Source organism: Enhydra lutris, unplaced genomic scaffold (assembly GCF_002288905.1).
Source record: "Enhydra lutris kenyoni isolate GAN:26980312 unplaced genomic scaffold, ASM228890v2 scaffoldscaffold59, whole genome shotgun sequence".
In the NCBI taxonomy this organism is placed as follows: Eukaryota; Metazoa; Chordata; class Mammalia; order Carnivora; family Mustelidae; genus Enhydra; species Enhydra lutris.
Window position 1 is genome coordinate 343,373 of NW_019154143.1, and position 232,617 is coordinate 575,989.

At 48.8% G+C, this 232,617-nt stretch overlaps 16 protein-coding genes across 39 annotated transcripts in view; 7 read left to right on the forward strand and 9 right to left on the reverse strand.

Annotated features, from left to right (window-relative positions):
• Positions 1–18,482: 18,482 nt before the first annotated feature.
• On the reverse strand, positions 18,483–29,845 carry LOC111158357 (solute carrier family 5 member 6). Of its 6 annotated transcripts, none has more exons than XM_022520351.1 (17): positions 29,580–29,772; positions 29,328–29,394; positions 25,445–25,989; positions 25,041–25,106; positions 24,659–24,710; positions 24,211–24,278; positions 23,796–23,950; positions 23,250–23,390; positions 22,938–23,067; positions 22,288–22,376; positions 21,763–21,875; positions 21,351–21,418; positions 20,840–20,926; positions 20,513–20,694; positions 20,223–20,326; positions 19,887–20,005; positions 18,483–19,474 (listed from the first exon to the last, which is right to left on the reverse strand). In XM_022520351.1, the coding sequence occupies exons 3-17, from the start codon at positions 25,835–25,837 to the stop codon at positions 19,322–19,324; spliced, it is 1,920 nt and encodes a 639-aa protein (XP_022376059.1). In that variant the 5' UTR covers positions 25,838–25,989; positions 29,328–29,394; positions 29,580–29,772; the 3' UTR covers positions 18,483–19,321. The 6 variants fall into 6 exon arrangements, with proteins under 6 accessions (XP_022376059.1, XP_022376060.1, XP_022376058.1 ...); XM_022520352.1 differs by having other exon boundaries at positions 19,890–20,005; positions 29,580–29,771; XM_022520350.1 differs by lacking the exon at positions 29,580–29,772 and adding an exon at positions 29,782–29,845 and having other exon boundaries at positions 19,410–20,005.
• Positions 28,990–35,480, forward strand: LOC111158358 (all-trans retinoic acid induced differentiation factor). 2 transcript variants are annotated; one of them, XM_022520356.1, is made up of 7 exons: positions 28,990–29,140; positions 30,975–31,096; positions 33,495–33,566; positions 33,774–33,845; positions 33,946–34,067; positions 34,801–34,898; positions 35,139–35,480. In XM_022520356.1, the coding sequence occupies exons 2-7, from the start codon at positions 30,981–30,983 to the stop codon at positions 35,241–35,243; spliced, it is 585 nt and encodes a 194-aa protein (XP_022376064.1). In that variant the 5' UTR covers positions 28,990–29,140; positions 30,975–30,980; the 3' UTR covers positions 35,244–35,480. The 2 variants fall into 2 exon arrangements, with proteins under 2 accessions (XP_022376064.1, XP_022376062.1); XM_022520354.1 differs by lacking the exon at positions 28,990–29,140 and adding an exon at positions 29,958–30,279.
• Positions 35,481–35,756: 276 nt separating this feature from the next.
• On the forward strand, positions 35,757–58,740 carry LOC111158365 (carbamoyl-phosphate synthetase 2, aspartate transcarbamylase, and dihydroorotase). Of its 4 annotated transcripts, XM_022520369.1 has the most exons (44): positions 35,757–35,982; positions 36,258–36,397; positions 38,811–38,940; positions 39,831–39,973; positions 40,140–40,281; positions 40,464–40,635; positions 40,848–41,033; positions 41,233–41,345; positions 41,675–41,820; positions 42,091–42,222; positions 42,364–42,597; positions 42,730–42,951; positions 43,145–43,333; positions 43,593–43,717; positions 43,889–44,019; positions 46,560–46,672; positions 47,137–47,381; positions 47,580–47,826; positions 48,444–48,542; positions 48,730–48,954; positions 49,032–49,214; positions 49,466–49,684; positions 49,957–50,124; positions 50,882–51,064; positions 51,194–51,298; positions 51,711–51,950; positions 52,192–52,273; positions 52,540–52,706; positions 52,866–53,030; positions 53,205–53,336; positions 53,521–53,722; positions 54,080–54,270; positions 54,357–54,497; positions 54,702–54,803; positions 55,246–55,342; positions 55,914–55,958; positions 56,063–56,232; positions 56,344–56,418; positions 56,964–57,176; positions 57,352–57,477; positions 57,675–57,830; positions 57,917–58,018; positions 58,196–58,290; positions 58,388–58,740. In XM_022520369.1, the coding sequence occupies exons 1-44, from the start codon at positions 35,901–35,903 to the stop codon at positions 58,488–58,490; spliced, it is 6,678 nt and encodes a 2,225-aa protein (XP_022376077.1). In that variant the 5' UTR covers positions 35,757–35,900; the 3' UTR covers positions 58,491–58,740. The 4 variants fall into 4 exon arrangements, with proteins under 4 accessions (XP_022376077.1, XP_022376078.1, XP_022376080.1 ...); XM_022520370.1 differs by lacking the exon at positions 43,145–43,333; XM_022520372.1 differs by lacking the exons at positions 56,063–56,232; positions 56,344–56,418; positions 56,964–57,176; ... (3 more) ...; positions 58,196–58,290; positions 58,388–58,740 and having other exon boundaries at positions 55,883–55,938.
• An 8,473-nt stretch (positions 58,741–67,213) lies between these two features.
• LOC111158470 (solute carrier family 30 member 3) lies at positions 67,214–75,406 on the reverse strand. Its single transcript, XM_022520506.1, has 8 exons — positions 75,154–75,406; positions 71,345–71,526; positions 70,723–70,869; positions 70,474–70,627; positions 69,708–69,906; positions 69,359–69,464; positions 68,968–69,102; positions 67,214–68,042 (listed from the first exon to the last, which is right to left on the reverse strand). Exons 1-8 carry the CDS (start codon positions 75,246–75,248, stop codon positions 67,894–67,896), a joined length of 1,167 nt encoding a protein of 388 aa, XP_022376214.1. The 5' UTR covers positions 75,249–75,406; the 3' UTR covers positions 67,214–67,893.
• A 12,179-nt stretch (positions 75,407–87,585) lies between these two features.
• LOC111158512 (DnaJ heat shock protein family (Hsp40) member C5 gamma) lies at positions 87,586–89,468 on the forward strand. Its single transcript, XM_022520584.1, has 4 exons — positions 87,586–87,698; positions 87,945–88,206; positions 88,588–88,729; positions 89,416–89,468. Exons 1-4 carry the CDS (start codon positions 87,586–87,588, stop codon positions 89,466–89,468), a joined length of 570 nt encoding a protein of 189 aa, XP_022376292.1.
• A 2,196-nt stretch (positions 89,469–91,664) lies between these two features.
• LOC111158377 (tripartite motif containing 54) lies at positions 91,665–113,241 on the forward strand. Its single transcript, XM_022520385.1, has 9 exons — positions 91,665–92,169; positions 108,670–108,842; positions 109,057–109,228; positions 111,013–111,108; positions 111,720–111,953; positions 112,210–112,232; positions 112,344–112,468; positions 112,600–112,692; positions 113,099–113,241. Exons 1-9 carry the CDS (start codon positions 92,002–92,004, stop codon positions 113,239–113,241), a joined length of 1,227 nt encoding a protein of 408 aa, XP_022376093.1. The 5' UTR covers positions 91,665–92,001.
• A 399-nt stretch (positions 113,242–113,640) lies between these two features.
• LOC111158440 (urocortin) lies at positions 113,641–115,172 on the reverse strand. The gene is made up of 2 exons (XM_022520459.1): positions 114,313–115,172; positions 113,641–114,063 (listed from the first exon to the last, which is right to left on the reverse strand). Exon 2 carries the CDS (start codon positions 114,048–114,050, stop codon positions 113,670–113,672), a length of 381 nt encoding a protein of 126 aa, XP_022376167.1. The 5' UTR covers positions 114,051–114,063; positions 114,313–115,172; the 3' UTR covers positions 113,641–113,669.
• A 65-nt stretch (positions 115,173–115,237) lies between these two features.
• LOC111158439 (MPV17, mitochondrial inner membrane protein) lies at positions 115,238–125,598 on the reverse strand. Of its 2 annotated transcripts, XM_022520457.1 has the most exons (8): positions 125,573–125,598; positions 124,992–125,066; positions 118,214–118,329; positions 117,914–118,006; positions 117,721–117,816; positions 117,453–117,485; positions 117,159–117,211; positions 115,238–116,175 (listed from the first exon to the last, which is right to left on the reverse strand). In XM_022520457.1, the coding sequence occupies exons 2-8, from the start codon at positions 125,059–125,061 to the stop codon at positions 116,106–116,108; spliced, it is 531 nt and encodes a 176-aa protein (XP_022376165.1). In that variant the 5' UTR covers positions 125,062–125,066; positions 125,573–125,598; the 3' UTR covers positions 115,238–116,105. The 2 variants fall into 2 exon arrangements, with proteins under 2 accessions (XP_022376165.1, XP_022376166.1); XM_022520458.1 differs by lacking the exons at positions 124,992–125,066; positions 125,573–125,598 and adding an exon at positions 118,892–122,735.
• A 2,479-nt stretch (positions 125,599–128,077) lies between these two features.
• LOC111158348 (general transcription factor IIIC subunit 2) lies at positions 128,078–152,403 on the reverse strand. Of its 3 annotated transcripts, none has more exons than XM_022520322.1 (19): positions 151,779–152,403; positions 142,003–142,273; positions 141,518–141,839; positions 140,661–140,946; positions 138,113–138,207; positions 137,635–137,712; positions 137,416–137,514; positions 136,089–136,316; positions 135,767–135,878; positions 135,462–135,570; positions 134,333–134,358; positions 134,030–134,159; positions 131,373–131,517; positions 131,106–131,267; positions 130,823–130,910; positions 130,278–130,406; positions 129,679–129,831; positions 129,434–129,541; positions 128,078–129,135 (listed from the first exon to the last, which is right to left on the reverse strand). In XM_022520322.1, the coding sequence occupies exons 2-19, from the start codon at positions 142,247–142,249 to the stop codon at positions 128,917–128,919; spliced, it is 2,736 nt and encodes a 911-aa protein (XP_022376030.1). In that variant the 5' UTR covers positions 142,250–142,273; positions 151,779–152,403; the 3' UTR covers positions 128,078–128,916. The 3 variants fall into 3 exon arrangements, with proteins under 3 accessions (XP_022376030.1, XP_022376031.1, XP_022376032.1); XM_022520323.1 differs by lacking the exon at positions 151,779–152,403 and adding an exon at positions 148,838–148,934; XM_022520324.1 differs by lacking the exon at positions 151,779–152,403 and having other exon boundaries at positions 142,003–142,537.
• A 3,234-nt stretch (positions 152,404–155,637) lies between these two features.
• Positions 155,638–160,447, reverse strand: LOC111158349 (eukaryotic translation initiation factor 2B subunit delta). 4 transcript variants are annotated; one of them, XM_022520327.1, is made up of 14 exons: positions 160,389–160,447; positions 159,964–160,007; positions 159,504–159,639; positions 159,420–159,422; positions 158,910–159,113; positions 158,550–158,632; positions 158,294–158,385; positions 157,944–158,058; positions 157,664–157,740; positions 157,390–157,492; positions 157,001–157,128; positions 156,697–156,874; positions 156,119–156,299; positions 155,639–155,997 (listed from the first exon to the last, which is right to left on the reverse strand). In XM_022520327.1, the coding sequence occupies exons 1-14, from the start codon at positions 160,417–160,419 to the stop codon at positions 155,798–155,800; spliced, it is 1,575 nt and encodes a 524-aa protein (XP_022376035.1). In that variant the 5' UTR covers positions 160,420–160,447; the 3' UTR covers positions 155,639–155,797. The 4 variants fall into 4 exon arrangements, with proteins under 4 accessions (XP_022376033.1, XP_022376035.1, XP_022376034.1 ...); XM_022520325.1 differs by lacking the exon at positions 160,389–160,447 and having other exon boundaries at positions 155,638–155,997; positions 159,964–160,247; XM_022520328.1 differs by lacking the exon at positions 159,420–159,422 and having other exon boundaries at positions 155,640–155,997; positions 160,389–160,445.
• Positions 160,448–160,679: 232 nt separating this feature from the next.
• Positions 160,680–166,791, forward strand: LOC111158353 (sorting nexin 17). 4 transcript variants are annotated; one of them, XM_022520333.1, is made up of 15 exons: positions 160,680–160,873; positions 161,343–161,417; positions 162,833–162,950; positions 163,474–163,538; positions 163,809–163,919; positions 164,032–164,122; positions 164,285–164,372; positions 164,609–164,678; positions 164,967–165,059; positions 165,152–165,355; positions 165,484–165,609; positions 165,772–165,849; positions 165,987–166,061; positions 166,154–166,195; positions 166,288–166,791. In XM_022520333.1, the coding sequence occupies exons 1-15, from the start codon at positions 160,811–160,813 to the stop codon at positions 166,399–166,401; spliced, it is 1,413 nt and encodes a 470-aa protein (XP_022376041.1). In that variant the 5' UTR covers positions 160,680–160,810; the 3' UTR covers positions 166,402–166,791. The 4 variants fall into 4 exon arrangements, with proteins under 4 accessions (XP_022376041.1, XP_022376043.1, XP_022376042.1 ...); XM_022520335.1 differs by having other exon boundaries at positions 161,343–161,381; XM_022520334.1 differs by having other exon boundaries at positions 166,154–166,199; positions 166,288–166,412.
• A 99-nt stretch (positions 166,792–166,890) lies between these two features.
• On the reverse strand, positions 166,891–170,552 carry LOC111158352 (zinc finger protein 513). Of its 2 annotated transcripts, none has more exons than XM_022520332.1 (4): positions 170,431–170,552; positions 169,727–169,888; positions 168,153–168,740; positions 166,891–168,061 (listed from the first exon to the last, which is right to left on the reverse strand). In XM_022520332.1, exons 2-4 carry the CDS (start codon positions 169,749–169,751, stop codon positions 167,235–167,237), a joined length of 1,440 nt encoding a protein of 479 aa, XP_022376040.1. In that variant the 5' UTR covers positions 169,752–169,888; positions 170,431–170,552; the 3' UTR covers positions 166,891–167,234. The 2 variants fall into 2 exon arrangements, with proteins under 2 accessions (XP_022376040.1, XP_022376038.1); XM_022520330.1 differs by lacking the exon at positions 170,431–170,552 and adding an exon at positions 170,139–170,303.
• Positions 170,553–170,964: 412 nt separating this feature from the next.
• LOC111158351 (protein phosphatase, Mg2+/Mn2+ dependent 1G) lies at positions 170,965–191,042 on the reverse strand. The gene is made up of 10 exons (XM_022520329.1): positions 190,721–191,042; positions 176,355–176,424; positions 175,777–175,862; positions 175,321–175,453; positions 174,230–174,645; positions 173,387–173,521; positions 172,812–173,046; positions 172,296–172,425; positions 171,891–171,993; positions 170,965–171,573 (listed from the first exon to the last, which is right to left on the reverse strand). Exons 1-10 carry the CDS (start codon positions 190,838–190,840, stop codon positions 171,367–171,369), a joined length of 1,635 nt encoding a protein of 544 aa, XP_022376037.1. The 5' UTR covers positions 190,841–191,042; the 3' UTR covers positions 170,965–171,366.
• A 17,349-nt stretch (positions 191,043–208,391) lies between these two features.
• On the forward strand, positions 208,392–219,502 carry LOC111158461 (nuclear receptor binding protein 1). Of its 4 annotated transcripts, XM_022520484.1 has the most exons (19): positions 208,396–208,488; positions 211,513–211,742; positions 211,931–212,053; positions 212,496–212,597; positions 213,236–213,325; positions 213,478–213,518; positions 213,886–213,980; positions 214,469–214,492; positions 215,492–215,575; positions 215,755–215,813; positions 215,966–216,064; positions 217,270–217,402; positions 217,573–217,678; positions 217,828–217,878; positions 217,976–218,111; positions 218,343–218,396; positions 218,500–218,563; positions 218,819–218,874; positions 218,951–219,502. In XM_022520484.1, the coding sequence occupies exons 2-19, from the start codon at positions 211,533–211,535 to the stop codon at positions 219,053–219,055; spliced, it is 1,632 nt and encodes a 543-aa protein (XP_022376192.1). In that variant the 5' UTR covers positions 208,396–208,488; positions 211,513–211,532; the 3' UTR covers positions 219,056–219,502. The 4 variants fall into 4 exon arrangements, with proteins under 4 accessions (XP_022376195.1, XP_022376192.1, XP_022376193.1 ...); XM_022520487.1 differs by lacking the exon at positions 214,469–214,492 and having other exon boundaries at positions 208,392–208,488; XM_022520485.1 differs by lacking the exons at positions 208,396–208,488; positions 214,469–214,492 and adding an exon at positions 208,894–209,267.
• A 134-nt stretch (positions 219,503–219,636) lies between these two features.
• Positions 219,637–221,317, forward strand: LOC111158408 (keratinocyte associated protein 3). Of its 2 annotated transcripts, XM_022520404.1 has the most exons (7): positions 219,637–219,702; positions 219,833–220,017; positions 220,111–220,170; positions 220,338–220,544; positions 220,669–220,803; positions 220,914–221,026; positions 221,152–221,317. In XM_022520404.1, exons 1-7 carry the CDS (start codon positions 219,675–219,677, stop codon positions 221,156–221,158), a joined length of 735 nt encoding a protein of 244 aa, XP_022376112.1. In that variant the 5' UTR covers positions 219,637–219,674; the 3' UTR covers positions 221,159–221,317. The 2 variants fall into 2 exon arrangements, with proteins under 2 accessions (XP_022376112.1, XP_022376113.1); XM_022520405.1 differs by having other exon boundaries at positions 219,637–220,017; positions 220,468–220,544.
• The window catches only part of LOC111158378 (intraflagellar transport 172), a 36,282-nt gene continuing 24,975 nt past the window's right edge, over positions 221,311–232,617 (reverse strand). The window contains 23 exon segments of the mRNA XM_022520386.1: positions 221,311–221,465; positions 221,674–221,765; positions 221,905–222,058; positions 222,384–222,482; positions 222,569–222,628; positions 222,845–222,940; positions 223,444–223,563; positions 223,738–223,848; positions 224,427–224,543; positions 224,839–224,925; positions 225,040–225,103; positions 225,229–225,338; positions 225,506–225,604; positions 228,559–228,688; positions 228,801–228,910; positions 229,157–229,337; positions 229,519–229,583; positions 229,696–229,789; positions 230,664–230,806; positions 231,130–231,246; positions 231,316–231,466; positions 231,594–231,691; positions 232,279–232,368. Of these exon segments, the coding sequence (XP_022376094.1) occupies positions 221,376–221,465; positions 221,674–221,765; positions 221,905–222,058; positions 222,384–222,482; positions 222,569–222,628; positions 222,845–222,940; positions 223,444–223,563; positions 223,738–223,848; positions 224,427–224,543; positions 224,839–224,925; positions 225,040–225,103; positions 225,229–225,338; positions 225,506–225,604; positions 228,559–228,688; positions 228,801–228,910; positions 229,157–229,337; positions 229,519–229,583; positions 229,696–229,789; positions 230,664–230,806; positions 231,130–231,246; positions 231,316–231,466; positions 231,594–231,691; positions 232,279–232,368 (2,478 nt within the window). The 3' untranslated portion in view covers positions 221,311–221,375.

Consider the following 232,617-nt stretch of genomic DNA (forward strand, 5'->3'; position numbering starts at 1 on the left):
AAAAAAAAAAAATAACAGAAAGATACCTGAGTAATTCCCAAATAATTGGATATTAAACAACATCTTCTAAGTAACCCATGGATCAAGGAAGAAGTCTTCAGTGAAATTAGAGAAAATACTTGAGCTAAGCTAAAATGAAAATAAAGCATATTAAAACTTGTGAAATGTGGATAAAGCAGTGCTCAGACGGAAACTTACAGCATGAAAAGTCTTTATTAAAAAAAAACTACCTAAAATCAATAATCTAAGCTCCCACCGTAAGAAATTTTTTTTAGGGGCACCTGGGTGGCTCACTCAGTTAAGTGTTTGCCTTCAGCTCAGGTCGTGATCCCAGGGTCCTGGGGATTGAGGCCCGTATCAGGCTCCCGGCTCAGCCAGAGGCCTGCTTCTCCCTCTGCCTCCTGCTCTGCCGGCTGCTCTGCCTGCTTGGGCTCATTCTCTCTCTCTCTGTCAAATAAACAAATAAAATCTTTTTAAAAAAATGTTTAATTAAAAAATAAGAACAAATTAAACTGAAAGCATGCAAAAGGAAATAAAGTAACAGCAGACAATAATACAATTGAAAACAAGAAAACAACAGAGAAAAATCAATAAAACAAAAAGCTAATTCTTTGGGAAGAATAATAAAACTGATAAACCTCAGGGCGCCTGGGTGGCTCAGTGGGTTAAGCCTCTGCCTTCAGCTCAGGTCATGATCTCAGGGTCCTGGGATCGAGACCCGCATCGGGCTCTCTGCTCAGCAGGGAGTCTACTTCCCCCTCTCTCTCTGCCTGCCTCTCTGCCTACTTGTGATCTCTGTCAAATAAATAAATAAGATCTTTAAAAAAAAAAAAAAAAGATACAAATTACCAAAACCCATTCAAGAAGAAATAGATAAGCTGAACAGTCCCATACCTATCAAAGAAATTGAATTCATTGTGAAAAGTCTTTCAACAAAAAAAAAAACTCCAGGCTCAGATGGTTTAAACAGCACATTCTACTAAATAGTGAAGTAAGAACTAATACCAAGTTGACATAATCTCCTCCAGAAAATAAAAGACAAAGAAACACATCCCAAGTCATTTATGAGACCAACATTTCTGTCTTAGGTCAGGCTGCTATCATGAAGCAGCAATAAACTATGTGGCTTATAAACAAGAGAAATTTATTTCTCACAGTTACTGAGGCTGGAAGTCCAAGATTAGGGTACCAGCATGGTTAGAATCCTGGTGAAGGCCCTCTTCTGGGTTACAGACTACTGTCTTCTCGTTGTATCCTCATATGGTAGACAGTGCAAGAGAGCTCTTTGGGATCCCTTTCATAAGGGCCCTAATATCAATCACCTTCATGATTAGTTACCTTGAAAAGAACCTACTTCCTAGTACCACCACATTGGGGGTTAATATTTCAACATATGAATTTGGAGGGAAACAAACTCCAAGTGCAACAAACAAAAGCCAAGTGCAGTTATCTTAATATCGAAACCAGAACCAGTGTGACATTAGGTTAAAGATAGGCACAGATGGAACAGAACACAGAGTCCAAAAATAGACCCACACAATTGATTTTTTTTTTTTTTAAGTAGGCTTCATGCCCAGTGTGGAGCTTAACAAGGGGCTTGAACTCAAGAACCCTGAGATCAAGACCTGAGCTGACATCAAGAGTCAGATGCTTAATGGACCAAGCCACCCAGGCACCCCTACACAATTGATTTTTCACAAAAGTGCAATGGCAATTCAATGGAAAAGTGATTGTCTTTTGAACAAATGGTGGTAGATAACTTGAAATCCCTCTGCAAAGCAAAATGAGCCACAACCCAATACTTCACATTGTATACAAATTTAACTTAAAATGGATCATGAATTTAAATATAAAGTCTAAAAGTATAAAAACTTTAAGAAGAAAGCACAGGACGGAATCTTTGTAACTTGGAGTTAGGCAGAGATTCTAAGAAATGACACCAAAAGTACGACCCATAAAAGAAAAACTTGGGGTGCCTGGGTGGCTCAGTTGTTAAGTGTCTGCCTTCAGCTCAGATCATGATCCCAGGGTCCTGGGATCGAGCCCCGAACTGGGTTCCCTGCTCTGCAGGAAGCCTGCTTTTCCCTCTCCTACTCCCTCTGCTTATGCTCCTTCTCTCGCCGTCTCTCTGTCAAATAAATAAATAAATTATTCTTAAAAAAAGAAATAAAAACTTGACAAATGGGATTTCATCAAGACTTAAAACTGACTCTGAAGAATATTTTTTCTTTTTTTTTTAAAGATTTTATTTATTTATCTGACAGACAGAGATCACAACTAGGCAGAGAGGCAGGCAGAGGGATGGGGAAGCAGGCTCCCCACTGAGCAGAGAGCCTGATGCGGGACTCAATCCCAGGACTCTGGGATCATGACTTGAGCCGAAGGCAGAGGCTTAACCCACTGAGCCACCCAGGCGCCCCTGAAGAATACTCTTAAGAGAATCAAAAGACATTCATAGATGGGAAGAAAATATTTACAAATCACGTATCAGACAAAGGACTTGTGTTCAAGATACACGAAGAACTCTTAGAATGAAATGAAAGGAAACCAATTTTTTTAAATGCACAAAGATTTGTGCATCTAAAAATGCTAGAAGAGAGCATGGTCAGTAAATTCTCTGACATTGGCTGTAACCACATTTTTCTAGATATGTCTCCCGAGACAAGGGAAACAAAAGCAAAAATAAACTACTGGAACTACATCAAGATAAAAAGCTTCTGCAGAGCAAAGGAAACCATCAACAAAACTAAAAGACAACCTACCGAATAGGAAAATACATTTGCAAATGACATATCCAATAAAGGGTTAGTATCCAAAATACAGAAAGAACTTACACAACTCAACATGAAAAAAAAAAAAAAACCCCAAAACCCAAATAATCCAATTAAAAATGGGCAGAACCTGGGTGACTCAGCAGTCAGATAAACATCTGACTCTTGGGGCGCCTGGGTGGCTCAGTGGGTTGAAGCCTATGCCTTCGGCTCAGGTCATGATCTCAGGGTCCTGGGATCGAGCCCCACATCGGGCTCTCTGCTCAGCAGGGAGCCTGCTTCCACCTCTCTCTCTATCTGCCTGCCTCTCTGCCTACTTGTGATCTCTGCCTGTCAAATAAATAAATAAAATCTTAAAAAAAAAAATCTGACTCTTGGTCTCAGCTCAGGACTTGATTTCAGGGTTGTGAGTTCAAGCCCTGCATTGGACTCCACACTGACTCTGGAGCCTACTTTAAAAAAAAAAAAAAAAAGTGTAAACCTGGCGATTCACAGATCTGTACCCCTGGGGATAAAAATATATTATATGTTTATAAAAATAAAATTTAAAAAAAAAAGAAAAATAAATGAAAAAAAAAAAGGCAGAAGTCATAGATAGACATTTCTCCAAAGAAGACATACTAATGGGGGTGCCTGGGTGGCTCGGTTGTTAAGCATCTGCCTTCAGCTCAGGTCATGATCCCAGGGTCCTGGGATAGAGTTGTGTATCGGGCTCCCTGCTCTGCTGGGAAGCCTGCTTCTTCCTCTCCCACTCCCTCTCCTTGTGCTCCCTCTCTCGCTGTCTCTCTCCCTCTAACAAATAAATAAATAAAATCTCAAAAAAAAAAAAAAAAAGACATGCAGATAGCCAATAGACATATAAAAAGATGCTCAACATAACTTATCATCAGGGAAATGCAAATCAAAACCACAATGATATCACCTCACACTGATCAGAATGACTAACATAAAAACCACAGGAAACAAGCGTTGGTGAAGATGTGGAGAAAAAGGAACCCTTGTGCACTGTTGGTGGGAATGAGAATTGGTGCAGCCACTGCCGAAAACAGTATGGAGGTTCCTCAAAAAATTAAAAATAGAATTATATATGATCCAGTAATTCTACTACTGAGTATTTACCTGTAGAATACAAAAACATTAATTTGAAAGAACACATGCACCCCTATGTTTACTGCATTATTTATAACAGCCATATTATGGAAGCAGCCCAAGTGTCCTTCCGTAGATGAATGGATTAAGAAGATGTGGTCCAGGGACGCCTGGGTGGCCCAGTCAGTTAAGCATCTGCCTTCAGCTCAGGTCAGGATCCTGGGGTCCTGGGACTGAGTCCCATGACAGGCTTCCTGCTCAGTGGGGAGCCTGCTTCTCCCTCTGCCTGTCCTTCCTCCTGCTTATGATCTCTCTCACTGACAAATAAATCAATAAAATCTTTTAAAAAATAAAATAAACAACAGAAATTTATTTTTCACACTTCTGGAGGTTGAGGAGTCTGAGGTCAAGGTGCTGGCAAAATAGGTTTTATTTTAAGGCTTTTCTCTTGGCATGTGCTCACATGACCTTTTCTTGGTGTGTGTGTGCGCGCGTGTGTGCAGAGAGAGAGATCTCTCCTCCTCTTCTTTTTTTTTTTTTTAAGATTTTATTTATTTATTTCACAGAGATCACAAGTAGGCAGAGAGAGGAGGGGAAGCAGGCTCCCCGCTGAGCAGAGTGCCTGATGCGGGGCTGGATCCCAGGACCCTGAGATCATGACCTGAGCTGAAGGCAGAGGCTTTAACCCACTGAGCCACCCAGGCACCCCTCCTTCTCTTCTAATAAGTGCACTAAACCCATCACTAATCCCCCACTCTCATCACGTCATCTATCTCAAATTACCTCCCAAAGACCCCATCTCCAAATACCTTCAAATTGGGGGGTAGGACTTCAACATGAATTTGGGGGGGGCAATTCAGTGCAAGTGGAGACTGATGGAAATGTTCTGGAATGATATAGTGGTCGTGGTTGTACAACTTTGTGAATATACAGAAAACCACTGAATTAGGGGCACCTGGGTGGCTTAGTCAGTTAAGCGTCTACCTTCAGCTCAGGTCATGATCCCAGGGTCCCGGGATCGAGGCCCAAGATGGGCTCCCAGCTCAGCAGGGAGCCTGCTTCTCCTTCTCCTTCTGCCTGCAGCTCTGCTACTTGTGGTCTCTCTTTCTCTCTGTCAAATAAGCAGTATTTAAAAAAAAAAAAAACCACCACTGAATTGTATACCTAAAAAACACACACACACATACAGCAAGACACCACCACACATCTGTTAGAATGGCTAAAAAAAAAAAAACACACACACACACACAGAAATGCCCTGTGAAGTTCTGCCAGGAATGTGGAGTAACCAGAAGTCTCGTGTGTTGCAGTTGAGGGCGCAACACAGAGCAGCCACTCTGGAAAACAGTTTGGACAAACTTAAACATACACATACTGCACCAGCCAGGAATCTCACCCCATGTCATTTGCCCAAGTGCAACAAACACCTGTTTACAGAATAACCGAGACACCACTACACAAATGTTTACATTAGCGTTGTTTGTAATCACCAAAACCTGGAAACAATCCAAAAAACTGTTGCACACCTATAAAACCGATGGCTAGTTGGCCATTTAAAGGGAAAAAAAAAAAAAAGTATTACTACTACAAAGGCACGGATGACTCAAACGCATTACGCCAAATGAAAGAAGCCAGAATGTAAAGACTTACAGACCCAGAATTGCATTTATGTAACATCCCGGAAAGGCAAAAGTGCGGGGACAAAGAACCAATCAGTGGTTGCCAGAGCTACACCGCGCCTTCTGCTCCCAACCCTTTGCTGTGTTCTGCTGGGTCGATCAACTTTCTCTTTATTGGCATGCCCTCCACTCCCCACCTCTACCTGCCGCACCCCTACCGCAAGCGCCCTTAGGCTTAAGCTTCTCCATTCTGCTGATTCAGTTTTATTACTCCTCCCACTGCTGTCATTTTCCAGAATTGTGTTGACCTTTTTTTTTTTTTTTAAGATTCTGTTTATTTATTTGACAGAGGGAGAGAAAGAGAGATCACAAGCAGGAGGAGTGGCAGCCAGAGAGAGAGGGAGAAGCTGACTCAACCCCGGGATCATGACCTGAGCAGAAGCAGACGCTTAACCAACTGAGCCACCCAGGTGCCCTGTGTTGACATTTCTTAACTCCTGTCATCTTCTCTCTTCTCTTTAACCCTATGGGTTTATCATCTTTTTTATTTATTTATTTATTTATTTTTTTTTTACTGTTATTATAGTGGGGATTTGGGAGGGAAGAGATAAACATCTGTTCAATCTTTCACGTAAACTGACACAGCTCTTCTTTAATCAAGTCTACCACATTAATATAGTTTAGGAAATGGATACTATTTTCTCATGAATATATATAAAGTTTATCGCTGGCCAGCCTTGGAAAATATAGGTGTTTGTCCAACATGATCCCAGTAAGTATAGCCCCACAAGCCTTCTGATTTTTGTCTCCCAGAGGGGACACACTTAAAAGAGTTGCCTAGTCTGAGAGCGAGAATTTCCAGCAGCTGCCTAGGCTATGGGCCAGAGTTCATGAGAGTCTGACAATCCGACAGTTTTCCTTGGGGCTGGGAACTGGGGTGGCCCCCTAACAGTGGTAAGCGGGTGACTCAGCAAAGGATTGGTAGGTCTGTGTATGTCTATGAGTAACACCCCGGCCGTCCCACTTATAATCAGGACCCAGATGCCTCCTCATCACTTACGTCATAATTGTCTCCTTACATAAATGCATAAAAATAGTGTTGAAATAGCACTGACTCCCATAGGAAGCATTCCTGTTCTCTCTCATCATTTATATGGCACTGTGATCTTCAATCCCAAGTGATCTTTGAACAGGCAGGATTACTCAAAATCTTCCACATCAGGAAAAATCCGAGGTCTCAGGAAGCAGCTGGGCGGTTGTTTCCCTCTTGTTCAGAGGCCGCACAGCAAAGCTAAAGAACACTAGGTAGTGGCTTTAAAAACATTGGCTCACACAAATAAAAATTGCAGGTTGTAACATGCTCTATACATAACTTACTTTTTTTTTAAAGATTTTATTTATTTATTTGACAGAGAGACAGCGAAGAGGAACACAAGCAGGGGGAGTGGGAGAGGGAGAAGCAGGCTCCCCGACGAGCAGGAAGCTGGATGTAGGGCTCAATCCCAGGACCCTGAGATCATGACCTCTGAGGAAGGCAGATGCTTAACAACTGAACCACCCAGGCGCCCCTGACAAATTTATTTTCATCACAGGAAACGAGCTTGACAAAGTGGTCATGGAAGCCAGAGTCAGCCCTAGCATCAAAGGTGGGAGAGTATGTGTCTCTGTTAATGCTTCAGGAGACAACCTGGTCCCCAGCATAGCCCCGGATGCTCCTGAGGGGGCCCTGTGATGCCCACTTCACCACCTTCTTGATGTTGTCCTTTTGGCAGCTTTCTCTAAATGGCAGGTCAAGTCCATGACCAACACATTGTGGGTGAGGACATGGAAGGCCATGCCAGTGAGCTTCCCATCTGAGCTCAGGGATGACTTGCCCACGAACTTGACCATACTGGTAGAAGCAGGGACAATGTTCTGGACAGATCCTCAGCCATCACGACTTACCTTCTCAGAAGGGCCTTTTACAGTTCTCTGGGAGGCAGTGATGGAATGTGTACTGTGGTCATGAGTCCCTCTATGATGCCAAAATTGTTATGGACAACTTTGGCCAGGGGGCCAAGCAGTTGGTGGTCCAAAATTCATTGCTGACAATCTTGAGAAAGTTGTCATACTTCTTTTTCATGGTTCATACCCATCACAAGCAGAAGAGGCAAAGAGGATGACCCTTCTGGCTCTACCCTTCAAGCAAGCACCAACCTTCTTCAGGATAGTGAAGATACCAGTGGATTTCACAATAAATTCAGCACCAACCTCACCCCAGTTGATGTTAGTGAGATCTCCCTCCAGAAAGTTAGAGATGAGCTTTCCATTAATGACAAACTTCCCATTCTCTACCTGGACTGTGCCCTTGAACTTGTCATGGCTGGAATCATACTGGGCCATGTAGACCGTATATTGAAGTCAGTGAAGGTGTTATTGATGGAGACAGTATTCACTTTGCCAGAGTTAAAAGTAGCCTTGGTGACCAGGCAGGTACCCAGCGTAGCCAAAGCCATTTCGTTGTGCCTTCACCATCATGTCTCAGGGATACAGCTGTTGTCAAATAGGGAGTGGGTAGAGAGCCAAAGGGAGCCAGGATTTTCTTGAACAGAAGTTGAAGGAAATCTTGTAAAGCAAAGAGGCAGACGGTTGATTGCTACTTTTAGGCACTCCTGTCTTATTCTTGCCAATGCAACACTGATTTTGTTAAGTACGGTCTGGCAACAGACTCAGGAAAGACAAGGGTGTCACCCAGCAGCGTTGCCACAGTCTCAAATAAAAATATAGGACATCCAGTGAAAACTGAATTTCAGACAAACAAGTTCCTCCCCATCCCCACCCCGACCCTCCTCCAGGGATGAACTGTGATTGCTCAAGACAAGCGTGGCCATCTCATTACCGCTTGCTAAAGACTGGTTCAAAGGTGGGCCTATCACATACTTCCAACCAACTGGGAGGGGTGGAGAAATCTTCTAGAAGCTTCTGGGCAAGATTTTCCTCTCTGATTAAAAACTCGAGCAAGTGAGAGAAAGCACAAGAGCAAGCGGTGTGGAAATCCTTATCTCTTATGAAGATGTGTGGTGGGAACAGCAACAGTCATTTTGCCACCATGAAGGAAAAGTCATAAGGAAGTCAAGAGAGACTGAGCCAGAACCCTGCCATTGTTGAACTCCTGAATGAAGCAGCTCTAGAATTCTCTTCACCAGACTTCTTGTTATGTGAAATAATGAATATCCTCACTGTTGGAGCCTTTTAGTTGGGTGCTCTGTTTATGCTGCTGGAAGCACCTTCAGTGATTCAGCTGAAAGTATTTTGAGTCTCAGTCAGTGGGTGTGAAGTGGCTGTGGTTCATAGACCCAACCTCCTACCCAGATAAACAAAACTATTTTGTTAGAACGTCTCCTGGCCTCGTCCCACAGACTTTGGGGTGGGCGGGAGACCATTTCTTGCTTCTTAGGGTGGAATAATTATTAACAGCTCTCTGTGTCCTCCATGTCATGGACAGTTTGGGACATCTGAACTGGGTGCTTGGGGAGTGCTAGCCAGGCAGGGTAATTTCGTGGGACAGGTGGATGCTGTTGCACAATTCTGGGTTTCAGATGGGCAACCTTTAGCTCAGAGGTAGTTGAGGTTGTTGATCTGAGATACCATTAGCATCAGCGGCATCCGTGCTGTCACTTTTTTTTTTTTTAACATTTTATTTATTTGACAGACAGAGATCACAAGTAGGCAGAGAGGCAGGCAGAGAGAGGGGGGAAGCAGGCTCCCCGCTGAGCAGAGAGCCTGATGAGGGGCTCAATCCCAGGACCCTGAGATCATGACCGGAGCCGAAGGCAGAGGCTTTAACCCACTGTGTGCTGTCACTTTTAATCCCAGCATAGATAATACCCAATACCCATTGGTTTTATTTCCAAACATTCTGAAATGAATTAAATTTATCAGATGTTTCCTGGCTACAATTTGTATATGTGGCAAACATTTTTACTTCTTACAATTTTAACAGATTATGCATGCATATGACATATATAGAATTCAGCCCAGTGGGTCCCCCTAACCTTTTTCCCTTCTCTAGAAGGAGCCATTGTTACCAGTGTCTTGTGTATCCTTCCAGACTTTTGTATATATGGACAAATATACAAATATGTAGCTCTTTTTAAGATACAAATGATAGAATATGATACACATTAACTATATCTTGGAGAGTCTCCCACATCCTTATTTTTTAAATACCTTACTGTGTTCAAGAGCTGTATTGTAGGGGCGCCTGGGTGGCTCAGTGGGTTAAGCCTCTGCCTTTGGCTCAGGTCGTGGTCTCGGGGTCCTGGAATTGAGCCACCGCATCGGGCTCTCTGCTCGGCAGGGAGCCTGCTTCCTCCTCTCTCTCTGCCTGCCTCTCTGCCTCCTTGTGATCTCTGTCAAATAAATAAATAAAATATTTTTTAAAAAAAGCCATATTGTATTCTAATGCATGGTTGTGCCATAATGTATTAGCTATCTCCAATTAACAGACACTTCAATGGACATTTGTCATGTTTCTGACTGGCCAACTCCTTTGGAACATTTTTCATGTTCGTGGAAATATTCGCTCCCCTGTCCCCTTTGAGACTCCACCAACCAGCTGCACCCGTGCCAATCTCCAAATCGGAGGTGGACCTCAGGAGGAAATGGGCTTTGAGTAGGACACTGATCATATCCTGGCAAGAGTGCCCCAGAGCCTTATGGCCTTGGAGGCAGCATGGATTGCAAAGCAAGTTCCTGATGCAGAGGAGATATTCGTGACGCTGGTGTGAGAGACAGTTGCAACTGCCATCAGGTTCTTGGTGGCCATACAAATTCAACATCTGGTTTCTGGTGGCAGAATTCTTCTGGATCTTTTACACATCAGGCTATTTATGTATGTGGTTTGTGGCTTTAATTCTTGAGGATTATCATCAAGCCCATTCTGTAGTCCTCCCAACACTGTTCTTTATAACAAACGACTTTCTGCGCATCAGCCAGTCACTTCTGCTGCTTGCAACCAAGAGCCCAGTCTGAGACAAACGTTTTGCTTCCCTCTAATTTGTAATTTTATCACCTAATTTGTTATTTATATTATCCTTGCATATACATCTTTGTACCTGTATGCAAGTGAATCTGTGGCATAAAGTCCTAAAAATGGAAATGCTCCGAAAGGACATTTGCAAGACACATGTGATAAAGGAGTAGCATCCAAAATATACAAAGAACTCTTAAAACCCAACAGCAAGGGGCGTCTGGGTGGCTCAGCGGGTTAGGCCTCTGCTCTCGGCTCCGGTCATGGTCTCAGGGTCCTGGGATCGAGCCCCACATCGAGCTCTCTGCTCAGCAGGGAGCCTGCTTCCCCTTCTCTTTCTGCCTGCCTCTCTGCCTCCTTGTGATCTCTCTCTCTCTGTCAAATAAATAAATAAAATCTTAAAAAAAAAACAAAAAAACTGATTTGTTCTCAAAATTCAAGACTTCTGTTAAAAGAAATACTATAACAGATGTTCTAAGAAAAGGGAAAGTGAAAAAAAAAAGAAAATGGAAAGCATGGGGGCAAATTATTGCATGGAATTAATATCTAGAATATACAGAATTCTGAAAACAATTATTTAAATCAACAGGTGACAGGATCAGGAAACAGAAAAATCCAAACCAAAAAAGAAGGAGGTAGAGGAGGAAAAAAAGGAGGTGGAGAAGAGGGGGACCTAGGGGAGGAGGAGAAGGAGGAAGAGAAAAAAAGAAAGAGAAAAAGAAAAGGTGCTCAAATTCAATAGTAATCAAGAAAAGTAAATTAAATGAGATACATTTTTTTTTTTGCCCATCAGATTGTTCGACATTTAAAAGATTGCTTGTCTAATTGCTCTGTAATGCTCTAGTAGCAATATAATTCTGAAATAATTTATAATTTCCAGGTGTGTGTTTTTTTAAGATTTTATTTATTTATATGACAGAGAAAAACACAGTGATAGAGGGAACACAAGCAGGGGGAGTGGGAGAGGGAGAAGCAGGCTTCTGGCGGAGCAGGGAGCCCAGTGCGGGGCTTGATCCCAGGACCCTGAGACCATGACCCGAGCCAAAGGCAGAGGCTTAACCCACTGAGCCACCCAGGAGTTCCTATAATTTCCAGTTTTAATGGTTTAAAATTTCCAGTTTTATCTTTGATACAGGTTTACTTAGAAGTATTTTGTAAACTTCCAGATTATAGAGCTTTAAAAGTATTTTAGTACCGGCGATACATGAATTGTTCAACATCAAAAATGTTTGAGTGTGCAGCAGCTGGGTGGCTCAGCCCTCTGCCTTTGGCTCAGGTCATGATCCCAGGGTTCTGGGATCCATTCGCATCGGGCTCCCTGCTCAGTGGGGAGCCTGCTTCCCTCTCTCCGGTTCCCCCTGCTTGTGTTTCCTCTCTCACTAGCGCTCTCTGTCAAATAAATAAATAAAATCTTTTTAAAAAATTGTATAAGTGTAGAGAGATGAGAGCCAAGGTGTTCCTCTGTCACCTCTGTCTTCCTGTCATCCCATCCCGTTTCACAGGCTGGGAGACTCCCCTCTTCATCATTGTAAGTCTCTTCTGTATCCTTCTAGAGACGCTTTGCACAGGTACAAACAAATATTCATGTGGCCTTTTCATTTTTACTGCAGTGACATATGTTACTCTTAATAATGTTAGGAGAGACAGCTATGTAAGTGAATGATATTAGTAGATTAAATTTTTCTACTGAAAAATGTACATGTAGCCTGTAAGACGTCCTTGCAGTATTTAAAGTGAACCTTTATGTTATTCCCATTCAGTGAAGAACTAGAATATTGCGGGCGCCTGTGAAACCCCTTCCTGGTCACATTACCCACCCTCTTCACTTGAGGTCACCACTCTCCTGGCTTTAGGTTCATCAATCCCTCGCTTAAAAAAAAAAAAAAAGGTTTTACCACCTTTGTATGGTCCATAAACAATAAAGCATAGTTTTTTTGTGTTTTGAACTTGAACAAATGGAATCACAGTGTTTTCTTTCATGACTTGGTTTCTTTTGATCAACTTTCCTTGTTGATGTGTGTGGTTGAGGTTTTTTTGGTCACTGCTACATAGCATTCCTGTAAGAATGTAACACTTATTTTTATGGACTTGGGGTTGTCTCCAGTTTGGTGGCTATTATGTTGCTAAGAAAGTTCTTGTACATCTCCTTGCTTAGGGTAACAATTCCTAGTGTGGTCCATGAACCCCTAGGGATCTCTGGGACCTTACCAAGGAGTCACTGGCGTTAAAACTATTTTCTTTCTTTCTTTCTTTTTTTTAAAAGATTTTATTTATTCATTTGACAGACAGAGATCACAAGTAGGCAGAGAGGCAGGCAGAGTGAGGAAGGGAAGCAAGCTCCCTGCTGAGCAGAGAGCCTGATGCGGGGCTCGATCTCAGGACCCCGAGATCATGACCTGAGCCGAAGGCAGAGGCTTTAACCCACTGAGCCACCCAGGCACCCCAAAACTATTTTCTTTCATGCTAATACTAAGATGTAATTTGCCTTTTTCACTCTGTAAACATTTGTACTAATTGAAGTCAGTTAATTAGCACAAATCAAGTTGATTTGGAGTCATTTTTTGCCTGTGTGGTTAAGTACGTAATTGCACATTATTTTGGCTTTAATTATCATATTCCTGGTTACTAAGAATTCTTTTCATCATATTCATGGATCATTTGGATTCTGCATTGGTAAAATGTCCATTCAAATCTTTTCACCATTTTTCAGTTGTCTTTTTCATGTTGATTCTTAGTTCTTTATGTCACGTGTTCTTTAAGTCAGAGATATATATGTTGCAACTTTATTTTCCCTTTTTCTATGTTGAGGTTTTCACTTTTAATGATGCTTTTCACTGAAAAGAAGTTTTTCACATGTCAAATTCATCACTTTTCCTTTGTTTTGAGCTTTTGTGTGACTGCTCACTAGAATATCAAGTATAAAGGTGAAATGAAATCATAATAGCAAGCATCTTTATCTTGTTCCTGATTTTTTTTTTAAAGATTTTATTTGTTTATTTATTTGTCAGAAGGAGAGAGCATGCACAAGCAGGCAGAGTGGCAGGCAGAGGTGGAGAGAGAAGCAGGCTCCCTGCTGAGCGAGGAGCCCGATGTGGGACTCGATCCCAGGACCCTGGGATCATGACCTGAGTCGAAGGCAGTGCTTAACCGACTGAGCCACCCAGGTGTCCCAAAGATTTTTATTTATTTATTTGAGAGAGCGAGATCACAAGTAGGCAGAGAGGCAGGCAGGGAGAGAGGAAGGGAAGCAGGCTCCCTGCTGAGCAGAGAGCCCGATGCAGGGCTTGATCCCAGAACCCTGGGATCATGGCCTAAGCCTGAGGCAGAGGCTTAACCCACTGAGCCACCCAGGTGACCCATTGTTCCTGATTTTTAAGAGAAAACTCTCAACACCTCACCATTAACCCCCCCCACCCCACCCCCCGAAACGACCGTTTCCCTTTCTAAGAACAACTTTGATTAGAATTAAAAGAATGAAATTTTTTTACCTTTAATTTTGGCTATAGTTTTAAAAGCTTTGTTGTAGATTGTTTTCACAAATACCCTTAATCAGGTTAGGGAAGTCCTTCTAGTGGTAGCTTTTCTCCTAAATGAATGTTGAACTTCATGAAACTGTTTCTGTATCTTATTGAGATGATGGTGAGATTTTTGCTCTAATCTGTTAATGTTAAGAATCATATTATTTGAGTTTCTATTGTTAAAACAACTTCTCATTTCTGAAATAAACTCGATGATGATATCTTTTTTATATATATTGCTGAATCCAGTTCACTAATATTTTGTGATTTTGCAGCTATGTTCATAATATTGACCTGTACTTTTCCTTTCTTCTAATGCTGTCTCTGTCTGGTTTTGGTACTGGATTGATGCTACGATAAGACATTTAGGGACACCTGGGTAGCTCAGTGGGGTAAGCCTCTGCCTTTAGCTCAGGTCATGGTCTCAGGGTTCTGGGATCGACCCCCATATCGGGCTCTTTCTGCTCAGCAGGGAGCCTGCTTCCCTCTCTCTCTCTGCCTGCCTCTCTGCCTACTTGTGATCTCTCTCTCTTTGTCAAATAAATAAATAAAATCTTAAAAAATAAGACCTTAAAAATTTCATGCTTTAAGTGTTGCTGGAAAATGGAAAAAACATTCAGGAAGGTTCCCTTTTGGGGTGCCTGCGTGGCTCAGTTGGGTAAGCATCTGCCTTCGGTTTGGGTCCTCAAGCCCCACATTGGGTTGCCTGCTTGGCAGGGAGTCTGCTTCTCTCCCTCTCCTTTCGCCCCTCCCCCATTTGTTCTCTCTCTCTCTCTCTCTCTCTCTCAAATAAATAAATCTTTTCTTTTTTAAAAGGAAGTTTCCCTCTTCACTTATACTCTAGAATCATTTACGTAAATTTAGAATTATTTATTCCTTCAAAGATTAGAACTCAACAGTGAAGCCATGTGGGCCTGGGGTTTTCTTCATGATTAGATGGTTTTATTTAATACTGTTTCTACATCTTTAACGGGAATAAGACTATTCAGATATCCTATTGTTTCTGGAGTCTGTTTTAGTGATATTTTTCTAGTAATTTCTTCAGTTTTATCTAAAGTTTCAAATTTTTTGGCCTAAAGTAGTTCATAATCTGATTATCTGTTAATATCTAGATATCTGTAATTAGATACCCTTGTTATTTCTGGAATTATTTGTGTCTTCTCTATTCTCTTGATAATTTTTGCCCGTTGGTTTTATTATTCTTTCAAAGTCCCCCATTGTGACTTGTTGAGCAATGTGAAATTGGACTGCAAATCCACAGGGGAGCTGATTGGTGATTTTCCAGAGATTTATTCACTGCTCTGCTTGGCTCTAATCCAACTCTCCTTGCACTGGGCTGGTCCCTATGCGGGTGTTCATCACCCTGCTTAGGCTGACACCATACCTCAGACTGCCTCACCCTACGTGGGCTCTCATCTGATCACAGGTCTTTCTTCCATACAGGCGCCCTCAGGTTCCAACAGCCCAGGCTGGGCTGCTCCCACATGCGAATGCCCTGTTCATTGCTTGAGTTCTGATCCTCCCGGTGGGACATGTACGGACACACACACATACACACTGGCTCTGACAACCCCCATCAGGCCACCTTCCATGTGGTGGCCCCCCTCCCCGTGCTCAGGCTATGACGTCCGAGCTGGGCTACTCCCATGTATGGTCTCCCCCATTTCATTTGAGCTCTGATATGTGCCCCAGACAGCCCCCAGCACCAATGCTACCTTACCCTGCTCCGACTAGTGGCTTTAGGACTGAATTATGCAGGAAGAGAAGAGCTCGGAAAATATTAACTATCCCAGAGGTATTTTTTCATGAAATATTTTAGTAACATGATGCAATATATGAGTGTACTGGATCATAAGATGAACATATTCTTTTTATTTTTTTTTAATTTCTTTTCAGTGTTCCACAATTCCTTGTTTATGAACCACACCAGTGTTCCATGCAATATGTGCCCTCCATAATGCCCACCACCAGGCTCACCCAACCTCCCACCCTCTTTTTTTTTTTTTTTTTAAGATTTTATTTATTCGTTTGAGACAGAGAGAGAGCAAGCGAGCATGAGCGGGGGAGAGGCTGAGGGAGAGGGAGAAGCAGGCTCCCTGCTGAGCTGGGAGCCCTACAAAGAGCCCCATCCCAGGACCTAGAGATCATGACCTGAGCAGGAGGCAGACGGCCAACCATCTGAGCCACCCAGGCGCCCCAACATGATCATATTCTTAACTGTGGGTCTGCCAGAGGTTTGAAAGCCACTGACCTAGAAAGGTTTTGGAGTGATGGTATAGTAGTACCCCATTTGGTACGTTCTAGTTTTCTGGACTACTGTCTCAAGATTCCCTGCCGCCAGTGAGACACCCCATCCAAACTGACTCTCTCCCCTGGCAACTTTGGTAGGCTACTGGACGTCACAGACCTGGGCTCTAGTTCTGCCCCTCAACTTCTCACTAGCCAAGCAACCTAGTTATCTTATACATTAAAAATGCAGATATGTGACATACCTCCCTCCCAAGGCATAAAATCAAGTAGTACATGAAAAGTGCTTTGAAAACTACGTAAATATGATCACAATAACTGACATTTAATGAATGTTTAAGTCCTTTACATGCGATGTAACTGAATCTTTGAAGAACTCTGTGAAATTCACATTTAACAGATGAGGAAACTAAAGCTTAAGGAGATAGCGGGTCTGTGCATACAACTTCACCCTCCTAATCATTTTTTTTTTTTTTTTTTTGAGAGAGAGAGAGAGAGAGAGAAAGAGAGAGAACACGGAGTGAGCACACAAGTGGGGCGGGGGGGGCAGCAAGCAAAAGCAGCAGGATCCGCACTACGTGGGGCTTGATCCCAGGTAACCTGAGCCAAAGTGATTGATACTTTTAAAGATTTTATTTTTAAGTAATCTCTACACCCAACGTGGGCTCAAACTCACAACCCCAAGATCAAGTCGCCTGCTCTTCTGACTGAGCCAGCCAGGCGCCCATTAAGTGGTTCTTTCATCATACGTAAGCTTACTTTGTTACAACCAGAGCGTCTTTGTTGTTTAGTTTTTATATAGAAATGGAAAAACGAATATATTTACCATTTTCCCTTAAACACCAGAATTCTTGAAATCTTTGAAGCCTGTGGACTTTCACCTTTTCTAAGATTTTATTTGAAAGAGAGATCACAAGTAGGCACAGAGAGGGGGGGAAGCAGGTTCCCTGCTGAGTAGAGAGGCCGAATCGGGGCTCGATCTCAAGACCCTAAGATCATGTCCTGAGCCGAAGGCAGTCTTTTTTTTTTTTTTTTTCTTTGAAAGAATAGCAACATCCAATTTACCCTGTTGAGTCCAATCAATGGTCCAATGTTTGGCCACGAGGGACGGGCACTCCTGTGGATGCCGTCTCACCACTGCTGACGTGGCCCCAGGGTCTCTGCCATTCTTTTTTGACTTTTTTTTTTTTTTTAAGATTTTTATTTATTTATTCGACAGACAGAGATCACAAGCAGGCAGAGAGAGAGAGGAGGAAGCAGGCTCCCGCAGAGCAGAGAGCCCGATGTGGGGCTCGATCCCAGGACCCTGGGATCATGACCTGAGCCGAAGACAGAGGCCTCAACCCACTGAGCCACCCAGGTGCCCCCGAAGGCAGTCTTTAACCCACTGAGCCACCCAGGCGCCCTACTTCCACCTTTTCTATGCAAATATAGGTAACAGGCAGGGATGTGAGACTAAATGAGGCCATTCTGGAATGATGGTGGTACTCGTACAGGGTCCTAGGGAGGCAGTCATTTCCTTAGATGCAAAATGGTGGCCAAGTTTAAGGCCCTTACGTGTAGGTGGATAAATCTGTCGAAGAATGAACAAATGGGAGCCTGGTTAGTTCTGGAACTCTGGCAGCATGGTAGGGTGGGACAGTTAGCCAAGAGCAATGCCCCTCAGCCCCCAGGTTGAAGGGCTGTCAAGAGGGCAGACCTCAAGGCAGAGTCCACTTGGCATTTTCTGAAACTCCACAGATCTGCCTGGGATCAAGCCTCTGCTGAGGGGCCCAGAGAGCCTGCGTAGAGCTCCTTCTGAGCAGCTGGAGGAGGCCAGGGCAGGGCGGGGCCCAGGGCTGGGTGGGTTTGAGCACAGTGCTCTTCACCATCACCAGAGTCCCACTCAAATGTTCTATTTTTAAAGCCAAGTAACAGCATTCTTGCTCCAGCCCCCAAAGTGAAAACTGGAGCAGCAATGATTGCTCTGGTCAAGGACAAGGTGGAGGTGGGACAGGAGATAGAATGAGCCACCGGGGATGAAAAGCAGCAGAGGGAGATGAGCACAGTGCCGCCCCCTGAAGACATGCCAGCCAGTCCCCAAACCTCCACCAGCCAGTGCTGGTTCCCCTCCCCCTCTCCTCAGCAGAGGATGACGTGTGCAGGGGAGGAGGGAGCGCTTTACTCCTGCCACGGATGGGACGGGGGGGTGGACCAGACAGTTGTGAACAGTACAGGAGCCCAGATGCTAGGTCCAAAAACAGTTTTTATTCCTTTGGAAGAAAGATCTGTGGGAAAGAAACTCCAAAAAGGAAACATGAACATGAACAACAAAATGACACTAGGGTGCCGTGCCAGGTGGATGGCACGCTCCACAGTGGACCTGGTCTTGCCCTGGTTTCTCGGATCAACATGTGCCCCGTCCCCAAGTGCCCATGACATAGGTGGAGGGTGGGGGCAGTGAGGAGGAAAGCTTCGCTACTCTATGCAAGGGAGACGAATGTACCGGTCTCTTCTGAGGTCTTTCAGGGACACTAAACCCTCCCCCTCAAGAACGGAGGTAGGCAGGTAAGAATGAGAGGGGCCTGGGCGTCACAGATAATTAGAAAGTAGTCACGGACCCTTTGTGGCTAACAGAAATTTATGTTTAAAACAGTTCCACAAGAGAAGCAACAGCTGGCTAAGACAGCTTTGTGTTCCATGGTAAACATGGCCAACCTCGTCAAGTTGGGCCTCAGAGCAGTGATAACTAGCACTACTGTTTCTGTTCACTTCAAAGGAGCCTGATGGTGGTTAATCAGGAGCCATTTTCCGTTTCCCAGAGGATTTGCTTTGATCCCCTTTTCTAGCAAAATCCTTTCCCCTGCAAGCCTGGTCCTCTAGAGAACAGACTGTCAAGGGACAGGTAAAACCCCTGTCCTACCCTCACACTTCTCATGACACAACAGCTTCTATTGCAGCCCAAACACCTAGAAACAAGGTCCTTTGGTGGGCTAGATAATCCAGTCTTCGATTGTCCCTGTTGGGTATCACCTAACTGATTGCTATACTAGAAGATGGCCTCTGGCACTGGGACCTAAGCCCAGATCACAGTGAGGTCTCCTGGAGGATGAAGGTGGGGCTGTTCCCTTGGTGGGCTGAGCCTTCCTCAGGCACTGCCATGGCCTCCTTGTCTCTGCCGTTCTTCAGCATCCCATTACTCATCTTTTCTGGAAATGTAGCAATGTCCACGGAAAGGTCCTGGAGAACACAGAGCAAAGAGATAGACAGGACGAGACAAAGGAGTGAAGGAACTCAGGCAGAAAAGCTGGAAGACACTGCTTTGATCCCTGCTGGAAGGGAGATCAGCAAAGGGCAGTCAGGAAGAAAAGGAGGAGCAAAGCACAAGGTTAAGATTAAGGTTAAGCACAAGGTGGTAGGCAGGGGGCACAGGAGGGAGAGGAAAGGCCAGCACACCGGGCACCTCTCTGGGCTGAGCTACCAAGCCAGCACTCCTCTGAGGGTAGAAGCTGGGGCAGTTACTGCGGGACGGTCCAGGTTCAGACAAATAATCTGAGTTGCTGGGGAGGAGAAAGGAAAGGGGCAGAAGGGAATTTGGAAGGTCTGGTATTAAGAGAGGGAAGGGAGGGTATGATCTGGACAACACAGCTGCTACCTGGCTGTAGCTGGTGCAGTGAAATCGCTTCTGACAGGACAGGGGCAGGAGGGCAAGGAGCTTTGGCAACACTGGGTAAATGGTCCGAGGATTCAGGGTCCGGCCCCGCATTCCCCCTGAAGGCAAAGGCACTTCTGAGTCTCCTACTGTGTAACCGGTGCACACCCAGCAAGCCACCTGTTCTCAGGGCTCTAAGTCCCCAGCCCCTGCCCACCTCCCAGAGCTCAGCCAAGAAGCCCAAGGACCCCGGAGGGCAGGGTCAGTTCTCCCGGAGTCCAGATTCCCTAAGTGGCCTCCCTCGCTTCTCCAGGACCCCAATCCGCATGCCCTCACCAGTGAGCAGACTGATAATCAGGCCCACCACAATGACTGTGGTTGAGTTGTGAGCGCTGTACCATAAATACGACAAGGAGTAGAAATGCCGCAGCCCTGTAGGCCTGGGGAGAACCGGAGTAAGGACAGTTAGCAAGTCACTGACAGGGCATTCCTCAGAGACACAGTCCTAGGATCTTGGGACCCAATATCTCCCTGAGGAATCTAGTGGCTCATCCCTTACCAAGACCCCTGGGAAACCCCTCAAAAATGAGTTATTTTCCCCAAGGAGAGAGTGAGCCCCAACTCACTTGGAGAGGGTGGTTGAGGGCATCAGTGTGGTCATGGTGACGGTGGTCAGGTTACTAGGCAGAGAAAAGCTGGATATATTAGGGGGAGAAGGTGCCATGCCGGAGGCCATGTTGGACACTATGCTTCCGATGCCGATCCAGAAGGCCATGATGAGTCCAGCCAACAGGCCCACAATGGCACCCTGCCCAGAGAAACAACACATTCTCCTGTCATGATGCCAGCCCCAATAAATCTTTACACCAGTTCCAGAACTCATGGGGAGAGACCTGCCAAACCATTTCTTAGGTCCACCCCTGTACATGACTGGAACCAGATGGATTACTCACAGGAGGGTTGGCACAAGGAAAGAACATTCCAAGACAGAAGAGTCCGAGCAGCGGCCCCCCAACCATGCCAAAGATGCTGAGTGCTGCCTGTGGAGGACAGGGTTGGCGGGGGGGGGGGGTAGAACATTCAGGCTCAGAGACCCCCAGCCTCACCAGTGCAGAGCAGAGCACAGCCACCTGCCAATGCCTCAGCACCCCACTTGTCAGATCTGTTGGTATCTTCTACCTGGAAATATCATAATGCAGAATTCGAGGGGGCAAATCCTGGGAATATTACAGGAATGTACTTTGGGTTGTTCTCTGAGGCTGTTCCCTAGATGGCTCTGAGCCGACAACATCCTAGGAATGACTCTAGGGAAGGCTACTCACAGCTAAAGGTGGTCCATCAAAGGCGAAGTTTCAATACCCATTCCTATACCATTCCCTTCACAGCGGTTGTCTCCCTCAACTTCCTGTTTCGATCAGCTCCTTTCTCCTCTAAAAACTGCTTTCTTCTCTGCATAATCCTTACCTGTAGCACAGGTCCCATCTGGGAAGAAACATACGCCATTCCCAGACAAAGTAGCCCATAGCCAAAGGCTGGGGAAAAAAGAAGGGAGGAAACAGGCCAAGAGAAGTTAACACATTTAAAAGGGGGAAAAGTAGAGCAAAGCTCCTTCCTCAGCCAAACCATTACCTCTGTGTCCCTGGAAATGGCATATTCCCTCCTGCCCCAGCTCCAGGTCCCTCCCACCTGGTTTTCCCACCTATGTGACTCAGAGGCCTTCCCAGGAAATTCCCTGAGATGTCAACAAGGTTGTGTGTACTTCGTTCAGCAAGCGCTGAGCCCAGGCTAAACCTGGTGCTGTGAAGCAGACTGATAAGGCGCTTAGGGTGTGTCTTAGAAAGAATTCGACTGAAAAGATGACGAAGCATAATCGCACCAAGGATTCTGGAAAGCATGATGGCCTGGACTTCAGAGAACGGAGGGAACCAGGGTCGGATCAGATCTTCCATCGTAACAGTTGCCAATGAATTAAAAGCAGAAGATATGGTGCTGAAAGGGGGAAGACAAAGATGAGCCATGCTGAGTCTGGGGCCTGAAAGGCAAAACCAACAGGGGGCCTGCTGAGGGAAGAGCGCCCTAAAGGCAGGAGAGGACATGTGCAGCCAGAAGCCATCTTCACGGCTGGCAGCTGAGCAAGAGGCCCAGAAGGCAAGGACACTTGCCCTTTGCTGAATGGGATACAGGTTTTGATCAAGTGGAATCAATTCTTGGTGTTGTAAATGACTCCTTCCCCAGCAAGGGGGCATCTCCTGGGAGAGGATATGCTCCCCTCTACACAGACGAGCTGTCCCTCGTCATCCACAGATGGATGCGCACATTGAGAAACTCAGAGAGACCCCTCCACCTGGGGCCACGTGGGGATCAGCTGCACAAGCCCAAGGGAAACGGTCAAGGAGAGTACCTGAGGGAGCCACTGAAGAGGCAGGCGACAAAGAGGCCAGGCAGGCCCGGCAGGTCTTTCAGGAGGTCCATCACAAAGTAGAGAACGAACTGCAGGCAGAGCAGAAGTGCACAGCCCCGCTGAGAGAAGAGCCCTGCCCTGGGGTGTGGTGTGCGAGAAGCTCCCTGCACGTGCCCCTACCAGTCTATGGAGAGTGAGTGATTGCAAAGGGAGCTCAGCACTGAGGGTGACCCAGTTAATACAGAGAAAACGGGCTCCAGAGAATAACACAGTTCACGCCCCAAACCTGCCCCTGACTAGCAGTGTGGCGAGGATTCTGACCACCTCCATGAGGCTTTTTTCTTTCCTGTCCAATGAGGCTGTTGTAACGAACGGAAGGCACCAGGTGGGGGATAGCTCCCAGCAGAGTGCATGGCACGGTAATAAAGGCAGGTCCCTCCCCCCACCAGCAGGGTGAGCACCAGGATGCGGCGATGCTGGCCAGGGGCTGGGCCCCTCCTGTGCTAGCCTGTAGAATCCCATAGTGGAAAACGACTTACGTCCATTTCCTACCCAAGGTGAGAGTCCTTTCTGCAGCCAACCAGACACTCCTGTTGGGGGGCCAGGCTGGCCCTCATGGGCAGAGTAGGGTGCCAGGGAGGACTTCTCACCTGGTCAGGGGCTGCCTGAGCCTGCTGGGCGCTCATAGCATACTCCTGGTAGTAGACAAACATGACCAGGCCAATGAGGCAGCTCATGCAGAGGACCAACTGCTGGCAGGGGAAGACGGCATAGCAGGAGCTGCGGAGAGACCGGCGCCAAGGCTCTGCCTACACACCCTCAGGCACGTCCCCAAGCTCCGGAAAGCAGACCCATATCCCGGCCCCGATGGGTGTGCGTGTATGCTCTGGCATCCTGCCCCAATCCCAAAATGGGGCCCACTCTCCTCTGCTCCTCCCTGGTCTTCCTGTCCCTGTACTCACAGCACAGCAGCCTTCTCCGTGCGAGAACTGAGGTAGCGCTGCACCTGAGCCTGGTTCACCCCATACAAGGACAGCATCATGAAGACACCCCCAAAAGCCAATGTCCAGAAAGTGTGCCGTACAAAAGGATCTGGATCCAGCCTACAACAGACACCAACTGGACACTGTGGCATAGCCCCAGACGGACGCAGCCTTCCTCGCACTCCTACAACGGGGGGCTGAGCAGAGACACTGCTGCAGGGCGAAGGAGCTACTGAAGGCAAGAACTTGGGGGACTCAAGAAGCAGTGCAGCACGACGGAGGAAGGGTTCCACCCCTTCAACCCACAGCCGCATGCCAGGTACTAAAACTATCTTGACCCTCCTTACCCACCAGACTCCCATGGTCACCCTCCGTCTCTGCAGGGCCAGCTCCCCACCCGTCTCAGTGCCGCCCCTAAGGCTTCCACAGCTTGCCCTCTGTTTACTGCAGCCCTGAGTTCAGGCTCTAGGACGGGCTCAGCCCCCAGGTCCTACAGACCCCAGCCAGGGGAAGGGGTGTACTTACACGATCCCAGAGATGAGGCCATGCTGGGAAGCCACTTCCCACACATGCCCCAAGCCGCCCACCTTGGCAGACCCCACAATGATAACCACCAGCTGCCCTATGAACATGACCAGCGTCTGGAACACGTCTGTCCAGATGACTGCCTTCAGCCCACCCTGCAGGGCAAAGAAAGCATGCCTGCCACAGACGTCTTTAAAACCCCCCAGAAGTGAAGAACCATGCCTCCCAGCAGCAAAGGACTATACTGCCCCCAGGGGCATAACTGTGAAGACTCTGTTGACATCCTTCCCATCCCATCTCCTACATCCTGTCTCACCCCACTCCAGAACTCCATCCCATCTCACCTACATTTTTACCTTATCCCTTTCTTTTTCCTCCCATCTCCCCTCCCTCTCCTAAAACTTACTACACTTACCAGAGCAGTATAGACGGTACAAACAATGCCTAGGGTCAGCACCGACAGCCACAGATCAAAGCCAGTCACTGCAAACAGATAAAAACCACATTCCTGTCTCTGGAAGAGGGTTTCCCAACAGAGAAACCAGAAAAACCCCAGTAAGACATTAAGTATTTGGCCATCAAGGATGAAATAAATCATTCACCACAATGGGAAAAAAATGTGTGAATCCCACCAAAAGGTGCTGATTAACCAGCTAAGATGAGACAGAGTAATGTGTGATTAGCTTCGGGTGAGTTGAACCAAGGTACTTCCACCTCCAGCAGAGACCAGCCAAGGGCCCATGCAGTGAAGTAACTCCTTGGCCAAGGTCAGATTCTTTTCTGCACAATCTCCCCTACCCGCCCCTCCCAGAGGTATTTTCCCAGTCTGCTGTGGCTGAGACCCAAGGGCTGTGACTCCTCACCTGCATTGAGGGCCAGTGATGGTGCATAGAGCACAACTCCCATGTAGATCACCTGTTGGATATGGAAAAGACAATGTGAACGGGAGGGGAAATGAGGGTGAGCAGAGAGAAAAGCTGGACCTCAGCTCCAATATCCTAATGGCCTCCCTTCATCTAGGCTCACTTCCCTTTCCCTTCCTCCAAATCTTGGCTTGCTGCCACCATAATGACGGTGCTGCCACCAAAGGAATAGGAACCAGGATGCCTCTGGTGGCTTCAGGGACACCGACCCCTAGTGGGACCTTGCCAGTCTGAAAGCAGAAGCTCACAATGCTTCAGTAGAACGGAGTTTGGGTCCCTCTATCATATCTCAGGCTCAAATTCTACCCTCATTTCTACTTACCATCTGAAAGATGAAGGTCACAGTCCCACACACCCGCACAGCTTTATTGAATCGGAGCTCCAGGTACTAGATAGGAATATATATATACACACGTATACATATAAAGAAAAAAAGAAAAAATAAAGGTATTCCTCCCCATTCTAACCCCACAATTCAACCTCCCTCAAGAAACCCAGGAACATGAAAGAATATTCAACTCCTATCTGCTCTGGGCCTCTCAGCACAGCACCTTCCTTCTCTTCCCACTTGACCTCACCCAGAAAGAACCTAAAAACACACAATGTGTCCCATCACTCTCATTAGGCAGAGGAGGTCCAGGGACCCAGATCCTTCATACATGCTCTCTTCCTTCTCTCTATCCCCGACCCTGATGGTCCTGTGTGTTCTTCTTCCTCCCTGCTCACCTCATAGGCACTGGTGAGATGTAGGCGGTAGAAGACAGGGATGAAGACATGTGCTGGGATCAGCAGGCCCAGAAAATAGCAGCAGCCCAGGAACCAATACTGGGTCCCAAATCGGTAGATCTCGGACGGAACACCCAAGATGGCCACAGCTGATTGGAAGGTGGCCAGCAGAGACAGAGCCACAGGAAGACAGCTCATTTCTCGGTCTGCCATGAGCAGCTGGCCAACAGTATGCCGGCCCCAGCCACGAAAGGCATGGTAGAGCCCGATAGCAAGGGAGAGAACCAGCAGCAGCACAAACACTACATAGTCTGTGAGGGAGAAAGTAGATGTGACCGTGTCTGTGTCTGAGGTTGGGAGCAGGGGAGCCGAGGTGCTCACCCCCACGCTCATATCTTGATTGTGTCTGTGGCCTACAGTCACTCACTGCTCCTGTGCTCTCTGGGCTGCCACTGAGCTGGGCAGTGGCACGCAGGTGGTTACAGCCTGGCTTCCAGCCACGATCTCACAGTCCTTCTCCACCAAGTGACATTGTCCAAGGTGAGCTGCAAAGGAAATCAGCTCCTCGTCAGGCTTACCCTGCCTTCACGGGCACCCATCCCAAGACCTGTGTATTTCACACCCATCAAACCTGGACCAGCCAGCTCTGCACAACCCTGTAGGTCTGGAGGCCCTAGTATAGATTTGATAGGGGAGAAAGGAAGCAGCAGAGTAAGACAGGCAGGAGACAACTGCTTGCCCAAGATCATTTTGGGCGTACATAGCAGTGAAATATAAGAACCTTCTTGGGGCGCCTGGGGCGGGCGGCGCAATCAGATGGTGAGATCGAACGTGTCAGGGTCTGCACTCAGCGTGCGCGCAAGTACCCCCTACACCACTCGGTGTGCAATCTGCTTGGGATGCTCTCTCCCTCCGCCCCTCACCCTCCTCACTAAAATAAATTAAATCTTAAAAAACAAAACAAAACAAACCTTCTTAGGTCTCCACCCCAATCACAAAAGAAAAATCAACTCTGGCCCGCATTTCTTTTCAAAGACTTCCCTGCCCCCACCTGTAGGCACAGACCGAGTCACTACAGTGCACTAAGCCAGCAGACCCCAGCCGGACACCACAGCCTTGCAGGGGAGAAGAAAGCGAGACTAATCACACAGCTTGGCTTCCTCTCTTTCCCCTAGCCTCAGCCCCCACCTCCCATATTCCCAGTGTCACCTTCTTAACAGGACCCCTTCTCAACACTGATCCCCAGTGAGATGACCCACACAGCAGCCCCAAACTCCATTCCACATATCCCCAGGCCAACCACTTCCTTCTCCCCAACACTACTAGAGAAGCCCTGCCACCCACTTCTCAGGTCCTCTGCCTGTAACACTACAGTCAACAGCAGACCTGGGAACAGGGCTGGGATGCGAAAGTGAGAGGGCAATGTGCTGGAGCCAGGAGTTCCGTTACGATTACAGAGAAGCAAACCAGCCAGGGAGCTGGGGCAAGGGAACAGCCAGGGAAAGTGCTCCTCCTCTCCTCCTGCAGCAGGAACCTACCTAGAGAAGTAATCTCTGTTGGGAGGCAGCGCTGCCTGGAGAAGCGGTGTCTAGGGCTGGGCAGAAGCTGAGGGTCTGGCTCTATCAGTAGCCGGGGTGAGATGAGCTGTGAGGGGCGGAGTGAAGCTCAGCAGGTATTTGCCCTGGGCCCTTCAGGGAACCAATCAGTGTGATCCAAATGGCCCTATCACCCTATGGCCCCCAAACTCCAGCTCAGTCTTAGAGGCTCCAGAGTGGGGAACAGGGAGCTCATATTCAACAGCATTCTTAGCTGGATTAGGCTTTTCACTCTAAGTCACACTTGGCACTGTGTGCTAGAGGGAATTAGAAAGTAGGAGCCCCGGGAAATGGGAAAGTTGCTTTTCTGACTCTTCCACCAAAAATACTAATCCTCAAAGAATACAACATTATCCTCAGAACAAGGACAGGATTATACTACCTAAAAACTTAAGGGAACATTAAGAGATCACTATCATGACCCCCTCAGTTACTAACAAAAATACTGAGGTCCAGATGACTCAAGTGATCTTTCCAGAACCACAGAGCCGATTATTGTCAGTCTAGATTAGAGCTCGAGTCTCCTGATTCCCCAACCATCCACAATTCATTTATACCATGATGTCTTTAGAGGATATCCATGATATACATGACATGGAGGAAAAAAATACCAAGGCATGTCAGGTTTTCAGACAGCCTAAATGATCAGTTAACACTTTCTAAATACCCCCACTTTCTTTCTTTTTTTTTAGTGAAGCAACTCAGCTCTTAACTTCTTGTAACCCAGAAGTGTGCCATGAACTTTATGAACTTTAATAATGATAATAAAAAAGCACCCTTTGCTATCACTTTTAACACACCACCTCTCTGGTTTATGAACTTTAAGTGAACACTGTCTAGTTCTCAAGGAAATAGAGTCAGAAAAGTTAAAGAACTTCTTAAGGTTACAGGGCAGGACACAAAACAAGAGATAAAGAAAGAATGTTATCTGCAGCTAGGACAGGTAACCAAGGGGCCCATCCTTACTATTCCTAGAACCAGGGCGGGAGCGGAATGTTAACTGTAATCAGTCATTCACCGAACAAAGTTTAGATTCCAACTAATCTAGACACACATTAACATAACCTGTGTCTTCTGTTCTTGCCCACTAGGAGAAAGATCAGCCTGTCTGTCTTCTGGTTCACTCACACTGTGTTCTCGGGCAGATGTCGCCTGGCTGTCAAGATAGGGTCTTAGATGGACCAAACCTGAACTCTGAACCTCGTGGGGCCAACAAAGAGAGGAAATCGGAGGCGGCAACTCTTGGATCACATGCTCTATGAGTCACAGAATGTTAGTACCCAGAATAGTGCTCCCAACAGACCACTCTGGTTTAACCTAAGGATGCCCCGGGCTTCTGGACATCGCAACATCTTTAGTTCTCACTCCTCTTTGGCAAATTGTACTGTGACAGAGGTGATGGAAAATACCGGAGAATATGCGAAGGTGTCTGCTGTGTGCCTGTAAGAATGTGCAGCTGTAAAGAGTTAGCGGTAATGCTACGGTGGTTAGAAAGCAAAAATGGTCTCAGTGTGGACTAGAACACAGGCATACAGAACTGGAGACTCTCCCGCTGGGGTAAATTGGTGGAGCTTCTAGATAGAATTCTATTTGCATGAGATGCAGAGAACCTTCCTGGAGGGCTGAACAGAGAGCCAGGCAAAACAGGAAAAACCTGACCCCCTACAAAGTGTTCTCAGACGAGATTCTGATTCTAAGAACAGGATAGTTACTGGCTTTCTAAAAATTCTATGGCTCTAAACCCCATGGACTTGCATCTCTCTCAGAGGGGGAGCCAAAAGAGCACAGTGGTTTCACTGAAACTAACGCTCAGTAGTGAGCTGTGAGACCCCTTTCTAAAAGTACAACACACACAGAAACGGAAGAGGATCTTCTACATCACCATACCCCACCCCCCCGCCCCGCTTTGCCCGCCTGCTCTGAATTACCTTGACTCCTACAAAAGGCAAAGGGGACCACTGCAGGCCCCACTGTCCCGAGAGCGATTCCTTCAAAATCTGCCCTTGTGCCTAGAATTCCTCGAAGTCTGAAAGCTCTGGTACCCTCATTAAAATGCTAAGAACTACACCTATGCCTCAGAGGACGCGCCAGCCAGCGGCAGGTAAATCCTTTCAAGGAGAATCTACATAACCTGCGGGTATGGGGAAGAGAAGCCGGGCCGGCCACGCACTCAAGATGAGTCAGCTCTGATGAGCTTTTGCCTGGCGCTAATCAAAGGCAACACGCAGTCCCCTGCGTGCGCGGGGCTCCCCAGGGCCAGCCGGGGGCAGCGCTCGCCTTTCCCTTACCTCCGCGGCTCAGCCAGGGCTAAGCAGGTCCAGTCGTGTTCCCTGAGATCAGCATCGCTCCGCTTCTCTGGGAAGGAAAAGGAGATAAGGCGGCCGGCAAGCGCCTATCCCGCTCCTCCCTCCTCACCAAGGATCCGGTCGCCACGCGGTCTCCGGACTGAGATGAAGGTGCCAGGGTGCCCGGAGCCTGCCCAGGCTCGTCTCCTCCCGCCGGGCTTTGCCCTTCACTCTTCGCTCTTCTATCACCCTTACCCTCTTTATTTGCTGGCTTCCCGCCTTCCCTCCACACGTGAGGTAGCTTAACCACTACACCACGCGGTCTCAACTCAGGTCTTCCCGCGCCTTCACGCGGGGAACCAGCTCGCCCCGCCCCTCCCCGCCACCGCACCACTCTCGGGAGCCTCCTGGCACGGGTCCCCATACGCTGGCCCGCCCGGGTGCGGCCCATTTGCACCTTTGGGTGCAGCGGGGGCGGCCGAGCCGGGCCTGCCACATGCCGGCTGAGTGACAGCGGGGGCCCGGGCCCGCCCCGTGGCCGCCTCACGTGGCGCCGCCATGTTTACTGAGGGCGAACTGAGAAGGCCCCGGGCCACGGCGATGACGCAACCTCTGCGTCCGGAAGCGAGGAGGGCGCAGCTGAAAGAGCGGCGGCGGGGTGGTCTTCTCTAGCGGGGGAAAACGAGAGGAAGTAGGGCAGTCGGCCGTAACGGGGATTAGAGCGCATAGAAGAGCTCTGACCTCTCCAAGCAGCGGCAAGCCCCGGCCTGTGCGGGGCGACTAGACCACGCCCGGGGAGGGCGGAGCCACACGCGCAAGTCTCGCGAGGCGCTGAAAAGGACGGAGGGAGCGAAAAATGGCTCTTCGCGGGCAGAGTTGTCCTTCATTCTTGGTCCCTTGGGCAGCGACCCTGCTCCTCGCTCTGGGCGCGGAAAGGGCTCTGGCGCTACCCGAGGTACAGAAGCAAGTTAGAGGTCGGGCTGAAGCAGAGCTGCTGGGCAACCTTATTTCGCGCTCTCCCGCCCTCGGATCTCCCCTCTCCCTAGCGCGCCGGTGGCTGGGATTTGGTCCCCGAGGCTTCCCTAGCTGTAGCCCAGCCGGCCCCGGCTCCCGAGTACTCACGCTGCTCAGGTCTCCCGGTGCCCTCGCCCCGCTGACGTAGACCTTTAAAATTTGATCTCCTTGTTCCTTAATCTGAGTAACTTTAAATTTTTCGGCTACGGTCGAGTTCTCTGGCTCTTCAAGCGCATCTTGCGCAAATGCCGTATATTGTGCTCGGGCAGTACTGTACCTTCTGTAAAGCTTGATGAATTCTTTGTGTACCTGCAGTGCTTTATACCTGGCCAAACCGGGTCTGTTAGATTGAGAAGTCACTGGAGAGAGCGTAATAAATATGTTCGAACAGTGATCTTCGAAGATGTCCTTTCCTGGACAAGGTCTGGTGCAGCAAGTCTCTAGTGTTCTGATTTGGCTTCTGACTCTAGGCGAAGAAATGAGTCCCCGAGTCAAACTTGATACAAAGATAGGACACTTTACCCGACCAGTATTAAAGGAATTCGGAAGAGTGTACTGGCAGTTAACTTTTGCTACCTATTTGTTCTTTTCTTGGCTTTTCTTTCTGGAATCCTAATACCTTTCTCTTTTCTGCAGATATGCATGCTGTGTCCAGGGAGTGTGCAAGATTTGTTTGAAGTGGCTCTTTATTGTAAGCAGACACCAGAGCTAATGCTGCACTCCCGCTGCTGCCTGAATCAGGAGGGCACCATCGTGGGGTGAGGGAGGAAAAGACAACTGTGGATACTGGAAGAGTTCCCAAGCTGGATTGCTTTTTTTTTCTTTTTTTTTTTTTTAAGTAGACTTTGTGCCCAATGTGGGGCTTGAACTTAGGACCCTGAGTTCAAGACTTGGGCTGAAATCAAGAGTCCAACACTTAACCCACTGAGCCACCCAGACACCCACATGCCCCTGCCCCAGATTCTTGAAGGCTTGCCTGATTGGCTTTTGGAATAAATACTGGTGCCTGTTTTGGGGGCATCTAAATCGTGATTCTCATACATTTAAATGTGTTACAGCATTTTTAGCTAGGTAAAGAACCCTGTGATCTTCCTGGTTGGAACTACCTAGAAGTCATAATTTTTTCCCATTAAAAAAAAAAAAAACCCTTATGGCTTCCTCTTATTTTTAAAAATACATTATCTATTTATTTGAGATTCAGAGTGAGCAAGAGAGTACGGGAGCAGGGGCAGAGGGAGAGGGAGATGCGGACTCCCCCACTGAGCAGGGGCCGGATGCTGGGCTCTGTTTCAGGATGCCAGGTCATGACTTGAGCCTAAGGCAAATGCTTAACCAACTGAGCCACCCAGGTGCCCCATATATGGCTTCCTCTTAAAAGAAGTTTTGTTCTTTTGTTTATTTTCAACTCTGGTTAGTGTGTGTTTCCGGGAAACGGCTCCCTTAGCCTCCAAAGCGCTTTGCTTATAGGGTATTCTTCCCTTCCTATGAGTTCATGGTTGTCTCGAGGCAAATTCTTCTTCTGTAAATTCTGTCCCCTTAATGAAGGTTAGTCCCTGCATTTTCTCCTTTTACACTCTGAGGATTCACTCTTAGGGCTTCAATTATAACCACTATGCAGGTGTTCCCCAAACTAGATCTCTTTTAGTATCCTCGACCCCCTCCAACCTGCAGGTACACGTGAGTACTTTTTGCTTCCTATTAAACATTTCCTCTTGAGTGCACACTCACTTCAGAATCCTAAATGTCATCTGTCTTGCTCCCATTCTCCTCTCTCCCTGATTACCTCAATACTTCTCTATATGAAACTACCTGAAAACCAAATTTTTTTTTCCCCATCATCTGGTTTTAAAATTAGAGTGGTCTACTGCCTTCAGGATAAAGTTCAAACCATAAACCACGACAGATTGGTCTCAATCCACTTTCAATAATTTTTTCCAATTATTTGTCCACTAAAAGCTTTCATGAGGGTCTGGCTTGAGCCAAACTGGCCTACTTCCGAAAGCATTCCGCTTTTGTTTCTTTGTTCATTCAGGCCTTTTTCCTTACCTGAAATTTCGTTCCTCCACCAAATTAAAACATAGCCATCCTTTAATTCCAGCATCTTCTGTGAATGCTCTACTCAATGCTAGAATAATATCTTTTTTTTTTACTTCTAATCCTTACTATACAATTCAAAATTATTCATATACTGTCCTGTGATTTCTTTTAGATTATAATTTAATGTTTATGTTGTTTTTATATTTGGCAATGGTTTTCCTCTACTACATTGTAAGGTACTTGAAAGCTAAGATACTGAGGGTTTTCTTTTTCTTCCAATTTTTGCAGTTAATAGGCATTCAGTAGGGGTGCCTAGGCAGCTCAGTCCGTTAAACGGCTGCCTTTGGCTCAGGTCATGATTTTAGGGTTGTGGGATCAAGCCCTGCATTGGGTTCCCTGCTCAGTGGAGAGTCTGCTTCTCCCTCTCCCTCTGCCACTCCCCCTGCTTGTGCTCTCTCACTCTGTCAAATAAATAAAATCTTAAAAAAAAAAAAAAGTAGACACTCAGTAAATATTTGAAGAATAAAGGAACAGTCAGCAATATATAGTGAAAAAAAAATAATGCGGCATGGTCCTTAATATCCAGTAATTTGTCTCTAGTCTGTGACAGAAAATGCACTTGGGAAAAAATTTCATTTATGTGACTTGAGTTTTTTTCCCATTTGAAGGCCATTTGTGGATCTGAGAATCGTAACAATACAGTGTGAGATTCACTAACCTAGACAAGGAACAAATTTCCTCCAATAGATGCACAGATGCATAGATACTACTGAGTAGAGCAGTACTATCTGATGGCACTTCCTGCTATGATGGAAATGTTCCATCTGTACTCTCCAACATAGTAGCTACTAATCACATGGTGGGTGAGTGGTTACTGAATACTTGAAATGTGGCTAGTGCAAATGAAAAACTGTATTTTTTTGTTTTTTTACCTAATTAGCTACACGTAACTAGCGGTGACTGAACTGGACAGGGCAGAGTTGAAACATCCACCACAGCATCTAGTGTGTGGCCCTGAACACAGCTGTGTTTAATTAATATTAGCTGAAAAGAGGGTTATATTAGCTTACCGTAGGTGGAGAGAGACATATAATTACAACGATTACTGTGTTTCCTCAGGCTGGATCTCCAGAACTGTTCTCTAAAGGACCCTGGTCCAAACTTTCCTCAGGCACATACTGCTGTCATCATGTAAGTGGTTAGTTATCCTCCCCGACGGCAACTATGGTGAAGGGTGATGGTAAAGTCTTTGAGGATGGACTCCTAAAAAGATGTTTAAATATGAATGTCCAAACTTGGACAACTCAGAATGAGAACTGGATTATCAGCCCAGGAAGATGTGGGAATGGAAGTACAGTGTTTTCCTAGAGCACAGCACTAACCGTGTGTGCTTTGCAGAGACCTGCAAGCAAACCCCCTCAAAGATGACTTGGCCAACACCTTCCGTGGCTTTACCCAGCTCCAGACTCTGTGAGTAAGGGCATAGGGTTGGGGAGAGGACCAAAGAGGGTCAGTGCTGTGAACTCAGCAACTTGGGGCTGTGCATTATGACTGCCTGTGTTGTTTTCAGGATACTGCCCCAAGATGTCAGCTGTCCTGGAGGTATTAATGCCTGGAATACTGTCACCTTTTACACAAAAAACCAAACCTGCCAAGGGCAAAGGAACTTTTGCAACAGCACAGGGGACCAAGGTATGCTGTCTCATCTCCACTCTTTCAGGAACTGCCTTTCCTCCCTTGTATTCTCTGTTTTAGATCTGGCAGTAAAGTTGGTTAAGTCCCTCTTGTTCAAGTTTCTGAACTTCTAATCCCTTGAAAGAAGAGGTCGTAAGATGTATTGTTGTGGTTATGTTCTTTTTAAAAAATTTTAAAAATTCAGTTAGCCAACATATAGTAGTACATCATTAGTTTCAGATGTAGCGTTCAATAATTTATCAGTTGTATATAACACCCAGTGCTTATCACATCAATGTGCCTTACTTAATGCCCTCACCCAGTTACCCCACCCTCCACCCACCTCCCCTCCAGCAACCATCAGTTTGTTTCCTATAGTTAAGAATCTTTCTACACAATTAATGAATCGTTGAATACTACATCAGAAACCAGTGATGTACTATATGTTGGCCAATATAAAAATTGAATATAATAAAATTCTTTCATGGGTTTTTTTTTTTCCCTCTGATGACTTCCCATTCGGTTTTCCCTCCCTTCCCCCATGATCCTCTGCACTGTTTCTTATATTCCACATATGAGTGAAACCATAGGATAATTGTCTTTCTCACTTTGATTTTGTTGTGTTCTGATTGTCTGAAATCTTCTCTGCTTTTGACCTAGAAATAATTGAGATAATCTAAGTTGAAGCAGATATTTGAGAAACCTACATAATGAGATTCAGTGATGTCTCCTGTTTTTCTCTGGTTCACAGAAATGTGTCCTGAGAATGGGTCCTGTGTACCTGATGGTCCAGGTCTCTTGGAATGTGTCTGTGCTGATGGCTTCCATGGCTACAAGTGTATGCGCCAGGTGAGGAATTAGCCCTTCTAATTAGGGATAAGAGAAGCACATAAGGAAGAACCTCTCTGAAAGAAGAGCCCTAAGAACAGAGCTGATGCACATTATCTAAAGAAGGAAACTATAAGAGAATTGCCCTGGGTAAGGGGATAGGTATACTCGGAAAGAACTAGGTGTTAGGATGTAGTTCTTGGTGTCATCATATATGAGGAGGGTTTTTTTTTTGTTTGTTTTATTTTTGATCATTCACAGGGTTCCTTCTCACTGCTTATGTTCTTCGGTATTCTGGGATCTACCACATTATCCATCTCCATTCTGCTTTGGGGGACCCAACGCCGGAAAGCTAAGACTTCATGAACCACATAGGTCTTCCTACTGACCTAAAAATCTTGATCTAGCTGAGCCCAGCCAGGGAGATTTTCTTCCTAGACAGGATGGTTGACTAGCAGAACCTCCTCAAGACTGAAGCCATCTTTGGCAGGAAGATGGAAAGTTGGCATAGCCTTGGGGTGTTGTGGGCACTGCAGTCCAGGAATGGACGGGGACCGGTGCCCCATTTGTGCTTGACTATAATAAACACCTTTTCTTGTCGTTCTTTATTGTTTATTTTTATAGAGAGGCGACCTGGCTTTGTGTAATCTTTGGTTAAAGTGGGAGAGAGCGCTTTTGGGTAGTCGGTTTTCTTTTCTAGTTTTCCCAGGACTTTGAAGTGGGGCGGAGTTGGTGGGGAGGGAGGGTAGAGGAGACGCCCGACACGCTGTTGCTAGCTTGGCCCCGCCCCTTGCGTGCTGGGCCCCGCCCCTCACGCTGCCGGCAGCTCGCGCCGCCGCAGTCCGCCGCCGCCTAGCGCGCCTGGAGCTCCTGCGCCTTCCGCGGCCCGCGCTCCAGCCACCGGCGCGGTTAGCCACGTGGACCGACTTCTGGCGCGCCGACCTCACGTGGTTCCAGCACCGGCTGGGGCTTGCTGCGCTTGCCGCTTCTCTGTGCTAGCCCCCGCCTCTGAGCTCCGTTCCCATGGCGGCCCTGATGTTGGAGGATGGGTCGGTCCTGCGGGGCCAGCCCTTTGGGGCCACTGTGTCGACTGCCGGGGAAGTGGGTAAGCAAGCTCGAGCCGGTTGCCGACCTCATCCCACTCTCTGCTGCCCCTCTCTGCCCCGCTTGCCCTGCCCAAACCCGCCATTTTCCCGCCTGCATACCCTCCTCTCACCCCCATTTGGTGCCCCTGTCCCCATCCCAGCCCCTTTCATCCCTCAAGGTCAAGGCAGCCACCGCTGGGGCATTGTCATCGCGCAGAGCAGTGTTGTGAAGGATGTCCTGCCCGAGCCCCAGCCCCAGCCCTGCCCGAGCCCCAGCCCTGCCTTTTTCTTGCAGTGTTTCAAACCGGCATGGTCGGCTACCCCGAGGCCCTCACTGACCCTTCCTACAAAGCACAAATCTTAGTGCTGACATATCCTCTGATCGGCAACTATGGCATCCCCACAGATGAAGTGGATGAGTTCGGTCTCAGTAAGGTAGCCACACCCAAATGCTTTCTCTACTTTTCTTTTCAAACCAATGATCGTTAACTATTAGTCAAGTGAAGACATTGACATTAAGTTAGGCATCCTGGAGAGAACAAAGATACACACACACTTGAAGTGATAAGACAAATCCTACCCAGGGCTTGAAGTATCTTGAGAGGCACAGAACGCTCGCTGGATGCCAAGCCAAAGAGTCTGGGCTTTGGTAAGGAACCGGTGAAGATTTTTTAGCAGCAGAGTGGTGTGATGGGGGCAATGCTTTAAGATTACATAGTGGGAGAGAGGGGCACCTGGCTGGCCCAGGCATTAAGCAGCTGCCTTCAGCTTAGGTCATGATCCGGGGTCCTGGAATTTAGCCCTGCATTGGGCTCCCTGCTCAGCAGGAGGCCTGCTTCTCCCTCTCCCACTCCCCCTGCTTGTATTCCCTCTCCACTGTCTTCCTCTTTCAAATAAATAAATAAAATCTTAAAAAAAAAAAAAAAGATTACATAGTGGGAAAGGGACTGGAAGCTAGGGTCACACCCTTCCCAGTGAGGGTGGGTCCCAGTTCATCTACCACACAGTCAGTCTGATACTTCCTTTCTTTTCTTTTATTTTTTTAAGATTTTATTTATTTGACAGCACAAGCCAGGGGAGCAGCAGGCAGAGGGTGAGGGAGAAGCAGCTTTCCCGGGAGCAGGGTACCAGACATGGGGTTCCATCCCAGGACCCTAGGATCATGACCTGAGCCAAAGGTAGATGTCCAACAGATTGAGCCACCCAGGGACCCCGCTGATACTCTTTTTAAACCTATTTTCCTGACCTTGACTCATTTTTGCCACTTTTCAGTAGAGTTCTTATCTCTAGATAAGAAAACTTAGTCTCCTCCCACAGTGAGGTTCTACCTGTTCTCTGGAATTTGGAAACTAAGTTGCACCGAGAGTTCAACTAATGAAAAAAATTGACAAATTATTAGTGGAAACCACCCTAGCCTAGGTGCAGTATTCCTTGAAGTGCATTTTGTCCTGGTTTTCCAGGCTTAGTGAGCCGTTAATTCTTTAATTCACCCTAACTCTTAGGAGAGGAACGCTAGGTCCTGGAAGCGGCCATTCCTCATCACCAACCTGTAAATAGACTACTTTCTTGTTTATAATGCAGTGTGGTGGTTAACATATGGTCCGTCTTCAGCTTTGTCAGCTGTAGACACACTGACAAAATAAGCATTTACAAACCTGCAAAACTGAGACAGTTAACAGGACCAGGATGAAAGTCCCCCGTGGATGCTTCTGTGACAGATGTGCTATGAAGGCACCCATCCATATACAGATGAGTCTACCTGGCCATGGAGGGTTCTGCCACACTATCCTGCAGATGCCTGAGGAACACTCAACAGCTATCGTCTTTTAAACCTTCTACCACTAAACATACGTGACTTCAGTATGCCATCCCCTCCCACATAGTTGACCCAGTTCTATATTTAGTTATTAAATGTTTATATACTGAGTAGCGAATTTGCATTAACTTTTTTTTTAATGATAATCCCCTACTGAGGGGGGAGGGGCATAATCATGCTTACTGTCCTACCTTGAACTTTTATTTAATAAAGCATTTGCATCTATCTTACATTCTGCTTTTCTCATACTCTGTAATTATAATCTTATTTACTTGTTGCTTTGTTAATTTTTAGGCTCCTTTTTTTAAAAAATTTATTTATTTGACAGAGAAAGAAGTCACAAGTTGGCAGAGCAGTAGGCAGAGAGAGAGGGGAAAGCGGGCTCCCTGCTGAGCAGAGAGCCCGATGCGGGGCTCGATCCCAGGACCCTGAGATAATGACCTGAGCCGAAGGCAGAGGCTTAACCCACTGAGCCACCCAGGCGCCCCAATTTTCAGGCTCCTTAAGTAGCAAATTAACATGGTGAAGACAGGACCTTGTCTTTTTGCACACTCACTGCTCCTCCCCCAACGTCTGTTACAATGCCTGGCACTAAGTGGGCACTCAGTAAATGTTTGTTGACTGCTACTATGTGTCAGGCTCCTTGTTCCTGAGGCCTTCATAGTTCCTGTGGTAGAGAGATCCAGAAACACGTTTATATACAATGTAAATAGCAAGAAGTAAAGTGAGTCTAGGTGAACCCTAAGGAGGCACAGACTGCCCTGGATATTTGCACAGAAATGGGATTTGTAATCTCTGTTTTGGATAAAAGAAAAGGAAGGAAAGGAAAAGCTCATTCTCAGTTATTAATGGAGGCCTGGTGTTCAGCGTTTCATATGGGGGAAGACAAAAGCTTGAGTTGCTTGGTGTGTTAAAGGACTGACCAGTCCTTTCAGTGTGGCTGAAGTGTAGGGCCCCTGTTGTAAGATGGGAAAAGAAGATAGGAAGATATGTGGCCCTGGGCTCCTCACAGTCTCTTACTTCGGTTGACAGTGGTTTGAATCCTCGGGGATCCATGTGGCAGGACTGGTGGTGGGAGAGTGCTGCCCCATGCCCAGCCACTGGAGTGCCACCCGCACCCTACACCAGTGGCTGCAGCAGCACGGGATCCCTGGCCTGCAAGGTATGGCGCACGCGTGATCATTTCTGGGCAGAGCCCAGGTGCCTGCATGGAAAGAAGAGATGTCTTACGCACTTTTGGGCCTTGAGTCGGAGGTTGTGATAGAATGTATCAGATTTGGAAGGTTTACATTGGGGTTTGGGGGTTGGAGAAGGAACTGAGCTCTTGCTCCAATGGAAAATTTCAAACATAAAAAGGAGGAAATAATATAATGAACCCCCAGCCTCTGTAATCATTAACTCAGTACTAAATTTATTTCACCACTACGACTAGAACCCCCTCATTTTTTCGAAGCGGATCTCAAACATTGTATCATCTCATCCACAAATAATTCAGTGTCTGTGAAAAAAGCAATCAGGAATACTTTTTAAAACAAAATCACAATAACATTATTGTGTCTTTAAAAAAAGTAACAGTAATTTCTTAATATCAAAAATCCTGGCAACATTTATAATTTCTCTATTATCAAAATGATTTTTACCGCTTATTTGAATCTAGATCTCAGTAAGATCTGTGTATTACATTCGGTTGATATGTCCCTTTGATCAAAGAACCTCATAACCCATTTGACAAAAATAAGTGCGTTTTCCTTTAGAGCATCCCACAGTCCGCGTTTTGTTGATTACACTCGTGTAGTGTTGTTTAGCATATTCTTTGTCTCCCAGTATTATTTTCTGTAAACAAATCTAGAAGTCGTGGTTCAATTCAGATGTGATATTTTTAGCAAGAACACTTCATGGTAGTGTACTTCCATCAGGATGGCCCAGGATCTTGATGCCCCTAGAACAGCTGTGTGTGACTCAGGGTTCTGGAATGCAGTGCTTCTGAAAGTCTAACCGCTTGCATGACTGAGTTGGGGGAGTGTGATCTCTGAGAGTGCGCCCTTTTGACAGGAGTGGATACTCGGGAGCTGACTAAGAAGTTGCGAGAGCAAGGGTCTCTGCTGGGGAAGCTGGTCCAGGATGGGACAGAGCCTTCAGCACTGCCATTCTTGGACCCGAATGCCCGCCCCCTGGTGCCAGAGGTCTCAATTAAGGTACCGAGGTAGAGTGGGAGAGTGGTACAAGCTCGGGTGGTTTTATTATCACCATAACTGGGGTGATCATTTGAGGGCAGATGAGCTGAAACCTCAGGCAGGGGTTCGTGTGTGTCTGTCTGTCCTTACTGATCGCAGCTGCCAACTGTTGTCCTTTATTCCTCAGGCTCCACGGGTGTTCAATGCAGGGGGCACCCCTCGGATCCTTGCTTTGGATTGTGGCCTCAAGTATAATCAGATCCGATGTCTCTGTCAGCGTGGTGCTGAGGTCACAGTGGTACCGTGGGACCACGCCTTAGACAACAGGGGTGAGTAGCTGGGGTGTGTACAGGGCTTCAGGCAGGCAGCATGGGTGGAAGATCTGTCCCTTGGTCTAGTTGCTCTAAGTTGCAGGGAAGGAGACAGGGCTTTTGCTCTGATGGTAAGGGCTGCGAGTGTGTCTCTCTGGTTCGACGACTGGTTTTGACATCATCTTTTCTGCCCCCTCCAGAGTATGAGGGTGTCTTCCTGAGTAATGGCCCTGGTGACCCCGCCTCCTATCCCAGTGTGGTATCCACACTGAGCCGTGTCTTATCTGAGCCTAATCCCCGACCTGTCTTCGGGATCTGTCTGGGACACCAGCTGTTGGCCTTAGCCATTGGGGCCAAGACATACAAGATGAGGTGGGACTTGTGGGGAGAGGAAGGCCCGCACTACTGACGTGAGCGGTGGGGAGTCTGGGGATGGGAATAGAGTTGGTGTTGGTTAGTGTTGAAACAGGAGCAGGGGCCGGTTGAGGGTGCTGAGTGCAACAGAAGCTGGGTTCGGTAGAGTGGTGAAGGGTGGGGGGCGGGGGTTGAAAGGGGCCAGTGACTCAGTGTGCTTCCATCTCCAGATATGGGAACCGAGGCCATAATCAGCCATGCCTGCTGGTGGGGTCTGGGCGCTGCTTTCTGACATCCCAGAACCACGGGTTTGCTGTGGAAACAGACTCACTGCCAGCAGGCTGGCTTCCTCTCTTTACCAACGCCAATGATCGTTCCAACGAAGGCATCGTACACGACAGCCTGCCGTTCTTCAGGTGAGTCTGGGCGATTCCAGCAGGGTGACTGACTGTCTACAGCGTGGAAGCCCCAGGGTCTTGAAGAGAAAAAAGTAAAGCACAGCAGTGGGCCCCATCATCTATCCTGTTACCTGCCCCCACGACTGCCAATTCCAAGCCAGGGATGATGGCAGGTTCCGTGACCCCATCTCTTCAACACGTGTCCTCTCTTCAACAGTGTTCAGTTTCACCCAGAGCACCAAGCTGGTCCTTCAGACATGGAGTTACTTTTTGATATCTTTCTGGAAACTGTGAAAGAAGCCACAGCTGGGAACCCTGGGGGCCAGACAGGTAAGCACCTGCGTAGATCCAGGTTGTGGAGAACTAAGAACAGGGTTGGCTCTGGGATGGGCATAAGATGGACATTCCCCCAGGAAAGGGAGGTATGCTTGGTAGGTGAAGGGGATGGGATGGGAAAGCAACCAAGCCACGATGATTATTTATGCCTCTTCCGGGAAAACAAACTCCAGGATCTTGAGTCCTAGGTTCTTGTCCTGCCTCTGCTACTCATTAGAGGGATGACTTGTTTTGGATTCTGCTGTAAAGCTAGGGGGTTGATGTAGATGATCTCTCAGCTCTCATTCAGCTTGAACGTTCTATGACTTTCTTGGCCTCCACAGTTCGAGAGCGGCTGGTTGAGCGCCTCTGTCCACCTGGAATTCCCAGCCCAGGCTCTGGGCTTCCACCACCACGGAAGGTTCTGATCCTGGGCTCTGGGGGCCTCTCCATTGGCCAAGCTGGAGAGTTTGACTACTCAGGCTCTCAGGTAAAGCATGTCCGTCCCTGTCCCTCTGGGTGTGTGACCCTCAGGAATGGGTAGTCTTGAGAGGGCTGAGGCGTGAACGTTGATTGTAGGGAGGGAATGAACCAGGAGATCTGGGAAACATGGGGAAAGGTGAGGTGCTGAGGAAAAGGAATTGGTTATTAGGGACTGAGAGCACAGGGAGGGAGAGAAGAAGAGACACGCTGGGGGTCTAAGACCGTTGATAGTCTTGTTTTTGCGGGCGAGGCTGATAGGCCATTTTTGTCCCTCTAGGCAATTAAGGCCCTGAAGGAGGAAAACATCCAGACTTTGCTGATCAACCCCAACATCGCCACAGTGCAGACTTCCCAGGGGCTGGCTGACAAGGTCTATTTCCTTCCCATAACACCTCACTACGTAACCCAGGTATGACTGGGGTAAGGCTGGTCTGAGGAGGGGACCAACGTGGGTGGGGGGATCCTGTGGTCTTTTTGGGTCCTAAACTCCTTTGATCCTCTCCTATGGACCCCCAAGGTCCTAATGCCTATTATTCCTCTCCTCCCTCAGGTGATCCGTAATGAGCGCCCAGATGGCATCTTACTGACTTTTGGGGGCCAGACAGCTCTGAACTGTGGTGTGGAGCTGACAAAGGCCGGAGTGTTAGCTCGGTATGGGGTCCGTGTCCTGGGCACACCTGTGGAGACCATCGAACTGACGGAAGACCGGCGTGCCTTTGCCTCCAGGATGGCAGAGATCGGCGAGCACGTGGCCCCCAGCGAGGCGGCAAATTCTCTTGAACAGGTTCGAGGCTGGCTGTAGGACGGTGGAAGGATGTCATTGTCCTTGTATCTTATTTTCTCTGGGGCCAGGCACCCTCTGTGCAGCCAGCAGTCGAGGCCTGATCTGTTTATTCATGTCTTCTGCTCCTTACAGGCCCAGGCAGCCGCCGAGCGGCTGGGCTATCCCGTGCTGGTGCGTGCTGCCTTTGCCCTCGGTGGCCTGGGCTCTGGCTTTGCCTCCAACAGGGAGGAGCTGTTTGCCCTTGTGGCCCCAGCTTTTGCCCATACAAGCCAAGTGCTGGTTGATAAGTCCCTGAAGGGATGGAAGGAGATTGAGTACGAGGTGGTGAGAGACGCCTATGGCAACTGTGTCACGGTGAGTAACGGTGGGGGGTACTGTCGGCAGTATGAGGTCTGGTAAGAGCAGTGCCTGGCGCTCCGATCTGTGAGGATTCGGTGTCCCTGAGACACACAGTGGGCTCTCACCAGAAGCAACAGACCGTGGGATGCAGTCTCCTGTCTCTCTTGACTCCCTTTGGCAGTGCCCTCCATGGGACCTTCTTTCACAGGTGTGTAACATGGAGAATTTGGACCCACTGGGCATCCATACTGGTGAGTCCATAGTGGTGGCTCCAAGCCAGACACTGAATGATCGGGAATACCAGCTACTACGGCAGACAGCCATCAAGGTGACCCAGCACCTTGGAATTGTTGGGGAGTGCAATGTGCAGTACGCCTTGAACCCCGAGTCTGAGCAGGTAAGACTCTAGGCCCTGGAGGTGATGTTCTAGCTGGTAGACCCCTGTCTGTAATTTTGAGGACTTTTGACCCTGCAGACCTTGGAGTAGAAGTCAGGATTGCCTGGTAGGGTTGGACTGGGTTGGGGGTGGTGTTTTTGCTCTCTCCCCCTTCAGAGAGGGCTTTGTTTTCTGGCCCTCCTGATAGCTCTCTTAGGTAGGCCTTCTGGGCCAGTTATCTGGTGACATTCTCTCTCTCTCTCTCTCTCTCTCTTTGCAGTATTACATCATTGAAGTGAATGCCAGGCTGTCTCGCAGCTCTGCCCTGGCCAGTAAGGCCACAGGCTATCCACTGGCCTATGTGGCAGCCAAACTAGCCTTGGGCATTCCTCTGCCTGAGCTCAGGTACGAGGGTGGGGAAAGATCAGACGGGGAGGGGAGCTGAAGAAAACATTCATGGGTCAGGGATTATGGAAAGGACATTGGTCTGAATGTGTGGGGACAGAGCAAGCTGTCTGGCAGCTCACTGTTTACATCTCCCGCTCTGTCCTGGCACCTTCACCTGGTGGCTCCCAGGAACTCCGTGACAGGGGGAACAGCAGCCTTTGAACCCAGCCTGGATTACTGTGTGGTCAAGATCCCTCGGTGGGACCTCAGCAAGTTCCTGCGCGTCAGCACAAAGATCGGGAGCTGCATGAAGAGCGTTGGTGAGAGAGACATGCCCCAGGAGACCCTTCCTCAGATCACCCTTTGGGTTCCAAGCAGCCCTAAGAATCTACAATGTCATAGAGTTAGTTCTCTGGCATAGCCTTTCAGATCCAGTGTTAGCAGCAGCTTGAGAACATGGTTTCTGAGAGCTCACAGGGACGTTTCAAACTTGGTAGTCCTCATCAAGAGTGGGACTCAGAGGCATCTGGAATTCTGTGCCAGAAAACACATGCCACCTCCACTCCCCGGATGGCGGGCGTGTCAGAATCTCTGGGAGGGTGTGTTAGCCATCAGACTAGCTCCTCTCTCCTGCTTGACAAATGAGTAAACTGAGGTGCCCTCAGAAGGAAAGTGACGTGGCTGAGGAGAGGGTAGAGCCAAGAATGGAAAGCTAGATCCAGTTGCTAGTTATACGCACCTCTGTCACACTCTTGTTTCTGTCGGCGGCGAGAGCGGCTTCGTGAAACTCTACCCACGGCCTTGCGTTGCATTTTGCCCACAGCCTCATCACGAGGCTTTTAATACCAATGACAGTTTGTTCTCTGTGCGAATTTGAGTACTGATGCTTCGCGGAAGTGAGGCCTGCTGTTCTGAGAACTGCCGAACTGCCGTGGCAGCTGGTGTCCGCCCATCTCCTCCTCCAGGTGCTTTCTGCCATGGTCACCACGTTGTTTTTGGTTTTGTTTTTGTTTTAACACAACGTTTAAGATCAGAGTAGGACATCTGAGAACTTTTTCATAAAAACGAGGAAACGTAGCAGCGAACAACGGCTGGGTGTAATGGTCAACATCCAAGCGGTGGTCGAATGTGTTGGAATTGAGTCACCATGCTTCCCTGTGGTGTCCCTTTAAGTCACTCTAGACTGTTCTGAAACATTTCAACCAAAGCCAGCATTTCACATACCACAGTGCTTCCAGCTAAGGATAAGAGCATTTCATTGTGTTCCAAATTTCTATTAAGAGCAATAGTAGCCTTTGAACAGGCAAGTCTAAGGAAGCTCAGATAGTATTTTGGAATTTTTAGAAATCATACAAGACTGCCAAGTTGTTCCTTCTGGAGATGAATTTTCTGTTACATGAAAATTATAATAAACATGGGATTGAAGCCATAATTAAGTTGTTGGTAAAGAGAAGTGGACTGAAAATAGGAAAAAGATTGATTCCCAGATGAGACCTTTAAATGTTTTATGTCTGTTGAAGTGTCCTTAGAATGTGATCTTGGTAACTTTTTATAACATTTATTATATAAGTAAGATACATGAACCATTGAGAGATTAGCAAAGTAGTTGAACCACAAAAGAATAGTTGTCTATAATCATGTCACACAGATTAATTTGGAGATAGATGTGTATATATATGAGTGATTCCAGAATCTTCATACGCATGCATGTATGAATGTGCAGGGTTTCTCTTTTGCCCCAGATCAACGCTTTTATAATATAAGCATATTATAAAGGAGTTGAATAAAATCACTTTATCATCCACTTCCTTAACACTACTATTAGCATTTTAGTGTTTTAAAATTCTTTTAAAGAAACAATTAGGATTGTAATTAGAAAAATATCATTGTTAAGAAATACTTGAAGATCCTAGGGTAAATTGTCAGAGGACGTTAAAAAACTTAATGGAAGAGGAGATTAATAAGCAAACCTGGAAGGTTTGTAGAGATGGGAGTTCCCTTTTATTAGTAAATTAAAATCTATTTAAAATGAGGTAACATTTTCGTTTGTGAGCAAAGATTGTTTAAAATAATTGTACATATTTCTTAGAAGGTGGTTAGACTTACTCTGTGTATTATGAATCACAAGCTTCTGTGAAGCAAGTAATATTTATTAAGGGCCTTATCTATTGCCCCTGCACTTCTGAAAATGTATCCTAAGGAGATAATCCAAAGCCCTAAAGACATCACAGCCTCACTTAGAAGGATAAACACTTCAAAGCTAGGTGTCCTTCCAGAAGTGAGCAGTTCAGTTACGGTAAATCATACAGGAATTAAACGGCTGGTAATAAGATCACATAGCAATGTGGGAACAAGCTTATGATGAGAGAAAAAGCAGGTTAGAAATTGTACATGTTCTATAACCATATATAAAACCTATTTGGAAAAAAAGTCCAGGAAGAAATACTTCAAAATAAGCATTGTAAACGTGATTATCTCTGGATGGATCCAAAGAGTAGTGGGTCATCTTCCTGTTATCCAGACTGTCAAGAAGTTTGAAAGGATGAGACAGATCCCAGACAGTGTCATCACCATTGGGATAAGCAAATTAAGTGGATAACCATCGGGGGTTGGGTCACTGTGATAAACTGTGATATGTTCCAGTATCCCCATGTCCATTTTAGACATTTTGATTCCGGGGTCACTAAGAAACACAGGTCATGAAAATGCTAAGGAAAGGAACTTCCATGGAAGATTCCTCAACAATGAGACACCGTACATACTACCACCGTGAGACTTGTCTCAAGGGACCTAAGTCGTAGAAATTCTGGGCAGCACCTCCTGCCTCCAGGCCCTCAGTCCTTACATCCTGTTCCTCCAGGTGAAGTCATGGGCATTGGGCGTTCTTTTGAGGAGGCCTTCCAGAAGGCTCTTCGGATGGTAGATGAGAACTGTGTGGGCTTTGACCACACGGTAAAGCCGGTCAGTGATATGGTAAGTGGCTTCCTTCCCCTGGCAGCACCCCTGAAGTGGACCCCCTCTGCCCTCAGCCTTGTTACCACTCAGGCTTGTTACCACTAAGAGCAGCAGTCGTTACTGTGTTGCTGTGTTTCCACATGGCTGAGAATTTGCGGTTCATCCCGGTTCATCCCTTCTATCGTTACACGAGGATGTATTCTTAAGCTCGTTTCCAGGGACAGTGAGACAGGCCTAGAGAGCTTGCGGAGCTTGTGCTGGCTGCTCAGCCAGGAGGCAGAGCCAAGATTTGCCTACAGGTTTTTGCCATCACAGAGCTTTGGCTCTTGTTCCTTTTCTGCAGCTTCCTCTCCTAAAACAGTGGCGCTGCTGCTTTCAGGCTTTCTGAGGCGCTGCAAAAGGATTGGGACTGTTATGCGTAACATTTGGACACATCCCTCTCCGCAGTCCTGCCGTATCCATCTGTCCGCCCTCCCCGTTAGGAGCTGGAGACGCCAACCGACAAGCGCATCTTCGTGGTGGCGGCAGCTCTGTGGGCCGGCTACTCGGTGGAGCGGCTGTACGAGCTCACACGCATCGACCGCTGGTTCCTGCACGGGATGAAGCGGATCGTGGTGCACGCGCAGCTGCTGGAACAGCATCGCGGACGGCCTCTGCCCCCAGACCTGCTGCAGCAGGCCAAGCGCCTCGGCTTCTCAGACAAGCAGATTGCCCTTGCCGTGCTGAGGTCAGAGGCGGTGAGGGCGTGGGGCGGAGGATGTGGGGCCTTTGTACTAGTGCATGGCCCTCGGAGCTTTGGAGGCCTCTGACCTTCGTCCCTGGGCTGTCTTCCTCTCCGTTCGCTGCCCCAGGACCTCACTCGTCTACATAGTCCACCCTGCCACCCCCCCCCAGGGCTCCGTTTCTGACCCTTCTTCTCCTTCAGCACAGAGCTGGCCGTTCGCAAGCTGCGGCAGGAGCAGAGGATCTGCCCGGCGGTGAAGCAGATCGACACGGTTGCGGCCGAGTGGCCAGCCCAGACCAACTATTTGTACCTGACCTACTGGGGCACCACCCATGACCTCACCTTCCGAACGCCTCATGTCCTGGTCCTTGGCTCCGGCGTCTACCGGATCGGCTCCAGCGTTGAGTTTGACTGGTGTGCCGTGGGCTGCATCCGGCAGCTCCGAAAGGTCCGAGAGCTGTTCTTTCGTGCTCTTCCCTTTACTGCTCCGTCTGGGTCCAGCAGTCGCCTCCTGCCCACACTTGGCCCTGGCACTTTCTGTTGACTGCTACACTTCCATCTGTCTTAGGGCTTTGGGAGTAGTGGGGTTAGGTGTGAGAGGGAGCCCTCCCCTTAGGCCATCTTGGGCCTCACAGGGCATGTGTCTTTTTTCCAACACTTCGTACATACTTCTCTGATTCCTCCAGTGCTGGCCCTGCTTCCCTCCCAAGGCAGGTGTCCCTCACAGCCGTTTCAGAGAAAGCTGAAGTGTTGTAGACGTAGGGAGTTTTGTGGTGTCTGGGTGGCTCAGTGGGTTAAGCCTTCGGCTCAGGTCATGATCTCAGGGTCCTGGGATCAAGCCCCGCATCCAACTCTCCACTTAGCAGGAAGCCTGCTCCCCCCGCCCCTGCCTGCCTCTCTGCCTACTTGAGATATCTCTCTCTCTCTCTCTCTCTCTCTCTCTCTCTCTGTGTCAAATAAATAAAATCTTTAAAAAAAGAAAAAAGAAGGAGGGGATTTTGCCCTAGTTTTTCTCTGTTTTTTCTCCCACTTCCTAGCTAAATCTCATTTCCCTCTCTGTCACAGATGGGCTATAAGACCATCATGGTGAACTACAACCCAGAGACCGTCAGCACAGACTATGACATGTGTGACCGACTGTACTTTGATGAGATCTCTTTTGAGGTGAGAGGAATGAAGACCACTCATTCACCTGCGGGGCCAGGGTCACGTGGGAGTGGCTGGCTGACACAAGATTCCTTGGAACTTGTGGGGTGTGAGGGGAAGTGGGTAGAGGGTGAGGAGCAGTGAGCGGGAAGGCCCAGACCCCTGACCACCGGCTGCCTCCACTCGTTCCTCCTCTTACACCAAGGTGGTGATGGACATCTATGAGCTAGAGAACCCCGAAGGCGTGATCCTCTCCATGGGCGGGCAGCTGCCCAACAACATGGCCATGGCCTTGCATCGGCAGCAGTGCCGAGTTCTGGGCACATCCCCCGAAGCCATCGACTCAGCTGAGAACCGTTTCAAGTTCTCCCGGCTCCTCGACACCATCGGTATCAGCCAGCCTCAGTGGAGGGAGCTCAGTGACCTAGAGGTGGGCTGGGGCCTGGTGGGGGGCTGGAAGCTGGAGGAGGTCAGGGGTGAGCGTGACCAACCCAGCTGTACCCTTAGTCTGCTCGCCAGTTCTGCCAGACAGTGGGGTACCCCTGCGTGGTGCGCCCCTCCTACGTGTTGAGCGGCGCTGCTATGAACGTGGCCTACACTGACGGAGACCTAGAACGATTCCTGAGCAGTGCGGCAGCCGTCTCCAAGGAGCACCCTGTGGTCATCTCCAAGTTCATCCAGGAGGCCAAGGTAGGGCCACAGACTATAAGTCTATAAGGGTGGGTTCCTCAGCCTTTGGTGGAAACTCCCCTCTCCGGTCCTGTAACACTTTGTAGTCAAATGGTGAACCGGGAAGGAGGGTTGTTAAAGGAAAGGAGCCTCCTAAGGCAAGTGGGAGAAGAAAATGGCCCGCTGCCCTATATTGCCTTGCCCTCGCATCCCCACTAGGAGAAGAAAATGGCCCGCTGCCCTATATTGCCTTGCCCTCGCCTCCCCACTAGGAGATCGACGTGGACGCTGTGGCCCGTGATGGTGTGGTGGCAGCCATTGCCATCTCTGAGCACGTGGAGAATGCAGGTGTGCATTCAGGTGATGCCACGCTGGTGACTCCACCACAAGACATCACTGCCAAAACCCTAGAGCGGATTAAAGCCATCGTGCATGCTGTGGGCCAGGAGCTGCAGGTCACGGGACCCTTCAATCTGCAGCTCATTGCCAAGGTAATAAAAGCGGACTGAGGGAAGGGACTAGCACCTCCTCATTCTCTGGGGCTGCAGGGCCAGCAAGGCCAGCAAGGCTCACTGTCTTCTGCCCTCATCTGAGTAGGCTCAGAAGCTGGAGGGGGAGGGGGTCCTAGTCAGGGTTTGTGACAGTTAGTTATTCCAGACTGGCTACCCACAGAGTGGTAAGTCAGGGGGAGAGTCAAGGTCAGTGGAGTAGCATCAACAAGCCCAGCGTGCAGCAGGCCTGATCCGTCCCCTCTCTGCCCCAGGACGACCAGCTAAAAGTCATCGAATGCAACGTGCGTGTCTCTCGCTCCTTCCCTTTCGTCTCCAAGACACTAGGTGTGGACCTAGTAGCATTGGCCACACGGGTCATCATGGGGGAAGAAGTGGAACCCGTGGGGCTCATGACAGGCACCGGAGTCGTGGGCGTAAAGGTATGGAGCATTGAAACCTTGAGGTTAGAAGTCAGAAGCAAGGAGGCACATAGTGGGAGAGCATTCATTGACTGCACCCATGATAGGTCAGTCAGCACGTAAACCCGAGCAGCTGTTGTGGGCACGGCACCACTGGGCCGTAAGGGTGATAGGATGGTGTCTGTCCCTTAGGAGCTCACATTCGAGTGACGGGAGGCAAGGGAAGTTGGGTCCGAAAACCTGCTTCTGTTACAGTCTATGATAACCTACACAGCAGAGATAAGAATAAGATGCCAAAGAAGTTTTCAGAAAAGAGATGCCACTTCCAAAAGGGGCGACCTGGGAAGGCCTAGGAGGAGAGTTGGTATCTGAATTGGGTCTTGAAGGACAGTCTGAAAGTTTGATTTGCTGAGCTTATTGACGAAGTGTTCCAAGGCTAAGGAATAGGCCTTGTAGAAAGGACTAGCAGAATGGTGAGTGCTGTGAAATGTGTAAACCTGGCAATTCACAGACCTGTACCTCTGGGGATAAAAATACATTATATGTTTATTTTAAAAAAATTTAAAAATTAAAAAAAAGAAAGAAAGGACTAGCAGAGTGGAAACTGAGGGAAGAGCCAGAGTATGTTTGGGAAGCAGGGGACTGACAGGCGGAGCAGCAGCGGGGAAGGCTAACCTTGCCTTTTGGATGAGGCCAAGGAGAAGGGGCCGTGGCTGCCGCTCCTGGTGAGGAGAGTTGGGCCCCTTCTGCCTTGGTATCTCGCATTCTGCTCCCTCAGGTCCCTCAGTTCTCGTTCTCACGCCTGGCGGGTGCCGACGTGGTGTTGGGCGTGGAGATGACCAGCACTGGGGAGGTGGCTGGCTTTGGGGAGAGCCGCTGCGAGGCCTACCTCAAGGCCATGCTAAGCACTGGCTTTAAGATCCCCAAGAAGAACATCTTGCTGACCATTGGTAGCTATAAGGTACAGACCCCGGGCTGCGGGCACTGCCCAGAGAGGTTGGGGCAGATGGCCTTGGCTTTCTGGGCCTGGGCTGACTTGAAGTGGAAGACCGGAGAGCCACAACCTCTTCCTGCTTCTGCTTGGTTGCAGAACAAAAGTGAGCTGCTCCCGACCGTGCGGCTGCTAGAGAGCCTAGGCTACAGCCTCTACGCCAGTCTGGGCACCGCCGATTTCTACACTGAGCACGGCGTCAAGGTACAGGAGCTCCCACAGCCTACCCCACGTACCAGAGAATTCTTCTTTTCCCCTGCTTTTTCTGTCATTGTACAAGTCCTGTGTATTCCACGTAGAGCAAATAGAATATGCAGAAAAGCAAGGAAAAAGGTTTCTTTGGCCCTGTTAACCTTTTTGGTGTATTTTCTTCCAGAACATTATTTCTGTACGTGCAGGTGTGGGCTCATACCACACAGGCCTTGGTAACCGTAGAGTAGATGTCTTTCCTGTCAAGAAACATACTTTGCCAGTAGCAAATAGAGCAGCCCCGGTCTGCACCCCGTGGGTCCTCAGTCTCCCCATGGGTTCCTAGGCCGCCTCCCCTCCCTTCAGGCTTTCCTTCCTGACTCCCGCCAGGCTCAGGTTAGCCCTTGACCTTGTCTCTGGGCCGCAGGTAACAGCTGTGGACTGGCACTTTGAGGAGGCAGTGGATGGTGAGTGCCCGCCGCAGCGAAGCATCTTGGAGCAGCTGGCTGAGAATCACTTCGAGCTGGTGATTAACCTGTCAATGCGCGGGGCCGGGGGCCGGCGTCTCTCTTCCTTTGTCACTAAGGGCTACCGCACCCGGCGCCTGGCCGCTGACTTCTCCGTGCCCCTCATCATCGATATCAAGTGCACCAAACTGTTTGTGGAGGTGACTGGGGCCTGGGTGCTGGGAGGGCAGCAGTCAGTGTTAATGGGGCCGGAGGGAGAAGTGAGGGGCCTTGGGGTTGGGAGATCTCAGTATGAAGTAGACCAATAACCAGCCTTTGCAGCGAGAGAGAGAGAAGGTGGGTAAGGGGGGAGTAGAACCTGGTTTATGGGGGAAAGCCAGTCCCTACCTACAACTCCCGGGATTCCCTGAAATCAGAGCTTACTGCGGTTTTCACCTGCAGGCCCTGGGCCAGATTGGGCCTGCCCCTCCTTTGAAGGTGCACGTTGACTGTATGACTTCCCAAAAGCTTGTGCGGCTTCCTGGTGAGTGCATCTTTTGGCAGAACCCGGCTTCTGCACACTGGTAGCAGCCGGTACGGACCCTGTCTGGACGGCACAGAGCGTGGGGGCCAGCTTAGCCCTCTCTGAGCTCTTTGCTCCCACGACCCACTGTGCCGCTGATGGAGGAAGCTTACCACCTCTCGCTCGTATCAATTGCTGCTGCTTTTCCTGCCACCCCAGTTCACATGTTTGATGTCCTTCGTGTCTCTGAACTGCCGTCTAATCTTGTCATGTCCATGTTCTCCCAGGATTGATTGACATCCATGTGCACCTGCGGGAGCCGGGGGGAACGCACAAGGAGGACTTTGCCTCAGGCACCGCTGCTGCCCTGGCTGGGGGCGTCACCATGGTGTGCGCCATGCCTAATACCCGGCCCCCCATCATTGATGCGCCGGCCCTCGCCCTGGCCCAGAAGGTGAGCCCTGGCACTCCTGCTTCCTGGTGTCCCGGATGTCCCTGCCTGCCTCCCGGATCCCTCTTCTTTCTGCCCCTCGCAGAAGCCTAGGGGCCCAGGCCACTGGTGCCAGGCTGGCATGGGTGCCAGTAGGCCTTATCTCCTGTGTACCCTCTCCAGCTGGCAGAGGCTGGCGCCCGCTGTGACTTTGCCTTATTTCTCGGAGCCTCATCAGAAAATGCAGGAACCCTGGGTGCTGTAGCCGGGTCTGCCGCTGGGCTGAAGCTCTACCTCAACGAGACTTTCTCTGAGCTTCGGCTGGACAGTGTGGCCCAGTGGATGGAGGTAGGCAGTGGGCCCGTGGGAGGAGGCAGCCAGCTGGTACCTCCCAGCTTGAGGACCCCACAGAGTGGGCTAACAGCAGTAAAGGATGTAGAGCTCTAGGAGGGCTCTGGGCTCTGATGAGCTCAGACCAGGAAAGGCTCTGCACGCTCCTTGCTACATTCTTTCTGTCCCCAGCACTTTGAGACGTGGCCTTCCCACCTCCCCATTGTGGCCCACGCGGAGCGGCAGAGTGTGGCCGCCGTCCTCATGGTGGCCCAGCTTACCCAGCGCTCGGTGCACATATGTCACGTGGCCCGGAAGGAGGAGGTGAGAGTCCAACTGAGGTCCCGGGGCCCTTCCTGCTGGGGGTCAGAGGGCGCAGGGAGCGTGGAGCCACCACTCGGCCTGTCTGCCCCGTCCTTTTCCTAGAGGGGAAGTTGGAAGCAGAGACCTCGCCGGGCAGGGCGTGAGGGAGGCCTCCGCTAGATCTCCCCACTCTCCCCCCACCCAGATCCTACTGATTAAAGCTGCCAAGGCGCGGGGGCTGCCAGTCACCTGTGAGGTGGCCCCCCACCATCTGTTCCTGAGCCACGATGACCTGCAGCGCCTGGGCTCGGGGAAGGGGGAGGTCCGGCCCGAGCTGGGCTCCCGCCAGGACGTGGAGGCCCTGTGGGAGAACATGGCTGTCATCGACTGCTTCGCCTCAGACCACGGTGAGGGGACCCACAGCGGACTCGCTGCCCAGCAGGGCTCGGGCCCCAGCTCAGGGCCTCCGGGTTCCGCGAGGACTGGGCCTTGACCCGTGTAGCAGAGCACCTGGGCTGTGACGGGTGCTCCATAAATCCTCCCTGAAGGAACTGATGAGCAAATGAGTAAAATCGTAAATACGGGAAGGTGGGCGGAAGGTGCGGTCCCCCAGGGTGGCAGCCGCCCCGTGTACTTGTTTCCCACATAACCAACTCGAAGAGACAAGCGTCGGGGCTAGGGCAGCAGTGCGGTCCTGGTGACCTGTGTGATTCCCCAGACGGGGAGGTGGTTGGGCCTGACAGTGCTGCTCTCTTCCCTCCCAGCCCCCCACACATTGGAGGAGAAGTGTGGGCCCCAGCCTCCCCCCGGCTTCCCGGGGCTGGAGACCATGCTGCCCCTGCTGCTGACGGCTGTCAGCGAGGGCCGGCTCAGTCTGGACGACCTGCTGCAGCGCCTGCACCACAACCCCCGCCGCATCTTCCACCTGCCCCCCCAGGAGGACACCTACGTGGAGGTGCGGGCGCGCAGGCCCGGCGGGCGGGCTGGGGGTGGGGGGGCTCTGCAGCGCGCGACTCTCGCTTGACCCGTGACTCTGGGCAGGTGGATCTGGAGCACGAGTGGACCATCCCCAGCCACATGCCCTTCTCCAAGGCTCACTGGACGCCCTTCGAAGGGCAGAAGGTGAAGGGCACCGTCCGCCGCGTGGTCCTGCGAGGGGAGGTGGCCTATATCGACGGGCAGGTACGCGTATGGCCCGAGCCCCATCCTCAGTAGTGACTTCTGTCCCACTGTCCTCCCGCCCAGCACCTCTCTGAGCTGCCGTGGACGGGGGTGGGCGCAGGTCCCCTGAGACGATTTTTCTTTTTGCCAGCTTCCATTCTTTCAGGGTCTCAGTCCGGCTCTTTGCCCCTGGCTTATTCGCCCACTCCTGCCTTCTGTCCGCAGGTCCTGGTGCCCCCCGGCTATGGACAGGATGTACGCAAGTGGCCTCAGGGGGCTGTTCCCCAGCTCGCGCCTCCAGCCCCTGCCACCAGTGAGATAACCACGGTATCCGGCGGTTGGGGGGTGTGTTGGGGGCTGCAGCCAGGGACAGGGCGAACGACACCCGTGTTTTCTTGGGTGGTTTGAGGGTAGAAGGCTCTGTACTTGACACTTAAGATTTCCACCACCTACCTCTTTGTTTGCTGTAGAAGATGGAATCAACTCTCAGTTTAGGAGGTTACCTACCTAGGGGAAAGATAAGCCTCTTATTAACCCAGCTGGAGGTTTATCTGAGGGCCTGTCATGGGGCTAACACATGCTTCTAAAAGGTTAGTTAGTCTGTCTCTTTCTGTCAAGCACAGCATAGCAGAAGGACAAATCTGAGGGGAGGTGATGGAGAATGGGATCCATTCCATTCTCACAGTGGACAGTGAGTGGTTTGGCTTTTCTTGAGGAATGAACTTGAGGAGTTGGGTCAGTACTTTGCAAAATGCCTGTGTCTCTCCAGACACCTGAAAGGCCTCGCCGGGCTGTCCCAGGGCTTCCTGATGGCCGCTTCCACCTGCCGCCCCGAATCCACCGAGCCTCCGATCCTGGTCTGCCAGGTAAGAGGGAGGTCCTGTGATGTGGAGGATGGGGCCACCTGGACTTAGAGATGTGGAGGGACAGGCTCCTCTTCCCCCACAGTGTCCCTGGTGGACACTTACCTTGTCCCTTTGGCCGTCCCCTCATGCTAGTCTGACTTGTTCTACCCACCCTCCTCTGCATGAATCAGTCTCCCCAGTGTGAGGTGGGCGCCCCGCAGCTTCTCACGGCCCTTTCTTATTGTGGGCAGCTGTGTTCCTCCGCCCGGGAGCTGGGATCCCACGGGGCAGCAGAACGTGGGGTAAATCCAGGTTGTTGTTGGTGTGAGCCTGGCCGTCCCCCTTGCCTAGGATCCCTTCGCCGCCTGGGAGGGCCCTGGGAGGGCACCACTGCTCACACAAAGCAGCCCCCGTGGGAAGTCACTTGTGTGTCCCCCGGGCTGCCGGTCCTTCTTGTTTTCCCCTAACCTGCTACAGCTGCTGTTGTGTGAGTTGGTTTAACACAGACACCGTGGTCCAGAGTGCGGGGGAAATGGGGATCTTCACAAACCCTGGTTGCAGGCTTACATCTGTCCTGTTGCCCTGTTTGTAGCTGAGGAGCCAAAGGAGAAGTCCTCCCGGAAGGCAGCTGAGCCAGGTGAGACTCCCCCGGAACACACGCTCACCTCGGGGACCTGTCTCAGCTGGCCTGTGTAGGAGGAGCCCTCTGACCCCCCTCTTCTGCCCCGTCCCTCACTGCAGAGCTGATGGGAACTCTTGATGGCACCTGCTACCCACCACCACCAGTACCTAGACAGGCGTCACCCCAGAACCTGGGGACCCCTGGCCTGCTGCACCCCCAGACCTCACCCCTGCTGCACTCATTAGTGGGTCAACATATCCTGTCTGTCCAGCAATTCACCAAGGATCAGGTGCCTGGGGGAGGGAGGATGGGGACATCCAGAGCTTTGAGAATCTGGGAAGTTGGGGCTAGGACCTCTGGGGACCACTGCCTTTCCAGCTGACGTGGGTGTCTTTCTTAGATGTCTCACCTGTTCAATGTGGCACACACACTGCGTATGATGGTGCAGAAGGAGCGGAGCCTCGACATACTCAAGGTCAGGGTCAGGGCTGTGGGCTGTGGGCTGTGGGTCCAGGACCCTGTCAGCAGGGCTATGCGGTGATTAGAAGGATCCCCCTCTCCTGCCATTGGTCCCTTCCTGTGAGTCTAAACCCTCCACCATGAGTTACTCAGCCTTCTCTGCTCTGGAAGTTCTAGCTGCCCCAGGCCCTCAGACCCCCACATTTGCCCTCCTCTGACCAGTAGTTAGCTGACTGACAGGGTCCTGAGCACCAGTGTATGAGCCTACTGATCTGGTCACTTGGTCTATGCAGACGGATTCATGGGATGGAACTGGGTATTTCCTTCTCCCCCAGACAATGAGTATCTTGTTCAGATACTCAGCAATGGTTTTTTTGGAAGTGGAGCCTTGAGCTCAGTATGACACTCACGGGAACGTCAAGGTCAGGACAGGTCACGAGGAGGTTTGCAGGGAGGGGTTCTCTCAGTGCCCCTCCCGAGTCACCGGGGGAAGCAAGCCACAGCCCGTGCTTTCCCCACGATGAGCACCCATGTTTACATTGAATCTTATGCTCCCGCCAGGGGAAGGTGATGGCCTCCATGTTCTACGAGGTGAGCACGCGGACCAGCAGCTCCTTTGCCGCAGCCATGGCCCGGCTGGGGGGTGCTGTGCTCAGCTTCTCGGAAGCCACATCTTCGGTCCAGAAGGGCGAGTCCCTGGCCGACTCTGTGCAGACCATGAGCTGCTACGCTGACGTGGTCGTGCTTCGGCATCCCCAGCCCGGAGCGGTGGAGGTGAGGCCCTCTGCGCACTGGGACAGGGTTGGGTAGGATGGTCTGGGGACGTGACTGCGAGGCTCTGCTTGGGCCGGACAGGGAGGGGGACCCAGGAAGAGTGGGACTCGGCTGGGAGGGGGAGCCACCGAGATGCAGAAGCCAAGGCTCTCCTTTCTTGTTCTCGTGTTCCCAGCTGGCAGCCAAGCACTGCCGGAGGCCGGTGATCAACGCGGGGGATGGGGTCGGAGAGCATCCCACCCAGGCTCTGCTGGACATCTTCACCATCCGGGAGGAGCTTGGGACTGTCAACGGCATGACGGTGAGGGTCGTGGCAGGGCTTGGGGGCCCGCCTGGGGAAGCTCCGGAGCGGGGGGCTGCCTGTGGGAAGGACCTTCTCTGTACAAAGGCCTGCTGCAGCAGGGAGGCCTCCATCCTGGTCCTGAGAGCAGAAGCTGGAAAACGGGGGTGCCGGTGCTTGGTCTGAAGGCCTTCCTGGTGATTAGGCTCCTCCCCTAGATCACGATGGTGGGGGACCTGAAGCATGGGCGCACCGTTCACTCTCTGGCCTGCCTGCTCACCCAGTACCGCGTCAGCCTGCGCTACGTGGCCCCCCCAAGCCTGCGCATGCCAGCCAACGTGCGGGCCTTTGTGGCGGCCCGCGGCACCAAGCAGGTGAGGCCCCGGGAGGTCGTGGGGCGCGCGGGCTGGGCAGCAAGAGCCCGGCGCTGCATTCACTCTGGCTCGGCCTCACCCTCCAGGAGGAGTTCGAGAGCATTGAGGAAGCCCTGCCCGACACCGACGTGCTCTACATGACTCGAATCCAGAAAGAACGCTTTGACTCCAGCCAGGAGTATGAAGCTGTGAGTGCCACGGTCAGGGGAGGCCTGGAGCTGCTCGGTGTCCAGACTGGTGGCGGGGAAGGCAGGGCCCCGGGAGTTTGACGGGGCCCCTCGTTCTGAGAACTAAGTGCTGGAGTGGAGGGGACCTGGAAGATCGCAGGTCCTGAGGCGCTGACGGGGCCCCTGTCTCACTCACAGTGCTTCGGCCAGTTCATCCTCACCCCCCACATCATGACACGGGCCAAGAAGAAGATGGTTGTGATGCACCCTATGCCTCGAGTCAATGAGATAAGGTGACGCGGCTTCAGAATGGGGGCTGGCTGGGGGAGGGCGCCTGGTCCCGAACGGGCCATCGTGGGCTGTGTGCCAACCCTTTTCCTTCTCTTGCAGCGTGGAGGTGGACTCGGACCCCCGAGCAGCCTACTTCCGCCAGGCCGAGAACGGCATGTACATACGCATGGCTCTCTTAGCCACCGTGCTGGGCCGCTTCTAGGACTTGGCTCGTCAGACCCCTCTTGTCAGGCCCAGCTGCCGGGCACGAAATCGGTGCCCCCCACGGGGGCAGCACACTTAGGAGATGCTCTGGGGCGTCCAGATAGCTCACGTGCTCACGGGCACCCCTGCAGACCAGGCACTGGACTGGACTGGAGTGCTCTAGCGTGGGGGTGGGGCCCCGTCTCCCTTTCCACGCCGCACACCTGTAAAGTCATTTTTCTACTGACTAAATAAACAGCTGAGCTGCTTGTAAGGGCCTGCTTCCTTGCACGTATCCCGGCTTTGGCGTGGGGTGCTAAGTGTCATGGGCACAGCTTTCTTCTGGAAATTGAGGACAGTTTCCCAAATCCAAGGGCGGCCTTGCTGGGCAGGCTCTCATTCTGGCTGCATATTCAGAGCCGGGGCTCTTTGGGACCCGGGGGGGTTGCTGTTGTGTGGGTGCTCTCTGGGTCCTGCGCTGCCCCGATCCCTGTGCAGCCGCCTTTCCTCAGTTTGCACTCAAAATCCTGATGTGAGTGACAGGGTCCTGCCTGGTGAGCCCTTTACTCTTCTCCCCTCTTCTTTCAGTGGTTGAGGTGGCCATTGTGTCCTCAAAACCTGGCTTTGGAGTTCAGCGGCCGTCACTGTTAGGAGCTCCTCCCACCTACTGTCCCTGGGAGCCTCTGGCTGACACTGGACTTTAGAAGAGCGCTTGGCTTGGCACCCCTGGGATCGGAGACGGGTGGAGTGGCTCATGTGTCTTTGCAGGTCAGGGTTTCCGTGGATCATATAAAGTATGTGAACTATTCCATTCCGTCCCGTGAACTTTATTAGCATTAAAGAAATTTCTTGATCAGCAGACTTTCCTTACCACCCCCCACCCCCCAGTACAGAGCACCATGTGTACTGGGAGCACAAGAATGAACAAGATCATCTGAGGCCTCTTACTGGTAAGGCGTCCGGTCACTTCTACAGATTGGACAGCCACATGCCGGCTCAGGACGGTCCAGACCCCACCGGCGTCGTTCGGGAAGAAGCCGCTCTGTGCACAGAGCTGTGGGGATGGGAAAGAAGGAACTCGTTTTCTGAAGAACAATGTGAGCACAGACTTCCACGTATTCTCATGTAATCTCATATCCGCTTTCTAACCATTTTACAGATGCAGACACTGGCTCGGAAAAGTCACTGGGTGGCTTACCCAAGGTCACATTAGCTAAGATTCATATACAGGACCGTTTGACTTCAAACCCATCTTTGTAGTAAAACAAAAAGGAAAACGTCATTTCGGGCATTAAGGGGCATCCAGAACAAGGACGAGGGGAAAAGCCACACAGTCTGGACAAGCCGAGTACAAGTCTGAGGTGTCCGGCGAGCCAGTTTCCAGAAGAGAGAGCAGCACCGACCTGGACTCCTGTCCCCAGAGTGGGGTGTGGGCTGTTGCCTGAGGAGAGGGCAGGCTCAGGCCGGCCGGGTGACAGGAGAGTCTTCCTGCCAGCACAGCTTGAGCACAAGAGTGGGGAATCCTGTGTCTGCAGCACTGAGGGGCGCCAGACCCAGCAGAGCACCCCTGCGTTGTCCTGTTGGGGCTGAGAGGGACGGACCGGATCAAGAGGTTCGGTTCCAGCAGAAACAGGAATTCATAGCCGCAGGCACCATTGGAAGCAGGGTGGGACCAGGTATAGCTCGATCTGCTCCTGGGTCCTGCCCTGCTAATGTTAACCCTTCCAGGCTTCCCGGACCCTGATCCTGACGAGTTCTCCCTCAGGAGCCCAGAGAACTTTGTTGGTTGGAAAAGAGAGTCACTTACAGAACACTTCTCCTTTCTGGAGCTTCAATTCCCCTTCCAAGGTTTTGAAACGCGTTGAGAGATTATTTTCCCAAGTACCTGGGAATCTGTCTCACACAGATTCCCACAGAACTCCGAGAGCCTGGTCCTCAGGTAGAAGTGGGGTTTGCTGCCAAGCAGCGCACACAATTCTTCTCAGTTGCTAAGTGGTGGGAGGTGTTCTGCCGTGTTCCTTTCTTTGGCTCTCCTAATCATAACACAGCTCTAAGCTGAATAAACTTCTTTCCCCTACAACCAGAAATGAGATCTTAGTACCTCGGGAAATAAATGAAGCTATCAGCACTTTAAACCAAATGTCCCTGTCTAAGGTTCCACATCCATCGAGAGAAACCACCTCATAGGCTCCATATGCATGTCATTAACTATAAAAAGTTAAAAAAAAAAAAAAAGTTTTCTGGTATTCTTCCCTCCTGAGATACTTAAGCAATTTGATCTTTTTTTTTTTTTTTTAAGTTCACATTGCTCTAAGTATGTTCCAAGCCCTGTTCTAGCACTTTACAAATACTAACATTCTTTTTTTACTTTTACTTTTGGATGAACCTTTTAGATAAAACCCTCTGTTAAAAAAAAAAAAAAAGTGTGACCTAATGTGTTCCCTTATTACCATTGCAAAGTCATTTTCCCCAACTCTTCACTGTCTACACTTGTGAAGAAGAAAATCTCAAAATAGGCATTCCCCTTGGAGTCTGGCTACTTTCGTCCTATTCCCACCTGTTACCAGTAATGAGCTGGCAGCTTCGGGCTTTAGCTGAAAGGGTGGAATTGGGAGTTCCCGGTGTAACACTGGTAGGCGTCTGTAACTCTGTAACGACATCCTTTAGTTGGGGGTGGTGTGGAGCAGACAACCAATGCCAGGAGAAGGGAGTGCAGGGGGCAGGGGAAGCCTAACTGCACAGCAGCATCTGGGAGAGATGGGGGATGGGAGCCATCGCACCATCAGGGAAGCCAGTTAGGACGTCGCTGTACTAAATGCAGATGACGGATGAAAGAGGTCTGGACTACGAGGCAGGAAGGGATGTTAGGAAATGGGAAAATACTAAGAATACGAAAGTCTAAAAAAAAATGACTCCATGGCATGGGACCTTGAGTTTGGGAGAATGAGGGCTGAGGAAGATGGTAGAGTCTGTCTGGGATAGGGAAGGACGAATTGTGTTTGGGCATGATACTTTTTAGCTGCTGGGGGACATATATGGAGATGTCATGTAGATAATGGAGCTAGGGAGTTGAGGTAACATGGAACGAGATAAATATGTGATTACGTAAGGGACATTATTCACTAATACATCCTAAGCACCAAGAAATTATCGAGCCCATAGCAGGGGCTCAGTAAACATTTGTTAACTGAATCATTAACATCAAGTAACTGAAGGAGGTGCCCGGGTGTGGCCCGGTTGGTTGTCTGCCTTGGCTTGGGTCCGGAGCCCAGATCCCGCTCAGCGGGGAGTCTGCTCCTCTGCCCCTCCCTCCTGCTCTTGTGCTCTCATGAGCTCTCTCTCCCTTGCTCTCACAAATAATAAATAAAACAATGAAAAATAAATAAAACTCTTCAAACATGTACCTCTGTACCAGTTCACCAAGAGAATGAGAGCAACGAGAAATGAGCAGAATCTCAGAAAGGCGGGGGAGGGGAACTCCAAAGAAAGACATCCGGGGTCCCAGAGTTGTAGGTGTGTGAGGTCTGGGGCAAGGTGTCAGGAGCTGAGATCCTGCAGCAGGTCAAAGAGAATGAAGTCTGAGGCTGGGACTTGGTTACGGTAGTTACTCTGATGCTTTGTGGCTATAAGGTGGACACCACATTTCATGGGCTTTGTGAGGGACCGGTGGTCTAGAAGCTGAGGTCATTTGCCAAGAGGCAAGGAAAAAATTGGGTGTGGCATTAAGACCAGAGAGAGTCCTGAAAAGGCTGGGAAAGCTGTGAGGAATCCTCAGGAGAATAATAAAAGGGTCACCGAGTGGGGCTCTATGGGGAGATAGACAACATGATCTTGTGGTAGGGGTGGGCAAACAATGCCCGGGGCAGGACCAGGGGATAGGCGGATAGGCGTGTCACCTATCATGCGGGACTCTGGCAATATCAATTACTTCCTCCTAGAGAAGCACCTGGTTAGTTACCACAAAATGCTGCTGCAGATTTGCCCTGCTGAGTCAGCTTGTGAAGCACTGGCTCCTTGGCCTACAGGCGGGAGCCTGGGGACCAAGATGGCACCTTACTCGGGTACCTGGCTGGCTCAGTTGGTAGAGCATGCGACTCTTGATCTCAGAACTGTAAGTTCGAACCCCATGTTGGGTGTAGAGATCACTTAAAATCGCAAAGACAAAGATGGCACTTGGGAAGCCTGGGTGGCTCATTCAGTTGGGCATCTGCCTTCAGCCCAGGTCATGATCCCAGGGTGCTGGGGTCGAGTCTCATTTCAGGCTCCTTGCTCCTTGGGGAGCCTGCTTCTCCCTCTGCCTGCTGCTCCCCCTGCCTGTGCTCTCTCTCTGACAAATAAATAAAATCTTTTAAAAAATGGTACTTCATAGGCTTTGCATGACCCCACTCCCATTCTTTTACCATCTTTTCATCCATTCATTCCTTCACCAATAGTCATTACTGAGTATCTACTAAGTGCCAGGCAAACATGAGGAAAGCAGTGCTTTCTTCCCTCCAGGAGCGTGTGATTTGCAGAGCAATCTCACCCCATCCCTGTGCTTCCCAGAAGTCCTGTGTGACCGAGTCCTGAACCGAACTCTCCTCCCGTGCAGCAGGTGGGCAGGGCAGAGGGGAACAGGGAGGCAATCTCTGAGCCAAGGAAAAGCAAGTTTGCTAGTGTAGGGCCTGAAACCTGCTTGTTTTGGTGAGCTCTAACTGTCTTTTTGTTCCTGGGTTTGGTTCCATTTTGTTTCTCCTTAGGTATTTGGCTCCAGTCCTCTTAAAATTTATAGTCTGTCTCGTTTGAGCCAAAGAGAACAAGGGAGTGGAATTGAATGTTCAGACTATTCGGGTCAGAGAGAAAGGCAGTGATCCCTGGGACCAGGTGCACAGCACCAAACCAGAGAGCAAAACTCAGAAGGGGTGCCCCTGGAGGTCCCCTACACAGCACTTTCCTGCTCTATTCTGGGAAGCTTTTGTTTCCCTTTAAGAATGGAAACGTCCTGTACAAGGAACCTACAGCTCCCCCTAGAAGCATAGTACAAAGCTAGGGTGGGAGATGGCGCTGATGGCTGCACTTTCCTTCTCTCCCATCCGGAGGCACCCACTTGGAAATTGACCAGAAAGTCTCCCACAGGGAGTGGAAGTTCTGGTGCAGGAGGGGAGGAGGGGAATAGCCCATGAGTGGCCCTGAGATGTGCCCTTCCTGGGGTGCCACCATGGTGGCACCACACTGGGGCCGAGTGTAGAGGGTCAGCCCTGACAAGGAGGAGATCCTCTGAGTGAGCTTCTCCAGGCCCAGAGAGGGCTGCTCCTGGGGCTGCAGGATGCCGTAAGCCAGAGAACGGGAGCCGGGCTGGGGCAGAGAGTGGGCGGGGAGTGGAGGATGAGAGAGAGAGGGGCATAGACTCTGGCCACCCTGGGTCCCCTCTTCCTGCGCCTTCTCACCGCCAACTTTCTCCCACTGGACCTAGCTACAGGGCCCACTTTGTAGGACCATTTGTGAGCGCCTCAGACTCTGCTCCACTGCCCAGCACCCCTTGGAATGTGCTGGCCAGGTGGGGATGGGATGGCCCTGATGCTCAAAGCAGGGACGGAGAGGCCCTGGGAACGCCCAAGTTGGGGACAAAGAGTCCTTCAGGTACAAAGGGAACTCCCTAAATGCAGCTCTCCCCAGGGCTGTTGGAATTTGTCTGGAACAGGGCCAGGGCTCTTCCCACCCAGCCTCGGTCCTGAGCCATCCTCTGGAGCCTCCGGCCGCCTCTGCTGCTATCACGGCGTGGACCTCAAGGGGGCGCTGCTTCCCCTCGGATGCGCCGGCAGGGCCCGGCTCCCAGCCCACTGAAGTTCCTGAGAAGTCCCCAGGGTCACCAGAGGGAGGAGGACACCAATTTATCACGCTTCCTCCTGGCCCCAGACAGGCTGTTCCCCCAGTCCGCAGGATCTTCTAGTCTCGCCCCTGGACCCGGATGTGCAGCCCCGCCCCGGCCGGGAGGCCCCAGGTGAGCCCCGCAGCGAGGCGGGGCGGGGCGGGGCCTGCGCTTCTGCCCGGATGTCCCCACGCCCCCTCCCCGTAGCCACACGCCCCGCTTCTGGGTTTTCCATCTGCTCCCTGTCTCACGTCTCCCTCCAACACTCCGACGACTGCCCTCTCCGCGTGACCGGCCTGTCCCCTCCACCCCCCTGTCCACCCCATCTTTCTCTGGTCCCTGTCTGCCCCACAGGCGGCCCTCCCCGCTCCCATCCCCTGGTTAACCAGCTGTGTAAGGAGCTGCCAGGACTGGGCTGATGGATGGGTCCGTCCCCTGCTTTGCTCTCAGCTCTGGCCTTCCCTGCCGTCCCCTCCCCGCCAGCCCTTTTTCCTCACCTCACCCTCCACCACATATTTTATCCTCTGGGAAGGGCACCGAGAGGAAAGGACCTTCTGGATAAGCAAGTGGTGGTGGGTTGGGGCGATAATGGGGGGGAAGCGGCCGCTCCAGCAGATAAGGATTTCCTGAACTCCCGGGAGAGCGCTCTGTGAATGAAGGAGAATGCTCCTGATCCTTCGGTCCTCCCCAGTCCCTGACTGAGCAAAGCCTGAAGGCGCGAGATGGGTGGAAAGAGGGGATGGTGTGTACACGGGCTGGGGGTTTTGAGCAGCCAGAATGGAGTCTGCATCTCAACCTTGACGGTGATTAGCTGCATGACCTTGGGCATGCCTCAGTTTCTCCATCTGTAAAGTGCAGGTAAAACCGTCTAGGGCGCCTTGCACCAGTGTAAGCTCAGTAAATGTGGACCCCTGTCCCTATTGGGTGCTGGGTCACCCTGTTCCCCTGAAAGCTCTCCCCTGCGTCCTGGATTCTGCCCAAGAGAACTTATTCCCGCATGCCCTCTATGTACCAGGCACATTCACACCCACAGTGCTATGTAATCTTTCTTTTTATAATTAGGAAAACAGGAAGGCAGAAAGGTTAAAGTGACCGGTGTATTAATAGAAGGCCACGGCAGAACCAAGAAGCCTGAGTCCAGAGCCCCAGGTCCTGCCATGCCAGTGACGACGTTGCTGAAAAAGCCGAGCAAAGGTTTACTGAGAAATTCAACTGGGCAGGAGCTTCCAAGAGGCCTGAGTGGGAGTAAGAACCGTGGCTCTGCTCCTGCCCCTGTCCCTTGCTGGGTCACCTTGGGGAAGTCCTTTTCCTTCTCTGAACTTTAGCTTCCGCTTCCTCATCTTGCCAGGGTGTGGGGCAGAGATGGACGGCATCCTCTGTGAAGTTTCATTCTGCCCTGAACCCCGTTTTCCTCTCCCCTGCAAAGGGACCCAGCACTGCCATAAAGAGCGGGGGCTGCAGCTTCAGGCTGGTCATAGGGTGAGAAATCTCATCTTCATTTTCCCCACCCTCCCCTTCCTCCCTCCTCCCAACCCCCAGCTGGTCTTTGCTTGGGGCCGATAATCAATGAGTCGTAAAATGAGAAAGTATCAGGAACTAGCAAAGCATGGAGAGCAGCTGGGGCAGCCTCAGCGGCACCGGCATCGACTGTGATGGACTGCCAGCCCTTCACCTCAGCCCAGCCTCCCACGCCTGACTCAGGCCGGCTGGCCAGCCAGCCAGCCAGCCAGCCGAGACTCTCCCAGCCTTGGGGGGAGGGGGAGACCAGAGTGGGGGAGACCAGCTGGAGACCAGAGTAGGGAGGCCTATTTTCAGCTTCACCTTACACAGAGCCATGAAATCTATGTGTAATTGACCTGGGAAGCTGCATCCAGGATGCATGCTTGAATCCTAAAAGCAGGTTACATGATCTCAACCTATAAAGCGATCCCATTTATGTTATACAGAACTGTTTGTACATATATAAAAATATGGGCAGAGAGACTCCAAACTATGAATAGCAGTTACTTCTGGGAGCAGTAGAATAGGCAAAACACTCACTTTCTACTTTATATACTTTTCCTTCGTTGGACTCCTAAAGCAAGCATATATTGCTTTTATAATAATTTTTAAAAGATCATCTTATGATAAAGATTCTTCCGTCGTGCAGAGGAAAGCCTTGTAGTAGTATGCACGGACTAGTGAATATGCTCATGTCTTTGCGTCGGTCTGGAATTATATCCGTCTAGGATGGTAAGGCCCGTGAACTCGGCTGATCCAAAGCACTAGCTCTAAAATCAAAAAGAGTCTGATTTCTTGAAAGAGAAAATCTACAATTCCTTAAGTTTAAGGGATTCCTGAATAATAACAATAATCCCTTAAGTCTGGCTTATAAAGACTAAATCTGTCAAAATATATGATTCTTAAAGGCAAAGGGGGAATAATGTGGCAAAAGAGGTCCTTGGTGTCCACAGCCCAAAACTGGCCTCGGGGTTGCTGCTGTCAGCCAGGGTGGGGGGGCCTCCCCCTGACACCGGACACAGCTTGGGAACCAGGCCCACGTCAGCATGTGGTACAAGCGCTCTCCCCCAGTGGGACTAAGCCCGAGGCCACGATGGCCTGCAGGAGTCTTTAGGAATGACTCTCCAGGATCCCTTGGCTCCTTGCCTTCCAACTTTCTCCTGCAACCAAGCCCAGAGCACGTGGGGGCTCTCCCTGAGCCAGAGACCCAGGGTGTGGAGTAGGGGAAGGTAATAAAGGGACTGGTGGGGTTTGGCCCACATGGGCATGGATATTTGAGGGTAGAGAGGGTGGAGGGGCTGGGCAGGAGGTAGGAGGGCTGTGGAAGTTCACTCTGGCTGCATGACCCTCCTTTCCCCTCCGGAAAAGCCAGTACAGGGACTGAAAGCTGCCGTGAACACAAGTTTATTGGTGGAGCTGCGGCAGAGTCCTCCCTCTCTAGCCGAGGGCACAGCACCAACAGAGGGATGGACAGATAGACCCCCCAAAAGGACACATGGATGGTGCAGACTCAGAGAGACTATAGCACAGCCACATAGGCACAGAGACACACAGGCCACAGCACCAAGAAACACACACACACACACACACACACACACACACTGAGACAAAAACCACAGGGCTAGAACACACAGACAAAGTGCGGGCTTTGGGGCTCCTGCATAGACAGAGCGAGGGCCACGTGGGGAGGGGGCCCCTGCTGACCTCCCCCAGGCATAGGCACACCAACAGCACACAGACAGGCAGATGCCCCCAGCCAGACAGCCAACCTGCCACATAGACAAATGAACTGCATGGAAAGGATGCTTGTGCTCCCCAAACCATAGGGAGGGGGGACCAAGGGATTTCTACAAACCCCCACGGATTGATTCCCATTCAGCCCGCCCCCTGCCCTCCCCCCCCCACACTTTGGTCTTGCCCACCGGGGCTGGGGGCTAGGGAGCGGGCAGGTGGAAGGAGGAAGAGAGGAAGGGGTACACCCGGCTCTGTCCCTTCTGCTGAGAGAAGGGAGGCAGGTACAGAGAGTCCGGGCCTGAGCCAGGGCCTGGCAGTGGGGCGAGGGCGGGGCCTCGGCTCAGGCTTGGGGGGGCTCCCGGCAGCGCAGGCACTGGGCCATCTCAGGCTGGTACCGCTCAACCTGCAGGGTACAGCTGGAGAACCCGAACCGGGAGTGGAGCTGCGATGCGGCTTCAGCCAGGACAGCTTCAGGGTCGGCCGTGGAGTCTGTGGGAGAGTGATAAGAGGCAGCAGGTTCCCAGGAGAGTCGGGAGCCGGGCAGGGGCCAAGATAAGGACGGGCGCAGGGGGACCCCAGGGCTTGCACACCATTAAAACCAGGCTTGGCGCAAGGAGCTTTCTTTTCTTTCTGTATTGTATGAACAGCATAAAAATGCCAAAGAAAAGGCTGGAGAGACTCACTCAACCAGGCCACCCCGCTAACACGCCAAACTATTCTTATTTTTCTATTCTCTTCTGCTCTTCGACCGTCCATAGACAGCTGTACGTGTCAGCAGCCACAGCACCCAAGTCTCCAAGACAATCCAGATGTTAACTATTTTCTCCCATTGTCCCTCTAGAGTTACCCTCCACTATCCCACAAAGTATAATATTTTTGGCATCCAAATTGCATGTCTCTGATTGCTTCTTGCATCTGGAAGAAACTCAAAAATCCTTTGTCAGCTTGTGAGTCACCATATATATTTTTAATAGTTGAATCATAATGTAGATATAATTTTACATTCAGCTTTTTTCTCTTAGCATTATACCATCAACATTTTCCCTAGTTGCCACACAGAGCTCATCATCATCAGTCTGAACAGTTCCGTTACCCCACGGTCACCCCTTACCTAACTGTGCCCCGTGGCTAGACCATCTGGTACTAGTGATCTTTTAAAGGGTTGTTGGCTCTCTGCGCTACTTCAGAGAGGGCGAACCCCCACCCCAACACCCTGTCCAGGGCGCTTTGTCTCCAGCATGCACACATGTGTGAAAGAGAGAGCAAGAAAGAGAGCTGGCATGGCAATCCCAGCAGTTCAGACTCTCTAGGTTTGGAAGAGGGAGCGGGGCTGGGACAGTCAGGGGCGGGGCGGGGGGGACCAGGAGGTGGCATATTTCTAGGAGGGAACTGGCTAGGGCCAGTGTGGACTCACCAATGGCCAGGTGTGCAGAGGCAACGTGGTAAGTAAGCGTAAGGGACCACAGGTGCAGCTCATGAGTTGCCCGGACTCCCGGCACGGACAACAGCGTGTCCCGCACAGGCTCAAACCCCACACTTCGGGGGGAACCTGCAAGCAGCGCCGGCCACGCCTTACTGCCAAGGCCACTCCAGCGCGGAGGTGGCCCCTCTCCAGACTCCACCTCCCCCACCCTGTATCCGCTCAGCGTCAACCCCCACAATTCACCCTGGGCCCGAATCCTCCTCCCAGCAATAGACCCAGGACCCAGGCCTTCTCCCGACACTCTCTTGAGAGAAGAGACAAGGCCCAGAGCTGGAGTGAGGTCGGAGAGGGCCCAGGTGGGGAGCGGTGGCATCTGATTTACCTTCCATGAGGACACGGAGGACATCTCGGAGGGTGGGAGCCGTGGATCCAAGGGCACAGATGGAGAAGAGGAAGGTGCTGATGGGGTCAGCTGCCTTGTACTGAGGCTAGAGAGAGAGAGAGACTTCCAAGCCCAGGAAACAGGAATCCTCCAGGGGAAGACCTAGGGGTGTCTTGGACAAACAGGACCTGAGAGGCCCCCGAGAGCCCTGCTAAGGGGAAAGGGACCATGCCCCGAGAGCCAGGAGTTCTGGGGAGCTGGGGAGGGGGAGGGAGACCAAGGGGGCAAGGAGGGGGGCAGGGTGCGGAGCTGGGGGATGAAGGCTGGGGCAGGCCTGTGCGCACAGTACCTTGAAGTAGATGAGGACAGAGGCGGCCAGAACCCCAAGGCTCTGCAGGAGGTCCCCCAGCACATGCACAAAGGCTGCCCGGACGCTCGTGTTCCCCAAGGGCAGGGGCTCCCCCGGCCCTTCCTCCAGCGGTGCATATTCTGCCCCCCTAGACCCATGGCTGTGGGGGGGCCCGGCCTGGTGCAGCACAAAGGCCATTCTGAGGGGGAAGCAGAGCAGCTCAGCCCAACTGACCTGTTCCCGGCCTCTCTGCCCTCTTGCCGAGTCTCTCCACCTCACCTCCCTGGGAGCCCTTTCTCCACCTGTTTCCTCCCTACTTTCCCAGCCCCAGGAGGAAGACAGCATTGGCTGAGGGACACAGATCGTGCAGGCTGGGGGGAAAAACACCATACTTGGTGCTAGAGACATGCCTTCAGATCCTGCCACGGTGACTTACACCTGAGCAAGTCCCCTGGCCACCCCCTGGGTCCTGTGTCCTTAACTGTACACTAGGGCCGATACTGTCTACCTCATTGCGGGGGGGGCTCAAATGAGACACTGCGATGACATCCCGCAGCAAAGTGGCCCCAGGAAATGTCTGCTGGCTCTGGATTCCAGGTCTTTCTCCCGTCTGTCCTCAGGCAGCCCTAGGGTAGCTGACAGGGGAGAACTGTGTGTGCCTGTTGCGTGCCTTTCGGGGCGTGGAGAGAGCCAGCTCTCCCCCTACCCCCGGAGGAGCACCCCTCGCCCTGAGGCCCCCGGAGCACCGCTCCCTACGGGGACGTACAGCAGGTTGGCACAGACAGCGATGCTGGCGGTCAGCAGCATGGCGCCCCCCTCGATGTGGTAGTCGCTGTGCAGCAGGCGGATGAAGGCCAGGTACAGGAGGATACCGGTGACCATCCAGAGGGAGACCACAGAGGCCAAGGCTCCCAGAGTCTCTGCAGAGGGAGATGAGCTATCAGAAACCTGCCCGGGACCCTGGGAGGTACCTTCTGGTGAGAGGAGAGGCTCACGGGGCCATGCGGGGCCTTACCTGAGCGGTGCCAGCCAAAGGTCATGGTGCGGGTGGCTGGCCGGGTAGAGAGCCAGAGGGAGAAGAGGCTGCCTATCATGCTGCCCACATCGGCCAGCAGGTGGGCTGCGTCGGTCATAATGGCCAGGCTGTGAGCCAGATACCCCCCTGCAAGGGTAAAGCAGGGCACAGTCTGGGTCTGCTAAGGAAGTAGCGGGCACTGTGGCAGCGTGTGGAGAAGCACGGAAGGAGACCAGGGGGACCCGTGCCCCAAAGCGAGTGTGGTGGCATCCCAAAGCGATGGGATTACAGGAGGGGCGATTATCGGCTTCTTTTCACTCATCCACATTTTCTAGATTTTCTATAAGGACACATTTTACTATCAAGAAAATGGGACTTTTGAAAGACTAGCTAATGCTGAGAAGCCAGCCCTAGCCCTCGGCCCCAGCCCTGGGCTTGAAGGTGCCGTCGTCCACCCTCTCCCACTTCCTGAGTCCTGGGCACCCACGCGCCCACTGCCACCACCCCACTCTCCTCATCTCCCCTGCCCCACCCCTCCAGGAACCTTGCTGGGGCTCTGGGTGGAGAGTGGCTTGGGCAGGGGTTAGGCGGGTGGGGTTGGCCGAGCCGCTCGCCGACTTACCGACCACCTCCCCAGCCATGAAGACGCAGCACACGGCACAGGCGGCGCCAAGCTGCTTCTGTGCCTGCAGCCTCTCTGGGGTGAGCCCGGGCTGCGGCAGGGGGTCCCGGTGGCAGTGGTGGAAGGGCATCTCCACAGGTTTGGGTTCCTCGGGGAGGGGCTCCGAGGTCTCTGTGAAGAGACTGCAGCGGGGCAGCACCATTCAGCCTGGGGCTTGGCCGTGGGCTCACCTGTTCCTCACTCCCACGTCCCCAGTCCTGCTAGATGGGCTTCATCAGCTGTGGCCGGACACTTGCTCTGTCCATCCCAAGGCCTGGCCAAACTTGGGAGCCTCGGGGACAGAAGGCCACGTGAGAGATGGGGCTAAACAGCTCAGATTCCAGACTCCTTCTCCTTTCATACACAGAGCCTTGAAACTCCACAGCTCGGAAGCACCATAGAGATGGTGTAGTCTGATGCTTTTTACAGAAATTACAAGTATGAGGCTCAGAGAGGACATATGGAGGCTGCACAGCTAGTTCATGGTAGAGAGTAGACGCCACCATAATGTGTGGATAGGCACCAGAAAGAATAGAAAATGGCAGGATCTTGCTGAGCTCTGGGAGCTTCTGGTGAGCAAGACAAAGGTGTACCTAAGTGCTGTGATATGTAGCAGGAGAGTAGCTATTGCCATAAAACAAAATGCTCTCAGGGCTCGGAGGATAGAGTAGATGAATTGCAGTGAAATCAGGGAAACTGAAGGGGGCACCATGAGAAGAGTCTGGAAGGAAGCAGAGGGTTCAGGTAAAGACGGGGGCGGGGGGGTGAACATGCTAGGCAGAGGATGAAGGGAAGGTGGTGTCAAAGGGTGAGCACGGGATCCTGGCCTTAGTGTCTCCCTCCCAGATCCATCTCCCTGTGCCTCCATTCCAGATCCTTCCCCTATCCTATCTAGACATGCTGTTGAAACGTGGCCATTTAAGAGAGGAGTGGAATGTTGGGACCCAAAAAGTCAGGGGTCCCAGATCCCAGAGCTGGGGTTGTCACAGGGAGGATGAAGCGCCGACTGCATGGCTGGGGAGGTAGTGGTAGGAGCAGTGGATTTGGAGGCTGCCTCATGTTCGCTGGACCCTGGGCCGATCGTAAGTACCCAGTGGAGGCCACTTTAACTGTATGGTACCGTAAGCCTCCTTCAATACATGAGTGGGGCTGGAGCCTCACCTGGGATGCCAGAGACTGAGCTCAGGCTGAGTTTTAGGCTCATGCTGGCCCCATTCCTACCCCCACGACTACCAACCTGAACCCCGGCAAAGCCGGAACCTCCCATAGAACAAAGAAAGGACCTAAATAGAAAATACAGTCTTAGAAATACTCATGGAAGTGTGACAAGAATACCCATGAGTGAAAAATCGAAGGCTCCAGATAGAAACGTGGTCACAGCAGTAAATTGAGGAGGGAGGCCTGGAGCCTTCTGGCTGAGAAAAGCTCTGCCAAGTGGGTGAATTGAGGTGTGAGGAAGGTGGGGGCACATTTGGTGCCTGCAGGGAAGATTCGAGTGCTGGCAGGTAGATTTAATTCTTGGAATGTTCTTCCAAGACTTAGAATCTCAATGTGTATGATGATGAGATGCTGGGTGTGTTTGCCGAGGAGACAGGGAGACGAGGGTGGCTTTGAAACCCATCCTCATTCTTCAATGAGGTATACACATAGTTGGGTGCTTGGGACTCAGGTGGCAGGCAGGGTGCACATAGTGAAACCCAGACAGAGGTGTCACAAATGACTTACTAGGCAAGGAGAGGCTGGGGCCGGGAGGATTATGAATGAGGGACTTTGGAGCACCAGGGAGGGAGTGACCACCTGGGATGGGGGTGAGGACAACTTCACAGAGGAAGAGATGTTTAACATGAGACCTAGGTGAAGAAGGGGGCTCTAGACACATGAGATGTCAATGACAAAATAGGTGGCTAGGCATTTTAAGTGTCAGGAGCCAGGACAAGGGCTGAGGAGGAAAGTGAGGGCTCAAAGGAACACCAAGGGAGATACACTGATTGATTTCACATATCTTTCCCAAGCCCTGAGATGACCTTGCTGATGTATATTAGTCTGGAGAGGGAGAAGAGAGGAGATGGAAGGGTCCAGAATAGACCAGGCCACAAATTCCATGCACCAGATTTCAAAGGAGGGGCAGGTAGGTTAGGGAAGAGCCTCTTTCAGAAAATACTGCAGGATTTGGTGACTAATGGTCATATGAGACTGAAAATGAGCCGGGAGTCAGAGATGCGGGTCTGGATAGCAAGCAGAGGCTGCGTGGCTTTGGGGCAATGGGCAAGATGCCTTTTTTTACAAGGAACAGAGTAGCCAGTCATCAAGGTAGCCAGCCATCAACAGGCTGCTCCCTTTTGTCCTGCATGAATTGGGCACTAAAGGAGGCTCATTGTTGGGGTGCCTGGCTGGCTCAGTTGGTGGAGCATGGGACTCTTAATCTCAGGGTCATGAGTTCAAGCTCCACATTGGGCTTGGAGTCTACTTTAAAAAAACAAAAAACAAAACAAACATTTTTTAAAAAGCCTCATTGTTGGTGCCGGTGGGTGTGTATGTGGGTGGGGGGCTACATGTTGTTTAGAGAGAAGGAAAGGCAGTTTTCTCTCCCTGGCCTCTGAAACCCCAACAAACAAGTAATATTGAGCGGGTAGAGGTGAAGTGTGGGGAGGGGACCAGGACCTGAAGCAGAGTCAAAAGGATATGTGAAGAGAGCCAGGGCCTGGGCTGGAGCCTCCACAGCAGCCCACGTCTGCAGTCCCCGGCAGGAAGGAGTCAGACGGGAAGTCTGTCCTCCCTTCTGTTCATCCACTCCCCCACCCACCCAGGTTCACGGCCCCCATCCAGGGAAAGAGCGAGAGAGGCACCACATCATCAGAGACAAAGGGAAAGGTGCTCGGAGGGAAACAAAACGATTGGGAGAAATGAAGAAAGAGAAAAAGCCAAGGAGCCTGTCAAATTTCCGAGACAAACGGACGGTCAGCCAACAGACAAAATGGCCAGAGGAGGTGGCCTGGATGGGCCTGGCGCGGCCGCTCCGAGGGACCCTGCGGGCGCCGGGCGCGGGAGGCCGGCGGGACGCGGAGGAGGTTCTCCGGCCGCCCCCGGCCCGCTGTCCCCGCCGCTCTGCGCGCCTCATTTCACACCTCGCCGCCCCCGGCCCCGTCTGTGCGGAGCCGGGAATACCCCCTGCCGCCCAGACCGCACCTGCTCCTTCCCTGCCACCCCCTCGCTTCCCAGCGGCCGCCGCCCCCCAGGGGCCCGGAAGAACCGCCGTGGAGCCCGGGCCCATATTCGGCCTGGGTGCGCACAGCTGGCGGTGGCTGGAGGGGGCGCCCCGAGCCCGCGCGCACAGAGGGAAGGGCCAGGGGCCTGTAGCGGGGGCTCCGAAGCCTGGGCGGCGAGATGCTCCCACCGCCAGGGCGCTGAAGCAATGCGGACTTCGGGGCACCAGGCGTGGATTCCGGCCCGACGGAGGGGCAGTTGCTCTCGGGGAAGTCGGATGCGGCGAGGGCGGCAGAGGGGTCCGGAGGCTTGGGGGACGGGCGGGGGAGCCGTGTTGCGGGACCGAGAAAAAGAGCGTGGCAGGGAGGAGGCATAGCGGACTGCTGGGAGGGTCGGGGTCGGTTCTGGCGGTGTGGCGGGAGAGGACAGAGCCGGGCGCCGCGAAGCCGCGGGACTTTCGGGGCGTTGGGGCGGCCAGCCGGGGCCACGCCAGGAAAGACAACGAAATGTACGGATGGCATGAGGGTGGCGCCCCCGAGCTGAGGACCAGCCCAGGTCTGTCCTACCTCTTCAAGCGCAGGCCGCCACCGGCGCTGCCGCGGTCCCGGGGGCTCACCAGGCGAGTGGTCTCCGATCCCCCCGTGGCAGGAGAGGGCTCCATGTCACCGCGGCCCCAACCGTCTAGGCCCCACCGTGGAAGGGAGAGGCGGGGCCGGCCCTGCACCAAGTCCGAGCGGCCAGCCGACCCCCGGACTCCCCGCAGGGCCGCGGGGCCACCAGAGTAGAGGGAACTGCAGCGACTGTGTCGCGGGGAGTCCGAACTGCAGATCCCGCGGCCTTTGGAGCCCCGCCCCGCGTGGGGCGAGCTCCCCAAGCCCCGCCTCCAGGCTCTCGGGTCTCTCCCCCACGCCTAAGCCCCGCCCCTAGAGCCCCGCCCCCGTAGCCAAAGCCCCATTTCCCAGCGCAGAGCCAGGTGTGGGCGACCGGAGCCCTCTGCGCCCCCGCAGGGTTCTAGAGAATGCCAAATTTCCATAGCCCCGCCCCCACCCAAGTCCCGCCCGCCGGTTCCAAGCCAAGCTCCTCAAGGCTTGGCACCCCCCCCCAACCTTCCCCCAGGGAACACCTCCCCTTGCAAGCCTGCAGGCGGGGATGGGGGGGTGTCGTCCAGCCCCCCACAAGGAGGCAGAATCAAGTATGGGTCCATTACCTAGCTCGAGAGAGCCAGAAAGAGTGTGGGGTGAGCAGTGACACATCCGGGAGAACTCCAGGGACTCTGGCCAGAAACCCCTCTGTGGAGGATGTGGGGTCGGAATTTGCATGCGGAATCTGCTGCCAAGCACTGTGCCGCTCATTATCATTTATTTTTATAGAGACTTCGGGTGACAAAAGCTTCCTGTTCTCCTCCAATTCATTACTATCCCTATTTTTCGGATGAGTAAACTGAGTTCCAGAGGAAGAAGCATCTAGGGTCATGTAGCCGGTGAATAAAACGCTGGGACTGGAACCCCATCCTCTTCCCCCTCTCCAGTTCAGGGCACCGCACTGGCGACTGACGAGAGCGCGCGCCGCAGTCTTGCCACTCACAGGCCGGGGCAACGGGAGGAGGAAGGAGCGATGCCACATCTCTGGTCATAAGCCCACTGTTCTTGGAGGGAGGCGGCCGCTTGCCAGCACGTGACTCTTTACCTCCGAACCTCTAGCACCTGGCTGGGCCTTTACCTCATTTTGCCGCATTTTAACTAAAGCCCAGGGGAAGGAGTGACTGAGCCTCAGCCCCGGGTCAAACCTTCACATGCCCAATGCTCTCTGGCCCTCACACCTGCCGCCACTGTAGAATTAAATGGGGGTGGGGACTGCATTGTGCCCTCCAAGTTGTGACACTCTGAAGAGAAGGGTCTGGAAGAGGAGGGAGAGAAGTGAGCTTGGATAGGGAAGCGTGGAGGGTGGGAGCGGTTGGTGAGTCCAGCAGAGAAACCCATCCACGGGCACACTTCCTGAAGAACACACTGGGCATCCTTCATTTGGGGTTCTGGGAATAGACACCTCTCCCCAACGTTATTATTCCCAAACATTGCAACTGCGTGTACACCTCCCCCCAACCCCCCATCCGCGAACAAACACTAGGAGCACGTGCCAGATAGAGTGGTTGGAAGAGATGGGGTTAACCCGGGAGAGCTTCGCGGAGGAGGTGAGGCTTGAACGGATTAGGCAAGCTGGGCGGCGGGCTGGTTGCTCAGGCGGGGGAGAGTGAGGCCCTTGCCAAGGTTTGCGGGCGGCGTGCACGAAGGGAGCGTACTGCGCTGGGGAACGGTGCGGAACGGAAGAACCAAAGGGTCTGTGCGAGCCCCGGGTGCCGCGTCTCCACCCACGCGGCTCCCGGGGCCAGCGCCAGCCTTTATTCGGCACCATCCCTCTACTCCCGGCAGAAGGCTCAGCCCAAAGCCCACGCGAGGCGAGGGGCGAGGGAGTAAGGGTGGGGGTCCTTTCTTCCTCCAATTTCCCCTAGAGGAGTGGGACCTCAGCTCCTTGCTCGGGTCGCAGGGATGCAGACAGAGGTAGCTAGAGGGGAAGCCACCGGCCAAGGTCACCTTGTAGGTCCTTGTTAGAGCGGGGTGGAACTCATGCCCGGTCCTCCTAGGTCAGAGCCCAGCAAGTCCCGCCAGGCGCCGTCGGTTTTCGAAGCTTGGCACTGGGCCTGGGGCTTCCCCAATTCTGCGAGCCCTGGAGCTGGGGAGCCCTCCAGGGCTGGGATGTTGTAGCCTCGCGGGAAGCGGCCGGAGCAGGCGAACTCGAGGATGGGGAGAAACCGCGGAGCCCTGTGCGGGGAAGGGGTTTCTAGGCACGCCTTAGCCGATGGCGACATTAGGGGACTTAACAACAATGGCTCCCTCCGGGATTTCCCTTCCTGGGCAGCCAGTCCACAGTGCGCAGACAGCAGCCCCGGGTTCCCGGGAGGGGGCGCAGACGCCGGCACGAGTCCGCCCGCCCCTGGGCGGGGAGCGAGCAGGCGGGAGGGGAATGAAGTCTGGGAGCAGATAAGATTACAAGGCTGTCCTCTGCCGCGGCTCCCTCCGTGTCGCGCCTTGGAACGTGCTGCCTCCAGAAGCCGAGGGCACCAGCGGGGAGAATACCAACAGTCGCCTGTGCTCGGAAATTTATGCAAGGAAAGCCCGGCAGCCAAAGAGACCTCTTGCACCTGTTTCTCAAAGAGCCATCAGGTGGCCCTATAAAAATCTTTGCCAAGGGTCCTCTTGAAAGCCAGGTCTGAGGAAGGCATCCAGCACCTGGTTAGGAGCTAGGAAAATGAGGCAGGAGTTAGAAGGAAGGCTGAGAGCTGGTTGTAGGGAACTGAAATCTTGTAAGAACGATTCATTCAACATTTACTGAACATTTATTTCCTGCCATGCACTTTGCTAGAGTAACTGGGAATTTCTGGTGAGCAAGATACATGCATTTCCTCCCCCTTCCTAGCTTTAACTTGATTGCAAGAGATTTCTATTTTGCAGGTTTTGGTTGCTGATTTACCCACATGCTCTAAATGTCTGTCCTTTCCTGCCTCGGGTATCAATTTTCCCTAAGGAGATTCCTTAGGCCACATTAAATCCTGGGATGAGGGAAGCAGGAGTCCCTGGAAATTCTCAGGAGGATAGGTCAGTGCTGGAACAGATGGTGGCAGAGCAGGTCAGAAGGGGGCTTCAGGGAGCCCAGGCTGGACCAGTTCATTTTGGGAGAGAAGGAGAGAGCCAAGTCCAGCCTTGAAGTCAGGATTTAGGCTGGGCTAGGGATCTCAGACAAGATTTGGAAGTCAAGCATGCAGATAACGGATTAACACTGGAAAGGTCCAAACGGATTAACACTGGAAAGGTCCAAGCCAGGCTGAAGGGTAAGGGGAAAGATAACAAGGGGGTCCAGTATCTACTCCATTCTCTGCTCAGGTGTTCCTCCAGGAAGTCTTTCTAACTCCCCCGCTATGTGCCCTTTTCCTGTGCTCTCAAGGCCCTCTGTGCTTATGTGTGGTTGGCACTCAGCACGCTGAAACAAAATGGCTTGCTTCTACCTTTCTCATCACGGTGTCCCTAGGGCCCCTGGTGGCTGACATACAGTCCTCATTAAAGACACCCCAGAAAAAAAGGGGCCGGTTGTCTGAGTGGAAGCAAGATAGAGAAAGCAGGATTTTAGTTGGAGATAGAGAGGATGAGGGAGGGATGAAGCTGAAATATCACCTCCTCCAGGAGGCCTTCCCTGATCCCCAGACTAAGTTATTTCTCATGTTATACATTCTCGCTGCACGCTTCTTTTTCTTCTTCAGCATTTATCACACTGTAATTACATCATTATTTGGGAGTTACTTGTTTCTTCACTTGGCTTCCAGGATACCATAATCTGGTTTTCCTCCTACTTCACTGACTGCTTATTCTCAGTCTCCTTTGCTGGTTCCTCCTCATCTTCTCAACCACTGAATACTGGAATGGTCCAGGACTTAGTCACCCCCTTCACTTTACCTTTCTACACTCACTCCCTGGAGATATCAATCCAATCTCAAGGCTTAAAATACTGTCTAGAAACTGCAGAAAGCAATGCTTGTTGCAGCTTGATGGTGGGTAGATGGAGATCACTGTGCTATTCTATCTTTGTGTTTGAAATGTTTTATTTTTTAAAGCAGGCTCCCTGCTGAGCAGAGAGCCGGATGCAGGGCTCGATCCCAGGGCTCAATCCCAGGGCTCGATCTCAGGACCCTGAGATCATGACCTGAGCCAAAGGCAGAGGCTTAACCCACTGAGCCACCCAGGCACCCCATATAGCAATGTTTAAGATACCTGTTGTGTAAGTGAGTGGATTAGCAAAAAGGACAGTTCACAAGGGGAACTGGTATAAGAGCAATGGCATAGAGGTGAGAAAGAACAGGAATATTTGGGGCGGCGGGAGACCAGTCTGTCATGGAAGGGTTACCTTAGGGCAACACCAGACAATGCACTTGGAGAGCTAAACTGGTATCAAGTTGTAGAGTTTATCGCCAGGCTTATTTTTTTCTAAGATATTACTTATTTATTTGTCAGAGAGAGCAAGCACAAGCAGGGGGAGAAGCAGGCAGAGGGAGAAGCAGGCTCCCTGCTGAGCAAGAAGCCCGATGCTGGACTCCATCCCAGGACCCCGGGATCATGACGTGACCCGAAGGCAGACGCTTAACTGACTGAGCCACCCAGGCGCCCCTATTGCCAGATTTTTTTTTAAAGATTTTTATTTATTTGACAGAGAGAGATCACAAGTAGAGAGAGAGAGAGAGAGAGAGAGAGAGAGGAGGAAGCAGGATCACTGCCTAGCAGAGAGCCCAATGTGGGACTCGATCCCAGGACCCTGAGATCATGACCTGAGCTGAAGACAGAGGCTTAACTCACTGAGCCACCCAGGCGCCCCTATTGCCAGATTTAAAAGGTTGTTTTACATCCTCTAGGCCATGAGCGAAGGAGTGGTAATGACAGAAGCATTGCTTTACAAACACTGACCTGGTAGCCATATCCAGCATGAGACTGGCGGCAGGGAGAACAGTCAGGAGGCTAGAACATCAGTCGTGTGATATGGAAATCCTTTAACTGGGATGTTTTGTGGCTGTGGGAGCTGAAAAAAAAGGACACATGAAAGAGCGATTTTTAAAAAAAAATTAGTAAGACTTTTTGGGCTGAAGTGGGGGAAAATAGTGAATCCACAGACAAGTGTTGTTCGGGTTTTGAGCATCACTACCTTGGAAATAGCCATAACATTAACATCAGTAGAGAAACCGAGAGGAACAACAGGTATGGGGAATATGGTTTGGAGGCGGTGGGAGACTGGCCTGTGGATAACCCAAAACTTACTGTAAAGCCTACTTATGACATCTGAAGCCATGGGTATAGACTGGATCTCTGAAGTGGAGAGGAGAGAACCCAAGCAGAAGATTAAAGACCAAACCATATTGAATATGCAGGAAGGAGGTGAAAAAAGGATCCAGAAGGGGTGGGGCAGGAAACTTATTGGAGATGTAGGAGGAGAACCAGAATAATGCAGAGCCACAGAAAGCAAAAGATGTGAAATTGAACAGAAAAAGAGAAAAGTGATTTAGGGTCCAAAGTCTTCCCCAAAACACAGCTTGGTCTTTTTTACTTCATTCGGTCACACTGCCTGAAATTCTGCCAGTTATTCCTTTTTTTTTTTTTTAAGATTTTATTTATTTATTTGACAGACAGAGATCACAAGTAGGTAGAGAGGCAGGCAGAGAGAGAGAGAGAGGCAGAAGCAGGCTCTCTGCTGAGCAGAGATCCCAGGCACCCCTATTCTTTTTGTGTTAGTAAGAATGGGGAAAGTGAGGTATTTATTAATAGCCATTCTTTTTTTTTTAAGATTTTATTTATTTATTTGACAGAGAGAGATCACAAGTAGACAGAGAGGCAGGCAGAGAGAGAGAGAGAGAGAGAGAGGGAAGCAGGCTCCCTGCCGAGCAGAGAGCCCGATGCGGGACTTGATCCCAGGACCCTGAGATCATGACCTGAGCCGAAGGCAGCGGCTTAACCCACTGAGCCACCCAGGCGCCCCTATTAATAGCCATTCTTACTATAAGCTGAATTACAGTGGTTTTCGGTTTTTCAAGATTTTAGTTTTAAGTAATCTCTACACCCAACATGGGGCTTGAACCTCCAATCCGAAGATCAAGAATCACATGCCCCACTGACTGAGCCAGCCAGGTGCCCCTGAATTGTTATTTTAATCAGGTAGCTTTCTGGGGCGCCTGGGTGGCTCAGTGGGTTAAGCCTCTGCCTTCCCCTCAGGTCATGATCTCAGGGTCCTGGGAGGAGCCCCACAAGGGATGGTGCCCTGCATCCCCCGATCAGGCTCTCTGCTCAGCAGGGGGCCTACGTTCCCATCGCCCCCGCCACCCTTCTCTGCCTGCCTTTCTTTTTTTTTTTTAAATGTTTATTTATTTATTTGACAGATAGAGATCACAAGTAGGTAGAAAGGCAGAGAGAGAGGAGGAAGCAGGCTCTCTGCTGAGCAGAGAGCCTGATGCGGGGCTTGATCCCAGAACCCTGAGATCATGACCTGAGCCGTAGGCAGAGGCTTAACCCACTGAGCCACCCAGGTGCCCCTCTGCCTGCCTTTCTGTCTACTTGTGATCTCTCTCTCTCTCTCTCTGTCAAAATAAATAAATAAAATCTTTTTTAAAAATCAGGTTACTTTCCACCTAACCAACCCTTAGGGATGAACTCCTTTGATGGAGGTCATACTTTTTATTAGAAATATTGAAAGCATGGACACCTGGGTGGCTCAGTCAGTTAACTGTCCAACTCTTGATTTTGGCTCAGGTCATGATCTCAGTGTTGAGGGATTGAGCCCTGCTTCGGCTGGGCGTTGAGCGTGGGGCCTGCTTGAGATTCTCTCTCTCCCTCTCCCTCTGCTCCTGCCTCACCCTCACTGCCCCCCTTACTTGTGTATGCACATGCACACGTGATCTTTCTCTAAAAACAAAAACAAAAAACCAAAAGTATTGAAAAGAGAAGTGAGAGAGTTAACTTCGGGGTTCTAACTGCTTAGGGGGGACTGGCAGGAATATTTTGGAGAGTAAGAAGGCAGCCTGAGGGTGCTGGGCAGGGGAACAAGGAGATGGGGTTCTAAGAGGCTGAGAGAAGGATACAGAAAGCAGATGGAACAATTCCAATGACAATCTGCAAATCTTCCTAGAGGAAGGATCCTGAGTTTTCCCTTCTTCCCAGGAAAAACACGAAAAGCAACCTCTCTCTTGACAAAATTGAGAGCGACCAGATGGAAAGGACGGTGACCAGATGGAAAGGACGGTGACCAGATGGAAAGGACGGCGATGAGGATGAGGATGGTGACAATGTTAATGGGTAGCACTTAGCGTGCGCCAAGCACTGTTCAAATTAAGTATTCGATCCAGCTAACAGCCCTAAAAGGTACACGCTATTATTTCCATTTTACAGGTGAGGGAGCCGTGCCCTGTCAGCCTGCCCTTAGCTCTGAAATCTGGGGTTGCAGGTAAGAGAGGACAGGGGTATGCGGCCACCTCTCTGGCTGGAAGCCCTCCACCTCCCACTCTGAGATGTCTGCCCGGTGGAGGACAGGCAAACAAACCGGGCCAGTGACGTCTTGTCATAGGTAGTGAGTGTCCTGCACCTGGACAGAGGGAGAGCAGGACATTACCTGACATCATGAAAGGAGGTGGATATCAGCTACAGCTTTGGTCTGTCTCTAGACCTCAACTTTATTTTTTTTTAAAGATTTATTTTTACTTATTTATTTGAATGTGGGAGAGGGGCAGAGGGAGTGAATCTTCCAGCAGACTCCCCACTTAACACAAGATCTCGATTGGGGACTCAATCCCACGAACCTGACTGAGGTCATGACCTGAACCGAAACCAAGAGTCAGACGCCCGACTGACTGAGCCACCCAGGCACCCCTAGACCTCAACTTTAAAGTGAGAAGGGAGCTGGTGTGTATAAGGAGCAGACATGACATAGAATCTTAACTTAGAAGACTTAGGTCCAGGGGCGCCTGGGTGGCTCAGTGGGCTAAAGCCTCTGCCTTTGACTCGCTCGGGTCATGATCCCGGAGTCCTGGGATCGAGCCCCACATCGGGCTCTTTGCTCAGCGGGAGCCTGCTTCCTCCTCTCTCTCTCTCTCTGCCTGCCTCTCTGCCTACTTGTGATTCTGTCAAATAAATAAATAAAAATCTTTAAAAAAAAAAAAAGAAGAAGAAGACTTAGGTCTGGACCTCACTGGTTGACTTTGAGCAGGTCATTCCTTCTCTCTGGGCCAAAATTTCCTTAATTACACAACAAAGGCATTAGATGAGAGTTAAGCCTCTGAGTTCCTTTCCAACTCAAAAACTATGTAATTCTAGAACCTAGTGGTTGGGTATGACAAATTATGATCTCTCTCTCCCACTGCATATGCTCCAGAGCATGATATTTTGGGTATAAATATGCCAATGTCTGCTGTCTGTATATGTGTATTCTGGCTATATGACTAAAACCTTAGCTGTTTGTGGGTAAATAAGGGATGCTTCTTGGTTTTCTCCAGGAGAGACCAAACTGTGAGATAGTAAACTATAAGATCAGTGACTTGAGGGCAAATGATTGTAGAAAAGGTTTTGTCCTGAAATCATTCTTCAGCATAGTTATTTTCTCCGTTTTTTTTTTTTTTTTCTTACAACCAAATCGAATTTAGTTTTGACATCAACCCTGTGGAATGGCACAGGTTTTTACAGAAAAGGAAAAAGAGCCTCAGAGATTAAGTGACTTGTTCAGGATCACACGGCTCATTAGAGACAGAGCCAAAACCAAGGTCTAGGGCTTCTGATTCTGGGCTTGTGTGTTCTTCCGAGTACTGTGCTTAGTGTCAGAAGAGACTGTGTACATAGAAACAGAGCCAGATGGGGTCTGTTTCTAGGTGAAGGCAAAGTGGAGAGCCTCTAGCCAAAGGATGCCAGGCTAACTTGCCTGCCCTCTCTTTCCATGTCTGTAGCCTACTGCCTGCTGTGTCCTTTCATTCAGACTAAAGGCTCAGAAGACTTAAAGATAATAGCTAATTTCAAGAGCCACAGACTATGATTAGAATTAATTATAATGTCAGAGAGCAATGATAAGAAGTAATAACATTCTGGAGCCTCTGGCAAGATGTGGAAGATGTTTACTAACTCTTCCAGAGAATAACGTAATTTGTCCTCTTTCTCTGGGCTCACTTCTATGAAGCAGGAATGGGATCACACCACCTCTCATAGCTGCTGAGAATCAAAGCAGATTATTAGGTTACGGTGCCTCTGAAAAGACACAATGTTTGCTTATTCATTCAACCGGCCGACATTCATTGAGCACCTACAATATCTCAGGAACTGTGTTAGGAACTGAAGGAAGATGAAGACAAACAAGAAGCAAGGAGCTCCAAATCACCGTTACTATCTCCCCTACCACCTTCTCTTAACCCCTTATGCCTCTTCTTGTTTGGGACCATAGGAGAGAGAACGGTCTCTAGTGGTCCAACTCCCCAGCTAAGTGCTCCTCTAGGGAATTCTTGCCAGGGCCCAACCTCTAGGCCTTCATTGGACCAACCGAAGGCTCCCTCTGCTGCAGATCCTTCAACAAATCATTAATTCACATGCTGTGAACCAGGCATGGGTCTAGGTGCTGGGTGAAAGATGGTAAGCAAACCCACAAGGTCCCTCAGAGAGTTCACTTTGTACTGGGGAAGGCAGACCTTAAGCAAATCAACACACAAAGAAACATATATTCACAAATCGTGGTAAGGGTGTTATGAGGTGAGGAGAGAGAAGCAGAACTCCAAATTTAAAGACCTATGGGAGGAGACATGAAGCTGAGATCCTAGAAGGATGAAAAGTCAGCTAGTGGACAGCCTGAGGAGGAGTCCTCCAGGCAGAGGGAACAGCGTGGCCAAAGGCCTTTGACATAGGAGGGAACAGGGTGTCTTCAAAGAACTGACAGAAAACCAGTGCAGCTGAGACCAGAGCAGGCAAAACAGTGGTGCTTGGCAGAGCTAGCATGAGAGGCAGGGGCCAGACCAGGCTGGGCCTATAGACTGAGGCAAGGAATTCACTGTAAGTGCTCTGCACTTCTAGTGCCTTCTGCCGTCTTCCCAGCACTAGTAAAGAAACAACCTGGGTTGTTCTGCTAGTTCTGCCATCCCATGTTCGTGATGAAAAGTTGGGAGTTAGCTAGGGAAATTTATCATAGTACAAACCCTCACAGGAAAAAAAATATATATCAGTTTCAGCTCCTTTCCTTTAGGGGACTAACTTATAAACTCCTCCGACCCAGAACCTATGAACTGGGAGGTTGATGCCAAAGCTTTTCATCCCCACCCCTACAGCGATCACAGATCTACAGAAAGAAGTTGGTTAATTCCCTGGTCATTGTGCCTATTGCCCATGGACTCCTTAGTTTACTCAGATGGCTCACATCTCTTGGGATGGAAGACTGATTTGCCACTTAAGACCTAGAAGGCGATGCAAATGTGCGCAAACAACTGTAATAAAGGGAAGAGAGTGATAAAAGCCACACGAGGTGTAGCAGAGAAAAACTACTGAAACATTAAAGCTCTTTCAAATTACATGCTATGGGAGCTATTGAGTGCTCCTCTGTAAAGAAAACATTACAAAGCGGTAAATTAGAAGTGGTGCAAACACTGCCTCCTGTAGGAGATCACAGGAAGCGCGGCCAGGTGGAGCTTGGCGCTTTCGAGCCTGGCGGGTAGGGATGTAAATTGGCACTTTGGGGATCTTTCTGGGAAGAAAGTTAGCAACATGGATCAGGAGTCTCTAAAAAATTCTCTTTGACCCAATAATTCCACGTCCAGGAATCCACCTCAAGGGGGGTAGGGAAGAGATTTATTTGAAGAGTTATAGATAGGAATTTTCGTTACAAGGTTATTACACTATCAAACGGCTAGAAACAACTTAAGTATCCAATCTGGATTATATAAATACCTTATGGTACATCCTTATGATATCATAGTATTTAAATGAAGTTTTTGAAGAACAGTAGAGACTTTGGAAAATTCAAGATATCGTTTATCATTTAAGGGAAGGCGCAAACTCATAATTACAATATAATAGGATAAATGCGCTGACAGAGCAAGATGGGAACAAATGAGGAAAAGAAGGAAGGATTCCCAGGACATTCGAGATGGGTCTTGAAGGATGTGTAGGAGTTTCCTGGTGGAAGGGAAAGAAAGGACAAAATGGAGACCCCCCCCTAAACTCTGCAAAAGAAGACAGGGAAGGTAATACACCTCTGGAGAAAGGCTTTGCAGGAGCCATACCTCTCATACAACCCCGGCGTGCAAGCCCAATATGTTTCCTTAGGTGAGTGGATGAGCCTCGCGGGTGACGAAGGCTGGTGATCCTCTCCCACAGGAAAAGGGACAACCCCCACCCCGTCCTAGGCCACGCCCACCGGAAGAGCTGGCAACGTAGCGTAGCACGTAGCATGGGCCGCTGGCGCAAGGCTGATCCCTACACTCAGGAGCGAAATAAATCCCAGGGCCCACGTAGCCTCACCTCCCAGGTTTTTTGGCAGCGCCAAAAAGCGACCGGGAGTGTTGGCGCAGCACTCTAAGCGCTGTTGGCCACTGGACCCTGGCGGTGTGAAATTTCACACCCAGATGGAGGTTGTGTGAGGCTTCCCCAGGTGAGGAGGGCGTCTCCTCTGAGATGAGGAGAGGTAGAGCACCAGGCCAAGCAGGGAGCCCACAGAGGGCATGTGGGAACCAGAGCATTCCCTTCTGAGCATGTAGCCTTGGCTCTCATGGGCCACTTCTTCGCAAGGTCTCTTCCACTGTCTAGGGTCCTGCTCCTTGGTCTCTGGCCGGTCGGCCCCCACAGCTACCCCTTTCGCTTCCGTCTTCATCCCTTGATGTTCTCCCCGCTGCCCGGTCTCCGAGGTTTGAGAGGGGAGGCTAGGGAGAAGAACGTCCCTGGCCTCCCTGCAGCGCGGCCCTCCGGCCTGGCTTTGGGACACCGGACTTCTCTTCGCTCAGGGTTTGGTCTGAACTGTTTCTCCCGTGGGAACTGTGCATGCCCAGGGATCCTGACCCAGCCTAATCAAGGACTAGGCTGCCCTGATCTTAACAACCCAGCAGTGAGCTTGGACAGGCCCAGGGCTGTTCGCCTAAGGTACCAGGAGTTTCAGACAAAATCACCCTCTTCCCATGGTTTAGATCTCCCCTTGCTTACACCTCTCCACGACGTGGGTGTCTGGAGGGCTGTGTAGCTGAAGGACGCTGGGAAATGTGAGGAGATGTTTTCTCTGGTCATTTCTGGTCACCTGCACTCTCTTGCTAGTCACAGAGCCCACTCACTGTTGTCTTGTCCTTGTCCCTTAGTACTAGCTTTGCCTGCCTAGCGCCTGAAGGCGATGAGTTTCCTTACCAGAAGTTCACTTCTCCATGGCCTGTGGACGTTCTCACAAATGCTTCTTCTCCTCTGACCCAGATCATGGCTCATTTGGATGAAGCAGCCCGCCAGCTGTCCAAAAGTGGGACAACCCTCTATGCCGTGCTGGAGCTTAAGAAAGGTGCCTCACCTGAAGACATCAAAAAGGCTTACAGGTTCAGACCCGGCCTTTTATTAAACCCTGGAATTTGCCCCCCACTGCCACTTAAACCCTGCTTTATGACGGCTTTTAAATCCTCAAACCTTCACTTTGGGTGGGATGGAGTCATCACCCTTTTCATTGTGGCATGGCAAGGAATTTAGACTTGGGCTGTTTGCCTCCATTCTTTGCACTCATGCATTGCTTCTTCACATCTAGAGACCTATCCCTGTCATTCATCCTACCCTCCTCTCCCAGCCATTTTCCAACCATCCTCCCCTCACCCTCCTTTTGGGTATTGCCTGGGCAGGAAACTGGCCTTAAAGTATCATCCAGACAAGAATCCAGGGGATGCTCAAGCAGCAGAAATATTCAAAGAGATCAACACAGCCCACTCCATACTGAGTGACCCTAAGAAGCGGAAAATCTATGACCGGCATGGCTCGTTGGGAATATACATATACGATCACTTTGGTGAAGAAGGTGTCACATACTATTTTACGATGAATAGTTGCTGGTTCAAGGTATACAGTTCTTCCTAGCCCTTTAAGAATAAGGAAGTGGGGGTGGCGTGGGGCGCCTGGGTGGCTCAGTTGGTTAAACGTCTGCTTTTGGCTCAGGTCCTGATCCCAGGTTCCTGAGATCGAGGCCTGTGTCAGGCTCCCTGTTCAGTGGGGAGTCTACTTCTCCCGCTCTCTCTCAAATAAATAAATAAAATCTTTAAAAAAAAAAAAAAAGGAAGGAAGGAGGGATGACCTACCTCTTCTTGGAGAGCTGACCCTTCTCTCCCAGGACAGAGGCTTCTGTTGTCTCATTTTCTGGGTGCCAGGGGGGTTGAGGGAGAGGAGCTGGAATGGAACTACAGAAGAAATGCTGGGTTGAGGCCATGCTTTCTTACCTTTCAGACACTGGTCCTCCTGTGTGCCCTGCTCACCTGCTGCTGTTGCTGCTGCTGCTGCTGCTTTTGCTGTGGAATGCTTAAGCCGCCATCTGAGGAGGTTGCCAGAAGATACCAGCAGAATGTCCAGAATCAGCCTCCGAGGGCAGGTGAGAGCCATAGACAGGGCCTGAGGTAAGAGCTGGTTAGGAAGGAATGAAATAGTTGGGGGTGAAACTCTGAACCCTAAATATGGGAGTCTCAGGTCGGTATTGAGGCAAAGTGAAGAAAGAGAAGAGGATACACTTGGTTTCTGAGGGACTTAGGCCACCAGCTGACAGTTGGAATGTTATATCGGCCTCTCGTGACTATTAAGCTAAGGAGTTGGGGTGGGGGTTGTGTGCCTGGGTGGCTCAGTGGGTTAAGCCTCTGCCTTTGGCTCAGGTTGTGAACTCAGGGTCCTGGGATCGAGCCCCGCATCCGGCTCTCTGCTCAGCGGTGAGCCTGCTTCCTCCTCTCTCTGCCTGCCTCTCTGTCTACTTGTGATCTCTCTCTCTCTCTCTGTGTCAAATAAATAAATAAAACCAAAAAAAAAAAAAAAAAAAAGAATGGGTGAGAGAGTACCTTGAAAAGGGAGTCGTTGAAGACAAGATAGATGATGAAGTTTACTGCCTTTACTCTAAAGGAAACTGTCTGATCATCCCCACCCCAGGCCCTGAAAGTGTGCTTTGACTGAAGTTCACCATAGTGCCACCTAGTGATACTGACATGTAACTGCAAGGTAACAGGTTTCTGACCACGGGACTAAAAATTGTTACTAAATATTTGTATATGTGTTTTTCAAATTTCATCATAGGAAACAAAAGAAACTTTAGAAGAGGTCAAGATGATAATGAAGATGATTTCTAAAAGAAGAAGAGGAGTGAGTATATATGAAAGCTAAAATGCAGTAATAATCAAAGGATAAGAAAAGAACACACACTAACTTCCAGTGAGTCATTAGTAGAAAGTTTGTATCTTAGACTTTGGATTTCAGGTGTTTATATCCTTACCTGCAGGGGCCTTGCTTTAAATTCTGGGTCATTATTCCTTCTGCTTAATAAGATGTCAACCTCTTTTGCCCCCAGGTGCTGACCCAGCGAGGGTACCTTCTGCTGCCCAACACACTGGAATATGTTGAAGAGGGGAGCAAGTAGCCGTGTCCTGACATTGACCCTGATTTGCCCCTCTTCTTATAAAAATCCCAACTTCAGAAGCCTTGATGGCATCTATCCCAGTGAGGATGCCCCCTCTGTCCTTGATGGTATCATTGACCCTGGCAATACAGGGTCACCCACCTTCTCTTCTTTTTAGCTCCAGTCCCAATTTTAATCTGTTTAGACAGCAGCCTTCCCATCTCTACCCTTATGAGGTCTCAGGCCGTGGTGACAGACTTTTCCCGAGCATTCTTTTTCCTGTGCCTTGAGATTTGGGCCAATTTCAACTGGTAAGGGCCCTGAGCCACTTTCATAGTCTCCACCAAGATCCTGATAACTGAGCAGAGTAGATCCTATCCCCGAGCTGCTGTACCAGCTAACCCTCCTTTGCCGGAACACTGCACCAAGAACTTAGCGTCAGCCTCATTCCTTCACCAACACGCTTTTCTGTGGCTGGTCTCTTTCTCTGCTGCCCAAGCAGTTGACATTGTCAGTCTCATTCTGTGCCACCATGAGTAAACTTGGGCAAAGTATGAATGCATTGGAGGGGTAGGGGTAGCTACCCCACCTCTGGCTTCTCTCCAGACTGCACCCCAACACGGCCGCCCCTTAGCATGGGTCCTGGGCTGACTGAAGTTCATCTCTCAGTGCCTGCTTGCCTCCATCCTTTTCTCCACATCTTATGCAAGCTGATCACCATATATTTTGTTCTGAAAACAGGGGCATGAAACAGATGATAGGGAAAAGCTAATACTTCTACAGACCCTCTCCCCATTCTCGTGCCTCTTCACCCTGCCCGTTTTATCCTCTCCACACCGTTTATTTCCCATCCATCCAAGGTCAGAGCCAAGTAACTCCTCAAATTTCTCTCTCACCACTGGGAGAAGGGCTAAGGAATGTCAATAAATAAAAGAGCTTTTGTCCAACCCCATGCACCTGTTGGGCGCCAAAAACATGAATCCTGCCTGGGGTAGAGGGAAAAGCCCACAAGAGAAAAAGACAGAGGGCCGGTGCTCACGTCTGAGACCAGGCTGTCTTGGAGAGGAGTCGTCCAGGAGTCCAGGAGGGGTCCAGCAGGGGTCCAGGACAACCGTGGAGTGAAGACAAAGGCCTCCTGGAGCCTTGTGATTACGACTTTGTCAATGCTCTAAAATTTCCCTGGAGACCAATTCCCCTGGTGCCCAAAATAGGTTTCTGGCACTCAGGTCCTTTCTGCTCAGCTCAACTTCTCTCGATTTCCTAACAAATTTAAAGTCTTTGGAGTGGCTCCAGTGATGTGTTCATGGACCAAATTCCCACACTTTCTCAGAGGCATGCTCATGAGGTCGTTCCAGGCCCTGGTGCAACTGCCAGCTCTAGCGTCCTTAGTTTCTTTTCCTAGGATGATAGAAGAAAGTTCTGGGCTAGAACAGAAATGGACCAGAAGTGTTGGACCAGAGCCTTTCCCACTAATCTCTGGTGTCCCTGTTCTGAATCCCAGGGTTCAGCGGAAGAGGGTGAGGGTCACTGGCTAAGCCTTGGAGGCACTGACTAGGCTCTGGGTCTGGTGAGGTCTTTCCTGCCACCCTGAGCCATGTCAGGCACCCCCATCCAGGCCAGTGTAGGTTCTGCCTGGAAGAAGAGCCCATGCTTATGGGGCTCAGGGGCCATAGGAGCCTTCTGAGCCTGAGAGCTGGACACCTTCGGAGACCCACCTTTCACCATGAGCAGCGAAGCTCACCCCTGCCCTTGTGTAAGGCAGTCACTCATTCCTGAGTGAGTCAGGGTCACTCACTCAGTGACAGCTGTGGCTCGCCTTACATGAGCTAAATCGGGAGTTGGAATGTCATGCAGATGCCCCTTGTTCCCCACCCCCACGTTAAAATTAATCTCCTCTCTGGGAAGCAAGGGACAAACAGTGCTGCCCATAGAGTGAACAAGAGTCACTTGGAGAACAAAAGGAGGAATTTTGGGGGACGAGTCATTCAGGGAGGGAGGGACAGAGAAAGCTCGCGCTACATGTGCCTGGCTGGGGTACAGAGCAAAGAGTAGATAAAGACAGAGAAGTGTCTGACAACAGCCATCTGAGGACGAGGGGAATTGTTGGAGGAAGGGACAGGAGAGCAAGCAGAGCTATTTCAAGAGCGAGCAGTAGAAGGGAATATAAGAACCCACGGACTGTCTAAAGTCAACGAGGAAGGGTCCAGAGGCAGTCAGGGAAGGCCAGGACCGGGGCCAAGGTCAGGGCAGGCACGATCACTGAGGGGATGAACTTCACAGTGGGTTTCAAGCCGCTGCTAGGGGATGCACACAGCATGGACAACCTGGAGAAGCAGCTCATCTGTCCCATCTGCCTGGAGATGTTCTCCAAACCGGTGGTGATCCTGCCCTGCCAGCACAACCTGTGCCGCAAGTGTGCCAACGACGTCTTCCAGGTGGGCCGGGCCTGGGGGGCGGAGACCCCAGAAGCTGGCGGGCAGGGCCCTCCACGTGCTGGGTGGTGGCTGTCCTGGGGTCCCAGGAGATCCCAAAGTAAGCATGAGTCAGCAGCTGCTCTGCAGGCTGGCAAGGACAGGCGATGTGCGCGGGGACCGCAGCCGGAAGGCCAGTGTCCACAGGGGAGAGAAGATCCCCATAGAAACTAGAGCCCGGGAGGGAGGTGATCCCGCACCAGGCTGTGTGGTGATCTGTGCTGGACTCGGCATTCCAGTTTGGAGTTTCGGGTTTTGAGGATGATACGGGAAACTTGGAGAAAATACCAATAAGATAAACATGACAAAATGAGCCCTGTGAGCAAAGTCCATGATGGGACGGTTTGTATTGGAGGCAAAGCTCAGGGCGTCCATCTTTGGGGGGCAGAGTTAGACGGTGGGCAGGAGAGCGGGACTTCTTGCCAACTGAAGTTCACACCTGGGCCCCATTCCACGTTGGTCAGTAGAGGGGCCTGCTGGTTCAAGAGGGCTGTGGTCACTTACATAGAGAGGAGGCAGAGAAATGCAACCGGCTTTGGTTGTTGTGAGCCTGTGGGGCAAAGCACAGCTAATCAAATTCACAGATGTTGTTTTAACTCCTGGTTTCGGAAGGAAATGCAGCATATACCAGAATGGTTCATCAGTGGGTTTTCTTGCTTGTCCTGTGCCACTGGAATGAAGATCAGAGAGAGTAAGGGGAGAAGTGCACGCTCACATGTGTGCACACGCACTTGCACACGCACACCTTGCTAATGAAGTAAAATCTCGGACTAGACCAAAGCTGGCCAGCTCCATAGGCACGGCAGTGATAATGATGCCATGAACACATATTCTTCAACTGTATCAGAATTCAGGAGGAAACGTATTGAACACAAATGATTTTTAACTTAACTAAGAAAACGCTCGCTCTCTCTCTCTCTCTCTCTCTCTCTCTCTCTCCAAGGGGGAATTCCTTGGGGCAGCATGTTTGGGAGAAAATTAATGCACTAGCTAAGTCAGGCTGTCCCACAGTGGTGCTCTGTAACCTACACTTTGCTGTCTTTGCTTTGCTGTCTGCCATCTTCCTGTTGAGGCCCATTCCCATCTCCTATTTTTTTTTAAACATTTTTAGAAGATTTTATTTATTTGTTTGGTAGAGAGAGTGCAAGTGAGAGAGCACAAACAGGGGGAGCAGCAGAGGGAGAGGGAGAAGCAGACTCCCTGCTAAGCAGGGAGCCCCACCTGGGACTTAATCCCAAGACCCTGGGATCATGACTTGAGTCCAAGGCAGGTGCTTTACCAACTGAGCCACCCAGGCGCCCCTCTGTCTCCTCTTCTTCTAATTGTCTAAACCTGCCATTACATTGTTTGGCTCCAGAATATCTCAGAGCCTGTGGTTTTCTCTCTCTGGGAAGGACTGACTGCTCTCTCTGCTCATTCTGGACATCAAGTCACGTGCTAGAGCCCTCTCCTTGTCCACCATCTTAGTTTCCCCTTGTGCTAAGTGCCTTTCTGAACGTCCTTTAGGCTGACGTGCCCAGGAGGGAATGGCAACAAGATTTTGCCAGCCCTTCTCATGAATTTGTAGTGAAGCGTCCTTCCATTAGATCTCGAAATACATGAAAGCAAAGAGAAGTTTTGAAAGTGAGGGTCATATGTCCTATTTAAAAAAATGGCCAGAATATTAAAGTACAAGGCGTAGTATCACCAGATGGTCCCAGGGACAGCTTCTCTATGTGCAGGCTAGAGGATGTTTAAGTGTCCTCACCGTTTTGGTTCCTTGAAGCTCTGAAATACTGATTGGACCCAGAGAGACCTGGGACTGACCCAAACCTTATGCATAATATTTAGGAAACAACATGATTCCCAGAGCTTTGGGATGGTTCTGTGGATCTGGACTGATGTGTCTCTTCTATTTTCTTATTTTTTTAAAAAAAGATTTTATTTATTTATTTGACACAGGGAGAGAGAGAGTGAGCAAGCATACACAAGTAGGCAGAGAGGCAGGCAGAGGGAGAGGGAGAGGGAGAAGCAAGCTCTCCGCCAAGCAGGGAGCCTGACTCGGGGCTCGATCCCAGGACCCTGGGATCATAACCTGAGCCAAAGGCAGATGCTCAACCAGCTGAGCCACCCAGGTGCCCAATGATGAGTCTCTTCTAAAAGTGCAGAGCGCCCTGCCCCCTCCCCAAGGAAAAGAGTGAACAGCTCATTTCCTCGCTCTGCTTTATTTGGGGCAGCCTGGTGGGAGGCTGACCCAGTTCTTTGGCTGCACTTATGTATATACATCTCAGTAGATCTCCCTCCGAAAGATGAGCATATTTAGTTTTTTCGCACATTGCCTCCACATTTTGACAACTGTAGGCATAATCAGATTGTCTGTTTTCTAAGTATGGGAACAAGAATAGGACTTTTGGTAGCTCTATCTTAAAACCACTTAGGAAGAATACCCTGAGAACATTGCCTAGAAAGTTAATAGAACTTATAAAACTTAAACCAGTGTCACACACACGCACACACACACACACACACACGTTAAAAAAAAAATAGTATGGGAGTTTATATCATGACAAGTGACCGCCTCAGGCCCTCATTTCGCTTCTCCAAATGGAGGCAGCCATTTCCAACTTTCTTGGGTATCCTTCCAGAGATTTTCCACAGATGGGTACGTATGTGTGTGTGTGTGTTTCAGCTACACTCATAGTCCTACATCTGCCTTTGCTCGCTCACTCTCTCTTGGTAGTTGTTCCATCTCCACACATTGAGATCTGTGCCTTCGTTTTAAAATGGCTGCATAGGGGTGCCTGGCTGGCTCGGTCAGTTAAGCGTCCGACTCTTGCTTTTGGCTCCAGTCATGATCTCAGGGCCCTGAGATCGAAACTCAGGGTGGAGCTGAGCCCGGAGCCTGCTTGGGATTCTCCCTCTCCCTTTCCCTCTCCCTCCCCCTCTGTCTCTCCTAGCCCCTCCCCCATCCCCCCCTAAATAAATAAATAAAATGGCATAATGTTCCATTGTTATGACTGGACCGCAGCCTATTTAAATCAGTCCTCTGAAACATTTACATGGTGTCCAGTGTTTTGCTGTCCTAAAAACTGCTGTGATGGACAACAAGCAAGAATTTTAGGGAGTTGTGGGACGCCTGTCTGGCACAGTTGGTAGAGCATGTGACTCTTGATCTCAGGGTTGTGAGTTCAAGCTCCACATTGGGTGTAGAGATTACTTAAAAATAAAAAAATTTTTTTTTAAAATAAAAGAATTTTAGGGATGCCTGGGTGGCTCAGTGGGTTAAAGCTTCTGCCTCAGCTCAGGTCATGATCCCAGGGTCCTGGGATTGAGCCCCACATCAGGCTCTCTGCTCGGTGGGGAGCCTGCTTCCTCATCTCTCTCTCTGCCTGCCTCTCTGTCTACCTGTGCCCTCTCTGTCAAATAAATAACTGAAATCTTAAAAAATAAAATAATTTTAGAGAACTGTGATTTTATAACATCAGGTTAATTGCCCAGGAAGCAAACTGGAAAATGTTTAATTGAACATTTATTTGAAAATGTTGAACAGCATTAAGGGTTTGGAAGAAAGTCATCCAGAATCCTACCTCCCCCAACACAGTGATTTTCACTTTTGTATATTACTTTCAAGCCCCACTGGCCATACACATCTTTACATAGTTGCCATCACAATTTAACTAGGTTTCTTTAGAACCATAATACCTCTCTCTCTCTCTCTCTCTCACTCTGAATTTAAAGAGAAAGACACCAAAATACCACATTAACCTCCTCTAATTTCTCCCTCCCTATTTCTCCACACTTGCACCCACTCAGCTAACCAAGCACTTTGACGAGGGGAAAGCTGTTGGTGTGGGAATTTGACACAAACATCTTCCCATGCGCTTCTGTATTTGTAAACTCTATTCAGTTCTAACTCCCTTAAGCCAGCCTTCAGTTTATTTTTATACCTGCCCCCACTTCACTGTGAGCACTTGTTTATGGGCTGCAGCCTGTTGTGATTTAGCAGACAACCAGAAGGCCTTGGAAGAAGGTTGTTGGGGAAACAGCTTTTCTGGAAGGTGTCCATCTAGGGAGAGATGTGCAGATATGGGAATCTGAAGAAAAGGGCCACCTTCTCTAATAAAGGGTGCCCTGGGAAAGAGATGCCCTCTGTTTCACTCCACCCTGAAATCTAGTTTCTTATCTGTTCACTGTGAGGACCTGTGGTCATCGGGAGAGCCTGCCTCCTTCACCACTTCCACGGCTCCTGAGGGCACCGGGACCTCCCCAGCCCCACGGTGGCGTGGTGGCAGGGGGTGGGGGGTCTCCTTTATGAGAAATTGGTTCAGTGCAAGTTTGTGAATGTCATTTACCTTGCAGCAGGGTTAGGGATTTTGCTTACTTGATGGAAGAAACTTGGTTAGCGGAAAACAAAAAACCTAGACCAAGACTGGCTCCTGGGTTCTAGTCCCTAATCTAGTCCTTTCTTGCCACGTGATGTCAGACTATTTTACCTCTTCAAGCCTGTTTACACATATATAGATGAAAAGGATGCTTTAAGCTCAGCTTTAACATCCTTGTAATTCTAACAATCTGACTTCACAAATTCAAGAAAACTTACTATGGATTTCTTTTTTTCCCCCTAAGTTTGTTTGTTTGTTTATAGCAATCTCTACACCCAACACGGGGCTTGAGCCCACAACCCTGAGATCGAGAGTTGCCTGCTCTTCCGACGGAGCCAGCCAGGCACCCTTGGATTTCCATTTTTTAAGCATTTTCTATTTGGTTACCGGTGTCCTGACTTGACTCACTCCTCTCCTTTTCGATCTTCCTTCCAGCCAATCTCCTGTCACAGACCCACTTGTGCTAGGCTGGGTTCTGTCAGGCAGAGCTAGCCCTCCACTCAGAATCCCTCTCCCAAGCTTTTAACGACATCTAAATTCTTCCATCTTCAACATTTCTGCAAATCTCTGGTCTTCTGTTAACTTTTTCCCATGGTTTCTCCAATATATTCTGAAGGTCTTCATGGTCCACTATTCGTCATCGGCCAGGTCATCATTTTGGGAGGAGATAGCTTTCAAAAACTCCCCTTGAACTCATAGAGCTTCTTCCCAGATGGAACATTTCTAGTAGGTGCTATGGGATATTACAAAAAAAAAAAAAAAGAAAAGGAAAAAAAAAAAGGAAGCGCCATACAGTCTAAAAGACAGGTCAAGGCATGTATGCCACACAGAAGCCTTAAACATAGCCTAGAATTAAATTCCATTTATTTTCTCCATTCCATTTTATCCTCCACAGTAAAGAAGGAGCAGTTATTTCAGGCCCCGTGGTTCTGTGTGCTCTTATACTTTTAGGGTTGTTAACAACCCTTTGTGCATTGCTGTCTTGTTTACAGAGAACCTTCACATGCGTGAGTCCATTTGAGTTAGACAGGATGGAGGTGATTCCCGGCGGAACAGGACACAGGTTATAGACACACAAAGAGACAGAGCAGGGACTTAAATCTAGGTCTTCCGTTTCCTAGAGTGATGGAATTTCCTTTACACATCACCTCATTGGCATATGAAATTTTGCTCCATGGGGCTGTCTGTCTTGTGAAAATGTAAGATCTCAGGAAAGAAGAAAGACATTTCTGTGTACAACAGAGCCCATCAGTTTTTTTTTTTTTTAGTTCTTTTTTTTTTTTTAAGTACAAGTCTTTTGCCATATGCCTCTACACAATTGTTTACAAAAGCTTATATCTTAAAGAAGATATCAACTCAAAGATGCATTATATGGGGCGCCTGGGTGGCTCAGTGGGTTAAAGCCTCTGCCTTGGGCTCAGGTCATGATCTCAGGGTCCTGGGATCGAGCCCCACATCCGGCTCTCTGCTCAGCGGGGAGCCTGCTTCCTCCTTTCTCTCTTTGCCTGCTGCTCTGCCTACTTGTGATCTCTGTCTGTCAAATAAATAAATAAAACTTTAAAAAAAGGGATGCATTATATACAGTGTAGTTTCATCAGGCTAAGAGCAGGTCTATCCCCTGTGCTTCCACACAGCCATCTGCAAAAGCTTGCTTTTTTTTTTTTTTTGGTGTTTTTTATTTTAGGTTTTTATTTTAATTCCAGTTGGTTAACATACAGTGTTATTTCTTGGTCTTGAAATAGAAAGATAAACAGAAGCAGAAGATGGGATTTTGCTAACTGGGTATTAGTCAGCTGAGAGATCCTTTTAGTCCGATGTGGAGATGGTCAGCTCTGGAGCGGTAGTAAGCGGGTTGCCGTCTACACCTTAGCATGAAATTGAGACTGCGTAGGACTTACAATCAGGGCAGAAAGTTCTCTTTTTGGACCGTGGACCCCTTTGTCAGTTTGTAAAGCCTGTGGATCCTAAGGGCGATGTCTGTGGTTTATGTAAGAAAAATGTTTTTAGGGCGCCTGGGTGGCTCAGTGGGTTAAAGCCGCTGCCTTCGGCTCAGGTCATGATCCCTGGGTCCTGGGATCGAGCCCCGCATCGGGCTCTCTGCTCAGCAGGAAGCCTGCTTCCTTCTCTCTCTCTCTCTCTCTCTCTCTCTGCCTGCCTCTCTGCCTACTTGTGATCTCTGTCAAATAAATAAATAAAATCTTAAAAAAAAAGGAAAAATGTTTTTAAGTGCATTAAAATACATTTGATTATGAAGACACTGGATCCCACTAGAACACAGCATGCATTCTCATACATTCACAGCGGAGCTGATGTTGCCCCAGGGATATCTGCCATATTAGAATATTTTTATTGTGATTTTTTAAAAAAGATTTTATTTATTTATTTGACAGAGATTACAAGTAGGCAGAGAGGCAGGCAGAGAGAGAGGAAGGGAAGCAGGCTCCCTGGAATCATGACCTGAGCCGAAGGCAGAGGCTTTAACCCACTGAGCCACCCAGGCGCCCCTATTGTGATTTTATTTTTAAATTTTTATTTAGTTTTTGCTTTCAGGTAAAACTCCCCCCACCCAGCTGTACTGAGATAAAACTGACAAAAATTATATACATATTTAAGGCATGCAACATGATGATTTGAGATTATGAACCGATCACACCAAGCAAGCAAGTTAAAACATCGATCACCTCACATGGTTACCCCTGTGTGGTCTACTGCTCTCCTAGCAATCGCCAAGTAGGCAATACAGTGTGACTAACTCCAGTCCCTATGCTGTACATCGGGTCCCCAGAACGCATTCATCTCAGAATGGAAAACTTGTGCCCTCTGATCAGTATCTCATCATTCCCCCCCAACCTCACCCCCTGGAAACCCCCTTTCTACTCTCTGCCTCTAGGAGTTTCATTTTTGTAGATTTTTTTGGTACTAAAATTTAATGGGGGAGGGGTTGATATTAGGGGGGAAAATGTCTTACAAGTTTCCTGGAAGGAGCAGTAATGAAAAAAAGCTTGAGAAGCACTGGAATGTAATTACCAGAGTAATTAGAACATGTTTGATAGAGTAATGTATGTGCTCCTGATTACCACATTAAATCATGAGCTCAAAAAGTGGGCTTGAAGTAGTTTAGAGGTAGTGATAAGCGTAAATTATTTTTGGGTATTTGAGCAACAGCAATAATGAGATGTGAAATGCTCATGATTTCTGTGGGTAACCATGTACCACTACAACTGTTGTGGTTTGTTGCCTACATTTATAATTGAGGGAAATACCCAATTTCTGCTAGAGCTTAGTGAAAATCAAGGTGTGTTTTTTTTTTTTTTTTTTCTCATCTGGGTCCATAGAATTTTCGACAAGGATCTTTCGGGGCTGTGGTCTCCAGGTTAAATACTCCTGCATTACAGGCCCCAGCATCTTCCCAAGTATCCAGGTTTGACTTTCTCCTCTGCCCACAACCCACCCACATCCAAGTGAATGGTCAGTCTTACTGATTCTGCTTCTGGCATCCCTAGTCTTTTTTTTTTTTTTTTTTAAGATTTTATTTATTTGAGAGAGAGAGAGAGAGAGCACAAGGCGGGGAGAGGGTCAGAGGGAGAAGCAGACTCCCTGCTGAACAGAGAGCCTCACCCGGGGCTTGATCTTGGGACTCTGGGATCATGACCCAAGCTGAAGGCAGATGCCCAACCCACTGAGCCACCAAGGCATCCCTGGCATCCCTAGTCTTTCCAGGATCACTGTCACTGCCTGAGGATGGGCCCATTACTTGTTTTGACTATGGCACTTGCTTCCTAGTTACCTGTGCCTTCTCTTTCTCTCTCCCCTCACCATCTATCCAAATTACCTCTCTTAGATTAATATTCACTCTTATTTTCTCTCCTAGTTCAGAAAACATGTCTACAAAATTAAGTTCAGATCCTTACCCTTGAATTCAAAGCCCTCTATGATTTTGCCACAATTTTTAAAAAATAAAATTTAAAAGGGGTGCATGGGTGGCTCAGTCAGTTACGCATCCAACTCCTGCTTTTGCCTCCAGTCATGATCTCATGGATCATGAGATTAAGCCCTGCATTGGGCTCTGAGCTCAGTGGGGTGTCTGCTTGAGGAATTTCTCCCTATACCCTTCCCTCCACTCTCTTTCTCTCTCTCTAAAATAAATAAATCTTCTAAAATTAATTCATTAAACTCAAAAGTCTTTCATTTAAAAACCCACCTTTCTAGCTTCCCCCCACCCCATACCACCCCTGTGTGTAACTTAAAATCTTAGTCTCCTGTTCTCCTTAAACTCTTTCCTACCTGTCTGCCACCTGTCTACCCTGTCTTCAAATGGCATCTTCTTAAACATTCCCTCCCTTGAACCAACATCGTTTTTTACATTTCTTCTAGTGGTTTATCTTCTTGGTTTTTATGGCACTCTAGCGCCCCCTTTCCTTTCATGTCAGGACTGAGCATTGCATTTTTTAGAAAGATTTTATTTATTTATTTGAGAGAGAGGGAGAGAGAGAGAGAGAGAGAGAAAGGAGTGAGTGTGAGCAGAGGAAAGAGCAGGGAGGGAGTGGTTGAGAGAAAATCCCGAGCCGGCTCCTCACTGAGCACCCTGCCCGATGCAGGGGCTCCATCTCACGACCCTGAGCTTATAACCAGAACTGAAACCAAGAGTCAGATGCTCAAACCACTGAGCCACCCAGGTGCCCCTGAACATCGCATTTTTTAAAAAAAATTTATTTTTTTCTTAAGTAGGCTCCACACCTGACCTGGATCTCAAACTCACAACCCAAGATCAAGAGTTGTATGCTCCACACACTGAGCCAGCCAGTGCCCCACATTTTTTAAAAGTAAAATTTTTTTTTCAAACCCCCAAGTCCTTGTACAAAAATTAGAAATTATAAAAAAAAAAGAAAAAGAAAAAGGAATAATTTACAATTCTATCCCTTGATGACAATTATTGCAAAAACATTTAACTTTTTTTAAAATGCATTTTAAAAGTAATTCAGGGTCTATAGAGGGAAATTTGGGAAATGTGAATGAATGCCCAATGATGAATACAAAGAAGAAAGTTTTAGGGCACCTGGGTGGCTCAGTGGGTTAAGCCTCTGCCTTCAGCTCAGGTCATGATCTCAGGGTCCTGAGATCAAGCCCCACATCGGGCTCTCTGCTCAGCAGTGAGCCTGCTTCCTCCTCTCTCTGCCTGCCTCTCTGCCTACTTGTGATCTCTCTCTCTCTCTGTCAAATAAATAAATAAAATCTTTAAAAAAAAAAAAGAAGAAGAAAGTTTTAAAATCACCTGGGAATCCCATCACCCATTTCAAAATTGGGATCCTACTGTCTATGTAGATTTACATCCTGCTTTTTTCATTTAAAATCATGACATGAATATCTCCCCGTGTTACAAAGAACTCTGTTAAGAAAGGTAATGGCATAATAATTCTGTTATAACTCATTTAATTGCTCTTCTACTGGGGCACCTGGGTGACTCAGTGGGTTAAGCCTCTGCCTTCGGCTCAGGTCATGATGCTGGGGTCCTGGGATCAAGCCCCGCATTGGGCTCTCTGCTCAGTGGGGAGCCTGCTTCCCCCCCACCTTTCTCTCTGCTTACTTGTGATCTCTCTCGCTCTCTCTCTCTGTTAAATAAATAAATAAAATATTTTAAAAATTGCTCTTTTACTGTCACATAATCAGTATGTTTCCTATATGAAAAAATTATTGTTTATTTTGATTATATTATGATAATATACAGGTATATTATGATAATACAGGTATATAAAATTCAAGCCTCATAGATAATACAAGTGATAGAATGAATAAATCCATCCAAACACACTAGGACTATTTCAGAGATGGGATTTCGGGAACTACTTCTATGAGACAAGAAGAGGGCTCTAGGGACAGCTGGGGGAGGCACATAGACAAGTAAGACCCTGGATCACGGAGTTAAAGAGAGGGAGTTGATGGCCTCTGTGGTGTGAGGGGGGAGGTTGTTATAAAACTCCTTTGCCATCTCACAGGCAAATAAACCCTGGTCAGGGTATCTGAAATTCTTACCATATTTTATCCATCAAGGCTCATAGCTCACAAAACATCAGGACCAAGTGCTAAGTACAGATCCATCTTTTTAGATCTGAGGAGTCTGGGACCCTGAGAGAAATTGCCTTCCTAAGGTCGTAAATGCCAAATCCAAAACCAGATCTTCAGATTGTTGCTGCTTTCCCTATATTGTGCTGCATTAAATGCCTTCTGTTAAAATATAGAAATGTTACCAAGAAGGGGTAACAATTTTATCCACATATCCAGTACAGACGACTTTCTCAAAATAACCACCAGCATTTGAAAAAAATTTGGGACATGAGACAGACAAGTTTCGAGTGAGGAAGGAGTCAGGAAAGGGTTAGAGCAACTCCTCAGTCTTCATTCTCTTTTCACCTTCCTGATTTTTGCCATAGCTATGTACCACCTGTGCTATGGTTGATTATTTCTATTTAAAAGGACTCACTTTTAGGGGCGACTGGATGGCTCAGTCAGTTAAGCAGTTAAACATCTGCCTTCAACTCAGGTCATGATCCTAGGGTCCTGGGATAGAGTCCTGCATCCGGCTCCCTGCTCATGGGGAAGCCTGCTTCTCCCTCTACCTCTACCCCTCCCCTCTGCTTGTGCTCACTCTCTCTCCATCAGATAAATAAATAACATCTTAAAAAAAAAAAAGGACTCACTTTTAAAGCTTAAATGATCACTCTATCTTCATTCTAAATGACAAAATTCTTGAAAAATCACTATGTAGGCTGGTTATTTTTTCTAATATGCACAAAATAAACATAGAAATTGTCAATGTCCATTTGCATACCACCTAAAATCTCCATGCCTGTCATCAGTATGTACACCACACTTGGAGAAACACCGAGCTAGCTCATGGGTAACACAGAGACAGCCTCTAAGCAACATGAGTGTGCCAAGAGTTAAGGAGCCTGGAAAATCCAGAAGATAAACTGAACTATTTCATTACTGGTCACATTTAGCCCTAGTGCGAAAGGGCACATACATATATATGCCTGCGGAGGACTGTCTAGCGACCAACGTGGGGTGTGGAGTTGGGCGGGGGAAACATTGCTGAGGCAATCACAGGAAGGGGGTGTGCCCAGGAGGGTAAGAGGAAAGCCAGCCAGCCACCCCAGGGAGGATCCTGCAGGAGGAACTGAGCTTTGGAAGAGGGAGGAGACTGTGGAACACGTGGATGGCTGGGAAATCTCAGGTGGGCTGTGGTACCCAATCCAGGGAGCTGCCCTGGAGCCGCAGGCAAACTGCAAAAAGGCAAGGGGTGCAACCCCTCCCCACCACCTGCCAGGGAGCTCGCCAGCTCCCCAGAAAGTTGCTCTTCAAACAAAGGATTTAGGTTGGACTGCCTGATATGGACTGTCTCCCAGAGACAATCCCAAGAGAATGGCAGTGATTAGCTAGTGGGTTGAGCTACTAAAATGTCTTTATGGCGTGGGGAAGTGGTGAGGGAGTAGCGTGCTTCCTCGTCCATCCCCCTTGGTCCAGACATCCCAGCAAGTCCTGATTGCCTTTTTTTAACTTCCTCTTAGGGGCACTTGGGTGGCTCAGTCCGTCAAGCGCCCGACTCTTGGTTTCTTGGTTTTGGCTCAAGGTGTGATCCCATGGGGTCGTGGGATTGAGCCCCGGATAGGGCTTGGCACTCAGCAAAGGTCTACTTGGGGATTTTTTTCTCTCTGTCCCTCCCCACCACTCTCTCTCTCTCTCAAATAAATAAATAAATATTTTTAAAAAATACTTTTTTATATTGTGGTAATGCATACTATAAATTTATCATCTTAACTATTCTTTTTTTAGGATTTTATTTATTTGACAGAGAGAGACACAGAGAGAGAGGGAACACAAGCAGGGGGAGTGGGAGAGGGAGAAGCAGGCTTCTGGCAGAGCAAGGAGCCCGATGCGGGGCTCCATCCCAGGACCCTGGGATCATGACCTGAGCTGAAGGTAGATACTTAACGACTGAGCCACCCAGGTGCCCCTCATCTTAACTGTTCTTGAGTGTGTAGTTCAGTAGGATTAACTATATCCACATTGTTGTATTACCATATCCAGAACCTCTCATCATTCCAAACTGAAACTCTGTACCCATTAAAATACTAACTTCGCACTCCCCCGCGCCCCAGTCCCTGGCAACCACCATTCTACTTTTTATCTCTATGAATTTGACTCTTTTAGGTACCTCATATGAGAGGGATCATGCAATATTTGTCCTTCTGTGACAGGCTGATTTCACCTAGCACAATGTCCTCAAGGTTGACCCACACTGCAGCATGTGGTCCTGATTACTTTTGTCCTGTTACTTTCCGCCACAATCTCGGTGACTGGCAATGTCACGAACTCTACTTCCTGCTGTTGTGTCAAATGTGAATTTTGTTTCTATATTGCTAACATATTTTACATGATTTCTTAATTCTGCCAGTTCACTTTTCTTGTCCAGCTTTGATCACTTATATCTCTTCTTTTTCTTTAAAAATCTTTTTATTTATTTATTTGACAGAGAGAGAGAGATCACAAGTAGGGGGAGAGGCAGGCAGAGAGAGAGGGGGAAGCAGCTCCCCACTTGGCTTGTATCTCCTATTGGATCCTTTCTGCTTACCTCTCCTCTTTGAACAGGGGTAGTTCTGAAGCTGAGGGTGAATTCTTTACTCAACCCTCTGTTTACCTTGGCTTTCTTCCAATGTCCACCCAAATGTGAGCCGGCTGGCTGGATGTTATCATTGGTTTGCAATCTCTGTTTGGTCCTTTGGCTTCTTTGGCAATCAGAGGGGTATGACCTGGATTAGTAGGCAACTGAGGGTCTCAATTTGGTTATGTTGCTGCAGAATATTTTTCCACACAGAATCTGAGGAATTTTCTTTCCTGGGGGCACGTGGACATCCATGGGAGGAAGTCTTCCTAAGATGGGAGCAGGGGGGTGGGAGAGGGAGAAGCAGGCTTCCTTTCCTTTTCACATTCTGGTTGCAAGCTGGGCCTTTATATTGCTTCATGGGGTTTTGGTTTGGATGGGTCAGAGTTTATCTCTGCTCCCATAACAATCTGCAGTTGCACAGCTGACTTCGACATTGTTGTTTCTTTCCTTTGTGAAGGGTTGGTGTTTGGCCTTACTAAAATCTGTTTCACCTGAGAGTCGGAGAGGTGAATATTAGCTCTGGGCATCACTCTTCAGGTGGCCTCAATTTTATTGCCTCTGACAATGTAGTATATTGATTTTTAGGACGGACTGGGGTCAGAGTGCCTGAGTTCAAATATTGGTTCTGCCACCTATTAGCTGATAACCGTGACCGATTTATTTAACATCTCTGGGCTACAATTTCCTATCTTGGAAATGGGGCTAATAGTAGTACCTATTTCATAAGGTTGATAAGAGATTTAAATGAGTTAATATAAATAAAAGGAATTAGGGCAAAACCTGGTATTAAGTATGTGCCCAGTTAGCCACTGTCCCTATATTTCCTGTAGTCTAAGTGGGGGGCAGGTAAATGCTCATCTCCTGCACCATATTTACAAGAAATCCTTGAGAGTTAGATTCAGTAATGTCTGGGAAGTCCATAGCATGGTGCTTGGCACATAATAGGCCCTCAGAACATGAGTTGAATGTTAAATATTGAGTATAGAGGAAGGAGGGGCAGTGCAGAGGAAGGTGGGGGAGAGAGGCCCCTCAGAAGTCTGTGCTCTGGGCTAAGACTTCGGAATATTGTCCCCTTTCCATCCATTCAAACATTCACTGAATACCTTTATATGCTAGCCACCAGCACATCAAAGAGAAGCCAAATCTCTCCAGGAACTTGCAGCCTTAGAGTTCTCCCAACAGCTCCTTACTCACTTGGATTCTAAATAATGAAAGGTAATTGCATTAAATAAGCAAAAGCCCAGTGATCTTATACTTTAACCCACTGCCTAAAGAGAATGTTCCAGCTACTGAGAAGGACAAAGGCACCAACACAACCTCGGATAATCTCAGACTAACCCGTTTGGCTTTATGATGGCCTGAAGTATTAACTTCTTATGATTCACAAGAATTGCCCCCCAAATGTGACATTTGTGACATGCAGTCACTCTCACCAAGGCAGGCTTGCCCACTGCACAGGGGTCATGTTTCCTGCTTTGCCTATACCTCTTGCTTTTAAGTTTCAAACAAGACTGTGGACTTGGACGCTTGTATGTATTCTGGGTGCTGTCGTACACAGATGGGGCCCTCTGGCTGGTGTCCAGCTTAAGAATTTGGAGAATTCCATCGAACTCAACTGTAGGAAATACATCTAAATTTGCAGTCACAGGTAGACTGTTCTCCCCATTAGTCTCTATGAGTTCATGGTCTTCCAGCCAGTTAGGACTAAGTTCTGCTGTAAATGACAGAAAACCCCAAATAGCAATGACTTAAGGGAGGTTAAAACACGTTTTTTCTCTTAATTGGAAGTATAGGCCGGCAGTCCAGGACTGCCTCATCTGAGACTCACTCCTTTTATCTTGCTGCCATTCTCATCATGTGACTACCTCCTCGCTCAATATGGCTGCTTCAACTTGAGCCACTCCATATTCATTCCAGCCAGCAGGAAGGAGAAAAGAGGAGGGGATGTCCCTCCATTGAACATATTTGCTAGAGGGGCACCTGGGTGGCTCAGTGGGTTGAAGCCTCTGCCTTCAGCTCAGGTCATGACCTCAGAGTCCTGGGATCGAGCCCCACATCGGGCTCTCTGCTCAGCGGGGAACCTGCTTCTTCCTCTCTCTCTCTGCTGCCTCTCTGCCTACTTGTGATCTCTGTCTGTCAAATAAATAAATAAAATATTTAAAAAAAATACTTGCTAGAAATGGCACAAAACTTTGTTATCTACATCCCAGTGGCCAGAATGCATCACCTGGTCACACCCAGCTAGAAGCGAGGCTTGGACACGCAATCTTTATTCCATGTGCTTAACAATTCAGAGACTTTCTTACCGAAGAAGACAAGGTAGACATCGAAGGACAAGCGGTCTCTGCGTTCTCCTATCTCTCCTCCTGTCCCCAAGTTGACTCTTCTGTCTTCTCTGAAGACCAGACTTCCTGTTCACACTCTCTGACCCCTCGGGTTTCACAAGTCCAAGGGCACCAAGTGACAGCTTTTGGCCCAGTTTCATGGGTCTTTTCCCATTTCAAAGTCGCACACTATCCAGACACCTCCGCCTCTGTGTCTCAATTCCAAATTCCTGGAGAGAACATTTGATTGGATCACCTCCTCAACTCTGAGCCAATCATCTGTGGCCTGGGCCATGGCAGGGCTCTCCCTTTCAGGATGGGATGAAGCAAGTTCTCTAAGAGATGTAAGTGATGAACATCTCTTGTAAACCCTCCTCCTGAGTTTACTCTTATCCTAACACCCAGCCTGCTGGGTGTAGATGTCGCTTTGCTCGGTTTGCTCGTCCGTAGGGCAGGGATGCATATATTCATATCTTATCCCCAGAGCCTTGCAATTACCTGGCACACTCAATATTTGTTGTAGAAGGAATATTCCAATCTCATCCTTAATTTTACAGACATTGAATGTGTGCTCAAATTTACGTGGTAGAACAGTGTTAGGGGCAGCCCAAGAACACAGGTCTCCTGACTCCCAGTCTCTGGGGATGGTTTCCTAGAATGACCCAGCATGGTGTCATGTGTGTTATTGTTCACCACTTGTCTCAGTTTCCCTGCCAAGGGCTCCAGAGAATCTCCCCCCAGATGTGGGCCATGCAAGCCCCAAGAAGAACTGGCTACACCACACAGAGCCTATTTTCAACCTTAGACTTCCTGTCAACACCAGTGTCTTCCCACACATGCAAGCTGGGCCCCTTTGGAGAAATCCCATCCCGACTGGGGCCTGACCAAAGTTAGGCTCTGGACGCAGGGATGCTTAAGGAGTAATGAAGCAAAAGTGGGAAAGATGATCTCCATAGCCACCCGCCTGAGCTGCTCTCAGAGGAGGAGGAGGAAAGAGCTGATGCCTCCCCATTCTGCCGTTCTACACCTCCGCCCTCATGACCTTTCCCCCTGCCTCCTCTTCCCTGGGTCCTCATGCCTCACCGTGCCTGTTCTCTCATGTTACTTGTCCCTACAGGCCTCGAACCCTCTATGGCAGTCCCGGGGCTCCACCACGGTGTCTTCGGGGGGCCGTTTCCGCTGCCCATCTTGCAGGCATGAGGTTGTCCTGGACAGACATGGTGTCTATGGCCTGCAGCGAAACCTGCTAGTGGAGAACATCATTGACATTTACAAGCAGGAGTCTTCCCGGTGAGCTGTCAGGACCTCTTGTCCCTCTAAGGAGCAGAGTCTGGGACACAGCTGGGGAGCCCATCAGTCAAAGGGGAAGGGCTGAAAAAATCAGCCTGCCTCTTTAGAGATCAGAGGATGGGACCCTGGGCAGCCCCACACTCGTGGGACCCCCCCCCCACTTCCCTCCAGCCTGGCCCCTGACCCTTCTGCCATCCTGCCCACTCCCCTCCAGGCCACTGCACTCCAAGGCTGAGCAGCACCTCATGTGTGAGGAGCACGAAGAGGAGAAGATCAATATCTACTGCCTGAGCTGTGAGGTGCCCACCTGCTCCCTCTGTAAGGTCTTCGGTGCCCACAAGGACTGCGAGGTGGCCCCACTGCCCACCATTTACAAACGCCAAAAGGTACCAAACAGCCGAGGGAGGAGGCGTGGTGGGGCTGGGGACAGTGGACAGGGTCTCCAACTTCAGCCTCTCACTCCACTTGGCTTTAAAGGCTGGCAGATCAGGGCTACAGTCCCAGCTCTGTGCATGACTCAGTGTGACCGTAGGTAAGTCACTTGACCTCCCTGGCCCTGACTTTCCTCCCTTGTAAAATGGGGACGAGGGTGCCAAGTTCCAAAGTTGTTTTAAGGATACAATTAGATAATGGATACCAGAAACTTCGGTTTGGTGGCCTAGATGCTCTCCAGGCCCTCTCACCACCACACAACTACATTTGACATAAAACATAACTTAAAAATTATATCAGTGGGGTGCCTGGGTGGCTCAGTCAGTTGAGCGTCTGACTCTTGATTTTGGCTCCGGTTGTGATCTCAGGGCTGTGAGATCTAGCTGCGCATCGGGGTCCACGCTCAGCGCTGAGTCTGCTTGAGATCTTCTCCCTCTGCCCCTCCCTCTGTTCACACTCTTGCTCTCTCTCTCATAAATTACATAAATCTTTTTTTAAAGATTTTATGTATTTATTTGACAGAGAAAGATCACAAGTAGGCAGAGAGGCAGGCAGAGAGAGAGAGAGAGAGAGAGAGAGAAGCAGGCTCCCTGCCGAGCAAAGAGCCCGATGTGGGGTTTGATCCCAGGACCCTGAGATCATGATCTGAGCTGAAGGCAGTGGCTTAACCCACCGAGCCACCCAGGCGCCCCTACATAAATCTTTTCTAAAAATAAAATAAAAATTATATCAAAGGGCAAAAGCTGGCAGTATTCCTGAACTAGAGAGATGAGACTATGCTTCCAGACCCCTGAGAGGTGGACACCTGACCTGAAGATTCCCACGAACCCCGTTTAAGCTGGGACCTCAGGAACGAAGGCAGTCAGCTGTGCTGCCTGGCTTTTGACAAAAGTGAATGCTGAATCTGCTAAGAGGAAAACCCCCTCAATTCAGGCCCTTGGGTTTTCCTTAGATTTAGAACAACAAAATATTAATTCAAAAAATGAGGGTACAGAAAGAAGTATAACCCATGAGTAAAGCTGGTGGAAACAAAAAATACAGATTAAACCCCTGAGGGATTCAGATATTAGAATTATTAAAAAATTGAGAGTCCTTGTATATAAAATGTTTTCTGAAAAAGATGAAATAAAACCCCAGTGATAATAGATTACCAAACATGCAGATTTAACAAAGAACCAAATAGAGCTTTTAAAAACAAAAGTGTGGTTGTTGACATAAAACACTGAAAGGGTGAATTAAATGACAGATTTCTCTGAAGAGAGAATTAGCGAACAGGAAGGGGGGCCTGAAAAAGCAGCCTCAGATGCAGCACTGGGAACTGAGAAATATGAACACATACATCACCTCAGAATCACAGAATGAGAAAACAGAGAGAATAGAGAAGAGGCAATAGTATCCTAACAGATTATTATGAAGAATCTTTCCAGATTGATGGAAGGCATGAATCTACAGATGAAGCATTTAGTCCCAGGCCTGGCATTTGGTGGATATTTGGCAAATGTCTATTCCTTTCTCAATTGGTGGTGGAGGCTCTCCTCTTTCCACCCCCTTCCAGAATCCATAAACGTGCTTCCACACTTCTTGGATGGCTCCAAGCCATCTAGATCTCTGGGATGGCTGCTCTGATGGTGGGGCGGCAGGGCAGTCCTCTCCCAGGTGGCTCTGGCTGGGATGGGAGGGTACAGCTGTAGACAGCGTCCTCCAGCTCTAAGGGCTGGCCTGTGTGTGTGTGTGGCAGAGCGAGCTCAGTGATGGCATCGCAATGTTGGTGGCGGGCAACGACCGTGTGCAAGCAGTGATCACGCAGATGGAGGAAGTGTGCCAGACCATCGAGGTGAGCCTGGAAGGGGAGGGAGGGGACATTTCTGGGTTCCTGGGGGGGGGTGAATCCCAAGTATTGGGGTAGTTTAGCCAGGCTGCAAGGTTTGAATCCCAGCTGGGTCCCACAGCTAGCTCTGTGGCTTTGATCCACTTACTTCACTTCTCTGTGCGTTGGTGATAATGAGAATGCTATGACGACTACCTCACTGGATATTTTTGAGAGTTAAATGAGATAATACAAGTAAAAACTAGGGCCAGAGATACCCCTGAAGTCCTTTAAAATCTTGTATTTGCTAAAGAGAGAAAATCTTAAGTGTTCACAGGGGAAAAAATTGTAACTATTTAGTGACAGATGGTAACTAGACTTGTTATCATTTCACAGTATATACAAATATGGAATCCCGACATGGCACACCTGAAACTAATATAATGTTAAAAGTCACTTATATCTCAATTTTAAAAAATCCTGTAATTGTTACTGCAAAGACCTAGGAATGCTCGGCCACTGTGTGTGGGGAACTCTCCTTCTTGGCTGTCTGGGGCGTCCCTTAAATGGGGAGTGGGACAAGTGGGTGAGTGCTCTTCCCGCTGGAGGTCTCATCCTTGCTCCCCCCCCCCCTTCAGGACAACAGCCGGAGGCAGAAGCAGTTGCTCAACCAGAGGTTCGAGGCCCTGTGTTCCGTGCTGGAGGAGCGCAAGGCAGAGCTGCTGCAGGCGCTGGCCCGAGAGCAGGAGGAGAAGCTGCTGCGAGTCCGGGGCCTCATCCGCCAGTATGGAGACCACCTGGAAGCTTCCTCCAAGCTCGTGGAGTCCGCCATCCAGTCCATGGAGGAGCCGCAGATGGCGCTGTACCTCCAGGTGGGCCCTGGAGGAGGGAGGCAGGCTGCAGAGCGGCTGCGGTGGGCGCCTTGGCACATGGAGGGCTGGGCTCCGGTCTCCTCTCTGGTCCCCACTTGCTCCACAGCCCGGGGCAGGTCCCCCCGCCTGAGTCCGTTTTCTCCTCCACGAACCGGGATATGCATCCCCGCCTGCCCCGCAGCACTGCGGGCACCAGAAAGGGATTTTGCCAGCGCTTGGCACGGTGCTTACGCTCACCCTCCTTTCTTCCCTGCAGCAGGCCAAGGAGCTGATCAATAAGTGAGTAGGTGGAGCGGCAATGGCAGGGAAGGGGCTGCCTGGGCTCCGCCGCCACGCGGAGGGGGGTGAGGGGACTGGGGCCGGTCCCCCTGAGCGGCTGCCGCGCCGCAGGGTCAGGGCGATGTCGAAAGTGGAGCTGGCGGGACGGCCCGAGCCGGGCTACGAGAGCATGGAGCAGTTCACCGTGAGCGTGGAGCACGTGGCCGAAATGCTGAGGACCATCGACTTCCAGCCGGGTGAGGGCGTGAGGATGGGAGGGGGCGGCGGGCCGCGGGGACCGGGCGGCCGGAGGAGACGCCGGGGCCGGGGGTGCGTCACGGCCCGGAGCGGCAGGGACCCCACCTCACGGGGCCTTCCTTGGGGCTAGGCGCTTCCGGGGAGGACGAGGATGAGGAAGTGGCACTGGACGGGGAAGAGGGCGGCGCGGGGCCAGAAGAAGAGCGGCCGGAGGGGCCGGAAGGTGAGTGCGTCCCGAGGGGCCTGGCGGGGCTGGCCCTACGCTCCGGTTCCCCGCCCCCCCAACCTCCTCCGTGACGCCTTCCTGCGGCCCCAGAAGTCGCTGGTGGCCTCCTCTCTTGAAGTGCCGCCCTGCCCCGGGCAGGAGGGGCGCCCCCTAGCGCGCGTGCAGAAGTACACGCTTTCCCACCAGCCTTTCCCCTTGGGCTCTGCGAGACCCTGATGCGTGGGGTGATAGAGGAGAAAGCCACGTGGCTGGGGAAAAGGGGTGAGTCGGGGTGCGGAGCTGCCTTGTTCCTTTGGGGCGCCCTCCCACTGAGCTTTCTTTTCCAGGCAGAGGCGGGCACTGACCCCTAGGTCCTGGAGCTGGGGTCGCGGACAACCTGCGCAGAGATCGCTGCGCCACCCAGCTCGGCGCCCCGCCGTGGGGGAGGGGCTCAATAAAGGGCTAATGCGTCCAGACCCGCGGCTCCTTTCATTGCTCACTCTCCGCCTCAGCTTCGGGGGCGACCCCATCACCATCCTGCTCTTCTCCGGATCTGGGACCATTTGAGGGGCGGAAGTGGAATGACCCCTGTGGGCATCCCCTTGATATCAAGCACGGGTTCGCGAGCCCAGTGCCAAGGGAAGAGGGTCGGGGTGGTGCGGCGGCACCAGGACTTTGAGTTCCTGGGGTTCGATGGACGCAGGACGCCGGTTGCAAGCCGTTCTGCCGAAGCCCTCGGGCAGCATCCGGTCCCCTCCCGCCGGCCTGGGAGGCCGCACTTTTCCCCGGGCTCCCACCCTGCTGTGCTTCCCCGCACCCCACATCTGAGGCCAAAGGCTCTTCAGCACTTTTATTAAAAATTGGTGACGCACGGAGTGCTCCGGGCATCCCTGGGCCGCTTTAGCCCGCGGGACTGGGTCAGTTCCAGCCGCGCACGCCCGGCCCGGGGGTGGGGAAACAGGGGTCGAGGTTCTGGTGGCTGCAGACCCCGCCGATCACTTGCCCACCGACTCGAATATGATGCGGTTCTGCTCGGCGCGCTCCCGCTGGCTCTGTGTCCGCGCCAGCTCCAGCAGTGTCCGCAGCAGGTGGAAGGTGAGATCAATGGACAGCGGAGGGTCGTCCCGTCTCGGCCGCTCCCCCGCGGTCCGGGATCCCCACCGGCCCGGCCCCGAGCGGCGCGGGAAGCGCTCCGCCAGCAGCAAGAGCAGCGCGCGGGCCCCGCCGTCCTGGTTTCGCGCCCCGGGGCTCCAGCGCAGACTCGGGTCCCGGACTCCGGCCGCCGCCGCCTCCGGGCTCCACTGGCTGCTCCCTGGGCGCAGCTGTGCCAGGAGTAGCAGCGCCACCAGCAGCGCCGCGCGTCCCCCCTGCTTCATGGTGCCGCCGGCCCTGGACACACAGAGGCAGCGCAGGGTGAGGCGCACGCCTGGGAGTCGCAGGTGGCACCACTCCCAGCGCGCATCCAAGCTCCCCTGCCGCGCCCCTGCAGTTGCGGGCTGGTACCCACAACCTTCCCTCCAGCCCCAGCGGCTGCCCAGCCCGGTCCTCCCTCTCTCCCCTTGGGCGAATCGCGGTGGGTGAGCTGAGCGCCAAGTTCTGGCGCTGAGGGAGTCAGGACGGATGCTCAGAGCCACTCACAGGTTGCCGGAGAGTGTCTTCGTGCTGCGGGATGGAGCTCCAGTCTCTGTCCCTCGGGTGGGCTGAGGGCACCGCGGGGAGCCCGGGGTCTGTCCCGGGACCGCCGCCAGCCTTATATAGCTCCAGGACAGCTCCGACTGACGTCAGCGAGAAACATGCACTGATTGTAGAAGCAATGACGGCCGCAGCCTCAAGTCTGGCCGCTGGCTAGACCCGGAGGGGTGCACCTCACAACCCCAGACTCTGGGTCCAGGGGTCAGCACTGCAAGTGGGCCTCACCTTAAGAGAGCAAGAAGCCCCTGGGGCATAACCATTGCTCTGGGAGCCACGAGGCCCTTTTACCTGCTAGCAACAGCCAGCAGGGACTAGGGCCAGTCCCCAGATCAGAGCAGTCAAGTGCCTGGTCTTCTGTGGCACAAAGAGAGGCTGGACTTCATGGCTGTCGGTGGCACCCACCCTGCTGTTGGCCTCTAGAAGGGGCCAGAGGCATTGGGAGAAGGTTGCGTTGCTCTAACCTAGTCCCTAGTGCCTAGTCCCCACTATCAGTTCGGCAAACTAAGGCACTCAGGAGCACAGCCGGCTCCTGGCTCCCGCTCTGTTATCACCTCTGACCCCAGATGCAGCCCCCACTGCCAGGATGCATGTGGTCTTATGCCAGCCCCGTGGTCCAAATTCTAAGCCAGACTGATCGAGGCACCATTAGAGAGCCTCTGGCCTCTGGGTGCTTTCAGACTACAAAAGACAGGTCCATCTGCTTCAGAGTTTGCCCCCAAGTGGCATTTTCACCAAGTTAGTTTTTCTTCTGGGAATCACAGCAGCAGTATTACTGTACCTTTGACCTTCAGTTAAGATCACTTGGTAGGAAGTAAGGGAACTTGCCTTCATCTCTTCACACTGCTATACCAAAACTACTATCAACTCCATATCTTATAAACAGCAAACATTTATTTCTCACACAGTTCTAGAAGCTGGGAGGTCCAAGCCCATGGCGCTGACCGATGTGCTATCAGGAGAGAAGCAGCTGGCTAACTTTCATAGTGAGCACCTTCTCGCTATGTCCCCATACAGTGGGAGGGGTGAGAGATCTGTCTGGGCAGCTTTAAAAAGGCACGAATCCCTCATGACCTCATCACCTCCGAAGGTCCCACTGCCTAATAACATCACCATGTGCATTAGGTTTTCAACAGATGAATCCTGGAGGGCACACAAACATTCATCTATAGCATGTGGATTCAAGTTTCCACTCTGCCACTGGCTGGTGGTGTGGACACGTCACCTCACTTTTGTGAGCACACCTGAGTGTGCTCCTCCATAGGAGATGATCGGGATTGGCTGTCTCTAGACTTCTTCCCAGCTCTAGAAATTCTGACTGCCCCATAGTTTCTGCTGGGGCCCTCACATCACGTCTACAGGTTTCAGACTACATAATTACCAAACATCTGTGGAGGCGCCATATACAGGTTCGGGGCCCCCAAAGAGCCGGAGCTCCACCTAGGCTGGGAAGGTTAGAGAGCAGATGTGTCTGTGATGAGTGGGGGCGATGGCACTGTGGGATACAGGGGTGAGTCACAGCAGACAAGACCATACGCATTTATGGGGTGCCTACCACATGGTGGGGATAAGACCATTATAAAGGTTGTAATGCTTTCAAAAGAAGTCAGGTGCTAAGTCCATTTAGTTCTGAGTGACCGCGGAACCCCAGGAAAAGCAATGTGCCCTCTTCGAGGAGGCTCTCTGAGCGCTCTGGGGTCAAGCCACAGCACTGTCTGCACAGACATCGGGGTGAGGCTGGCCTAGAGCCGGTGGGCCTTCCACGACAGGTAGGAGTTCCAGACAACCGCGACACACTGGACAACGGCCAACCTGCGGCACAGCGGGGGGTGGCATCGTGAGGACAAAGGAGGACGAGGAGCAAGCATGGGGGGTGGGGAGAGCTGGACAAGTGCTACGGGAAAGGAGGGCTGGTCTCTGAGAACGTCTACACTGAGGTCTCCCTCCTTCAGCCTTGAGGGAGGGACGTGTGGCTCAGACCAGAGGACAAGCAGGCTGGGTTCTGGGGCTGTCCGAGCTCTGTCTCTGAGCCTCAGAGTAGAACACCATCATCCCGCCAAGACTGGTTCTTACTCACTCCTGTCCAGGCTCCCGAATGCTTGTCTTTGTCCGCCTTTACCAGCTGAAGAGAGTCTACCTTCCAAAACCGTCCTGCCGGCCATGAAAAGTAGCATCTCCTTCTCTTTATTCTCAATTTACCTTTTTCTAGTTGCAAAGAGTATCACAGGGACCCTAGTGTTGAGGACCTGGTCCATTAAGCTACACTATTCATGTAAATGTTGACTCCATCGCCTCTGAAGAGTTTCATACTTTTCCCCGTTCCCGATGCCCTTTCACTGCCCAAAATTTTAACGACTCATCTTGAGCTCCACTGTAGTTTTCACTGTGGTTTCAGCAACTACCCTTATTATTAAGGTGGACTCGTGCTCTGCAGCGGCCTCACGGGCCCACGTTCCCCCTCAGCTCTTCGGTCTCCCTTCCCGTCCAACCCAGACCGCTGCCCCCCAGGCACTGGCCCTGCAGCTCTGCCGTCGAAGGTGAGCGCTCAGGCGGGGTGGCGGAGGAGACGGGACTATGAGCAGGAGCCTTTTTGAGAAGATGAAAGAGGGTCAGTGGGCAGGTTCTCTAAAGGATCAGAAGGTCTGACTAGCATGCCTGAGAGTCTGAGGAACTCTGACGGGACAGCGTTCTTCGAGGGTCTCAAGTGACTCCAGGTCGAAAGGAGAATCACTTGGCATCCAGCTGTTTGTGCCGTGCGCCTTCCCGGGGGGGGGGGGGGTCAGGATGTGTCTTACCTGTAATGAAGGGGGACCAGGTAGAAGTTGGCTAACTGCACAGCAGGCCAGAGCTACAAGAGAAAGAAGGTAAAGGTTGGGGGGCTGCCTCTTTCACCCGACCCCCAGACTCACTGGCCTTACTCCAGCTTCTGAAGACAAGAACAAGGCGAACGGGTGTTTCCCTGAGCACAGTGCCCACACTGGGGACAAGAGTCATCCCAACTGTAGGATTTCTATGGCAGGAGGACCCCCATTCCCGGGCACTTTTGGACTCAAGAAAGCAGAAGAGACAGCTGCAGAGTCAGCGCTTACGTAGTAGTTGGTGATGAGGGCGTCAGGATAGTCCTGGGGACACAAAAGAAACAAACTTACCCATGCACACACTTCCAAGTAGCGCCCACCTCCCAGTCTGCAGAGCACCTCCATCACAGACTACACTCCGACCGCACCACCCAGCTTGTCTTCGCCGGAGCCTGGGGCTCTGCCTGCATCCCACCGGCTCCTCCCCACGAAGCCTGCCTCATTCCCCAGGGACTGCCAGGCTGCCAGCTGGAGGCCATCCCCCACCTGCCCTGCTCACCCGCCACAGCTTGGCCCAGTTGTCCTGGGCTGACAGTCCATTGAGTGCTCCTACCAGTGAGAGGAAAGAGCCTAGAAAACATGGGGCAAAGCACCCCTGGGGAGAGAAATTAAAGTTCTGTGAGCACAGAAATCCCCTCCCTCCCCCCACCATGCCAGCTCCTGCTTCCCAAGTCCCTTTTCCCTCTGCTCACCTGATCCAACAGCATCTTCTTCAGCGCGTCTACCTTGCTGGTGCCAGGGATGAGGCGGTCCAAGACCCTGTACCAGCCTCCTACGGCAGGGCCCTGAAAGTAAACCCCAGAGGGGAGAGAGGGTGTGTGGCGAGGGGAGCGCTTGGCTTTTGCATCACAATGCTCCTCTCTCAAGGATTAGAAACCAAATCCTATCTAAGGTTGGCTTAGATGCAGGGGAGGCCAAGGGAAACTGAAGAATGACATGGAACTAAAACCACCATCCAGTCCTCCAGCAACCCCACTGTAGACAGAACTTACCACGAAGCCACAGCCCAGGGAGACCATGATCAGGGTCCGGCAAGACTGGTGTCCCCGTAGACCTCGCTTCTCCACCAGTTGCTGTGAGATAATGTCACCCAGGCCCATCAGGGACCCTGAGCAGGGTACACAGGTGTTGTCAGGATACCTCCTGAAGGTAGGTTGCCATTCCAGGGACAGAAGGAAGTCCCTGAATGAGGCTCTGACACTTAGAGCCTAAGAGATTAATTCTGGGGCAAATGGCCAGTCCTTTACTGCCACTTCAAAGTGTCATGTTAGACACGGAGCTGAGCAGCCTTCATCAGGCCAGGACCCACAGACTGTGCACAAAGTCCTAAAGGGAAGTCACAGTCAGTGACTGCAGATGAAGGGGAACCTAAGGTGCTTGGCACTGAGAACCATGGACTATCAGAACTGGAAAAGCATGGCTCTGTGGGTTAAAGCCTCTGCCTTTGGCTCAGGTCATGATCCCAGGGTCCTGGGATCAAGCCCTGCATCGGGCTCTCTGCTCAGCGGCAGCCTGCTTCCTCCTCTCTCTCTGCCTGCTTGTGATCTTTGTCTGTCAAATAAATAAATAAAATCTTAAAAAAAAAAAAAAACTGGAAAAGCCTTCCAGATAATTCCATCCAAACTCCTTATTTTTGAGGTATAGAAATGAAGGTCTGGGACCTTACATACCCAGTAAGTGGCAGAACCAAGGCAAGAACCAGGTGGCTTGACTTCCTACACGGTGATTTTTCCAGGAATCATATTGTGAACAGATCCTGTGTAGAATGGTAAGGAACTCTGGGGTTTCTCCCCTAATCCCAGGCGAGACCCTGGAAAGTGTCCTTCACCTTGGTCTTGGGGCCTCTCTTTGTGAAGGACAGCAAGAATAATTCATTTTCTAAAGCATGAGTGCTTACGTGGTCTCAGGCAGGAAGACGACTGGCTGAACTGGTAAGAGTCCCCACAAGTAGGAGTCCTGGTCACCTCCTAGCACAATCAGGTAAACCTAGACATCCCCCCATTCACAACCTCAGACTGGGGGGACAATAGATATTATAGCCATTCCCCCCAAACCCCAGGCCTTTGTACCTGCTTCCCCTTCCCTCATTCATACAGACACCCCTTTCCCAAGCAACCTTAGTCAGACGCCCACACCCAGAAACCAAGATAGAAACCATCACTATTTACAGAGCCCCCCGTCAGTTATGGTGGCATGATGGTTTCCAGCAAACACACACACACAGGGTCACTTGGGAGTGAGCAGATAATCTCCGGCTCGCCTGTCCCGTATCACTGAGTAATGAGAGCCCCCCTCCAGCCCCTCAGCCACCACGGTCCCTGTGCCCTCAATCAGAGCTGGGCAAACACATCCTTTAACCCTAGTCCTTGGTACAGAGCAGGCTCTGACGTCCACGCTGGCTGTGCACTCACCACTTTTCCCCCGCAGCCGCTGCAAAGCCCTGCCCCAGAGCTGCAGCCGCTGCCCAGGCAGCTGGGGAAGGCTGAGGGCTGGCGCCAGGACCCCCACGACCCCCACGGCTGGCCTCAGCTGCTGGCACTCCCAGCCCTGGAGCAGCTCTGGGGCCCCAGCGCACCCATCATGGTGGTCCTGCCTCTCCTCTCCCTGAAACTCTCAAAGTGCTGGAGGCTCTTCCCAGAACATGCTAGCCATGACCTCCCAGAGGGCGAAGAGAGAATCCTAGACATCTTTGCTCTCTTATCCTCCACCACACCTAACCAAGGGCCTGGCAGGTGCTCAGAAAACCAACCAAGGGAAAACGCCAATGTATAGTCCCAAACAGGCCCGCTCCGGGAAGGGCATGAGGAGCCCCCATGCCTATGTGTGAGGACCTGTGAAAGCGGAGGCCTGTTTCCAGCTCCACACGGTTAGCACTCATCTCCCTTTCCCCTGCCTCACCTCCCCCAGGGAGGGCTTGCTGCTGTGGCCATGCATCAAGGCAAGGGTACCTGGAGAAAGCCTGAGGAGGGCAGAACAGAAGGCAGTCACTTCTTAAATGAAGGGACCTAACAGCTTGATGTCCTACTGGCAAAAAGTTTACAGTTTACAGATGGATCTCACGCATTTAATCCCCACGAAAGGCCTGGGAGGTGGGGTCACACCTCCATTTAACGTCTTTAAGAGATGAGGTTATTTAGTAAGGAGTAGAGTTGGGGCTGAACCCAGGCCTTCTCTCAAGGAACAGGAGGCTAGGGAATCACGGCAGGGGCAGAGACGTGGGCTCATGGGTCAGTGGCGCCAGGAAGTCTCTGTGCCTTCCACTCCCAGGGGACTCCTTGCCCAAGCAAGGCCCCAAAGGCCACACATCAAAGACACTTCTTAGACTAATGCACTTCCTGTCTTTCACTGCCCAGGAGGTGACCCTCTCTGTTCCTTGTCACCTTGTAGGGATGGCAACAGTCACCCAACTTGCCAACAGTCACCCAACAAGCTAAAGGCAGAGCAGGAATGAAAACCACAGTCCAGGGAGCCAGCAGCCTTGGAAAAAGATGGATTCCAGGATCCAGACCATGCCCGTCAGGTGGAAAGGCAGCAGTGAGAGGGAGGAGCCCCTGCCAGCCCTGTCCATTTCAGACAAAACCGTGCCCAGCCATTCCTCCTCTGCCCACAGGCCATCAGGGCGCTGGGCCTGCAGCAACACCGGAGCAGTTGAAGGCTTTGGTCAGTGCCCAGTGCAGGCCCGCATTTCCGCCCAAGCAAGTTTGGGCAAGAAGAGCTGACATTCAGGTTTCTCCTTCCACTTTCCCCAGCGCCAGAGCCCAAACAGGCCCCAGCTGGGTTCTGGGAGTCCTCCTGACATATTTGGTTGGTCTAGATCTTTCAGTGCTCTGGCTCCCCTTGCCTTGGACTTGTTTCTAGGGGCTTGGAGCCGGAGACCTGCAAAGACGTACTGCCCGAGCCCTGATGGGGCAGGGCGAGGGGCTGCGGGCACTGATGCCGGATGCCAGGCCGGGCGAGGAGCCCAGCAGGCAGACACTGGCGCAGGTGTGACATCATGCCCTTGGGTACGTGCCAGTTCTCATGCCGTCACTCCCCACTGGATTCAGTGGAATGAGGGGGTGGGGAGCAGGCTGCCTCTGGCCACCGATCAATTTGGGACCACCCCCTGCCCGCTAGTTGAAAAGCCCCAACTTCCACACCGTCTTCCTAGTTCCCAACTTCCCCTATTATGTTCCTCTCGTGGCTTTTGTGTATGGGGTCTTAGTTGCAAGAAAATAAAGTGCTAATGGAAGATGAGAAGATTGGGGGGCAGAAAGGTGGAATAGGGAGCAGGAAGCATGCCCTTGAGGATCAGAGGCCTGGGCGACAGGTAGAGCTACTGGAATGGGGCCAGCAGTGCTGCCAACTCTCTCCTCCCCAGAAGTCTCCACAATTAAAGGGCTGCTTGGGCTGGGGGCCGGCTCTGATAAACCCCAGAGGCAACAGAAGCCTAGCAACGAGAGACGGGGGAGCGCGTTCTGGGGGACTGGTCTGAATGCTCTCCCCATTCCCAGCCCGAAGCTGTCCTACTGCAGAAAATGGGACAAAATGGAGGGCTCTGCAGCTTCTCAGGTATGTAAGCCAGACCAGTGAAGGCTACGCTCAGCTTTCCGGGGCCCCGTAGTCTCGAGTACAGGGCAGATCACTGGGAAGTGTGCTCCATGCTAAGGCCAGCTCTACCACTGACCACGGGGACCCCAGTACACATCACCCCTGCCCCTGCTGCAGCCTCCTGCTCTATGGTGTCAGGGCAGGACCGGACGCTCCCGTGCCTGCTGAGCGCGCACGCCTGGCGGAATTCAGACTCCAGGGAAACCAGTGTCTGCAGCAGCTCAGCTGCCCCATAGCAGGACTAGAGTGGCCAAAAATGGATGGAGCTGGGCCCAGGGCCCAGTGGAGACTGGAAGGGCCCTTCAGAAAGGACGGGAAGAGGCTGACTCAGGCTGTGTGGAACACACAGTGGACCTTTTCCCAGCATGCTCTGTTCCTGACTTTAGCTTGGTCAACACTACCCATTATCAGACACTTCTCTCGAATCATTTCAGATCCTGATTCACTTATCCCTGACTCCGCCCACTACCACAGCTCAACCTGGGTCATACCCAGGGCTGTGCAGTGGATGCCTCACCTGGGGGCTGCACACAGGTATCAACATTCCACGTGTTTGACAAATGGAGGAGGAGAGCTGGTGGGTAAAGGTTTCTTTTCCAGAAAAGGCTATTCTCCCCTATAGTCCTCAGAGGCATTTCAAAGAGCTTCTCAGTCAGCTTTAAGGGATGGAGCAGCCATGGGCCCTAAGCAGTATGCAATCTGATCTTCCTCATACTGGCTCGCCCTCCTCCCCCACGGGACGACTTCCTACTCCCTCACAAAGTACCTGCACCAAAGCCCCAGGCCCTGCTACTTGGAGAACCAAGGCTGAGATAATCACCCATGTTCAAATTTAAGGCAAATGGAACAAACACAGCCAAAACACCACTAGAAAAAGAACCACTTGGGGTGTCTGGGGGCGCGCAGTCGGTTAAGCATCCTACTCTTTTTTAAAAAAATTTATTTGACAGAGAGAGAGATCACAAGTAGGCAGACAGGCAGGCAGAGAGAGAGAGAGAGAGGAAAGCAGACTCCCCACTGAGCAGGGAGTCCCATGCGGGGCTCGATCCCAGGATCCTGGGATCACGACCCAAGCCGAGGGCAGAGGCTTTAACCCACTGAGCCACCCAGGCACCCCAAGCGTCCTACTCTTGATTTCGCCTCTGGTCATGATCTCATGGTCGTGAGATTGAGCCCTGCATCACACTCTGCTCTGAGCGTGCAGTCTGCTCAAGAGTCTCTCTCCTCCTCCCTCTGCCCCTCCTGCTTGTGCACGCGCGCTCTCTCTCTCTAAAAAATAAATAGATCAGTCTGGAAAAAAAAAAAAAAAAAAAAGAACAGCTTGCCGTGTGTGGGTTAACAATACTCATGGAAAGGGCCAAGCCCAGGAGCCTTTGTGTTTATTAAGCATTTCTTAATTTCTAAAGCCTTTTCACAGAGATAACCCTGACACTAACTCTGTGAGGTCAGCTAACTAAACTCAATTCCTGAATGAGGAAACTGAGGCTCCAAGAGGTTTACTCACTTACTTGTCTCTCTTCGGGCACCTACTGAGGGTTACAACTCTTAAATTCAAATCCTGCTCTTCTAACTCCAAGTCTGAAATCCCTATTTTGTCTTCCAGTGTGAGAAGCTACCCCAGGGGGCCCTACGAAGCACTGCGCTAGGATCTAAGATCAGCCTGAGGAGCTAAACCCACCTCCTCCCTTTATTTGCAGTTTGATCCAAATACACTAGCAGCAGGGAAGAAGTCTGAGAAAAGTGCTTCCTAGAAAGTGCTTCTAGACCAGCACCCCAGCATAGCCCATATATCTGTGCGAGGGCCCCTCTGAAGGCCAGCTCCTGTGTCCACTGCATACCCCTTGGGTAGGGAAACACAAGGACTAGCTCTCCCTCTCTATTCTTGATGCCACAAGGGGGAAACTTCCGTCCAGCAGTGAAGGGCCCCGAGGGAGTCTGAGGCTGGCAAAGGGCCCAGCGTGTCAGTCCCCATCTCAGCCACACAGTCCAGAATGAGTCACCACACACGCAACCAGGTGAGTCATGCAGGCTGACGGACACTCTGAGGACATGGGGTGGTTGGGCACAGAGGTTGGAGAGGGGCCCAGGGAGGGGCAAAATTGTCCATCCCTTGGCCAGTCATCCAGTGAAGTTTCTAGGGCTGAGGTGGGGCTGTTCCAGTAAGAGGCTTGCTGTTCCTCCGGCTTCCATAGCCTGCCACTCAACAGTCTTCCTCTAAGAAGCCCATGGTCCTCCCTAGAATCCTCTTCCCTTCCTCTAAACATAGGCAAGATCCCATCTTAACCCGATCACTCTTGCACTGCCCCAACAGTCTCAGAGCTTCTAGTCCTCCCCCCTGTAAAACTTACCGTATCTCTGTGCCATCCCCTCCCTTCTTAGCTAATGCGCAAAGTAAAGATGGTAACAAATACAGGTTAAGTCACTGGGTTACCTTTGTAAGGCACTAGCCACTCACTGGATTTGGAGTAAACATAAATCCTTGATTAGTATATTGTTTGGGGATACATAAAAGGGTAGTAAAACTATAAGAAAAGCAAAAGAGTGGTATAAACAAAACTCAGGAAACCAGTTATTTCTTGGTTTGTATCAATTAAGGATAGGTGCTCAAGGGTTCTCAAGCTGGGTGCTGATACAAGAATAATCAGTTTTAATACTATTTAAACCTTACATACATGTCTTAACCATTCTTTTCTATGTTAAGATATTATTTCATGATAAAAAAAAAACAACTAAGAAAAATAAACTGGGGTAAGAGTCCTGATCCCAGCACTTAATAGGTGTGTAATCTAATGTGGACTCAAGGGATCCTAGCTCACAGATCTTTGTGCAGAGCTATGAGATAATGTGTTGAAAGTGTTTTGCACACTGTTAATATGTTAGACAAGCATTTGCTATTGTTAACTTTCTAAGTTAAAGTCTCCTGGGGCAATGCCTTTAACCCCAAGGGATGACTCCTCAGCTTTCTGAGGACTTTCAAATCCTACTTTACAGCAGGTATAACCCTTCCTTAAGAACAGCCTTGGGGGCCCACCCACCAAAAGACTGGGGACAGCTTTGGATGAGAGACAGCCAACCTTTCAAGGGGGCTCAACAGAAGCAGAAAATGAGGAAGGTGTGGTGGGGTGAGCTTCTGCCTCCCAAATCAGGCTGCACTGGTCCCGCTCAGGTCTATTCACTCACCAGCTGTCAGGACCTGTACTTTCCACGGGTGATTGGCCAGGGCTCGCTGGTATGCCCGCCAGAGTGCCATGATTCCTGTCAAGCCAAGAGGAGAGGGGGGTTACCCCCCCCGCCCCTCCCCACAATTAAAGACACCGTTGACTTTTCCCTGTCTCCACTCCCTCTCCTCGGCCCTCTTCCAATACGTCTTAGAGGGGCAGAGGCCTCAGGAGGGATGCTTCCTGGACAGCTTCCTGTCACAGGCATCGCCTTAGACAATCAGGTCACAGAGGAAGGCTGTAGGCGGCTGCGGAATCTCGGTGGCAGCCACCCGCCACCCCATCTCTGAAGCAGAGCCACCTGGGGGGCCTCCTCCTTCCACACCGAGACACTTCATAACGGCAGGTTTGTTCTGGCTTTCACCCAGAGTCTGGTCGGTCGCCAGATTCACTTAGTTGGAACCAGCCCGTATCCTTCCTGAGTCCAACTCTACACCGGAAATAGGGCCCGTCATTCTCTGGGCCTGGACAGGTCACATGGGCTTTGGGCACTAAAGGCACGCGACGATTTGAGCCCTGAAAGGAGGATCGCCCGGCACTCACCTGCCCTCGCCTCCAGCCCCTCCCACGTGACTCGACCGGGGAGGACTTCCGCCTCAAGTCCCGCCCCTTCCGTCCGGCTTCCCCCGGAACTTCCCCCCCAACCCCACCGCAACGGGGGTTGGAGTGGGAGTGGACTGAGCGTAATACTCATGGAGAACCGCTCACCTGTCCGTACGTGAGCAACCCCTTTTTGAAGTGGACCGCGCGGGGTCTCGGTGAGGGTCCCGCCGTCCATAGTTCCCACTTGGGTCCGACCTCTGCCTCTTCATGCCCCTTCTCCCCCGTAGCCCTGGTTTCTTAACTTGGATAGACCCTCAGTGCTACCGCACCCCGGAACTGGCCAAGGTGCTGATGCCCTTCTCAGTCTCGAAAATCAATTTAGAAACCATGAGCCGTAGTTAGGTGCGTTATTTTTTTCAGTGTCCCTGGGTTCTTCACTAGTCTTGACTGTGAGCTCCTGCATGGGTAAAATTTGTCATCCTCTGAGCACTAGTTTAGTCTTTGTCCACAATGGCCTTTAGAGATGCTGCATAAAGAGGACCCCTCCATGGAAAGCACGGGATTCCAGAAACTCAGAGTCCGCGTACTGGCTTTGTAACTAGTGGGCTCTGAAGCCTGGTCATCATTACACTTGAACTTAAGGTTCCTCACCTGTTAGACTATGTTTATCACACTGGGCTCCTCAGTGTTAGGGGTTTACAAGATGTTTTTGGGAGGTACCACTCACTACAGGTTCTTCTTTACCTGTTTAAAAAATTATTTTAGAAAGAGCCACTTTTAAACAAAGGGGTTCACAACTAAAAGTGTTTGGAAATCTCTAGATTATGTGATTTCTTAATACTCCTTTTCAGCTTTAACATTCTAAAATTTTGTGAATATAGTGCAACATCCTTTCAAGGGTGGCGGAAACTACTGTAAGATCCCTGGCAGATCTGTCAGGCTGGAAGCCTTTGCGTAACTATATCCAGGGAACCCACACTTCAGGAAGCAGCCATCCCTGACTTTCAGGTTCCCACCTGGCTAGCTCTCGCTCCTATTTACTCAATGCCTATGTGATTAAGACAGGGAAAATCCTGTCACAGGTACTTGAGAAACACAATGAGGAAGCAAGATAATTTGATGTCACAAATACTTCACTCAAGGCTCCTATATTCAAAACACTATGCCAGGAGTGAATTTACATTAGTAAATGTAATAGACCAAAATGTGGTAGGTTAGAAAGTTGTTCTCTGAAGTCAGACTGTCTACGTTCAAATCCCAGCACCACTACATAGTAAAGTGATCTTTTTCAGACTGCTCAAACTCTCAGAATCTTATCTTTACAGTTAAAATGGGGCAGTGTCTACCTCATATGATTAAGTAACATATGCAAAATACCTGAAATAGATCAAATGTTTAAATAAACACGTGATTTACTCTTTTTTCCCCTTCCCTCTTGAGAATACATAGGGAGAGAGAATTTTTACTAGAGATATCTGGGAAGCTCCTTGATAAAGGTTGAGATTTGAGCTGGGATCTTGAAGAATGAATGGGGTTTATGTGGAGATGATGGAGGAACCGTGTGAGCAAAGGTACAGGAAGTAAAATACAGGAATCCATAGATTATAGTATAAAGTGTATATATTGGGAGGGAAGGTTGAAGTAGAATGGCCTTCAGAGAAAAGAGTTTACGGTAAAGAGAGCAAGGGCTGAAAGCATTCTCCTGATATTCTTTTGGAGTTAGAGACCAAGGCTAAGAGTCAGCAGCAGAAGCAGGGCTGCTGGCACCAACCTGCAGCCTCAACAGCATGGGTCCCCAGGTCCCATCTTTTCTGCCACTGAAAGTGGAATTCCATAATGCAATGTCAAGGGGCTGCCGTGGAGAAGGAGCAAAGCTTCTCTGCAATGAAGGCACTTCCCTATCAGTCAGCTCAAAAACAAACCGGGCTTAACCTGAGCTTGATTACAGTACTTGCCTCCTTTGCACTGACAGGGGTTGTGATCCCTCTGCCGCTAATAGTCTGGTTGCCTCCGGGTTGTTTCCTCTTCTGTACAGGAAGGAAACTGAACTGCTTGATACCTTTCTTCTTAAGATACAATAAATTCCCTACACCCGAGGCAGAAAGCTGTTCCCAGATATCTGGCCAACCAGACCACAGTGCCAGTGGGTTTTGTTCCAGGTAGGCACTAAATTAATCTCCACTCCCTTGGTTGGAGCTGGCTGCATATTTTTCTCACTTTCCTGAGGTCATCTCACTACTTCCCCCAGACTTGACTGTACTCCCATACACTTATGGTTTGCCTGTTTCTCATTGCTGGGGTCTGTCTTTGGTTCAGAGACAGTATTGCGGTCCCTATGAGTCTGCAGTATCCCCCAAGAGAACTGTAATAAGAGGAGAGAAAACAATACATTACTTGGGTTTTAAACACCTCCTATATAGAGATTTGAAATAAAGTAGCTGGACATATTTAATAAGCCAACAGTGTGACAGTATCATAAAGGACCAAAAATCATGACGTGTAAAGAATGGTTAAAGTAACTGAAGATATTTAATCTAGAGAAGAAAAGACTTGGGAAACACATGATAGCTATTTTTAAATATACGTAAAAGGGCAATCACAGGGGAAAATGACTAGATTTCCTAATACCCATGGTGAAATTATATAGAAGTATACTCTTTGACTTGATATAAAGGAAGGTTTTTTAAAACATGACTGCCTAGGAGTGTTCAAGTAGGGTCAGATGACCAGTGATTGGGAATATCTCATAAGCAGGAGCAAGTAAGATCTGAGCCACTGTTCTACTGGCAGGGTGTTTGTGGTGTTCCTCAGTTAAAGAAGTACTATAAGCAGCTTCGGTCCAATAAATTACTGTCACCCCTCCTGGGCCTGTGTGTTGGTTACTCTCAAGAGGAAGTTGAGAAGGCAGCAATACTGGATCCTAGAATACAGTCACACAGGAGCCTTCATGCGGATACCCTTTGCAGTTCTCCAAACACCCACTCGTGCGTGGTCTCAAAAACACCCAGTACCTTTACTTAGCTTTACCCACTTCACAACATGCTCAATATGAGCAATTTGACTTCCAAGCCTAGGTCAGGCCTGAGTATTACTCATGAGCCATAGTTTTAGGCTGAGGAGCCTTGAGAGTTTGTGGAGGGATAGCCCCCCTGCCCGCAAGGGGCTGTGATGACAGAAGTCTGTGGAAGGAGAGGTATCTAAGGAGTCCTGGCAAGGCAGGTCTAAAGGTCCAGGTCTGGCAGCATCACTATCCATGAAGCCCCCAGTTCCTATGGCTCTGTGCATGGGGAGGGGGGCGTTTGTTCCTGGCAGACTTCATTCCAAAGGCCCTGTGTGGACCACGACTAGGGACCGGGCAGAAGGCAATGGCTGGTTGGAGGGAAGCCAGGCCCTTTAATCGGGGAGGATGGCTGGAACATAGCACTGAAGTGGGCTCGACTTTCAAGCTGCATACGGTGGCCCAGTGGTGAGGTGAGTCCACGGACAAAATGGATCCGAACCAGCCCGGACTGTCCCCCAGATACCAGCCATCCATAGGAGTCCAGGTTTGGGCTGAAGCGGACCTGGGAAGAGAAGAGAAAACAAGAGAGATGTTCGCAACTGGTGCTTTAGGGTGAGTCCTAGCTGTAAAGGGAGCGGGGGGAGTGGAGGGATGGGGTGACAATCTGAAAGGACAGGACCATGATGGAGTGAGAGAGGTAAGAAGGAGTTGGTCTATCACACTCTGGAAGACGAGGTTGCCAGAGCTGTCTTCCTTCCTTCCCTCTGCACCTTTTCATCCCCCATGTCCTTGATCGTTAGGTCCAGAGTTGGGAGGAAATGAGTGTGAAGATGGGTGAAGATAAGAGACAAGGTTTTTACCTTGTGAATTGCCTCCAGCTGCAGCCTGTCCAGGCAGAGCTGCGAATGCCCCTCTCCTTCCTGCATGCGCAGCATTGGCTCCCTGTGGAGCAGATCGTGGAAGGAACCCTGGGGAAGAGAAAGCCGGCAGCTTCTTAGTCTTGCATCTTTGCACTGTGGCTCCTTACAATGCCCTCCTGTACCAGGACTAAAGTTTTCTACTTTTTAAAAAAAATGCCACACCCATTCTCCTGGCCTCAATTTACCAAATCTGTATCTTGAAAGAGCAAGTAGTGATGGTTGACAGTTTCGGCGTAAGTTCGAGCTTTGGGTGGGTTGGGGGCCTCAGATGAAGCAGAAGAATGGTCTCGACCTTCACGGCTGTCCTGATACGGCATCAGATCTGCTTTATATATAGGCTAGAAAGGAGACCATGAGATTAGGTCCTAGAATACTGGAGACAGAATAAAAGAGACAACTGATGGGGCGCCTGGGTGGCTCAGTCGGTTAAGCGTCCGACTCTTGATCTCAGCTCAGGTCTTGATCTCAGGGTCGTGAGTTCAAGCCCTGCGTTGGGCTCCACGCTGGGCGTGGAGCCTACTTAAAAAAAAGAGAGAGAGAGAGAAAATTGGTTTTGGGCAGGAAAGACTTAAAGATGGAAGAAAGCAGTATGTTTAAACACATGCACAGATGCACTAGGGTTGGGAAGATTCTGTACAACTTTGTACTAAGACTTCCCGGGACAGTAACAGGTCTGGAAGACCTCATCCATATTTGTATCTTACTACTTTACAGTTCTAATTTAGGAGGTCATGTGGATTAGGACCCAACAGATGGTGCTACCATTAAATAGTCATATACGTACGAATCTTCGCTCTACAGGTCGCTTGACATTTATTGGGTTCAGGGCCATATCAGGCAATATGGCCGCAATGAGCTCCCCGGATATATCTCCTGCGGCTATTGTCCCAAGCCAGTCGGATCCTGAAAGACTCTAGTAAGAGACAGATTTCTTTCATTCATTCATGCACTCGTATTGTTTCAGTTCTGTGAACTGGAAACAACAGCACAGTCTGAAGCAGAAGACACACCCACAGAAGCAAAAATGAGTTTATCAGGTGAGGGGCTGGGGTAACTGGGTGAAGGACATTAAGGAGGGCACATAATGTAATGAGCACTGGGTGTTCTATAAGACTGATGAGTCACTGACCTCTACCTCTGAAACTAATAATACACTATATGCTAATTAACTGAACTTAAACTTCTTAAAAAAGTTTATCATAACTTTTATCTCTCATGATACAGTTACCATACATCTGTCTTCTTCTATCCAAAACTACTGCCTCTTCCTGATCTCCAGTAGCTGAGTAAAGGAATCGTTTTCCTGTGAAAATGAAGAGAGGGGCTCACCCAGACAGTGCCTTTTCGAGGAGCAGTGAAATAGGCCTTGAAACCAAGGTAACCAGCATCAATATAATGAATCCCACAGAGTCCATAACTGTAAGAGGAAGACAAAATAAAACTTTCCTTTTTCCAAGATTGCATTCATTTCCCTTCCCTAATTCCTTCCAGAATTTAGATTACCTCAGTGAAACAACTCTCAACCCTCCTCTCCCCACAACAATCTGGCACACTTTGCACCCAACCCTTAGGGCCTGTCCCTAGAGCTCTTCCTATCTGCATCCTGCCGTACGAGGCATAGCAGTTGTCCTGAGCCACAGTGACACCATTGTAGGGGAGCAGCCAGGCCAGCTCTGTACTCAAGAAGCGCTTGATAGAGTTTATGGGTTCATAAGGTCGTCGAAGGTCCCAGAATTTGATTTTGCGGTCACTCCCCGCAGAGACAAGGAAATGACTGTGGAAAGAGGGGAGAAGAGAGAGAAGATAAAATCGGAGCAAGTCTGGGAGCACCAGCCTTCCCAGGCTTCACCTCCCGCCCCACAGCTCTCCTGTCCTGTACCTGTTAGCTTTGCACCACTGAAGGGTACGCACAGCCTGGTCATGGGCTAGGAAACTCTGGAAGGGGTAGAGCTTCAAGGAGCCGTCAGAGAGCCGTATCCGCTGCAGGGGTGAGTTAGTGGGAAGGTTCCAGAAAACCACCATGCCTGAGATAGGGAAAGAAGGTGTAGGTATTAAAGGCAACTTCTGTCTTCTTTTGCTCTAATGTCTTTGTCTGGGCTCCTAGGACCTCTGCCTTCTACCCTCAGATGTGACCCCCTTATGAAAGGATATAGGGATCGTGATTAGCCAGCCAACATTCCCTCTGTGATATTTTAGCTCCAACTCTCATCAAAAAAATAGCTCAGTCTAGGGCTTGTGGTTGAAAGACAGACTAAGTACACCCAAGAGCCTCTATTCTCTACTAAATACAAACAAAGGGGTTTTTTAAAAAAGCATAAACCCTCTAGGACAAAGGCTGACGAGCTACAGCCCTTGGGCCAAATACAGCCTGCGGCCTGATTTGGTAAATAAAGTCTGACTGGGAAAAGTCACACCCATTCCTTCCTAATGTATGGCTGCCTTCATTTCTCAATGCCAGAGTTGACTAGTTCCAACAATGGTCAAACAGCCCACAAGCCATAAAATATTCACTATCTGGACCTTTAGAGAAACGTCTGCCAACTCTGCTCTAAGACAAAGAGAACAGGCAAGGAGCCAAAAGCAACAAGATGTAGAGAAACAGGGGTGCCTCGGTGGCTTGGTGGGTTAAAGCCTCTGCCTTCGGCTCGGGTCATGGTCCCGGGGTCCTGGGATCGAGCCCCACATCGGGCTCTCTGCGCGGTGGGGAGCCTGCTTCCCACTGCCTCTCTGCCTGCCTCTCTGCCTGCTTGTGATCTCGGTCTGTCAAATAAACAAAATATTAAAAAAAAAAAGAAAAAAAAATGTAGAGAAGCAGAAAACAAATGAACAAACAGAAACTAACTCTGCTGACCCCAAACAAGCTGCCCCCTGACAAAGGCTGGCAGAGGAGGAGGGAGTCAACGGCGTAACTCCAATAAAAGACAAATTAAAGAACAGTAAGAATTTTTTTAAAGATTTATTTATTTGAGAGAGAGAGAGAGAGAGAGAGAGAGCATGAGTTGGGGGGAGAGGGAGAAGCAGACTCCCCGCTAAGCAGGGAGCCCTACATGGGGCTCGATCCCAGGACCCTGAGATCATGACCTAGGCCAAAGGCAAATGCTTAACCAACTGAGCCACCCAGGCGCCCCAAGAGTAAGAATTTAATAAACAATAGCTGGGGAAACTATTTGTAGCTAAAAACTCAGGAATGTAGCACCCATGAACCTTTCTTGGAAAAGCTTATTGGCGGCGAACTCCAGCTGAGCCGGATCAGTCATGGAGCAACAAGGGCAGACAGGGAGGGGCGGACTGGTGGACGTGCATGATCATTTTAAGGCAGAACTGTAACTCGGGGAATTAAGACAACAAAACAACATCAAGAATGATGTACCCTGATGACGTAAGAATCACCACACCAAAAGAAGCACACGTAAAAGACAGAGAGGGACCATTAGAAGCATGAGAGTGCTCATTTCCTGACCTCCTGAGGCGAGACTACTGATGAGGTCTAACCATGAAATTGTCACCTGTGGAGTCCAACTACCAGAACGCTCTTTATCTATGATCCTTTCTCTCCCCATTTAAGCCTTAAGAGTATCTTTAAGGAACTAACGTATCTGTGGTGAAGGAATATTTATGGAGAGTGTACCCCATCTCTCAGTTTCAACTCAGTCTTTTTCTTTAAAAAAATTAAAGTGTAATTAAATTTCATGTATTTTCATTTAAAATAGCTTATGTAGGGGCGCCTGGCTGGCTCAGTCGGTGAGGCATACGACTCTTAACCGCAGGGTTGAGAGTTGAAGCCCCACGTTGGCTGTGATTACGTAAAAATAAAATCTTTAATATAGCTTATATAGTATGATCCCATCACTACAGAATTCTCTCTCTTGCCATCTGATTTTTTATCTTACACATGCATAGAGAACTCCATGAAATGATGTTCATCTTTTTTTTTTTTTTTTAAGATTTTATTTAAGAGAGAGCGCAAGTGAGCGAGAGCATGAGCTGGGGGTGGGGGGCAGAGGGAGAGGAAGAAGCAGACTCCCCACTGAGCGGGGAGCCCGACGCGGGGCTTGATCCCAGGACCTCCAGATCATGACTGAGCCAAAGGCAGACGCTTAACTGACTGAGCCACCCACGTGCCCATGTTCATTTGTTCTTTTTTTTTTTTTTTTAAAAGACTTTATTTATTTGATAGAGACAGCGAGAGAGGGAACACAAGCAGGGGGAGTGGGAGAGGGAGAAGCAGGCTTCCCGCTGAGCAGGGAGCCTGATGCGGGGCTCGATCCCAGGACCCTGGGATCATGACCTGAGCTGAAGGCAGACACCCAACGACTGAGCCACCCAGGCGCCCCTGTTCATTTTTCTTAATTATGTTTTTCTGGGTAGAGAAATTCTAGTGATTTTTTTCTTTCTTCTTTGTATTTTTTTACATTGCTTAAACATAATGTCCAGCATTGAACCAAAAAGGAAACCGCCACCAAAAAACAAGCATATATGAAGTTTAAAGAGCAATAGCCCCTTATGCTCTGTTTTTGTTTTTTTTTTTTTTTTTACCATTGTAGTAGCCAGCAGCCAGGTGGTGGTGGGGCCGGGTGGGCATCCAGGCCAGGCTAAGGCACTGACCGCACTCAGAGGGGTCCGAAGCTTGCATAGACCCCACCTGGAGGGTTGCCACACATTGTACCTACAAGGACAGAAGAGCCGGGACCAGACTTAGGGATACTTACCACTTGCAACAAAGTCTCAAATCAGTGTTTAATCCCGTCGGGGGTAGAGGCAGAAGGAGACTCACTGTGGAACCAGAAAGGGAGGCTCAAGAAGATGGAGCCTTGGCTAAGTAGCAGGTTCCTCACTCACCTTATAGATGGCGGGCTTCATTGCATCTGCGAGGGAAGAAGAACGGTAACTGATGCTCTGGGAACAGAGGACTGACGTCCTTACCTGCCTTGCTCTGAGATCAGCACCCCTGATCTGAGAATGACCTTCCCTGACCGCCACCTCTGCAGCACACTGATCCATCTACCTCTACCTGCCCCCATCTTCCTTCCCCCCCTCTGTTGTGCGTGTGTATGTCCTTCCCCCACCAGAATAGCTAATTGCTCCACTCCGCTCTGTCCCCACCCTCTCTCAGCTCTTCCCGAACTTTGCTCATTTGGTTATCTTTCCTTCCTCCCATTCTGAATGATTCACTTTCTCTCTCCCTACTGGGTCATTCTCATATTCAGATGTAAACATGCACTATAGTCTTCCAACTGAATGAAACAAACACACAAACCAAACCCCTCCTTTACCCCTGATTCACCTCAAGCACCGCCCTCCAACTATGAGTTCTTCACGGCCAATCTACTTGCAAGAATTGTCCACGCACTGTCTTCACTTCTGTCTTCACTTCCTCACTGCCTATTCCTTCCTCAGCCCGTTCCCCCACCAGACCACCAAATATGGGATTTCTCAGGGCTCAAGCCTGGTGCCCTCTTTGCTAAATACTCAGTACAGTTGAAAAGCAAATTTGACAAAGAGGAGGTGCCTTTTGCTAACCCCTTCCTCTTCCAACTCATCTTCAGCTCTACATTCTCTCCCTCTGTTCCCAACAAAGAGACCGGTGCTCATGTGTGCGAGGCAGTGAGGACAGGAGAGGTCAAGCACAGGATTCGGGGAAGGGGAAGAGTCTGGCAGGGGAGATCAGCCTTAGCACTCTTTACACAGCCAATCAGCTATGGCAGCAGGAGGGGAGAGCCTGAGAGCACAGAGTAGGGAAACAGGGGGAAAAGGGGAATGGGCTGGAAGAGCCCAGTGATTAGAAGGCGGGAGACAGTACACCTTGCAGGTTGCTAGAGAGAGCAAGGCTGAGGACAAGAGGTGTGAAGTCAGAGTGGGTGGGGTGCTGAGTGAGGCTGTGTCCAGAGGTTAGGCCGGGAGGACTTTCAAGAGCGACCAGACAGGGCCTGCTACAGCACCACGACCCCCTGCCTGCTGTGCTACTCACCTGGGGGCTGCTGAGCCAGCAGGGCCTCTGGATGGGGGAGACTGAACAGCAGCACCTTCCCATCGGAGCAGGCAAGAGCCAAGAGGCCCAACCTGGGCAGGAGAGGAGCCTAGAGGGGGAGACCAGATCTGTGCTAAGGCTTGCCGCTGTCAGGGCCTCTTAGAAAACTTTTGAGGTTTTGGTCCCTGCAAATAACATGGATTTTCTGGGAAAACTCCACCCTCCACTGTCAACTCTGGGAACTCATAGGGCCTCTCTGTTCTGCCTGTGAGTCCTAGGGTACCCTACAACCAACAGGGACGTACCTTCCGAGGGGTGCCTGGAAGTTCCCATGCTCCACTGGGGCAGAACTTGAGGTCCCAGATGCAGCCATGGTCACAAGCAATCCCATAGACAAAGTGAGCCCTGTTGCCAGGACTGAGGAAAGAAAGCAATGGCAGAGAATGGGCAGGGAGAAGGGGCCTAGGGCCACCAGAGCCTGTGTTCCACCCCATCTCAACCCAATCCAGGCCCCCGGGCTCCCATGCCTAGCCCCAATCCAGGCCTCCCGACTCCTCCCCAGCTCTCCTGGTCAGGTTCTCTCCTCCTCAACCACCCTCCCATGGCAGCGTCCCAGCCCCACCTCACCAGCTTTCTTGCTGCAAGGTCCCAAGGCCCCAGACTTGGAGCAGCCCAGGACCCGAATGAAGCTGGCTCAGTGGGTGTGTCTCATTCATGTCAGGGCTGGAGAAAAGGGCCACATACTGCGAAGCTGCTGCCCCCTCTGGCACTGGACACCAGTCCAGAGCCCAGAGGGGTCCCCCTGTGAAGAAGGACACATCCCAGCGCTCTGGGTGTGCTGTGATCGAGCTAAATCTAGAGAAAAGTCAAAGATGGGATGAAGAAAGGAATTAACAAAAGGTAACAAGGACTTCTGTAGGTGAGTGGGTAAATTAACATCCAAACAATGGAATATTATCTGGCACTAAAAAGCAAGCTATCAAACCATGGAAAGGCATGGAGGAACCTTAAATGCATATCACTAAGTGAAAGCAGCCCACCTGAAGAGGCTATACACCGCATGATCCCAACTAGGGGGCATTCTGGAAAAGGCAAAACTATAGACACATCAAAAGATCCATGACAGCGACAGGTCAGAGGGGAGGGCAGGAGGAGTGGTTAGAGCACAGAGGATTTTTAGAGCAGTGAAACTACTCTGTATGACACCATAATGACGGGGACAGGTCATTACACATCTGTCCAAACCCACAGAAAGTACAACACCGACAGCAACCCCTAATGTAACCCACGGACTCCAAGTGGTGACGGGTCAGTTCAGGCTCATCAGCTGTAACACATGTGCCCTCTAGTGGGGGAGGCTGGTAAGGGAGGGGGGCGGCTGTGCATGAAGAAGGGGGATGGGGGACAGGGAGATCTCTGCACCACCCTCTCAGTTTTGCTGTGAATCTAAAACTGCTCCAAAAAAATTAAGTCTTTTAAAAAAAGAAAAGGTAATGAGGACAGAATGGGAGCTCCAGCTGGCGCAGGTATGAACTGGCTTAGGCAAGGGCCAGAGTCTCAAGAAAGGTCTACAGGTGAGAACAGTGCTTGGCCACCATCTGTACCTTCCTCCTTTCCTTCCAAAGCCTGTCCAGCTCTAGTTCCCCTTCAAAGATAATAGGCTGTGCGTTCTGGTTTACCACAGCGTTCTCCCCAGGGCTGGTCTGTCTGGGTCTCTCTGTGTAGATGTGACCTGTAAACTGGCCCTCCATCCCCCTCGCTCCCCTCAGTCTGGCCAGCAGTGACGAGCACTGCAGATCAGGGCGGGCTGACCAGATCCAGCCAGATCCAACTCCTCCCTTGGAACCCCCTGGAATAGCATCAGGGGGGAAACAGGGCCAATCTGTCATCCCTCTCCATATTCCTTTTTCCTGCTTCTATCCCCTAGAATCACAGAGAGACACGCAATCTTCACCTGTTTATTCGGTAGAGTGTGCCGTCCTCCGGAAGTCCTTCACGCTGGACAGAAAACAGTGGAGACTTCTCCTCCTGGGGCAGGTAGGGAGCCGCCTCACTGGGGGCGGGGAGGGAACAGCGTGAGTTTGGAAGTTTCACCCACCCCAGGATTCCCTGCCACCCTCCTGTCTCCAGGGGTGTCACCCCCTCCCAGCTTCAGAATGTCTCTTTAACTTACAGCTCAGATAACAAGTGCCACTTCCAGGCCAGCGGAATCCATTCTGCAAACTCCCAGTATGAATGCTTCTGTTCTCGGCTGGAGGAACAGAAGCAGCATCAATGGAAGAGGAGAGAAATCCTAGAGCAGCGCTGTCCAGTAAACCTTTCTACAATGATGGAAGTGATCCATCATCTGTGCTGACAGAGACACCAGCCACGAGCTGCAAATAGCTACTGGGCACTTGAAAGGTGGCTAGTGCAACTGAGAACCTGGACCTTTAATTTTAATTATGTGTAGATCACATTTAAATAGCCGTACACAGCTAGTGGCTACTACGTTGGACAGCACTGCTCTGGAGCTCTTTGCCTTTGGAGCAGTGCCTTTTAGTTACAAATGTCTTCAGTGTCCTGCCCTGTGAGTGCCTTCCCTCTTTCCCTTGGCCCCACTTCTAGATGCCTCCACCACCCTCTCATCCCCAGCCCCGAACAAGTCTCACAGGTCCTTGGTGAGATGGAGGCACTTCCAAACAGGGGCCATGATGTGATTTGGTAAGCCATTGGGAGCCATTCCCCGGCAGTGTGGCTTCTGCTTCTGAGGAACAAATGGGAAAAAAGGAGAATTTTATAGATTAAAGAAAGTCCCCAGAAGGCACCTTTTCCCGTTTTACTTTTCTTGGCACTGTTTCCTCTCTAGCCTGACTTATCAGTAACTTAAAAGACTGATGTCTCTGCCATTACAGTGACTTCTCCACCTTCTGCTCCCGCTCCTCCAAAAAAACTGCAAAGCCTGTTACGTATTTTCTGTTCACCCTCCTCGGCTTCTCCATGGCATGTGGTTCAGAGGACTCCCATTTGCTTCCTGAAACCCCTGCCCCATGGGATAGCGTCTCCTTAGTCTTCCTGCCTCTCTGATATTCCCCCACAGGCACTCCCCTCCTCCAACAGGTTTGTGTGATGAAGGTATTTCCCAGAGTCTGTCTTCTCGACTCTCTATACGTATACTCTGGGGACTCTCATTCCATGCCCACGGCTTTGACTACCATCATTAGGCCTGACATCTTAGTAAATGTAAACTTTACCCAGTTCAGCTTTCCTACATTCTAGACTTTTACAGTGTGGTGCCAACCCATGTCATAGAGCCTAAGGCAAAAGGAAAATCAGTAAATACAGTTCCTGTCTTTATTTAAAACTTTGGTATTTTGTTCATCATAAATTTGTTACATTACTTTTTAAAAGATTTTATTTATATAAATATACTATAAAAATAAAGTGCACGAGGGGCACCTAGGTTGCTCAGTGGGTTAAGCCTCTGCCTTCGGCTCAGGTCATGATCCCAGGGTCCTGGGATCGAGCCCCACATCGGGCTCTGTGCTTGGCAGGGAGCCTGCTTCCCCCCTCTCTCTCTGCCTGTCTCTCTGCCTACTTGTGATCTCTGTTAAATAAATAAACAAAATCTTAAAAAAATAAAAAAACATAAAGTGCATGAGACAAAGAACACAAGCAGAGGGAGGGGAAAGGGAAACGGAGAAGCAGATTCCCCACTGAGCAGTAAGCCCAACAAGGGCTCAATCCTAAGACCCAGGATCATGACCCAAGCCCAAGGCAGATGCTTAACTGACTGAGCTACCCAGGGGCCCTGCATTACTTTTATATGTTAAAATGATTCAACAAATTATTTTGTAAAAATTTGCTGCATCAAAATATTTATCTTGATTTCTGAGGGGTTGGGTACTCCCTTAAATGTTGTACTTGAAATAAGGAAGGCACTGGTCTCATGCACAGGACTGGCAACCAGACATCTCCAGTAGGACGGCTCATGGCACACATGCACCTCCAACTCAGTGTGTCAGAAAATGAGCCCATCACCTCCCCTGCTCACCCTCACTCTTCCCCCACTCCCACCATTCCTCTGTCCCAAAGTCCGGCACTTAAGAGCACCATCTAGACTAGAAACTCCTACTCCTTCCTTTTCAGAAACTGCCAAGTGCTGCTAATATTCTTGCATGTCTCTTGCACCTGTACCCCACCTTCGCTTGCTCTGCAGCCTGATCCAGGTGCTATCACCACGTGGCTAACTGAAGCGGTCTTCTGATGTCCGCTGCAGGCTGACCTACCGTCCTACCTGATCACGTTATTTTTCTACTTAAAAACTTCTGATGCTCAGAGTTTCTGTGATGATGAAAACGTTTTGGAAATGGGTAACAGTGATGGCTGCACAACGCCAGGAATGGGCTAATGCCACTCAGTTGTACTTTTTTTTGGGTGGGGGGAGCAGTGGGAGAGGGGAGAGAATCTCAAGCAGGCTCCACACTTAGCACAGAGCCTGACTCGGGGCTCCATCTCACGACCCTGAGATCTTGACCTGAGCCCAAATCAGGAGTTGGATGCTTAATGGACTGAGCCACCCATATGCCCCAAAAATAATTTACATGTTTAAGTGGCAAATTTTACGTTATGTATATTTTACCACAATTCAACAAACATACAAACACCCGTGTTAGCTCCTACAAGTCTTTGTCCTTCCATCCTCTCAAGTTCAATCTCCCCACTGCCTCCCCCTTGCCCCCAGCCTTCTGCTGGTCCCGCAGGGCACTGCTATACCTTTGGGAACTTGCTAAGAGCTCTCAACAGCTCTGCCTGCTCTGATGCCCTGTCCCGGGAATTCCTGGGAAAACCAATCTCTCCTATTTGCCTTTTAAGACCTAGCCCAGCCCTGTTCACTGCTCTGTGAAGCCCCAGCAATTCACTGCCTCCTTGACACACCAGAAGCCTCTGGTTCCCTCCTGGTGAAGCCCTCCTCCCATGGTGGACTCCGCCAGGCAGGAGGAGGCTGTCTTAGTCACATGTGTCCCCTAGTGCTGTGCAGGTGCCCGTATCTGAAGGGGTGACCTCATGCGCTTGCCCCCCAGCCCCTGCCCGCTCAACTGTTTCCTCCTTTACTTATTCTGGCCATCAGTTACTAGGCCAAAGCTTTCCACTGGGGCACCCCGCAGACCTTCCTAACAGTCCCCGTCTCCCCATTCACTTCTTGTTCATTCAGCTTACCCCTGACGTGGATCCTCGCGGGGTGCTTTGAGGCACCACAGGCTCGGGTTCAGATGAGCTCTCGCTTGGGGCCTCGCTTTCCTCTCCATCTTCAGCTTCAACCTGGAGAACAAAGTCTTCGTCCCGTGCAGTGTCATCCTCTTGTTCTCCACCTTGACAGGCTGCCTGCTGCCGGTTTTTCTTCGGTTTGGCGGGGCTGCTCACCTTGGGGCTCTCAGGACAGGACACTGGAGCAGGCAGGGCCGTTGAAAGCTCTTCGGCCAATTCCTGAAGGTACAGAAGTGCCCTGCAGGACAGGGAGGGGTCAGAGCCATACTCACACTTAATTGAGAGCCCACTTTTCCAGACACTTAGCTGATTATCTCAGTGGACCTGCCCAGTGACCCTGGGAAGCAGCTATTCGTTTCCTCTCCCCCTCTTTGATAAAGAACCAGAAATCTAGGGAAGTTAAGGGACTTGGCCAAGAGAGGACCCAGATCACGTATGTGGAATCTGAATCCAGGTCTGGCAAGTCCAAGGCACTTGCACTCTACCGCAGTCAGAGATCAGTGAGAGACCAAAGAATGGAAGGGCACAGAGACTGATAGATACTGGGTGGGGAAAATTACAATGAAGGCCTGGAGGAAACTGGAAAACGTGACAGGATACAAGGCAGGGAAAGCCATTTCCTAGACAAACTCAGCAACAGATAAAAAATTGTTGTGGTAAGAGCTAGAAGATGGCTCAAGTCCCCAGAACCCAGATGCTACCCGCACTTACCTGACAACTCATCACAGCCTCTCAGCTCTCCAACACCTGCCCCCACCAACCCTTCACCCCGACCGCCCTCCACCCAAGCTGTGCCCCACAATCCTTACACTTGGGCAGCCCTTCGGCGGGGTCGTTCCCCAGGAGGGGTCTCAAAGTCCTCAGGGGGCCTCTTTGGAGGTGGAGACTCTGGCTGATCTAGGTCTTTGGACAACTTCAGCAGTAGCAGCTCTGCCTTGGACCTTCGACCTCGTTTCTTAGGCATGGGGGTGGATAGAGGGTTGGATTGATCTAAGAGACCAGGAACCAGAGGGGCTGATGGAGGATTAGGCTGTTGGGGCCTTTTGGGGCCTTTCCGTGTGCTACCACCTCTCTTCCGGCCAGGCTTTGAGGCCCTAGGCTTTGAGACCTTTGACATCTCTGAAGAAAGATCTGTAGAGAAGAATATGGGTCTGTGAGATGGGACCAGAGCTCAAACCTCTTTGGAATAGATTACACCATACCCAGGTTGGTAGGATCCTGTGAGCTCACCCTGCTCTCTTTCATCTTAAGCTAAGCACGGGGAGATAAAAAGAGGAAAGGACAAGGTACATACCTTGCTGTTCAAGTCTGGAGAGGCTTTCTTGCTCTGCAGGGAGCCTCCTCTCACCAAGAGAGTCCTCAAATCCAGGCAAAGGCGCAGGCAAAGACATCTCTCTGGAAGCCTCAGCACTAGTTGTTTCGGAAGAGGCCTTGACATCAAGCTGATTTAGCACCTCTTGTCCAGGAGAGTCTACCACAGTCATGCTCCCCACGGGGCCGGCCTCCCCCAGGGCAACACAGCCGACCCCGCAGGTATCCATCAGCACCCCCTACAATGGCTGCCCCTGCAGAGACATACACATGAGTAGAAGGCAAAAGCTATTTGCACTGGCTCAGATTTTTCCTCCTTTCCTGTCTTTTCTCCTCCCACCCCACCCACTGTCCACCCCGCAGCCAGAAACCCAAGCTCCCTGATCACTCATTCATTTAACAATTACTAAGTATCTTCTATCCGTTCTAGGAACTGGTCAATATGACAATAAGCAAGACAGACAAGGTCCCTGCCCTCATGGAACTTACACACTAACGGAGCTAGCACTGAACAGACAGTAAGAAAGCTCCCATTTGGGGCGCCTGGGTGGCTCAGTGTGTCAAAGCCTCTGCCTTTGGCTCAGGTCATGATCTCAGGGTCCTGGGATCGAGCCCCGCATCAGGCTCCCTGCTCGGCAGGGAGCCTGCTTCCTGCTCTCTCTCTCTGTCTGCCTCTCTGCCTAACTTGTGATCTTTGTCTGTCAAATAAATAAATAAAATCTTAAAAAAAAAAAAAAAAAAGGGACACCTGGGTGGCTCAGTTGGTTGGACAACTGCCTTCGGCTCAGGTCATGATCCTGGGGTCCCGGGATCAAGTCCCACATCAGGCTCCCAGCTCCATGGGGAGTCTGCTTCTCCCTCTGACCTTCTCCTCCCTCATGCTCTCTCTCACTGTCTCGCTCTCAAATAAATAAATAAAACCTTAAAAAAAAAAAAAAAAGAAAGCTACCATTTATTTATTAAATGCTTACTATGTGCCAAGCACTGTATTTTTCAGCCAGTTTATTTATTTATTTTTAAAAGATTTAATTTATTGGGGCGCCTGGGTGGCTCAGTGGGTTAAAGCCTCTGCCTTCAGCTCAGGTCGTGATCCCAGGGTCCTGGGATCGAGCCCCACATCGGGCTCTCTGCTCAGCAGGGAGCCTGCTTCCTCCTCTCTCTCTGCCTGCCTCTCTGCGTACTTGTGATCTCTGTCAAATAAATAAATAAAATCTTAAAAAAAAAAAAAAGATTTAATTAATTTATTTGACAGAGGGAGAGACAGCGAGAGAGGGAACACAAGCAGGGGGAGTGGGAGAGGGAGAAGCAGGCTTCCTGCTGAGCAGGGAGCCTGATGTGGGGCTCGACCCCAGGACCCTGGGATCATGACCTGAGCCGAAGGCAGACACTTAACCAACTGAGCCACCCAGGTGCCCCTTTTTTCACCCAGTTTAATTTAAAGCTCTGAAGTTTTTTCATAAGGATAATGCAGTGAATGAACAATTATTCAACTTCTTTCCCTAAAACCCAATGAAATGAATCACCTCCTTCCCCTTAAAAAATAAAAACAAAAGAGTGAAAAAAATCTTCCTAAACTCCCTAAACCTCCTAGGAACAGACTACAAAGAATAACTACTAAGGGGTGTCTGGCTGATGGACACCGGGGAGGGTATGCATTGCAGTGAGCTCTGTGTGTTGTGTAAGACTGATGAATCACAGACCTGTACCCCTGAAACAAATAATACATTATATGGTAATAATAAATAAGTAAAAGAATAGCTGCTGATAAATACATAAAATTTAGACCAAATTGAAGGAGGATGCCTAGAGCTAACATCCACCTTTGTGAATACTAGTCAAGAAACAGATTTATATAACAATAAGTAAAAGTTCTTTAGCGCTCTGCCATTAATCTTTTACCTGAAGAGGGGAGGCAGATAGCTATGAGATAATTAAGGAACATCCTACCACATTAAGAGACCTTTCCCACATTGAAGAATGGATTAAAAAACTGTTAAAAAGAGACAGAGAGAGAGAGAGATGACTCACACAGGCACCAGAGCAGGGGAGGGACAGGAGAGGGAGAGTCTCAAGCAGACTCCCGCTGAGCGCAGAGCCTGATCCCAGGACCCTGAGCTCATGACCTCAGCCAAAACCATGAGTCAGTCGCTTAACTGAGTCACCCAAGCGCCCCTCTTCATTTTTTTTCCCCCAAACCCAGAAAATCACTTGTGCAATCATGGCAAAAGTATACTGATAAGAGATAAAAAAAACACCGCACCCCAGACCAAAAAGCTGAGCAACACAGAACTGCGAGGTTTTTGGCCAGAATAACCTGCCCATGACAAAGAAGGAGAAATAGCTCAAATCACAGAAGGGAAACCCCCATGGGTCTGTATATGCCTTAAAGGATGTTTAACAGAGAGGTGTCTGGGTGGCTCAGTTATTAAACGTCTGCCTTTGGCTCAGGTCATGATCCCAGGATCCTGGGATTGAGCGCCGCATCAGGCTCCCTGCTCAGCAGGAAGCCTGTTTCTCCTTCTCCCACTCCCCCTGCTTGTCTTCCCTCTCTTGCTGTGTCTCTTCCTGTCAAATAAATAAACAAAATCTTAAAAAAAAAAAAAAAAAAAAAAAGGATGTTTAATAGAACCAAAAGCAGTATACTACATTGCTTCTAAAATGCCTAGCAGGCCACTGGAACCATAAGGAGTTGTTTTAAAGGCTACAGAGTAAGAAACTGAAAACAAAAGAAACACAAAGAAAAGAAAAAATGTACAAGATGACTTAAGATATGACTATAACAATAACCAAAGATCAATTCATCCATTAAAAAAAAAGAATAAAGATTTGGATTTGGATTGATTTAAAAGCCAAACTTATGCTTTGAAAGAGATATCTAAAACAAAGGAACTTCAAGAGGTGCAAGTCAAAAGATATAAAAATATAAGGCAAATGTAGGCACAAAGAAAACAGGAGTTTTGTTGGTAATAGCAAAGTTAAATTCAGGGGAAAAAGTATTAAAAGGGACAAAAAGGGAATACTTTATAATAATAAATAAAACTTCAACTTGTATAAAAGATAAGTATCATGAACTGTTAGACATCAAATGACATATCATCAAAACAAAGCAAAATCTTCAGGAAATACAAGAACTACTTCTTTTAACCCCTGACAGATCAAATAGACAAGGACAGAAGAAGACATGAATGAAATGGTTATCTGACCCCTCTACTGGTCAAGGTTCAGCTGCATGGAACAGAATCCTCTCTAGCCAGTTCAGCTGTAAGGGATTTATTGGAGGGTATTACATGGTTCACATCAGTGGTTCCTAAAGTGTGGTCTGGGCAGCATCAGCACCGCTGTCCCAGACCTCCTGAATCAGAAACTCTGGGATGGGGCCAGCACTTTGTATCTTCACAAAGCCCTGCAGACTCTTTGGATGCACATGCAAGCTTGAGAACCACCTGCACAGGGTCACTGGGAGGGCTGGGGGGGGGGCATTGTACAGTTTAGGAACAAGTGCTTGTCAAAATGGGAAGTCGCCTGGCAGCTGCCGGTTCAAGAACCGCAGGACCTCCCCAATGCCACGATGAGGAGGCGGCACCTGTGAATCAAGAAGCCCCTGCCACAGCTGATGGCTCCATGAACTGCCTCTGCACTGATCAGAAAGTGACCCGACTCCACAGGGAAAACCTTTCTCTGGCTCCCAAGTCCAGAATCATACCCTTGCCACAATCTGAACCAGAAAAATGTATGGCTTCCTGGCCTGCCTCTCCCCTGTCTAAACTCGGGTCCACATTTGAGTTCTTCAAGAACATACGTGATTAGCGAGACCTAAATCATATTCAAAATCTTGGATAGAAAAAAATTCCAGGAATTGAAATTTCTAGCTTTCCAGGCTCTCCAGTAGAGGCTTCTCCTTCTGTCACATCCCACTGACCCCACGGTACAAAGTGGGATCAGTGTCTTGTCAGTTCCTCTCCGATGCCACTGGTAGACTAGCAGTCCTCACTATCCTCTAAAAACTGTTCCTTTGAAGCTCCTAACATTCAGCTAAACCACTGCTACTCACTCGCTGTAATATACTGGACCTTGGGGCGCCTGGGTAGCTCAGTGGGTTAAAGCCTCTGCCTTCGGCTCAGGTCATGATCTCAGGGTCCTGGGATCGAGCCCCGCATCGGGCTCTCTGCTCAGCGGGGAGCCTGCTTCCCTCTCTCTCTCTCTCTCTCTCTCTGCCTATCTCTCTGCCTACTTGTGATCTCTGTCAAATAAATAAATAAAATCTTTAAAAAAAAAAATACTGGACCTTGTTGTCTCAAAAAACCTTTTAACCTCCTAAATCACAAAGCCATCCCACTATCTGATCGCAACCTTCCATTATTACAGCTAGACTGCTCAACTGCTATCACTGTATCTATTCTTCAACCATATCAAGCTGCCGTCATTGATCTCTCCAATTTCCCATGTTGGCCACATCCTATCCAGCTTAGATTCCTTTATTTTAATCAGACTTTTGCCGATAGTACAAACTTCCTTTCTCATCTTTTTGTTCCACAGGACTGGCAAAATTTAAGCTCTGGATGAACCAATCATCCTTTTACTCTACGTGTGTATCTAAGCTGCCAGCAGGCTAGCAATCACTCTTTCTCTCTTGTCAGCCCCCACATTACCTCTCCCCCAACATCTGATCCCCTGGTTCTCAGCAGATGATTTTACCTCTGATTTCCGAAACAAAACCCAAAGCCATTATGTGGGACATACTTCGATGTCTGATCAAGTAGTCCAACACGACCTGCATCTGAACACCTCATCTACTTTCTAAGCCAAACTTCCACTTGTGTTCTGGCTCTATTCCCCCACTTCCTAAGGACACTGAAATTGGTTAACCTTTTTTTTTTTTTTTTTTAAACTGGTTGTTTCCCAACTGCATTTAAATGTCTCTAATTCTCGGGCGCCTGGGTGGCTCAGTTGGTTGGGCAACTGCCTTCGGCTCAGGCCATGATCTGGAGTCCCAGGATCGAGTCCCGCATCAAGCTCCCAGCTCCACAGGGAGTCTGTGCTTCTCCCTCTGACCTTCTCCCCTCTCACACACTCTCACTATCTCTCTCTCAAATAAATAAATGGAATTAAAATAAATAAATAAATAAAAATAAATGTCTCTAATTCTCATCTTAACATACATACAACAATCCTTTAAGCCATATCCCCCCCCACCACACCCCACAGTCAAACTTTTAAAGAGTTGTCGGCCCTTGGTGTTTTAATTACCCTGCTTCATTTTGACTAGGATATTGCCCTCCAACTCATCACTGAGGCTAAAGTCATCAATAACTGCTGGGGTCAACTAATGCAATGGACACTTCTCAGTCTCGTTTAATCTGATCTCTCAGCAGCACAGACACTACTGACAGTAACTTTCTTGGAACATTCTCTTGAGAGGCAGTTCAACTGCAGCAAAGTTTCAGATTTTTACAAATTTTCCTCAATCTTTTACAGCTGTCTCACTCATACCTATTCAGCAGCCTCTTTCTTTCTTTGCAAATGTACCTCTTTTTTCTTTCCGAAGCATTTAACTTGGTTTGCTTTCTTTCTTAGAATTGTTTTTATAAAACTTTTAGTTGACACAAAATACCTGTAAATACATGTAGGATGTAAAGAATAACAATGAAGTACCAATTTATCTGCCATGTTTCAACCACTTTTTTTTTTTTTTTAAGGATTTTATTTATTTATTTGACAGAGAGAGAGACGGGGAGAGAGGGAACACAAGCAGGGGGAGTGTGAGAGGGAGGAGTCAGCTTCCCCCTGAGCAGGGAACCTGATGTGGGGCTCCATCCCAAGATTCTGGGATCATGACCTGAGCCAAAGGCAGACACCCAACGACTGAGCCACCCAGGTGCCCCTCAACTTAGTTTTAATAGCAGTAACTTTTTCATACTCAAATTTCTTTAAAATTCAAACATATATCACAATTATATAAATATGATAACAAATTAACTGACATTAAAAAATGTTGAGAACCATCATAATGATTCTTGGCAAGCATTCAACTCAGTCAGTGGGAACAGAATGACCAGGCCTATAGGAGAAGCACCTATATATAGGCTTCAAGGATACAGTGTGCCATGGGCATCGGTCCCTACACTCTACAGAGGAATGTCAGTTAACACAGAACTAGTTAAACAGGTTATCACTTAAGAGAATTTCTAGGTAGGCCTAAAAGATTTTCCACATCAGTACACACACACACACACACACACACACATCATTCTTCTGGAGAACACTATCCAGTGTTTCACAGAATTATAGTTGTACTCATTTTACCACACCCTTGCCAATCTTTAATTTTTGCCAATCTAATGCATGAAAGAATTCTTCCCTATTGTATTTATTTGCATTGTCCTCATAATGATTGAAGTTAGCAACTTCTTTTTATCTGTTGGATATACAGATATCCAATGAGATATATATATATATGTGTATATATGTATACATATCCATATATACATACACATATATACACACGTATATATACGTATATGTATATGCTCCCCCTGCTTGTGCTTGCTTGCTCTAATGAATAAATCTTAAAAAAAATAAAAAAGCTACATTTAAGATTCAAACTAGAGAAAGTATTTGAAGAAAATAAGATAGGATATGTTTATATTGGCAGGGTAGGAAATGGCCTTTTTAAGACAATAATATGGATACACACACACATACACACACACACACACACACACACACAACATGCACATATTTTAAAGATTTGAGAGAGAGTGCATGCACACACAAGCACGAGGGAGAGAAGGAGAGAGAATCTCAAGAAGACTTCTCACCCAGTAAGGAGCCCCACACGGGGTTTAATCTCACGACATTCAGCTCAAGAACCGAGTTGAAACCAAAAGTCAGTCACTTAACTGACTGTGCCACCCCCAAGCACCTGGAATATATCACAAACAAATAAAAGCTTTTAAAAAATTATTTTTAAAAAAAGATTTTATTTCGTGTGAGAGAGAGCACGCGCGTAGGTGTAAGCAGGAGGAGCAGCAGGCAGAGAAGCAGGCTCCCAGCTGTGCACGGAACCCAATGTGGGACTAGATCCCAGGACCCTGGGATCATGACCTGAGCCAAAGGCAGATGCTTAACTGACTGAGCCACCCAGGGACCCACTTTTTAAAAAAAAATTTATTTATTTCTTTGTCAGAGAGAGAGAGAGAGAGAGAGAGAGGACATCTATATTTTTTTACGAATTGCCTATACATAGAATTTGCCCATACCTCTACAGGACGAATCAATCTTTTATTGATCTGTGGAGTTGTTATTTATGTTGCAAATACTTTGTTTCTGCTTTTTAAAGAAGATTTATTATTTTGGGAGGGAGGGGCAGATAAAGAGGGAGAGAGAGAATCGCAAGCTGACTCTTCACTGAGCTTGGAGTCAAAGCTGGGGCTCCATCCATACCCTGAGACCATTACCTGAGCTGAAATCGAGAGTCAGGCGCTGAACTGACTGAGCCACCCAGGCGCCCCACTTTGTTTCTTCTTTTAAAAAAAAACTTTGTTTATAATGTTTCTTGTTAAACTTCAGTTATATTTTTCTGAGTTAAATTTCTCAGTCTTTTCCTTTATAAGTTGTTTTGCGTCTTAAAAAGGCCATTTCCTACCCTGCCAATATAAACATATCCTATTTTATTTTCTTCTAATACCTTCTCTAGTTTGAATCTTAAATGTAGCTTTTTTTTTTTTAAAGATTTATTCATTAGAGAGAGCGAGCAAGCACAAGCAGGGGGAGCAGCAAGCAGAGGGAGAAACAGGCTCCCCACTGAGCAGGGAGCCCAACATGGGACTCAATCCCAGGATTCTGGGATTATGACCTGCGCCAAAGGCAGACGCTAAACTGACTGAGCCACCCAGGTGCCTTAAATGTAGCTCTTCAGTCCATGTGGAATTCTCTTATGATAAGAAACATGGGTATTTACTTACTTCATATCTATTTCAATTGAAAGTTTCATAAGAATCTTGCCTGATTCACTACTGAATCCAGAACCTGGTACATGGTAAGCGCAATAATTAAACTTTGTTGATTTAATGACTAACTCCTCAAGCTGCAAAAAATTCCTCTAAGGATTCACTCCTGTAGAAGACAGCAGCAGGGTATGGTGGTTAATTTCCATTTATGATTTCACAACACAAATTCTTTTTTTTTTTTTTTTTAAAGATTTTATTTATTTATTTGTCAGAGAGAGAGAGAGAGGGAGAGAGAGCAAGCACAGGCAGACAGAATGGCAGGGAGAGGCAGAGGGAGAAGCAGGCTCCCTGATGAGCAAGGAGCCCGATGTGGGACTCGATCCCAGGACGCCGGGATCATGACCTGAGCCGAAGGCAGCTGCTTAACCAACTGAGCCACCCAGGCGTCCCATCACAACACAAATTCTAAACACAAGTAAAGGAAGGGATGTTTAATTGGTGCTACAGTTTATAGAAGTTTACATTTGCACCTCAACTTGTTTGGAATACTGCCTCAAGGGTGCCAGGATTTCCCCAGTCAAGGAAAATAACCAGTTAACACGGTTCCTTAAGTATGGAATTACTTTAAACACATTTGTCTAATACACTGTTTCCCAAAGTGTTCCGATGGCGCAGCTGGTGGTATGCAAGACGATTTTAGAGATACAAAAATGTACGATTTTAACTGTGTTTATTTTAACTTGTATGAAAAACTAGCCCGTGGGGGCGCCTGGGTAGCCCAGCCTGTAAGCCTCCCACTCTTGATTTCTGTTCAGGTCGTGATCTCAGGGTCGTGAGACCGAGCTCTGGAATCCGGCTCCCCGCTGGGCTTGCAGCCAGCTTAAGATTCCCTTCCCCGGCGCCCCTCCCCCCGTCGCCCCTCCGCGCGCGCGCTCGCTCTCAAAAAAACCCAAAAAACTCCACAGTCCTTGAAACCCACGGTTTCATGTGTCTTGCTCAGATTGAGACTAAAGCACTTAAACTTGAAAAACAGTTTAAAGAAAACTATTAAGAAAATAATAGTATATTAGATAAGACGGGATGGCAAAAAGTAACCAAGGAAGAGTAATGGCTGAAGTTTAACAATATGCCGCTAGATCGAAGAGGCTTCGCCAAACACACTACACCTCTCTAACAAAGTGAGTTACCACGGGTGGGGCCGAAGTCGCCTCCTCCGCCTTCCCCAGCGGACAGCCTACTTGCCGCGGGATAAAAGCACCAGAAGGGAAACATAACTGGCCCTTGGCTGCGCCAATGGGGTTGGAGCGCGCCGGGCACAACCCCGGGGTTAGAAGAGCCTCATGGAGGAAGAGGCTGGGACACAGCACGGTGAGACTAATCCGCTACCACTCTAGGAGTGATCGCCTGCCCCTTCTTCAGTCATGGGTGTGGGGACAGCCTCCACCACTAGCCTGCGCTGAGAGCGAGCCCTGAGTTTCCTGAGGCTCAGAACTACTATAGCTTCACTGAGTCCGACGGATGCAATGTAAGCAGCGCCGCGGCCGGGACACAGGATGCCGTGCTACCGCACCACGTCGGGGAAGAAGGCAAGAGCCGTGATTAGCAGGGCTGAGGGATGTCCGGTTGCAATACAGAAAGGGAGGTGGGGTGTGTTTGAGTTTCTGTAGCAGCGCCGGGGCTGGAGGTCGCGATGCTATGCAGAGAAGGAACAGCGGAGTCGGGAGTTGGTTCCCAATATCTTAGTGCTATGGAAAAAGGAGGAGGAGGAGTAATCGTGGGGCCCCCGCACACCCCGTTGCGGTACACTTACCCTCACCAAAGTCCTTCCGGAAGTCCAAGTTCGAAGATGGCGCCGCCTGTCTGGTCGCGGTTTTATGACGAAATCTGGTAGTTACTCTTTATTGACCCCTCCCCCCACCCCCCGGCCTCCAATACACAAGGTAAACACGTGAGCTTGGTGGGAAGTTTATGCCCGAAGACGTTTTCTCAGACTATGTATTCCATAATGCAGTGCGGCGACAATCCCGCGCCCTTTCGGAGCGGGCGAGGCTCCCTGGCTTAAGCCGCGCGGGGGACGCTGCGTGGCCTTCTGGGAATTGCAGTGTAAAGAAAGAAAGATTGACGCCTGCGCGATGAGGGTCGTCGCGCCCCGCGGGTTCCCACGGGCCCTGTACGCGAGCCTCGAGCGTACTGCGCGCCCAGGCCTCGCCGCCGCTCCCGAGCGCTGAAGGCTGCCTAACTGTCAAGACTACCTGCCGTGTGGCAGGCAGGGCCAGGCTGGAGCGACAGTAACTACCCCGGCGCCGTCCGAACTGAGGGCACAGACTGAGAGAGGAAGCCTTGGCAGGCTGCTGGAAGATCCTCCGCCCTGGGCAGCCGCTCAGGAAGACAAGGATGGGAGCTACAAAAACACAAAGACTGCTAGGGAAAGGACACGGAAGGGAAACCAGTAGAAAAACCTTGGCGTGGGGACACTACCCTGTAATGAGCCTCAGGCTTGGCCCTTGGCCTTGGTTGGGCATAGGCCCTTCCCCATTCCCTCCTTGGGAGATGGGATGCGGGTGAACAAAGGAAGAACGTAACAAATTTCTGCCCTTTCCGAGAGATTTAAAGCCATATAAACTTTACAGGTCTCAGCATATTAACTAGTAGAGTTCAGGATGTGTAAATAGGAACAAGAAGGGGTGGAGTCAACCAGTCTTTTGTTCCCAAAGAATTTCACCTATTAAATTCCCTTGGTCACACAAAACATTTGAGAAAAATGTGGGAGGAACTATAAGACTTAAAAGCGGGAGTAAAGGGACTCTCACCCCAACTCTTAGCAGCCTAAAGGCAAAAGCAAGGCTGTGCTGTGACTTAGGACCAACTTTGTGAGAACTCAAAATTCAGTGCAGATAAGGCTGCAGTTCCCCTAATAGTACTATCTTAAATGCTTGTCGGATGGACAGCTCTCAGCTTCAAACACTTCTGTAATGAGGAAATGTCTCCACTTCTGCTGCCTCAGATTAGGCTATCTTCGACTTAACTGCAAAATCTTTTATAGTAATTATATTCATTTTTCGGATAAGATATCACATGGCTCAAAATTGAAACACAGGATATAAAGTGAAGACTCCCTTCCACCTGTCTCCACATCCGCACAATCAGTTCCTTATTACAGATCCAAGATATTTTATATATTTATACATATAAGCAAATTTTTTATATTTACCCTTTTAATTCAAACCAATACACACACTGTCCTGCATCTGGCTTCTTTTAACTGAGTGTACCTTGGAGATTGTTCCATTTCAGTACATAAAAACCTTCCTCCCATTCTTTTTTATGACTGCTTAATAATGATATAAATGTAATATATAGTTGACCACGGGGTTAGAAGCGCCTACCCCTAGGCAGTGGGAAATCTGCATGTTAACATTTTCTCCCCCCAAACTTAACTACTAAATAGTCTGCTGTTGACTGAAAGTCTGTAAACTGTCAACACATGATTTGCATGTCAATATGTATTATATACTGTATTCTTACAATATGCTAGAGAAAGGAAAATGTTAAGAAAATCATAAATACATTTACAGTAGTGTAACAAAAAAAAACACATATGTAAGCGGACCCACACAGTTAAAACCCATGTTGTTCAACAGTCAACTATAATCTGAATTAGTCCCTTGTTCTTAATGGATATTTAGGTGGTTTCCAGTCCTTTGCAGTGATAAACAATGCTGCTATAAATAACTTTGTTACCTCAAGCATGTGCAGCTATTTGGGTAGATAGCATAAATTCCTAGAAGCAGAATTGCTGGACCAACGTTTTGGTGCATTTGTAATTTTGACTGACAGGCAATCTTTCAAATGGTCTGTTTCCCTACTTCTAATCTCTACCAGTTACCTTTCTAAAATATAGAGTTGACCCTGTGGATCCTCTGCTTAATTTTAATGATTGAGTAATATGCTCAATACATAAAAAACCCATGAACTGATAATCCTTTTTTTAAAAAAGAGAGAAAGCCTACTAATCCACAACTACTTATTGTATGCCACAGGAAGTAAGTAGTGATCAATTCTTAGAAACTAGCAAATAAAAGGAAACATTTATCCTGTCTTTCCAGTATGAACTCTAATTCAGAATAAACAGAAGGAATTCTTTTTAGAAGATTACCAGCTAGTAAATATGGAAAGAATCAGAGAATTAGGAGGAAAAATCATTTTGCATCTTCTAATGAAATAATTCAGGCAATAACCACCAGTGGTTATAAAACCACCAAATGAAAACTTGGTGAGAAACTTCAAAACTTCAAACTTTAACTGGACCCACTCATCACTGACTATGGAACAAACAGCTATTATTTGCCTCCTGATGTGAGGCGATATGAAATGCAGCACCATTTACTAAGTATTCTTCCCAAAAATTTGCATGGAAACAGAGGGGTTAGAGGAATGAGTTAAATGATACCATATGGAAGCCAATAGTCAAATCCAGAGTGGGGAACATTTTATAAGATAACTTGGTATCTGGAACAAGTCAGTGTCCTGAGAACAGGAGGGAGGCTGAGGAGACTGCTTCTGCTAAACTGAACACCTACTTACCAATTGTAATGGACAGATTTGTTTGGGTCCTGATTCAAACCAACCAACTGCAAAAAAGCCAGTTTTGGAGACAAGGAAATTTGATTATGGATTGGACAATACTAAGAATTTAATAGGTGTAACAATAAAACGGTAAACTTATGTATTTTTTAGAGACACATACTGAGGTTTGTAGAAGTGAAACGATACAATATCTGGGATTTGCTCTAAAGTAACTTCAGCAAGAGAAAAAAAAGGAAATAAAAAGAAAGCAAATGTAGCCAATCTTGATAATTATTACAGCTAGGATGGGGATTCTTAGCATAGTTCACTCTACTTCTGTTTGAAAATTTTCAATAAAACACACATAAATGTACACACAAAACAGATGACTCTCCCATTTTTTTAGGCTAACCGCAATAGTTAAGACTCACAGTCTGGCCCCAGCCCAACCTACTTTGCGTCTGTATCACTCACTCTCCACATAGGAGAATGAGTCTCGGGTGTAGCCTCACCACACCATTTGACACTGGATTGGCCACTCTGTTTTCACATTCAAGCTAATCCCACTGCTGATCTGCCTTCCCATTCTTTTCCAACTGGGAAACTCCCGACCCTCATAGATCACATGCTCCTTGTGAAGTCTTCTCTGACCTTATTAGGTTTCCTGGCATCATCTGTGATTGCTTCCTAGGAACTGTTAATATGACTAGTGGAACCTCTCTCACATGCAGATACTGTCTGCTTCCACCAAGATCAGTGTTCCTCAATGGCAGATGGCATAAAAGTTAGGGGTACATTCTCCCAATCCAGAAAGCATGACACCACAAGCTGCTTTTGTTACTGTATTGCCCTGGACAAGTAACTCAGCCTCTCTGTGCCTTAGCTGTGTTGCCTTGGCAAGGAACTTAACCTCTGTGTCTCAGTTTTCTTATTTGTAAAATTTCCTTTTAGAGAGCTATCTTAACCTTCTTAAACAGATCAGAAAGGGATTATAGCAGTTTCGGACACCTAAGAAGCACTCAACACTCAAAAATACCTAAGAAGTACTCAAAACTGAAGATGAGATAATTTAACATATCAATATAAATATTAGATTAATGATCATAAAATACTAAAGATATCTCTCGGATTTGTCCCTATATTCCTCCACATACCTAGCTCAGTGTCCGTAACCTAAGCGATGGCGATACTAAAAGAGATACAAAGGCAGCAGAGTTGCTGAATGCACGGAGTATGTAATTTATTGACCCCGTGTTCCCCCACTCACTGGTCGCTACTCTTGACTCGTAGAACAACAGGTACAGAACTGCAAGGAATCATTCCTAGCTCCGTGATCACCAGATCCACCAGTTCCGGGGGGGTCACGTCATAGACTAAATTCAACAACCGCAGGGACAGGTGGTTCTGCCAGTTAGCCAGGGCCACGTGTTCTCCTCGCTCACACAGGAGATCATCAGGGTCACCTGCAACAGGAGACGTACCCATTTATGTCCTTTGAGAAAATAAGTTGTAATTCAACCTTCCCTCTCCCTCCCATATCTCAGATCTTTGGAACCCTCTTTTCTGCCCTCCTGGGCTCCTTACCTAGCTCATTAGAGACAAAGGCATCAGTCTGCACACGCTCACAAAACTTGTATGTTTCACAGCAGACCAGCACTGGCACATTATGCGCTCGTGCCACCAGGGCCAGCTGCGCTGTCCCTACCCGTGACATCACGGACCCGTTGGCCAGGAGTGCATGAGCTCCCAACAGCACCTTAGAAACCTATTGTTTTGAACAGTGGAGGCGGAGAAAATGTGGCATGTAAGTAATGCACAAAAAGGTTCCCCACTCCTGCCCAGGATACCAATATTAAGACAATAATAGAATGTAATGGTTCTTCTTGGAAAACACCTGACCGTTGATTGACCCATTCCATCTCCCATAAGAAAATGAAACTCCAAAGTTACTTTTGCCCTGTTTTCTCTTGAGAGCTGCTAGTTTACTGTCCTTACAATAACAACATTGCTAGACCATGCTGTAGCTGCTTTTCCTATTAAATACAAACAAAGCTATAAAATTCTAGTGTATTTAAATAATCATAACCTGGGGAAGATGGGATTATGTCTACACCACTACATCCTTTACCTCCAACTTTAGAGTCCCTTTCCTCTGCTCTCACCTCTGGGAGCACATAGGAGGCTGCAGAAATCAGCAGGTAGGAGGCGGGGACCCCAGCACGGACCAGAAAACGTAGTGTATGCCTTCCCTCCAGCCGTGGCCGGCTGTCCACCACTACCACCCGAAACCGCCGGTCCTTAGCCCAAGCCTCCTGAAGAATTCGGGATACCAGAGATGAGCTGGAGTGAATGGAGAGGAGGATTCAGGTACAGATGTCACAAACCTACAGCCAGCCAGCTCATTACTAAAAGGCAAAGGGGCAGTCCCTTCTCCCAATTTTCTCAGTCATAGGGTCTGGACCATACCATCCATATACGAGGATCACATCTCCATTACTGATCTTCTTACAAGCAGAGCAGGAAATTGCCTTAGCTGCGAGCACAATCTTCTCTTGCACATACCGATCAATGGCTACTCGAAGTTCCGACTTGGCCTAAATGGATTAAAATGCTTAGGGAACAAGAAACGGACACATTTCTTCCTCTGATTATTATGCCAGATGCCAGAGTATGTGCACAATGATAGATTCAAAGGGGGCCTAATGGGGGCCCAAGGGTGGTACAAGTCAGACACCCCAACCACTTCCTTAATGCTGGGCCAGGGCAGAATGGCCTCACTGTCCCTTCTGGGAGTCCTGAAAGTTTCTCAGCTGTACCCTCAGGTGCATGCCTTGCTCATTCCACATAGTCATCACCTCTTCTTCCCACTTGGAGCTGCTCACACCCGTGATCTCCTTGTTAAGGAACTTGATGGCGTTGTACATGCTTGCTGACAGAGGACGGCACTGAGCCAGGAAGCTACAAAGACAATACCTAGCGTTTGTGCGACTCTACAACTTATGTTTGTACTTAAAAATGTTTTCTCTAAAGACAGAAAATAGGAAAATGAAACAAGAGATAAGAGCAAGAGAAAGGGTACAAGAAGAGAGCGGGGGGAGGCGGGAGCGGACTCGAAGTGGTTGTCCTTACCTGAAGTAGGGCTTTAGTTTATTCACTAGGTCCCTTGAGAGTTCTTCATTGGGAGGTGTTGTGTAATCCTGAATCACCTACAGGATACACACAGTGATCAGCAAAATGTCCCCTAATAAAGGTCTCTGAAAGTGGGTGGTAGGTTATGTCTCACTGAGCAAAGTGTTCTGAGGGTAGAGTCATTCCCTCTGTCCCCCAGAGATTACTTCAGGTGAGAGGAAGCTGGGGTAGTGTTGGGGAAGGTGGGGTTGGGTCATAGAGGGAACAGGACGGGGCATACCTGCTGCAAGGCACGAAGCAGGGCAATACACCGGGCATTGGAGCCACTGACCAGACCCTGGGAGTACTGCAGGCCGAGTCGCACCATGGCTGGGTGGATCACAGAGGATGGGATGCTGATGGGATGGCGGTGTCACACACTTTGCAAGGGAGCTTGAGCACCTACTGCCCAGCTGCTCCTGATGAAAAGGAACTTCCTTCACTAGCACAGACACCCCCATATCCTCTAGAGTTTTGCCTTGTGTGCAGGCTTCTTTCCCCAGACCCCATCTCAAATTTCCAGTCACTTTCAATACTGAGTCACCAAAACTCCTAGAACTTAAAAGTTGTGACAGTTTCATGGGATCCTACCTCATATACTGAGTCAGAGAGTTTTGTCTGCTGTACTGGGGTAGATGGGAGAAAAGACTGACTTTGGATCCATAATCGTTTCGTGTAGGAACCTTGACAAAACAGGGGAACAAGAGCAGTGGAAAGCAAGTAAACAGTAAGGCTACTTTGCCCCAAATACCCATTCTTCTCCAGGGTCTCTCTTTGCCTCGATCACCTCCCCCAACATCCCATCTCCCTTAGGCAATTTCTGGCACACACCAAAACCACTTCCTACCTGTTGTTGCTCTGGTTTTTTAGCAAGCCTTCTCAGAAGTGTGAGGTCATCGACCTGAGTGTGTTCAGGCAGACGCTTCACTCCTAAAAGATAATGACCACACTTTCAAGACACTGTAGGTAATAAAAAGAAATCTGCTTCTAAGGGAAAAGCGACATCAAGAAAAACTGAATAGGGAGAGGGGGAAAGCAGGGGAGAAAAGAGGAGAAGAAACAGAGACAGGATGAAGTTGAAGGGAGAATTTTGAGCTCTTGGTCCCAAGGCAAAGAATGAGAAGGGAGAGCTGTTTTACCATAGGGAAGCCTGAGCTAACACAAGAATTAAAATCAAAACAGAGGTCTCGTGATAAAGGGAAGGTACCTGAGGGGGATTCTCCAGCTGTGCTGGGGCAGGCCCGAGGAGGTGGCCCTCCTTGTTCCCCTTTCTTTGCCTGTTTCACGGCCCGCTCAGCCTCCTGCTTAGCTCGCCGTTCAGCACGAAGTTCAGCTTTACTTCGACCAGTTGGAACTTTCTCCCCAGCAGTAGCCAGCTGACTGCCTGGTCCTGCCAGTTCTTTGGTTGGGCCTACGAAAGACAGAAAAAATAGGTGCCCAAGCCCCAGGCAGGTAATATCTACCTGTGCCCCAGCCAAAGCTTCTACGCTTATATAAACTTCCTCGCAGGATGCCTGGGTGGCTCAGTCCCTTAGGCCCCTGCCTTCAGCTCAGGCCATGATCCCAGGGTCCTGGGATGGAGTCCTGCATCCGCCTCCTTGGTCAGCAGGGAGCCCGCTTCTCCCTGTGCCTGCAGCTCTCCCTGCTTGTGCACACCCTCTTTCTGGCAAAGAAATAAAATCTTAAATAAACTTCTTTGCTTTTCACTTGCTCAAACCAACTCTGTTTGTCCTGTTTCCCCCTCTTCTCCCGCACACATCTACCAGTTCCACACCCCACCCCTTTAAAAAAGCCCCCGCACCTTGACACGGGGCCGCAGGTACAGCAGAGCCAGTTTCTGGTTCTGCTCTCTTTTCCTCCTTCCGTTTCTTCTTCTGCTGTTTCTTTTCCTTCCGAAGCTGCAGCTTCTCTTCTTGGGTCATCTCCCTCCCCGCTGCCTGAGACACAGACATAGAATACTGCTCTTCCCCAACAATGCCAAAGACGATAAAACACTACTGGTGCCTTCCAAGGTTTCTATAAGGTAAAGCCCCTAATGCTCTCTAACTCTAACCAGCTAGCTATTACAAGCTTACATCCCATACAGATCGAAGGTTCTTCTCCAGGATCAGAGTCCTATACTGTTAGGGCTGAAAGAATTCTGTAAAACCTGGCTTTCCTGAGAAATAAATTGAAACGGGGATGGAGGCTGGGGCGGAACGAACTGACACAGCCTTCTGCGTAGAGTCTGACAGGCGTTTTGGGAGGGCACCCTCACTTACCCCAGGCCGAGTAGAAAGCTCCGCCTTCATCCCAGACCCCGAGTCTGCATCAGAAAACAGGTCACAAAGTGAGCCAGAGAGGCTCCGGGAGGGTTTGGAGGGGCTCGTACCCGGCGCGGCTGGCTGCTGGGTCGGCATGACCACAGCTCTGCCGCCAGGCGGGAGACAAGCCAGGGATCCGCGTGGGGACGCAGTGCGCGACAGGATCAAAAGGAAGGCGGAGGAGGCAGCCGGGAGGGGCACCCACCCTTCTCGCCCGAGCCAGCCGGTACGCGGCGCGAAGCTGCGCCCCAGGCAGTGCACCCCAGAGTCCGGAGAGGCGCCGGAACCGAACGACAGGACCCAGAGGGACTCAGGGCTCGGCCGCAGCCTCCCGGCGCCCGGCGGCTCGCTTACCTGTTAGCGCGCCCCCGCCCTTCACTCACCCTCACGAACAGCCACAGCCACGGCAGCCATCACCCTCGATTCTAGGCTCCGCCTGCCGCAGTCCTTGGGCCTATAGCGCCACCTGGGCAGACACCCGGGGCGCGCAGCCCTCGGCGGACTACAATCTCCGACGTGCACTGGGGCTCCGCCCCGGGCTACGGGAACGGAGGAGGGCCTTCTCAGCTTTGCTCTCCCAGGCGTGGCAGCGGGTTCTTGCACTTTAGACTACAATTCCCAGCGTGCCGGGGGAGCTGCGCCCAGAGCGGACGTCCCACCACCCTTCCCATCTCCGATCCCAGGCCCCCGCCCCCCCCAAAATGGCGAGTGAAGCAGCGGGGACGCGTTGAGCGGCGGAGGCGAGCGTGTAAAGCCGCTGCGGCCCTGTCAGTCCGGAGCCCACCTGGGCCCTGCCGCAGGGAACATGCACTTTTCCATTCCTGAAACCGAGTCCCGCAGCGGGGACAGCGGCGGCTCCGCCTACGTGGTGAGGAGCGGCCGGAGCCGGGCCGGGCAGGGGCGGGAATAACGGGCCAGAGCCCTCTCCGAGCGGCCTCCGAGGCCTGGGTCGCCACCCTTGGGGTCTGGTCCCAGGCCGCCGACTCCCGACGGCCTTCCTGGGATCTTATATCCCGTCTCAGATTCGTCCAAAGGTCGCCCAAGCTCCTTCAGGTCCTTTGTTCCCCCGCGTCGTCTCCCTCTGTCTGGGCCGCGGCCGCTCTGGTGGGCGTCACTGGCCTCTTGGGGAGGGAGACTGCGGCATGAGCTCCCGAATTGACCCCCGGCTGGTCCTTATGCTCTAGGACCCTACCCTGGGGTAAACAGACTAAAAAACCCTCGGACGATCTCGGTGTGTTACCTAGACGGAGCTGGTGCCAGATGACTTCTGGCCACGGTTTTCAAGGGGGTTGCCCAGGCCACGACCCTATAATGTTTGCCTGCTTTTGTGTCTTCAGGCCTATAACATTCACGTGAATGGAGTCCTGCATTGCCGGGTGCGCTACAGCCAGCTCCTGGGGCTGCACGAGCAGGTGGGACCAGTACCCCTGCCTTGAGGCAGCTTTCAAGCCCTTTCCTACACTTGGGCATCGGTATTTTCATTTTCCCCCTCTTGGCTCTCTCCTAGGCTGTGTAGTTTTTCTTTAATCACTGCCACTGGGAAGGGTCTGGTGCTTTATCTTACCGATTGACATTTCCGGGGAACTCCCTAAGAAGCTTGCTGTCTTGCTGCTTTAACTGCTTCTCTTAATACTCATATCCGCCTTTCTGCTTTCCTGTCCTCAGTCTTCCTTCACCCTTTGCCCGTGCATGGAAAAAGCGACCTCCTCCCTCTGCTGCCAAAGTACATTTCTTCTGCCATCTGAACTACAACTTGAAGTTGTTTTTCCTTCTCATACAAATCATTCACGGATCCTTCTGTGCTCTTTAGCTCATTTCAGTGGGCCTAACTGTTCAGTTATCTTTATGTATTTCTGATGCAGTGTTTCTATGTTATCCTTCAGCAGATTGCAAGCTCTATTCAACTCAGTAGAGTGTCCTGGTTCTACTGATAACTAGCTGTGCAACCCTGAGCAGTTACTTAATTTCTTTGGGCCTTAGTTTCTTTTCTTTTCTTTCTTTCTTTTTCTAAGATTTTATTTATCTATCTGACAGAGAAATCACAAGTAGGCAAAGAGACAGGCGGAGGGGGGGGGAAGCAGACTCCCCGCCGAGCAGAGGACCCTGAGATCACAACCCGAGCCGTAGGCAGAGGCTTAACCCACTGAGCCACCCAGGCACCCTGGGCCTTAGTTTCTAAGACTGAAAAATGTATTTGTTGGTCTGCAAAGTCCCATTAAGTCTTTTTTTTTTTTCTTTTAAGATTTTATTTATTTGACAGATCACAAGGAGGCATAGAAGCAGGCAGAGAGAGAGGGGTAAGCAGGCTCCCTGCTGAGCACAGAACCGGATGTGGGGCTCGATCCCACGACCCTGAGATCATGACCTGAGCTGAAGGCAGAGGCTTAACCCACTGAGCCACCCAGGCGCCCCTCCCTTTAAGTCTTAACATATTTTGTGAATGTATTAGCTGTACTTAACTGGGAACATAAATTTTCCTTTTAAAGTTCTTTGCTTCTGGTGAGGGTTCAATGAACACAGTCTTGCTGAATAGAGTTCCCTAGGCCCTGGCCCTATATAAACCCTACCCACACTGTGAAGGGCCTGACTTGTACATAGTAAGATGGGAAAGAACTTAATATTTGGGACAGAAGAATGGCTCACTGGGATGCTACCTCTGCCAGAGGAATGATTTCCTGGATTACCAGAGTAGATGGGGCCGGGGCAGGCGTGAAGGGATGGTGGCTGAGGGAAGGGAAGGGGTACCCAAAAGAACACTGTGAGTGTGGATTGCCTCTTCTCATTTGCTGTGTTTTATGTGAAGGGTTGTATCTCTTTCCCCAAATAGCTTCGGAAGGAGTATGGGGCCAATGTTCTTCCTGCATTTCCCCCAAAGAAGCTTTTCTCTCTGACACCTGCTGAGGTAGAACAGAGGAGAGAGCAGTTAGAGAAGTACATGCAAGCTGGTGAGTGGTTGAAGGGAACTTTAGGCTAACTGTTTAGAGAGCTGTGGGAAGAGACTCAAAACCGCTGGTTCTTTAGACTGGCCTGAATTAATTTCTACAGCTGGGGAGCCTCTTGTTTGATCTGTTAATTAGGAAAAGTAAATAACACACAAGGATGGTCTAGGTATCAGCAAAGCAATTTGGCCAATAGACTAATAGAGTTTAGAAATACCAGTGTAACACTTCATAGTCTTAAAGCAGTTTAGATGGGTGGGGAGAACTTAATTTGTATCTGACGTACTTTAGATTAACATCATTGTTATTTCCCCAGTTCTATAGACTGGACTCAACTAGATGGCAGCCAAGGGTGGGGCAGGTGAAGAATATTTGCAAACAGTGAGTGAGGTGAGGCCAGCTGGGGGATACAACAGGCCATCATCAGCCCAGGAAATGGGGTATGGGGGAACCTACCAAGAAAAGAACTGAGCGGGGGGGTCAAGAGGGAGTTCTAAGTTACTGGAATAGTGTTCTCTTGTCCCCACAGTTCGGCAAGACCCGCTGCTTGGGAGCAGTGAGACCTTCAACAGCTTCCTGCGTCGGGCACAACAGGTAAGGCTCTGGGTGGTAACGAGATTTAAGGGAAGGACTTTCCTATAGGGCCATGGCATTTTAAGGCAGTGGCTACAGAAGAGTCATCCTGGTACCTTTTTTTATGGGAGGGGGCTTCTGCTGTACTAGTGAAATCAAGGAAACCCAGCCTGTAATTAAGCAAATAAGAATAAAGACACTAGAAGGACCTAGAAATAGAGTTGGGAATGGGTCATACTTGGACGCTGAGCAAGCATTAACAAGGCAGTGCCTCATGTATGTTCACTCCAGGAGACACAGCAGGTCCCCACCGAGGAGGTTTCCTTGGAAGTGCTACTCAGCAATGGGCAGAAAGTTCTGGTCAATGTGCTAACTTCAGATCAGACTGAAGATGTCCTAGAGGTGAGGCACTTGTACTGCACGGCCCCACCTCCTCTGCACCCCCAGGGTCCCAGGTTTGGGGGTGATTAGAACCAGCCAGTATGATGAGCTGTACTTGCTTCTCTATCCCCAGGCTGTGGCTGCAAAGCTGGATCTTCCAGATGACTTGATCGGATACTTTAGTCTCTTTCTAGTTCGAGAGAAAGAGGACGGAACCTTTTCTTGTGAGTTTCTATGGACATGAGTTCTTCCCTGTGCTTCTAGTAGTGAAATTGCCCTGCTAATTCCTCCCCAAATCTGACATTTCCTCAGGGCTCCTCTCTTGATTTTTCTCCCCTTGAGTCTTATATTTACTTTTTTTCTTTTTTTTTCCTTTTAACCCATAGTTGTACGGAAGTTGCAAGAGTTTGAGCTGCCTTATGTGTCTGTTACCAGTCTTCGGAGTCAAGAGTATAAGATTGTGCTAAGGAAGAGGTCAGGGCTGGGCTTGGAGGAGGGGGAGGGTGCTGGTGATTACTGGGCCATGTACTGAGACAGAATAACCTGGACAAGGGGGTAGTGCTGGGTGATACTACCAGGCCTCCCAGGCTTCCTCCCACTATACCACCCTATTTGCCCAGTAGTTCTAGATTGCTCCTATTTTCTATTCCACCTCTCTTGCCTTACCCCAGCTTAGCCCCGTTACCCCTTTCCACCCCTTGGCCTCACAGTTATTGGGACTCTGCCTATGATGACGATGTCATGGAGAACCGGGTTGGCCTGAACCTGCTTTATGCTCAGGTGAGCTTGGAGCTGCCTCAGAACCCTTCCCCACAAACAGATACTGGTGTCCCACTCCGCCGAGGAAACTCTTCATGTCTTTACACCCAGTTCACGGGAAAGTTCCTAGAATACTATCAGGGCACCTGGCACTCTTCCTACTTTGTAAGCTGATATAGTCAAGGACTTACTGCAAAGACCTTGCTCAAGCATGGGGCTAAGGGTCAGGCTGGACAGAGGTATCTGGACACTTCTCCTTGGACCTCTGATTGGAAGCCCCAAACCCCCCACCCGTTGTTTCCACTGTAGACGGTATCAGACATTGAGCGTGGGTGGATCCTGGTCACCAAGGAGCAGCACCGGCAGCTCAAATCTCTGCAAGAGAAGGTCTCCAAGAAGGAGGTGAGCCTGCTTTCCTGTCTCCTTCCAAGGGTTGTTTTCTGACTCACCCCACTTCCCCTCCTGACACGTCCCGCATGGTGACTGGGTTTCAGTTCCTGCGGCTGGCGCAGACACTGCGGCACTATGGCTACTTGCGCTTTGATGCCTGTGTGGCTGACTTCCCAGAGAAGGACTGTCCCGTGGTGGTGAGCGCAGGCAACAGTGAGCTCAGCCTGCAGCTCCGCCTGCCTGGCCAGCAACTCCGCGAAGGTTCCTTCCGGGTCACCCGCATGCGGTGCTGGCGCGTCACCTCCTCTGTGAGTTGGGGTAGGCCTTTGGGATGGTGGTCTGGCAAGCCTTGAACTTCAGGAATGGGCTGCAGTTGATTAAAGAGGGAGACAGATGGGCGGGAACAATCTCACCCTAACTCTCCTTTCTCTCCCAGGTGCCACTGCCCAGTGGAGGCACGAGCAGCCCAGGCCGGGGCCGGGGTGAGGTACGCCTGGAACTGGCTTTTGAATACCTCATGAGCAAGGACCGGCTACAGTGGGTCACCATCACCAGCCCTCAGGTGTGAGCCCACCCTCAGGCCTCCTCTGGAGCCCATTGCACCGTCTCTTAGATACCCAAGTCTAGGGCTTCCAGGACTCCATGTGAGTGGGAGCCCTTGTCTTAGGGGTGCTGGGCTCAGGATGACCACTCTAGTCAGGCTGAGCTCTCTTCTTGCCCTCAGGCCATCATGATGAGTATCTGCTTGCAGTCCATGGTAGATGAACTGATGGTGAAGAAATCTGGTGGCAGCATCAGGAAGGTAAGCAAAGGTGTGGACCAAACAGCTGAGTTTTTATGCTCTCCCTGCCTCTTGTCCTGGGTGTGAGGCTTCTCCCAAGAGGGAGAAGTGATGGAAAATCCAAAGGGATCCTACTCTTATCAGCACTTCATCCCTAGATGCTGCGCAGGCGAGTGGGGGGCACCCTGAGACGCTCAGACAGCCAGCAAGCAGTGAAGTCCCCACCCCTGCTTGTAAGTATCACTTTCTCATCAGTACCCCACCCGCCAGCCTTGCCTTATTTCCCCTGGTGAGGTCTCTGACACCTCCGCCTCCTCTTCCTCAGGAGTCACCTGATGCCAGCCGGGAGTCCATGGTCAAACTCTCAGTGAGTTCCCCATGTGGGTTGGTGAGGTTGGTGTTGGTAGGGGATCTCAGGGAGGCTCGAGCCCTCTGACCCCAACCCTGCCTTTGTTACAGAGCAAGCTGAGTGCCGTGAGCTTGCGGGGGATTGGCAGTCCCAGCACAGATGCCAGTGCCAGTGATGTCCACGGCAATTTTGCCTTCGAGGGCATTGGAGATGAGGATCTGTGATCTCCAGTGCCCAGATGTCTGCCCTCTACCCCGGAGGAATGTTCAGAAACTTGCCCTGTGCCTGTATCCCCCAAGCCACGGGGGTCTTTTCCTTCCTTCCTTCCCCTTTCTTCTCTTGGCCAGGGGCTTCCTAACCCACCTTCCCTTCCACCCCCTGGGCTGGCTGCACAAAGGATTGTTCTCTCTTTTCAGAGCGGGCCCTCAATGCCAAATTAGCATTTAGTATTTTGCACAAAGTCCAAGGGACCATGGCTACCTGCCTTGGGGAGGAACTGCAGCTTCCCCTGGGGCTGCTTCTGGCTTCTCGGGGCCATGGGCCAAGGGGATGGGCAGAGGTCTATGTACGGTCTGGCCCAACTCCCCATCATTAAACAGCCTGACTGCTGCCTACCTCTGGTTCCCTTTCACTGCCCCTGCCCCCTCATCACAGCACAGACTGTTGCGCTAAGGTTAAGGTGCTTGCCACTGCCAATTCAGCGTAGACATGGCTTTGTTAGTGTTTCCTTTATTATAAAGCACTGAAATAAGTTAAATAAACAGGTGGGTGGCTGGGCAATCCCCCAGCCAGTTCCTCTCCTGCCCCTGGGAGCAGTGGAGGTGAACACAGGACCCTTCTCACTGAGCTCATGAAGTGCCTCAGTCAAGGCAAGGCCCCCTGGTCCATATGGGCCCCTCGCCCATGGGGTCTGAGCTGGTCCATATAGTGCCTAGGTTAGTCTGTGGAGCCCCTGGCCAGCGGGGGAGGAAGTAGGAGGTGGCTTCTGGTCCATCTGTATAAAACGTACAGGAGAGGCAGGGCTAATCCATAGGGCCCTGAGGGAGAAGGACCTAGTTCAGGGCAAGTCCGTATGGAGAGCCCGGCTACCAGCGGCACTCAAAGCTGTCGGACCCCGAGAGCTCAACACAGAGGAGGGGCTGTGAGCTGGGGCCCAGCCCTCAGAGGCAGAGAGGCCAGGCCCTCCTGCCCCACCATGGCCATGCACCTTCTGGTGGCGTTTGTAGTTGTCCCAGTGGCCTGTGGTGTAGGCGCAGGTGGCACAGCGGAAGGGCTTCTCGCCTGTGTGCCGCAGCATGTGGCGTTTGAGGTTCATGCTCTGATTGCAGCTGTAGTTGCAAAGGCTACACCGAAAAGGTTTGTCCCCAGAGTGGATGCGACCATGACGCTTGAGGTTGGCCAGGTTGCCACAGGCATAGGGGCAGAGGGGGCACTTGTAGGGCTTCTCTCCTGTGTGGACGCGTTGGTGCCGTTTCAGGTTATCCAGATGAGCAGAGGCATAGGGACAGCGGGCACAGCGAAAGGGCTTCTCGCCACTGTGCGTCTTCATATGCCGGGCCAGGTGGTTGGGATAGTGAGTGGCAAAGGGGCAGAGGCTACAGGCAAAGCCTTTGTCACTGGGGCCTTGGGGCCCCCCACTGGCACCCCCTCCAGCCTCTCCTCGCATGCAGCGCCCACACATGGCAGCTCCCAGCCGACTACCCTCGCCCTCCTCCAGCTCCTGTCCACAGTTCCGGCAGGTCCAAGGGAACAGCAGCTCTGGCAGTGGTTCTGAGCCAGTCCCACAGAGGCCCTCCCCTTCACCCCGCAGCTGCCCACAGTCCGGCAGGAAACTGGCACCACCTGGTGGCACATGGAGGCTCAAATCTGGAAGCAGCAGAGCATCTGTGGGGACAATGAGATCTGAGCTATGAATCCAAGTATCCCTAACGCCACCCACCCATGTCCCAGGTTCTTTTGGTTTTTGGCTTTTTACCTTCAGGTCGCCGGGGCACTGCCCCCTCCTGCTCTGTGGGACTGGGAGGCCGGGTGGGACGTGGAGCACAGCAGCGGAAGCCACAGGTCGGGCAGGGAGGAGTGGGGGGCCCCGCGTGGGTACGCTGATGCCGCCTCAGGTTGCCCAGGCTGCTGCAGGCAAAGGGGCAGTGGGGACAGCGGTAGGGCTTCTCGCCAGTGTGGGTGCGGGTATGTCGCGTCAGGTTGACGAGCTGGGCTGAGGCGTAGGGGCAGCGGCCACAGCGGAACGGCTTCTCCCCGCTGTGTGTCTGCATGTGCCGCTTCAGGTGGCTCGAGTAGTGGGACACGAAGGCGCAGAGGCGGCATGAGTATAGTAGCCGTGGGGGCAGCGGGGGCCCCCCACCCGGCCCTCCTGCCCCACAACACGGCCCCTCACCTGTCGGCCCCCCACACAGCTGGCAGGCTGGGCCTGGCCTCTCACCCCTGGCCTCCCCTGGACCCCTGGCTGGTTCCTCAACTTCACTCTCAGCACTTAGTGGCCGGCCGCCCCCAGACTCGTCATCACTCAGCCCGTAGGGAAGCCCAGGCCTGGCCCCCAGAGAGTCTCCTGGCAAGACAGACATGAGAAGAGACATCAACGTGGGGTAGGACCAGGCTCCAAATTCACTCAGTGGTGTCTCCCCACCCCTCGCCCTTGCTTGGCCCCACCCTTCAGTGATCCTGAAAATTCAATATGAATTACCTGCTTCTGAGCCTGTACTAACCTAGTGATGACAGCTGTACCTAATTCCACTGCACAGAAAAAGATCAAAGGCTCACAGTGGACCACAGGCTGAAATGAATCGATAATGTAATTAGCTGATTTTTGGGATAAGAAAGTAAAGTGAAAATACACAAGGCAGAGGCCTGAGACCTTATTCTAAGCTCTGTATTAGGAAGGTCCTTTTTAGTATAGAGCTGATTATATAATAAAAACTATGTCAAGAGTGAGGCAAAATCTAGAGAGAAGGGGAAACAAAGTAATGTGCCTAAAAGATTTTCTTTTACATGGATTCCCTCAATGATTTTCAAAAACATCCTTTGTATAGGTGGCATAAGTGGGTAGATGGTGCACCAAATTAGGATGGGGTGATGTTAAGATTGACAGGGAAAAGGAATGTTCAAGAACACTTGGGGGTAGGGACCAAAACCTCAATAGAAAAGGGTTTATGCTGCAGGTGAAAGGCAGATTAGGCACAACTTAATTTCAACAAGAAGTTGTTTCCCTGACCCTCTTTAACTTCATATAAAGAATGTGCTAGACAGGAGAACAAGGTTATTAAAAGGACATTAACTTTTAACCAGTTGCTCCATGTGATTCATCCACTGTCCTATTCATACCACCTTTGAACCAGGCCCCAGAACTTCACCTCAACAAAGTGATGGAGCTCACTGGACCATTAGGCAAGTGAAAAAATCTACCTCAAATCTAAAATCATCCCTAGGTTGTGGCACTGTTTCGTGTTTTGCTCACTGGCACTAAATCTTAACCCGCCTCTTGCAGGGCTGAAGTTCCAGCGGCCACTAATCCTTGACCAAGTCCCTCAAACCCACCTTCAGAGTCTCTCTCGAAGCCCATGAGCTGGTCGCTGTTGCCGTCACCTTCCTCCTCTTCCTCTTCCTCTTCCTCCTCAAACTCCAGATCCTGGCCTAGTAGCAAATCACTCTCCAATACGAGGGCCCCGGGTCCTTCGTCGAGGGAGTCTTCGGTATCCACTGAAGAAGGGAGGGGGCTTGTAGATTCTCCCTCAGGAACCGAGCCCATGATCCGCACCCCGGGAGCTAGCCCTCGAAGCCCGTACTTCCCGAACTCGCAGACCCTCTCGGGTTCCCTTAGTACCTCGGTAGGAAGCTAGGAGTCCAGATCGCCCACCCCATCCCTCAGGAGTCCCCCTCCACCCCGACCTGAACCCACTCCACTGACCCCACCCCCGATCCTCCCCCCTCGCGGCCCCTGACCCCTGACCTTTGACCCCCTCGCATTTCACGGGCTGCGGGTGGCTCTGCTTCCTTCGGGGCATCGTGACCGGCTCCAGCCCGACGCGCCTCCGGCCTGCGGCCGCCTGGCCCCGCCCCTCCCAATCCGGCCTGCCCGCCCGCCCTTCTTCTCAGGGCCCGCGGGCCGCCTCCATGCAGCGGCGCGGGCCCCGGGCAGCCCCCGGCCCTGGCCCCGGCGCCCAGCTCAGGCCGCTCCCGCCGCCGCCGCCGCGTCCATTCATGGAGCCCCCTACCCCCCCCCTACGGAGACCAGCTGGTACCTCCGTCCTCGCTTCCGCTTCCGCTGCCGCAGAGCCACACGGGAGGCGTAGTCCGTGGAAAGCAGAAGCGGCGAAAACGTCCACAGCATGACCAGGAAGTGATTGTGACGAAAGGAAGCGAGCGAGCCAATCAGAGATGAGATAGAAACCAGCCGGGTGAGGAATGTAGGAGAATCCTTGGCCCGGCTTTCAGTCTTGGTAGTCGCCCAGCAGGTCCTTATCCTTACCTGCAGGAACTAGTAAACTATTCCTGATTCCGGAGGAGGGTGAAGATGAGCCGTGAGGCTAGGCCAACCTGCCCAGCAGCTCAGGGAACTGCAATACTTGGTCCCTTCTGCCTCACACAGGTCTGGCGAGCGAGGCAGGCTCGCACACACATGCGCGCTCACACACACACATACACACGCGCGCACAAGCACACAAGTGCGCTGAGGGGCTTGGTAGATACCACCAAGGAGGTCGAATGTGGGGCCAGAGAGTTCTCGGTGGGCCGGGCAGGAGAGCATTATTGAAAAAAGGACACCACTGGCACAATTAGGTTTTGGCCTTTAGTCTGAAAAAGTGTTGATTGAAAGTGTACAACAGAGAGCGGGTGCAAGCGGCTGGGGGCCATGGAGCCGCCAATAAAAAAGAATGTCCTTAAATAAAGTTCACAGAGTAAAAACCAGAACCACCAGTCTTCCCTCCAACACAACAGAGCACAGGCACAGAACCGGTGATGAGCCCCAAGGAGCAAGGAGGCGGCTGGGGAAGACAGCAGAGGCTCCCAGGCTGCTGTGTGGAGGGAGAGCCCTCTTTGGAATGGGCTGAGTAAAGCCACCCAGCTCCCCTGCACACCTCATAACCACTGCTAAGGCTAAAGGAAAAAGACAAAACTCAGTCTCAGGTCCAGAGGGCTCAAAAAACAGTCTAGGTGGGCTGGGGTCTAGACAACCATTAGTCCCGCTTGGCCTTCTTCTTATTGTCACTGTTGCCATTTTCTTCAGCCCCCTCAGAAGAGAGCACCTCCTCCAGTTTCCGCTTGCCACTCTCTGGCTGAAGCTCTGCTGTGTTTCGGGGCTTGAAGCAAATGATGATGCAGGTCATGTTGTCACACCCTGTACCGTCCCCAGAAGTGTCCGGTGCCAGGCACTGATCCAGCAGCTACAAAAGGGACAATGCAGATAGCTCAGCTTCAGGGTTTGAGCACCTTCCTAGGAACCTAAACTCCCAGAAGAGGGCTGACCCTGCTGAGACGGTGGCAGGAGGAGGAGAAGAGGCAACAGACGTCACAAAACAAGCCACCTGCTAGTGCATAAGGCATGAGGATAAGTCAGGGAAATGAAGGAAAATGGAACTTTCTAGACCAGCATCTGTCATTAGTTAGTGGTAACTTCCCAGCTCTGGTCTTAGCTCAGGTCACAAGACAAAACCTTGGCTATGCAAACCAGATGCCCTCTCTCCTCTGCCCAGGCACTCACCTCTTCCACTATGGAGGACAATAACCGAAGCTCCCCATTTTCATCACGCTGGCTGATTTTTGATTGAATAAAGTCTATAACTTCCTGGCTGCTCATCACATTCCTGGGTCAAAAACAATATACTCTTCTTTAGTCCCACTAAGGCAAAAGAGAGGAATGTAGACAGAGGTGACAGCCCCCAGGACCAATGTAAATACCTACGGAGGACAGTCCTTTGCTCTGCCTTAGTCTTGGGGGTTTTGACACCAAGATTTCTGCCTGCCTAGGCTCTAATGCTAGGGCTGTTTGAGAAAAGTGCTGAATGCAGCTGTTAGAGGGATGAAAAAGCCAAACCAGCTCAGAGCCCTACAAGAAAAGTAATGCTGCATAAAAAAGGGAATTTTAGGTCATTCTACTGGTGCTCACCATATGCCATCACAGGCAATGACCATGAATTCGTGGTCGTCAGTGAGAGTCAAGACCTTGATGTCAGGAAGGGCTGATATCATCTGTTCCTCAGGTGGCAAGTTCTTATTTCTCTTGTAGAAGTGGTCTCCTGAGGTAAAGGAATGGTTGGTTGATGAGCAGTTTAAGCACTCCCCAAAGACTTGTGCTCAAGGCTGTCAAGCCTTGCCATTCATTTCCCTTCTTTACAAAGTTCCATAATCTAAGTAAATGGAAAACTGAGTTCCAGTTTTTCTAGTTTCAGCCCTATCTTCAGTTTGCTATATCTAAGGTAGGTCACTAACCTGTTTTTTTTAAATCATCCAAAAATGACAGCTACCATACCTATCTCATGGAGACATTTTACAGACAAAGGTCATAGATACCAAAGGACTTAGAAAAAGGTACAAGGGCCTTTTAAGATTAAAGTTTGCTACCAGGGAGTCTGGAAAGAGAATAAGACCCCCGAAGTCTTCCCCACATTTTCCTGGCCCTTACCAATGGCTCTGGAGAGGTTGAGGCCCCCGTTGACTCGCCCATCCATGGTGACCTTGCCACCAGCATTCTTGATGCGTGCTAGCTCCACTTCATCCTCCGGTTTGTGGTCATAGGACATGTCCAAAGCTTTGCCGGCCTCAGACACCACACAACGAGAGTCTCCCGCATTGGCTACAATCAATTGCTTCCCTCGTATCAGAGCCACCACCGCTGTGGTACCGCTGTCAGAGCCAGGCTTAAGAGGAAGAAAGGGAGCATGAGGGGAGCTTCTGGACACAAACTCCTCATTGGTGCGCCCCTGATCATTTGCTTATGCTCTCTCCTCTCACTGGGACCACCAAGAGAGCTCTAACAAACAGGAGAGGGATGGATTTAGTCTTTCCAAAGACTAGAGCATGCTTTCTACTCTGAGCTTACTGTTCCCTAAAGACCTAGTTCCCCCTATAGCATAAATGCTCCCATACCAGGACTTCAGTACTAAGGCAGCAAGGAGATTCCCTGTCCTGAAATCACTATCAGGGAATGACATCTGCCTCTTGGCTTTTACAGACTTGGTGCTCCCCTTCCCTACACACCTCCTCCTTGCCTTCCATGCCTGGCACCATCATCTCCTCTTCTTCCTCGTCCTCTTCAGCCTCCTCAGTGTCATCCTCATCTTCCTCATTCTCTGCCTCTTCGCTGCTGTAGCCATCCTCTTCCTCACTGCATTCCTGCCAGAGGGATGATCCCAGGCTGCTGAGACTGAGATGACCCCCTGCCCCCCTCCCCCCAACTCATACTCAGAACCAAGAGGCTCTGATTGAACAGATTCTGAAAGCACTGAAAGATACAACTGTATGATCATGATAGAAAAATTTAGGGGAGGGGAGAGAGCTAGATGGGTAGAACTAATATCCTGAGCTGGGTTCAACAGTCATGAGTAGGAATTCCTACAAAAGGCCTGGGGTCTCAGCCAGAAGCACTTTCCAGGCAACGCAGCCAGAAAATAAGTGGCCCAGAGAAGGAAATACCCAAATACCCAAAGTTAACCACCACCACCTTCTTGTTCTCTCTCTGAGACAGACTCTGAAAGGCTAGAACTAGATCTATTTGTTATAGTACCAACAAAGGAAGAGGTTTGAAGGCTGACGGTTCCTATGTTGGTGGAAATAATGAATTCAAGAAAACCTTGGAATGTAGTAGGTCTTGGGGGCTGATCTAAAAATAGGAGAAGGTGGGGTATCTGACTGGCTTAGTTAAGGGACAGTATGCAACTCTTGATCTTGGAGTTGTGAGTTCAAGCCCCAAGTTGGATGTAGAAATTACTTAAAAAGTTAAAAATTAAAAAATAGAGAAGGAAAAGAGCCAACAGATATGCATGGTAACCAAACAGACCCTCTCTGCAGATTCAGCATCTGTGTGCTCCCACAGGCCCTTACCTCACTGTCTTCCTCTTCCTCCTCTGCCTCATCTGACTCATCCTCACTGTCCTCAAAGAACTTGGACTTAGCAACTCGAGGCAGCTTGTCAGAGGCTGAAGAGCAGGAAGGCCCAGCCTCACCAGTGGGAGTGCCAGGCTCGCCACCTTGGCCTGCCTCAGTCCCACGTTCTGAATTGGAGGAAAGGCCAGTGTGAGCCTTGGCTGTGGGGCCATTCTCCTCTGAAGAAGTTTCCCTAGATGGGTCCTCAGGTCCTGCCTCCCCGTTGAGGCCCTGGGACCCTGGCTCCTCGCCTGTCCCAGCTCCAGGTCTGCTGTGGGGAGCACCCTTGTGACAGTTCTGCCCATAGCGTGTCAGTAGCTCTTCAATAGTCATGGTGGCCTCTTCATGCAGCAGCGCAGCCTCCTCATTGTCCACTGCAGAGAAGAGGCTGAATCAGCACCCCCACCCCAGACTCCTCATGGGATCAGCCCCCCTTACCACTTCCACAACCCTTGCAGGGTTTCAACTTCCCCACCACCGCCCACTCAAGGATCCTATCAAGTTTCCTATCAAGTCTCAGAACACCCCCTTGCTTCCTTCTCAAGTAATATCTGCCTGCATAGACTTCCTTTGGTTGTTGTCTCTCACCCTATTCTTAGTCAAAGGAATACTAGTTACTGTAGTACTAGTTACTGTACTCTCATTTTTGATTGATAAGTTGGAAACCTCATTATGGCTGAGGAGCCAAGAAGCCCACAACGCTAGTTTTAGGCCTACAGCCCAGGCTTAGTGACTGGTGCTGAGGCTAATGATAGTTCCAAGTCTTAAAAAAAGGGTCACATAAACATTAACAGGAACCAGAGAGACCCCGTCACAATGGCAAAAGATAATGTACATAAAAATCCTTACAATTATGGACACTAGGTACAAAGGTTAATTCTTCTCCTTCCATAACCTCATGGAGCATAGAACATAGGGTTCTTTAATGTGAGGACTCCCCAAGTCCCTAAGAAGTCATCCTCTCTTAGAAATGACACATAAATAATACATATTAAAGAAGAGTTCTTTAAAATGTTGATTTCCTCCCAAACAAGGGATGCCAAACTCACCATCATCTTCATCGGCTACTTTTTCTTTTTCATCCTCATCCTCAGTGGGTCGCCCTGCAATCTGTGCCAGCTCCTTAATGACTTCCTCAGTGGTCAGTTTGGCATCAATAGCCAAGAAGGCGTCTTCTAATGCCTGTATATAAGTCAAATAGTATGAGGCAAGTGTAGAAAAAAGTACAGTGGGTACAACATGAATTGCCTATATACAGCCTGGGTACAAAGATGGCACGCCAATTACAGCGTGATCTACCATACAAGGAGACACTGACATATCAATAAAAAACAGTTCAGAGACCTGAGAATAATGAAGCAGCTCTAAAAAGGTCCAGTGGGAGTAGAATTCTTTAAGAAATGCAATAAGCAGCAGCTTGCTGACAGTAAGAAAGGAAAAACCAAGGACTGGAAAACAAGGGCAAGCCTACAGAAGTAGAGAAGGAGCACTACGAAAAGACAGACCTTTTGTAGCTTGCCTTCTTTGTAGGCCTTCTGATCTTTGATGATATCAGGAAGGTATTTGGCACAGTACAAGGCAACTTCCTCCCCTAGAAGAAAGGTAAGGTCACCCAGAGCACTGCTTCCCACATACAAAGTCATATAGTATTTACATGCCATACTGGAGTGAACCCCAAGGGTTGAGGAAATGACTATCTCATACAACTGAAACCTATCTGAAAGAGAACTGTTTAGGAAGTTCTGAGCCAGAAAATGGATTTCACCATCAACTCTTCAGGACTATGTTAATATACCTTTTGTCTTTTCCCATCTATATACTTAGTTCTCAGTGGGAAAAAAAATAAATTCTAATACAGGAAGAGGCTTTCTGGGTTAAAACAAGGCCTGGTCAGATTATAAACTAATACAATATCCTGTTATGAAAACAGAATGGCAGAAAAGAGAAAAACAGCAATGGGAAGGAAATGGTATCTGAGGACCAGAACCTTGGAAGGGAAAAGTACTACTAAGGACCTGTTCTTGCCCCCAAAAGTCTGGAACTGCCGTTCAAGAATGTCACCAATATGATCTGCTAAAGTTACCTCCATGTCCATCATAGACAGAAAACATGGCTGTCTCACTGTCCAACTCAGGAATACAGTTGTGAGCATCCTAGGAAAAAGAGAGCATAATTAGCATTTCTCAAGGTCAAAGGATGTTCTTCCTTGTGCACCTCAGGTCGTAAGGATCGCCTTCATGCCTTAATCTCACTAACCCTTCCCTGGCTGACCTACATGGCCTAGAAATAAGAAAGGAAAATGGGATGATAAAATAAGAAAAGAAGTATAGGGAAAGGAGAAAGGAAAAGAGCCAAGGGAGGGAAGGAGGGGAGGAAAGGAAGCGGAGAGGGTAGAAGGGAGAGAGATGAATCAGGTCACTACCTCCGCAGTCTAGCAGCCTCCGCCTAGGAGATCTCAGTCCAGATGGCAGAATGTTTGGCTGATCGAACTCTAGACCTGACCTTTTGGATTTGTGGCAACTATGGGAAGAACCAGAATAAAGGATCTTTAAAGTCACTTCTAGACCCATTCTATGAATCAGAGAACTTCAAGAAAGAAAATGTTAGGGAAGATAGCAAAAAGAGACCTGAGGGCATTACCAACCTGACAAGTTGCTAGGAGAAACCTAAAATGCCTAAGTGAAAGCACTAAAATTTGTAGAACTATATACACATACACTTATACCACCACTTCTCCAAAGCACCATCTAAACAAATCATTCTCTTCTCTCAAAGCTTAACTCAATAAGTTACCTTCAGGATAGGCAGAGGATATATTTACAAAAGAATCCTCCCAACAAATAATGTTATTAAGCTACACTGTGTTTAGTACTCGGAGTTAACTGGAATTTACAATGCCTCATGTAATTAGCCTTCCCACCTCCTACCCCCAGCTGGAAATAAGCTATCATTCATCGCTGATGGCATTAGCACACCTGAAGAGAAGTCTGCAAAGGTCCTGCTGCAGCAACATCATGGTTGGAAGGCTGGGCTTGATCAAATTCTTCTAATAAAAAAACTCCGCCACCCCAGGCAAACTTCCAGGCTAGGCCCTAAGATGTTGAACCTAGGCAAGAATGTGCTGTAGCTTACTCTGCCCATCTTGGAACACAACCCCACCTCCCTTTCAGGTACTTTCTAAAAACAAAAAAAATATAATCAGCTATTTACTCTGATTGATGATCCTTGTGTAAGTTAATGGTTCTCCTTCCTCTTTGAGGCATTTAAACTTTTCTAGCTGTATCAATACTTAGGAAATTGGTGCAATGGTTCTTCTGTTGTCCCTGAAGTAAGACTAAGCTTTCATTATACAAATCTAGAAAATAAAGGGTATTTTAAGGTAGTAAATGAGAGAATGCAAAAATAACTATTTTGTATTTCCCGCTGATTGATTCTAGGAGAAAGTGTCCCAGAATCTAATGGGCTGCCACAGAGGGCCCTCAATGGCCTATCTAATAAAGTTGTGAACAATCGCCTCTGAGCCCCATCCCCAGGACCTAGAGAGTACCATAGACCAAAAAGGTTTTCTCCCTCTTCCAACCACTCCACCACCAGCCACACTGGCCTCCCTTCCTGCTAAGCCAGGATTAGACTTTACTGAACCTACCTCTCCTCTCAGCACCTTTTGGCCTGCCTTTATGACCATCTTTTGCCTCAGCATCCTAAACCAGTGGTTCTCAGACTTTATGTGCCTAAGAATTCATTTGTTATTCCTTCACCAAATATTTGAGTACCCATTATGTTCCAGGATCACTTCTGAGTGTTTGGGATATATCAGTGAATAAAATGAAGAACTGCGCTTCATAAAGAAAGTTACATTCTCAAGAGGAATATATACAATAAACACAACAAATAGTTAAATCCTATAGCATGATGCTGTAACTCCTATAGAAACATGATAGTGCTATGGAATAAAGGAAAGGCAGAACAGAGGACTGAGTTGGGATTACAGAAAAGGGGCAGGGGAACTGAATCGGCATGGGACACAGTGTGGTACACGCTTGCTAAAGCCATAAGCAACTGCACCTCAGCAGTCACTACCTAAGTCATGATCAGCAAAACAGTGTGTCATATTAATGTTGACTTTAATTCTGTCGATTTTGTAGTGTGGTTTGTTGGCATGGAATGTATGCCCAGTTCTATGTTTGTACTCATTTAAGTAAAATTAAATTAAAATTGTTTTAGTGAATTCTGGAATTCCACAAGTATTGCTTTCATTTAAAAAAAAAAAAAAAATCCATGGAAGAGCTCCAAGATATTTTGTTAAATAAGGAAAGCAAAGTGCAGAAGGAAAGCAAAGTACAGAATGACATATTTAGTAAGCTGCTTTTGTGTAAGAAGAGGGAGCGCAGGAATAGATATTTGTCTTTACATACTGCTATACTACATGGATACACAGAAAACTAAAGAAAAACTGCTAACTGTGGTGGGAACCAGAGGGTGCAGACAGATAGGAGCGAGATGAGCCACAGGAATGTTCAGTTTCTTCAAAAGTAAATTAAATATTTTTAAAAGACTCAATGTATCACCAGAATTTGAGAAACTGGTCCAGCTAATTCCACTTTTTTTTTCTTTTTAAAGATTTTATTTATTTATCTGACAGACAGAGATCACAAGTAGGCTGAGAGGCAGGCAGAGAGAGAGAGGAGGAAGCAGGCTCCCCGCTGAGCAGAGAGCCCGATGCGGGGCTCGATCCCAGGACCCTGGGATCATGACCTGAGCCGAAGGCAGAGGCTTTAACCCACTGAGCCACCCAGGCGCCCCCAACTAATTCCACTTTTTGTAGGGGAGGGAAGAGCAGTCTACTTGTCCACTCCTTCCTAATGGAACAGGACAATCATTCTCTGTCCTGCAGTACCACTCTAAATCAGAACTGTACTGTTTCTTTTGAACCCACACCTCTATTCAAATCATCTTTTTTGACTTCCTCATCTGTTTCTCACAAAAGCATGTGATGTGAAGCAGATCTAGCTTCATATGAACTTTTGAAAAAACAGAAAAATTATTAAAAACAAGGAAATATGCTTTTGTGCAAATTAGAATAATGAAGAAGATTAATAATAACCAAGGGTAATAAGAGTGAAGTAAAAACACATCCTCATATCCTAACCAACAAGAATATAAATTAGTATAGCCTTCCTGGAACACAATTTGGTAATATATCAAAATTTCAAAGGCACATGCCCTTTGATTTAGTAACTGGACTTCCAAAAGTTTATTTTATAGAAGTAATAAGAAAAGGGTACAAGGATACATATAAGAATGATCACTATAGGGGCGCCTGGGTGGCTCAGTGGGTTAAAGCCTCTGCCTTCGGCTCAGGTCATGATCCCAGGGTCCTGGGATGGAGCCCCGCATCGGGCTCTCTGCTCAGCGGGGAGCCTGCTTCCACCTCTCTCTCTCTCCCTGCCTCTCAGCCTACTTGTGATCTCTGTCAGATAAATAAATAAAATCTTTAAAAAAAAAAAAAAAAAAGAATGATCACTATAGTGGTGCCTGGGTGGCTCAGTTAGGTGTCTGCCTTCAGCTCAGGTCATGACTGGGATGAAGCCCTACATTGGGCTCCCTGCTCGGTGGGAAGCCTGCTTTCTCCCTCTCCCACTCCCCCTGCTTGTGTTCCCTCTCTCGCTGTCTCTCCCTCTCTCTGTGTCAAATAAATAAATAAAATCTTTAAAAAAAAAAAAGATCACTATAGCATTATTTACAATAAAGAACAATTATGAACATCCTAATTTCCATGAAGAAATTAGATTACAAGGGATACATCCTTCCAACAGAATGCAGCTATTAAAATTGAGTACGGGGGCGCCTGGGTGGCTCAGTGGTTAAAGCCTCTGCCTTTGGCTCAGGTCATGATCCCAGGGTCCAGGGATCGAGCCTCGCATCGGGCTCTCTGCTCAGCGGAGAGCCTGCCTCCTCCTCCTCTCTCTCTCCGCCTGCCTCTCTGCCTACTTGTGATCTGTCTGTCAAATAAATTTAAAAAATAAATAAATAAAAATAAATAAAATTGAGTACGTAGGGGATGCCTGGGTGGCTCAGTTGGTTAAACAAGTCTGCTTTCAGCTCAGGTCATGATCTCAGGGTCTTGGGATCGAGGCTCCTTGCTCTGTGGGGAATCTGTTTCTCCCTCTCCCTCTGCCCCTCCACCTGCTCGTGCTCCCCTCACCCATCCTGCCTCTCTCAAATAAATAAAATCTTTAAAAAAATAAAAAATATTTTAAAAAATGAAATGAATGTGTTCATTTGGAAATGGGTTCACAATATATTAAGTGATAAAAGGAGAAAAAAATAAAAGTACCTATATATATATCCTAGAAGTCTGGGTGGAGAATAAGAATTGGGTAATAATTATTTTCTATTTTTTTTTTCTTTATAACTTTTTGTACAATATGCCATATTGTTCTGGTTTGAATGATAATGATGACAAAATGAACCTATGAACTGTCCTCAAGTGGCCATGCTATGATATACTGCAGGATTTCTGGCCAGCTACCTCTTGGTGTGCCTCCATTTTCTCTCCTATAATATGGAACAGGAATAGCTACCATACCTACCCTTATCACCACAGAAGTATTGTGATGCAATAGTTGCAAAATATGTAAAACTCCTTGTAAGCTGGAATTCAACAAATGTATATTCTGTTCTGGTATCAGCAACTACCTCACATTTTTCTTCCCTATTCTTATTCTCAAAGAGGAATGCCTACTGTAAAGATTCATCTTATATCTTGAGGTCTCAGTTCCTAGAACTACTTCACACTACCTTTCCTTTCACTTCCTGGTAAGGCCCTCGATCTATTTTATCATTTGGAACTGTTCTACCCTCTCTAAGCACTTTAGTTTCCCCCTTTGCATCTCTGTTCAGAGCCTACCTACCTTTACCCTTGCTTTTCTTTCTCTCTTGACCTTTCTGAGCCAGAGCCAAGTATTTCAACACTGTCTCTTAGTAATCGAGAAAAACTCATCCAACCTCGTATAACCCGACCAACTGCTTTCTTTGCCCCTGAATCAGAGCCACTAAGTATTGCTAGTCATAAAATGTCATGAACCCATGTTGATTGTGCACCCTAATCCCATTCAGCATTTTTTTCACGTGTTCTGCATTGGTGCTTAAATATATTCACTACAGTCAGTCACAAACCTTTCCCCCATTGTTCAAGTTCTCAATGCTCTTCTTTCACTCTTAGCAGATGAGCTAACCTCTTGCTTACTTAGATCAAGGTCATATTTCAAGAACTACCTCATTGTCTCTATTCTACCTTAAAATTTCTCTACTGGTTTACCCAACCTCTCCTTCACTTCTGCCTCCAAAGCATTGTTTCTCCTCTTTTCTTCTTTTAATTCAACAAAACCTGTATTAAACCATTTATTGGAAACTGGTTAAAATCATCTCCTCTTTTTTTAGATTTATTTTCCTCTTAAACTTCTAATCTCAAAATCTTTTCCTTTTCCTACTTCACAGAGCAGGCAATAACCGTAATAGCAACCCAAATAGCCATTTTGCAGGCTTCATTTTTTACCAAATACTGTACATAATTAAACAGTGAAAACCATGTCAGCTTTCTTGAAAGTTCTCTTGGGCTCTGTGAAGTTCCAGTTGCCTGTTTCTACAGGATGTCCCTTCATTTCAAACTTAACATATGTAAACAGAAACTCAGCAGTCTTCAAAAAAATCAGAACTTCCCCTGTAGGTCTTATTTCTAATCATGGAATCTTAACTTTCCCAGGCAACACTTAATATCAGTTCACCTTTACTTTCTGGTTCTCTTCTACCATCCAATCACCAAGTCCTACTAACTTTTCCTTTATAACTTTGTTCCTGGATTACTTTACTCTTACTAGCATTTTATCTCCTTCCTGTTTCTACTCTCTGCCCCTGTAATCCAGCCTACATACATTCAGATGCCAGATTATCCTTCCCAATACAACACTTTATTGCTAAAAACTTCAGTGAAGTCTACTGGATATAAGATTAATTCCACACAACTTACAGGCAATTTAAGGCACTCAATCATCATTCCTACCCATCTCTATAAACTAATCTCTTAATTTTCATACCATTCCCCAAGAGAAACTACTCCACTCAACACTGACTACGACACCCCAGCAAAGTAGAAAGCAAGCCTCAAGAGTCCTTCCTCCTATCCCTCCCTCCGATATCCTTCTCGTTCTCATTCTTCTCCTTCCTCTTTCCTCCTCTCCTTTTGTCCCCATTATACTCTCTCCTTAAGGTCTGGTTAGTCTCACCATCTCCAAGAATTCCTTCTCAGTGTGCCTGGGTGGCTCAGTGGGTTAAAGCCTCTGCCATCAGCTCAAGTCATGATCTCAGGGTCCTGGGATGGAGCCCCGCATCTGGCTCTCTGCTCAGCAAGGAGCCTGCTTCCCTGCCCACTCTGCCTGCCTCTCTGCCTACCTGTGATCTCTGTCAAATAAATAAATAAAATCTTTAAAAAAAAAAAAAAAAAGGAATTCTTTCTCAATCACACCAATACTCTATGATCATTCCTCTCTCCAAACTCTTTTAATATTTACTGTCTCTACCAATAATGTGGTTTACTCAGCATATACTGTCTTGTATTGCTATCAGCATTCCATGAGGGAAAAAGAGTCTTAGGTCCAAAACTATCGTAAACCAGAAAAAATTTCTTTACAGCTTTGGGGCCTAAAACTATGTTCTGCAATATAGTAGGACTCCATGTTTGTTTATGATGGTGAGTTTCCAGCTGCCTCAGGACAAATACCTTACAGATGCCTCCTCTCTCATTTCCCATCCTAAACATAGAGATGTATCGTAACACACTAACAGCTGATAGTCTGAAGGAGATGACTCAGAACACACAGGTCACCTGAGTCAGGGACCTTAGGCCTTGCCTTACTTAAAATCACATATCATACAGAACCTTCTGATCTTCTAGGCAACCAATGGATCTATATTAATAAAATCCTGGTTATCCTGCCTGATGTCAATCTCCTAAGATTATAAATACATCCACAAATGTTCCTGTGTTACTGGATGATCAACCATTTACATTTATATATACATAAACTTATCTAAATCTTTATAAACCAAGACAAAAAGTTTGAAGGTGGTTGGGAAGGGAACTACATTTTTTATTTTAAAAAGTCGTGTATTACTATCTGACTTTTAAAATTACATGCATGTATTACCTCAATGCTATAGAATATTTCATGTCTCCCAAAATTCATATGTTGAAATGTAATCCCCAACATGACACTATTTGGAGGTGGGTGTTTGGGAAGTAATTAGGTCATGAATGAGATTGTGCCCTTATAAAAGCGACTCCAAATAGCTCCCTTGTCTTGAAAATAGAACTAGAAGGCAGACATCTATGAACCAGAAAGTGGGCCCTCAGCAGACACCTCAGTCTCAGACTTAGCAGCAGGGTCTTGAAGATATATTTTTATACCCATGTTCACAGCAACTTTATCCACAATACACAAAAGGAAGAAACAACCTAAGAGTCCATCAACAGATGAATGAGTAAACAAAGTGTGGTATATTCATACAATGGATACTATACTATTCAGCCTTAAAAAGGAAGGAAATTCTGACACATGCTATAACATGGATGAACCTTGAGAATATTATGCTAAGTGAAAGAAGCCAGTCACAAAATGACAAATGTGTCTTTCTAGGAGTTACCTTGAGTAGTCAAATTCATAGAAATAGGAAGCAGAATGGTTGCCAGGTGGTAGGGGCAGAGGGCAGGCAGAATGGAGAGCTGTTTAACTGGTATAGGGTTTCAATTTTACAAGATGAAAATAGTTCTGGCAATTGGTCGCCAAACAGTATGAATGCACTGAACTATACATTTCAAAATGGTGAAGATGGAAGATTTTATGTTATGTGTATTTTACCACAACTTAACATAAAATAATTAAAACATACATATACATACAACCTCCCATAAAGAAAAGACCAGTCTCAGATGGCTTCAATGGTAAGTTTTACCAAGCATTTTTAAGAGAATAATACCAATTTTTCACAAACTCTTCCAAGGTACAGAAGAGGAAGCAACACTTCCCAACTGATTCTGAGGCCAATATTATCCTGATACTTAAACCACAGACATCACAAGAAAACTACAGACTTAGTATTGTTAAAGACAGCAACACTCAACTAGATCTACAGATTCAGCACAATCCCTATCAAAATTCCAAGTGCCTTTTGCACAGAAATTGACAAGCTGATCTTAAATTCATATGGAAATGCAAGGGACCCAGAAAAGGAGAAATAAGAAGAAGAACAAAGCTGGAAAACTCGCACTTCCTAATTTCAAAACTTACCACAAAGCTAATGGTAACCAAGACAGTGTGGTACTGGCAGAGCCGTAAGTACACAGATCAATGGGAATGGAAGGAGTCCAGAAATAAACCCTCATTATTTATAGTCAAATGATCTTAACAATGATGCCAAGATAATTCAGTGCGGGGGGGGGGGGGAGAATAGGCTTTTTAACAAATGGTTTTGGGACAAGTAGATATCCACGTGTCAAAGTATGAAATTGGATCTCTTTCTTACACCATTCACAAAAATTAACCCACAATGGCTATGAGAGCTAAAACTATAAAACTCTTTTTTTTTTAAAGATTTTATGTATTTATTTATTTGTCAGAGAGAAAGAGAGAGAGAAAGCACAAGCAGACAGAGGCAGAGAGAGAAGCAGGCTCCCTGCTGAGCAAGGAACCCCACATGGGACTCAATCCCAGTACCCTGGGATCATGACCTGAGCTGAAGGCAGCGGCTTAACCGACTGAGCCACCCAGGCGTCCCACTATAAAACTCTTAATAGAGAAACTGGACTTCAACAAAATTCAAAATCTTTGAGCTTCAAAGGACAAGAAAGCAAAAAGGCACCCCACAGAATAGGTGAAAATATTTGTAAATCTTATCCGATAAAGGACTTTTATCCAAAATATATAAAGAATCCTTACATCTCAATAAAAAGACAAAAAAATAAAAGGGGGGGGGAGACAACCCAATACAAACAGACAAAAGATCCAAACAGACATTTCTTCAAAGATCTGTAAGTGGCAATTAACACAAGAAAAGATGGTCAAACATAAGCTACCAGGGAAATACAATCAAAACCACAGTGAGGGGATGCCTGGGTGGCTCAGTTGGTTAAGCTGCTGCCTTCAGCTCAGGTCATGATCCCAGAGGCCTGGGATCGAGTCCCACATCAGGCTCCTTGCTGAGCAAGGAGCCTGCTTTTCTCTCTGCCTTTGCCTGCCACTCTGCCTGCTTGTGCTTTCTCTCTCTCTGACAAATAAATAAAAAAAATAAAATTTAAAACAAAAACAAAAACAAAAATACAGTGAGCTACCATTTCACACCCACTAAAATGGCTATAATAAAAAGGGGAGGCTGTAGAGAAACTGACACCCTCATATATTGCTGGTAAGAATGCAAAATGGTGAGACCACTTTGGAAAACAGGTAGCTCCTCAAAATGTTAAACATGGAGTTACTATATAACCCAGCAATTCCACTCCTACAACATATTCAAGAGAAATAAAAACTTATTTCCACATAAAAATTTATAAATGTATGTTCTTAGCATCATTATTCATCATGGCCAAAATGTGGAAATCTAAATATCCATTAACTGATGAATGGATAAACAAAATAGCCATAAAATGGAATACTATTCGGCCATCTAAAAGAATTCATGGTACAACATGAGTGACTCTTAGTAATACTGTTTAGAAGGGCGCCTGGGTGGCTCAGTTAGTTAAGCCCTGCCTTTAGCATGAGTCATGATTTCCGGGTCCTGGGATCGAAACCAATGTCGGGGTGGGGGTCCCTGCTCAGCAGGGAATATGCTTCTCCTTCTCCCTCTACCCTCCTTCCCTGTCATGCTCTCTCTCAAATAAAATCTTAAAAAATATATATATATAAAGACATAAAAGGTGACACTTTTATAATTCCATTTTTATGAAATGTTAAAGATAGGTAAATCCATACAGATATAATATAAATTGGTGGTTGCAAGGGGTTGGAGGAGGGGAGGTAGAGAGTGACTGGTAATGGTTATAGGTTTTCTTCTTCAGTGATAAAACAGTTCTAAAATTGATAGTGGTGATGGCTGTACAACTCTGAATATATCAGCCACTGAAATGTATGCTTTAAATGGATGTGGTATATGAACTATATCTCAAAATTGTTTATAAGAAATCTGTATAGACATTTTTAAGTACTATATGCGATTAAAAGTTGATAGATTCCATCTCTGGACAGAATCTAAAGGGAAACAGAAAACAACTCCTCTGGAATCAGTACTCAGTTTAAAGCACGTCATTATATATTAGCGATGCTTTGAGATAAGTTCTAAAGATTTATGCTTTCAGACAGCATAATTTAAAAACAGCTTACAGGGGCGCCTGGATGGCTCAGTGGGTTAAGCCTCTGCCTTCGGCTCAGGTCATGATCTCAGGGTCCTGGGATCGAGCCCCACATCAGGCTCTCTGCACAACAGGGAGCCTGCTTCCCACCCCCCCTGCCCGCTTCTCTGCCTACTTGTGATCTCTCTCTTTAAAAATAAATAAATAAATAAATAAATAACAGCTTAGTATGGCAAGAACTACTGATCAGATCTGTGAAACTTCTATACTCAAATTCAAAGTACAGTTCCTTACCTTACCTCTCAAAGTACAATTCCAAGATGATATAACCCAACAGAGGGTCAGGATGGAGAAGCAGTAGCAACATCTGCTATAGGATTGGGCAATAGAAATAATTTATGTAAAATATTCTTGAAATCTTACGGAATAAATTCTGATTTTAACTTCCATTTGTGTAAGAACTTATAAAGGAATAGTAAAATAGAAAACAATTTCTCCATATTCATGGATATACATTTCATATCATTTCATACTATCTCTGAATTGTGAATAGGTACTGCATGCTAATCAAATTAAAAGAATGCCCTTTTATAGAAGTTGCTTAACTGCATCCTGGACAAAGGAATTCTGATCTGGTTCAGTAACTAAAAAGTGCTTTAAGACATAGAGATGAGGCATTAATCTGAGGATCGGACAAAAAATGCTCTTCAGCCTTCAGATACCCTCTTTTAAGGGGAACCCCACACAATGCTTGTAGTATATCCCATTTTATATTCTGCTCCATTAACATAATGACTAAAACTGTCATGTAGGTCTCTCAAGAATGTTCTGCCTAACATTATCTACATTCAATTTTAGATGATCCTTTATGACCACTAATAAGCCAGCTTCTTTATGGCAGTAAACAGCTAGCCTACTCAAAAGTATACTCTTGGTATTGATACTGCCTTTTAAAGGCAAATATAATTCACAGAATTAAAAACAAAAACAAAAACAAAAACAAAAAAACTAACTCCTCAAAGAAAGCAGTTTTATCACTTCCAGAGAACCTCATAACCTAAAACTAAAAGTATCCATGTCCCTTTAAGACTACATCAACTAGGGCGCCTGGGTGGCTCAGTGGGTTAAGCCGCTGCCTTCGGCTCAGATCATGATCTCAGGGTCCTGGGATCGAGTCCCACATCGGGCTCTCTGCTCGGCGGGGAGCCTGCTTCTCTTTCTCTCTCTCTCTCTCTCTCTCTCTCTCTCTCTCTCTCTCGGGCTCTCTGCTCGGCGGGGAGCCTGCTTCCCTCTCTCTCTCTCTCTCTCTCTCTCTCTCTCTGCCTGCCTGCCTGCCTGCCTCTCTGCCTACTTGTGATCTCTCTCTGTCAAATAAATAAAATCTTTAAAAAAAAAAAAAAAAGACTACATCAACTAAAACCATTTTCAGGTTGGACTTCTCATTAGCCACCAAAAACTCAGAGCCTTTCCATATTTATTTCTCAGGCACCCTTCCACAACCTACCTGTTAACCCACAAAATACATACCTCAACCAGCTTGAGGGTCCCTCCAAACCATGGAGAAGGAAGAAGGGAAGGGAACATCAACTGTGGTATTTTGTTTACCCCTCCTCAAAACACCCTGGTTCCACAGCAAGAGGGGCTGGAGAGGCAGAAAGTATAAAATGCCCGCTATTGATAGTTGCCATCCTTGCCTCAAGAGAAGGGGTAAAATAGTACTAAGGCTGAATCTATGCAACAATTAGGATTTTAGCAACCTCTATAATGTCTTTTGGCACAAACTTACCTCAAAGGAATCATTAGGACCAAGCAAATAAGGTCAACAGACTTAATAAATAGGTGGGATTGAGTCCTAAAGATTAAGAGGAACAGGTGTGTACACTTTCTTAAAAGGTAAGATTCACTCAAGAGCCTACAAGTCATAGTTATGGTCTTGCCATAGCAAGGAAAGTATGTTATAGTTTGTATAGAAAGGAAGCAAAGCCAGAATGAAAAGTACTGATGCAGCAGAAAAGGATCCCAAGCAGGACTTCAAGAGGATTTGATTAAAGATAACCATTCAAACAAAAGTAAATTGAAAAGAACATAACAGGAAGATTTTAAAACCCAAACTGGTTACCTCTCAGGAGGAAGATTAGGATCTAAGAAATATTCTAACAAGATTTCTATAAACCAAACAGCTGCTGATGGGGGGGAGAGTTATTTTCTAATTACCAAAGGAGAAACCAAAAATAAAGGGAAATACCCCACAGAGAAGCAAACAGAACAGAATCACCAGGCAAACAACTTGGAAAACTAAATATCCAAACAACTCACTAAAGAAAACTAGAAAGAAAAGTACCAAAAAACAAAACAAAATAAAACAAACAAAAACCCTAGAAAATCCACAGCAGAGAAGAAACTAGAAAATAAGGAATGAGAAACCTGAAGGATAAGCCTTACTGTGAGATGAGTCACCTCAAATCTTACAATATTAACAGAAAATGCCATAGAAATGGAATCTCCAAACTAGCAACTAACCCAAAGCCCAGCCCTTTATTAAGGTTTTTCTTTCGAAGCTCAATCCAGATATTTCCAACACTCAATTACATTTACCAAGCACCCAGTAAGCTCAATACTGAGCACCCCACTGAAATATGAATGCTATACTTCATGTTCACACACTATGATAACAGTGTTCAGCAACTGTCTCAAACAACTTCATCCCACAGATTCTTTCCACCAAGGCACAAGTGTCCTAACCTTTCTGGGCCTCAATTTCCCCGCTATAAAATGAGGGAGCCAAACTAGATGAGATGAACTATAGGATTCCCCTCATTCTTGAAATGCTATACCTAATGACAGAACAGTTTAAAGTCATCCGTGGGTATAAAATTTGAATCTGAGAACAATTTAAGTTTATACTGCCATTCCAGAGCTAACCACAGGGAGGAGTGAGGGATTTGAAGAAATTCCCCAGGGAGACAGTAGTATTAGGCTGTTACCTGAAGCCCACCTAGTTAAGTAATCAACCCTTAATCCCAGAAATAATTAAGAGCATTTCCCTGGCCCTTCTGCTTAGATCTCACAACACTCTTCACAAAGACATGTCTTACACACGTCTTTCTCCCTTTCTCCCTGCATGGTTTCCCCTATTCTCCCTTGTAATTTCACATCCATTTTGCCCAATTCTACTTTTTTCTATCCAGAAATTTTCCCTTTTCCTTTTATCCAGAAGAAGTTTTCTAGAGAAGAAAAAAAAAATCAGTACTTTGTAGGTTATGATGGAATGATTGCAAATCAAGGAAACTATAAACCCCAACAAGCACAGGCAAATGACAATTGCGAATTAAGTCTTAGAAAAATTCCGAGGAAAAAATACCAAGCATAATAAAAAAAGGAGTGATACCGATCGACACTACTGAAGTTTTCCAAAGGTCGTAAAAGGCCCTGATGAGAATACAACGACTGACAATTCCCGGAGGTCAGGTCAAGCCTCTGAAATTAACATTCGGTGACCAGAGCCAAGCAACTAGGTGTTTAAGAATTTGAAACAGACTGCTCGCCCAGGTTTCTTTCACTGTCAAACTCCTCGTCCAAAGAGGCCTCTCACAGCACACATTTAAGGAAGGAAAAAAAAAAAAAAGTAGTCATGCCCGTCTATTCTCCTCATCCTCGCAAAAGTAAATGAATAAACAGTCCCTCTTTTCATCTTCACTCCCACACTACACCTCACACCGTTTATGAGCCTGGAGGGCTGGGTTGGCAGGAGAGGATGGCGCGAAGGCACGAGGAGAGGGCGGTCAGTGGGCGGAAGGTGCCTCTCCCCACATGGCCGAACTCTCGCCGCCAAGCCGGCCACCGAGACATGGTTCCCAAGCACCGGTAGTTCCCTCTCGGGCCCGGGCCCACTCTCGCTGCCGCCGGTCAAACTGCCGCCGCAGCTGCAGCTGCAGGCTTCTGATACGGACCCTTCCCGGGGGATGACCCCATCCCCCCCCCCCGCTCCCCTCCTCCGTCAGGTTCCCGCCCTGCAGCGGCCCGCCTCTGGGCCTCTCCCGCCTCACCTCCATGGAGACGCGCCAGCCTTGCATGGCGGAGAAGCCGTAGGGCAGCGGCAGGCGCGAGGCGCCGACCCCGTCCCCGGAGCACTTCACCGTGTTGGGCTGGGAGAGGTAGGCACCCATGGCGGCGGCTGGCCGGCGACCTCAGGGGCAGGCGACCGGGGCGCGACCCGTGCCGGAGCCGGAGCCCCGGGGGCGCGCGCGTGGCAGGAGCGGGCCCGGCTGCACGGCCGACGCAAGGTGCCGGTGAAAGGCGCGAGGCCAGCGAGGAGGCGGTAACGGGACGGGAGCAGAGAGGGAGCGGAAGCGGAAACGGCGCTGCTCCAGACCCCGCCCGGCCTGCGCGGCGCGGCACGGCGCGGCGCTGCGGGTAGTCATTTCCTTAGCAACTCGCCCCGCCCGCGGGGACAACGGCCCGCCCAACCGCCGCTCCCGCGAGACTGGAGCGATCACGCCCACCAACGGCCGCGGCTTCTCTCCCGCGGCCCGGCGAGTGGCTTGCCATATGTAGCTGTCCACCAGCTGTCCCTCGCTACCCCGCCCTGCCTTCGCCCCCGTACTCCGGCCTCTCGGTGTTTGTCGTAGCTCTTTTGTGTGGCACCCAGCCCTCCTGATCCATCCTCCAGTGCATCAGTCCCCTCTCCCCACCGCGCGCTCAGGCTCCGCAAACCCGCCCAATTCGGCTCTATTAAAGTTAACTAGTATTTGTTCCGAGCGCATGAAGTGCCTGGCCTGGTCTTAGGAGAGAGTCTTTTTCTGACTAAAGGAAATGAAAACCTCAATCTGTAGCATCATTCGAGTTAATACAATACAAAAATATTTGGCACAGTCTCTGCTGGGTGAGAAGAAATCAAAGGAGAGGAAGACGAGCTGTTGCTGGACGTCCTCTGGTTGCCCCAGAAGTGCTTTATGCCTCGGAGAAGAGAATAATGTTACAAGGTTGCAGGGGTGAGAAACGAATGTCAACTGCATTTAGCAGGATTTTGGAGGAAGCTGGCTGGCCTCGTTGGAAAGCGATTTTAATATTCGATAGATAGGGTAGAGAAGGTCATAAGCGCCAAGATGGGTGACTTGGACTTCACCGTTATCCTGGCATAGCTTTTTGGGACTGTTGGTCTAGTCGTTGTGTGCAGTGTAGATTGGAGGAACAAAGTGGAGACTAACTGGTTAAAAGGCTCTTAATCGAAGCATGAGATGGGAAGGGCTGGAACTGATGTGGTGGCAGTGGGAATAGAGATAAACAAATGAGACAATAAGAAACGAACGGGATTTAGTAACAGATTGGATTCAGGGAATGGAAGAACAAGGAGAAATCCTCCAAACTATGAGCAGATTGACTCTCTTAAAATTCAAAACTAATTATACTTCCTCCTGCTATACAGATAGTCCAAATTCTTTAACATAGTTTACCAGACCCTTCATGCTTGAACTAATTCTAACATATCTCTCCCACTTTCCATTTCCACTACAAATCAGTGTATTCAGCAATACATCCTTGGATTCCTCCAAAACCATGTTTCTCCTATGCCTTTACCTATCAAACACACTTCCATACCCACCCACCTTTGTCATCCTCCAAGAAGTCTTCTCTAATATCCATAATCTAGTTTGGGTAGGTTCCCCATTTGTTAGTCTTTCCTAAAGCCTATACAAAAGCAAAAACTCTATCAAACTTACTGTATACCCCAGCATCCCTAGCACAATCTTTGTATGTGCTCAATATCTCCCTTGAATGAATAATACCAAAGTTTTGACCCTGAATGACAAAAATTCGTGGAGCCATTAACAGAAAATGGTGTGGCGTGGGTTGGTGTGTATTTGCTAGTTTGGGGAGAAAATGGTGGGTTCCATTAAAGGTGACAATTAGATATCTAAACACTGAACCCACTGAAGTTAGGCTGAGGGTAGAAGATGTTAGTTAGGCCTATAGGTCCTAATGAACATAGATGAGATCTCTGGACAGGGCAGGGTAACAGGCATGAAATGACTCAGCCTCTTTTTCCCTCCCTAACTATGGAATGTGACATTGTGAAAAAACACACGTGTTTTGGCATATATTAATCTATGTGGTCTTTCACAAGTTATTCTCTCTCAGGCTCAGTTCCTCATGGAAAACAGACATACAATATTAACTTTTTCCAATTGCTTTAAGGATAAGAGGAACTAATACAAAGTGCTGAGTTTGCATAAATGCTGAATTCAATGACGTACTACCATTTAAGTATCCACATACACATGATAAATATGGGATACACATGACATTAAATTATTTGGAATTATTTTTACAAAAAATAGAGGATCTGAAACAAAATGAATAACAGACAAGGAAAAAAGCAGAAAAAAATACGACTCAGGAAAAAGCAAGTTTGGAACGCCTGGGTAGCTCAGTTGGTTAAGCATCTGTCTGGCTCCTTGCTAGCAAGGAGTCTGCTTCTCCCTCTGCCGCTCCCCCTATGTGAGCTCTCTCAAGTGTGCTCTCTCTTTGTTAAATAAATAAAACCTTAAAAAAAAAAAAAAAAAAAAGCAAGGTTCTGGGAAGGTGGCAGTGTCTCAGAGAGGGGAGGTGGAGATTTTAAGGGGGCTCAGAGAAAGACATGGGAAAAGAGACAAAGATTATTAAGATTATCCTCTCCTTAGCCATCCCCATTCTCCCCAAAACCACTAAAATATGCTTCCAAGGACACACAGATTTCATGCTTTGATAGGGAGCAAAAAAAAATTTTTTTTAACTAAACCCAAAACATTATATTAGTAGATTGATTTTCCTGAGTCTTTAAGCTATGAGCTTCAAAAATGTGACTAATCAAACATAGTCACAGAAGAAGCTCCTAAACATGTACTTTAGGGATTGGCCCAATGATAGAAAGGTCTCTAAAATATATAGCAAGCTGGGGTACCTGGGTGGCTCAGTCGGTTAAGTGGTTAAGTGTCTGACTGTTGACTTTGGCTCAGGACATGATCTCAGGTCATGATCTCAGGGTCGTGAGATCTAGCCTAGAATGGGGTCGCTTGCTCACCCGGGAGTTTGTTTGAGATTCTCTCTCTCCCTTAACCCCTCTCCCCTGCTCATGCAGGCCTGCCTACCCCCAGAAATCTCTAAATAAATAAAATCTTTAAGATATATACCAAGTTTATTCAAAAAGCAAGAGATAAATGATTGGTTAGTTGTACATAAAAAATAACTAAGCATTTGGCAATTGCTACACATACAAATCTAAAGCCCAGTATCACCTTTGCTTTAGTTAAAGAAATCAAGAGATTACTTGTATTTTCTTAGCTCCCAAACTGGTCAAGCACTGAAGATAAACTAAGAAATACTAGCCATTTTTTTTTTTAATTTTATTTATTTGGCAGAGAGAGAGAGAGAGAGAGAGAGAAGGAGAGCACAAGCAAAGGGAGTGGCTGGCAGAGGGAGAAGGAGAAGCAGGCTCCCTGCAGGAAGTCCAGCACCGGGCTCCATCCCAGGACCTTGGGATCATGACCTGAGCCAAAGGCAGACACTAATCAACTGAGCCACCTAGGTGCCCCCAAATACTAGTCATTTTTAAAACAGTTTTGTTTCTCTTAGCTTCTCATGAGCCTCTTTCAAGTTATCTCTCATGAGAGAGGAGAAAACAGGAGAAGGTAGTTCAAGGCAGTGTTTTCCAAACATGAGAAATTGTGAACCACTGAGACATACTTCTGCAGATCCCAAGGGATTCAAGGGACACCCCTCCCCACTCCAAACCCCCCTGCCACGGCCGGGCAACATTGCCTTGAAATTAAAAGTTTAACTTCAGAGTCTAATGTGACACCAGTTCAATTCAAGATCACTCAAAATATAAAGTGTTAATCCAGATGATCCAAAATCAGCTAACATATTATAAAACTTAAAGTACAAAGTTTTAAAATGCTCATAGAAAATTCACAGTGGCAAAAAAAATAAAAATAAAAAAATAAAAGGAAAGAAAATTCACAGTGGCTTGGAAATACAAGACCCCCCAGAGACTGGCCAACCACAGACTGAGAAATTCAACCTGCACACGGAAGACGTTAAGTGGGGAGAGAATGAGAGAAGGGTGAGAAGTTGGGAAGCAGTCCTCCCAGTCTTTCCTGCCCTCCCTGGGGTTTTCCTGAGTTCCTAACTCTGTTTTTGACTCTTTATGTACTTCCTTCACATTCTGTTTCTGAAGATATTATACTATTCATAAGATATGAATTTAGAAGCTCAGCAGTTGTGTGTGTGTGTGTGTGTGTGTGTGTGTGTGTGTGTGTGTGTTTGAGATTTTATTTTTAAGCAGTCTCTATACCCAACATGAGGCTCGAAATCCCGGGATCGGGAGTTGTGCACTGTATCAACTAAGTCAGCCAGGCACCCCAGAAGCTCAGTAGTTTTTGACGCTATATTCTTTCCTGTGTGTGATTAAAGGTAAAAGATTGATCCAGGGAAGGGGAAAAAAATGTGGGGCAGGATTTAGAGCTAGGAAAGAAGAAATGCAGATATGTTGACGTTATTAGGAAAAAAAGAGGTAAGAGTCCATTTCTGAGGTTCTGGGCCAATCCATACTCTTCTTCGTACTCCCTAAATTTTAAAAGATGCCCAATAAATAAAAAAAATTTTTTTAAATGTCAAAGAAGAGTTCTTTTTTTTTTTTAAGATTTTATTTATTTGACAGACAGAAATCACAAGTAGGCAGAGAGGCAGGCAGAGAGAGAGGGGGAAGCAGGCTCCCCGCCAAGCAGAGAGTCTGACGCCAAGCAGAGAGTCTGATGCGGGGCTCGATCCCAGGATCCCGGGATCATGACCTAAGCCAAAGGCAGAGGCTTTAACCCACTGAGCCACCCAGGTGCCCCAGAAGTGTTCTATTTTAAAGTTGCAGTCTTCTCAGGCACCTGGCTGTCTGGGTTGAGTGACCGACTCTTGGTTTTGGCTCCGGTGATGATCTCAGGGCTGTGGATCCAAACCCCTGGTTGGCTCCTGGCTCAGCGGGGAGTTGGCTTGAGGATTATTTCCCTATGCCCCTGCTCTCTCTCTCTCTAAAATAAATAAATCTTTGAAAAAAAATTAAAGTTACAGTCTTCTATTTCTAGAAGGCCAGATCTAAATTCATCTTGCAGCCATCCACCTTTACTCCTGGAAATCACCAGAATGGGCCCTCTACACATATTAAAGGAAATATCCCACCTTTATCCTAAAGAAAATCTTGAAATGAAATGACATTAATCAAAATTCAGATCTCAAACTGAGATACCGGAGGTGTTTTGTTTTTGTTTTTAAGATTTTATGTATTTCAGAGAGAGAGGGAGACAGTGAGAGCAAGTGGGCATGAAGGGGAGAGCCAGAGGGAGAAACAGACTCCCTGCTCAGCAGGGAGCCCGCCAAGGGGCTTGATCCCAGAGCCCTGGGATCATGACCTGAACCAAAGGCAGCCGCTTAACTGACTGGGCCACCCAGGTGCCCCTGGAAGTAATTAATTAATTAATGTATTAGTAACATAAAATATTTTGCAGAACTGTGCCCTTGAAGAGAAAAAGAGACTGTTTCCCCGCCTAAATAAGAATATAGACTGGAATGTTTCTTAAGAAAATCCTTACTTGTTCTTAGGAGATCTATGTATGTTTTTATTCAAGTGTTTGCTCACAGGTGATCACAAAACCAGAGCCCCCACCGAGGAGTGTGTGAATCTTAACCTGTGCACCTTGTATAAGAGAACAGACTGGCCTGGAAACTGGCAGATCACAAAATGGCGTTACGTACAGCCAAATTACCCAAAGTCTGGAAGGTGTCCGTGACTCCTGGGACTGTGTTAATAAATCAGCAGGCCAACGTGGAGGTGAGTTTCCCCACCCCCTAAAAAAAAGGATAGTTCCTCAATCAAATATTCTAGAGTGGGAATAGGCAGGCCTTGAGTTAGAAAAGAAAGATTCTCTCTTGACTCATGCCTAATGCAGGCATTAGGATTCCAAGAAGTGGCCCAGCCCAGAGCTCCTACAGGGAGAAGGAGGCCCACTGAGCCGGCTCTGCCTTATCAGGGATCAGAAGAACAGCCACTTCTAGTGGAAGCTGTGGGGTCCTCTTTGTTTTTAAGGTCCGTGCCTTTGCGTCTTGTTAAATAGTTAAAGCTTTGGGGAATAAAGTAGAGATCTAGGTCCAGTGGGTGGGACCAAAGGAAGTGATGGCAAAGTTCAAGAGGGGCAGTGTCTGGGAGCAAGGACAGCTGGCAAAAGCGACAGTAATTTCCAGGGAGGATCTGTGGCATACTTACCCATTCCTTAGGGAATCCTCAAAATCCTTTAGTAAGAGAACTCCTTTGCTATATTGGCTGTTGAGGATTGAGGACACACAAGTTGAGTCTGACAGATTGGCCCCTGAAAACCAGGGGCCAATACTTTTCTAAGTATTACTTAGAAAAATCCTGCTGCTTCTTGTCGTCATCGTGAGGACAAATATTCTTAGCCGAGGCTCACATTCAAAGAAGTGAATGACTGGGGTGCCTGGGCGGCTCAGTCAGTCAAGCCGGGATCCCAGAGTCCGGGTATCAAGCCCTGCATCTGGCTCACTACAGGGAGCCTGCTTCTCCCTCCCGCTCTGCCTGCTACTCTCCCACCTTGTACTCTCTCTCTCTTTCTCTCTGTCAAATAAAATAAATTTTAAAATAAATAAATAAAAGTCTTACAGGGGCACCTGGGTGGCTCAGTGGGTTAAGCCTCTGCCTTCGGCTCAGGTCATGACCTCAAGGTCCTGGGATGGAGCCCACATAGGGCTCTCTGCTCAGCAGGGAGTCTGCTTCCTCCTCTCTGCCTGCCTGCCTCTCTGCCTACTTGTGATCTCTGTCTGTCAAATAAATACATAAAAATATTTTTTAAAAGTCTTACAAAAAGAAAAAATAATGAATAACCTAATATCTTGTAACCGCTTGGCTCTGCAGTTCGCTAGGGACAAACAGCTGTAACAGGAACCCTGTCAGCGGTAATCCTGCCATCCGCCAAAATGGCCTCCTTTCCACTGTTTTGTCTACTCCTCTCAGAGGGTTCTTTCCTCAACCTTGATAGTTTCCTCATGTGTATGTTTAGCTCAGTTCACAAACAAAATCTGGAGACCTTCTATGAAGCGACATAGTTATTTCTCTGGGTAACTCCATCCTTTCTGGCTCTCTGGTAATGTTAGCCACTTTGGTCTCCTTGAACTCTCAACCCTGTCTTCTCAATGCAATGATATTGTCAGGCTCTGTTTGGGTTTCCTCTCCCCACAAAGTGGCCTGAAAACTCTAGGCAGTAAGCTGGGCTTCTCACAGGATTTACCTCATTTTTTCCCCTTCTCTCAGGGACCACGCTCCCGTGTGTACTGCCTGCTACATCCATTATCTGAAAACTGTTGCTTATGTATTCTAACCCGTGTTCTACGTGGCAAAGGCAGGAGGGTCCTGTTGGACCATCATGGCCGGAAGTGGACGTTTTTCCAAGCAGTTTTATTAATTCTTGTTTATAAATAGGTCTTTCAGTGAGATTGGGTGGGTGTGGTTTTTGTGTTTTTTTTTAAGATTTTATTTATTTATTTGACAGAGAGATCACAAGTAGAGAGGCAGGCAGAGAGAGAGGGGAAAGCAGGCTCTCCACTGAGCAGAGAGCCTGACGCGGGGCTCGATCCCAGGACACTGGGATCGTGACCTGAGCCGAAGGCAGAGGCTTTAACCCACTGAGCCACCCAGGCGCCCCGGGTGTGGTTTTTTTTATCCCTTCATTGTTTCTGGCATTACAAAATGTATTTTGCCTTCACTCTTTAATGACAATTTGGTTGGAAATAAAATTCTAGGATTACAGGGAAGTGTTTTATCAGTCTTACTGTCATTCCATAGGCAAAATCGGTTTCTTTCTCACCTCGATGGTAGCTTTTACAATTTGCTCTTTATCCTTGATATTTTGTAAATATCCATATGATATGCCTCAGCACATGTTTATTTTATTAGTACTAAGAGTTTGTTTTTAAAATCTGAAGTCTAATGTCTTTTATCAACACTTTAAAAATCTTAATATTTTCAGACACTGTTTCACCATCATTGTCTTTGTATTTTTCTAGAATTCTCATTATACATGTTAGGGCTTTCAACACAGGCTCACTTGCTCAACTTTGTGTGTGTGTGTGTGTGTGTGTGTGTGTGTGTGTGTGTGTGTTTCTCTGTATGGCTGGGTTAGAGCTCTTACTTTTTATTTTCACTATTTTATTTCTCTTAGCTCCAAAAAACAAAGAGTTCCGTCACTTGCTTTTGGAGAAGGCTTTGTCACCCTCTGTTCTAAGCTTGAGGCAATAATAAACAAGTGTCCTTATCAGATTCTCTCTCTTGTTTTCTCATTTACTTAAGAATGTTCTCCCTGGAGAGTTTTTTCTTCTTCCCCAGATGTAAGAAACACTGTAAAAACAAAGGTTGAATTTCAGTGTGAAAAGCCAGAGGTGAGGTAAGGGAGAAAAAAAATAACACCTACATTGGAAATCTTCAACTCCTCCTGCTAAAAAGTGAGGCATATGTCACAAAAGTCGGTTTGGGACGGTCATAGGTTTTATGGTCTAATGCCTGTCTTCTGAGTCTGGAGAGTCAGAAAAGGAGAGTTCAGTCTTTTCTGGACTGTTCTTCCCTCCTTTAACTGTCAGTTTAACTCCTATTCATTCTTTAAAACCCAGTCCAGAAAGATATCAGTCTTGTTCTCTGGGAAACCTTATGTATTAGTTTCCTATGTCTGCTGTAACAGATTACCACAAACTTGGTGACTTAAAACACCACAAATTAATTTTCTCACAGTTCTGGAGACCAGACGTCTGAAATCAATTTCACTGATTTGAAGTTATCAGCGAGACCTTCTGAGGACTCTAGGGAAGAAGCCATTTCCTTGCCTTTTCTAGCTTCAGGAGGCTGCTTGCAGCCTTTAAAAAAAAAAAAAAAAAAAAAAAAATAAATATATATATATATATATATATATATATATGTATATACATATATACACACACACACACAAACACACAATACACATACACATATTATCTATTAGAAAGAGAGAGTACACAAGCGGGGAGAGGGGCAGAGGCAGAGAGAGAGACTCCTCAAGCAGACTCCCCTCTGAGTGTTGATCCTAGGACTCCAAGATTGTGACCCCAGCTGAAATAGAGTCAGATGCCTAACTGACTGAGTCACCCAGGTGCCCCAAGTGTTGTAACTTTTTTGTTTATGCAGCTATCTTCTCAAGTAAATAGGAGCTCTTTGAAGACAGGAACTTTGTCTTATTCATTTGTTACTCTAATGCTTAGTGTGGTGCCTGGCTCATAGTCACCACTAAATAAATATTTGATTCAATTGAATTTTGCTCTCTGATTCAAGCCTGGAAGTACAACTGTAAGCTGTAAAATAATGGAGTCTTAGACTGCCCATGCTAAAGGGGTCTCCAATGGCCTTTCCTTATAGTCTGAGTCTGTGTTTTCTCTGGACACAATTTTATACCTAGGGAAGTTGTCTTTATTACTACAGCAAAGGTAAAAACAAACAGAAAAGGTTTACATTAGGGTTTTGGCCCAGAAAAGGCTGTGGGATGACTTGGTAACTATTTTAAACTCCCAATATTCCTGGGACATAAGACAGATAGTACCTTTATGCCAGTAAAACAGAGCAAAAATAAATTATAGATTAATTTGACTTAAGTATAATTGAATACAATTGTGGAAGTAAAATAATTTCAGGTGAATTATTAATTTACATGGGGTGTCTGGTTTTTTTATTCTCCAGTGCCTCTATTTATTTATCCAGTATGTTTAACTTAGAAGTTGATTCAATTTCTTATGACATGACATAGAGGTATAGAGTTAAATGTTCTTATTTAATTAAACAGTGAAGCTCAGAGGCCCAAGTTATGAGGCAATGACCCAAGGAATCATTCCTAGACAGGGATAAGTTATGCTAGTTTGATAGTTTTTACCCCTCAGCCTAATAACAGGCCAGGCTACTTGCATCAGAATCACCTGGGAAGATTATTAGACATAAAGATACCCAAGTCTCTCCCTGCCCTCCCCCTACCAGATTTGGATGCAGTTAATCCCAGGAAGGTCCTGGAAATGTGTATGTTTTAAAGTACCTTAGGTAATTTACAATTATCAAGAAGTTTAGGCTTCTCTTAATATGAGATCCTAAAGGAATGCCAAGCTTGAGGCGAAGGAGCATTTTTATTCTTTTATTCTTTTGATTTTATTCAGTTTGAAAGAGGTTCTTTTGGAATAAAGGGTCCATATCATGTGCCTACAGGAATGATCAGATTGGAGGCAAGACTAGTGAGTCTCACACTGAAGAAGAAAAGCTTGGAACAGAAATCTAACAGATTTTCCAATTGCCTTGATCTATGGAAACCAAAATCTTGAAAGAGTCTGGACAGTTTTATTGAAGTATGACTTTCGTACTATAAGATTCACTCACTGTGAATTCCAAGATTTTTAGTAAATCTGTAGAGCTGTGCAGCCAGCATGTCAAAAGGCAAGCTGTAGTCCACCCAGAAGATGAGGTCAGCAGGTCACTTGACAAGTTTAGAATCAGACAAATAGATATGGATAGTCTCAAAGCATTGCCTTTCTTTATTCTTTTTTTAAATTTATTTTTATTTTTATTTTTAGAGAGCACACATGAGAGGTGGGGAAAGGCAGAGGGAGAGGAGAGAGAGAACCCTAAGGAGGCTCCATGCCCAGCGCAGAGCCCCATGCAGGACTAGATCCCACGACCCTGAGATCATGACCTGAGTCAAAATCAAGAGTCAGATGCTCAGTTGACTGAGCCACCCAGGAACCAATGCCTTTCTTTATTCTATGATTATTTAATAAATTGTCTCTTTGTTAAATATTATGTCTTCTTCTTTTTTTTTTTAATTTTTATTTATTTATTTGACAGAGAGAGATCACAAGTAGATGGAGAGGCAGTCAGAGAGAGAGAGAGAGAGAGAGAGAGAGAGGGAAGCAGGCTCCCTGCTGAGCAGAGAGCCCGATGTGGGACTCAATCCCAGGACCCTGAGATCATGACCTGAGCTGAAGGCAGCGGCTTAACCCACTGAGCCACCCAGGCTCCCGATATTATGTCTTCTTTGAAGAAAAAGTGTGTGCTACCTATGTAGGTCACAAAATTCAAAAGGTTAAGTGGGTTTCCCTCCTACCCTGTCACCCAGTCATCTGGTGTCTATTCCCAATAATTTGATTCTTGAGGTGGATTACTGACCTTCAGTGGGAATATTTAGGTATAAAGTTCTAAGTGACAGTGGAGTACCCAATCTGTCTTGGAGTTTGGCAAGAAAGAATGCTAGAGATAAATATAAATATTATTCAGGTGATACACTCAATGGATATATTTTCTAAAGCATGGTATAGAGAGAACAAAGAATTTATTCTGACCACAATAACAAGCACCTTAATAGTTAGAAGGGAAGGATAGAAAACAATAAGAGAAAAATTAGGGTAAGTTGAAAGAGAAATGAAATAAATCAGTGTTAGGAAAAGCAGGAGAGCTGTTCAGTGATCCCCAATGCTAAAGAGGTCATGCAGAATGAAGATTGAGAAAGGATTTTGGGAGTGGAAGTTATAATAAACAGAAAAAAAGCTTTAGCAGAGAAAGAGGATGGGATTCACATTGCGAGAGATTAAGAAGACAATGGGATTTTTCTAATATACAAAGAGCTCTTACAAGCCAATAAAAAGATAACCAACCCAGTTAAAAAAAAAACAAAACTCACAAAGAACATGAGCAGGCAAAAAATGGAGGAGGAAATACAATTGGGCAATAAACATATGAAAACAATGGTGCTGGGACAACTGGACATCTACATGCCAAAAAAAAAATGAATTTAGACACAGCACGTACACACCCCACAAAAATTAACCCAATATGGAGCATAGAACTAAATAGGAAATGCAGACCTCTACTACTCCTAGAAGATAATATAAGAGAAAACCTAGATGACCTTGAGTAGGCTGATGCCTTTTTAAATAAAACACCAGTGACACAGTCCGTGAAAGAAATAATTGATAAGCTGGACTTCAATAAAATTAAAAACTCTGCTCTAAAGACAATGTCAAGAGAATTAGAAGACAAGACACAAACTGGGAGAAAATATTTGCAAAAGACATATGATAAAAGACTGTTATCCAAAATATACAAAAAACACTTAAAACTCAGCAAGAAGAAAACAATCCTATTAAAAAATGGGCCACAGACCATAACAGACACCTCACCAAAAAACATACACAGGTGGCAAATAAACACACAAAAAGGTGCTCCACACCATTTGTCATCATGGAAATGAAAACTTCGAAAAATGAGATACAGGAGCACCTGAGTGGCTCAGTCAGTTAAGTATCTGCCTTCAGCTCAGGTCATGATCCCAGGGTCATGGGATTGAGCCCCACTTTGGGTTCTCTGCTGGGTAGGAAACCTGCTTCTCCCTCTGCCCCGCTCCTTGCTTGTGTACTCTTTCTCTCAAATAAATAAAATCTTTTTTAAAAAGTGAGATATTGGGCGCCTGGGTGGCTCAGTGGGTTAAGCCGCTGCCTTCAGCTCAGGTCATGATCTCAGGGTCCAGGGATCGAGTCCCACATTGGGCTCTCTGCTTAGCAGGAAGCCTGCTTCCTCCTCTCTCTCTCTCTCTCTGCCTGCCTCTCCTTCTACTTGTGATCTCTCTCTCTGTCGAATAAATAAATAAAATCTTAAAAAAAAAAAGTGAGATATTGGGGCACCTGGGTGGCTCAGTGGGTTAAGCCTCTGCCTTTGGCTCAGGTCATGATCTCAGGGTCCTGGGATCGAGCCCCACATCAGGCTCTCTGCTCGGCAGGGAGCCTGCTTCCCCCTCTCTCTCTGCCTGACTTTCTGCCTACTCATGATCTCTCTCTCTGTCAAATAAATAAATAAAATCTTTAAAAAAAAAGTGAGATATCATAACACATCTATGAGAATGGCCAAAATCCAGAACACTAACACCAAATACTGGTGAGGATGTGGAGCAACATGAACTCTCATTCATTGCTGGTGGGAATGCAAAATGGTACAACCCACTTCGAAGACAGCCAGCTAGTTGTTTTTTTTTTAAGACTTTATCATACATATATATGTATCATACATATATATGTAGATATTTATAAGAATATATATACACACACATATATATACATACACACTTGGCTCAGGTCATGATCTCAGGGTCCTGGGATCGAGCCCCACATCAGGCTCTCTGCTCGGCAGGGAGCCTGCTTCCCCCTCTCTCTCTGCCTGACTTTCTGCCTACTCATGATCTCTCTCTCTGTCAAATAAATAAATAAAATCTTTAAAAAAAAAGTGAGATATCATAACACATCTATGAGAATGGCCAAAATCCAGAACACTAACACCAAATACTGGTGAGGATGTGGAGCAACATGAACTCTCATTCATTGCTGGTGGGAATGCAAAATGGTACAACCCACTTCGAAGACAGCCAGCTAGTTGTTTTTTTTTTAAGACTTTATCATACATATATATGTATCATACATATATATGTAGATATTTATAAGAATATATATACACACACATATATATACATACACACATATATAAATATATATATATTTATATATATATATAAATATATATATATTTATATATATATATAAATATATATATATATATTTAAGATTTTATTTTCTATATGTGTATATATACAATGGAATATTACTCAGCAATCAAAAAAAAAAGAAATCTTGCCATGGTTGAAACGAGAAGGTATTACGCTAAGCAAAGAAAGACAATTACAGGATTTCACTCATATGTAGGATTTAAGAAAATAGAGGAGCATAGGGGAAGAGAGGGAAAAATAAGATGAAATCAGAAAGGCAGACAAACCATAAGAAATTCTTAAACATAGGAAACAAACTGAGGGCTGCTGGAGGGGAAGGGGGATGGGTTAACTAAGGTGAGGTGATGGGCACTAAGGGGGGCACATGATGTGATGAGCACTGGGTGTTATATACAACTGATGAATCACTGAACTGTACCTCTGAAACTAATAATACACTCTATGTTAATTAATTGAGTTTAATTAAAAATAAACTTCATAAATTACCTATTAAAAAAAGAAATCTCACTTCTTGGTATTTACCCAAAGGAGTTGAAAGCTTACATTCACACAAAAACCTGCACACAGATATCTGTGGGTGGTTTACTCATAATTGCCAAAAGTTAGAAGCAACCAAGATGTCCTTTAGTATGTGAATGGATAAAATAAACTGTGGTACATCTAGATCATCGCATATTATTCAGTGCTAATAAGAAATGAGCTATCAAGCAATGAAAACACACAAAGAATCTTTAAATGCATAACATTAAGCAAAAGAAGCCAATTTTGAAAGTTGGTAGGATTCCAACTACATGATGTTCTGGAAAAGGCAAAACTATAGAGATATTAGTATTAGTGGTTGCTGGGGATGGGAAGGCAGAGCACAGAGGATTTTTAGGGGAGTAAAAATGCTTTGTATGATAAATGATGGATATATGTCATCATATGTTTGTCCAAACCTATAGAATGTACAATACCAAGAGTGAACCTCATAGTAAACTATGGATTTCAGGTGGTTATGATAAGTTAATGTAGGTTCATCCCCAGTAAAATGTATACCATTCGGGTGAGTGATATTGGTAATGGGAGAGAAGCTATGCATATGGGCTAAGTAAATATATAGGAAATCTCTGAATCAGCTCAAATTTTTTTTTAAAGATTTTATTTATTTGACAGAGAGAGAGAGAGAGATCACAAGTAGGCAAAGAGTCAGGCAGAGAGAGGGGGAAGCAGGCTCACCGCTGAGCAGAGAGCCTGATGCGGGGCTCCATCCCAGGACCCTGAGATCCTGACCCGAGCCAAAGGCAGAGGCTTAACCCACTGAGCCACCCAGGCGCCCCGAATCATCTCAATTTTGATGTAAACCTAAAACTACCCTTTTTTTTTTTTAACGGATTTTATTTATTTGAAATAGCGCACAAGTGCAAGCAATGGTGGGGGCAGGACAGAGGGAGAGGGAAAGAAACTCTCAAGCACATACTGTCCTCAGCAAGGAGCCCGACACTGGGCTCAAACCCAGGACCCTGAGATGGTGACCTGAGCCAAAACCAAGAGTTGGATGCTTAACTGACTGAGCCACCCAGAGGCCACTAAACCCTAGCATATTCTTTTTTAAATTCTTTTTAAGATTTTATTTATTTGATAGAAATCACAGGTAGGCAGAGAGAGAAAAGGGGAAGCAGGCTCCCTGCTGAGCAGAGAGCCTGATGCGGGACTCAATCCCAGGACCCTGAGATCATGACCCGACCCAAAGGCAGAGGCTTAACCCACTGAGCCACCCAGGCACCCCTAAACCCTAGCATATTCTTGATATTATTTGATATCTTTTTGAAGAGTAACTTGGCAATACCTATTCAAATTAAAATGTTCTTAGCTCTTAGCAATTCCATTTTTAAGGATGTATAAAAATAATTTTCACAAACAAGCAAAGATGTGTGCAACAAGACTTTATTACAGCTTTATTTATAATAAATAATATAAATAAATAATAATAAATGTTGGACATAACCCTGATGCCCCCCTATTACTAATTAAATGTTGAACAATGGAATACTCTACAGTGGTTAAAAATTAAAGTAATGCTATATGAGCTGCCATGGAAAAAAGCAACAGAGTAAACTGAAAAAGATTATGCAGTATCAGCTTGCTTTCATTTTAAATTATATACACATATATTAATGTATGCATGGGGAAAAAAAGGGGACACATGCATCAAAGTCTTAATTATTTTGGTGAAGTAGGGTTACAAGAGATTTTCACATTCTATAGCAATTGTTAATTCACAATATTCCATAGGATTCTTGGGAGGATTAAATGAGTTAATATGTCATAAGGCAATTAAAACAGTGGACCACAGCACATAGAAGCTATTCAATATTGTTAAACTATGTTAAATATTTTTGAAATACTTGATTTAAAAAAATATTTTATTTATTTGAGAGAGAGAGAGAGAGAGAGAGAGAGAGAGAGCATGAGCGAGGAGGAGGTCAGAGGGAGAAGCAGACTCCCCGTGGAGCTGGGAGCCTGATGTTGGACTCCATCCCGGGACTCCAGGATCATGACCTGAGCCAAAGGCAGTCGCTTAACCAACTGAGCCACCCAGGCGCCCGAAATACTTGATTTTTAAACATTTTTTAAAGCAGAGAAAAAATAATGAGGCGATGAAAAGGCAGTTTTTGAGACTTTAAACGTGAAAAGTTAAAATAAAAGAGTTAAAAGAGTGAAAAGTTAAAAATAAAATGAGAGCTGGAGGATGCCAATGGGTCCTCTACGCATATTTGAAAGGAGCTAGTTGAAAAGGAAAGGTTGATTAATAAGGACCAGAGAGAAGAGAATGAAATATGATAATATGTACTGATATTTAATGAATGTTTATAGTGGACCAGGGGCTCCAATTGCTTTGGAGCCCACAAGGAAAAAAAAGTTAACTTGGAGAGGAGGAGGAATAACCTTCTTCTGAAGATTAGAACAAAGATATTTAACCTCAACTCTTCTGAAATTATATGCTAAATTTGGTGGACAAATGCGTTTTTTTAAATATCCAAAATGAGATCCGCAACTTCCAGCAGCTTTCTATAAGAGTGTGAGTGCTCTCTTTTAAAGGTAAAAGAATTAAAGGACGAAAGATTGCAAAAATAACTATTTTGAGGTGAAGAGTTGAGAAAATAGAGGGCTTCTGCCAGATACGGTATCCTTCTTTACATTAGTTAAGAAGGATTAGAGAGTCCCTTTAAGGGCAGTGAAATTTAGTGATTATGACATTCCCAAGTTGTGATAGTTGATTCATCTTCCTCCCTCCACAACGTATGTCTAATGGCACAGCGAATTTATACCGCTCAGGCTCAGCGTTTAGTTTTCGCAGATCAATGGGCTCACCCACAATCTTTTCTTTCCACTTACTCGAAGTCAATCCAAATTCTTTCCAAGCATCTTTTCAAGGAAGCCTTTGACAAATCTTACTGTTTGAATGCTAGATCTGGCTCCTATCAACTTATGGTGAATAGCTTAATGTCTCTGATTCATTTTTTTGCATTTGTCAATTAGCACTGAGTGATAATTTCGGTTTCTTACGAGGGTCAAACGAGTTATCTGTGAAAACCTCCTGCAAAGTTTTGGCAAATATCCGTGCTACGCAACTTTCAGCATATATTCAGGAAAATTTTTAAGCTTTCTGAAGAATTGGTGTCCTGCGCAGTCTCGTCCCCCTAAATAATTAAAGTGGGTGGGTGCTCCTCCCGGATTGAGGATGCGTCTTTCGCTCCTTTTGTCTTTTAGTCGGACTAGAACTGTCATGGCGCCTTCAAGAAGAGAGGGAAGGCCTTCCTTTAGCCCATCAGAATCTTCGGGGGCACCTGGACTGGACGGAGGGGTGGACAGAGCGATCAGCCCCAGTTGATACGAACACACCGTAGCCTCGGAGAGGTCTTGGCCGGACAGGCTCAAGGGGAGGAGACCGGGTTGAAGACTATGCCAGCGAGCGACCGTCTTCCCGGGGCACCGCCCATCTCGACCGCCTTATCCAATGGAAACCCAACGGCAGTGCGGCACCGCCCATCTGTTGGTCCGGACGCCGCGAGGGCGGGGCCCGCAGTTCGGTTGCGCTGCGGAGCGCAGCTGTGAGGGAGTCTCTCTGGTCCGCGGCCCCGAACCCGAGCTGGAGCTGAAGCGCAGGCTGCGGGGAGCGGAGTCGGGAGGTGAGCACCGAGGGGACTGAAAGGGAGGAAGGGGCTCGGCGAAGGGAAGGAACGGTCGGTCTCCGCGGCCCGGGGCGCTGGGACCCTGGCAGGCGGGTGTCTGGTGGCGGCTCTGCTCGCTCGGCGGCCCAGGCCCGGCCCGCCGGAGCCGAGGGGCGGTCGCGGCCCCACGGTCTCTGCCGGGCCCGCCCGGCCCGCCCTGAGTGGCGGCGACCCGGAATTCTGCCGGCGCGGAGCGCGAGGCCCTGGCGTTCGTGTCGAACTGGGGCTGGCGAGAGGCGGGGCTGGCGGCGGGGGCGGTGGTGGCGGGCCCCGCGGCCTGCGGAAGCGCAGCGTCGGGGCCGCGCCTGCTGGCGGAGGCCGGCGCGCTGACTGCGCGGGGGCGTGGCCTGCGCCCCTGACGGCGCCGCGGGGCCGGCCTTTGATGAGGTGGCGGCCTCTGCTCCCGAGCCTGCGGGCGCTCCCTTGCAGACAGCGGGCAGGGCGACCTGTTGGAGCGCGAAGCCGTCCCCTGCGCTTGCTTGACGTCTGAGCGGACGGTCCTCTGGGTCCCGGAGGCCCTTTGGTCTGCTCGGGGTGAGGGTGGCTCAGAGGCCCGTGGCCTGTGAGCTGTTGCTGAGGAGTCGACATGCAGACGGGCTGCAGTCCAATAAATAAAAGTCTCCGAGAAAAACTTTGCGCGACGATCTACCTACACTGCTCAGAAGTGAACACAGTATTCTCGGGGTTGCTGGAGGCGGCGAGGAGAGTCCCTTGTAGGGGCGTAAATGACCTTTTCCGTATGTGATCTCTTACACCTCTGAACGACCCTGAGATGAAAACCCCAGCGTTACAAAGATTTTTTCAGCAGGAGGGGAAGTGCTGGGGAATCTTAGGCAGTGCCTTCATTTTGCCTGCTGGGGAAAGATTGGGGAGGGAGAGGACCAGCACATTCCAAGGACATGTCTGTGACTGGTAAAGGTTTGGCGTCTTTTGTGGTGTTCTGTGGATTAATTGTCTGTGCCCTGCGTTCAGAGGTTTCCTTAGAGCCCATTGGTAACTGGCTTCCTGTATTAGAGCGTCACTGGTATTTCCTATTGTAATCTAGTTGGAAATTTTACTTAGCTGTTCAGATTCAAGATACAGTCTATAAATATAGCTGCTCTAGGAAATAATTCCTATGAACTTTCTTACCATTTTCTTATTTTTCAAGGGAAGGAAAAGGAAAATGATTTCTAAATCGTTTTCGGGTAGATTACTAAGACATACAGATAGTAGCTTTCTTGGCTGGTTGAATACACTCTGTGATGGGCAGGGCCTAGAAAATGACAGGGAAAAAAAATATCTCGCCGGATTTTCTCTGTAGTGCGTTGTGGTTCTCTGGTATTTACTAGAATGTCTTCTATTAAGAATCTCCTGATTTGGGTTATACATAGTGTAGGCTGGGGTTGGAGATTGGCAGGAGTGGGTATCCAAGAGTTCTAAAATGAAGGCTTTTCAAGATTGGTTTTGATCAGAGGCTTCTGTATTCTGAGCGGATTTAGAGGAGGAAGTCTACTTTCCAGAATGCCACTTTCATACTGGAGCACTCCTTTGAGCCCAGCACACACAGGTTTCAGCTCCTTCACAGCCTTTGTTCTTAGGGATTTGGAATAACAGTCAGCAGTTATCCTGTGCCTGTCTGGACAAGCTAATGACATTTATCTTCAGAGAATTGTTTTTCTTCCAAGTAGCCGTGTGTCTTGAAAAAAAATACTATATAGTACTTTTTCCTATAACTGCTATATCTGTAGTTACTCTTTTACTTTTTAAAATTTTTTTAGTTTTTTTCTTTTTAAGATTTTATCCATTTATTTGATAGAAGTACAGTGTGTGTGTGGGCACGCCTGGGCGGCAAAGGGGCAGAGGGAGAAGCAGACTCCTTGCTGAGCAGGGAGCCAGATGCAGGGTTTGATCCCAGGACCCCAGGATCATGGCCTGAGCCAAGACAGATACTTAATCAGCTGAGCTACCCAGGTGCCCCTTGAGTTACTTGTTCTTGAGGGAATATCTCTGTCAGATCTGTTATCTCAGAGGGTGGAGCTTTGAGCCGTGTGAATGAAGTGGAAGCTGAAAGTCCTAGATCTGTTTAAATTTGTGGCTCCATGAATGTGGGCATCTCATTTATTATATTCACTATTGTATCTCAAGTACCTAGCCCAGTGCTTGGCCTACAATAAGTGCTTAATAAACATTTGTTGAATGAGTGAATGAAAAAAAATGTTGCTAACCAATACCCCTTTGCACACTCACATCACAGGGAAGGTGAGGTCATCAGGGGTGAAGTCACTAACCACTGCTAGTCACCTGGGCCAGGGGTAGCCTCAGCCTGGACTGGCAGACTTGATCTGCATATAGGAGGGATGGATAGCAAATGCTAGAATTCTAGTGGAAAAATTAGCTGAGGGTTTCAGCTGGGTAAATTCGCTGAGAGTGTTACAGGTCCAGCCTTAGGGCTGAATCAGTGGAACCTTTTGGGGTCTGGAGTCATCTGTTCTGAACAAGGCCCATGTAGCTTAGTTCTTGAGCACAGTGGAAATAGAAACAGGTGAGGATTCAGAGGGAAGGCTGTTGGGTGAGTATTGCTGAGAAGGAGTGGTGTCTGTCCCTGATTTGGCTGTTCATTTGGACCTTACTAATGAGGATTATATTGTCATAAATCTTAGATTTGCCACTCCTGGTGGGTCGTCTTCAACCAAGATAAGTTCCCTTCTCTAGACTAAGAGAGTAGTTAATGTTTCAGTGTTCAGACAGGATTAATTTGATTTTGGATTTAAAGGGAGGTGTATGTTTTGTTTTCTTTTGAAACCCAGAGGAGGTTATTAAGATTAGGCGTGAAGGCCAACATGGAGCTTGAATTCACGACCCTGAGATCAAGACCTGAGCTGAGATCAAGAGTTGGATGTTTAACTGACTGAGCCACCTAGATGCCTCAGAATTAAATCTTTGTAGATCTGTCCTGACCCTTTCTTCTTTCTCTCTCCATCCTTGCCCCAACCAATGCAGGCCTGAGTGTTCGTTCCAGCATGTCGGAGGGGGAGTCCCAAACAGTAGTCAGTAGCGGCTCAGACCCAAAGGTAGAATCCTCATCCTCAGCTCCTGGCCTCACATCAGTGTCACCTCCTGTGACCTCCACGACCTCAGCTGCTTCCCCAGAGGAAGAAGAAGAAAGTGAAGATGAGTCTGAGATCTTGGAAGAGTCACCATGTGGGCGGTGGCAGAAGAGGCGAGAAGAGGTAAGGTGATGGTAATGTCACTCTTGGGGGAGTGAATTCTAAGCGCAAAGTGGAAGAGGAAAGCATGAAAGGGGCAGACCAAAGTTTTAACAGATCAGAGCCTAGGAGAGGATGATCATGTGGAATATTAAAATGGAGGGTTTACAAGGTTACTTTAGTAATTCCTTTCCATTTGAATTTCTTCTCAGGTGAATCAGCGGAACGTACCAGGTATTGACAGTGCATACCTGGCCATGGATACAGAGGAGGGTGTAGAGGTTGTGTGGAATGAGGTCCAGTTCTCTGAACGCAAGAACTACAAGCTGCAGGAGGTAGGTGATGGTGAAAGGATGTAGCCTGTGTGGTGTTAGAATGCAGGTGTTATGAAACAAGACGAAACCAGAGAGGGAGACAAGCCATTAGAGACTCCTAATCTTATGAAACAAACTGAGGGTTGCTGGAGGGGAGGTCGGTGGGGAGATGGAGTGGCTGGGTGATAGACACTGGGGAGGGTATGTGTTGTGGTGAGTGCTAGGTGTTATGTCAGACTGATGAATCATAGACCTGTACCCCTTAAATAATACATTATATGTTAATTAACTGAATTTAAATTAAAAAAAGAATGCAGGTGTTAAAGAGGAATTGGTGTTGAGAAGCCGATTAGGAGGAGAGTATGTTGGGGTTAGATCATTTCTGGGGAGGGATAAGGAATGGCTTTTCAGAATTATAGTGGTTTCTGAACCGTGTTAATCCCACTCTCTCCCCTGCTCTCAGGAAAAAGTCCGTGCTGTGTTTGATAATCTGATTCAGTTGGAACATCTCAACATTGTTAAGTTTCACAAGTATTGGGCTGACATTAAAGAGAACAAGGCCAGGGTAAGAACTTTTTCTTGAGCTTACCGCAGAGACCAGCTACGTGTATTGTTCTTTTTACATTCAGAGATGAAAATAAGGTAGTTTTGGAACAAAACTGGAATCAGCTGTTGTGGAGATGAGAGCAGGGTTTTGCCTATGTCCTGTGCCTTTTGTCTGGTGATGGGTGGGGCAGAAATGAGCAAACTTTTGTTTCCTTCCCACAGCTCTTCTCTTTTTCCTTTCTTTCTTTTCTTTTACTTTTTCTTTTTCTTTTTTTTGGGGGGGGGGATTTTATTTATTTGTCAGAGAGAGAACACACGAGCAGGGGGAGTGGTAGCCAGAGGGAGAAGCGGGCTCCCCACTGAGCAAGGAGCCAGATGTGGGACTTGATCCCAGGATCCTGGAATCATGACCTTAGCCAAAGGCAGATACTTCACAGACTAAGCCACCCAGGCATCCTTACTTCCATAGCTCTTATAGTTGAGTAGTTTTTTTTCATCCTGTTAAATCTGAGGATGTGGTGCTAACAACAAAAGGAGGGAAACTTAAAACAACCACTACCACCAGGCTTCCAGATCTCATATGTATCTGGGGTACATGTCATCAAGTAGGGGATCATTTCTACTTTACGACCTTATTTGAGTGCTTTGCCTCTCCAGGTCATTTTTATCACAGAATACATGTCATCCGGGAGTCTTAAGCAGTTTCTGAAGAAGACCAAAAAGAACCACAAGACTATGAATGAAAAGGTATGGAAGGAGAACAGACAAAGCTTTAGGCTGGTATGGGGGTTTTAAAAAGATTATAGTAATCATGAAGCTAATCAGGAAGGGATGGAGGGAAACTAGTTGGAGGGTTAAGAGAGGGGATTACTGCTGACCCTTTGATCACACTGTTCCAGGCTTGGAAGCGCTGGTGCACGCAAATCCTCTCTGCCCTTAGGTAAGTAGGATCTGGTTAGTGTTTTTCCCCTATTTCCTGATTTAGTTCCTCCAAACAGATTTTAGGGCACTACTCTGCTGGTTTTTTCTGCCTCTGCCCACTTTTTTTGAGTCCTGTACTGTCAAGATTAGGCCCCTATGGTCTTGTAAAGGGTCCATTCTAATGCCCTAACCACGATACTGTCTCCCGCCTCTTTCTCCTAGTGCTTATCCAGCTCTTTAACTCACCAGGCATAATGGAGATTCAGAGTGTGGGGATTATCTTTGTGGTGACCAGCAGGAGACCAGGCCCTTGCTCCTCTTAACCCTTGGGTTCCCCTTGCCCTTAATTTCCCAGTGGCCCCTCTAACAGCCCAGTGCCCCCACAGCTACCTGCACTCCTGTGACCCCCCCATCATCCATGGGAACCTGACCTGTGACACCATCTTCATCCAGCACAACGGACTCATCAAGATTGGCTCTGGTGAGGGGAGGGAGAGGTTCTGGGCAGGGGAGCCTCGGGAATTTGGGAACCACGGGGGTAAGATGCAAGGAGTGGGGAGAGTAGAGCAAAATTCTGAGCTGTTGGGCTGGTGGTAAGAGATAGGACTTTGCTAGGGGTAATTCTTAGGGAGAGGCCAGTCAATTAGGGGGTAGGGACTAATCTTACACCTTTTTTGGAGGGAAGCGGGTTAATCCAGACACCTTGATAGGAGGTTGGGAAAGGGCAAAGAGATGGGTCTAAGGTCTGATTTGAGCCCCTGGGGCCAGACCCTACCAAAGGAGGTTCCAGGCTGTGCCTGCTGTGAGTGCTTTCATTTGCTGTGTATCCGTGTGCTGTGTATAACATTTCTGTGTGCCGTGTCTGTGTGTGGTTTGTGTGTCCATTTGTCTGGGGCTTGGCTGCTCCATCGCTCACAACTTTTCTCTGTTTTCCTCCCTCCCGCTTACGGGCTGCTCTGTTCCCAACAGTCTTTCATAGGATTTTTGCTAATGGTGAGAGCTCCCTGTTGCCCCATGTGGGGCTCTGTTTGTGCCCCTCTGCTCCCCTTTGCGGCTGCCCAGTGCATGCAGTCGTGGGAGCAAGCCCTGTGCCCCTGCCTCCCTGCCTAGTTATGCCTGCTTGGCTTCTCCCTACCAGCCCTCCACCTGCTTGCCCTTCCATAACTTGCTTGTTTCCTGTGGTTTCTGGCTGGCCGTTTATGTCCTGGATTCTTATTTCCCTTCATCATCAGGATGGTTCCCTAAATCATACTGTGTTCCCAGACTCTCTGTGACTTGTAGTCATTGTTTATGATCTGAGTGAGTCCAAATTGGGCCCGGCCCTGGTTCCTCGTTCAGACCTATGGCAGCAGTGTTGAACAACGGAGTAGAGCAGGAGTCTACAATTTTGGTGGATTAAATGTGAGACTGATTCAAGGGTATTGGTTCAACTTTGAGCTGTTTTTGAGTTTCAGTTAGTAAAGGTGGGTAAGAAGGAGGCTGTCTAGTTGGTTGTAGTATTGTTATTTCTTCTTACCTTTTTTTTTTTTTTTTATCATCCAAGTTTCTGGGATCTTTAAGTGTCCCAGATTAGGAAGGGCTGCCATGCTTTTATGCTATTTGAGGGTGGCTGAAAGAACTAGACCACACATTTTCATGTGACAGGGATTATATATTCCAGAACTTTGGAGAAGGTGAGCAGATCACAAGCAAAAGTTTTTCCTTAGTCTCTATTGCTTCTTGGCCAGCCCAAGGCCCCTACATGCCTATTAGTTTAGTGTGGAGTGTTTGTTGCTACTGACCTAGGGACCTTAAATGAGAAGTGGTAGACCCCAGAAAGGGGAAGTAGGTGGTGATCATGTTTAGTCTCTGGTTCAAGATGGGAAAAGGACAGGTTTGCGCCTTGAGGGTTAGAGTCTTCAGGAGAGAATTTGGCTTCTGGGGACCTCTCTCTGGAGTGAGACTGTGCTTTGTTGATGGTGGTCAGATTGTGGGTATCTCCCCTACTCCCAGTGGCTCCTGACACTATCAACAATCATGTGAAGACTTGTCGGGAAGAGCAGAAGAATCTACACTTCTTTGCACCAGAGTATGGAGGTGAGGCACCAGTTTCCCCTCTCCCTGTTCCCCAGGTTCTACCTTATAACCTGAGGCCCAGAGGTAATAGAACTGAAACTTGTAGTTCTCTGCTGGCTTACAAAAAGTTTTTAAAAGGCATTTCTGCCACCCCTTGCCCCCATCCTCTGATTAAACAAAGGCTTCTCTGTTTTCCCTAGAAGTCACTAATGTGACAACAGCAGTGGACATCTACTCCTTTGGCATGTGTGCACTGGAGGTGAGGAAACCACAGGCAGTGGTGATGGGAGGGGTCAAGTTAGAAGATGGAAGGGGAAATGGAGGGAGGACGAGTGAGGTCTTGAGAGGGTGATTCTGGAGCACTGAAGTTCTGAAGTTTCTACTGGGCTTTTCTGTTCCCCCTCCCTGCAGATGGCAGTGCTGGAGATTCAGGGCAATGGAGAGTCCTCATATGTGCCACAGGAAGCTATCAGCAGTGCCATTCAGCTTCTAGAAGACCCATTACAGAGAGTAAGAATCTTCTGGATCACTTCCTCAACAGACTTTGAAATGTCTTTAGGTTTTTCTTTCTTTTTTACTTGGAATATACTCTCTTCTAAGAGCAAGAAAACAAAGTAGCAAGGACAGGCAAAAGCAGTGACTATTTGAGTATTTCCCTAGGTGGTACTTACCTTGTTTTTTGTATATACACACACTGGTTAAGGGCTTAAGATGGGTAGTATTGGGGATAAAGGTTGTGTATTAATTTAGTTGTGTCTGCCTGGAGGTAAACTAATGGTTACTTCAGGTAATTGGTATATGCTCTCAGACAGACATCTTGATATTTTTAAACAAATTGATCAGTTTGAATTAAATCTGTCATGTGGGCTTATATTTATATTTATATAGTTTTAGGTAGGGAAAGTGCTCTGAAATAATGAGCTAAGATTTAAAGGGCATAAGGTTATGAATCAGTAGATAGACTATAGTAAGAGGCTGGACAGGAAGGTCCAAACAAGGATAGTTTGTAACTCATTAGATGGTGTGACAGGGAAGACTAGTGGGAAGTCCTGAGGCTAGTGTGGAGTAAATTTCTAGTTCAGCTTTAGGTTGGGGCATTCAAGTGACAGATTAGGTTTATGACCTTCTTGGCTTTTAAGTTTGTAAGGAGGAAAAGAAAAGCAGGTTAATTATCATGGGACTACCTATGGGAGGTGGGAAATGGGGGTGTGTGTGTATGTAGAGGAAGCTTGGGGAAAATCAGTGAACTTAATAAATGATTGTAAGAGAAAGAGGAAATTGTGGTAGTTGGCTTGGAAAAGAAAAAGATGGTGAATACTATTGACCACAACAGATAGGTTTGAGAACAGAGAAGGTGATTTTGGTGAGAGATGGAGAGGAAGGGAGGCAGTGAGTGGGCTATTAAAGCACAGAAGTAGAAAATCAGAAAAAAAATCTGGAAGTTTGAATAGTTAAAAAAAAAAAAAAAAGAAAGTTGGTGGTTGGAGAGTAGAAAATCAAGTAAAACCATAAAAACCCTGAACAATACCTTTCATGTTAATACCTTAGAATCTTCAAAACCGTTTCAGGAGGAGTAACAGTTACTCCCTCAACCAGTGCTGACTGCCTAGTATGTATGAAGCCTGTGCTAAGTGTCATGAATGAGGAAGTATCATGTTGAACACAGTGGTCTGGTTGCCAGCTGCCTACTCTATTTCCTCTTTTCCCTTTTCTAGGAGTTCATTCAAAAGTGCCTGCATTCTGAGCCTGCTCGCAGACCAACAGCCAGAGAACTTCTGTTCCACCCAGCACTGTTTGAAGTGCCCTCACTCAAACTCCTTGCTGCCCACTGCATTGTGGGACACCAACGTGAGTCCCCTTGGCCCTGCTAAGAATTTTCTTCCTGTCGGAGCATTAACAAGTATCACTAGCAATGCCCTCTTTCCTTTTCCACTTCCAAAGGAATTCTTTACTCCCCCCAGGACCCCTGGGCCTTCCATGACATTAATCTATACTTTCCATTTCATCATGTCTTCCAGACATGATCCCAGAGAATGCTCTGGAGGAGATCACCAAAAACATGGATACCAGTGCTGTACTGGCTGAAATCCCTGCGGGACCAGGAAGAGAACCAGTTCAGACTTTGTGAGTAACTAACTCTCTGAGAGGGTCTGAAAGGGACAGATTTGTCACTCTCACTGAGGTTTCTGTCAACTGTTAATTCTTTGGGAATTGTTGAGCCTGCTGTTTTGCTTATTTCCTTCCTTTCACGTGTTTTCTCTTTTCTCCTGCAGGTACTCTCAGTCACCAGCTCTGGAATTGGATAAATTCCTTGAAGATGTCAGGTGAGAGAAGGGTGAGAGGAAAGGCTTGCTTTAGGAAGCAGGGTGGGTGTCCTGAGGCATTCACGGAGCCCATGTGACCTGTTTGATCTCACTCTAGGAATGGGATCTACCCCTTGACAGCCTTTGGGCTACCTCGGCCCCAGCAGCCACAGCAGGAGGAGGTGACATCACCTGTTGTGCCCCCCTCTGTCAAGACTCCAACACCTGAACCAGCTGAGGTGGAAACCCGCAAGGTGGGCTCTGTGGATGTGGAGGTCTCTGTGGTCATGGTGGAAAGGAGAAGAGGACACATCAAATGAGGCTTTGTCCTATAGGGAAAAGAGTGTGTTTCTGGTTTCTAGCAAGCTTGTCCTGTGGGCTGGAAAGTCTTCTAGCTGTTGGGGCCTTTTTTTTTTGTTGGGGCCTTTTTTTTTTTTTTGCCTGGTGATACTACTGTGATGACCCCGTGCGTGTCCTCTCTGTAGGTGGTGCTGATGCAGTGCAACATCGAGTCAGTGGAGGAGGGAGTCAAACACCATGTAAGGCTGGGGGCCAGGGCTGCAGAGGGCTGGGTGGCCAGGAGAAAGGGGGGGTGGGGAGTGGGAAAGAGTAGCCTCATCTTCTGACTGTCCTCTTCTCCAGCTGACGCTTCTTCTGAAACTGGAGGACAAACTCAACCGGCACCTGAGCTGTGACCTAATGCCAAGTGAGTCTCTCCTTTCCCTCAGAGGATGAGAGTCTCTTAAGTCTTATCTGTGAGAGACATTCTTAGGGGCGGGGAGGAAGGTTACAAGGCAGCAACACATTCTGAGGCACACAGAACGAATATCTTAGCTCCTAAAACCGGAGGGTAGACGCGACAGTTCTGCTTGTGTCGTTCTTTCCCAGCCGGGCTGACCTGACTAGGGCTGGGGGCCCACTACTCCCACATTGTGCTCACCCTCTCCCTTTTCTCTGTCAGATGAGAACATCCCTGAGTTGGCAGCCGAGCTGGTGCAGCTGGGCTTCATTAGCGAGGTGAGCTTCCCGCCTCCGGCCGCCCTGGCAGCTCCATTCTCCTCTTGCCCTGTCTCACCCAGCTCTTCTCCCCCAGGCTGACCAGAGCCGACTGACTTCTCTGCTAGAGGAGACCCTGAACAAGTTCAATTTTGCCAGGAACAGCACCCTCAACTCAGCCGCTGTCACCGTCTCCTCTTAGAGCTCCCTCGGGCCAGGCCCCTAATCAGAGCTGTGGCCGTCACTAGATGGCAGCAGCCTTCCTGCCCCCTCCCCCCAGTCAGTATTACCCTGTGAAGCCCCTTCTCTCCTTTATTATTCAGGAGGGCTTTGGGGCTCCCTGGTTCTGAGCATCACCCTCCCCCTTCCCCTTCTCTTCCTCCCCTCTGCACTTTGTTTACTTGTTTTGCACAGACGTGGGCCTGGGCCTTCTCAGCAGCCGCCTTCTAGTTGGGGGCTAGTAGCTGATCTGGCGGCTCCCGCCCAGCCTGTGTGGAAAGGAGGCCCACGGGCACTGGGGGAGCTGAATTCTACAATCCCGCTGGGGCGGACGGGGCGGGAGAGAAGGGTGGTGCTGCAGTGGTGGCCCTGGGGGGCCATTCGATTCGCCTCAGTTGCTGCTGTAATAAAAGTCTACTTTTTGCTAAGAGCGTGGTGTGTGTGTGCGCCTTCCCCGCTAGGGGGCGCGGCCTCGGAGCCCCGGGCGGGGCGCGCTCGGGGTGGGGCCTTCAGGTGGCGAGGGGGCGGGGGGGGGGCGGGGCGTGCGAGGGCGGGGCCGGAGCCAGGTAGAGCTGCCCTGCGGCGGGCCGCGGACGGCCGGGATGAGGTGCTGCGGCCTCTACGAATTCGGTAATTTCCGGTCTCGGGCTCCTGCGACCGCCGGCTACCCGCCCCACGGCCCTTGGTTCGGGGGCGCTCCACGGGGCGCCCTCCGGTTCCTTTCCCGGCTCAGGCCTGCCCCTCCCCCCGTACTTTGCAGACGCGGCCCGCGGCCCCCGGAGGCTTATGCGCGTGGGCCTCGCACTGATCCTGGTGGGTCACGTGAACCTGCTCCTGGGGGCCGTGCTGCACGGCACAGTCCTGCGACACGTAGCCAATCCCCGCGGCGCCGTCACTCCGGAGTACACCACGGCCAATGTCATCTCCGTGGGCTCGGGGCTGCTGGTGAGAGCGGGGCGGGGCGGGGCGGGTCCACTCGCGTGGGGGAGGGGAGGCGGGGCGTAGAGCGGCGCGGGCTTCAGGCTTTGTGTCTTCCAGAGTGTTTCCGTGGGACTTGTGGCCCTCTTGGCATCCAGGAACCTTCTGCGCCCACCACTGGTGAGAGGGGATTTCTGGAGCTTTAATGGGGCCTGGAATCAGGGAAATGAGGACCTGACTGGGCTTCGTCTTTAAGTGGGAGGAGCCTCAGAGACAGCAAGGTGTCTTATCAGTGGGAGTGTCAGGCAGGCGAGCAGCTGCTCACCCTGATCTTCTGCCCCTGCCAGCACTGGGCCCTCCTGGCAGTAGCTCTAGGGAACCTGCTCTTGTCCGCGGCTTGCTCCCTGGGCCTCCTCCTTGCTGTGTCACTCACTGTGGCCAACGGTGGCCGTCGTCTCATTGCTGATTGCCATCCAGGACTGCTGGATCCTTTGCTACCATTGGACCAGGGGCCTGGACAGTCTGACTGCCCGTTTGACCCCACAAGAATCTATGTGAGTGCATGCTCTTCTCGGCCTTTTTGCAGTCTACAGGGCCTTGGCCCTGCCCTTTAAACCACTCCTACTTGCCACTTCTGTCCTCCCTCTCAGTCCCCCACCTGCCCTCGTCACCTTTTAGGATACAGCCTTGGCTCTCTGGATCCCTTCTTTGCTCATGTCTGCAGTGGAGGCGGCCCTGTCTGGTTACTGCTGTGTGGCTGCCCTCACCCTACGTGGGGTTGGGCCCTGCAGGAAGGAAGGGCTTCAGGAGCAGGTAAGGAAGATAAACAGGAAGGGCTCATTCAACAGGGACTGGCTGTGTTTAAAGGTGCTGAACTGTAGTATAATTCAGCGCAGGAGTACTAACTCCATCCTCCCCTACAGCTAGAGGAACTGACAGAGCTTGAACTTCCCAAGTGTGAAAGACAGGAAAATGAGCAGCTACTGGATCAAAATCAAGAAATGCAGGCATCACAGAAAAGCTGGGCTGAGGACAGGTAATCTATGAGAACTGGGGCCTAGGAAAGGGGGGAGGCAGGGAACCACTCTTAGAACTGGGTCAAGTCCTTTGCTGTGCTGCCTGCCCTCTGCTCTGACTCAGGTTCTCCCTTCTATGGAGCAGGTGCTGATCCGGAGGCTCAGTTCACAATGGTGACATAAACCCCAAGATGACGTAAACAGTTGTAATAAAAGTACTAAAACTTGATGATGATTTCCTTTGGGGGGGGGGGAAGGGCACGAAGCTGATGTTGGGAATGACTTTGATCAAAGAACACAGTGGTCTCCATTACCTACAAGACTTTAATGAGGGAGAGAATCCAATAACTCTTCCCTGAGGCCTACTAGTTACTGAAAGGAAAAGCTGGTGCTGGGTAGCCCTCCACACCACTGACTAATGAATTTCAGCACATCCTGGCACACTGGACTGTGGGAAGTCTGTGGACAAACAGTAGAACAAGAGAGGAACTCATTAGTGCTAAGGAAAAGCGCTTCTTCTCTAAAGAAAATCAACCCCATGTCAGTAAGGAGAGCAGAGTCCAGGGCCTGCTCCTGCCTTCCTGACATTCCCACCCACCCTTCTAGCAGTTTCTTACTTTTCAGTGCTGCTCTCCCCGCCCGCACCCTCCAAATCTCCCTCTCTAACCTTGATAGCCATAAGGAACTTATTCCAGTTGTCCTTGTTAGCTGCCTTCCCTGGCCGCTTAAACTCAATTTTGTTCCTCAGAATGGGATATCCTGTGGGAGAAGAAAAAGACGAACTGGCATTTGAGAGGGAAAACCAAGAGCAATTTCAGAGTAAAATACTCTCTTGAGCCTGCTGTTCCCCCTCCCTTTCCGCCCACCATGGAACGTGGATAGGTGTAGGGTTGTGTACCTGTAATGAGGCAGGGTAGTGCCTGAACGCCAGTGCTCGCTGCCACCAAGGAAGCTTCGTACACACCGCGTTCATCCCGAGGCAGAACCTGCTCCAGCCGCTGGTCCATTGAGACTGTGAGTACCCAGTCTCGAACCTCTTCCCTCTGAGCCTCCTGGGAAGGACAAAGAAGCAGCATCTTCATGCAGGGCAGGGCAAGTGGAAGGTGGGGAGTTGGGAGTCTTACTAAACTGTCATCCTGTGCATCATCTTTTCCCCATATGTGATCCTCCTTGGATGGGGTTCCTCGTCACCACCTTTTCTTTTTTCTCTGCTTCTACTTTGAAGGAATAGTGAGGGCTGAGGCCCTTCCAAAGACGTTGCCAGCTGATGCCCATTACAAAGGTTAGGAGGACCAACATAAAGGGATAAAGTGTCCTCCCTTCAAAACACCCTCACGCTGGTGAGGCCTTCCCCCGTGTCCAGTCTCACGCTCTTACCGGTATGTGCTGCTTGGCTGGGAGTGGCACCTCAAAGGGAATGTCTGTATCCTGAAAGTCAGAGTGGTCAAGGGCATCCAGAGTCCCTTCTTCAATTGCCTGTGGCAGAGTGGGCAGCCATGAGATAGACACATTTCCATGACAGGTGAAACCTCCCGCCCTCTGGGCACAACTTCTTTACTCACATCGGTCAGATCCAAAAAGCGGTTGAGGAAGATGAATGCCATGTTCTCCCAGCCAACTGCCTGCAACAGAGAAAAGTTGCAAGTAGGAGTGAGCAGCTGGGCTTGGATGCTGCTCTTCCAGGGAGGAGGCGGAATCCAGGAAGACCCAGGAATACAGTTTCCTCCATAACATCAGCCCCACACTCTGCTTTGTTCTACCTGAATAGACAGGGCATTCCACCTTCCAACTTTTGATTTCCCTGTCTCCTCTGCACACCCTTCCTCGTCCCAGCTCACCTTGGCTGCAAGGCCTGCTTCATAGAAGGCCTTATCTGCAGGTAGGAGCTGGGTGTGGCGTAAGAGTGAAACAGAAAGCCTGGCAGCCACAGTTTCCTACAGATTAAAATCAAAGAAAGCATTATGATCCTGGCACTGTAGCGACTGAGCTACCAGCCCAGTAACCTTATGGCTAAGGCAGCCACAGAACCAGAAAACCAGTAATACATATTAAATTGCTCTCAAACGGTTCTGGATCTTTTTCTTGGGCACAGAGAACTAAGCCTAGATTATTTCTGTTATTCAAGTACGCACAGCAAATTTACAATACGCGATCACAAATAAGCCAAAAGGATGTGTATATCTTAAGAGATCAATGCAGAAATTGTGGGATTTGAATGTTTAAGTATAATGAGGCTGGAGCTATGTGGTCAGAGTCCTAAGAAAGTCAGTGGAGCAGTCCAGGAAGAAAGCCACCTCAGTGAGGGGTAAAGATTTGTCTAAATGGAAGAGAAGCTATGAGAGAAGTGGACCAAGCTTGAGAATCCGGAACTTGAATTTATTCAACTTCATGCACTGGAAGATGCTTCCCTTAAGACTGCCCCTCCCTGCCATCTCACCAGCTGTTTGACACTCTGGGCGGCCGAGCGAGTGGCGTAGTAATGCGCAACCAGCAGCATCGTCTCGAACTCCTCGTGGGCTGGAGAGTTTGCCTCACTAGACTTCACCAGGTTTTCACACTAGAGCAGGAGGAGAGCGCAGCCCGGGTCAGGGGTTGGAGGAGGGCCAGAGAGCTCATGGCCATGTGGACAAAAGTGCAGCCCATCTGAAGGTAAATATTTATGTGCCTCAAAGAAGAGAGGACAAAGCAGTAGGGTAGCCTTGTCACTCTGTCACAGAGCCGACTTCCTCACCAAGTTAAAGAGCACGTCCCGAAGATCAGCCCAGTTGTGATAGGCCTCAGCACTGTTGGTCCCAGGGGAGCTCACCATGTCCGTGAAGATCCTTTTGTAGATGTTGAAGTTCTAGGGTGGTGGCGAAAGGAGAGCTGAGTGAGAAGGGGTAACTAGAAGAGAAAGTGCACGTGGGGCCAAAGAGGAAACAGGCTGTCAGTGTGCTTGTGGAGGAGCTAGGGGACAGTGATGGAGAAAGTGTTGATCCTTTTTTGGAAGACAAAAGTAAGAAAATAACTCTCTTACAACTGGTGGTCTGCATGTGGACAGATGTGTGAATGCGAATGCAGTCCCAGTGTTAATGGGCCGATATTCCAGGTAGCTGGGGTGCTCAGAGAGGAGAGCAGTGTTTGGTCTCTGAGGGAGGTTAGTAAGGCCCTAGAGGTGCACACCCTCAAGGGCCTTACTAAGATTCATCTCTGAAAGGCCTTTCCCTGTATTAGCTAAGAGCATGGAGAGGTTGCTGAATGTTTCCTCAAATGGTAAGTCTTGAGAGGCTGTACATTTCAGAAGAGGCTGGTGTGGGTCTCTGGGCAGGATGCTCTCTAAAACAATCCTTTGAGAAGACAGTTCCTGAGGGGATGGGTGGGTTTTGAGGAGACGTAAGAATTTCCTTGGGGAGACCATCACCCCGAGGAGCAGGCTGGTACCTGTGGGTTTGCAGGGGCTCCATGCTGCACGTACAGGGCCAGTGCCTGGCTATAGCCACCCTCTCGGATCAGGTGAGTCGCATACAAAGCCACATATTTGTGCAGAATCTGGTAGTTCTGTCGCAGAGATGGAGGAAAAGCATGGGGGAGGTTGGCCATCGGTAAGACCAGGCAGTGAGGGTGGGGTGGTAATCTGAGGCCATGGATTTGTTTTGGAGGCAAAGGCCTATGCAAGTCAGGCCCAGCTAGGCCTCTGACTCCAGTTTCAAAAGGGTGGAAGACTGACTCTCTGATGCTAGTTAGGGATCTCTGGGGTTGGGCTTTGGAGGAAGTTAAGAGATACAGCTCTGGGGCAAGGCGAGCCAAGGGGTAATGTCCGGAAGAGCTAGGGAGTGGAGGAGGAGAGCAGTACCTGCTTGGTAGCCGTTTCAATGCACTTGTCCCACTGGCCCTGCTCCACATACAGGTCCAGAGCAGCCACCACATCCACACCCACCAGCTATGGGGCAGTGGAAAAGACAAGAGTTAAGAGGACAGAGAGGACATGAGCAGGGAGAGGAGGGAGAAAGTCCCTTGAGCGTTCGGCCTCTTGCTAACTCTCTGCAAGTCTCACCGAGTCCACTTTGCCCTTGTTCTTGAGGAACTCCTTATAATGCTGGTCCACGTAGTCTTCATACCTATGAAGATGTGCAGGGATCTAGCGCCACGCGGTCCCAGCATACACACCCTTCCCATGAGAACTTCCTCCTCTTTACAAAATGAAGTAAGAGAATTTGCTGGAGAGAAGGGGTCAGCAGCTTACCGGGGATCTAACTCCTTGGCCACACGCTTAGCCTTGTTCCACTCCTCACCCTCAATGAAGGCGTCGATCGCTTCCTTGACTAGGTCCAGGTTCAGATAGAGCTCTGCAGCCTGCACGGTAGGAAATCAGAGCCTGGAGACCATCTCCCCTGTTTCCACAGAACTAACTGCTGGTCACACCTGCCATGAGGCCGACCTCACATGCCTTTCGTGTAGATGGCACCATTCCACCCCTCTCCGGGGAATCTTTTTCTTTTCAGTCCCAGCACTCTGCTTACCGCACTGTGCTTTCCAATTCCAATCAGCTGGGGTCCCACAACCCGAACTACTTCCAGACTGCGTTGGGGAGGCAGAAATTTGATGGCGAGTTCAGCTGCCTGAGAAGTGGAAGAGATGACAATGGGTAGGAGAGACAAAATACCACTGTGCGTCCTCAGTCTGGTCTTTTTCCCTTCACTTGCCAACCTTCTCTCCTGCACCTTCTACCCTCCTGGGCAAGACCTGCCTCATGGTCCCTCATAGCCTTGAAATGACCACCAGTGGACTCATCTGTCAGACACTCTCTATGCTGTCTGAGGTCACTGCGTTTGATCCTGCCCCTCTCAGACAAACTGGCTTCTCAAGTTCTTTGTCACAAACGGAATCTTGGCAGTGCAGTACAGAGAAAGAAGACTTTCTGCAACTGTGTTGGGCTTTTCTGTGCCTCAATTTCTCCACCTGTAAGTGACGGCTGCTCTGATTTGCACCATCCAGAACAGAAGCCACTAGTTACATGCAGCCAGTCCCAACTGACATGCGCTGTCCGGTTAAATATACATGTATATAAATATACACGGTTTTCACAGTTTTAGTGAAAGTAAAGTACCTCAGTAAGTTGAGAAATACCTCAAAGTACCTCAGTAAGTTGAGAAATAAGTAGTATCAATAATACAATCAATCAATCAATAAGGGGCGCCTGGGTGGCTTGATCAGTTAAGCGTCTGCCTCCGGCTCAGGTCATGTCCTGGGATCCTAGGATCCAGCCAGTCTGTGCTCAGTGGGGAGTCTGCTTCTCCCACCTCCTCTGTGCTTCCCCTCCCCATTGTGAGTGCATGCACACACGCTCTCTCTCCCTCAAAATATTTTTTAAAAATCGACAAAGTACTGATTACATGTTAAAATGAGTTTAGCTATATTTGATTCGGTAAAATATTCGTATTTTCTTGTGTTTCTTTTAACTTATTTGAATGCAGCTATACTAGGAAATTTTAAACTTACCTGTATGACTTACGTTTGTGACTTGCATTCTATTTCTATTGGACAGTGCTGCTCTAGATGACCTTGGAGACCCCTTCCAGCCCTAAAACTCAGTAATTCTACAAACCTGAGCAATCTATAAGTTTACTCTTTCCACTGTGATCCTGACATCCTCATTGGATTTTAATTTCCACATACATGGTCCGTTTTAGCTATAGTCTTCCTAAATCCTCCTAGTCTCTCCCCCACCTATTTTTTTTTTTTTTAAGATTTTATTTCTTTATTTGACAGAGAGAGAGAGACAGCGAGAGAGGGAACACAGGCAGAGGGAGTGGGAGAGGGACAAGCAGGCGTCCTGCTGAGCAGGGAACCAGAGGTTTGGGGCTTGATCCCAAGACCCTGGGATCACGACCTGAGCTGAAGGCAGAGGCTTAATAACTGAGCCATCCGGGCACTTATTCTTGCCTTGCTTTCTTTACCTGCCAAACCCCAAAGATTAAAGCGCCCCATCCGGGAAGCTGACTAATCTATAGAAGGTATAGTCCTGTACAGATGCCAAAAAACAATGCTCCAGAGTAAAACACAGCAGGTGCTTCAAACACACTTGCTGATTACATTTGCATAACCATCAGTCCTTCTTTCTACACCGCCCCCCACCAACTACTAAGGGCTCTTCAGTTCCAAGGCCTCTGAAACCCGAGGGGAATTCTGCAGTGGCATCACTGCACCAACATTTTATTTAGAGAGCTGATCAATCTCATCCCCCTCAAACTCCTAATACCATATTTCTCTGAATCAAAGATGCATCATTTATAGATTTTTTGTTTTAGACAGCACGAGTGGGGAGGGGCAGAGGGAGAAGAAGAGCGAATCTAAGGCAGATTCTGCACCCACTGCAGAGCCCAATGCAGAACTTGATCTCACAACCTTGAGATCATGTCCTGAGCCGAAAATTAAGAGTCAGATGCTTTACCCACCAAGTCACCCAGGTACCCCAGATACATCATTTAAAACTTCACATGCAGGGGCGCCTGAATGGCTCAGCGGGTTAACCCTCTGCCTTCAGCTTGGGTCATGATCTCAGGGTCCTGGGATGGAGCATGCATCAGGCTCTATGCTCAGCGGGGAGCTTGCTTCTCCCTCTCTCTCTGCCTGCCTCTCTGCCTACTTGTGATCTCTCTCTCTGTGTCAAATAAATAAATAAAATCTTTAAAAAAAAAACCAGAAAACTTCACATGCAACCCAATTTCTAAGATAATAAAATGTGATTATATATATGTTTAGGAATTGATGAAACCTACCGACTTGGCTTAACCAGCTAGATTCTTCTTTTTAGGAGCTTCTATGTAGAGGAGGAGACTCTGCTTTCTACCTGGCTTCCATCTGGCCCCCGCTCTGGCCTCTGGATTTGCCCTTCCAGCTCTGGTCCCAGGTCTACCCCCTCCGTCACAAAGCCTCCCTCCCTCTCAGTCGAGACCTCACCCTCCTCTGAACTCCAAATCACATCCTTTAGTTTTCACCGAGGTACTCAATTAGTTGAGCCACAGNCACAAAACTTCACATGCAACCCAATTTCTAAGATAATAAAATGTGATTATATATATGTTTAGGAATTGATGAAACCTACCGACTTGGCTTAACCGGCTAGATTCTTCTTTTTAGGAGCTTCTATGTAGAGGAGGAGACTCTGCTTTCTTCCTGGCTTCCATCTGGCCCCCGCTCTGGCCTCTGGATTTGCCCTTCCAGCTCTGGTCCCAGGTCTGCCCCCTCCCTCACAAAGCCTCCCTCCCTCTCAGTCGAGACCTCACCCTCCTCTGAACTCCAAATCGCATCCTTTAGTTTTCACCGAGGTACTCAATTAGTTGAGCCACAGTGGTCCAACTTCCCCCAATTTCAGGCTGTTAGGGGTTCCGCCTCAGATCCCCTTTTATAGTTTTCATAGTTCTGGCTCTAGCATCTAGCAAGCACTCAGCAGGTACCTGCTGCCTGAGCGAAAATGAGAGGCCCAGGAGGAAAAAGCAATGTCTGAGGAGGAATGCTGGCTGTGAGAGCGGTCCGGGAAGTGGACGGCCAGGAAGGGTGGAGCCCGCCTCACCTTCATCCAGCACTTTTCCACCAGGCTGCTGCTGCCTGAGTCCCGCACCTTGAGGTAGCAGTCGACGGCACGGCTATACTCTCCAGCCTGCTCCCACTGGCGAGCTTGGTCCACGAGCCCCTCCATGCCCCTGAGATGAGAGTACACGTGACCAGACAGGCTGGGCAGCGTGGTCTATCCCGTGCTTACCTTGTGACCCACCCTCCAGCCCTGCCTACACTTGCTGCCTCCTGGTGTCCTACCTGGCCCCTTTCTTGGTAGCCTCCCGCTCACACTCTTCCTGCAGAGCCTCCAGCCGGCCCGGCACATAGTCCTTGCAGATCCGCAGGGCGTCACTCCATAATCCAGCCTCCTGCTCAGATTTCCAGGTATCAGGAAGGCAGAGGCCGGCATGACAACTTCCCACTGCCACACAGGTGCTCTATACTATGGGTCACGGATCCCTAGGTCCTTGCACCTCTCTTCTCCTTCTTGTCTCCTTCCCCCTCCCCAATGCTAACTCTCTAGATCTTTCCCAGTAGTACTGGTTAGTGTAGTGCTTTGTGGGTTCTTACACACTCTCCCTCTCCCCACCATGGCCCTGAATCCGGTGCTCTACCTTATAATAATTGAGGGCCACGCCCAGTCTCTGGGCCTGAAGCAGCAGCCCTTCTGCTTTCTGAAAGTCCTTTTCCTCCAAGGGCCCCCGGGCCTGCCCCACAAGCACCTCGGAAACACTGTCAGGATCGTGAGCCCCAGCCACACGCTGAGCTGCCTCCCAATCCTGGTTATGGACGAACCTGCTCCCAGAAGAGGACACGGGAGGCCCAACACAGGACTGAGTCCTCAATAGTGGGAGACAAGCAGCCATGTCAGAGGGGGTAGAAGATTTATTGGTATTAGGTTCAGGTGAAGGTGGCAATGCCAGGTCCTGGGGCTGCGGCTGGGAGGACGGGAGTAAGGAATTGATGGGTAACTCACATGAGGACTGCTTCCTTGGGCTTACCAGCCCTGATGAATTCAGCTTCGGCCTCTTCAAATTTACCCTGCAGGGACAGAAGAGCAGCCGCACACGATCAGCGGCAGATTGCCGTCATGGCAGCCGTGAGACAGGAGCAGGTCCAGGTCAAAAGCAAGGGAGAAGGAGCACATCCATACCTCATCCTCCAGGTACATAGCATATTGGAGATGAATCTCAGGGGTTTTGTGCTTGAGGGCCAGCCGGGAGAGTTCAAAAGCAAATTCAAATGAGCTGAAATGGAAGGTGTAGGTAAGGTCTGCCTACTCGGTACTTTCATTGTATAAGAGGGGGAGCAGGACAAGAGAAATCAGAAAGGGTAGAGACGGGGCCGGGGGAGGGAAAGGAAAGACTGAGAAGACAATCCATGTGAAGTGACACAGAAGCGCACAGACATGTAAAGGAGGACGTGGGTCGGGGACACTTGGAAAAGCCTATGCTTCCTGGGACCAGTGGGCATAAAGAAATGGGAGGCGCACGAGGCAGGGGACCACAGTGAGCCTCACAGCTCTACTCTGCCTCGGGAGCAAGGGCTCCAGGTTCTCCACCACTTCCTCCTGAGCCACATTTATACTAGCAGAAAAACGGTCTCTCTAAAACATTAAGACTACCCTCAGCCATCTGACTCGATGCAGGATTATTACTGGTCTTTGTAACATTTGCTTAAGAAAAGCTCTTTTTGCACTTAACAGAAGCACACTTCCCTTACTCAGAAGTCAATTACTGGCTTAGTGCACCTTCGCTTTAAAAGCTCTTCTCTTTGGGGCACCCGCCTGGCTCAGTCTGTAGAATGAGGGACCCTTGATCTCCGGTTGAGTTCAAGCCCCACACTGGGTATAGTAATTACTTAAAAAGGTCTTTTTGAAAAAGAAGAAAAAAAGCTGATCACTTTCCATCTTCTCGGAACAGCTAAACACTGTTCTGAGCCCCCGGGGAACAGGGGCAGAGCTACTGATTCATTCCTTGCCTCTCCGTCACGTTCTTCCAAGGATTTCTTTACTCCTGCCTCCATTTTCGGAAACACTTCTCAGCTATACAGCTGTTTTCCTTGTCTATGTAGAGGCTCTGTCTCAAAAGGGGCCAGTGGAGAGAAGCCGTGGGGCCTCACCAGTTGTCGGCAGCGTGGTCAACGGCAGCTTCCAGGAGTCCGAGCTTAGGAAGCAGTGTCACTGCGGACTCTCCTCCCAGGCTCTTTGCCCACAGATAGGCCACGTGCTTGTGGGCCTCAGCTCCTCCGTGAGCCTGGGCCACCTGTGAAGCAAAGCCATTTGGCAATCCTCCCACGCAGGGCCACAGGGCTGCTCCCTTCCCCCTCTGACCGGACGGCAGCTTTGACAAGGGTCAGGTCTTTCTACTAGAACAGGGAGAGGGCTCAGTTTTGGGGTCTGTTAGCNGTTAGCTGCTCAGGGTCCAAGGATGGACTTCAGGTAGTCCACAGACCACTCCTACTGCATGTGAAATTTTGCCTGTTGGTATAGACGTTTTTCAAAGAGACCCACGACCAGTTCAGAATGCGTCACTTGAGAGTGGGGAAGAGGGACGGGCGTGTCCCCAGAGTGACTTGGACTCCTTACCCGGTAGGCCTCCTCCCAAAGCCCATTGGACCGGTCCATGTTCACTGTTGCCTTCCACTCCTGAGCCTCGAGGTAGTGATACTCGGCCTCCTGCTGTCGGCCTTCAGCCTCCAGCAACTGGGGATAGGAGGGTCAGGATGGGGCAAGGGGGACAGGGAGCCTGTTCGGGGAAGAGATGGCCGAGACCGGAGAAGGGCTCCCCTTGCCCAGGTGTAGGTGTGTGTCACTGAGGAGATCTGGGTGGTGCTTCCCTACCAGGCGGATCATATCATCATCCAGCTTGTGCTTTTTGAACATGGTGATGGCAAGATCAGGCTCTTCCACTGTCACGTAGAGCCTGGGGAGGGGAGAGACACCCAGGGTCTCCTCGACCCAGATTCCTGCATCACTGCCTTCTAGGCAGACGGCGCGCATCCTCAGACGCACCCCTCTCCCTGCACGCCTCCTCTGGGGCCGTGGCTCACCGTTCCACCTCCCGGTACTTGCCCTGCTTCTCCGTCTCCTGAGCCTGGGTGATGTACAGCACTGACACGTCTTCCGGCCTCATGCACTTCATCACCAGCTGTGCAGACACACAGAGCCCCAGTCGCCTCCGGCGCGCTTCTGAGGGAAGCAGGGGGGCTGCAGGGTGGCCAAGGAAGCGTGACTCGGGGGTGACCTGTGTTCCCAGCAACTCTGAACCTTCCCAACAACCACAGGGTTTTGTGTACGGATGCTTTCCTGGTCAGTCTAGGGAATTCCAAGACCATAAGGAGCAAAGTCAGGACTATATTCTGCTCAGGCAGAAAGGCCAGAGATGCCCTGTGCTGGGGCACGTGTTCCCACTCCCGTGCTCCCACCGTACCCACCAGGTTCTGGGCGCAGGCAGGGAACGATGTTGCCACTGTGACTACAGCTTGGGGAGGGGCATTTGGGGCTCCCCAGCTCCCAAACCCTTCTGCTCGCTTTGAAATTACAGGTTTGGAACAAGGGCCTCTTCATCCTTGCCTTTAAATGTGGCTAGGTATCCAAGTGCTCCAGACTTTTCTGTTTTGGTGCTCTTTCTCAGCTTTCAAGGAGGCCAGTGAAGAGGGGCCACCAGAGCTCAAGGAAAGTGGGGACGGCCCCAGAGAGGTGGAGCCCTCGGACGAACCGCGCCCCGCTCTCTACCTTGTGGGCTTGCTCCCAGAGGCCCGCCCGAGTGTACATGTCTACTGCATCTTCTGTTCAGTCTCTCTTAATGTAGAGCTCCTCCGCAATCTGTGCTCCAGACAGCAGATACAAAAGGCCGAGAGCAAGAGCATTAGAGCAAGAGTGTTAGAGCGGCCTGCAAGGGGGAGAGCAAACCTCAGCTGGGGTGGTGGGGAGGGGACGGGACCCTTAGTCCACAACACAGAAGAAAAGAGGGCTATCGTGTCTCACACCCTCCACTGTTTTGAAAAACAAAAACAAAAACAAAAACAAACCAGCCAAAACCAGAATGGGGACAATACAACAGGCAGTTTAAAA

Bases quoted from the DNA above. Each gene is read 5' to 3' on its own strand.
- LOC111158377 (XM_022520385.1), top strand. From the start codon at position 92,002: ATGAACTTCACAGTGGGTTTCAAGCCGCTGCTAGGGGATGCACACAGC. The intron at 111,954-112,209 runs GTGGGCCCTGGA...TCTTCCCTGCAG, and splicing joins AGATGGCGCTGTACCTCCAG to CAGGCCAAGGAGCTGATCAA. The intron at 112,693-113,098 runs GTGAGTGCGTCC...TGCGCCACCCAG, and splicing joins GCGGCCGGAGGGGCCGGAAG to CTCGGCGCCCCGCCGTGGGG.
- LOC111158357 (XM_022520350.1), bottom strand. From the start codon at position 25,837: ATGAGCGTGGGGGTGAGCACCTCGGCTCCCCTGCTCCCAACCTCAGAC. The intron at 24,711-25,040 runs GTAAGTAGAAAT...CATATCCAACAG, and splicing joins TGACCTTCATCTTTCAGATG to GTGATCTACATGGGAGTTGT. The intron at 20,695-20,839 runs GTGAGTAATCCA...TTCTCTGGGCAG, and splicing joins TTCCTTGTGCCAACCCTCCT to GGTGCCATTGTGGGCCTGTT.
- LOC111158470 (XM_022520506.1), bottom strand. From the start codon at position 75,248: ATGGAGCCCTCTCCTGCCACGGGGGGATCGGAGACCACTCGCCTGGTG. The intron at 70,870-71,344 runs GTAAGTCGGCGA...TTACCCTTGCAG, and splicing joins CATGGCTGGGGAGGTGGTCG to GGGGGTATCTGGCTCACAGC. The intron at 69,907-70,473 runs GTACGTCCCCGT...CTTCCCCCTCAG, and splicing joins GCTGTCTGTGCCAACCTGCT to AATGGCCTTTGTGCTGCACC.
- LOC111158461 (XM_022520485.1), top strand. From the start codon at position 209,117: ATGCAGACGGGCTGCAGTCCAATAAATAAAAGTCTCCGAGAAAAACTT. The intron at 215,814-215,965 runs GTGAGGAAACCA...CCCTCCCTGCAG, and splicing joins TTGGCATGTGTGCACTGGAG to ATGGCAGTGCTGGAGATTCA. The intron at 218,875-218,950 runs GTGAGCTTCCCG...CTTCTCCCCCAG, and splicing joins AGCTGGGCTTCATTAGCGAG to GCTGACCAGAGCCGACTGAC.
- LOC111158440 (XM_022520459.1), bottom strand. From the start codon at position 114,050: ATGAAGCAGGGGGGACGCGCGGCGCTGCTGGTGGCGCTGCTACTCCTG.
- LOC111158512 (XM_022520584.1), top strand. From the start codon at position 87,586: ATGGCTCATTTGGATGAAGCAGCCCGCCAGCTGTCCAAAAGTGGGACA. The intron at 87,699-87,944 runs GTTCAGACCCGG...TCTCCCAGCCAT, and splicing joins GACATCAAAAAGGCTTACAG to TTTCCAACCATCCTCCCCTC. The intron at 88,730-89,415 runs GTGAGAGCCATA...ATTTCATCATAG, and splicing joins GAATCAGCCTCCGAGGGCAG to GAAACAAAAGAAACTTTAGA.
- LOC111158348 (XM_022520322.1), bottom strand. From the start codon at position 142,249: ATGGATACCTGCGGGGTCGGCTGTGTTGCCCTGGGGGAGGCCGGCCCC. The intron at 137,713-138,112 runs GTGAGACTTGTT...CTGTTCCTCCAG, and splicing joins CTCCATCTCACCAAGGACCT to CCGAGAACAGAAGCATTCAT. The intron at 130,407-130,822 runs GTGAGCCCCTCT...GTCTCTTACTAG, and splicing joins CTCGAAAAGGCACTGTCTGG to AGTCTTTCAGGATCCGACTG.
- LOC111158439 (XM_022520457.1), bottom strand. From the start codon at position 125,061: ATGGCACTCTGGCGGGCATACCAGCGAGCCCTGGCCAATCACCCGTGG. The intron at 118,007-118,213 runs GTAAGTTCTGTC...GTTTACTTTCAG, and splicing joins CCCTGGGCTGTGGCTTCGTG to GGCCCTGCCGTAGGAGGCTG. The intron at 117,486-117,720 runs GTGAGCAGGGCA...TTGTGTCCCCAG, and splicing joins ACTGGGCCAAGCTGTGGCGG to GACTATCCTGACGCCCTCAT.
- LOC111158352 (XM_022520330.1), bottom strand. From the start codon at position 170,193: ATGCCCCGAAGGAAGCAGAGCCACCCGCAGCCCGTGAAATGCGAGGGG. The intron at 169,889-170,138 runs GTCAGGGGTCAG...TCCCTTCTTCAG, and splicing joins GAAATGCGAGGGGGTCAAAG to TGGATACCGAAGACTCCCTC. The intron at 168,062-168,152 runs GTAAAAAGCCAA...TTGTCCCCACAG, and splicing joins AGTGCCCCGGCGACCTGAAG to ATGCTCTGCTGCTTCCAGAT.
- LOC111158358 (XM_022520354.1), top strand. From the start codon at position 30,181: ATGGCTCTTCGCGGGCAGAGTTGTCCTTCATTCTTGGTCCCTTGGGCA. The intron at 34,068-34,800 runs GTATGCTGTCTC...TCTGGTTCACAG, and splicing joins CAACAGCACAGGGGACCAAG to AAATGTGTCCTGAGAATGGG. The intron at 34,899-35,138 runs GTGAGGAATTAG...GATCATTCACAG, and splicing joins GCTACAAGTGTATGCGCCAG to GGTTCCTTCTCACTGCTTAT.
- LOC111158365 (XM_022520369.1), top strand. From the start codon at position 35,901: ATGGCGGCCCTGATGTTGGAGGATGGGTCGGTCCTGCGGGGCCAGCCC. The intron at 40,636-40,847 runs GTGGGACTTGTG...TTCCATCTCCAG, and splicing joins GCCAAGACATACAAGATGAG to ATATGGGAACCGAGGCCATA. The intron at 54,271-54,356 runs GTGCGGGCGCGC...GACTCTGGGCAG, and splicing joins AGGAGGACACCTACGTGGAG to GTGGATCTGGAGCACGAGTG.
- LOC111158353 (XM_022520333.1), top strand. From the start codon at position 160,811: ATGCACTTTTCCATTCCTGAAACCGAGTCCCGCAGCGGGGACAGCGGC. The intron at 160,874-161,342 runs GTGAGGAGCGGC...TTGTGTCTTCAG, and splicing joins GCGGCGGCTCCGCCTACGTG to GCCTATAACATTCACGTGAA. The intron at 165,610-165,771 runs GTGTGAGCCCAC...TCTTGCCCTCAG, and splicing joins TCACCATCACCAGCCCTCAG to GCCATCATGATGAGTATCTG.
- LOC111158408 (XM_022520405.1), top strand. From the start codon at position 219,675: ATGAGGTGCTGCGGCCTCTACGAATTCGGTAATTTCCGGTCTCGGGCT. The intron at 220,018-220,110 runs GTGAGAGCGGGG...TGTGTCTTCCAG, and splicing joins CCGTGGGCTCGGGGCTGCTG to AGTGTTTCCGTGGGACTTGT. The intron at 220,545-220,668 runs GTGAGTGCATGC...GTCACCTTTTAG, and splicing joins TTGACCCCACAAGAATCTAT to GATACAGCCTTGGCTCTCTG.
- LOC111158349 (XM_022520325.1), bottom strand. From the start codon at position 160,101: ATGCCGACCCAGCAGCCAGCCGCGCCGGGTACGAGCCCCTCCAAACCC. The intron at 159,640-159,963 runs GTAAGTGAGGGT...TCTGTGTCTCAG, and splicing joins AGCTTTCTACTCGGCCTGGG to GCAGCGGGGAGGGAGATGAC. The intron at 156,300-156,696 runs GTGAGAGCAGAG...TCAAAACAATAG, and splicing joins CCTCCTATGTGCTCCCAGAG to GTTTCTAAGGTGCTGTTGGG.
- LOC111158351 (XM_022520329.1), bottom strand. From the start codon at position 190,840: ATGGGTGCCTACCTCTCCCAGCCCAACACGGTGAAGTGCTCCGGGGAC. The intron at 174,646-175,320 runs GTGAGTTTGGCA...TCTTCTCTGCAG, and splicing joins AGTAGCCGATGAAGATGATG to TGGACAATGAGGAGGCTGCG. The intron at 172,426-172,811 runs GTAAGGGCCAGG...CCTTTACCTCAG, and splicing joins CAACCTCTCCAGAGCCATTG to GAGACCACTTCTACAAGAGA.